This window comes from Phalacrocorax aristotelis, chromosome 4 (genome assembly GCF_949628215.1).
Source record: "Phalacrocorax aristotelis chromosome 4, bGulAri2.1, whole genome shotgun sequence".
NCBI classification, from domain to species: domain Eukaryota; kingdom Metazoa; phylum Chordata; class Aves; order Suliformes; family Phalacrocoracidae; genus Phalacrocorax; species Phalacrocorax aristotelis.
Window position 1 is genome coordinate 8429699 of NC_134279.1, and position 288358 is coordinate 8718056.

The 288358-nt window shown below is 42.0% G+C and overlaps 1 protein-coding gene across 1 annotated transcript; it reads left to right on the forward strand.

Annotated features, from left to right (window-relative positions):
* Window positions 1-33443: 33443 nt before the first annotated feature.
* FAT4 (FAT atypical cadherin 4) lies at window positions 33444-184025 on the forward strand. The gene is made up of 17 exons (XM_075090214.1): window positions 33444-39124; window positions 112587-112718; window positions 115898-116159; window positions 118722-119072; window positions 123294-124216; window positions 124976-125150; window positions 142226-142406; window positions 146824-147074; window positions 149885-154234; window positions 161438-161542; window positions 163263-163570; window positions 167344-167429; window positions 168858-169037; window positions 169901-170025; window positions 171160-171377; window positions 176076-176337; window positions 180518-184025. The coding sequence occupies exons 1-17, from the start codon at window positions 33833-33835 to the stop codon at window positions 182392-182394; spliced, it is 15078 nt and encodes a 5025-aa protein (XP_074946315.1). The 5' UTR covers window positions 33444-33832; the 3' UTR covers window positions 182395-184025.
* Window positions 184026-288358: the final 104333 nt, after the last annotated feature.

The window sequence follows — 288358 nt, forward strand, 5'->3', positions numbered from 1 at the left end:
AGTTACTGTTACCAGGCTGTTATTGGCTAGCTTTATCATGTCTAAACAACTCCTCTACAAAACCTATTGTTGCATTAAAAAATGCTAAATATTCTTCTGAGTTGAGATTTGCATATCTGTCGCAATTAACTGTAGGAAAATAAAAACTCTCCATGCTTTTTATCTTGGGGCTCGTTCGTTACTGAAGTGATGTTTCCCTGTGAAGCCGAAGTGCCACAACGAAGCAACTCATTTCTGAAAAGAGGGTTAAAATTGGTATGATTAAGCAGACAGAGGAGGCGTTTTGAGAGAGCTACAGCGACCTTGGACTCGGCAACAGTCTCCAGCAACTGAATCACCTTGCTAGCGTGTGACTTTATGACAACTAACAGATTTTACCATAGCCCCAGATGTTATCTACAAGTGAATAATATCTTACTGTATTATACCTAGAGGGTAGAAAACTAGCTCATGCCATCCATGTCTATTCACTGTAGCAAACAGGGAGAGAAGCAAGCTGTTAAATTCTTTGCCTGTGCTCTGCTGCTGCAGAGTTGGTGGGCAAGCCCAGATGGCCACAGATGCTGAAGGAAAACGGGTGTCTGGTGGGACGTGGGTGAGGGAGATCAGTCACCCAGTCACCCTGCTGGCCCCCCACCACTGGCTCTGCAAAGGTTTGAAGAGGAAGCCAAGCAGCGCAGAGCAGGGTCAGCGATGGGGCAAGGATCCCAGTGTAAATGCGCTAAGCCAGTTCCCATCCTGGAAATGTGGGGAAGGAGGGGCAGGACAGATGTGTGCCCCCCTGGGTGCCCACCCTGGCTCCCTGTCACACAGCTCCTCCCCCTGCAGTAACAGCCCCAACCAGGCTTTTGGAGAGGAAATAGAAGGTCATTGCTACATACCCTAGCGCTGTCAGTCCCTGCCCGTAACATTTTACGTGCTGGCCTTCACTGGTTCCAGAAGTACCAAACGCTCTCCCTGCTGTGAAAGACCAGATTTGGATTGCAGATGTCACTCAAAAATCTACCACCTCTTATTATATACACTGTACTGTTCAGTGGACAGTAAAAAAGGGGTTAAATACATCCAAAAGAAGATGGGAAAGAAAACCTGAAGGAACTACCTAATTACACATTATTTTTAAGGAAAAAAAAATAAAATTGTAGGTATTAAATGTGCCCTACTAAGTATTTTCCACAAAGCCAGAGTAAGATGATGGCATCTAAGCAAAGGCTGAAACATCCAACATTTCAGTCACAAAATCCCCTCACAAAATCCCAGGTTGTCGTGGTACGCTGCCACCCTTGGAGCTCCCATCGACCACAGCTCACGCGAGATCTGGATGAGCAGCCTGGAGGGAGGAGACCTTCAGCCACCAGGCTGGGCAGGTAAAGTCTTTGCAACCCCTGCTACTTTTTTGGGTAACTTGGGTTTTATCTGCCTCTGCTTTTTTATTTTTTTAGACTCTTTTTTTTTAAGTGTGGTTTTAAAAGTCAGTCACCATTCTGTGTGCATATCAAAATGATTTTGGAAATTAGAAGAACAGAAGAAGAATTAGAACCTACAGGATCCTCTATTTCTGCTGGCAGTACTTGTCAAAAGTTAAATCCGTCCTTTCTTTCCATCTCTCTCTCTTTCTCATATACATATCTAACACATTACCAAAAAAAATTTCTCAATTTCAATACTACTTTGAAAAATCAAATAATAGTACAAATGATATGTTGTTTCAAAATTATTCCTGAGATCATGAATTTCCAAAAATGGTTTAACCTTATGAAAGGTATTGGCCGCTACTCAATATTCTGCTCAACTTTGTTATCACGAGCAGAAATGCATACTTTCTCTTCCATGAAGGCACTCTAATTCTCCTTGCATGTTATAAGGCCTCCTTCCTCCAGGAAATTAATCTTTGTTCGACTTGTGAAGGAAATTTTCTCCTTCCTAGATCACACTGAAAAATTTTAGTGGTTTCTAGAGAATTTAAGGCTCCTGTGGCTGTACTTCAACTTGAATTCCAGTAATTCTATGGGCTATTCTTCTTTTTTTTTTTTTTTTAAAGTCTGCAAAGGCTTTCCTTGGTTTTTTTTTTGTTGTTTTTGTTTTGTTCTGTTTTGTTTTTAACTTGTTCAATTGAAATCTTAAAAATATTCTTTTAAGGGTCATCAGGAAATCCTTTTTGTTATTTCTCTCTACCTTAAATTGCATATACCTTCAGTACAGATCTTACTATTTCCCCTACTTTTCCAGATTGATGAGCTGCTTCCACCTTAATCATCTTGTTCCACTTGATTTGTTTCCCACATACCTGCATTTGCTAAAGAGTAGGCACAGCCTTGTCTTAATTAGCAGCTTCTGGGCCAAGCAGTCGTATAATTAAATTTGTTATTCCTTATACTTCAGGACTTTTATTCCTGCCTTTGTGTGACATCTCAGCTGTGGCTCTGCTGTCCACCTCTAAAATTGGGACAAGGTTGCTGCTGGGATTGCATTAAGAGAAGTAACAGTGGTAACACTCAGAAACTCCAGCTGAAGCTGGGACCCATTGTGTTGTTCACCGTCTCCAAGATGTCTTCTGTGACAAGTTAAGCAGACAAATCAGATGAGGGAACAGCAATAAAAAGAGGTGATGTGATCAGTCTTTATTATCGTCTCTCCAAGGAAGAAGATGCCATTTTCCAGGCGCCTAATCTTGTACCAACCTTTTGATCACACTTCCTCCTGATAATGTGTTTTGCTAGCAAACAATATTAATTATTATGTCATAAGCTGAACGACCCAAAGCAAACAGAACAAATCCAGCGTGGCGGCAGAAAATAAACAAGAAAGCCATGGCAACACAACTGAAAAAGTAGTGGGCTGCTCTTCAAAAGTCTTTTCAAAACTGATATTGCCATGTTGTGCTCATTCAGTAACCTTTTAAAGAACAATTCTCTTTTGCCAAATATTATTTTGGCAGGAAAACCTAGGGAATAAGTTAATAAATCTAGCAACATCTAAGAGCCTTTTGAAGAGTATGTGCTTCCACTCACGTCTCCTCCTTACCCCACTCTCTCAGTTTACACTCCTGGCTTTTGTTTGTTTCACATAATAAATAATAGGGTTAATTGGTAGCATGCTAGTAGTCAGAACCTGATATGGCACCAGGCTCATGTGAGTTGCTGACTCCAATGTCTGTTGGGTGGAGAATGACCTGCTTGGTTGCTGGAAGCCCACCAAAGCCTGTGTGGCGTGTCCCCTCTGTGGTGCGGTGGCCAATGGAAGACCCTGCAGCGCACACAATGCAAAAATAAAACCGTACGCTGATTTCTTCTCCCCGCTTCAGCATGATTACCGCCGTAGTGGGTTTTCCTCTGTGAAGATATCACTTATTTATGGCACTGCATTTGGAGTCGTCCAAGGACTTGACCTTGAGTGCGTAAGTGAGCATGCAACAAATCAGTCAACGCAGAGAAATTGCACAAGCACAGCACAGAGGCAGAAAGGGCCCACTCTAGGTTCTGAATGAAGTCAAGACCAACAGGTTTTCCATTCATAAACCCGCGGATCTTCACAATGGTTAAAAACACAGCTGCAGACACTAAGACCTACTGCTAACCTTTGTAAAGTACATAAGAATAACTGAATAAGTGTCTCCCCTAAATGTAACTATTACAACAAAAATCAAATTTAAAGCTCAAAAATCAACTTTAAAGCTGTCTTTGGATTTACAGATATTTGGCCTACGTTTGTGCTGATGTCGATGAAAATATCCTTGAATGAGGCCTGTTAGCAATAGACTATGACAAGGTGTGTTTATTGGGGTGTTAGCCGGGTAACAGCCATATAAAAGCAGGGATGCGGGTAGATATTTCTAGACCTGAGCCTGACGGGGAGGGGAAGACGAGGAGGAAATGTCCGCCTGGCTCATCTTGAGTGTCGTTTTAACACCAGCGTTACTGAATAGCACCAAGCTGAACAGAACTGCTCCCACCTTGGTTCTGGGTGACAGTCATCATTTACAAAAAAATGATGCAATTTCGCTCTGCAATTTCATACTGTTGTTATTTGAAGACAGAAATTATCTCAAGATTAATAGGTCTTCTTTCCACAGTCCTAATTCTTGAATCTTGGTGAGAACACAGAGAAAGGAGTATATTCTACTTCTTAACCCCAAAAAATCAATTCTAACCAAAGGGAAATGAGCGCTTTTTCCTTCACAGCTGCTGCTCTCTTTCTTGGTGAGATAGCTTTACTGTTCCAGTCTGTTGGGTTTATTATACTTACTTTTTTCCTCAGATTCATTCATTATCACAGGTAACCTCAGGTTTACCTCTTGATGATCTCAAAACAAGCTATCAGAATACCTGGAGAAAATGAATGCTCTGAAATTACAGTGCTTCTGGGGAAATTGCTGCTGGTGTTGTCTTTACTGTTTGGGGGTTTTCTGGGCAAGGGGCTTAGATAAAGCAAACCACTCATATAAATCTTTATTTATCTACCCATCATTTGAGTTAAAGTAATAAAAATAAAACGATGGCAATGTTTAGTGGTGGTGAACCAATCTTTTAGCTGATGCAAACATAGATTCTGACTTCTCTGTAGCTGTCCCCTTCTAAACCAAGTAATGCACAGGTTGAAGGGTTGGGTAGACCACTTGGGAGCTCACAGGTTTTTGCTGATTTAATATTGTCTGTCCAACCCTTGACCTCAGTTAAAACACCTAAGAAGAAGGAAATTCATCACCACTACATCAAAACTTCTGGCTCTGTAATATACCCTATCAGTATTTATTTTTCTATGCTACTCATCTTTATACATCAAGCTTACTCTTTCTATTTTTTTTCCTTGTTCTTCTGTATGTAAGCGTAGAAGCAAACATTTCTTTCTCAGGCCAAGGACAGATGATTTTCCTTTTCTGAGGGAACTACAAAGTTGGTGATCTGAATTATGACAAAAACGATAATTTCTGATAATGGCTTCTTCATTATCTTGTTTTCTGCAGCACGAACAGAACATCCATAGCTTCTGTTACCAGAAGAGGTATCTTTGTTAATAAGCGAGCAAAAGAATATCCTTAGCCTGGAAATAATATAATCTACTAGCAGTTCAACAAAATGTTATACTGATGCCAGATAAATAATTGATGCTTTGTCTATGATTTGCAAAACAAAGGAGTTGTATTAAAATAAGAAGTATATTTATTCAGATGCTTTTGTTTTTTACATGTTTCTTCAATATTTGGAGCCAGATACTTAAAAAAAGTAAAAGAAAAAGTAGTAAACTGGAAAGCTGTAGGCTTGCCAGCAGCTTCCCAGACCTCAACTTTCAAATCCGCTCTCTGCAACTAGGTGACAAATAATTTATTGTCTTACTGGATTACGCAGATGTTGAAAATATCATGAGGTTTTCTTGGTTCCACTGAGTCCTGCTAGGCTGCTTGGGCTCGCCTCCACAGTACTGGGATTTGGCCAGCCTGGCTTTCTTGGACTCTTTGATGTTCATATGCTCTGTTGGGCTTCCTGGGATTTGCTCCTTCCTGATTAGAAAAAAAGAAGTATTTTCCCAAGCCCATCAATTCCTGGCACTTCTCTGAGCCGTGAGTCACAGGAGGCTAATTGAATCAGTGGTGCTCGATTCCCTCCAGCCCGAGACCTGCCCCCAGCCCCCGGCAGCCGGCACCGACATCAGGGAATTGCGGCTGGGAGCTGCTGATATGCCGGATACATACAGAAAAAAAAGAAAGAAGATGGGTTCTGCATAAGGAGGAGTGAAACAGTGACAGTTAAGTGGCACCTGAGTAAATGTTTACTGCAAAGGAGGGAATAGTGCATGTTTGTGAGGGCTACTCTTTGGGATTCTTTTCAGACTAAGGCAGATTTCACACCTCCCTGATTATATATTCTTTGCCATCTATGCCTGAGCTTGCTGTGTCTCCTATGCCTTGCCCTGTCATCCTTTGCTTCAGACTAGAGAAGCAGGTTCAGCCATGCCCCACAAAGGCGAGTCCAGCCAGAGCAGCCTTGACGGGCCACCGGGAAGCGTGGCCAGAGGACTAAGCTCCGGAGATGCTCAGGGCTGCGAAAGGCAGGCTGGGTAATACTCCTGAAAAGAGAGCCGTCAGCGTCTTTCCGTGCAAGCTGCTTTCACAGCTCCTGTGGTAGCTATTACACTTCTGAAAAGAGAATAGAAAACGCCTCGGTCTGGAGACTGAGCTGTGCAGAGCCTGTGAGATGGAGCTCAGGCCACAAGCCTCCACCTGCCAAGCAGCGCAGCAACCACGAGGGCAGGCGGTCGTGTTCCTTCTTGCAAGCTCCCATTGAAGAGGGGAAGTACAGACGGATTTTGCAACACCTTTGATTACAGTTTCTAAAGTTTACAGGGGAGCCAAAACACACAAATGATATAAAACAACGAGAGAAGCTGGATCTTCACATTTAGCATGAGGTTTGCACTGGAGTCGTGTGTCTGGAAGGCAAACGAGACCTTCTGGATGGGTTTTGCTGGGACTTGCCCTTTTAGCACATGTCCTCTTTCTCCCAGAAGGCCAGATTGCAGGCACTCACTAGTTCGTAGGTAGTGTCACAATTTCTTTATACCGAAAAGCCTAGAGGAGAAAAATATGCCAGCTGTGACTATCTAAAGAAAAGCCCTATTGATTTACATCTAAATGCAGCTGTCACTTGCCGGTTATAGCCAGTAAAGCAAAGGCAATAGGACACGGTTCTAAAACACTGCAGGGCGCTTGTACTTCTATGTGCTCGCAAAGCCCCTCGCTCTGCTGCTATCTGAATAGCACAAGGTGGCGGGAAGAAAACGGGTGGCAATGAATGCCAACGTACGGGAGCAAACACGCAGCTGTTATTATATATTAAGCTGTCCTTCCAGCTTAATATGCTGTCGGTGAGGGGCACGAGCAAAACCCACCCTGCTCTGGGGGTGGACTTGGGGGCTCCATTTGCTCGCAGGGAACGGGGGGACTCGGCTGCGGAGGAGAGCGGGAGGAATTGGGCTGCACGGCGCGAGCTGCAGCTGCTCTCCTCGCTGGCTCCCTCTCCCAGTGTCGTATGTCAGCGCTCGCACACATAAAGCGCTATTGTTCGCAGCCGAAATATTGCCAGGGGAGCACTGGACAGTATCACCGCCTTACTGCATCGGAAACTGCACGTGTTCCCTCTCCCACCCACACAAGCACACACGCAAACGGTCAGCGCGAGCGTCCTGCCGACAGGCGCCGAGAGGGGTACCAAAAAGCACCGCCGACTTCAGGCTGTCCCTTAGCAGGCTCCTGGGGATTGCTCAGGCTCTCAGAAGGGTGGGAAGCGATGGATGTCCCCACTGGGTGGATATTTAGGTCCTCCAGCCAGCACACACGAGCTCAGCAGTGACCGTGAAGAAAGCCTCTCTAATAGCTGAATGAGTATCTGGTATCAAACTGCGGAGCTAATTCACTACCTTTTTGTATCTCGCTTGGGATGGACTATTTGATTTTTACATGTGATTCTGGGGGATTTTGAGCCCTCTGATACACTTCTGAGTGTAGAGTGACATGTAGCAAAGGTAAAAGGGAATACTTCTCCAGTGCTAGTTTTTAATTCTGTATCTAACAAACCCTTCTTTCTTTAGTATTTCTTTCAACTCCATTTTTGAAGTTGATTTATATCTGCCTCATGATTTGCTCCAGTTTCAGCCTTCTGGCGGCATTCCTTGCCAAGCCAGCCTAATGCCCACATAAGCCTCATTAAGCCACATGCTTCTGTATAGTCAGAAGTACATGTTTTTTTTCTGGGCTGAGCTTTGTTTGCCAAATCTAGCCTTTTTTCCCAGATGATGACTTCCTTTTTGTCTCTTTCTCTGTCTGTGTGCTTTTTTTCCACACGTGGTTTTCAAAACATAATGTGACCTTAATGCATAATTTTTATCAGCCTTATAAACCCACCATAGTACAGAGTATGATGTATGTAAATTCATGCACCTAAAGGCTGTGAAGAAAAAAATCGTTTAATTCTCATTCAGGAACAGAGGATACCTATATGTCATTCAGAGTCACGATTTTGCCTATCTGAAACTATCAGCTGCAACACTCCTATATTTAGGATAAAAAATAGAAATACCTTCTTTTCAAGATGTCATAATTCACTTCTGCATTTTTTCTAACGGTAAGATCCTGACGTTCTCTTTCAAAGTCACTTTTGATTTTGAAATGTATTTTTATGCAGTACTATAAAATCCTTTAAATCAAAATTTAAAGGAAGTGGCTGACCAAATAAAATTTCGCAATTTTATTTCACGAAATACTTGGATTTTTTAGCCTGTTTTTTTCATTGTTAATGAGAAAATATTCTTGAGAAAGGCAAAAATATACTTTTGGAGTAGTATTCATCATGGTCATATTTGTAGACCATTTGTAGACCATATTTGTAGAGTTGCATCTGTGTGTTAGACACAGAATTGTTACCAATGAGGTGTCGGTGAATGGACCTTGGCCATGGACTCATATAATGGTTTGGGTTGGAAGGGACCTTAAAGATCATCTAGTTCCAGCCCCAAAGCACTCAGCTTTGCCATGGTAGCCAACCACAGTTTAAAGCTGCAAATTAATTCTGCAAGAAGAGAGTTATTTTAGTTAGGGGCATCCCGAGAATGATGGGAAAGTCTTACCCAGCGTAACAAACTTTCTCGGTGCGCCGCGAGAAAGCCCACAGCAGCCACCAGCACCGCCGAAGAGCCAGCTGTAGGACATTGCACACCAGCGAAGGATCCCCCGTTGCTGGCAGGCCCTACAGCGCTGCACAGAGGAAAATTCAGGTCTCGGTGTTACAAAAGCATATGGGGCTATGAGGTTTCAGTTTGTTATGTTATACCCCTGTCTATTGATACTCCCTGATAGCATCGAGGATTTCCGAGTGCTACAGGGACTTTTGTCAATGAAGTCGCCTCAGTGATGTTTGTCCTAGTCTGAATACGCTGAGGCAGACAACTGATAAGGGACCTACAAGCTTGACATCAATACAGAGTTGTGCTGTCATAACAATACAACCTCAGCCTCTAGGTTACAACTTCTCAGAAATAAGGAATGCTCATTAAGGGGAAAGATAATTGGGAGCGGTTTCCTCAAAAGGAAGGCCACTCCAGACAGCTGCAGTGTCGAGGGCAGGCCTTCACAACGGTGGCATTGTTTAGAAGTCATTGACGTCTGCAAACAAAAACCTATTTAACTCAGTGCTAAGGTCTAAGAAAAAGAATATCAGAAATCTGTCATTCTTCCCCTCCAAACAGAGTCGATGGAGATTCAGCAAAGCTACCTACATCTGTAGATAAAATAGGGTTATGTTTCTGAAGGCATTAATATGAATGCCTCAGATTTCCTTTAAGGTATTTTCTCCTCCTCCCACAATGAGGTGTGACTAGGCTCTCTTGGCAAATATCAGAAGTCATGTAGGGCCAGAGCAGTAGAAATATTTTTCAGCAATAACTGTAATGCAGAATACCACGGTTTCTTTTCACTTTAAAATATTCATATTTAGGTTTAAATGAAGACATTGATTTGAAATCTAATCATCATATGTGTCTCAAATTCTTTGAATTTTACAGGCACAAGACGACACCATTTTTTTAAAGAAGATACACCTAGAACTGAATAGAAAGTGTTTAACATACAGAAAAGTACCTCTAATATACAGACACACAGATAGGTAATCCTTATCATGGAGCTCTTTATATTAAATCTAAAAAGCAGAGTCTGGAAAGACCTGCAAGCCATGCAAAAATATCTCAGATATGCCACTTTTATCAATAATTATTCTTTCCAATGCTACAGAGGAGACTACGGCCTCATTCCTTGGGCCACATCCTGCGCTTGCTTAATGCCTAGTGCAGTTCCTCTTCGTCAACTGTTATGCCACCCAGTATTTTAGATCCTTCATTATGTGGAAGGCAGAGAACAATTTATATTTGGTCATTAGAAACTTTGTTGGCCAGATGTGTGACAGCCGGAACCTGTTACTGCATGTCCTATATGCTTACAGATTGGATGAATCGGGGCGTTTGTGGCGGCGTACTAAATCTGTGCCCTTTTGTGCCATGGCCTGGCTGAATACTGATCGGTAATTAGCACCTCTGAGGGAAGTTTCCACCAAGAGAGCAATTACAGGGACAGCAGCTCAACCCTCCCTCCCTAATGACCCTCTCCAGAAACTGGAAAAAACATACTTGTGAGACCACGTGTTAACTTTTCCAATGGCATTCCTTACGTTGTATGCCATCTGGGAACACACAGACCTCCCAGAGCAAGGCAGCCCTTGTACCACTGAATTCATTTCCTCCTCCATCCCTGTTGTTGCCGTAGAGCAACCTTCTTGCCTTATTTCTCACCTCGTGTCTATGGAATTCCCATTGAAATCAAAATTAGCTCATGACTGAGTATGTATGCTAAATGAAATTCCCTGCTAAGAAATACCAAGACAAATAAAAGCTCTTCACATGCAGAGGAGAGATTACAGCTTGAGTTTTGACATCAGCATGTCTAACTATGTATACAGTGCGTGCATCTATGTAGGTCTACTTCATCCTTTTTAAATTAAGGTGAAGTTGAATTTTCTTACTAAATGGAAAAAAAAAGTGTGTGGGGGGTGTGTTAAGTAGACGCACTTACATCCATACTTGTTCTAACTCCTTTTTCCTCTCTCTGTCTCCCCTACTTTCAAGACCCCCCCCTCCCTTACCTCCTCCCTCTCTCTCTGTAACATGCACCCATGCGCATACATTGCGGCCAAACATGGGAAGACAGAAGCGAAAGAAGCCATAGAAAACTTCTGTATGTTTCAAACTGCAAAGCAAAGTTTAGTGCCTTTGTGGAACTTACATCTTTTTCAGCTTTAAAATTATGAGATTTGCAGGTATGCACAGGTTTCCTTGTCAACAACAACAAAAAAAAATGTAGCTGGAAAAAAATCTTTGATAGCCGCCAGTTGCACATCACTAACTCCAGTACGCTTAGCACTTGAACAGAGAGGTATAAGTGAGGTATACATTGATATGTATTTATGACAAATAACCGTAATTATAAGAAGAAAAGGTATTATGATATTTAGACAATTCTTTCCTTTTCCGTTCCTTTCAATGTCTGAAATGAGAAACAAAACCAAAAAAAAGACAAGAAAATGGAAACCCTTTAATCCCATCCTTTATTTTTAACCCAATCTGTGTGACACAGAATAAATTATTTAGAGAAGAACGTTGTATGTGAGATGGCGCTTTTCAGTTCTTGGCGGGAGAGTTGCGCTGCCTGTGCTGACCAGGGGCGACGTTTTCCTCCGCAGTTACAGAGCATTTGCCATGTCACTGCCTTGCAAAGCCAACCAGAACAGTCAAATTATATTCAGGGACAGCTAGATCTGTGCCTGGCAAAAGCATAATTTTTTGCATTCTGTCAGCTTCCATTCTATTAATTACGGGGTTTTACGGACTGCCGGAGAGAAATCGTGCTCCTTTTAATGAAAATTTAGATTTTATCTCCTTTTATTCCTTCTTGGGGAGTGTTAATGGGTACAAAATGGAAGGTTTGCTGTGACGGTAATGCCACACTGGGAAACCCTCACAGCATAAGTTTCTGAGCCAATCTGGGTATTAAAGCAGCCCCTATCTCCTGCTGTTTCAACCCTACCGGATTTATAACACACTCCTCAGCCGACCGTACATTATTGAAATGTTCTCTGGGTAAACACAGGCTACTGCAGTCTCCGGCTGTACAAGAGACATTACTGAGCTGAAACCTTTGTGGCAGCAGCCAAAGCCTTTCATTTCCATTTAATTCTCCTGCCTGGATCCAAAGGAAGTGCCGTAACCGTTGCTGATGTAGTCACGGAGAACTGCGAGAGAGAGAGACTGCGAGAGGCTTTTGTCGGGTCCAGGGTTTCCCATCTTTAATGATGGCTTTTACCTGTCTTTGCTGGCCATAAATAAATCTAAGCTTGACATTACAATACTCTTACGCTCTTAAGTGAGAACAGAGAATTTCTTAAATCACCTTTCAGTCAGAAGACACAAGGTGAGGATGTGAAGCCCAGGAACTTCTATAGTACCTGTGACTGACGGATGGAGATGACAGGAGAAGCTCTCTCAACTTTAGACAGCCTGCTCTTCAGCCTCAAAGCACGGCTCAGTGATTGAACACAATCACTGCATTTTGTTTAGCTTTTGAACAAGGAGTCAATGCTTCGGCGCTGGAGGAGTCAATGTACCCGAGCGCCAGCCACAGAACGCAACGGCCCCACCTGAACCTGCGAAGGAAAAAGGGCACGTAGATATAGCCCAAGGGGAACCGGGAGGGGAAACTAATAAGAGTACAGATACAAATAAACATTCGTCAGTGACTGTCTTCAAGACTGCTAAAACTGACTTAATTTTATCGTTATGTATCGCTAAGTCATAACGGACAGTGGGAAAATCATCACAGAACAAATGTGACTGAAGGTGTCAGGTGATATGAGCAGCTCAAAGGATCAGGGCAACTCTAATCTCACGTCCTTGATCCCATCCAAAGGTAATTCTTTCAGGCCCCCTGCTCAGGAGCTGAAGCAATACACGCTCCAGGCTACATACGGCGTATGAGCTAAGATACTGCAAGTTTTCTCCAGTATGTGCATCAAACACAGCACAAAGCACGCTGCTTGCTTATTAATTAGCCTAGAAATGTAATCCTCACTGGTTTACTGGCTTACAAATATATTTTGGCAATTGCAAGAACCTACTTGATACATCCACAAGGTGAAATCCTGGGAATTTTTCTATTCAAGTAGAAGGAAGATGAACATTTTATCTTCTTAAGCTCTCTCAGTATTTTGAAACCTTTCCTTTTACATGTAGTCTTTCACATATGAATATATACAACATTGTATGGTAAGCTCTTGGCTTGTTTAATGTTATATAAATATTTTTTTAAAAATTTACAATAACTGGACATATGGAAATGCCTGGAAATAGATGAATTTTCATAAGGTCAGCGTTGTTCCAAATTTTCTTCACTTAAAAATGATAGTAAATATGCCAGTGAAATTCATGCTTAAATAATCTCTGGTACTCTACTACATTTTAAAAAATGCAATACTCCCGTTCCTCTTCACAGTACAGACATTGATTTTTTGCCTTTATTACCAAATATAATTTGTGTTCCAGATTCTGATGCCAGATGCCGTTACCTTGGAAAGCATTTGATGTACAGAAGTATAACAGCCAATTCTATAAAACCATTTTGTGGGTTCCCGTATTCCCAGGCAGCATTGACAACATTTTGTTAATTAGGAAAGTCAGGCTTGCCCAAGGAGGGAGAAACAGTCATCAATATTAATAACGGCAAGATCTTTGTCTCATCATCTGAATCACACATTTCGTAGTAAGAATCACAAAATGGCGGTTTTTGGAAGGTAGAAAGAAAATCAGTTTTGCCAGGCATCCATTGAACAAGGGTAGCGAGATGCTCTGCAGACGATGATGAGCAACGTATTTGTTGCCTGAAGCGGACACATGGCACCACAAGCTTTCAGACATGATTTCAGGCTCTAAGAGGAATGATGAGAAAGCTCTGCTTTAAAACACTGGTTAACATGGACCTAGCAGCGAATATAACAAGGCTTTTCATTTCTGTGGTGCAGCGTTCCCAAGAATACCAGAATCCAAGGCGAAATTTGGCTCAATGGGATTAACTTTCAATATGAAAGGAAGAGGTGGATGTCCAGTTATCAGACATGCAGAGGAGAGAGCTCTATAAAAGAATAAAAGTGCGGCTGCCTGCGGCTGCCCCGCTGGTACCGGCGTGATGCCCCAAAGAGCGGGGTGCACGAGCAGGGTGCTGCTCCGCAGGTTAACGCCCGCGACGCACACGGCGTGCGATCGTCATTGATGCCTTCTTGTTTTTAAGAGGAGGGTTATCATGATATCAGCAAGGCTCTAAGGCAACACACGGACTTGGAAACAGAAAGGAATCAAGGTGTATCGAGGGTACCGAGCACTGCCTTTCCAGTCGCTATAGGAAAGGAGTGAATAGCGCAGGCGGACGATAAACAGGAGGAACCTCCGTGGAAGGAATTCATACGGGGTTTGTTCAGTAGCACAAACGGATTTTGAAATCGATGTTGATAACAGAGCAAGAGTCTGTGTTGTTTATTACCTTGAGACTTCTTTATTCAGGAACAAAGGGATGGGGGACCCGCCAGTCAGCACGGGGTCCCCGCGGTACCTCCTGCGGGTGCCGGGGAGGGGGGAAAGCCTGGGCAGCCTTGCTGGAACCGCAGGCACCTGCTTCAGTGCAGGAGGTGGCACGTCCACCCAGTACAAGCAAATCCACCTGCAGCGACTGCTGCCGCCGAGCAAAATAACCTTTCAGTTTGCAGCATATCACGTTTATGCCACAATTTTATTTTACAATGAAACAAAGCATGAGGACTGAAGCGGCACTTCCTAGCAAAACACTTTGCTTTACTACTATAATCCAAAGAAAATGGGATCCAAAGATCCTAATCAAGGATTGTAAGCTATTGTTCTAGTAACCAGCTATGAATTATTATTTTTCTGCATTTATTCATTATCCCACATAGATATTACGTATCCTCCAGAATATCCCATTTGACAGCGGTGAGAAAGCTGGTGTACGTGGGTTTTGCTTGCTGCAGAATTTAATTGTGCCTTATGGGGATTCCCTTCTGTCAGTGAATAGTTGGATATTGATCCGCATAACTGGAGGACCTTTTCATTTATTTTTATTTAATAATTGATCTATAAACAGACATTTGAAAGAAAACACACTAGGTAAGGAGAGCTTTCATCTTTCAAAATTCTGCCTGTAAAAAGCCTACTAATAATCCGTAGGTATCTTGGACAATGTCCTTTGCTGATGGAGAAAATTGAATGTTATTTCAGGGAGTGAACTGGGGTCAGAGTCGTTGTTTGGGGTTGTTTTTTTATTATTTTATAAGATATCCCATTATTTCTGTGGGGCACAACAGGTGCAGGGAAGATTAGTCAGCCAAGGGCAGAAAGACCTAATCATAGGGCTGCTGTTTAGACGGTACCACCTTGATTATCTAAATGTCATGGGGACACTGAATATGTTTGCATAATTAAGGCCTTGGCTAATGGTAGTGCTTTTAAATGTAATTAATAGCTTTCTGGGGATACAATTATTTTGAAAAACGGGGAAATAGTTGTAACTGAGGTTCAGATAACTCTGGCAGAACCAACAAGAGCTAGCATGAAATGAGTGGAGAATTATGTGAAATATTAATTAATGAAGAAATATGAGGTTATCATCCATTTTAGAGAATGCTGTGAAAACATATTAGCAGATGACTTCCAGTCACAATAATGTATTAAATTTAACAGAAAGCATGAAATCCAAATTACATTTACAAAATTTAAAAACATATGTAAGTGCTATATTAGATTTGGAAAGGCAACTGACAAATTCATTTCATCATTTCATTATCAGTTTTCCCTCTTTCTTATTTGAGAGGTGGTCATTCTTACTTTGTTGAAGGTTCCTTCCTATATGTGTAACAGAAATAAGATATTTTCTTCCAATGCTATTTGCATTTTTAAAAATGATGTACATGATTCAAGTGAGCTCTTATTGCCTTTTTATATATATAAAAAAAAACCTGAATAATGTTATGCAAATATCATGTAAATATGCAAAATACTACACCTGCACCAAGGCAAAACATCGCAGTGCTGTTTTACGGCTTGGCCAGACACTAGGCATGCAAGAGTGGCCGCAGCACAGTGGCAGGGCTGAGCTGGGCTGGGCTGGGCTGGGCTGGGCTGGGCTGGGCTGGGCTGAGCGCACGGCTGGCCCCTCCGCTGGCACAGGGCGGGGGACGCAGAAAGATGGTTTTGTGTCCAGCACCATTTGGAAATATAGTCTGTCTTTTTGTATGCTCAGATGTGGGCAGAGACAGGGAAAAGGGATTTACATAGATGCTCCAAGAAAATAGTAAGGGTATTAGTTTTCACAAAATCTTTAACTTTTTTTCCCCCGCCTTTTAAAAAATAACAGAGAGCTACTGTACCCTGCTGAGACCAACATCTGTGCAGACAATTAAACCCTTTTAGACTCAGAACGGGGGAAACTCAGAGGAACTGGCCCTTTTCTACTACATCCTCTGAAGGATTACAGATAAATAAAAGATTTTGCAAATAGCTAGGCACATACATAATTACAAAGAGGTCCTGCTGATTTGTTTTTAAATAAATTTGGTTAACAATGAAGTTTTATTTTCTGAAAAATACTTACTGATATTGGCATTTGGATCTGAAATGCAGCACTAACATCTTTTTTGTGCACCCTCTTTGGAAAGAAGCCAGATCTAAGACAGCAGAATAAGCAGCTGAACAAGTCCTTGGGTTTTATTCTTCAATTTTCACAGGAAATGATTTATCAAAACTTGATTCATGATGACATGACACCAAAAGCTCGTTATACCACATTCTGCTTTTCTTCTTTAAATGCCTTTTATTTTCCTTAATGTTTTCTGTCATTCAGCTAGGGTTGGGCAAGTGATGCAGAATATTTCTGCAAGGTATTTTCTCTAATTAAAGGTTATACCTGGGATTATAGTTAAGAAAGGGACTCCAAACAAGGAGAGATGCCACTGCAGAATGGATGGTTTAAACATGGAGCGAGTTCGGTCCCTGCTCTGAAGGGCTTAAAATCTAAATGAACGAGGTGAGTAGTGAGAGAGGAAACTGAGAGTTCTGCAAAAGGAAGATGAATGGAAAAGGCACTATTGCAGATCCAATTTTAATGGCACTTTCTGCTGAAAAATGCTTCTGTTGAAATTAATCTGACCCAGGGCTGGGTATTAACAGCACTCAGTGTTAATCACTGTACATGCTTCCTAGTGCACATACCATTCTGTAGAAACAGAAGTTCATACACTTATCAAATTACAGTTCGTTCTGGGAAATACCCACCAACAATTCCAGGTTTCCAGGCAAACAGGCAGCTGAGCTGTGGTTCTCCTCCCCTGCATCCAACCTACGAGCCTGTGCCCTCCCTTGTGCCGCCCAAGCGAACCCCAAAGGGCAGGCGGGTGCTTTTCACACAGCGATTTTGGCAGTGCTTTGGTTCACTTTGATATGTAGAGGTAACACTAAGAAAAAGGATGCTGTGGGACATATGTACTGCCTTTGACTTGAGATGACAGCGTGTGACACTTCCTGCTCTGGAGACGATGCCTTAACAAAACCTGACCTGTCAAGGTTTATCCCCTCGGCATATATACAGCACCAGATGCAGATGTTGCAGCCCTGTGCTAATGGCACAATACCAGGAAATGAGTTTTATGCTGTTTCTAAATTGCCAAACCTGGTACAATTCTCTACCTACAACTTCAGGTTTGTAACAGCCTGAGAAACTCTGGTTGCACAGATTGCATGCAAGAGCAGTTTGCCTCCTGCGCGCCGAGCAGAGGCTTTCAAAACTGATTTACCCCGCAAGGCTAGAAACATAAACATAGCAGTTCACTCTAACACCGACACAGCAAAATTACTCCTGCAGATTTCCAACAGAAAATTGAAAATGACAGACATTAAGAGAAGTCAGGCTATTTTTTGTGAATTTTAAGAAAACATGACCTACAGCAGGAACAGTTCAATGGTGAGAAACTCCAGGGCAAGGAAGGCAACTATCTCATCGCTACGGCACCGTGCCTGGCTCTCTGCCCCAGCAGCCTTTCATCCTTCTTCCCAACACCCACATTTCGATGCTACAGAAATCTGGGGCAGAAGCTGGGCATGAGCCATGCTGTCCCTGGCCAGGGGCTGGGTGACTGCCACAGCAAAGCCACCAGGTCCACAGCACACCTGTCTCCTTCTCCAGGCACATTTGGCAAGGGCAAGGAAGCCGTGCCTAACTAAAGGCTTCTTTGCTTTCATGGGTATTCTGCATCCTTTCCAGGCTTTGACTCCTATTTTAAGGTCATTGCTCTATCAGGGATGTTATGAGGTAAATTTGAAGGTAGAAAACAAGGTACTTAATGTTTGGGTACGCCCACCATGTAGCCTGTGCTGTCACCTGGACAGTGTGTAAGCTGCGGTACGTCTGGCTACAAACCTCGTCTGCAAACCCGAGCTGGGCTGGCAGGAGCAGCCCCCAGAGAGAACAGAAGCCCAGATGGGAAGAAAGGTTTGCCTGTAAACACGGAGACAAAGCTTCCTTTCTGAAAGCATGATTGTCCTTTGTACTTACACGTATACCTCAAATCCAGCCTGGTGCGCAGCAACACTATGATATAAACAGTGATGGTTTCAAGAGGCACCAAAACTGCAGTGATGAATATGTTTATCTCAGTGTGAAAATATGAGCTTTCCTAATATTTACTGTGTGTAAATATTTGCTTTAAAATGTGGCTCAGATCATAAAGACAAGTACTTTAAGAGCAAATCATTGTTTAAGTAAGTTTGCACACCAGGTTAACTTCATAACACGATTTAGAGAACATGTAATTGTGAGTGTTCTTCTAATAAATGATCATGAGATGAAGGAACACTCCTGCCAAAGCAGAAGTAGCCAAAACTTAGATACCTGCCATGCCTCCCCAGGGTTGAGCATATGCTGTCCCTCCTCTGGGAGAGGTCTCGGCTGGCCGAGGGACCCTCTCCTTCCAGGTGCATTGTGTATGCAGGATTTAGTTATGTTTGGTTTCATGAAGGGACCGAAACGTGTTGAGCCTCTTTCCTACTGTGCCTCGAAACAGTGACTCAAATCAACCACGAACTTTCGGGTGATGGACGCACTAGAAAAGGAGTTCTGGTAGGTTTGCTTTGTAAGGAAGCCGATCCTTTTGGTTCTTCCACTGAAGTCCAAGCTCAGAGAGGCCAAATGAAAATGAAAACATGTCTGTACGGCTCCGACTGCTGAGGTCAGGCCACCCATCACTGTTGCAATGCCAGCTTTTATTGGCTTTTGCCAGTGCTTCACAGGAATGAAGGCAGCTTTACTCTTTTCTCTCTGACTTGACTTCAGTGTGAGTTTTGTGTTACAATTCCTACAGATTCCTGAGCCTGACATATTCAGGAAGTATATTGGGGAGTAATGGAAAAAATAATAATAACTGAAAACTCGACAGAAACATTTTAATTGGGGCTTTTCATTCTCATTACCTCAAAATTAAATGGAAGCAGTCAACTGTAAAACAGAGGGTAGATCAGATGTAACGGACAGCGGCTTTTCCATATGGATAGCGATTCCTCAGGAAAGTGAAGCGGTTTAGCCTCAAATACAGCTTGCATACAAATAAATAAAAAAAACACCCTTGCTAATATAGGTGATCCTGTACCGTAGTAAAAGCTTCAAAACCGCATTTATTCTGAAACAATGCAAGGGGTGCATACTGCAGTCTGTAAATCAAGTATTCCCTAAGGAAAACCAAGGCAGAAATTTTAGTAATTACCACGCCAGAAGAATTTCATATAATGAGGAGGTATAAAAGAAATACTTTCTGTGCTCTGGTTTTCTGTTCTTGTTGCTATTTCATTCCTTGACAGAGACAGACACGTATATATACCCATCCACGTGAAGTTATGCGTACCAGAGAGGTTTATTATTAAGGTACCTAACAACCAGAAACCTGACATGTCAAGCAGCATTGGATGGGCTTTGCTCTCCATTCAGGGGAGTGCTCTGAGGGGGGGGTTCGACTTCTCGCTGCGTTCGACAGCTGCGCAAGAACAGGCGCTTTCCTTGTGTGAATGCACATGGAGAGCAGGCGCTGGGGAAGGCGTCAAGGCAGAGGTACCTGAATGCATGAAATCAGCCCCGGTATAACTTGGTTATGCTTGACTGTAGCTGTGATGTCAGAGACACAGAACAAAAGAGTCTCGCTTTATATTTTACAAGAACGAAAGGGTCTGTGCTAGGCGATTTGCCAGGTGGTGTGCGAGGAATACGCCTGCTGGGGCCCTCCTCAGTGCAACAAACTGGGGTCATTGCTGACTGTTGTGGTGGAAGCCACAGCTCTGGATTCAGCATACAGAGAGAAAAAGTGGCTTACAAAGAGCATGCAAACACAAAACCTATGTGCTTCCTTTTTATTTTCTTGGCTCCGCATGCAGCATTTAATTCCAGATGATTATGCCTTCTCAGGCCTTGGTTTGCTCTGGTACCCTAAGAGGATGCACACTGCTTATTCACTTTCCCGGTGACTGAAAGCCCTTTCAGATCCCATTACTGTGATGTGTGTCGTCAGACCTCAGGCAGGAACGTCACAATGGGAGTCTGAGCTGCCTTGGTCACTACCTGGGTAGCGTGGCCACTGCCCGGGATTTAGCTCCCAGATCCTCAGAGGATTTCAGGATTCCACTGTTGGCTTTTCGTCAGTGTCAATGAGTCAGTCTTAATACTTGTCACTGGACGCAAGATCACTGGATCCTAGCAAAAATCACAGTGATAGATAAAATTGGAGCGAATTAGCCACACCCACTTGATTTTTGCGCTCAACAACAACCAAGAATTTATTTCCTGGTTAAAAGAAAAACCCTAGCATGACAAATGAGCTAATGTAGTATAAGCACTAGTGAATGCAATGCTGGTGAAGCCCTTATTTCCCAGGAAATTCAAATCTAAATATGTGGGAAGCAGAAGTTGCTTCAGTAGCTGATGATCCGTCCTGTCACTAGCCAACGCCACCACACTGAGTGTCAGTAGAACAGTTCAGTAGAACACCAATATCTGACGAAGTGGGGGACTCATTCTGCATCTCAGATTTCTTTATTTCTTCATGACATTTCTATGGCACAGCTTATACTCAAGACCAATGTTCTAAAGGAAAGCCTTAATACTGCTGTTGAACTTAATGACAAACTGCCTCTGTGTTTTAATGGAAAAAGGTGTTTGATGCCAATTTCTACATATTGGACTTAATTTCTGATTTGGTAGACCTACCATAACTTTCATACGCAATGTTTTTTTTTTCTTCCTTTGATTTTTTAAAATTTATTTTAATACTGATGCACATTTCCAAACCATAAAAAATGTTATCAATTTTACAGAATTTGGTAGGAATAAAAGAAAAACTTTATAAACAGTGCTGTAGTTACCAACAACCCCTAGATATTTTTCCTCTGGTAGGTACTATCTGCTGATTTTATGAAAGACATTTGATGAAGCTTTCTTTCTTAGCGTACATCATTAACCTCCCTATGAAACACATTTCTGTCTCATACTCAATTTTGTAACTTTGCACATCAAAAGAATTTGGCACGGATCTCACGTAGGGGTTAGTTAGTCAGGTCCAGGTCAAAGAAGTAAACAGTGTTGTAAATGTATTGGATAGGCCTTACATGCGTCAGGAGGTGGTCGCTCAGAAGAAGGGGTAAGTGGTTTCTGGTGAATTATTTGCCTAATTGTGTCTCTACAGATATGATTTAATAAAAAACAGCTTCTCTATTTGAGGTTGTGTAAGTTAAGGCAAGACTAACCCAAGGACACGAAGTAGTGGTAAGGCTAACTTTCCATTGAAGTTCATGCTACGTTGTGTTTACTGCAGTGCTCGTGTGTGTATCCAGACATGAATATCCGTCCAAATGAACAAATTTCAGGAGAAAGTTCTCATTTTGCCCAAACCCGGTTTAATCCGTCATCTTGTATTATCAAATTCCCCTTATCAAGGGGCAGTTCTGTACAGAAAGGTTAGAGCAATATTCTGCTAATCAGAGCTTACTTATTTCTCCTCGGGAGCGGCTGTTGGTAATTAACTCGTAGTAACGTGTCTGCCGTGACCAGGGCGGGGGTTGCAGGAGAAAGTGGCTCTCGATCACCCTTTGCTCAGGACTTAGCCACTCTTTTAAGGAAATGTTTCTTACCTTTTTCTTTTTGGTGAAGCTAACCTTGAAAATGCGAGAGCAAAGGGTGTCGTGGGGCTCTTCCTCAGGAAGCCCGCTATTGTTTCAGGGATGTGAACTGCCCTGGTGTCCCCAGAGGATATCATCTCAGCTGTAACGGCGCTATTACAAAGGTCGTAGAGCTGCTCCTGAAATCCTGCACTATTTTTCCCTGCGAGAGGAATCTGCAGCCCTGCAGGGAGACGAGGAGACTGGCACACCAGGGGATGCGGGGCCACGGCGCTGCCGGTAGCATCGCTGGCGACTCCTTCCCAGGTCAGCTTGGCCGTCCTGCCCACGGGGAGTTGAGATCGTGGGGTGCCACATAGGCATTACAGCTGCTTCTCCAGTGATAAGTAATTGTTCTTCATTTATTACCACCTGATGCGAGTTCCAGCCTCCATTTACAATTCCCATTCAGTACTTAGTCGGTTATATTTTACCTTAGAGTAATGAAGGTACTTTGTATGATGACATTAAGTAACGATATAAAGTGACTATGCCTTACCCTTCGGGACCCTTCGTAATACGTTAGAATTTTCATATCACCACCATTTTTTGTAAAAATAAAGTTCTACCTTAGTTACTTAATCAGTGAAAGATTAAATATTTAATTACATCATTACATCATTACATGATGCATTTCGCCTTTTGTACAGCCTGAAGGCACCAAGGTTTTTCCTTTTAGTATCAAAAAGCCTTCATAGTAAATCACCGTGTGGTACTAGAAGTAAAGACATAAAAGTCTTGTTCTGTGTCATTCCAAGCCTGATTTAATTCTGAGATCTTTATTTTTTTATCGAGTGTGAAACATAATAATTTGCTTTAAGGCGATGCCGGGTAAGGCCTACGCACCACTTACATCTCACGCAACTCAGTACAGAGCCTGCATGCTCTTTGCACTTGAACGTTTCACAGTTTTTCTATGGTATTTTTGAAAAATTTGAGGGAAGTAGGCATTTTTTTCCACACTATAGAGAGTACACGTTTCTGAATGTTATGCAGATACTGTCTCTTAAATTTAGTTCCTGCTGTTTCTTCACAGATTATTACCTATTGGCAAGGTGGGGTGAGCAAAAAGGTATCCCAATGACGAGCCTGAGGAGATAATCAGCAGGGGCTGAGCCTTGTTAGCTGTCACTGCATCAACAGCTCAATATGAGCTCATTTATTTGGGTCTATGAGCAGCTGTAAGTAAAGATCTATGGAAAGGGTTAAGATAGAGGTTTAGGCTGCTTTAGGGCTTTCTTTACAGCATCTGATCAGAGGATTGCAGGATGCTGGGAAGTAGGAGCTGCTTTTAGATGATGCTTTCAGCTCTGCAGATCAGCAGTGCAATGACTGGTGGAGACAGTCCTTGAAAACACATAAATTATGGTAATGTATGTGTAAAAACCTTTTTAACCAGACTTTTTCCTAGATTTTTTTTTTTTTTTTTGCTTTATGTTCTAATTACATCCATGCTGAAATAGCTGCCATTTTAGGCCAAATTCATACTAAAATCTTATTCTTCTGAGCTCCAGGTCATTTTGAGATGAATGGCTTTGCTGCTTGAAACAGTGCATTTAAAATATTATGGGTACTTTATTTCTCTTCCTTGAACAAATGGCATCATGTCAAGTTAGTAAAGCACTGCTTGGCATCAGGAAGGCTATCAGTAAAGCTGTTGGACTCTGAAGAACAGATTTAACTTTCAGATCTGTAGATGTGCAGGGCTGTTTCACTGGATAATAGGATGTATTTCCGATTTAGAGACAGCTGTGCTTTTTTAAATGAAGACTGAGTAAAAAGCCCAGCAGCTTCACAGTAACTGATGTATTAAGCTGTATCACAGATTTATTGGATTTAAGACAAGTAGGCTGTTTTCTCAATGTCTCACTGTCAGTAGTTGCATCCCATTACCAAACACATCAGATGAGAGCGTGCCATCCAAGAGTATGGTATACAAATGCTTGAAGGAGCAAGGTGATGCATTCATTCACTTTCTTTCAAAGATATAGCGAAGGCTACACAAACAACGAAAAGCTCTCCAAATGTTTACACAGATTATGAAAAAAAAAAAAAGGTTGAAATTGATCTTCTGAAACACCAGTAAAATTAATTAGTAATTAGTTAACGACGCTGTATGTTCATGATCTAGGCATTAGTAACTCGGCGTAGATTATGCTGCTTCTCAGCTGAACTATACCATCTTGTGGGTGCCCAGGAAATTACAGTTTGAGTATAAAAATCAGCTTTAGTACATTTGTTAGTCTAAAATTGCTGAAAGCATTGTTATTTTTTTATGACTAAGTGGCAAACTATGTTTGGAACGCTATTAAAGCTTTTCTCTAATTTGCACTTTCCATTTGTGACTCTCCAAGCCATAACAATACACATACATCCTGCTTACTCCAGTATCTCTCAGCTACTTTACAAACTTCTAGCTTGATCTGTTCAAGTTTTACCGTGCAAATAGAAAAGAGAATGATGCAAGCCTTCTGTTGCTTGTTAGGCTTTTAAATCTTGCGACAAGGAAATTGGAACAACAAAACTTGAAAGAAATGTATAAAAAAAGAAGCCTTATATCACTTTGAGAGTCCCTTTTTCTCCCGGCCAGTTAAGATGTCCTTAATAAGAGCCAGAGATCCAGTACAGTTTTGTCTGGGAACTGTAGGATTTCTGCTTGTTTAGGATTATTTTGTGCAATGTTTTCTGTTGGTTTTTCTCCTTTTTTTTTTTTTTTTCCTGTTCAGAACTGATGGCAGTTTTTGTTAATTTGATGGGAATCTGACTTTGAGTGGGATAATGCTGAATTTAGCACCTGAATTGTACAGGATGTCTTCAAAAACCTTTAAGAACAGGGCAGCTGCTGACTTCAACAGGGTTTCACCAACAGCCAGGCCATGAGCTATTAAAAGAAAAAAAACCAAACCCACAACCTTAATTTAAAAAAAAAAGCCATAGCCACGATATAAAGTTTAGAGCACTGCTGAGTACTCTAGCTGTTAAAGGAAAAAGAAAACATACTGTTGCAGACAGGTCTTGAAAAATAAAGCTACCAAGTTCAGACCAGTATATTCCTAGACTATAAAACATGGCTGGAAAAACATTTTAATGTTTTTTCTTTCCAAGCACAGCGAGTCTATTAAGTGCTAAATATCAAAAGATGAATTCAGCTCTCGTTAGTGTGACTGGGAGGGCAATAGAGAAATGAATCAGACTCGAAAGAGCTGATGCTGCTGTCCCTCTCTGGGACGACATGGTCCTCAGTAACACATTACGACTATCCCAGTCTAAATTCTTCAGTGTCTGAACAAGGAAAACTTGAATGTTATGAGGACTAAAGACAGTATATCAATAACAGGGCTCCATGATGTGTATGTATTTTGCTGTTTTTATTGATACACTCTGCTTCCAGTGACGTGTGAGCCATAGCAAGCTCCCCTGCAGCCTGGGTAGGAGACAAGTGCAGAGCCACACAGCAAGGGAGGGAAGAAATAGATAACTTCTGCCGGCTGTTTCTGTAACCAGTGAAATGTGGGTGTGCATGTTGAACATAATAACGCTGCCCATGTCTGCAGATAGGATTTCCCGTATCATATCAACTTCCAGAAAGACTTTTCTGCGTTGAGGTCATAGGCCTGAGCCCAATGGCAGTGTTTATCAAAATGTCCTGGGCAGAGCTGATTATGATGATGCGAGTCCCAGGGACTCTCCCTCTCTTTTCCAGGAATGGTAGCAATTGCATATCTTCATGCCTACAGATTTGAAAATATATCCTTCAGCTGATGACATGCGGACCTCAGAAGATCCATGGATGACTCCTGAAGGTCCCTATGAGAGGCAGTTGTGGAAGAGCAACCCTCCTGTCAGGAGGTTTGAGTTATCTGCAGTTGCACTGCTGCCTCGCTTGCTCTTGGCTACAGGCTGGCTTGTAACTTTCTAACTCACCTGCCACCCTACAGTTGGCCACATGTACTCAGACCTCTGCTTTTATGCTGAATAATAATGAAAATAATAATGAAAAGGTTGTGTTCAATACCGATTGATTGAAATTGACATTTTTCTGCCTCAATGAGTGCTGGACTGCATCCTGAGAAAAAATTATAATAATATTTCATTCCTGTAACTTCAAAAGAGAAAGCAATGGAGCAAAGGTGTTTTCCACTGTATCTGCCCCCAACTGAAATGCAAAGTGTTACAAATTTCAATGCAGTTAGTAGAAGGAACCAATGGAGGAAAAGCTTGGTAAGAGAACCAGAGAGAATTAGATTTACTCATGCAGCAGACAGATGCTGCACCCTCTTAAGAAAGAAATGTCTCTGAGGCAGAGGAATAAGACAAATAAATTCATTTTCAGATAAAAAGATAAGAAAATATTCTGGGAAATCAAGAAACTGAGCAAGAAGCTGGTAAGAAAAGGTGGGAAATTCTTATCCTTTGCAACTCTGTATTTAGCAGAATACAATTAGTAAACTCCACCTTCGCCATCAAGTTTTCTAGTAGGAAGTTCACAATTTTATTATAAGACCTAGAATTTCCAATTACTGTGCTAGTCTAGGGCCTGAAACAACAGCTCTGGAGGGCAGTGGGTTCCAGAATGTGCCTGTGATAAACCAGTCTGAAGCCTGATCTCTTGGGCCGCTTTGAGGATGTTCACAATTCTCAAGCAATTTGGTTGTCATAGCACTTCCAATAAAGTCCTGCCAGAACATAGAAATATCACCTCTGGGGGGTTTTGTAGGCCAATAAAACAAGCTGGTTGGACTGGCATCGAGACATGGAATATAGGCTTTAACAACAACAAATAAAAAGTTATCAAATGTTGCTTTATGCGAGTAATGGCAAGACTAGTCCTGTGGTAAAAGCACCTGGAAAAACTCACACTAGGCCACTGATGAGGAAAACATTTGTTTTCTTCAAACACAAAAACCAAAGAGAGAAATATAACAAAAAGCTGTATTTACTGTACAAGTCAAGTACTGTAGCTCTCATCTTGGCTGCTGCAAAATGATGCAGCTTTACAAAACATAGGAAACCCTGGTGAGCTACGTAACTGGAAACCTATGTGGTCCTCCCTGAAATCATTCCCTCCTCAAAACTGACAAATAAAAATGAAGTTAATTCCCCCAAATAAAAGGAGTGTAGACACTCAACCTCAAACATGGAGACTTACAAATGCAACGTAAATCCTAACCCCAGTATCAAGTGCTAGCTTAGATGCCTGTATCCTATTTTGAGATCATAAAATTAGGCTTGTTGACTTTCTACTTAACGCTAACGCTATAAGGCAGCACGGCTTGAAGGAATGACTGATATATAATGATATAAGTATGTGCTTTAAATTTTGTCTATAATTCTGCCAGGAGAACAAATATTTTTGTTAACTGTTTTCAATGGTCTGAAACTTCTCCTCCGTTCTTGGCAGCTGTCGTGGACTCACTGTATAGTTAGTCTCTTTTCCTGGCATCTGATGGCCGGATACAATAATGTCAGCAAAACAGCTATTCTGGATTCTGTGCATTTAAAAAAAAAAAAACAAAAAAAAAACAAAACAAAAAAAAAAAACAAAAGGAAAGAACAATATTAAATAATTCTTGGCTTCCAGGACCTGCAATGCTCATTTTAAACAAATCCTTGAATATATCAATGGAATACTAAGAGACAGTCAAATATTAACGCTACACATTTGCACAGGCTGGAGAGGACAGACTGGTTAGTCTGTTGTCTATCATACAGTCATGGAAGGCTGCTGTGGTGTGCAAGCACAGAATTAACGCAGTGAACGCCAACCTGGTTTGTAACGTATTTAAAAATAGGATTTACCTAAGAAACAAATCTAATAAAAATTGAGTTTGATATTGGTTTTGTGAGCAGCGATACTAGGGTTCTTTACAGTATTTAACTTTATCCCATATGAATCCTGATAGAATATCCCTGCTCAGAGAGCAGTCTGTGTTCAATACACTAACACAAGTAGACTGAAAAACCTAAAAAAATGAGTTAATGAGATCCTCATTCTGTTAAGGTGTTTTTAGCAGCTCTGCCAGGAGCCATGTAGTCTCGGTCAAATACCATTCTGGATCTTTTTCAATGGTCTAGAAGGAAATAAAATTAATTCTGATAAAAACATCAGCCGACAGCAAGATGTGGCGTTGCAAAACGGTCAGTCGGTTGCGCGGAGCCATTTGGAACGCTTTCTGACGGAGATACAGCACACACCGTATAAAAACAAAACTGAGGGGTACCGTCCCCCGACAAGCTGCATTACTGGTTATCTTTGCTTGCCGGGAAGCTTTGCTCAGACCAAAACACTTTTTAATACAGCATAAAGTTGTGTCTATAGGAAGGAGGAGCGTAGCTCACACCGAGAGGGTGGCTGTTGGTATATCTGTGGGACGCACTAAGATTTTAAAAAGATATCTGCCTAATTTCCTGACTACAAACCTCCCCAGCGCAGTGCTGGTAAGAAGTAAATGGGTTCGATTGCTGCACGTGGGAGTACAGGAATATCTTCCTGGAGCCGTGTAGTGACGTTTCCTTTATACATCGTTCTAGTGAAACTAGAAACTGCATCCTGGGAAGACCTAGGCAGTCCTCTGAAGAGCTTCCAGCTCCACAAAGTGCCCTTGCAGGAATGACATTAGGCAGGTGAGAAGATCAAGTCGTTCCTAAAAGGACTCTGACATCTCCTACCGTAAATGAAGCTGGGGTCTGTAGATGATCACAGAATCATTTTGGCTGGAAAAGACCTTTAAGATAGTCAAGTCCAACCATAAACCATAACGATGTGAGCGCGGGCAGGATTCCAGCTGCCTGCAAGGAATAATGCAAATGCCCAACGCCAGGCCCCGCGTTACTCAGGAGCGTGGTGCATCAAACTGGGCTTTTGTGGTCTCGCCTTCAGCTCATCAAATACAAAACACGGAAACCCACCCACCAGAATCTGCTGAATTTTTAGCCGGTTCCTATTCTGGCTGCAGAATAAAGTTCTCTGCCAGTCGTAATGTCTGATTATAAGCCTGAGACCTCTGAGGACTGTGTGAGATAATAGGTACGCACCCAATTTTCGTTTAGCTTACGCAGGAAGAAAACATGCTTAAAAATTAACTTCCTCCCTCCCTTCTAATGCTTTTCATTTCATTCATGAGCCCTCCGCTTGCTTCTCTACTTTCGGTGCCTTCCAGCACAACATTTCAGCAGCGTCGTTGGCCACTTTAGGCAAAACAGCATTGGAAACACATTAAACGTGACAGCCAGATGTGTTGATCTGTTGACACTGGACACCATGAGGTCGCTATTAAGACTTTGCAGTGGAGTGTGAGCTGGATGGTGTTGGGATTAGATTGCTTTTTCTGTATCTGGAGGTGAAAGCCTGATGAAGTGTTGGGCTGTGTTATCAGCAGAGCTGTAGGCAAGATGAAAAGTGCCAAATAACCTTTTCTTCACTTTATTTTCATTCTTACAAGTTATAAGCGGTGGAACGCTTCCTTGCACAGCCTCAGCTGTGTGTAAATCTATTTGTGTTAATCTAAAAGGGGTCAAAACTCTACCCACGCTTACACTGATGTACCACCAGAGTAATTCCACTGTCACGAGCAGAGCTACTCCAGACTTAGGCTAATGCAACGTGAAGCAGAGTTGGCTTAGGGTGTCTCCCAGTCATAGTTTACTTGTAGGCTCTAAGAACTGCAAAGAGGAATCAGATCTGCATGTAAAGCGTCCAGCGGGCTTCAGGGGAGAATTTGGGGAGTTTCCCTGGGTTTTAAGACCTCTCTTCTTTTTTTCTTCTCTCTCTTTATTACCCTCAGGCTAAGCAAATAAAAAAACCTAACCAACTTTCTTAAAGTGCCCAGAATGTTAGTTTTTTGAAGTATCTCAGGTAGCTCTTCCCCTGGGGATGGTCATGCTTTCCACAAGCTTTAGTTCTTTAGCAGCTTTCCTATGCCAACAAAACCATAGGTTTGTGTTAGTTTTGGTCTGAATAACAGGGACAAACTCTGCTGGGAGTGATGAATGATTTCTCTCCTGCTTCCTACCCCAGCAAGTTCCTCGTAACCACTCTTTCTCCAGGCAAGACGGGGAGCCCTCACCGCAGCTGCCAGTGGTCTCACCCGAGCTGCTCAGCAAGGCCTGGAGCTGGGAGAGCCTCCGGCTGTGATCCTGTGGCTGGCAAACAAGCTTTCCTTATTGCCTTTTCTTCCTTCTGTCCTGGCCTGGCTGTTTGCCACGGGTATGCAGAAATAACGCGGCGTTTGTGGCAGTCACATCTGTATCTTCATAGAAACAAATTGTTCGGCTTTCAGGAGGCAAAATTAGGGGCAGTGATGGAGGAGAGAACAGATCCTGAGGGATTTATCACGCTCTGCCATTAACTCATTGAAAAGACATCTTGCTGACAGTAGCAGTGACAGCGCAGGCAGGTTTGTGTTGGTTTATATCTACCATAGCTGCTTCCATTTCAATGTTTTTTTTTTTCTTAGCCATTAAAATAACGATTTTCAAAAATAAAAAAGAATAAAGTAAAATTGTTGTTCTTAAAAACATCTCCTAGCCTTGGCTATGTTTGAAATAGAAGCCCACATTAAAAATACAATACAGCTGCAATGAGAATGTTATAAAAAATTTTTGCCTGAAATTGTTTTGGTAACTGAAAATTGGCTGTAAAGTTTTATATAATCTTGTGTAAACTTTGTGATTAAAAAAACACTTTCCGAGTCCTATGAAATGGAATTTTGAAATACTGAAACACTTCGGGAATTTAAAGTTTTTTTTTTTAAATTTTTTTCTTTTGTGGGTGGCTCGTATCTAGAAATACATCCCGGCTAGCTTTACATCCATGGGTACAAAAGGCTTAAGCAAATTCTGTTTCCGAAACCACTTGCTGACATTTACAGTCATGCCAGATCAGCGATATAATTTCAAATATTAAATTGCACGGCCTGTAAACTGAGAAATAGATAGTGTTTAGTTCATTATCATATGTCAGTTGCAAAATTTTGCAATGCATCGTTTTGCGTTAATACAGTGCAAGGGGCACGTATTGTAACTCTGGTATCCGATATCGACGGGCGTTATTTGTGAGTGTCCGGAAAAGCATAAACCTGGTGCTTTAAAAACTCTTGCCCAGAGAGTCACCTGTCTTCTAGGTATTCTCTTGTCCAGAATTTTGAGCAGTTGGCTTACCTCAGGTGTACAGCATTTAAAAGGCTGATGTTGAGTTTTCGTATATTTGAATTTGCATGGTTTTGCGGTAGCATTTTTAACTTTGACATTAGAGAGAAGAGCCCGGAGGGGAGTGCAAGCTGCAGGCACAGAATAGCTTGAACAACGTTAGGACAAGATTGTGTCTGTTTCACACAGAAAATACTTGGTTAATGATTCATTCTGATCTAGTCGTTAGTGAAAGGACCAAAGTCCTTCCAGAGGGGTATCAGGATGCCCACCATGTTTCTCAGAGCTGTGTTTTCGACTTGGAGCTCAAGCTTAGCTGGCAGATGTGAAAAATCCTGTGTAGTGAGAAAAACCTTTAGTGATTAAGGCATGGTGAATGCTTGAAGAGTTATTTTTGCTAAGGCTGATGTTAACTTATGCTGGTAATCCTCCCCCTCCACCCCAGATATTCTTTTTTCTTTGCAAATACAGTAAAATTGCTTTTTTTTTTTCCCCTGCTGATTCTAAAGACCTCACCTAAACTGGGGGCATTTTTGTAGTACAAATGAAGAAGCCACCTAGATATGCAGGGCTGCCTTTCGAGAAGACCCAGTGAATTGCTCACTGCAGGCAAAGGTCGACGCACGCCTGTAGATGGAGTTAAATATCAAAGAACTGGTGCAAGACCTAAACAGCGTTATGTGATCCAGGCGGTCAGACAGGACCAACCACCCCTTCTTAGGTGTCGCATCGGTTTACCGTCCAGCCCCTTGCAGGAGAGAAGAAAGTGTTTCCACTAAGAATAGTTTGTAGATAAACGTGCTATCTCCTAATGAACCAACCAGCGCAGCTAGAAAAAGCAGAGCGCTTTGGGGCATGAGAGTCCCTCTCCATGCCTGTAGCAGACACTGAAAAGTGCAAAACTAAACACGGGCTGAGGACAGCTGCATCCGAGAGGGAAGGTCCCCCGCGATAACGGTACTGGCGCGGGGTGGCCGTGCAGGGAGGAGTGCTGGGCACCAGGCTCCCCAGCCACGCCGGCCCTCCATGGGGCCGGGGCTGGCCGTGGGGGGAGGCTGCACTGCCTAAAGGAAAGGGGATTTGCAGGAGTTAATGGCCTGAAGCGTCTCTTTGCCTTAGATGATAACACCATCCAGGGCCAGGAACCACCGCTTCTTCCTTACTAACCTGTTCCAGTCGAGGCTCCTGCTAACCTTTATTCCATCTCCCGTCTTTCATCAAATCTGGGGGGAGTAGGGGGGAACAAACCACCTTTGACAACTTATTCTCACAGTTCTTCCAACTCCACGTTACCCATACCTTCCCCCCGTGGAAAATCCACTGCCAGGTTCATCAGCTACCTCACAAGGGTAAATAAACTCCATGTTTGCTGATTTGTTACGTGGCTGCGCTGGATTTACCTTGTCGGCTTAACTGCTGCCTACAGGTTAGCTGACCGCCGTGTTTACATCCGCGCTTGTATTTAAAGGTTCGCAAATTCAAAACTGGACTTTTGCTTCCCCGGGCAGCGCTGGCAGCGGGGCCGCCCCTGCCCTCATGCTCGGCGCTGACCGCAGGCAGGCGGGATTAGGGCTTTGCGGGTCATTTAAAGGCACTGACTTTTGGGGATGAAGGGAAGTGTGGGCTTTCGGTCGGGCGGAGATCCCACCGAGGCCGAGGATGCAGTTTCCAGGTGATGCTCCTGCATCCGCGTGATGCTCCCCCCGCGCCCCGGCCCGCGGGCAGCGGGGAGCTCCCAGCGCCGGTTGCCGGGCGGGCGGTGCGGCGGCGGCGGCGGCGGCAGCAGAGGGCGCTCCCGGCCCGCGCTTGGAGCGCGGCGGGGCTGGCGGGGGGGCGGCGGGGCCGCGGGATGCCCAGCACCGGGCTACCGGTTGCGCTGCGGGTGCTTAGAAGTTTATCGCTGCTCAGCGGAGCATCTTCCCGGGGATAACGCGCCCCGGCCGCCGTGCAGCCCTGAACTTCCTTCAAAAGCTGCTTTAAAAATAAGGCGCAGCGCAGCGCCCTCCGCCACGTCCCCCCCGGTGTGCGCGCCGCCGCTCCGCCCCGGCCCGGCCGGGGCGTGAGCGGGGGGGGGGGGGTCCCGCCGCTCCGGCACCCTCCCCGCTCCACGCAACAACGGCGGGCTTTCAGCGGGGAGCGGCGCCTCCCTCCCGGGGGTGCCGAACCGGTTCCCCCCTCCCCACCCCCTCCCCTCCGCGCCCGGCCGGTGCGGCCCCCCAGGTGCGCGGGGCCCCGCTGGGCGGGGCGGTGGGCGGGGCGGTGGGCGGGGCGGCGACGGGCGGGGCGGCCAATGGGAGGCCGAGGGGGGAGCTGGCCCCGGGCGTCAAGAGGGAAGGGATCAATGAGCGCCGGGCAAAGTTGGGGCCGGGTGGCGGCGGCGGCGGCGGCGGCGGGGGCGAGCGCCGCGGCCGTGGATTACAAACCCCGCCGCGTCCCGCACCGCCGGTGAGCGCCCGGGCATGGTCGTGGTGGTGGCGGCGGCGGCGGCGGCGGCGGCAGGACGGCGGCGGCTGAAGCGCGGCGGAGCGCGGGGATCCCGGCCGTAACGGCGGCGGCTGGTGAGCGGCGATGCGGTGCGGCGCCCCCGGCCGCCCCCCAGCCCCGGAGCGGCGGCGGGAGGAGCGGCGGCGGCGGCGGCGGCGGCAGCAGAGCGCCCCGTGAGCGCGGGTCTGCTCGCGTCCGCGGTGGTGGGGCAGGGCGAGCGGAGCCTCCGTGGGCGAGGAGAACGGGAGGGAAGCGGGAGCGGACGGGGCGGCTGCGGGGGGAGGTGGGACCCCGGGGGGCGCCGCTGAGAGCGGCGGCGCCGGGTCCCCGCCTCGGGGCGCTGCCCCCCCGGGGCGCCATGGGCCGCCCCCCCGCCCGCCGCGGGGCCCCGCCGCTGCTGTCGGTGCTGCTGCTGCTGCTGCTGCTGCCGCCGCTGGGCGCCGCCGCGGAGCCCCGCCAGGTCTTCCAGGTGCTGGAGGAGCAGCCGCCCGGCACCTGGGTGGGCACCATCGCCACCCGGCCCGGCTTCACCTACCGCCTGAGCGAGCACCACGCCCTCTTCTCCATCAACGCCACCTCGGGAGCCCTGCACACCCGCGCCACCATCGACCGCGAGAGCTTGGCCAGCGATGTGGTGGACCTGGTGGTGCTCTCCAGCCAACCCACCTACCCCAGTGAGGTGCGCGTCCTGGTGCTCGACCTCAACGACAACGCGCCCGTCTTCCCCGACCCCTCCATCGTGGTGACTTTCAAGGAGGACACGGGCAGCGGGCGCCAGCTTATCCTGGACACGGCCACTGACGCCGACAGTGGCACTAACGGTGTAGACCACGGCTCCTATCGCATCGTGGCCGGCAACGAGGAAGGGCGTTTCCGGCTCAACATCACCCTCAACCCCAGCGGTGAAGGAGCTTTCTTGCACCTGGTTTCCCGGGGTGGGCTGGACCGGGAGGCCACCCCCACCTACCAGCTGTTGGTGCAAGTGGAGGACAAGGGCGAGCCCCGTCGGCGGGGGTACCTTCAGGTCAACGTCACCGTCCAGGACATCAATGACAACCCGCCCACCTTCAGCCAGACTCTTTACCAGGCACGAGTGCCTGAGGATGCGCCGGTTGGGGCCAGCGTTCTCCAGGTGGCTGCAGCTGATGCTGATGAAGGCACCAATGCTGATATTCGCTACCGCCTGGAAGGAGGTGATGGTGGTGGTGGTGGTGGGGAGGGGGCTGGCAGCCTCCCATTTGAGGTGGACCCTGAGAGCGGGGTGATCCGCATCCGGGAGCGCTTGGACTACGAGATGCGACAGCAGTACTCACTGACAGTGCAGGCTATGGACCGAGGGGTGCCGGCGCTGAGCGGCCGGGCTGAGGCCCTCATCCGCCTCCTTGATGTCAATGACAACGAGCCCCGGGTGAAGTTTCGTTATTTCCCGGCCACCTCCCGCTTTGCCTCCGTGGACGAGAACGCGGCCCCTGGCACGGTGGTGGCCCTGCTGACGGTGAGCGATGCTGACTCCCCCGCGGCCAACGGGAACATCTCTGTGTCGATCCTGGCGGGAAATGAGCAGCGGCACTTTGAGGTGCACAGCAGTAAGGTACCCAACCTCAGCCTTATAAAGGTAGCAGCCGCTTTGGACCGCGAGCGCATCCCTGCTTATAACCTTACGGTGGCGGTGGCTGATAATTATGGAGCCCCGCCGCCGCCACCCCCAGGCTCCCCCACTTCTTCCCTTTCCCCTGATGGGACCGTGGCAGCGCCTGTCAGCCGCTCATCAGTAGCTAGCCTGGTGATCTTTGTGAATGACATTAATGACCACCCCCCCGTCTTCGGGCAGTCGGTCTATAGGGTGAACATCAGCGAGGAGGTGCCCGCGGGCAGCTACGTGCGGGGCCTGAGTGCCACAGACCGGGACTCGGGCCTCAACGCCAACCTCAAATACAGCATTGTCTCAGGCAATGAGCTTGGCTGGTTTCGCATCAGCGAACACAGCGGGCTGGTCACCACGGCCGGCCCTGAGGGTGGCACCACTGGGCATGCTGCGGGCACGTCTGTCTCCAGCGGGCTGGACCGGGAGACTGCTTCTCAGGTGGTGCTCAACATCAGTGCCCGTGACCAGGGGGTGCAGCCCAAGTTCTCCTACGCACAGTTGGTGGTGAACATCCTGGATGTCAACGACAACAAACCTCGCTTCGGTCAACCTGAGGGCTACCAGGTGTCCCTGGCTGAAAACTCCCCATCAGGAACTGAGCTGCTGGTCCTGAGCGCCACTGATGGGGACCTGGGGGACAATGGGACTGTCCGCTTCTCCCTGCAGGAAGCTGAGCTGGCGCTGGCAGCGGTCGGCCCCTCCTCAGTGACTCCCCAACGGATCTTTCGCTTGGATCCTGTGTCGGGCAAGCTCAGTACCATCTCGCAGCTGGACCGGGAGGAGCAGGCCCATTTCTCCCTGCAGGTCCTGGCCACTGATTTAGGCTCTCCTCCCCTTTTCTCAATAGCCCGAGTTAACGTAAGTCTCCTGGATGTGAATGACAATAGCCCTGTGTTTTACCCTGTTCAGTATTTTGCCCATATCCAAGAGAATGAGCCAGCCGGAACCTATGTGACCACAGTGTCTGCCACGGACCCTGATCTGGGACCCAATGGGACAGTCAAGTACAGCATCTCAGCTGGAGACACCTCCAGATTTCAGGTCCATGGCCAGACAGGGGTCATCACAACCAAAATAGCCCTTGACAGGGAGGAGAAAACTGCTTACCAGTTGCAGATTGTGGCCACTGATGGTGGCCATCTTCAGTCACAGAACCAAGCCATTGTCACCATCACTGTCTTGGACACCCAGGACAATCCACCTGTTTTCAGCCAGGGCGTGTACAGTTTTGTTGTCTTTGAAAATGTTGCCCTAGGTTACCATGTAGGTACTGTTTTTGCTTCCACCATGGACCTCAACACCAACATCAGTTACCTTATTACGACAGGTGACCAGAGGGGCATGTTTGCCATCAACAGAGTGTCGGGGCAGATCACCACAGCCAGTATTATTGACAGGGAGGAGCAAGCATTTTACCAGCTGAAGGTGGTTGCTAGCGGTGGGGCGATAACCGGAGATGCTATGGTCAATATAACGGTCAAAGATTTAAATGACAATTCCCCACACTTTATTCATGCAGTGGAAAGTGTAAATGTGGTTGAAAACTGGAAAGCTGGGCATACCATATTCCAGGCAAAAGCTCTTGATCCTGATGAAGGTGTTAATGGCGTGGTCCTTTACAGCCTTAAGCAAAACCCAAAGGGCTTGTTTTCAATCAATGAACAAACGGGTGCCATAAGCTTAACAGGGCCACTTGACATAAATGCTGGGTCTTACCAGGTTGAAATTCTGGCCTCGGATATGGGGGTGCCACAGCTGTCGTCAAACTTCATCCTGACTGTCTCTGTCCATGATGTAAATGATAACCCGCCTGTGTTTGACCAGCTTTCCTATGAAATTACTATTTTGGAGTCGGAGCCTGTGAATTCCAGGTTCTTTAAGGTGCAGGCTTCTGACAAAGACTCGGGAGTGAACGGTGAAATAGCTTATAGTATAATGGAAGGAAATACTGGGGATGCCTTTGGCATATTCCCAGATGGTCAGCTGTATATAAAGAGTGAACTGGACCGTGAACTTCAAGAGCGATATATTTTACTGGTTGCTGCCTCTGATAGAGCAGTAGAGCCACTCAATGCTACCGTGAACGTTACTGTAATTCTGGAGGATGTAAATGATAATAGGCCCCTGTTCAACAGTACTAACTATGTATTTTATTTTGAAGAAGAGCAAAGAGGTGGGTCATATGTAGGTAAAATCAATGCTGTAGATAAAGACTTTGGGCCAAACGGTGAAGTCAGGTATTCATTTGAGCATATGCAGCCAGATTTTGAGCTGAACACAGTAACTGGGGAAATAAGGAGCACTCATCAGTTTGACAGAGAAGCTCTTATGAGACAAAGGGGAGCTGCAGTATTTAGTCTCACTGTAATAGCAACAGATCAGGGGTTGCCAAAGCCTTTAAAGGATCAGGCAACTGTACAAATCTACATGAAAGATATCAATGATAACGCCCCTAAATTTTTGAAAGATCTGTACCAAGCTACTATATCAGAATTGGCAGCAAATCTGACACAGGTTCTAAGAGTTTCTGCCTCAGATGTTGATGAAGGGGTTAATGGATTGATTCACTACTCTGTAATCAAGGGAAATGAAGAAAACCAGTTTGCGATAGATGGTAGCACAGGCCAAGTGACCTTAGTAGGCAAATTAGATCATGAAGCTACTGCATCATATTCGCTTGTCATCCAAGCGGTAGACTCTGGAGCAGTTTCCCTAAGTTCGACTTGCATGTTGAGCATTGATGTATTGGATGAAAATGACAACAGTCCTTCCTTCCCTAAATCAACCTTGTTAGTGGATGTCTTGGAAAATATGAGAGTCGGTGAACTTGTGTCATCTGTCACTGCTACTGATTCTGATTCAGGTGACAATGCTGACCTCCACTATAGCATTACGGGGACAAACAATCACGGGACCTTTAGCATCAGTCCCAACACCGGCAGTATTTTTCTTGCAAAGAAGCTGGACTTTGAGACGCAATCTCTGTATAAGCTAAATATAACGGCGAAAGACCAAGGAAGACCACCACGGTCATCTACAATGTCAGTGGTAATACATGTTAGGGATTTCAATGACAACCCTCCTAATTTTCCTCCCGGGGACATCTTTAAATCTATTGTTGAGAATGTTCCTGTCGGTAGCTCTGTCATTTCCGTGACCGCTCATGATCCAGATGCGGATATTAATGGGCAGCTAACGTACGCAATCATTCAACAGATGCCAAGGGGTAATCATTTCCGTATAGATGAAGTGAGAGGGACGATATTTACCAATGCTGAAATAGATCGCGAATTTGCTAATCTCTTTGAGTTAACAGTCAAAGCCACCGATCAGGCTGTTCCTGTGGAGTCCAGGCGATTTGCTTTGAAGAATGTGACCATTTTGGTGACGGATCAAAATGACAATGTTCCCATGTTCATATCGCAAAATGCTCTTGCAGCCGACCCCTCGGTTGTGATCGGTTCGATCCTAACGACAATTATTGCTGCAGATCCTGATGAGGGCGCTAATGGAGAAGTGGAATATGAAATAATCAATGGAGATACGGAAACCTTCATTGTGGATCGCTATAGTGGAGATTTAAGAGTAGCGTCAGCTTTGGTGCCTTCTCAACTCATATACAATCTCATAGTTTCTGCCACGGATCTCGGCCCTGAAAGGAGAAAATCCACCACCGAGATGACTATAATTCTGCAAGGGGTTGATGGGCCTGTCTTCACTCAACCAAAATACATAACCATCTTAAAAGAAGGCGAGCCTATCGGGACAAACGTGATATCTATCGAAGCGGCGAGTCCGCGGGGCTCCGAAGCTCAGGTGGAATATTACATCGTGTCCGTCCGATGCGAAGATAAGAGTCTCGGGCGCCTCTTCACTATTGGGCGCCATACTGGTGTCATCCAGACCGCTGCCATTTTGGACAGGGAGCAAGGAGCACGTCTCTACTTGGTGGATGTTTATGCCATTGAAAAGTCATCTGTTTTGCCCCGCACACAACGAGCAGAGGTAAAGCTTTTGTTCAGTAATTATTTACCCGCTTGCTTTCTAAATGAGCTGTTTTGTGTATTTGTTGTTTCCTGTTTTACAGACTGTGCACAGCGGAAGTCTGCTGATCCATTAGTTAAAGATAACCTTTCAATTAGTATACCTCAAACTGTTTTCCTCAAGGCCGCCTTTAGAAATTTGAGAGGCTTAGGTATTAGATATAATGCTTAAATTTGGCTACTGTAGGCCCAATATTGGTCAGATAAATTTTAGGTACTAAATACTTCAGGTGCTAAAAGCGTTAATCACAGGCATTTTGGAGCTTTGCGTGCTTTCTCATTGTAGCAATTGTTAATTACTTTAAGTCTTTCTGTTTCTCTGTGAATTATGACTGAACTTCTTTCGCTACAGTCATCAAGTCAGTATTTGTCTGAGAACTGGCCAGTAGGGGATTGCTCTCTGAACGGCTCATCTGGTGTCTCAAGTCTTGGATGTGCTTGGCGTCCCTGCCTGGTTAAGTCCCTCAGATAGGTCTCTTCATGCATATCTGATTTAGGTTACTACTTTACCCTCACTGATGAGTATGAAAATGGTCTTGTTTCTGTTCTTGGGTGTGACAGACGGTAAAAGTATAACATTTTTAGCTGGCAACTTTCCTTATCACAAATCACAAAGCCATTTGCCTTGACTGAAGGGACTTTAAATGGTCTCTGCATGACTAGCTTGAGGAGCAAAGGGAGGAAAACAGGTTTGAAACATCATCTGTGAAGTACAAATGTTTTATTTGCTCTGTCTGGTAACTGAGCCACAGAGCTGATCGTTTACACTGTTCTTGCTGTTTTTTGTGGGAATACTGAGAAGCCTGGTGTGAAAGGGAGCCTTGTGTTTTAAATTGCACCATCTTCTGGAGCTGCCTTCTGCACTTCACTATGAGCCACTTAACTTGCAGTTTTTGGAAGTTTGGGGCTGGGACTACTGAGTGGGTTAACCAGCAGAGGATGCTGGTAGTGTGTAGTGGTTCAACCGTTTCCCTCACCAGCTGAGCATATTACTTAAATATTGCACAGCCAGATGTGTGCCAGGTGTTACCCCCAGGTATACTCCCTCCTGGGAATTCTGTCTTAGTTTTGAGCCAGCAAAGATACTGAGATAGTTTGGGTTTTTTCTTGTTGGTTTTAGCAGATGTGGGGTTTCTTATTCTTACTTGGCAGCAGTAGCTTTTTCTCTTCGTAGTCACTATTTTGTTGTTTTACTGTAGTTCAAGTATGATCTGTATAGGTGTGTAACCTCACTCCTATACTGGCAGTGACTGATGCTCTACAAAGTAATTGTCAGGCAGGGAGTTTGAGCACTGTTCAAACTCGGATTTCTCGGCACGTGTGAGAGCGCCCACCTGAGTGTGTGCGCTACGTGCTGTGGATTATCATGTTTTGAAGAGCAGTACTGTATTGGGAAAATGACCTGTTCTAGTAGTGCTGCTGGTTTAAATAGTTCATGCTATGTTTATGAGAAGATTGCTGTTATATAGGTCTTTTATACCCTGCTAGTAATTTGTAAAAGATTAAGCCTGTGTAATTTTTCTCTTTTATTATTATTGCATCATATTTCACCGTGACGGACAGCTGTTTTAAGGGTTAAGCCTTTGTCAGTGGGTATTTGGGTCACAGTCCTTTAACTTTGTGTCTGCCTGCATGACTGAAGAGTTTCTTGACTGGAGAAGGACTCATAGGAGCCCCTATGATTGCAATAGTCTTGTACGTCATACAAGTATTTAATACAAATATTTGGTGAGCAGGGAAGAAAACAACCATTGAAACTTTAAACAAATTTTACATTGTTGAATACAAACCACTCCTGAAATCAAAAGCAAATGTTTTAGTCTGTAAAGAACATTGAAAGCAATAGTTGGGAGCTAGGATTTCATATTACTGGTTGTATCTTTATAGCTTCTAAAATGCTTCTCCCAAACGCAATTAGGTTACTGTGCTTCTTTAGAAATAGATTATAAATTATAATCAGCTATCAACTTTAGAAAACATAACCATATGCAGTCTTTCTCTTGACTGATTGGATTTCTCTGGAATGGCTTTTGCTGTCCCACACTTGAACAGGAGCTACTACAGTGACATTCTTTGTGCAAGCTGACTGTCAGTGGGTGCTGAATAAGCAATGCAGCTTTTTTCCATGCTGCTTTTGGATGGCAACTGTTTTTTGGTTTTGATTTGATGTATACAGTGCACACGTTTTGGTCTTGGAGTTTGCTGCCAATCTTCTTTCATTAAAAAAAAAAAAAACAACAAAAAACAACCACCAGCCAGTACCCAAGTACATGAACACTCTCTCTTATCTTTGGAAACCCACCTTAAAGCATGTTCATGTCTTTGTGCATCAAATATGTAATTCAGAAGGTTTAATGATTTATTGCAGCCCTGGGTTTTAAGGGGATGGTTTGAGTGGTGGTATAACCAGAACATTGATGAGGGACAATGATGTGCATGAACCTGTAGAACATCTGAAGTCACAAACCTTAAGTGTTCCTTTGCCCTTAAGGTCTTCAACTTTTTTATCATATGTACATGGCAAGATGAAGACTGACTGATTTTAGATTTCCCACTTGAGAAGTAAGTTGTAAGGCACTGATGCAGGTCTGCAGGCAAAGCCTAGTAGGTCTGGTACCACAATAGCTGACAGCTTTCTGAACAGATAAGCTGGGTACAAGTTCTGGTTTGTTGGGTTTTTTTGTGAGGAAAAAGCTCAATTACTGTATACTTTTTCTTCCTTCTCTAATGAAGAGTATGTTGGGTTTTGTTTCTGACTATGGTTAAAGAAAAGGGAAAAACAGTAATAGGATATGCTTTACAATTTCTGTGTTCTTCTTCACTGCCTGCCGTGCCTTCTGCCCTGATGCCAGGCATCATCTTAATTGTGCTGTGACATGCGAGTGAACCTCTGAGCTCTCAGGGCCATGCAGTGTTCAGCTTGCTGGCTGAGATTGATGAAGAGAGCAGCAGTAGCAGGGAAGTTAATAGATCTTTTGTCTAATGTAGACTTTAGGAATGGTTTTGGCTGGCAGATACCTGGTGTGAAATAGAGCTATTTACAGCTTCGAAGTGGTGACTAGGCTTTGTCTAGCCAGCAGGCAGTACAAAAGAAGAGCAGGCTTGCGTGAAACCACTTACTCTAGAAGTGAATCAATCCTTGTCCTTGGAAAATGGTGTGATTTCCTCCCCGCCCTCTCCCCCACCCAAATTCTGTCACTAAACTCTTCTTTTTTTTTTTTTTTTTTTTTTTTTTAATATCAATTATATTGAAAAGATTCACCCAGTGCTCCAACTGAAAAAGTCTCTCTCCAGTCTTTCTTATCCACCCCTGGGATTTGCCCTATAGGATCAGACTACAGATCCACTGATTGCATAGCTATTGGGGCTGTATGCTAGCCCTTTCTGAAGAGAGGGGCCAAGGGAAGAGCTGTGCAATGGCAGTGAATCCCCTTCTGAACCCAAAGCAGCTGACGTGCCTTGAAACTGAAGGGTTACATTATTTTCAGTAAAGCAACAGCAAAGATTTTTCTAAAACAAAGAACAGTTTATTTACAATTTGTGGATTACTTTTTTTTTAGCACTAGGTTTCATATTTGTACATGTTTCTGTGCTTGTTCTACTACATGGAGAGAAAAGGGGGGGTCAGAAAAGTGCAAATTGTGAGGTAAAGCTTTAGCTCAAAGTACCAGATACTTTAGGAGTTGCAAAGAAAACCCAAGTGCTTGTTCCATTCTACTTTACAGCTAAGTGCTGTGATTTTGGATAGGTATTGAATTTGAAAGCTTTCTTTTAACTATTTTGAACTTCTAGCCTATTTCTGTTTAATCTTCGGTGACAAACCAGATGATTTGACATTGTGTGAATGCGTTCTGTGATTAGTCTTATTTTTTCTCCCTCTTGTATTAATCATTAGGTGTTGCACTGTTCTTCTCAGATAAGGAAAAAATAATGTAGGTCTCCTGAAGGAAGCCCTTCTCTTTGACCTTTTACACCTTTTAATGTGTTACTGCTAAAAGAAAAGAGTCAGCTATTGCTTAGCTCCTTTCTCTTGGCTCTCCAACATAAATTCGCGTTTAACCTCTTCAGGCAGGGCTGAGGGTTTCGCCATCATGATTTTATATTTAATATAGAGTGACTGATGCGTATTGACATCACTTGAAAACCACGTGACTTTATTCAATTCTGCCTCCCAAAACAGTGATCGTATGCTGTGGGATATTTTGGGTGGTCATATGTTGTACCCTGTTTCTTGGCTGGCAGTAATAATACGAACCCAGGGACAATACCTCATCTTCTGTGCTGTGTTACTAGGATTAAATGGAATTAGACAGGATTTCTAGTTTGCATGTTTAACCCTTCAGTGGACAGCTTCCTTAAAATGAGCAGTGGGTTTGCTAGGGGCCGCTGGCGCTAACGTATATATTATGTATGGCAAATGAGAGGGTAACTCTTTGGGAGGTGAACCACTTGTTCAGTTAAACATCTCTCATATACTTTAAGTACGTTCATAGTTTCCAACAAAGGGAGAGAAGGATATAAATGAGGAAAGCGTATAAACTTTAAATGGAAGATCCAGTGATGGTATTGATTTGAAAATGGAAATACTTGGGAGAGGCAGTTCAACGGTCCTAGTAGCACTTTTTACCTGTGAATGTTAATGTGCTCTCAAAAGGGAAGTGATTTTCTTCATTTTCAGATCGGGAGAACATGACACACAGTTTTCTTCTGCACTTGCATGTTCATAGCTGCTGCTTGTGCTGCCTTTCATGACTGGTGCTATTGGGGAGCTTGGACTTGCAAGTTGGGGCAGTCTATGTGCAATCCATGGTCTAGGAAAGAACTGCTCTCTAATCAGGCAAGATATGGGGATATTAGCCAATGCTTATTACTGGCACGGTAAAGATCTTGGAAATTAATGAAGACAGGCAGAAACCATGGCCCTCTCCTCCTGGAAAGAAAATCACAGGATATTTCACCTTGGCTCAGTGTGAACTGCAGCCATGGCCATAAAACCACTATCGCATGATATAACTAGTTTATGTAGAGCTTTTTGACTCAGCCCAGCCTAGGTGCTGTGGCTTAGCTAGCTCTGTGTCACTCCTGTACCCTGCAGGTCCTCGCTGGACCTAGGAGTGAGATGGAGGTACTGAGAAACTTGCTCCTCTGTTGTGTGTTATCTGGTGCAGAGCTCCAGAAACCCAGGCTAGGGAAGGGAAGATGCTGCTAGGCAGGAATGACAGCATACGTTGTAGGAGAGGCTGCCTGAGCCATTGGAGCACGATGCATCCCTTGTGGACTGGGTACCGCTTCAGGGATGTGGGGCTAGGCCTAACATCCCTTTGAGAGGGCGAGAGGTGGGTTGGTGGGACAAAACGCTGAAGGTGTTGCTTTTCTAACCAAGCTGGCTAATGGTGGAGGGATTCAAATTTAGTAAGAGAACTTGAAACCCTCTTCAGAAGTCCTATCTGGCGTGTCTCGTATTTACCAGTACAAATAAGAACAATGGGGTACTCCTTGTATTCATTCTATTTATAAACTGTTTTATTCTTTAATGATACATGGCACATTAATTGTAGCTTGACAAAGGAAACTACTTATGAAACGTTTGAGTAAACAATGAAAATCTGCTGCCTTGTCCCAGCTCCAAAGCCAGTTTTTTTTTCTTCCTAGTGCTGATATTGCCGATTCTGAGAAACGTGTAATTATTTAAGTTATTGCTGTCATTTGCACTGATCTGAAAAGGGGTCTCTAAGCTCTCCTTGAACTAGAGTGGGAGATGAATGTGCCTTATGTCAAAAACGGCTCCAAACCAATTTGTGGTTTTTGGTTCAAAGTTGTCCCTTTTTTCATCCTCTCTAATTTCTTTAATTCTGCCTTGCTACGTTTTCTTAATATCTAGAATTTCTCATTTCTTTGCTATTTTAGCAGACTCTGGGCACTTTTGCATGTGAGGTCACTTCATAATTTTTATGTTAAAAATCACCAGACTTTAAAAACAACATTCTTTATTATGGAAAATATTATTTTTCATGCATCTCTAATGCAAACACGAGAAATAATAGCCAAAAACCAGAGCAAAATTTTCATGTGCTTATTTTTGCTAAGTGTTAAATTCTTCATACAAATCTCTAAATGATTCTTGGGCTCTATCGATGTTAATAAGCGAGTCCTTTTCCATGTAAAATGATACCCTCCCAGAGCTGCTGGCGAGCAGGTTTCTTTCCACGTGTTAGTGTTAGGTGTAGCAGTTGGTGGCTGTTCATTTGGGAGAACTGCAGGTGTTGGTCACCAAAGCCTGCCCGCCCTCTTGGTGTCTCCAGCTCTCACCACTAGCTTTGCCGGGATAAGACTGTTGTTGTCGGCTTCTGAAATCTTTGCTGTTGTCTTTTTCCCGTTTCCTGTGCATATCTTGAACCTTGAGACTGCATCTTATCAGAAGGTGTTCGTACCCTTTTGGCTGATGGAAGGAGGCTTCAGCCACTTCCATGGTCTCTTCTGAGTTTTTTCAGAGGTTGGGTTTTGTTGAACCACCACTCCAAGGGCCACTTCCCACCCCTCCAATAACAAGGTGCCTGTTTAATTTATATCAAAGCAACCCCTTAGCATGACATAGTTCTACTGGTATAGTTTGTTTTAGCTGTGTCTAGACTGGGGAGTGGCATTACTGTTAAGTCAGTTTGGTTTCTTACCCATGTAATAGTGTCTGTGCAAAACCTGTGTGCAGACAAGCCCAATACTCTCGGGTTCTAATTAGAAAAGAAATTTATGGTGACTAAAACTGAAGTAAAACAAAGAGTTTTCCTAACATATTCTTGTAGTTAGGAAGAGTTATGCCAGATCAGTATGGTACTGATGTGCCATACTGATTTGTTTCAGTAAATTTATAGCCTTACTTCACTTTGCCAAGAATAATACCAGATATGTTAGAGAAACTGTGTCTTTGTTTTACTACGATGTTTCTCTCTGTTCTAATAAATCTTATTTTTAACTAGACCCTCAGTCTAGACTGTCACCCAGGTTTGTTTTTGTAGTGATCTATTTTTGTTTACTTCCTCAGAGCAATAACATACCAAAAGGACAGTAGAACAGATGGAAACCCATAGCTATGATTGTACTGTAAAAATACATATGCTCACATTAGTTAAGGCTAAAGAATTTCAAAAAGCCTATTATGAAGTGGTAATTTATGTGCCAACAGCTATGCAAAAAGTAACGAAAACAAGCGTTTGCCCTAGCATTTAATGTTCTGCAGTCTTTGTGCATACACACTGTTAATAGGCGGTTGCTTGTATTGACATAGTGATCGTCAATTACTGTATAAGGGTTCTACTATATTTAACGCAACCATCCAGCTCTACAGACAGAAAGGTGTGCTCCTAGTGAAAACATTCAGCAGCTTCTGAGGCTCAGGCAGACGGAAGGAGCTTTGGGGGCTCCTTCTTTTGGGGAAGATCATCATCTCGCAATGCATCACCTTCCCTCTCTCTACTCTGTGGCCTGGAGGTTGGCCAAGTTTGGGTCCCATGCAGCAGCCGTGTGAGGGAAGCTAACTCGTAAGAGCCACGTGAAGTTGATCTGGATCGTCTAACAGAGTTGAAACACGAAGAAAGGATTTTTCTCACAGATCTTTAAGTAGGACAAATGGGAATAGCTTTGAGATGTGCTGTATGGCCAGTATGTGAAGTATCATCAGCATTAACACAAAATTATAACTTATTTGATTTCATATATCTGCATTTTCCAGCCTCATGGCTAGATATGGTCTTTGAAATACGCATGTACATGCACGGGTCAAAATCATTCTCTCTTCAAGTACGTAGTTGGATGCGCTTGGAAAACAACCAAACTAGGTCAAACAACGCTGTAGTTTGTAGGATCTGCCTGTACCGTTCTCGGTTCTCATCAGGTACCTATCGGGACTGCTCCCAAGCGGGAGTCAAGCCCCAGCTTGCCTTTACGAGCAAGGAGTGTGTAAAAGGCGAGGGAAGCCCAGCAGTGTGACTCTTTGTGTTAGTTTTTAGGAAATTCCGAGGGGAAATAAGTAGTATGCACTTGTGTCACAGGTATTGTGGAAGAAACAAGATAGGTGATGAAGGTTGAGCAAGGTCGTTGTGTGTTTGGTGTGGCACGTGTGTGCCTGTGCTGCAGTATGTCCCCAAACCTGACCCTTTTTTTTTTTTAAAAAAAATAAATATAAGGTAATAAGAGAACACTAAAGCTGCTGTTTCAAGGGTTGACATTGGCAGGTGTCTTCTGGGCCTCTGCTGCAGCATGGCAAGAGGTCAAGTGCTCCTGCCTCCCCTGGGAGCCGGGGTTTTGTACCACAGCTGTACCGTGGTGCCCAGCCAGCCGTGCCCAGTGTCCGTGTGGATGCATGTCATCTACTTCTTATTTAATTCTGTATGAACAGCACTGATAAAACTGATGAGCTGGAGACTTTGTGTCTTACAAGTTCTCTTTGACACACTTCCAGGCCCTTAGTTGGGTATATCTTTTTGTGGGGCAGCTTATCAGTGCAGAGCACAACAGTCACTGCCGCTGACGGGAACGGGGGGTGGCTTTACGAGCTGTGCTGTGAGAGTGACCCGTTTCGGAGGTCTCCATCGTAGCTTTGCCATTCATTCCTGTCCCCTCCCCGGGAGCGTGGAGCTGGACCAGCGCTGCGGCACCCGCGTGCACGCCCTGCCTTCGGGAGCAGGGTCTGCAGTCCTGCCGGTGGCTTTGCGCCAGGCGTCAGACGTGGGGCTGCTCCGGGCTGATTCGTAGCTCTGCGCAGATATTGCTGCTGATGCGAGTTTAACATCTACTGCGAAGCGAAGAATGAACAAAAGACAGCTTTTCCCCTAGTGAGTTCTGCTAGTGAGTGTTAGTTTTAGTTATAAAATCATTTAAGTTTTTTCCTTAAGGATTCCTTTGGAGGTATATTCCATTTTAGTGCTTTTGAAGCCTTTTCAAGATGTGTTTTTGTCTAGAATACGAATGAGTAAAATATTAACTTAAACTTTTAAGTGGGGGCTTCGTGTCTAGTCCTCTTCGGTTTTTTAGGCAAAAGTTTTAGTTTCAGTAGCTGCAGCATCTCTTGAAATACAATCCAGGAGAGGACTATTAATTCTAAGAAGGCGTATATGTTTCACCCACCCACATCTGTAGCCCTCTTTCTAAACTGTGTTCAGCATTTATGTTGTGCTTAGACCAAATTAGTTTAAATGGCATCTAACACTGAATAGTGCTGAAATAAATTCAGTAATAGTAATTGGCTATCAAAACAAGAATTTGATGTGTAGCATCCTGAAGCAGCTGGGGAGAGAAAAGCCCAAGTTCACAACACGGGGCATATACGTGTATTAAGGTAGAAAAAGCACTACTTAAGCTGGAGGTGTGGGTGTGCACTGTGTTTGGGGAAATATACGATTATGGTTCCCTTGCAGTGCACTAGGAGATAAATTGTTCCTTGGGGAGCTAGAGAGAAAGCTGAGTTGAGGACTTCTGATGTCAAGTCCTTTTTGGATCATTTTTGATAAATTAAGGAATTCTACTGAAATAGTTCAGAGGAAGAAATAAGATGCCTGAGCTATGGCACACATCTGTAGTATATGTGCTTAAAGCTTGAGTTTTCCATAGGGGTTTTATTCTATATTATTACACTTCTGGTTTCCTGGTGCTTTTCCCCATTCCACGTTATTTTTTTCAAGACAACAAATCTTTTTAATCCATCAAAATGTCATGCTGTCTGAAATATGAAGACATGTTGCAATTACAAGGCTGTTTAGAAACAGAAGGCAAACTCAGTAGTTTATTGCATTCTTATTCTTTCGAGACCTGTATTTTTGTTTGTGTGTATTTAAATGACTTTTTTCTAAGCACAATTCTATTCCCTTTGAAAGTTGCCTAATAAAGTTTTTATGCCTGTCTGCTTTGAGAAAAGAATTTGAACCTTTATGATGTCAGTGAACAAATTAATGAAAATCCAGATTTTAACCCCAGTAGGGTCATGTCAGATTGTCTGGAAACTAATTTATGGCGGTGGTGATCTTACATGGAGTAGAGGTTTTCTTTCCACTGTTTTCTCTCTCTAACAGCACTCAACTCCTGTACTTTTAACGTATAAATTCCTTAACTGCAAATAATTCCTATGGTCAGCACTGAAAGTTGCATGGGTTTTTATCGTCTGTTTATTTCTCCGTGTTGTGTTGTCAAGTGGGGTTGCAGTTACTCAGAATAAGATTAAATGATCATGCTGAGATTGTAATTAATGAAACATAAGCACCGATACCTTATTATTTCAAGTCCTGTAATCGACAGACTGAGAACGCCGCTTGACCCGTGCACTGGTGGAAGGGAGGAAGTGGGAGCGGACATTTTCTTGCAGGGCAGGATGATATTGGGTAGGAGCAAGCTGCGCACATGCCTGCCAAAATACTTGGATCAGACTAAAGGAACACAGATGGCTGAGCCTGATAAAGGTGTCTCTTATTGTTTGTTGTTTTTTGTTTTTTTTTTGTCTGCTCAGTACTGTGTTGCGTTTGTGTGCGAGAGGGGTAAGAGGGAAGACAACTACATGAATATGTTTATTTTAATACATTTTACAGTGTAGGAAAAGAGTTGTATAAATTCAATACTCCTGCTCGGTAGGACGCCAAAGGCTGGAGCTAAGCCCTCCCTTTAAGTTTCTGTAACAAATGAACAATGATGTGTCCTCGGGGATTTATGCTGTTTGACCTTTGGTTCTTATCTCTAACAGAAAAATCCTGATGCATTGCTGGAAGTAATTCCTAAAAATTGGACTGAGAGGCCTTAAAAGCATGTGGCTGCCTCTGCTCATAGCCAACCTCAATGCTAGCCCTCCTCTTACATTGCCCCTTCGTGGCTCCTTGTTCTTCAGGTCATTTTTGACCATAATTATTTGTTTCTTACCATACTTTATGTGATGTGTGTGTATATAAGCATGTATATATGTGTGTGTACACACATACCTGTAAATAATGTCTTGTCCTCCGAGGAGGTAGTTCCTGAGTCCGTCTGCAGCTTGTTTGACAGAGGAGGAAGCCAAGCTGCCGCGGGACAGGGATGTGTAAGGTTGCTCGTCGGGGAAGGGCAAGTCCCACAGACTCTTAATCTGAGTGAAGTCCAGTTCTTCTTAGCATTTGTTATTTATTGTTGCAGAAGTTAACTGGCTGCTGCTATCTAAAAATGGTCTGTCTGAACTTTGAATTGCTTGCAGAAAGAAATAGTTGTCACCAGACATAGTGGTGGTTCCAAGTCTGTCAGATCTGTTACACCCGTAAGCAGCACCATCCACCAGGGCAGGGCTGAGCAGGAGGGAGTAGAGGCAAGACTTTTTTATTATCCCCTATAGCTATTTAAAGCAAAGTCTTAAGCAGGCAATTTCATTAGAAGGCCTTAAAGATTCTTGTTTTATAAATGATGGCAGTAATGTTCTCCTGCTCGTGACAGCTGGAAATCTGCAGGATGCTCTTGCTGGTGAGCATGAAAGATGGTACTTGAGGCTTCATGCTAGGGCAAATAAATTTCATTTTGAATATCTTTTTCAGTTTGCAGTCATTAAGTTGAGATATTGCAGTTGCTCTTCATAGGAACTAATATATTAAAAATCTAGTTGCAAAGATATATTCCTAATAGTATACTGTAAATAACTAAGACCAAACTTCATCCAAAACAGTGCTGTTTTGGCCTATTGTCTTCTAAATGCTCTTCTTCCCCTTCTGTGATCACCCCATATATATGTTTTTAAAATGGACATTGAAACACTATTTTTTTTGGTGCAGCAGAGCTGCCTGAAACTGATGGTGGGGGAGAGTGTTTCATTCTGAAATTCAGTGCTATAAAAATGAATGTGCTTTTCTGATGCCTTGAGGTCTTGCATTTGCAAACAGTGTCTTCTATTAATACACCATAATATTTGGATTATTAATTGTGGCTGCTACTATACAAATAGAAAAATAAATGCAGCCCAGCTACGTTTGCTCTTAAAAAAAAAAAAAAAAGCCCTTTGTGTGAGCAGGAATATGCTACTTTTTTTTTTTTTCTTCCATGAAAATGTATCATTGTTGTTATAGCTTTGGCTCTGCAAAGGATGTATAGGCATGAGAATCTGGAATTTATAAAAGAAATTATTACTAACAGTGGACTGGCTTTTCTTTGCGTTATGCTAATTTTCCATCGCTGTAACTATATTTTATTTAATTAAATTACTCTTCATTTACATTGCTATAACCAAGCAGAAAATGAGGCCCTGAGTAAATAAGAAAGACCTTCTATTTGTGTAAATTAAAATCTCTATTGAAAGTGACACAGGGTAAACACTAAACATCTAACAAAAAAACTTGCCTTTGCCAAGGAAATAAGGAAATCAAGACGTTCTGCAGTCTATAATTAGGCACTTTACATGGATGTAGCTCTGTAAAAAGCAATATAAGACAATGGTATTAACACAGTACTCCAAGGAAAGGAACTAGTGATAAATTATAGTGTGACGTGGGCTACAGGACAACTGAACGGAGAACAGTTTTGTAGGAGCCTCTGTTGGGAAGTCAGTAAAGCTCTAGAAATTCCTTTGTAAACATACGCATAGCTTGCTGTTCATAAAATTTAAACACAAAGGGGAGCTTTATCAAATATTAATTTAGAATATTTTCTGTCATGGTGTAGTTTTAAAAGGACAAAAATTAGCTGCTTTATCTGACCTAAGTCAGGGGGTAGGTATTGATGCTTACATAGGCTGGTAAAAAGAATGGAGAAGCCATCTAAAGTAGTTTGGGGGCAGTAAACAGCCTAAAAATTGTACACATACCACATCTATTCCAGCTACTAGTAGCTGCTTTCACCTAGGAAAATGGTTCTTTGTGGGGGGGAAGAGGTAGGCTTAGAAAATGTAGTTGTTGAAAAACTCGAGTGTGCGCACACAGAAAGACCTAACTACAAAATCCTGTTGTCTTCACTCTTCTGGCCAGTTCCTTGGAGACCAGAAGGACGACTAGTGTAAGGCTAACACAATTTGAATTTCTGATAGCACCAAGACTTCTTGTAGGCGGCCTCCTCAGGATTGGCAGGAAAAGAAAATATTTTTAAGTATTATTAAAAAGAAAATATTAGACATTTTAATTATTGGATAGATATTTACCTGTAATATATAGTTATGTTTAATATATCTGTATCTAGATTAACTTTTATATAGATTATTAAATTAAAATTTTAATAAAATTAGAGCTTCCTCCACCTCCCAGCTTACAGGAAAAAAATATTTCCTATGTAAAAATAAAATGGGCGGCTCACTAAAATGGGTAGTCCTTGCGCTCCAGAAGCTTCCCCCATGTCCCATAGAGCCAGTGCCAGCTGGCTCCAAGGCAGACCTGCCGCTGGCCAAGGCCGAGCCCATTAAGGATGTATTTAAGATGGCGGGGGGGGTGGGGGGGAAGACCTGTGCAACTGCAGCTGGAGAGAGGTGTGAGAATATGTGAGAGGAACAACCCTGCAGACACCAAGATTGGTGAAGGAGGAGGTGCTCCAGGTGTCAGCAGAGATTCCCCAGCAGCCTGTGGTGAAGACCATGGTGAGGCAGGCTGTGCCCCTGCAGCCTGGGGAGGCTAACGATGGAGCAGATATCCACCTGCAACCCGTGGAGGACCCCACACCAGCGCAAGTGGATGCCCAAAGGAGGCTGTGACCCTGTGTGAGCCCAAGCTGGAGCAGGCTCCTGGCAGGACCCGCGGCCCTGCTGAGAGAGGAGCCCGGGCTGGAGCAGGTTTGCTGGCAGGACCTGTGACCCCATGGGGGACTCATGCTGGAGCAGTCTGTTCCTGAAGGATGCACCCTGTGGAAGGGACCCATGCTGGAGCAGTTCTGGAAGGACCCACATTGGAGAGGTTTGTGGAGGGCTGTCTCCCATGGGAGGGACCCCGTGCTGGAGCAGAGGAAGAGTGTGAGGAGCCTTCCTCTGAGGAGGAAGGAGCAGCAGGAACAACATGTGATGAACTGACCTGGCCCCCATTCCTCATCCCCCTGTGCTGCTGGTGGGGAGGACGCAGAGAATTTGGGAGTGAAGTTAAGCCTGGGAGGAAGGGAGGGGTGGAGGGGAAGGTGTTTTAAGATTTAGTTTTAATTTTCTCATTATCCTGCTCTGATTTTGATTGGTAATAAACTGATTTTCCCAAGTCAAGACTGTTTTGCCCATGACAGTAATTGGTGAGTGATCTCTCCCTGTCCTTATCTCAACCAACAAGCTGTTTGCTATATTTTTTCTCCCCTGTCCGGATGAGGAGGGGGAGTCCTAGAGCGGCTTTGGTGGGCACCTGGCATCCGGCCAGGGTCAACCCACCACACATGCTTGAGAGCAGGTTGGTGCTAAGATGTCTACCTCCCTGGGACCCTCAAGTTCACCTGCAGATGGATGGGCATGAAATAAATGGTGTACTCGTAATAAATGGTGATTCGTAAGTGTTTAACCAAGTTTGTATGGCAGTCTTCTCTTTAGAAGAAATTCAGTTAATTAATAGGTTTTTAATTTTCATGCAAGAAAGTTGTATTGAAAAGAAAGAATTTTTTTTACTAGGGTAAGATACTGTCTTTCACCACCACTCCAAAATACGTTTTAATATGATTATAACAAATACCTAGCTGTCTGTGTATTTCTTATTCTAAAGACTTCTGGTTTTTAAATTAAAGGATTCTGAAACAGAAATGGTGCATTAGATTTCCTTCGTGACTCCCACAGACATTGATTAATTGGGACAGGCAGCATGGCTTTCTTTTAGAAAGAAAAAGCTTAATGATTAACTAAGTTCTTTTTCTGTCCCCCCCCCACTGAGCATATAAAATGCTTATAAAGGAATGTAGAAATGAGGCAGTTGGAGTTGTTGTTGTTGTGCACAATAGAAACACAGCTGAATATTTCACAATATACTATATATAGCCAGAAACATTAATTTCCATGGGATAGCTGTCAAAATCTGAATATAATATATGCTCCAAGTCGTTTGGTGTTTTCTGGAGAGAGAAAACCTGTCATTCTCCCTGGGTTGTAGACAAAATAACACCTATATTGAATGATTTACCAACAGTTGTTTTTACATATGTTGCAACACCAGAGTTGAAAACTGGGTATTTGATAAGTTATTACCAATTCTAAGCCAAATGGCGTCACTCTGGCTTGATGTTTCTAAATGCCTAGTGAAAAGTAAGGAGTCTTGAGATGTGCCCTCTGTGAACGTGTGAATTTTTTCATTGGTGTCATCTGGGAAAATGAGAAAGTTGTTTTATAAATGAGGGAAAGGTAAGGCACCCTGCCTAACATAGCTGGAAAAGGCTGTCACGTTCCACTTCTAACTCCACGTTGTTGGTGACTGCCAGCATGATTGTAGCATGCTGAAATGTGTAATTAAGCATTTCATGAATGAAGTCTGCATAACATTCAGTGTTTCTTTCAAATTCAGCTCTGTGGAAATTACTTTTTCAAACTAGAGTAACATACAAAAAGCATATGCTTTTGTAAAAATGTTCTTAAATATTTTGATATAACAAATCTCATCTTCTTTGTCTCTCTAAACTGTGATTTGATTTTTATTTTATGGGATAGTGAGAGGTCAGCCGAGCTTATTTAAGAATGCCCCCTTCACATGTGGGAGCCTGCAGAGCACTCGGGGGGGGGGGCGGGGGGGAATGGGACAGTAAGAGGGTCGATCGATCTTGTATGAATTGGATTCAACAGGAACAGCCCAATGTATGTAACAGATGCAAACCTTTTGGAGATACTGTGATTTGAGGGGCACCACAGTTTTTGCTCCTGTTTGGCGATATTAGTTGTGTTTCTCTGTTCTTAACCTCTCTCAGGACCCCTGGTTTACTTCCTGGAAACTTTGTTCATTTGGGGAAGGGTTTTCCTTGTGTTAGCTGGTGGTGCTTTGTAAATTGCAGGGATTTTATTTTTTCTTCCTAAGCCTCCCCCAAGTCATGTGAAGAAGAGTAGTAGGTTATAGCTATATGATTCACCATAACTTTTAAAATACAAAAATTTATGTGATGTTGAGGTAATTCTGAATCCATTTAAAAGAAGTTATGTACAGACTGACAGGAAAGGTACAGCAGGGTAGTTTCAATGTGTGGTGACTTTAATTCGTATATTTTGAAAAATATGCACTTTGTAAAACTACTTTATAAATGTGGCATTGTGGGTTTACACAGTCAATTCTTGTCAGTAGCTTCCAGCTCAGTGTTCTCACCTGAGTCCCCTAAAAGTCATTTTCCCTCTAAGCTGTTATACTCAACCAATGCTAGTTTCACAAGTGCTAGCTCGCACACCCATAAGCATTTGATATTTAGTTGTATCTTGATGGATGCTGGAATTGGGTCTCTTACAGCATGTGAATAGTGTTGTCAGAAATCTACAAGTTCAAGGCCAAGCCTAACATATACTTCTGAGGGAGCGTTTGTGTTACAGGCAGATAGGTTCTGTCTGGCTCCCCTGGCTTTCTGAAACATTGTGGGATGATGGCGTGGTAGTGTGATGGTCTCTCACCTTGAGGATTTACTTCCTTCTGAGGAATGTAAATCCTATTCCAGGCTGGTGTATATTAACTTTAATCAGGATAGTGGCTTTATTTTCTGAAAGTGGCCTGCACTGGACATGAGTCTCAAAGCTTTCGGTAGGTTTGGAGTGTCCAGGCATCTCCTAGGACTCGGTTACTTTCTCGTGTGCCTGGTTTGGGAGGGAAGGGGTACCTCTAAGGCTGGAATTGCTCTCAATGGGAAGGGCCACCATACTGTCTACCATGCTGTATCCCTGATGTAACTGGAGCCACAGAATAACCCTATTCTCTTTAGAATCTTCTCTGTAGTAAACCTTCATCTATTTTTAAATTTTTTTATATTTTTCTTAAAAATTCTGTTTTCTGTCCCTATATCTTTTTTAATAGAGGCTTATGTTTTTCTTTATCAAACAGAAACCCATGTTCTTAACTTTTAAAAAATATTACTTTTGCGTGTGATAGCTATTATTTTGAAGCCGGAAATGTTGTAGTAGTCAGGTTTTAACCGTGTCTTGCAACAAGTATGCCAAAAATATAAGAGAGTTATCTAAGGATTTAGTTAGTGCAACAGCTCCCTCATTTCAAATGCAGACCTGTCTGGGTGTATAATGGGAGCGCAGTGTATGAAGGAGTGCAGATGGATCCCACGGCTCAGGAGAAGTCAAGGCTGTCCACAGTGGTCACGGAGGATGAGCACTTGGCCGATTACAGAGTGATTTTTTTTTTTTTTTTTCCCCCCCAGACAGAGAGGGTTCCTGATTCCTGAGTACCCTGGCAAGGTGGATAAACACCGGTGTCCCTCTTGCAGAGTATAGAATGCCTCATATAGGAGAGCTGGAGAGAGGTGCTCAGGGCAAGGTGTTAGAAAATGGGATGATATATCATGTCACCTTCCCTAGGGAAAGAGGCGAGGTGGAGCCCCTGACCCAATTAACCATCATTGCTTGCTCTATTTACCTTTTTTCCCCCCACCTTTGCCCTGGCTTCGAATCCTGTAGCCCACATCTCCAAAGCATCATTTCGGGCAGAAAGTCAGGCCTTGAGCTCATTGCATGCATGTGCAGTGATGCTATGGAGTGAAGGAGGCCTGCCCTAAGGGCTCCCACCATCACCGCCGCCTCGCTCTCCGTTTTGTGTACGACCCACAGTGAAAGCGTTGCACCTCAGTGAAACAACTAGCCCAACGTGAAAGCCTTGCAAGGTAATTCCTTGTGTAAGAACGTAGGCCTTGGCCCGAGAGGATCATGTAAAAACAGTAAGGTAACAAACCTTTACTTCAGAAGACAGGTGATATCTTTTTTTTCTTGCTATTGTACTCAAGCTTTCTCCGTCGCTGACGGCACCCATAGGTACTTTACTCTTCTGTTAATTTCCAAATGTTAATTATACATTTGTGCGTGTTTATTTTAGTGTGCAGTCATTTGTATTTATTGTTTTTATTTAACACTTCTTCCTGCTCTGTTACTGGCAGCAGTATTTGATTTATTTCTGTGATTAATTCTTATCCCTTTGAAATCCACGGAGCCTTTAAAAAAGAAGAAAGAGATCCTAACAATAATAGTAGCATTCAAGCTCCTTTATCTTCATTTTGTTCCAGTGCAGTGGTGGATATTCCAAATTCTCCATGGTAATAGAGAAGTATTTCAGAAGCAAATATCTTGCCAGATCTTTGCATTTTCATTACAATTATTGCTAAGGAGAAAGAGTACTTTATCAGCCATAGGCTTTGTAGCACTAGAACATGGATGTTTAAAGCTGATGCAAATGAGCGCTCTCTCTTCATTGTGAGTTTACTGCTGAAGTAGTGCAATTTTTAAGAACCAAAGAACTTTTCTTAGAAAGGCTTCACTGGCATCTCTTTGGTAAGCAAGCGGCGCAGTGCATCCCTGCGGTTTCTTACAGGCAGAACAGAAAGATCTCCTTTACTCGGCCTATTTTGTTACTTGCGGATTATGTGCATTAGCTGTTATCCCATTATATGGTACATTCATAACTGCTCTGTTCAGGGTCTGAAGTAACCAGGTTGGAACTGTGTATAGTCCCGCTGACATGAAAAGAGCACAGACAAAAAAGACCTGAGTGTTTGGCTACTGCGAGGACAAGTAATTAACCAAAGATTTTTATTTATTTAAATCAGCTCAACATTTCTTCCTTTCTTGTATGTTTACCTGCCCGGCTGCTAGCCTTGGGCAGGCATCTCCCCGCTTTGGTTTCACGAAGCATGTCTGGCTGCAGCCACAAAAGTGGAAATAATTTGTTGCTTCTGAAGGTTCTGCCTGATCATACGGTGGCGCAAATAATGGTTTGTTCCTACGCGGTAAATCTTACAAAAACAAGGGTTGGAAACTGCGGAGCTTCTCTGAGTTAATTAAAGACACAGTTAAGTTGCAGTAACAAGTACATTTCTTGTTTTATATATATATATATAAAAAATATGTTGTATTCTTATTTTGTTTAACTCTCTTAATTTAATTCCTTAACTGGGGTCCTACTTTGGACTGAATTTAGAATTAGCACTTGTAGCATTAAACCATTTTAATATCCATTTATTGTACTTAGAGAATTCATGGGACAAACACGCTACCCCGTCGAAAGAAGTGATTTGTGGTTTTTTTAGTCTAACCTTTCTTAGACCAAAAATAGTTCTAGCTGAGTAAAGGGTAGGAATGAATGCAGCGCTGTCCTTGACTGAACTAATTCCTGAATACTTCAAATTAAAGATAATCATCAAGTAAACCCACAAAAGAAGTGATCTAATAAAAAATAGTGTTTAAAGGGCTTTCATCCCCAGTGGGATTACTTCCATGATTCAGTTGAAAAACATTCACCTTTGTTCAGTGACACCTAAGAAATTAATTAGCTTGGAGCTACTTGTTGTGTTGTAGTTACTTAATGCTTGCTTAACTACTGATTGATGCATCTGTAATACAGAGGGTTAATTCTGGAGAAATTATGCATGATAGCTAATTTGATATTTAAGACTTAATTGCTAAACTAAATTGCTCTTAACAGTGAAACTTTTAAAAAAATAATGATAATTAGCATAGTAAAACCATATCAATTCCCTTTATGGTATAATATCTTACTAAAGGTTTGTGCATCTAAAACGTTTTGCCTGCAAGGTGATGGAGGTTTGTGAGACTTGGGCAGACACTGGATCATCCACTCAGTTATGGCTGGGACAAGTTTCATAATGCAAGGCAGAGTGCGTGGAATTGTCTGCATTTGGATTGATTTAAGTGGTGTGGTTGTTTTTTTTTTTTATTAGACTGTTCTCTTCACCAGGATTTGATGTTCATTCCTAACAGCATAAGAACATGCATGTTGGTGGGAAGAAGGAAATAAACTATTTCATCCAATTGTGAGAGTTGAACCTAGATGAGAACATTGCAGTCAGGTCTGTCATGTATGTGTGTCCTTGTGTCAGCTAAATATATTGAATAATACATGAATAAAGGGAAAGGAATTGTTTCTCTCCTTACAGGCTTCATACACTTAAAAATGTTCATGTTGATGGATTTTTTTTTTTTGAGATATCTTTTTATATAGATAAACATTTCAATCCAAATGCTAGTATCAACTGCAGAAGATCTTAGACATAGCAGCACACATTATGTATTATGTAAAGGACAGCAAAGAAATGAGTGTAATCATCCTATCGTCACCTTTGAGAGATCTGTATGGCTCTGCTGCTACTGCGCTTCTGAAGAGGATGACCTATCTTCCTACGGATAGCATACTGGTAACTCCTGAAGGTATTGCTCTTCCCTATAATGTTACCCTGATAGCTTTCTGTCATAGCCCAGGAAAATTAAAAAAAAAGCAGAAAAAGGCTACTATAGGGAAGGATATCTTCTGTTTAAGGTCTACAATACTGGGCATCAGTCCCAGCCTGGACTCTGTCACGCTAAGGAGATTACTGAGTCTGTGCCATGACAGCTCGCCCAGAATGTGTCGGAAATATTAGTCCTCTGTTAATTTAGATTAATGAACTTTACGAATTCGTATTTGGCAGGTTTGGATAGATGATGCTAATTTTTTCCCCGTAGTTTGAGGGGTAAGTCATATGGCAGCATGCCCTGGGGGATAGCTGTCTATACCAGTACTTGAAACCTCTGCATCTGCCCTGTTAGCTGGGGCCCGGTTGCTGAAGGTCAGAGAGCCCTAGTGTTGCCCATGGTCATGTCTAAAGGTAGTTTTCTTCCTCTCTGACTCTTAAATTGCTTTTCCCTGGTCCTCCTTAATGTTTGAGCACTTCCCTTTATTTTCACAAATCCTGCCTTGCAGATTCTCCACTTCTCTTTATTCACAGGCTCTCCTGGCAGTAGAAAAACTAACAGTTTTGTTAATTTCAATTCTCAATTTTGATTGATATTGGCATTCAAGGATCTCTAAGGATTAGAGCTTTATCAGCTAGATATTGTGCTGCTTTGCTACTTGGTGTAGTTAAAGAGCTCACATGACTAGAGTATAATCTCACTTCTGAAAAGGCAGGCATTGGTGTGGTCAATCTGTTTGCACCACGCTACTTTTGGAGCGTAATGAAGACTTTTGAATATACAAACTAAATTGTTGCTACCTTCTAGATCTTCTTATTCAGTACTGAAAGCTACCTGCTTGGTGCATATTGTTAACTTTTAAACCTGTTAAATCCGTATTACAGGGTGCTGTGCTGTGTGTGTATAAACAACTAGAGGTTGTTTATAAAACACTGTAAACTGGTTTGAAAGATACAGCAAACAAAAGCAAAAGTCAGTAACGGGGATCAATGAGAACGTGGTAAGTACCATCAGCTGTAATGCCAGGGCACTGAAATGCCTGGAGCTTAGATACATTTTGAAAAGAAATCTTTGAGAAAGATGTTGTCCTATGTAACATTTGTAGTTTGTTTGGTTTTTTTTTTGGTAGGCTTTTTCAGCAGGAGCGAGGTTTTAAGTTGAGAGCATAATGGTGTTTGTCAGATGATTTTTGTGGAGGGGGATGCTTAGATAGAGCACGACATGGTATTTGTGGGTCTGCAGCAGGTAGAGTTAAGTTGTGAGTTAAGACTGGGTAGAGATTAAGTCCAAAATGGTGTGGAACAACAGGTGAAAGTGTATGTAGGTATATTCATGGCATGCTGAATTCAACTGGATAGGTAACAGCAAAGTTAGCTCTTCCAGTGAAGGCACACAACTGCATCAGCTTCTGCATATCAGGAGCAACAGTCTAGGGGGACCTTAGTATGTGCTTATCAACAGGAGCTGCCCACCTGCTCTTGTTTGCTGCACTTCCTGAATTCAGGTGTGCCAAACATATCTTCCCTAGTGATACACCTTAATTTTGCTATGAAGAGTGTTTTTCTCTTTTCTTCTAGAATATTTTGTTTGCTTCAGTTTAACACCCCCCTCCCTCCCCCCCCCCAAAAAAAAAACCCCCAAACCAACCCAACCAACCCCCTCCAACCAGAAAAAACCCACAGCCTACAAAGTGCAAAACAATGGCAAAAATAATAGACTCATTAAGGTTGGAAAAGACCTCTAGGATCATCAACTCCAACTGTCCACGCAACACTACCATGTCTCCTAAGCCATGCCCAGAAGTGCCACATCTACGTGTCTTTTAAATACCTCCAGGGATGGTGACTCCACCACCTCTCTGGGCAGCCTGTTCCAGTGCCTGACCACTCCTTCAGTAAAGAAATTTTCCCTAATATCCCATCTAAACGTCCCCTGATGCAGCTTGAAGCCATTTCCTCTCATTCTGTCGCTAGTGACCTGGGAGAAGAGACCAACCCCCACCTCGCTACAGCCCCTTTCAGGTAGTTGTAGAGAGCGATAAGGTCTCCCCACAGCCTCCTCCAGGCCAAACAACCCCAATTCCCTCAACCTCTCCTCATAAGACTTGCTCTCCACACCTTTCACCACCTTCCTTGCCCTTCTCTAGTCACTATTCACTAGAACCATTTAGAAAGAATTGAGCAAACAAAACAGAATGGAGATGCAGTAGTTAAGATTCAAAAGGGTGGTGCTCTTGAGAAGAATCCTTGCTTTGTGAACTGAGAGAACTGACCAGAGCTGCAAGGTGTTGTGTTGGGAGGAACACCGAATTTTAAGCACGGAGCATCTGGTATAACTCTGGGGACAAAACTCAATCCGAGGTGATGCCTGAAGGAAGTGGTGGTGCCCCAGGTGAATGAATGTATTCAATGGGTGGTGATTCAGATAACCTGCTGATGGTTGGACTTGATGATCCTAGAGGTCTTTTCCAACCCTAATGATTATATGCCATGTGGAGGGAACTTATTTTCAGTGATTTGCCAGTGTCTACCTGTGCCCTGGAACTGCTGATCTGGCTAAACAGCATTTCTTAATGAAACTTGTTAGATATTTGTCCTAGTCCCCATGTTTCATTAAATGTGGTGTTTAACTTCAAATTAATATTTTGTAGATTTCATTTAAAGTTTGTCTTAAACTGTCACAAAAAGGCAAAAGCTTGGTTGTCCTTGTAGTATAATATCGGAGAGTTTTGGAGGTTCTTGTCTCACATGAGCTGTATCTTCCCTGTTTCAGAGACAGTTCAGTTGTGTTCTTGTGAGCTGCACGGGATTACTCATTTCCTAGAGGCCATCAAGTTTTTCTTATTTAACTTGCTGTCGACAAGTGTGTGGGTTTTTTTTTTTAAGTAATGCTTTAGAGAGTCATTTGACTTTTGAGGGTTATTCACTTTGTTAGCCCAAACACTAAAACCTTGTGTCCTTGGGTTCTGATTAGTGACACTTTAATAAAGTCATTTGAAGTTCAGTAGACTGAATTTTCCACCTTTTCTGATGTTTCTATGGTCACAGGGAAGCGACCTGTATTCAATCTTTTAAATGCAAATCTTTTAAAAGTTACTGTGTAATTTTGTGTACCAGACTTCTTCATGGGTTACAAAAAGTGCCTTTTTTTTTTTTCTTAAACAGCTACGACAGTGTCTTTTCTTCCTTTTCTGTTTTCCTCCTCTCTTTCCAGCGATGTGACAGCAATTGACTAAACTTGGGTCTTTTGGGATAACAAAGAATTGAGAAAAATCTTAAAGGTTTTTATTGCTGCGCTATTTTTTTTTTTTTTGGCTGGGCCAGGGCAGACAAAGGCCTTTCCACTTGATTAAATAATAAGGCTAATGTGGGCTTTGAGTGAAAAATATCTTTGCATTCTGCTCTTCTTTTTCTTCCAACCAAAAAAAAAGAGGGGGGTGGGGAAAGAGAAAACTATGCCTAATCAGCCACAATTAAATCTTTCATGGTGAACTCACTTTGGAGGAATTAATGCATTTTGTATTGCCTAACAAGTCGAGTGAACATTAACAACACGTGAGAACTGAGGGGAAGAAAAATTATGGCCGCCTTTTTTTTTTTTTGGTTCTCAAGGAACAGGGAAGAGCAGGTCATTGACTTGATTTTCATGGGAAGATTGACTCTGAAGTGCTCGCATATCCAGGGGTGGGGCGAGGGGGTATTGACAGCTGGTGTTTGGGGAGGGGAGCCTGCAGGAGCAGTGATTGCACCATGGCTTGTTGGGGAAAAACAAGGGAAGATGGAAAACAAAGCTCAGAGAGGGAACAGTAGCTGCAGTGTCCCAGGGCTGAAGGGCTGCTTCTCCTCGGTGGCAGAGAAATACTAGCATAGTAAAAAGGGCTGTCCTTAAGTGAGAAATAGTTTGCTCATAATGAAGCCGAAGGTGTTGTCCTCCAAGCATACTGTGAAAGGGTACAGAAGATGCTCATTCAGCCCTTTCATCGTCCTCGCTGCTGAAGAATAGCTCATGCAGAAGAAACCTTGGGAATCCAGATGTGTTTTCCCAAGATTTCCTAGTAAGTACTACAGGCTAAGAACAATAAATAAAGGTGTTTTTAATTATTATTTTAAAAATTTGTTTCTTCTGACACCTGTTTTGTTTGTACTGTGTGGTTAAAAGTAATCTGGACATTGAGGTGTGCTCACATGAATACATCAGTCCAACTGTTTCCTCTTCACCTGCATGGGTCCTGGACTTTGACAGGTAACCAGGCAGACCCTTAGGCACACCGGGGGGCACCAATTTTCGTATGGTGGTCTTGCCCTTTCTCTTGCAACGGAACTGTGCGCACCGCACCCTCTGCTCATTGTGCAGCCCTACCGCTTCTGCCACGCATGTCTCAGACCTTTTCTTCTTCTCCCCTCCGCTCGTGCGTGCTCATTCCCAACACGGTCACAGCCCTATTCACATGCCCACAAGACCTTGAATCATCATTTTTCTGCTTTTACCTGATTAATCTCGTCTTTCTCATCCCTCCCTCTACCTCTACCATCGCTTCCCACTCTCACTGGATGCCAGCAGCTCTACCCGTAGCCAAGTTTCCTTCTAATGCAGTGGTTTTTTTCCAACTTCTTCCCCAGGGAGGTTTTGGTCCCTTTTGAGCATCGCATGCAGGATACAAGATTGTTATTCAAAGTAAATAAATTTTTCGTTTAAGTAGCCCACACTTAAAGTGAAGTTGCAGTATGTGAAAGCCTAATCTTGTGAGCTATTAAAATGACATACAATTTGCATTTTTGTTTGGTTTGTGGTTTTGCAGGTAAGGGAACGTTGCAAGAGCCAAACCAAACAAGTTTGGCCCTTAAATGTTGCCTGGGAGAAGGCTCTTGCCAGTCCTTAAGGCTTTTATCTTGGCATCTGGGCTCCGAAAGGTGGATACCTCCAGTAGCAGCCAAGCAATCCCCTCTCCTTGCTCAAGGTCCCGCGCCTGGTTGTGTCGCCCAGTCCTGAAGGTTTCACCACCGCATGTGGAAAAAATCACCACCCAAAAGCTCAGAAACTTTTTTTTTAAGTACTTAATAGGTTTTGGCAGCAAAATCCTTTTCTGCTATGTCAGAAGTTTCTTCATTTAACTAATTCAGGTCATTTAGAACTGGGAAACTGATTGGAAGCTGGAAAAAATCAAGAAAGCATACTTTCCTTATCCAAAAATAATGACGAAACTGTGAGAGAATGAGATGTGCTGATTGTGGGCTTCTGGAGAGCAGCGTGACAAGAGATGATGGCTGGGGTTTTCCTTCCAGTCTCTGAGGCCAGAGGAAGGGTAGCGAGGTAGCTAGCTCACTGCGCTCTGTATTATAAGCTTTTGCCTGACTAGCAAACAAATAACTCCATTTTCTTCTATTTCTCTGTATTTATCAGCCCCTTTCTTAATGTGCATTGTGGGATTACTGCAGTGTCAGTGGCTGTGACTTCATAGGTGACAACAGAGTTAAGTTCATCTTCGTGGTCTCATCTTACAGCCAAATTTTCATTAGTTCTTTTGAATTGCCCGTAGTGGGCTTGTGGATGCATACCAAGATATGGAACTATATGAAAGCTATTTGTTTTTCCTGCTGTATGAATGATGCTCATCTGGGATATGCTTACCTCATTTTTCTCTCATTGCAATACTTATTACTGTTTTAGGTTTTTTAATTTGTTTATTTTTTTCATTAATTGCTTAGCTGGTCTTGTGCAAGTACTATATTTTTAAAATTTTTTTAAAGAAACTTCTGATATTCGTGAGCTGAATTTTCCCTTTGAGAGAGTTGGAGTTATTGTTCATGCATGTAGCTCTCCAACAATTTACACTGTTGCTCTGAATTTGAACTGTTCTCTGCAACGGCCTGTAACAGCTATCCAAAGAAAAGTCTGCAGTTCTTGATGCTGACTGAAAGCAAAGCAGCCCACACTCCCCGGCATCCAAAAAACCCTGGGGTTAGTGCTGCACAAAGATCAGTATAGGAAGTAGCTGAGTTGTTGGGTGTTTTTTTTTTTTTTACCACTGGCTTTTATCTGAATCCCTGCTTTGCTTGAGCTTTAGAAGTCAAATGAGCAGAAGAAATGCAGTAGATGATTTGAGATGTCTGTGGGAAGAATGGGAGCTGAAAGATTGGCTTTCTGAAGGCTTCACTCAGTTCCTGCCTTCCCAAAGAGACCGCGGGGAGGTTATTCTTCCTGACTGCATTTCTGCAGCAAAATAATTGCCTTGAGGATGGCACCGTGGAAAAACACTTATTTCAGATTCCTTGTTTTAATGGGGGGGGGAGGGAACAGAAGTAGGGAATTATTTTGGCTAAATGGAAGTACTTTATCAATAATATAGTAATTAGTAATATAGTAATCATGAATGGCATCATTATTATCAGAAATGTGGATTCATAAACATGATGGCTTTAACTAACGCGCTGCATTTCACAAGGCGGCAGTTGTGAGCGCTGGAGCACGGCTGTGCTTTGCAAGCTCCTCAGTCTGGATGGAAATGGGGGTCTCTCTATGCTTTTATGTGGTGGGAGCGAACTGATGCAGATGATGGAGGAAGATCAGGTGTTGGGAGGTCTTGGTGCACTGGAGGCTCAAGACAGTCTCGTGGGCGCTGCAGAACCGGGACAGGAATGTGGAGTCTGGCAGCAAGTGACTCCTGCCTGCCTGAGGTACCTCTTACTGGATATCTTCCAGTGGTCTGCCTGAACACCCAAGAGCAAGCCCGGCTCCCGCCGAGGCGTGTTGCGCTCTCCCTGGCACCCACCAGATCAGTTGTCAAATGCTGTCCTCGGCTTAGACCTATGGTGCCTTAATCGATTAGTCCTGGGAAGCATTGCCAACTGTAATTGGTCTGATCTGTAATCTTATCACCTTGCCTGGCAGATTATCCATTTTTAGCTGATTTGTGGGCCAGTAACCTGCACGTCCCAGTAAGCCGATGCTGTCAGGTCACTCCTGCTTGCAGCATTTCTGCAGCTGCCGCTTTCCTTTCTGGCAGCTCAGTGCCCCTCTAAAGCAGGGAAAAGAATTGACTGAAAAAGGAACATCACGTCAGGAGAAGATTACTTTTGAGTGTTCAGTGAAAGCTATGTGTTATTGCTACTCATTCAAGCAAAAGAAAAAAAAAAAAATCTGCTTTCATTGAATTCGGAGCTAGTGTATTAACATGTCAAATCATTGTGCTGTAAGTTGTGGATAAAGAAATGTGATGTAGCAACACTGCATTAAATACAGCAATATCTGTAAAGAACTGAAGGCACAAAAAATGGAAAATTTGTTCTTGCTAATCAGTATTTCTGCAGGCAACTGCCATTTTAATTCCAAAGCTCTTTCATAGCATTATGGCTGTTATCCAATGTGTTTCTTAAGTTTGTCTGAAGTTAAATGAAAAATTTCAGATCCGGCCCACTGTGCATATTTAATGAAATTATTCCAACAGGAGAGGAGGTGGGGTGGAAAGTCATTCCTAGACATGTGTCTTTATTTGTCAGGACATCAACATGACTTCCAATTACTTGCTACATGTTCATTTCTGCCTCAATAAAAAAAGCAAGACCAAAAGCATTTTCATTGCCAGCCCCCAGGCTCTAGACCTTACTGCTGGCCTTTCTGCACCCCACGCTTTCTGACTCTTTGGAAAGCCTCAGGTTTTTTAATGTCTACCCCTTTCTAACCTCTTGAGCACTGAAAGGGTGGAATCTCTGATTTATCACTTCCATTGTTTGTATTAATCTAAGCCTTGAGTAGATCTATTCTCTATCTTCAGCTTTTATCACCGATAGTTCTCCCAAGTTGCTTGGCACTTTTTTTAGTGGTGATGTGGTTGGATATTGCAGAAGTGTAACATGGTGTATTTCTGATTTTTCTGAAGTTAGTAAAAACCCCGTTGACGTTGGTTGCAGCAGGATTTTGTGAGCTCAAAGAGCAAACTCATTCTCTACGTAGTTTCTCAACTTTTTCCTCTGTGCATTATTAGAATAAAGGCACATATTTCTACTTGCAATTTGGGATAGACAATTTAGATGATGTAGTTCTTGTAAGTTAGACAGCTTTTATTTAAACTGCATGTAACTGATTAAGTGGCTTGGCAGCCAGTCAGAACAATTGCTGAAGTACCTCAACTTCACAGTAACTTTACTATGGAAAACCAGCCAGTAATTTAGTGATATCATTGAGAAACATAACATTCCTTCAAAGCAAGCAAAGACATTATCCACAGGGGATAGACATCATCCCTGCTTTTGGCTATTGCTAGCTCATACGTTCCTATACACTGCTTAGCTCCACGTTAAGCAAAAATGAATGTTGAGTACCTTCTTTTAATCTAGCGCAAACTTTCCGTTTGTTAAAACCATAGGAGGCATTAGAGCACATCCACCCTAGAATTGCAAACTCTTGCTTTGTGCTGTGCTAATTGGATTAAGATGTTACTGTTATCTCTTCAAGAAGAGAAGACAAGCTCTCTCTGGCACCGTTAGTATGGGACAGCTTGTTCCTATGGAGTGGCCGTGCTTCGTTGTAATCGTTAGGAAGCTGCCTAGCAATGCTGGCTTGCCAGTGGTGATCTATCTTTCCACCTACTGAAAACAGTACAGATTATGATCCAGAAATCCTTACCGTTCACCAGACAAGACGAGCAATAGCATGGGAAGATACAGGCACAGAGAAGTGAGTCTTCTGAGCCTCACTCCAATGCTGTCCCCTAGGCTCGTATCATCTTACATTTCTACTAACTTTTTTTACCGAAGGCGCTGTGCAGACCGGTGGAGTGTGGTCCAATATGGACGGGAGAATTTCTGTTCTAGCTGCAAAAGCCACCTCATAGCTCTGCAGTGTTGCTCTAATTGTCTACTGTTCATTTTCAAGCCTAAAATGAATCACTGTCGGGCTCGCACGTAATTCCATGTTTGGTCCTAATGCAGTGGTTACAGAGCTTGCCTATAAACCACACATGCGTTTATTTCACGGGAAATGTATTTCTTAAAAACGGACAAGGAGAAGCGAACAAACCACGGCTTGCTCCAATTTTCTCAGCAGAAAGGCTTAGTTGTGTAAATTATCTGTTAGAAGCTACTGTCTGGAGGCAAGCATCGGTGTATGCCGGTGTAGCGTCGTATATTCTGGGGCGGATTGCTGCGGGTCTAGCAGCGGCTGTGCCAAAGGCGCTTGGAGTGGCTAGCCTGGTTGCTCTTCGGCAATCACAGCGTGCTGCGGCTTTCCTTGTGAATCAAAGCATCTTTTAGGTCCTGCCCGGCACAATTCTCGGGTCTCGTTATTCCCGTGAAGGTAATCCTGTCTAAAATTGGCACGGGCAAGCAAGGCAAGAGTCGGGCTGCTTTGTCAGGGAGCTGCCTGCGTCGCAGCTGCATCCTGTGATTGACGCGGTCACATCCGGAGAGGAGCGGCCCTGCCGTTTGGATCGTCGTCTGTTTTCTGTCCGTGGTGTGCCTCGTGCACGCTCCTCGGTGCGTGCTGCGGACCCCACGTTGATAAAAGACCTCCTCGTCACCGTGCCCGTCTTTGAATTATTTGGGAGGTGAGGCGGCAGCTGTGGCGGCGCTCCTGCTGGCGCGCACGGTGGTCTCGTTTCCGTGCCCCCTCCTCCCCGTACAGCAGCGCACGTTCCTACCTCGCATCTCCGCCGGCCGCTTTATACAGCAACGACTGGAAATAACAATTACTGGATAATTTGGCTTCGCTTGAGGGTATGGCAGATGAGACTTGTGTGTTATGTTTAGCAGTGCCACAGCTTTAGGGGAGGGGACGCCGATAGTTAGATGATCCATTTTAATGGGACTTCAGATGAGGGCTTGCTTTCTCTGCATGGTTTTCAGCTCCATCCTTGCCACAAGGCGAGGGCTTTCGGAAAGCCTGGAGGAAGGGGATACCCTCATCTTCCCTGCCCAGCAGCCATGGAGGCGGCCATGGTGGGGAGGCTGGCTGCATCCCCGGCTGCATCCCCTCACGCGGTACCCACCCTGGGAACACCGCTGAGGGTGAGAGCAACCGACCCCAAGGGTTTGGAAAATCCCACTGAGGAGTTCCCGTAAGTCAAACAGCTTTTCATAGTCAAACAGCTCTTCGTGGTCCCGAGGGCAGGAGTCAGCCTGAAGGCACAAGCAAGCCTGGTGTGTAACAAGCTGCCCGGTGTGTAATCCAACCCTGAAGCTTTACCGCCTGCCACTCAGTGTGGTTTTGGTCTGTGTGATGTGATGTGCACTTCCTTAAATTACATGTAGCAAGGGCATTAAGATAACGTGGGTTTTTTTTTCCTCCCTGTAAATGAAGGTGTTTCCTGAGAGAATGCCAAAAAAATTCCCTCTTGTTTGCTAGGAAGTGTTTGTGATGTTAGAGAAAGTACAGCGTTCAGCGTTCAGTGCTTGTCGAGAACAGTTTGCTCTTGAGAAAATCTCGTAATAGTATAAACTGTAAAGACACGCAAATGCCCTCAGTAAGGACAAATTAAGAAAAATACCCAAATCACATAACTAGAAGACAATTTACGCCAGAATCTGTTTCTGAAGACCAGTTCTTCCAGCTAATGATTTGCCTGTAGCCAGGGATATCTGGCAACCACTACCAGGTAGCAACATCCTGAGAGCTAAAGCTCTAAGGAAAGTGTTTTTTCCATAGCATGGCAGATTGTATCTGCAGAGCACATTGCTAACGTGTCAGTGTTGAACTGAGCCACGAGGTGATTTGTCCAGAAGAAAAACCTACTGTGTAACTGAGACAGAAATGGGGCAAAAAAAGCTAATTTAATGACTGTCTCTTCACCCTCCATCTCACAGATCAAAAGTACTAACAAAATAATTGACTAAGCATGGACCAAAAAGGTCTTTTATAGTCACTTATATTGCTGGAAAAGCATGTGATCGTACATTCTTTTTATTAATCTGCTTTTTCTAAAAAAACAACTTTCTTTCAGCCCTGAGCAGCACTGCAGCACTACTGTCATCCTTCTTTCCATTAGCAAAATGAAATCTTTAGACCCTTCCCCCACCTAATGTTCCTCCTCACATGATGACATTCAAAAACCCATTGACAAGCTGCAAATGATGTGTGAAGCAAACTCCAGGATTAAGTTTATAACCTTTCCCCAGGGGGAAAGAATTTGGAGGCAGGAATGAACTCGGGAGTATAAAACAAAAGGGCGCAACTGAGATCAGGAAAACTCATATTCATATTTAGCTAAATGAAAAATACCAGCCAATCCTAGTTTATGTGGTATCCTGGGGGTTTTCTGCACAGGTATGTAGGACATTATTTTATAGCTCCTTCTCACAGGTTTTACTGCTCTCGCTAATGAGAAACTACATCTCTCTCTCTCTTCAGCTTTGCAGCTGGGATTTGAAAGCGCAATAAATAAAATATAAACGGTAGAAGGCGGAGGGCTTACGTCCTGTGGATATGTTTGCATCTTGGGTTTCGAAAGGCATGTACTTTCCTCCTGGGGGGTTGTCATTTACTACTGAGTTCGTTGTCTGATGGGTGTGAATAGACTTTGGGGGCCTTTAGACACTGTTAAATTGCCAATGTTAATGAAGTGATGGAGCTAGGGACCTCCTTCCTTGCAGAGTAATCAAAGAAACAGCCAGTTCCTTCACATATCTATAAGATTATTTCCTTTCATCTGCCAGTATTAGTTGCTTTTGAAGTCATTTAGTCTTCGCTCCATATAAATTGAGAAAAGTTATTTTAAGCGACTCAGTGGGCAAAAGGGAGTCTTGTGACCGAGTGCTCTCAAAAAGAGGTCCGACCACGGGAGTTAACGCCTGTCCCCCTGGCTGGCATCTCGTGCTCACCGAGGATGCTTCTAGTTAGTTGGCCCCTGCTGTCAGCGTGGATGCCAGGGTGAGCTGCGCCCAGACAGAGATGTGGCTTTACTGGAAATGGATAATTGAGAACCGCAATATAAAGAAGCTTAAGGCTTGCCAGTACTGCCACTTCTTAAAAACAAAAAAAAAAGCCAAAACAAAACAAAAAAACCCAACAAACCCACAAAACCCACCAAACAACTTGGGTTATAAATTCAATAATGGGTATAAATTGGGCCCTGGGTAATTCCCAGGGCAGCTGATAGATACTCTGAAGCAAAGTAACCCTGGTAGAGTTAAAACAGAGTTCAGCCATGCCCATGAAGTGAGGAGCGCACTTTAGTTATAGAATCATAGAGTAGTTTGGGTTGGAAGGGACCTTCAGGGACCATCTAGTCCAACCCCCCTGCAGTGAGCAGGGACCTCTTCAACTAGATCAGGTTGCCCAGAGCCCATCTGTCCTGACCTTGAATGTTTCCAAGGATGGGGCATCTACCACCTCTCCAGGCAACCTGTGCCAGTGCTTCACCACCCTTATTGTAAAAAACGTCTTCCTTATATCCAGTCTAAATCTGTCCTCCTTTAGTTTGAAACCACGGCCCCTTGTCCTATTGCTACAGGCCCTACTAAAAAGTCTGTCCCATCTATCTTATAAGCCCCCTTTAAGTACTGAAAAGCTTCAATAAGGTGCAGTGGTCTGACCAGAGCTGGCTTCCCAGCACTCTTCTGTGCGCATACGTTACTCAACAAAGTTTGACACTTGGGCTTTTGGCTTGTTTTTGTTTCCTGACAGCATACTTATGAAAATGAAAAATCGTGATGACTTGCTAACGGTTGCCAAAAATGCAGAGAACTCCTATATAAAGCTGAGCTCCATCAGCAGGACAATACAACAGGACAAATTCCGCTCGCCAAATTAAGACGTATGCTTGGAATAAGAGGTCGGCGCCCTGCGTCGTTATTCCGTCTGATGCGGCATTATCACCAATAAGATAAATTACTGTCCTCTTCATGGTTAGCTGTGGAGCAGCAGTGCTCTGCCTTCTAGATTTCAGAGCTGTGGATCATGTTTTGCATGTCTTCATTTTTAAGGAAAATATAACTTTTTTTTTTTCCTCTTTGGGTCGCTGTGTGCTTTTGGCACTTTTGCTCCTGCTGCAAAGGTCGTTTTTTTTAAGGAGGGACCATAGTTTGGAAAGACCAGAAATGTGCTTTTTCAGGAAATCAAGACAGAAAATATTTGGCAAGGATTTTTGTTAGATATCCTTTAGAAATATGCTAGTTCAAAAGTAAATATTAAGAAATAAATTCAGGATGAGGAGAAAAAAAGCTTTTGAAATAACCAGTCTTTTGCATGTAAGAACAAAGTTGCTGGTATCATCTATCTTTTCAGTTGCAAAGCATGAATTCATATTTGTGTTTCCACCCCTTCTCTCAACTCTCAGCACTCACGACCTGCATTGCTGGCATTCCTTCTGAGTCCGCATCAGGGATGATGGAAAGAGGCAAAAAATGCTCTACAGAAACTAGCCAACTGAATTAGGGAAAATATGCAAAGCCATATTGTCTTCTGCTGTTCCTGCAAGTACGAAAGAGTTCCTTGTAGCTGTAATGGCCCTCGGAAGATAAGGACTGGGCTCGGTCCCTGTGGAGCCTAGGTGGTGCCTTTGGAGCTGGGTTTGCTGCGGGTTGTGCGAGGTGGGGCATGCGGGTCCTGCCCGCCCCTCGCCTCTGGAGGGTCCTGCCCTTCCTTCTTGCCTGCCACCTCAGAGAAAGGTGGGGCCGAGTGCTTCTGCGACGGACAGAGGTGTTACGGTGAGAGGGACTGGGATGATGTCTTACAATCTTTCCCTTAACTAGGCTTCTGCAAATAGTTTTACTTGCTGGGTTTCAGAGAAAGGGGCTTTTATTTCGGTATCTGCTCTCATGAGTGTTACATCCTGAAAAGAAACCGAGTTATTGCAGAGCCCGATGGGTTTTTCCTCCCCAAAGAATTGAAGTGTCACCAGTTTTGATTCCTGAAGTGCTCCTGTAAAAAGTCAAGACATACATATATAATCTTTGGACATTTTATTATATTTGAAAATACGCTTATCATAGAAAGGTTTGTGTTGGAAGGGACCAGAAAGACGAGGTTGCTCAAAGCCCCATCCAACCTGGCCTTGAACACTTCCAGGGAGGGAGCATCCACAGCTTCTCTGGGGCGTTTATAATTTTTCTTAAAAAAAAAAAACCCAAACAAACAAACCTAAACTAACCACGCCTGTGTGTCAACATGCCTTGCAACCACTCTTCCTTTATTTTGTTAAATATTAAAAAGCCCTCAGCAGTTGTAGGTAATTCAGCATCTGTCTTTCTTGGTCCTTCACCCCTGGTGTGCTGTGGCCGACCCCTGTCCCCGGGTGCCAGAGGGTGATGGTTTCCAGTGACCTGATGCCTGGCTGGTATCTCCAAGCTGCAACCTGTAGGTGAAAGGCTGTGGGCTCCTCCCCGGCTGCATGCTCCGTCCGGTCCTCTGGCCGGGGTGCTTCTGTGGGGAAAAAAAGGTAACAGGCGACACTTTACTGCGGGGAGGAAAATTACCCCAGAGTGGAATACCCTGAAGTGGGAAAACAGCTGAGGATTGTGTTTTTGTTTAGCAGTCTGGAATAGCCTGGTCCTGCACCCCAAGTATTTTTCCTGTAGTCAGTATCAAGCCCTGATATGATGTTTTGGCTGCATTTATCAAATATCACGGTCAAAAAGTCTCGGTCCTGTTGAATAACGTAATTTTTGTTTGTATGCGTTGTTGCGTTGGAAGGTTGCACGTCGCCCTGTGGCTTTGAGCTGCAATATCCATCAAGCGTTTCCGTGTTATTACTTGAATCCCTTACACCAGAAAACATGCACATTCCTTAGGCTGTTTCGTTCAGGTTTCGGTGTTGCTGCACCTGTTGCTATTGTCTAAGCCAGAAGATGGAGTTGATGGTAAAAGCACATGGAAGCCGTGGCCATCCGGAGACGTGGCAGCGGCCAGCTGTGAGATCCCCTCAAGCTTGGCCGAGAAGCTCGTGCTGGATATCTGGCCTTCTGGTTTTCAGACAGGCTTTGTTTTTCCTTGCTGGCTTTTTGTAGTCCTGTTTTATAGTAGAAATAAAAGAGCAGATTACTGTTCTCTGTCGGGAGAAAGGAAGGGAGGAGGGACACCCTTGTGCGGATCTTCTTTGGAGGTTATCTCAGATGGTTTTCAGATGATCAAAGAAGGAGAGCATGCCAAAAAGTTGAATCATTGCTACAGTGTCATACCAGAGGCTTGAGTTTTCCAGAATACTTTTGTGTCGCACATAATGCCCACATGTTGGATGCTGAGCTCCGAAATGTTTCCTCGGTGATCCTGCGGTGCTTTGATGAGAAAAATTCTTTCTGAATTACAGGGATTGGTTAGCTGTCTTTTAGAAAAATAAATTCCAAGTGGTCTTTGTTAACCACGGAATGATAGGTTATTGTGGCATAAAATAGAAGTGCACTTAGACTGCACATTTTTGTTCTGAAATCGGCAGGAGGAGGAAATGCTGATATGGGTGTATACACGGGAAGAAGATTTATCAAAGAAGCATACATTCACACACCCTCTCTTTTTTAAAGTTATGGTCAGTAAATGATAGGCTTCCTTCCCTTGTTTTTGAATGCCAAATAGATTTCTAACAAAATTATTTCTATACACATCCCTTTAAAAAATATAAAGCATCACCAGGTCAGTGCAAGGCCTCAGCATCCAGTTTAAAGTGGGAGATTAGGAAACTTCAGGCACAGCCTCCAGCCTTTCCTGTCAGCACAATTTCTCTCCAGGAAGGGAAGATGGATAATGTGAATTTAACGTTTTACTATTGATAGTTTGCATATCGGTTTCCTGCTGCTTAGTTTAATGTGTATGGATTGCAACAGACGCTCCTTGCGGTTGGCCGGCTTAAATCTTACTGCTGTAACTTTGAGCATCTGTATGGCTTTTTTGCTACTTCTACACTGAATAAGGCTCATGGTGTCGATGCCAGTAGAGTTGGGTGTGTACGAGCACGGCGGCCAGGTCGGTGCCAAGCCGGGGGTGGGCGCTGTGGCTCCAGCTGGTCGTGGCTCCCGTGCAGCACAAATGGGTCTTCTGCCTTCTTGGTCATCATGGCACCTTGTGAGTTATGAGGTACCATAGAGTTCCTTTATAAAAAAATACAAGCAAACACAGAAAAAGGAAAGCTATCCAACCTGCAGTCCTAAAACACTAGATACCAAGGGCAAGGCAAAATACGTGTATAGAAGGTTTGTGCTTCATTGCTTAGACCTACTAGATTTATTCTATTTATATTGCTGAACTCGCTGAGACAGTCAGGATGTAGGTTTCAAAGCAAATGAATGCGTATGTGTGCTTGCATAGCCTTCCTTCTTCACCGACATTCTTCCTGTTTCCTTTTCAGTATTTCTCCTAAAATTAGTTTCTTTCTGACAGTAAAGACAATTGTCTACTTTTATGTAAAATATTATGAGTAAAGGGGAAAATTGTTACTGGTTTTAATAGTCTTGCTGTGGGTCTGAGTAATGCTGGTAATGATTAATTAGTACCACTTGTTGTTCTACTTGGTGTTTAAGCTGTAGAAACCAAGGGCATGCTTAACCATAAATGACCAAACCATCTCCTGAATGGCTTTGTTTGTAACCGGGTTGAATGATCCGTAATTCTACAGAAATGCTTCTTTCTTTAGACTTTGTTGCCGACCTTTGCATTTTAATGGAAAACTATAATTAGTTTTATGGTTACCATTTGACTAAAGGTTTAAAACAACTTCTTCCCTCCCTTCTGCCCCTAACAGGCTGTGGTCCTGCAGGGGAGGCATCCTCGCCAAAGGCAGAAAGCCAGGCTCCCCGTGATTGCCGCATTAGGAACATGCCTGCTGCGGCACGGCGGCAGCCCGCGGGGGATGAGCAGCGGGTGTCTGCAAGCGCAGGTCCCTCATGCATCCTTTGACCAGCTCTGCATCCCCCCTGGGGAGGGGACACCTCAAGCCCCAGTGCATGTCACCTGTGCAGCTGGGCCAGAGGGCTTTTGGGGTCCCGAGTGGCTTAGACTCCCATTTGGAGCTGTCATCTCGGAAATAACTTTGCTTAAAGTCCTTCATATTTTCATACTTCACTACTCTGTTTTAAAATTCCTCCTCTTTTTTTTTAATAAAAAAAGGCAGAAAAAATTTGTGAAATAGAACAAAGCGATTGGCAGAAAACCCAGTGATCTTTAGGATCGATTAAGCTGCATTTTGCTGTACTGCAGTGGAAGCAGCAGAGGGAGCACAAGTTAACACATAATTCCTTTACCGAAAGCTGTACTGTCATCGCTGATGACATTTTGCTAGATGGATTAAGATCAAGAATGAAAAAAAGAACCACCCCAAAAAACCCCAGCCTAGCAACTTTGCCATAAGACAGAAGGATAATGTCCTCTATATTAAATATGGAGGGGTAGCAAATGAAAATGTATCCTATTACGGCTTCTGTTTTAAATTTTAGGTTGTGGTCTCCACGCAGCTCCAGGTTGCATGATGTCAGTACAGTTTCATGCCAGGGTTCAACCGAGGGAAGATTGATGCTGTGCAGTTTTGGAGGGCTGTGGTGCTGTCCTGCCTCACGGTATTCTCCTAATAGACCTGAAGCAGCAGATTAATAATTGTAGGTATCGAAAGGGAAAATGACGACAGCAGACAACTGGCCAAGTTATCTTTGGTGGGTGAAATCAGAGCGTGAGCTGGTCAGGCTATTGCAGCACACAGCAGCCTGACCTGGCCTTCAGGCAGTATTTAAAGCAGAGTTTAATTTTCCTAGGGTTTGCAATCGTGTACCAAAAAAAAGGGGGGAAAAAAATCATTACCTTGAAGTCCATTGTGTTCTTTCAGACCTGAGCAGCGTGGACTCTCTTCTTCTGCACTGCCCCTGCCAGGGCAGGCACGTGGGCTTTCGGAGCAGATTGCTGTCACCAATGTCACCTCATCATATTTGTCATTGTCGTCTTAACCCTTAGGCCTGCAATTTTGTCAGCTGTTGTTCCTATAACCAGGGCTTTGGACAGGACTGCATTTCCTCCTGTCAGTCCCCAAAGCAAAGTCCTGAATAGGGTCAAAGAGGGGAGAGATATTCCCCTTCCCACCCCCCCTGGGAGTTTTAATAAACAAAATGTAGGCTTTATGTTTTTCCTTCAGATTAGAGATTGCCAATAGCAAATTTTTGCTTTGTTGAATTATTAAGCAGAAGTAAAGGTTATTGAAACGTGCACAGATAGATGGCTGGAGATCCAGAGTGGTAACTTTAAAAAGTCCTGACAGCACTGGGGGCAGGAACCCATTTTTGATCTCAGAGAATAGAAAGAAGTTTCTCTGTGTGGAAAAAATAAATCACGGCTGTGCTTTCACAAATTTACCCTTTCCACCTTGCTGTTATATTCAGCAGTCTACTTTGTTTCCGAGGCCACCACTGCCTTGCCTGTGTACAACGGAGACAGGCGTGGAGCGCTAAGAAATGGAAAGTTATCTGGGCAGGTCAGGCAGCGAGTTTGTTGTTTTCCAGGAACACACAGTTGTGTAGTGCTTGGAGCCACAGCGCGCAAGTTGGATGCACAGGAGGCGGCCTTTATTATTCATTACCTATTAAATTAATTACCAACTCCGTAGATTTTTAATGTCATTTGCTTGATGGCCGTTTTTAATTACCTCTGGAAGTTGCTATTTATTCTTTTAACTATTGATTTTTGTGTTTCAGAGAAGCTTCCCCAGTATATCTTATTCATAGCTCTCCCTTGAGTATCCACAAGGATCAGCTGGACCCCAAGCACATAAACCGTGCTTCCCAAACTTCGGTAGGGTTTTCTGTGTGTCAGAGCACCAGTCCTGCTGCCCCCCAGGAGCCCGTCTCCTGTGGCCATGAAGGGGGGATTAGTCAATGAATAGCCTCAGTTTTCAAGGCCAAAGAGACCACCGTGATGCCCAGCCTGGCTTTCACAGGCCACAAAGGTCCTCTGCTTATTAAAATGCATCTCAAAGATATCTAATCTTTTCTAAAAGGCTATGTAACTCCAGCACAAGTAGGAAAACCTTACCTGTTTTTAACTCATTTCAGTGGTCGTTGTTTTTCTTACGGGCAGTCTCATAACAGGTTAGAACAAGGTGAGATGCAGTTACTGACTCATTTGCATGAAGAATCTGCTTATAAGGACATTTAAGGTCTAACGGAAGACCTCTGGCATTACGTATTTGACACAAAACACTGTCTCCTGTTGCAGTTTATCTCTAAATTACTCCCTTTCCTTTACCAGAAGCAGGGAACTAGAGATCAGAAGCCCCAAGTAGGCGTGACCATGGCCTTCCCTGTTACCAATGGATGGATAGAAAGGTGAATTTTCTCTAGTGTTGGTACTTTACCCATCTAATACTTTTAAATGCAGTAGTTTTAAGGAGAACCTCCAGATGCTGATATTGGAAAGGTAATTTTTTTTTTTCTCCTTTATAATGGTGTTGGCTATATTTCTGCCATGAATAGGAATATCATTTATCACATGCCTTGGTTTAGCTTCAGCCAGCTGTTTTTTATTGAAAACCTGATCTTGTTTCACCAGCAGGAGAGCTCAGAAGTGATAGAAGTAGCACCCGAAGTGCAAAATATAGAGTCTAGTGTCATCTGTAAACTTCCAGCACTGGCTATTTTTGCTTCTAACCTTTCCTGTTTGTTTGATGTAAAAGTTGGAGATGGATCTGTGGGATTTTTGTGCGAGTGAGCTGTGAAGGTAGCTCTCTTCATGTGTGCCTCTGTCTTACCAATATCCTGTGTGGGGAGAGAAAAATGTACATTTGCAACGGAAAACCGAAATCATTGTAGTTTGTGACTAAGTTATTTTTTGAGGTAGACAGCACAAAAAAAGTAATGTATGAGCATATCCGCCTGTGCAGATGTAAAAAAATTCTGAGCTTTGGGACTGGATTTACACAGCCGTTTTTGCAATTAAAAGACCTCTTTGCAAATAATGAGGCAAAGATAATTGCTTTCGTCACTCTTCGTTTCTCTTAATTCTTCTTTTTTTACCCCCCAAGGAGCAGGGTTTGGTCTCCAGAGCTCTGCTTTACAGTCAGTGTTCAGTGATGTTCCCCTGGGTGCTGCTTCCCCGGTGTTAAGTTTGTCCCTCCGTCACATCCCAGGCAGGAAGAAGGTAGCTATCGCAAGAAGCGGCAAAGTAGTGAACAGTTGCACACCTGGTAGATCAATTTTTTTTTCATTTTCTTAGATCCAGAGCGTAGTTTGCTTTATCCTAATCCAGTATTCAGTTAGTAAATTCTGTTGAGGCATTGATCCTGTTTCTGAAATAATTTTCCTGGGTCTTGAGGGACAGGCCATCAAGATGAGCATAGGACTACTTGGTCTACCAGAGCGTTACTTGAAGCAGCACATACCATGTCGGTTTAAAGAAAAAAGTGGTATAAGGAGCTAGCAGCTTGTTTTGTCTCCAGGAGTGATGGAGGGAGGTGGTGCTCTACACAATTGATGGAGCTGCACAGTAGAGCTCCCCGCCAAAAAGCATTGTGTGTGCTAAAAGTTGACATGGGTTCAAGGGGATGTTGGACAATATATAGAAACCACATCCTGCTTGACATAGTCCTTGAACTGAAAATGGATGGAAGCTGGGCGAGCGTGGAGGGAGTTATTCTTATGTGTGTCCCTGTGCTTGCTTTTTTTATTGTTTCCATGGTTTTAGACTTGCTTTTTCAGCCCCAGTTATGGGGGTAGGGGGGAGAACCCAAACAAACCCCAAACCCAGCAATAAAATACATTTTACTTAAGAAAATTTTCTATACGTGCTTTTTATAGATCACATCTTTCACAAATAGTAACTATGGAATTGAAGTTGGGCTCTAGCTTACAGCAGTGTCGGAGGCCTGAGCAGGTGAACCTTTGGTCTCACCCAGTGTGATCATTCTCGTGCCGTTACATAGCAGTACAGGCAATTAAGAGATAAGAAGGCACCAGGAGAGGTACAACATTCATTCAGCCACATTACTTCAAGATCATCTGGAGAGTAAACAAAAGGCCAAATAGCTTTTCATCATCATGGCTATCTAAGATAAGAACCATTGTCAGTGCTCTGCAGAGAGAATGTTCAAATACTTGTTGTCTGACTGTGTGTTGAAACAGAAATTATTTTCACGCCCGTTAGCGGAGGAAGACCGTTTCTGTACCCATAACCTAAACGACAGCAGGCAAGAGAAGGGAAGACCGAGAGGAGATGTGCCAGCCATCAAACACGGGTGGTTTCTGCAGCTCCATCTCTCTATTGGACAACAAAAAACCCTATTTTGGGCTTGCTGCATCAAGGGAGGGATTGCTTAGGCACTTGGACAGCTTTTTAATAGCAAAGTTAGTAATGCCTTGTAAGGGCATGTCCAGGGAGTTTGTAAAATGGTTTTTAGTATATATTTCTTAGAGTGGTTACAGAATTGCCTGTCAGGGATACCACAGGTACAGCTGATCCTCTCTTTGGGCATGGGGATGAACCAACTATTTGATTTCCAGATTTTTCCAGCCTTATTTTTTCATGTTTGTAATGCAGGACAGAAGAACTTGGCATTGTTTTTAGGACTGCTAATCCTAGCAGGGTTGAATAACTCAGATGTACCCAAATTTTAGGCCAAGCCGAAATATAGTACAATTAATAAATAGCTATTCAAGCTGCAGTGCCCCCAAATAGAAACAAATGGATTCTGAGCTGGAAAATGAGTTAAGGCATTTACGAATGAATTGCTGTCAATGGGAGGAATTTTTTACACAGCTTCTTACCTTGCTACCTACTAGTTACTAATTAATCCTATAAATTTTCTAGGTAGGTTTAAAAAGAAACAGTTAAAAGATTTTATTTTTTTCCCTATTCCCTCTTCTCCATTAATTTGACAAGAAGTGATGGCCATTTGTCTTTCTCTAGCAAATACCTGCCTGAGATGTTCTGGTGATTTGCAAAGGCACGTGCTTTCTCCGCAGCCCAGGGCATTGTTCTGGCGAGAGCAAGGAAGGCCAAAACCAGTACTGAGCTGAGATTTCAGATTCATTTCCTATCCACCGTTGCTGTCTTGATGTGCATCCCATTTTCAGCTAAGAGGATGTATTTCACAGTGTCAGGAAGGAAAATGTTTTTCCAGGCCCTGTGTTCATTTCTGAATCTTTTTTGGTCATAATTTCAGTTAATAATGAAAGCTTCATGCAAATATATATTTTGGTTTTAATTTACAATTCTTCAGCTGCTGCCTAGTGTATATGGAAAACAGGGGTTTGCTCTTTGCAGTGTTGCGTGGGGGTATGACAGGAATGCACCGTTTCAAAAACATGAGCAGAAGCCGGTTGACTGGCTGCCTTTCTCAGAGCATCTTCTTGCATGTAAAAGACACCCAGAGTTGCTAAAATATTCAGGCGCCGCTGTAACTGTGGGGAGGAGGATATGTCACCTGAAGAGGGCAAAGTGTGGGGATAAATAAATACTGCACCTTCAGAAGCCGTTGCTGTTAAGGGAAGTTTGAGCGAGCCACAGGTTTTATTCAGCTAACGTGAAGTTTCTTATGAAATCTGTAAGTCTAAGGTGGGAGATCTTTGATCTTTTGCTGTCAGGGTTGGCTGATATTGTATAAGAGCATTATGGCAATGTGTAGATTACAACTTTAACTCCATGGTGTCAATATTTGCCTTTAATGCACATGGGTTTTGAAAACCCTTGCAGGCATGTACACATACGTTAGGTAAAGGCAGCAAATAGATTTAAATCCCACAAATTAAAAAACCAAACCTGAGACAGTATTTAATTATCCTTTCTAAATTGTGGTTTAGTCTCTGTTTCTTTGATTAGAAGTGGAAGAGGCTGTCTTTCATCATGTACTCTGTCACCTAAAATAATGTTAATAGGTTCAATCTTGAGTAAAGTCGTAATTTGGAAGGTTTGTATTTTCGTGAATGTTTTGTCATGGATGTAGCTGAAGCTTGAAATCCTAATGTCCTTTACAGGTGGTATGCCAAAATAGATAAGTACTGTTCTCTGAACTTTACAGATGATAATCTGTCTACCAGGGACAGATTTCATTAGGCAAGTGGTGGGGGTAATTAGAATGAAGGGCAAAATTACAGAAATGGGAGACATTTGTTACTAAGAGCCCTATAAAAATATTTCCTTCTGTAAACACAGCTGCCGTATGAAATGTTATTTTAAAATATATTATTTTAAGTGTCATATAAATGTATAATTGACAGCTGAGAGATTGCAGAGTGTAATCTGTGTGTATAGGTCAGGAAAAGAAAGTGATAATTCAATGACGAGATTGTTTTTGACACAGTAGTCGCAAACTCAAACTTTATGTATGCTTCTAATTTACAGATTTAGATAGTATATACCTTTTCTTATGGCACTTAAATCTTCCAGGACATTCCTTCTCCCCATAAAGCTGGTTTCAGCTTCATTAGGAGCCTGTTTAAAACACGGCGTTAGTTGGTTGTGGAGGGGAGCGGAGCAGTGTGTTTCCCTGTATTTTCACGGTCAGGCCTGGCGTAAAAGCCTTCAGTTGGCCATGTGTAGATGGCAGCATTTACCTACTGTGCTTTCTTCTTAAATGACTTCAGGTGATGGGGGTGATTAGTTCTTAGCACTGGAATAAATAATCTTTCAAAAAACCATTAAGGATAAAAACGAATTTTGTCCCAGCGACCGAAATAAATGGGGTAGGTGAGCACGTGAAAGACGCGCATGCCCTGCTGATGGCCGCTTTATGTTTGCCGGAAAGACAGCGGTCCCGCTACGGGGATGGTGTTTTCTCTCCAGGGAGAAAGTTAAAAGCACCGTCTGCCTTTGAGGGTTTGGCTATTTGGGCTAAAAAAAGGACAGTGCTGGGTGTTGGTGGGTCCTGATGAGAAGCGCTGCCTTAGGACCTTGCCCCTCGGCCACTGTGCCCGCGGCGGTGGCTTGCCTTTCCCAGAAACGGCATTGCTGTTGGTTTGGGTCTCATCTGTGTCTCTGTTGTTTTTCACTGTGAAAAATCTACGTGAGTGCTCTCCAAACTGTTTCCAGCTATTTGAGGTTTGGCTTTTTTTTTTATTAAATGGCTTATTTCTTGTTGTTCGAGTTTGACTTGAATAACAAATGTGAGTAATACAGAAATTCTTACAGATCTCTCTGTAGGATTTTTCATATTTATTTAAAAGCATTTTAAGTAATTGTGGGCAGGAGGATTAGACACACCACCAGCAGCAGCCCCCGAAATAAACCAAAAATTTTGCAGTGAAGTCCAGCTTTTGGACAAGTAAGGTACATTTTTTGGAAGGCAAACACCATATGGCACACACTTTGAATGGCTGGCAAGCACCCCACAAGGCAGCCCTCTTCATTTCGCAGCACTGGGAAGACTTTTAAAGGAAAATTTTCAAATCTTGTTGCTATTTGCTTTTGACGTAGTTTATCGCTCAACTCTGTAATGTGCTTATCATCTGTTAAACTACTATTATTACTCCTCCCGTCTCCTTGCACTGACCTACCCATTGCAGGCAGCTCACGAGCAGCGGCTCGAGGGCTTCTGAGCAGGCAACTAGCTGGAACGTGTGTGACGGTGTGAGAAGTGCTCTGCGGTGGTTGTAGGGACACCTTTTACGCCAGTAGGCTGTAGGGTCAGCCATAGCCTAGGACAACGCTTAGGTCAAGTGGTGAAGCAGTGTTCAGTGTGTGCTAGCGAGGATCGCAATTCAGTATTCTGCTTTCTTCTGTAAGCTCAGATTCAGAGCGCGCAGTACGGACTGCCTCTGCCCCAAGGAGTTTGCAGTATGAATAAAATCATCAGAGCAGAGTGCGCTGGGGAAAGCAAAAAGGAAATACCGAAGACTGAAAAAAAAAAAATCTTCAAATTATTATTGTTGACTCATATTTCTGGCAATTATATTAAATATAAAATGAGATGAGAACAAAAACAATACCTGGAAACCCCACGGTGTCCAAAAGTAGGAGGAATCTCACTGTACAGAGTTTTAGTATTATAAGATTTTTGTAAGAGTCCATGACTTTGCAAGTTCTGTTGCCATAAGGATTGGCAGTGAAGCATAGTAAAGTAATAAAAGGGCAAGGCGTGGAGCCAAATACTTCTGTTTGTAATTGTGGCGGTGATGTGCAGAGCTGCAGGAAGAGCAAATCAAATGCAGATGTTTTTTGTATGAAGTCTTGACTTTTATTGGTGATAGTGCTCAAGGTGGTGTTGACACTGAAATATCCCTGAATAAAGGCTTGCGTTATGCAGAGTTTAAAAGGGATGCAGACAAGTGCCAATCTGCAGTCTGAAGCTTCATTTTCGTTGCCCTCTCAGTTTTCTCACCGAGGTCTCTACTGGGTTGGTCTGATCAACTGCAGGTAGTAACTGTTCAGCTAAACTCTTTCCTGAACTGTTACGGTGCAGGAGAGCAGGCTGGGAGGGTGGTTTTTCAGCACAGAGGCAGGACCTGGTGTGCCTTCATTGTTCCTGGCAGTGGCTTCTCCTGCTCCTTCCTAGGCTCTCCTCCCTTCCAGTGCTGCAGCATTTCCTCAGTTTGCTGACCAAGGCTGCTTTTATTACCGTTTAAGTCCTCTTGTTTTTAGACAGAACAATTTATGCCCTTTCTTGTCACGCTTTTAAGGCTATACAGATATTTCTCCCAGTCATCTCTAGACAGAATCTCAGCTCTTTCAATATCATTCAGTTGGTGGGTCATGTACACTGACTATGGTCATTGTTGCTCCCCTTTTCTGAGCTCTCTCCTTTGGATCCGCACTATTACTGGATTCCTGTACTGCAGTTTGATCCAAGTGCTGTAGCCAAGGTGAGCCTATGACTAACAGAACAGAAGGATTCTTTCTCATGCCATACGTGTGGCACTCCTGGTTTTATGCCCCAGCATGTTGTTTGCCTTTCCTACAGCTGGGGCACACTAGTGGCTTGTGTTCACATGGGAAGGCCCCCTCTAGTAGAAAGATGCGACATCTGTGGTTTTTCCCCTATACGCGTGGTCTGTTGCTCCATTGCTGCAGGAAATTAGGTCTGTTTTACACAGTTGTCTTTCTGCTGTTTTTTATCTGCTTGTTGGCTTTCAGGTGCCTATGAACCCTTTCTTTGGTTGCCTGGGTGGCATCTCTTTTTCCTTTTTCTGTGTTCCTCTAGTAAAAAATCTACATAAAATCTCATGCCAATGGCATGGGAATGAGCAGGCAATCTTTCCTCCCTTGCTTCTCCTCCAGCAGTGATCCGTCATGACATGGAAACAGTGCTGGGGCATAGCTGCTCTCCAGAAGGGACATGTTAAACAGCTCGTACCTCCCATGTCAGAGGTGTGTGTTGGAAGGTCACTTGTGAAACATCAGAACATACTGACTACGCATAGCCATCACGCTGCATTGCCCGCAGCGTTGCCTGCTTGCTTGGGAACGATACTGAAGCACGCAAAGAAGAGCAGTAAAAATTATGAGAAGATTGTAGGGAGAGAATAAGGCCCAAGAAGAAAGCCTGAGGGAGCTAGTTAATTTTTCGGTGGTTAGAAGCCAGATGCCTTAGCCGGTATTTAATCTGCCTACTTATATACACACAGAGAGAAATACGTTTTAAGGGCAGTGGAATAAAAGTAGAGAGGTTAGGAAGGGACAGTGACCTGAGTCAACAGAAGGAAATAGGTAGATTTTTGGAAAACTGTGCCTTCTGTGGCACGACCACTGGCCCTAGTAGCTAGAAGAGAAGGAAGTAAGTTGTGGGTGAAGTTAGGAGTGATAACTCAGGTGATCTTTTCTTCTCCTTTCCCTAAGGAAGCGGCGGACACTGCAAACCCTACATTCTACCATGGAAGTACGTGAATACTCTGCCAAGGGAAGCGGTATTAGACGCTTCCCAATAAATCGGGTTTAATTAATACTGTTACATTAACACACCCGTAGCCGTGTTAACCCATTTATAACTGTGCAGCTGTATTTCGAGGGAGCTACAAACAATGGAAGAGATCTCGCAGCATTTTCCAAAAAATGGGGTATATTAGCAAGTAGAAGTTGCACCACAAAGATGTGTACCGCTGCCGCTTCGGTAGGGCGAGAGCACAGATAGCACAAATTTCATGTCTAGCAAAATATTTGGACCTCCTCCGCCTGGTTCACATGTACTTGGCAGAGCCGAGACTGAAACTGAGATAAAAGCTCTCGTTTGCCAGCCCTGAAATAATCTCAGCAGCGGGCATGGGGAGCGGGAGCAGACGTTCCCGCAGGATACCGCTCTGCGTGGAGCTGGCAGCAGGGAATAAACAGGCGTTCTCTGTTAAACACTGAATACATTTTACCTTCTGTTTGAAATCATCTTTGTGAGACTTTATATAGGCTTTGAGGATATTCGGTTGCTTTCAGCATTGAGGTATGTCACATTTCAAACTCCCGCTGAAATCCATCATTGTTATCCATCCCTCCTACTGAGATCCCCCTGCAGCTGGTCAAGGCTTGCTCTGAACTAAGTGTTAATTCAATACCTTCAGAAACCTTCTTCCTAAAACATCAGGGAGGGTTAATGCTGCCAGATCTCTTTGGTTTAAAATGTGGCGCTTTGCTTTTCCTGACCATAAACCTTTTGTTTTGAGAAGGCCTTTTACTGAAGTATATTTAACAGAACATTTTTATTAAATTCTCTGTTTGTAAAACACCCTTGCTAGCCAATGAATACTTACGATGAAGCTCTCCAATGGAGATTTTTCTTTTGCTAATACATTCCTGGAAGGTGGCTCTTCCAGTTTCACACGAACCTTTTTGTATTTGAAAATGGAAAGCCCAGTCCTACTACACACAGCTATTTTAAACTGAACTTTTGTCCAGTGGATCATTAGCTCAGTCCTATCAGTGGGTTCATACCCACGGCATGAATGTAATGTCTTTTTTTCGCTTGGCTTGAAGAAGTTCTGGGATGATCTCTGGTCCTGTTTTTAAGGTTATTGTTTGCAGCCCTGAGCAGGTGCACGCAAACGCATGCAAAGGCTTAAGAGCAGGTGTCATGATACAGAATTACAGAAGTACTAATTTATTTTTGTTTTTAAGATGTGCATTGCTAAATTGTTGGGAATTAAATTTACCTCTTTTTCTTTGTTTTTAAACTGTAGCCTGTAAGCGCAGGTGTATTTTCCAGTAGGGTCTGCTGAGAAGATGGCTCACTCTAAAGCACTGTCCTGAATCCAATGGACTTCAAGGCTGTGTCTGGTAGCAAATGCAGCAACAACCTGCTTTTTTCTCTTGTACATCAGCTCTGTAAAGGTTATCTGGGTTACTGGAGCATTTGGCGCTTGGCAAGTGTTACCTGGCCCTGTGCCAAATGAGACACGCAGCTTTTGTTGCTGTGGCGGGTAAGTTGTGCAAATAAGAAGGTTTTTATGCCTACGGGAAAAAAAACCATATGGCTGAGAATTTAAATTGACGCTTTCTTAGTCACGTTTTAGAGAAACAGGATGGTGTCATAGCCATTGTACGCAGTTACACAATCTGAAGGGGCATGTGGTAAGAGTAAAATAAATCTTTTTAGTTGGCCTTATTTTGTTACGAGGTTACTGTTTTCTGTTTTGTAGCAGATGACTAACATAATGGGCCACTCTCTGGCATAGTTACTGAAGTCAATAGGATTTACACCAGCAGGAATTTTGATGTAATTTAATTATGATTTCAATACCAGGAAATAAGCTCAAGTTTGGAAGGAAAAAATTAAAGCGCTGCTGTTTCTGTGTAGTCTGATGTTATTCGTCAAACTGATTATCGAATTGGTGGTGTTAATAAAGTTACTCTTGATAAGGTGCACACATAAATGTACCAAAAAAAGGAATAATCAGAGAAGCTGAGTTGTCGTTGTACATAAATTAACAAATTTGATAAGCTACTGTGATATCAAGTAAGTGTGGTACAGAAAGCTTAGTTAGGAAGTACCAGTGAGATTAACAGCTGTACAGTATAAAAATTAGTGCAGATTTTGATATGCTTTCTGTGATGATTTTTATTAGTTCAGCAATGTATTTGTAATGTTGTAGCTGTAAGTTCAAGAGCTACAAATACTGGAAACCATGGTTTGCAGCACACTTTCTAAATCTGCAGTTACAAAGCTATTAAAACAACACTGTATACTAAGCCCAAGAACTAAAAGTTTAAAGTTCATCAAGCTCTTACTAAAATACAATGGATAAATATGATTTTGAAGCTACTTGTCTATTCTTAATGATCTTTAATGCAAAGTAAGTTATGATAATATGCTTCATAAGCTGCTTTCTAATCCATGGTGTTTTATTAGGGACTGCTAGAAACGTAGGAAAAGACTTTTGTCTAACCTTAATGGAAAAAGATTGTCTTCCTATGTGTCAAACTACTTTAGGTAATTATCTGTCAGTAGAAAATGGATTTAGGATTCCTATTTAAATTTCTACTTTTCATTAAGTACACGCTCATCAGCCTGAACAATAAGAGGAGGAGGAGTCGTGGCAGCAGGTACGGATTTACCAGAGGTGCCAACAGGACTTTCATGACCTGGGCACGTAGCTCGTGTCTCCTGGGTGTGGGGACATCGAGGCCGCCCGAGACCCCAGAACGCTACCCAAGGGGGTGTCGGAGCTGTTGGGCTCCTCCGGCATGTTCGGCGGTCACCTCTGCTTGGCTGTGCCCCACCGTGCCGTGCTCCGTGTGTGGGCTTGCGAAGTCCCCTTGGGAAGTTTATTCTGCTTTGTAAGGTTTTTCTTTGTGAGAGTTTTTTCATTTGTTTGGTTTTTTTTTTTCTCTAAGGGCTAAGATGGGAAAAGCTTTAAAACTGACGTAGGGTATACTTATCGTAGGCCTCAATTGTGGCTTTGCCGCTACTCTACATGAAAGGTATTGCCGTCTGAAGTCTGCAGATCATGGGGGAGACGGAAGGAGTTTGCTTTGCCTCGTTCCCTCCAGCTCTGGGTCAGACCTATCTTGCAGCTGGGCCTGGGTGGGCAGGACGGGCTCGGGAGGGGAGAAGCAGCCCTGCAGCTCAGCAGCCAGCATGAGGAGGGAGTTTGGAGCCGCTCTCCCGTCCGAGCATAATGTCAGTATCGAGCCCAGAGAAATGAAAGGTTTCCCTGCACTTTTGTGGCCCCTTACACCAGGGTGGCAGAGCAGGATCTGAAACGCAATGCCTTCTGCCATGCGCTGGCCGCAGTACTCGCAGAGGCGGGGTGGCGTCACTTCAGTGCACGCAGAAAAGCTTTTCAGAGGCCTCTTGCCTGCTGTGGTCCCAAATTATCGCGCAAAATCAGCAAGACTAATGCCGCTGTAAATTACAAAGAAGGGCAGGAGGAATAACATTGGCTAAAAGTAACTGGACAAAATAGTGGAAAAATCTTAAACCTGCTTCTCAGCCATCTTTAACAATGTTCAAAGAAACAGACAGGAAGAAAGTTAATACAACCAGGTGTTCAACTGCTAAACATAAATACAGTCGTTGTTCATTCTGAATTCATACAAGCTATGGTAATCATTAGTAATCTGCTGTTTAATGCTTGGCAAAGCACATACTCCTTATTTTACAATACTTACTGAAACATGTGGGTAGACAGTAAATTGCTTAAAGTATAAGCTATTAAAGAAAAGCACATTACGAGTATTTGTTGGTTTTAATTCATTTCATGAAAGCAAAGTGTTTATAAACAATTTTAATTGTTTGCCTCTATATAATGTCATCTTCCATATAGCTCTGGCAGTTTAAGTTGCCATACACTCTTTGCTCTCTGTAAGTATGAACATTTTGGTGATGACTACTTAGCAAGATAGGTTTTTCTCCTCTTTTCCACATTTATCCAGCAGTAATTCAACAGACTTTGAGACTTACTATGAATTGGTAAATCAGATTTACTTTTTCGTTAGTTTTATTTATATATTGTTTGGACACAATCAGGTTCTGTGGTGGTTTTTTTTGGTTCCCCCCTCCCCCCAGTTGCATCACTAGGCATCCGTGATTCTCCAGGTTTTGGTCTTTGTTAGAGGCACTCAAGGCAAATTTTCCTTGAAATGGAGAGAGTGGAAGAGGCAGTGTTTAGCCATACTCTGCATAGTGTTTATTACCCCATTTAACTGACTATGACCAGATGTGTTTCTACACGACTTTATTCCCAGGTCCTGCATTTATTCCTCTGTTGAAATTAGCTACAGCAGCTAATTTCTTCTCTCTAGTAACATTAGGTGCGAGTACGCCGGTCAGAGGGGTATTATGCAGCTTTTCATTTGCAAGAATTTGTTCTCAGGTAGTTGTCTTCACAAATTGGAGCAGAAGGGTAGACTTTCCCTCCCTGGGGGAAAAAAGTGCAGAAAGATCTGTATTTATCGACTTGTGACGCATACAAGATTGCCTTCATCCTCAAGAGGTATTTAGTAAATAGACGTCTGTAAGGTTCTGGTCTGGATTGAACTTCTTGCAGTCTAACACCTATTTTCTTCTGAAGGTCGTCTTTTTTAATAGGCAGGAAAGTGGTTCTCCAAGGCTAAAAGGAGTTTTCTCAGATGAAAGACCTTGACTTAATGTACAACTTCCCCCCTGATGCTTGGTGTTTTACTGTTCTGATTCCAGCCCTGAATCTACAGGGCACCATGGGCTCTGGAAAGGCAGCTGTTAAATGGGGGAGCTGAGTGAGGCAGGCAGTGGAGGAGCATGGACTTGAGCAAGAAGGCTTGGCTACACTGACCACAGGGTGCAGGAAGCCAGCACATCCTATTAAATAGCAACTTAGCCTGCATGTTGAAAATGAGGGGATAGCTGCCATTGGGGGTGGGAGAGGTAGTAAAATATTTCCTTTTGCTGGTAATGTAAAAAGAAGGATAATGAGAATCATAGAATCACATAATGGTTTGGGTTGGAAGGGACCTTAAAGATCATCTAGTTCCAACCCTACTGCGATGGGCAGGGACACCTTCCACTGGATCAGGTTGCTTAAAGCCTCATCCAGCCTGGCCTTGAACACTTCCAGGGATGGGCCATCCACAACTTGGCTGGGCAACAAATTAATTAATTTCTAATTAATTAATAAGCCAGATTTAATTCCCAGGCAATTCAAACTCCCGCTGGCTGAAGGAAGACGCTGCAGTATGTCAGTGCTCTAAGTGTCAAGTAGATAGAAGTGGATATGTGTCGTGGTAGCTAGTTCTTCTCAGTTCCATTCGCTTTGTCATTTTCGATATATAAAATGGGTTAGAAAGTCTTCCCTGGAGACATTCACAACCCACCTGGACGCGTCCCTGTGCCCCCTGCTCTGGGCGTGCCTGCTCAAGCAGGGGGTTGGACGAGGTGATCTCCAGAGGTCCCTTCCAACCGCCGCCATTCTGTGGTTCTGTGGCCATTTGTGCAGTTGCAGCTGGACTGTCACCCTGGAATATTAGCAAGGCGCACCTGGTTTTTAGTAGTGGAGGAGACTGGCAGAGCAAAAACTTCACATGAAAACTTCCCATTCGCTCTGAAGCATGTATCAGCCTTGCTTTCAACAGTAAACGCCAGAGAAGAACATGAAATTATTTCAGTAGAGTGTAAATGAATAAGTTCAAATATGTCATGACCAGGATATTTTTCCGGTTCTGAAATTTCTAGATCATCAATATATGTAGAAGCACAGAAAATTAAGATAAAGCAACATCAGAGTCGAGCCTTCATTTTTGACCTGTGTGTTGTGAGATGTGCCGCTGCCTACACAAGTTTTATGTGAGGGTGCTCGCTGATGCTTCAGTAGGCTAAAGATACAGGGATTCGGGGGGTACATTGCTGCGAGCCACATGCTGGAAAAATGAATTGTTAATGTCCCAGCTGTGTCCTGCCTGCTTCATACCTCCTGAGCTTCACGTCAGCCTTTCCCGGTGGAGAGAAATGGCAAGAGGGAAGGGAATCGTCCCAGTTCCAGTCAGCTCAGGTGAACTTCTGTTGTGGGTGCTAATGGATAGTTTGTATTTGCTCGGAGGTTCAAAGTTAAATCGACCTCCGGAGACATTCCCAATTTCTTCAAGCCATATGGTGGAGACTTTGGGACTGATGGACAAAAGGGCCATAACAGAGCTGAGCTGTATAGGAAACCAGGCTGTGTGACTTAACTGTTACTTTTTTAATTAGCACATTCTTTCCTTACTATGAGAACTTTTTTCCATGGATTCATTGTTTTGAAATTAATATCCATGACTGTTTTCTAGCAAATAGAAAACTTTGGCTGAATAAAGTTATCCAGCTCCTCAGTCCCATCTTGGCTCTCTTCTGAACGCGAGCCCCAGACTGTGGGCTTGCTTGCCTGGCAGCAGCCCGGACCCCGATTTGGATGCTCATTACTTGTCTGTGCGTGTTTCTGTGGGCTGTTAGTAACAAGTTAGGAGTTTTACTGTGGCCTCAAGAACGTGGGTTAGCAAAGATGACTAAAACGGTGGTGGATTCAGTGAGGTCCTCTCTGTTGCATTGAAGGGGTAACAGACTGTAAAATACAAATACCACAGCTAGAAGAAAGGAGTAGATTTTTCTATAGCATTTATTAACATAAGGCAGACTGTAGGTTCTGGCGGTCTAGACGGGAGAGCTGTAATGTTTCTTCTGGTCTTTCTCATTAATTTTGACAGATCTGAGAGGTTTGCATTTCTGCACAAAGAGGTTTCAATTAACCCTTTTAACTTTCCTGTATCATAGGCTCATTTTAATTCATTCAGTGGTTGTTTACAAAGTACATTAGTCTGTGCAGCATTAACCTTGCTGGAGTCTCTCAGGATTTGTTTTGGGGTAACTGAAAACAGAATATGAATCCAGCCATCAATTAGCATTGCTAGAAATATTTCCCCTTCATTTCTTTTTACTGTTGTTATTTTAACCTGAATTATTGTAATCACAACTTGTAACTTTCTCCCTGAAGCAGAGTGCAAATACTTACAGCCTTTTGCATACCATCTCACGCTGGGGAATTACCATGGCCTGGCTGGAGAGCATATGTGAGTTACTGGGCTTCAGGAAGTAAGAAAGCTGGTTTGTGTTGTTTGGTGATGCCTATGTAAGAAATACGCGTGAAAAAATGCACAGGTAATAGTCAGCAGAAAGATGTTTTGAATACACCAGCAATCTATAATTCATCATTTTAAGAAATATCTTCATTTGAGACAAAATGTAACAGATCAGCAAATGACACACAGCAGGGTGCGTGTCATTGATCCATAAAGCACAAAGGAAAGGCAAAGATGCCTTTAAAAAGGCATTTAAATACTGTATTGAAAGCTCTGTGAGTAAGCAGATAGAAACCACAAAGCAAGGTGTAACATGTCTGAAGTTGTAAGAAATTTATATTATCCTTAATATTTTTAAGTCAGGGTGGTAACATAGATCTGTTGTTACTGTTATATGTCCCACATTCCGCGGATAGTTGAGAACAACCGTAAATATTTCTGTTGCAGAAAATGGCTTCCTGGCTATTTTTAATTTCTGCATCATTAAGTCTCATTTTAATGAGTTTCTGGTCATTTGCACAGTTAGCTCATCCCATAGCTAATGATGAGAGGGCTGAGGACCAGGTTACGTATGACAAATGTACCGTATTTATTCCAGCATCAAAGCTTTCCATTCCCTGCCTGTTTCATGATCAACTCGGACTTACTGCTTGCTACCAAACGATACAGATGAGAATGTTTCTACAGGACTATAGAAAGAGAGCAGCACTTCTTAACTTCATTGTCTGTAGCTATCAAAAATCCTCTGGGGAAAGTTACTGTAAATTAAGTTGACCTGGAAGATGAAGACATTAAGAGTTACGAATATAATGGTAATGCAAGGTATGGTGAAGAGGAGGGACAGGTTTTTACCAGCTTGGCAGGTGCTTAACTTTTTCCACGCTATATTTGCAGAGGCATTTGCAGCTTAGGGCTTTCATTGAGTCCGTTAGGTTTGAGCAAATTAACATACCTCTCCTAAGCATCGAAACTCACCCCATCTCAAATAGAAGTGTTGGTGACTCAATCAAATTTGAGAATGTCCAGTTTCTGAGATACAGCGAACAAAATTCCTTTGAAAGGTTGGCGGTAGTGGGTTAGTGAGTTAACGAGAGTGATGGTATTTGTCAAAACTTTCCTTGAATATCTAAAATGAGATGCAGCTTGGTTTTAAAAAGCCAGACTGAAAGAAACTGCTTTTAAGTCTAATTAGCCTTGTTCTGTACTAGCTTCAACCAAATACCGACCACCCATACATCTGAAATTGCTCTCAAGGCTTGTGCCAGGCTATTCGATGCAGCCTGAATATGCACAGGTGCTTATAAAAGTGTAGTTTGATAAAAGTTGATGCAAGCTTTCCCTGATCATCAGTTTTGTTCTTTATCACACTTAGGCATCTAAGTCTTCTCACAATTTGCTATCCATTTATTCAGCTATTAAAGAAGAATGAGACTTTTATAGTATGTGGTATTAGCACATTGTGAAATGATTGTTAGATACACCTGAATTTATTATAGCACAATTTGACATAAAAATGAAACGCATTTTCATTCAACATCATACTGAACATGGTATTGTCCTTCAGGCTTTGGATTTGATTGAAATTTGTCTGTGAAGGAGGCAAATCCAACACTGGCATTATAACTCTTAGAATGTCATATGGCAATGTCCTAGGCAGGAGCAGGGCTTTTAACTTTTATTCTGCTGTTTTCAAGGCTCTTAGTATTATGACGTTTCTGTAATTCAGGATTTATGGTTTTAAATGCCAGTTAAATATCCAAGAATAAATGAAAGGCAACAGACGCGCTACTTTTTCTTTACTCTTTGAGGAGTTTAATAATTTCATTCAAATGTTTCAGACTTTAATTCATCTGGTTTTTGACAGCTAGGCTTGCAATACAGACCATGTTATAGAGCAGTGGTTGTAAGTCACTAAATGCTGAACGGACAAGGAATTTTCAAAAATGCTGATGATCTCCCCCACTTCCTTTTTGTTCCATAACACAGTGGTAACAGGTAGCAGTGATGGCATCTGTGTTTAATCATTGCTGCAAAGCAGAATAATTCAGAGCCATTATAAATGGAGGCACAGGTTTAAGCTACTGTGTGTTATTTGGTTTGTGGCGGTATCAGTTAAGATGCTGGATATTGTTCAGGAAAGCACAAGTAAGATTGCTAGTGGATTAACTGAGCCAGTTCTCAGTGAGTTCTTGCTTTGACTTCTTTCCATTGGCTTCAAAGGGCATTTGTCCACATAAGAACTGAGTAAATTCCAGAAAAACACTGCAAATCAGTTAATTTATTCTGAACCTGTGCATGCCTGTACGATATGCATTTACTTAGTAAATGGAATAAAAGTGTAATGGTGTACACAAACTGGGAATTTTTTTTTTGTTCTGTAAATAGAAGAGCTTGACAAACTTCTGTCTGCTCTGTTTTTTTACATATATTTCTGGAATGGGAGGAACTGTAGCTTAGATTATTTCACTGTTACAGTCATCACTATAGCAATAGATGGTGAATAAACTTTGAGCATTGGTATTACATTTCCGTGATAGCGTAACAAATCTAAAGTTAAGGTATAATTATTTTCTCATCTTTCTGCTTCTTGCAAACTGTGGATTTTCAAATTGTGGTGTGTCTTTTTTAGATGACGCACCTTAGGATTCCGAAATGAGGACACTGTTTATCTTGCTGTACCTTGAAGTATTTTCTGTATTAATAGCAGCTTCTGCTTCTCCATACTATAGTTTGGTCACAGAAATCACTGAAGGAATGACTGCATTATACACATGCTTTTGGGGTCTTTTTGGGGGCTGAGAGCAAGACAGAGATTTCTTATGAGAGGTTTCCTTCTTCCCTTTGTCATTAGTGTCCATACAGCTTTTGGATAGTCCGCATTCTGACTGTGAAAATGAGGAATGATGAGGGCTTAGGCCAGCAGCCAGATCTGCCATAAACTGCATTATACCAATCATATCACCTTATTTCTCTGTCCCTTTTTTTTTTTTTTTTTTCCCTGCAAGACAAATACGGTGATCACAAAGATGCCTTTAATCATGTTTGAGAAGCCTGCTGGAAGTTTGTAGTAGGCAGCTATTGATAAACATAAAAATTGGTGATATTAATTTCTCATGAATTCTAATAGCGCTTTTCAGACAGTATGTTTCTAGTTAGGTATTTCAATTTTCAGCTGTAGAATATTTTTAAACAGAGCATCCACGTCTCTACTTCATATGCAATTACTTGTAGAAAGAGAAGCAAATCCCTATAAAACCCACTATGATGTCTTTGAGGCGTAACGCCTTCCCAGTTGCCCTATCACTAACTGTTTATTATGATGATACGTTGGTAATTATGTTGTCACCATTAACACTATGAGCTAGCAAAAGCTTTTGAGTTGTTGCCATTGTTTTAATTATTCAGAACTCTTTGGCTGCCTTGTTTTCCTTCTTTCCACCGCTTCATGACTTTCTCAGAAAGCTTTAAGGGTTACTACATTCATACCTAGAAAATAATTTTTTACATGAAAGTTTTGCTCTGGCATTCTTCTACATTATGCTGGGGGGAAAAACACAAGCTGTGTCATACTCTGTGGAAGGATCAAACCAGGCTGAGATTCAGAATTTTAGGTGGTGGTGGTAAACAGTACAAAAAGGGGGGAGAAAAATGCAGCGTTATTTTCCAGATGTCTCCATGGTGCCCAGGTTTGTTGCTGTAATTTTCTTACTAAGATTCAATAGATGACTTTGGTTTAATATATTAACTTCTGCCTACCCTTTGTTTCTGTTCTTCTACCCTTTAATATAATCATTTCACTGTAAACCATTCCAATTTTGTCCTCAAAATACTTTTTTCTTGATTGTTTGCAAAACTATTGAAATGCTTCAATTGTGAACATACAATGAATGATCATCCTCTAATCTGTTCCACATGGACACTGGGCCAGTTTGTACATCCAGTGCATAGAACTTCTTGATTCAGTTAAAACCAGCAAGACTGATGCTGTTTAGTTTAACCTACAAAATCACTTAGATAAACCTTACTTTTCTTAAAAATTGCATGCAACAGCATAAACACCTTATTGAAGTCATGACATATCATCTTTGAGGAACGGCAAAGCAAAACAAAAGATACATGCAGAGAAATTGAGCTTAGATTCAATCTTCCAAAGAAAGATGTCTTTTAGTCATGTATTTCAGGGTGCTTAAACTTTGTGAAGAATTTCTGAATGGTCCCATTTGAACATTTGTTCTGATTTTTTTTTTCCCTGATTATGTTCCTCAGGAGGGAACTGGTGATTCTCAGCACTGCTAAAATCCTTATCGTACATTTTTAAAAATCCAGAGGCTTGTAGTAATGACCAGTGGTGGTGAACTTTCAAAGGATCAAAGATTTGGCATGGTCAGGGTAATAATTGAAAAACCCAAATGCTATAATGCAAGGAATAGCTGAGTAGCTTTAGTCAGGACATCAGACAGGGACCTGAGCAAGAAAAGTCTCTTTGGTTTCATTTCTGCTGGAAATACCATGAGAACCGTTCTCTTGTGGTATTTCTGCTTCCTGCCACACTAAAATTAAGATATGCAGAAATGCCAGTGTATTTCTTTCTTTCTTCTTTTTTCCCTTTGAAGTATACTAAGATTATCAAAACTCAAAGTTAGTTTTGACTTGATTGAAGGGAGGCTTTGGTTTAGTCATTCTTTGTCTGGGGTAGTCCAACGAGCCTTCCTAACAGCTGTGTTTGTACTAGAATTGTCAACTGCTGGTGATATTTCTGACTCGGTAATCAAGGCTTGCTTAGGACTATCCACAATAAAACCACATTCTTCTAATGTCCTTTGGGAGCAGCTGGCTGTGAAGTTGTCCCCAGGTCGGTCCTGGAGTGTCCCGTGGGAGGGCTGCAGGACAGCGTGTACTACCAGGCGTTAACCTCTGTCCTCTTCTCCCAGGCAGCCTAGAATTGTGCTATGCTAAAGCTAGAAAAAGGAAAAAGCATATCAGTCAACCCTCTGAGGAAGCTATTGACCACAGAAACTGTTAAATAAGCTCACCTTGCTCATGTGTTCTGTATACATACGTCTGCAGTCTCTCTTTGCTCTTCCCTTAAGGAGTTGTCTTTGAATGCATTGAAGACAGTGAGAGATTGGCTGCAGTGCACAGTCATTGGTATTGGGAGAGAGAGCTGCAATATAGCACTTGGGTGTCGATATAGGATTTGGACTATTAAAAGTTCTCGTTATTGACTGTGGAGGCCAGAGAGTGTAACTACGTAGGTTGATGTAGGTTCTACATAGAAGGAAAGGTGTAGCAGATCTTTAGAAACCAATAAAAGTCAAATCTCTGAATTTATGCTCAAATAAAACACTTCATATTCTTTATTAAGGAAGATGACTATAAGAATCCCACATAAGCACACTGTTCCAGATATATCTGTGAATGCCTGTTTTCTTTCACTTTCTTTTTCTTCAGTGTGCAAGGTCATAGATATATATATACACACACAGGAGTGGTGAAACAGTAAGTTTGAAAGGTACCTTTTAATTAGTCTTTAATGCTTGATTTTCTAAATTCTTCTATGTCAAATCCGAAGTCCAATGGCTGAGTAAGATAATTCAAAAGATAAGTGCAGGAAATAAAATTGGTTTTGGCTGACACGAAAAATTTTCTAAACTGAGTTTCAGCCACCTTCCACATTCCCAGGTAAAAAAAAAAAATGTTATTCAACTATTCAGAACATTTCTGGAGATTGAAGTTTGTAGTTATATGTAAATTTGAATCTTCCCAGTTTGTTAAAGATCCAATATAGTGGTCTGTATTCAGCTTCAAGAAGGGTCTTACTGCAAAACCTCATCGCTAGGAACAGCAATTTTTTTTAAAGAGAGATAACGTAGACCAGTTGAATGTTGTTGGGCAAAAAAATGAAGTTTAGAGGCATGTGAGACCTATTATTTTTTTGTCCAAGTGTAGGAGTTGGCCCAATAAACACTGCAGCAGTTTACTCTTAGCAAGAAGGACTTTCTTGATAATTGTAGTAGAGGTGATATAGAAATGATTGACCAAAAAGATGACTGCGGTAAGATTTGCATGAAGATACAGTTGCCTAAACAAAGATTCTAATATATAGGAGAAAATTGCATAAAGGAGGGCTGGTGTGCCCAGAAAATATAAGTTCTTGGCTGTTTTGCTCAGTTTTGATGAAGTCATCAGGGAAAGCATCATAAACATATTTTGAAGATCCAGTTTGGGAAAGAAAAGGGAAACAGAAGGATCTCCTTCTCCAAAGATCAGTTCCCCAAACCTGCAGCCCTACAGGGTTAACTTCTTTCATTGTTTGGAAGATCCTTGATGAGCCTGGAAGGCCTTTGGGGAGGGGGCCAAGGAGAGGCAGTGGAGTCCAAGGGCTTACCTTCATGAGCGCTCATCCCACTGATGTGCATTCTGATGTCCTTCTCCCAAGCTGACAGTACTCATGGAGCTGTTGTTTCCTCCAGGAGGAGGAGAAGGGCCTTTCCAGCCATTTCTCAGCTGCCTAACCCTGTGGTGGAGCAAGGCTCTTGATGCCTTTGGTGCCTCAGGGGACATAACTCAGTCATGCTGTGCCGGTGGACCCCAGTTGAATGCATGTGTTCCTATTTTGGAAGAACCAAACAGCTCTGATTTACGTGCTGTCGTAGCCATTGTAAAGCTCCCCACCGTGGGTGCTTGGGGACTGTTGTCTGGGTCCCACAAATGAAAAAACCTCATGTTTCTAAACGCCCCTTGATCTGATTAGGATGAAGCCTTGTCTCTCTCCTTGGCAAATTCCCTGACACCAAGAATGAAGCTGCATGAATCTAAGTTGAACCTGTTTTAGCCTTTCCAGGACTAGTGTTTGCCCCTAAAATGCTCCAGAGAATGTACAGTATTTTTTAAGTGTCATGTGACCGATGCTTGAGCAGATCTGCAGTAGATTTCATGGCCATGCAGGAGAGAGGGAAGGCAGGGGAATACAGGTCCGCAGCATATAGCCAAGCGGTGTGGATTCACTGGCACTAAGCAAACTCATCAAACCTCTTTGAGATCCTCTGAGCACCCAGAACTTGCCCTGCTGGCAGAGGAGACCCTGCCACCGTAGCTTTGATGGTCAGCTGGGTCTGCTGAGGGCAGCCACAATGAGAAGATCCATCTGTGGCCACGTAAGAAAGCCTTTCTGGCCGCAAGTGGCCCGTGGCCACAGGGAAGGGACACCCTCCGCACCATGCTGCAGGAGCAAATGCAAAGCTGCTGCAGAAGACTGCAGTCTGCAAACGAGGAATAAGGTGAGAGGGCATTTCCCTGAAATTTGAAGGAGGATGTGAAAATATTTGGAGTTTTTAGCCCCGCAGTTCCCTGCTTTGCAGCCTGTTGATGCTGTGGGGGAAAGCTTTTAGGCGTTTCTAGAAAATGGCTGTGTTGTTCTTAATGTGAAACTAGAAAATAACACTTTGGCCCTGTGTGTTTTATTTGCTATAATGTATTTGGACTCATATAGGGTTTCTTCTCAGAAAGGTGCCACTATAAAACCCTTGTAACACTGCAAAACATCAGTCGGCGTTCAGTCCTATATATTTAATTCCCTTCCACTCACAGAATAAAACCCCTGTGGTTTCTTATGTGACTATAGCAATGCTTTTTCTACCACGGCTCTGGGTAAAGAGCTTTTCTTCTGCTCTTTGGGCAGACTTCAGTGATGGACTGGATTTATCCTATTGTCGTGATGATTGAATGTGTCTTAAATGTCACACCTGTAAATTTAATTAGGTGATTTATTTAATTTAAAGGTGTGATATTCCCATTCTTAAACTGCTAATGCTTACTTTTTCTGTCTTTATCCTTCTTTTTTTTTTTTTTTCTGGCATGGACAGAAATGTTCTTACCAATTCAATCCATTTCTTATTACATGGCAGTAGACCTCATTTAATTAAATGCAAAGTTATAAACTAAATGGTTCCCAAATGTATAATGTTTGAGTATTTAACAAAAAAAAAAAAAACCAGCCAAAAAGAAAAACCTCACTAGCAAGTGTTTGCCAAGTGTTTGTATAGGTTTGGCAGGTATTTGGAATAGGTTTTGTAACTAGAGGTACTGCTAGATACAGAAGAATTATTAACTTTATGAGAAAATCACCCCTTTTACCTGGGAAAATGACACAGGACCAAATGTGTGTGCAAGTTCCAGCACCCATGGATAGGCAGTAAAAGGATGCGTGGAAGAGTTTTTCTGGTCCCTGTAGTGGCCAAGCAGTGCTGCTGACTCAGCGCTTGAGGGATGGATCACAGACTCAGAATGGCAGGTGTTGGAAGGGACCTCTGGAGATCACCTCGTCCAACCCCCTGCTTGAGCAGGCACACCCAGAGCAGGGGGCACAGGGACGCGTCCAGGCGGGGTGTGAATGTCTCCAGGGAAGGGACTCCACAGCCTCCTTGGGCAGCCTGTGCCCCCGCTCTGGCACCTGCACAGGGAAGGGGTTTTTCCTCATATTGAGGTGGAACTTCCCGTGTTCCAACTTGTGCCCATTGCCCCGTGTCCTGTCGTTGGGCACCACTGTCCCATTGTCCTAACATCCAACCTTTAGATATTTATAAGTATTGATAAGATCCCCTCTCAGCCTTCTCCAGGCTGAAAAAAACCTGGTCTCTCAGCCTTTCCTCATAAGGGAGATGTTCCAGCTGCTGGATGGAGCTGCTCTGCTCTTCCTGCCCTCCTCACCATGTGCAGTGCTCTGACAGCATCGCAAGAAGCAATTGCACCTCTTAACATGTGCTGTAGTAAACTGGTCTTTCTGGAACACGTAGTGGCTGCTGATGTGCATACCCCCATGGTGCTCTCCAGGTCAGTGCATTATCACGTTGAGATTACAAGTTGGGCCGTGTATGCACTCAAGGTCTCCTGGACCAACTGAATGCAATACTGCCTGGGCTATAACTTGTGCTGCAAACCTCTCTGAGATGTTGTTCCAGCACAGGCTGGAAGACCAATGCTCTCCAGTTGTGGGTCGGGCTCATGTCAGCTTCTCCAGGGAAGGCGAGCATCCCGCCGGGACTGGCTTGGTGGGAGAGGGGACATGCAACAGCTCTGCCATGTCCTTCTCCCTGTGCCTGCTCTGAGCAGGTACCGGCCTTTGTTATATGCATGTATACATACATACGTGCACGTGGGTGCCATGTGCATTTAGTGCAGCTTATGGTCCTTAGTGCCAGCCCAACCACGCGTTGGCCCTGCTGGGTTGCCATTTCTGGGCAGACCTGGGAGAGGTCCTGGTATGTTAGCTGGTCCTCTTGAAATGGAGTTCAAAATAACTTATTCGAACAATCAATCTCTTTTTTTATACTGTATGAATATTGACTGAGCTACATATGTTACTCATTTACCAGTACTGACAAAATAACCTGTATTTCATTATGGTTTTGGTGGTGAAGGGTAGAAAAAACCATGTCTGCTTGTGGCATTTCTTATCATTTTTATTCCTTGTACTATTTTGATGTTTATGTCTCATTTATTGTGAAGTTGGATTATTTCGGGTTTCCATGTATATGATTATGTATGTTTTGATGTGTGTTTTAAAATCAGTGTGCTGTTGCTTTCTTAAATTAGCCAAGGTTTGAGCAGTGCATTCCTTAACCCAGCCTTAATTCCCTCTGTTGCATGTGAGACCGTGCCTCTTTTTAGAGAGCAGTAAATGATGTAGCACTTAAACAATTACTTAAAAATATTGATTTCAGGAAGAGTGGGAATGGCAACGTGGCTTGCTTTGTGTTTAGAAAATCACGTTTTTCTCTTCTGGCTTTTGAAACAACAGAGCCAGGCCCCAAAGCCCTGCTCATCATTATCGCACCCCATCTTCAGTGAGCCTTTGCAGGTGTTTCGGGACTGGGAGCGGAGGTACCGATGTCCTGTCCTGGCTAGTGGCCTTCTGCGGGGTCGGCAGAAGTAGTTGCCTCTGCCAGAGGAATGCCGTCAGTCGTTGCTGCGTGCATGTAACGCGCCTGAGCAATAAATAATCAGTAACTGAAACATAGCCTGAATTGTTTGTTTTACTTGCCCTTCCTCAAGATTTGAATATCGGACCCTTCCCTTCCCTGTGCCCCGGGATGCGTAACACAACATCGTGACAAATCTTTGCCTGGAGTGACCTGGCGGGGTATCTGAACACACGAATGGCTTGGCTGAAGTGGAGGGAGTCAGTCTGGGGAGCCCAGAGGGCATCTTTGCTTCTGGCTTCGGACCAGGGAGCTGCCGAGCGGCGGGGGCGAGTGCCCGGCTCCAGTGCTTATTTCATTAATGGCTGTGTCAGGATACCACTTGTGTCCCCTTCTGTGATGTATGATATGCAGGCGGGGAGTAAGTGCTGCAAAGAACAGTTTCTGAAGTTAATTTCTGGATGCTGCTCTGGTGTTTATTCGTCTGTTTCCGTGAGCATGTAGGGGGACACAATTTATCAGCCACATGTGTTTACTCATGGGCTCATAACGCCGTTTCCCATGTTGCTGATTTTAATAAACATTCTGCCCAGGTACTGATGAACCCCTAGCATGAATGGATAAATCATACTGCACGTCTGCTAAAAGTAGTATTTGCAGCGCTCTCACAAGAATGAGCCATTTCTTTTCAGTGGCGGTATCATCTGGACTTTGCCAAAAAGTCAGATGTAACCACAGTAGGTAATGCATTTCCAGACAATGCCTTATTGTCTGCACAGGCTGGATGCAGAGACCTTGCATACCTACTTAGAATCAAGATTAAATTACCAACCTTTTTGGCATTTTTATGTAAAATGTTCTTTATTATGGTCTTCTCATAGCTAAAGCATGAGTCACTTGCAAGCCATAATAGAGTTTGGCTATGCTGCATGATGAAGTGTTCTGGATGCAGTGAAACATTTAATCAAGACTCCAGGCAGCACAACTCCCAGTGGTCACCTAAAAAAAAAAAAAAAAAAAAAAAAAAGGAGAGAGAGAAAGAAGAAACAAATTATGGCAGGTTTTCTTTGCAGCACTGAGATGAGTGTTAGAGACAACACAAGACAGTGACATCGTTTAAATAATGATGAAAGCAGATTTACACCTGATTTAGACTAGATATAAGGAAGAAATTTTTTATGTTGAGGGTGGTGAAGCACTGGCACGGGTTGCCTGGAGAGGTGGTAGATGCCCCATCCCTGGAAACATTGAAGGTCAGGCTGGATGGGGCTCTGGGCAACCTGATCTAGTTGAAGATGTCCCTGCTCACTGCAAGGGGGTTGGACTAGATGGTCTTTGAAGGTCCCTTCCAACCCAAACTACTTAATGATTCTATGATTTTTAGATAGTGTCAGTTAATTCTCTGAGGTCACTCTGATCTCCCCGTATTTTTTAGAAAATATTGATGCTTTATAAAAGTGAGTTTGGTTGCAAAACATCAAACAGCCTTACTGAACTGTGCTATATGATTTTGACTCCAGGAAAGTTACGTGGTGTTAAGATACTGGAATTAGAGCCCACAGATTAAAGTTACCTTGGAAATTCCAGCACTACATATAAATATTATTAATCATGTTTCCTTGCATGTTTATTTAATGAAACATGTTGACAAAATTCACTGAGCCCTAAGTTTCCAAACAATTTCAAGTCTGGTAATCAGTAGTAATTCCTGATTTTGTGAGGGGAAAAGGAAATATCGCTATAATCCTTATTCTAGATGGGCTCAAATTGTTGTCTTTTGCAGGGTTGATAGTTGATCTGCATTGGGGTGATTGGAGTGGGCAGTCATGTAGCCCGGGACAGCTTTCACATCTGCTCTTCCGTTAAGGTACTCTTGACCTCAGACAATGAAATTGAGTCTTGCCCTGGTCTCCTTCTGTGGAGAGATCCAAAGTGTCTGTGGTCTAAGTATATGCCCGACACATCCATTTATTGCCTAACCGCTTGTCACTGTCACCTAAAATTAGGGACTGAATTGTACTAGGAGGAGTTTGGATTATATTCACTACACTGATTTTTTTCAAAGGGGTTACCCCAAAACTGAAAGATCCAGTGACTGCTGCTGCCCCTGGACATTCTTGTCTTTTTTTTTCCCAAACAGAGCTTTTTTAGAGGTTGGTTTGTTTTGGGTTGGTTTTTTGTTTTTTTTTTCACATTTTCACCCCAGCTGCAATCTTCCCACTGTTAATAGTGGGATTCTTGACAACTTTCTATTTCTATTTAACAGGTTTGCTGGCCCACAGCACAATAGACTAGTACGATTTTTATTGTACTAGCATGCACTGGGATTGTTTGCCTCCTGGAAAATGGGATATTCAGATGCCTCATTCAGCCCCTGCCGAAGCAAAAGCTATTGCCTTGTCCCAAGACATTTTCTTTGTAAATGGGCTTTCCATCTTGTTGTGGAAATTGTAAATATTCATGGTCTGTAGTCCAGGTTTTCCACCTTCCTGAGCTCCACTATTATTGGTTATTCAAGTAATTTTAAAACATAAGTGTTTATTTTTTGCCCCCACACTTACTGTTTCCCAGTATTTTAGAGCAAGGGTAGAAACTGGTTCAGGATAGTCTATGGCTTTTTACCATATGAGAAACATTATTTTAGAGATTTTCTAGGAATATCAAGATACTTTTTTTAAAAGGATTTTTTTTCTTTTCTTTCTGGAAATGCCTTTTTTGCTTGCTTGTACTCTGATACGTAATCTTTCTGTTCCCTTGCCTTCATAGTTCGGAGGAAGCATGCATGCCCTGGTCCTGCAAACACTTAGTATAACCATAACTTCACTGATAGGAGCAGCCAATATCATTACTCACATAATAAAAAAGGAATCTACACATACATGTGTGTTTTTCTGGATTAGCGAAGTGTAATTTGCTGGATGAACAAAAGGGACAAAGTGATGGAGGCAGGAGAAAAATGGCTAGTGTTGCCAGGTTCTTCAGTTAGGTACAGGAATGTGATAAATTTATAGCTGAATTTTACCTATTTTGTCATCATGAATGGTATTATTTAGAATATTTACCAAGGGATGAGGAATAGAGTCCTTTCACTTTTATTCTGTTAAAATTGATAACGCACTGCCGCAGCAAAGAGGAAGCATCGGCTCCTTAATTTTTTTAATATGAGGGATCATATAATGGCTTAAACATAAACAAAAGTCTTCAGGGCTATGTGTTCCAAAGCTGCCTGTAGATTATTAGATGCTATCCCTTGAGAGAGGCAGTGAACATCCCGGCAGGAAGCAATGAGGAAAAGAATGACTCGACAACATATAAATTGAAAGAAAAGCTGTAGCCTTTCCACTCTGTCTGATCTTTAATCAAATAACTGTAGCATTTGAAGAAGTATCAAATGGGTGAGGCATCTGGGAGCTCCTTTCTTCTTAGGTCGTGTTCTGTCTGTAGATCTCTGATCAAGCATGTAATGTGGGTAGGGTGGCTGCAAGGAAGAATTACTGCATGCATTTTTGGGGCTCCTAGTGAAACTTGCTGCTGCCACATGAGCTCATGCAAGTTTCCTGTGGCATCTTCCCCCCCACCCCCCTATTTTTGTTTGATAGATGGAAGAACTTTAGAAAAGTATTCTCTCTATAAACCCTCCTCACCTTGAAATAAAAATAAATATTAATAGGTGTAATAAAACAGGAGGATAGATTCTGGCGAGTTGAGCCCATTGCTGTATAGAAGGCGTTACGATCGCATAGAATTTGGCATGTTGCCTTCCAGTGGAATGTTTTATTTTACATACCTTTGTAGCTCATAAACCCAATAAGTTTGGTCACTAAAATAATTTCTTGTTCCAGAATAAAACACTCATGTTAAGCTTTTTATGTTAGGCGTGGAATTTGTCTAGTCTGGTCAGTAAGAATTGTCTGGGGTAGTAGTATTTTTGAAGTGGAGCAGTTCTTTTGCTCTGAGAAATGAATCTTCGTCTTTTAGCAACTGTTTCTTAATTCAACAAATTATTTTGAATAAGAATAGATTTTTCAAACTCGTACTCATTTTGGTTAACAAAAAAAAAAAACCACAGCCACCTTTTTGTTCTTGGTTTCCATCATAATTGAGTTTCTCCTTGCTTCCCCAGAGTAAATTGTTTCCAGAACCATGTGCAAAATATGAAGCTGTTGAAGACTTTACACTGCAGTGTCGCTTTTTGTAAAGAGCCTCTTTAACATAGACTCCTCATAAATGCCATCAGTTCATTCAAAGTGTGTATTTTCTACTTTCTTCAAAGTAGAGACAACATTTTGAAATAACAGCAAGCTTCCCAGTGACTTCTTGTGTTCAGGTTCATGCCCTAAATGCTTAAATAGATACTGTATGCTTTTATGAAGTGAGGTCCTGGCATGATTCCTTATATCTGTTAAGACCTGAGGTTTGTCTGAATGGAGAAAAGAACTCTTATTTTTCTTACATCTACATTTAAAGTAAATTGAGGCAAAACCGGTTGAGGTGAGTGCTGCCCCGCCTCAGTCTGTTCTGAATTTGTTTATGGAGAAAACGCACAAGAGATTAATTTGAGCAGCAAATAAGAGACTTAACAAGATCAAGGTAATTAATACTTCCTCTGCTTTGAAAATGCCTGCGGCAGCAGGCTGCAGCAATCAAATTGTCGCAGACGAGGATGGGTTGACCATCTGTAATAGTGGCAGGGGCATGGCATTATTGAGAGAGCGTTACTCAGCCTGTAGAATTGAGAAATTTGATTCAGCCATGGGGAAATTTGTGGTATTGTTTGACTCGCTGCTTTTGCCTAATCTCTGTGGTTTGCTGTGTGTCTGTATTTTTGCGTCTTAGTTTAATATAGGTTGAATCGAACATAAAACAAACAAAAAAAAAAGTCAGAGAAAAAACCCACCAAAAGATAGTTTGAATAGAAATTGGTGTGTAAAATTATTGTACTTATTTTACAAGGCATAGTAAAAAACCAACATGTATTTTTCTGCAGAATAAACTGAGGGAAGCTTTAATTTTCAGGTTTTTTTCTAGACATATTAAATGTGTGACAAAAAAGCATTATAGTAGAATTTGTACAAAAGTAGAGTAATTTTGTGGAGATTTGCACACACACACACACACACGTGGATAGAACAAAGCTTTCTGATCTTTTCATTTCTCATTGAACAAATAAAGCAAGGCAAATTTTGAATCAATTAATCAGTCTTCCGTCATAGTCTTCACAGATCTAGAAGTGTCTGTGACTATTTACTGTCCCATGGCTTCTGCAGAAATTCAGGGCTGGTTTTGATCAGAGTCTGGCCGTAGTGCAGTACTTTGAGAGGTCTAAGGAACACTCTCAGTTGACCGGTTTGTGTGTCTGGCTTGCATCCTAGAGTCACGTTGACTGATGGGTTTGAGGTCAGGCAAGAATATTCCCCATGTTGGATAGATTTGGAGAAGGGGGTGGTGATTTTCACTTTCCATGTAGCCTGGGCATGTTGCTTCCTACAGACGTTGTCACCTTCTTGTTCCTGAGGCCAAGATTAGGACAAATCCCTTAAGCTCCCTTTTTTCTTCCTGTGGCATATTGCAGGTTTTAAGGCCTTTGGTTTCCTAGATATTTATTCTTGTGCTTGCTGTTGTCACTGGTGGGTGTTTTGCTGTCGGTGCAAGCTGAGAGCACAGCACACCTTCTGTAGACCTTTCTCAACACAATGCTCATGGTACAGATGGCAAGTAGTACTGCCATGGCCGCCTTGCCTTGCCTTCATTAAGTCTGAGGCAGAATTGCACATAATTAATAATTGGTAGCATGTGATATTAATCAAACCGTGTATTTCAAGATTCCGAGTGACACACATGGATATCTTTATGCAAGAGCATAGAGGCAATTGGTTGGGGACGGATTTAGATTTTTGATTAAAGCTTTGTAGATTGTTTTCTTTTTCCTCCCCAGTAAAGATGTGATAAGTCATGCTGAAATCTTCTAGTGCCCTGTGGCAATGAAGAACTTGGTTGGCCCGTGAGCTTCTGCTCGGGGTCGGAACTTCTGAACTTCAAAGTCAAATTAATTTCTGAACTCCTGAATAGAAGACTGGACATGCAGTTTATACCCGAAATCGTTCAGGATGTGTTCTTTCTTGAATTAAGCCTTTGGCATAAAACTTAACGGACTCTTTTGTTTTGGGGAAAATGTGAAGATTTTTTTCAAGTCTTTCTCAGACATGTATTACTTGAGTGAAATTTCTGCCAATGGGCACATCCCAGTATCTTATCCCTTAGGTTTGCAGCGCTGTGCGTAGGCTGAAGTAATACGTTATAGCAGAAGTAAAAAGATAGCTTTATACAGGGATGCTAATTAGACTTAGCCAACAGTGAATTATGAAGCAATATGCATTATCCTAAGCCCTGTGGATAAATAGTAAATTATGGTGTAAAAGCTCTTGAAAAATACTCTGATCTCTTTCTAAAAAATTCTCTTCTTTATTTGAGAATTTCTTATTTTTCCACCATCTAAAGCACATCTTCAGTATAAAATATAGCGTCTTTGTTTGCCTGTGAACTGATTTTTTTGGGTAAAATTACTTCCTCTGTTATACTTCTCCTTTGTTTCAGTTCTCTGGAATCTGACTTTCTAATTAATTTTTTTTTGTCTCACAACCCTTAGCCATCTGTATTTTTGGATTCTGACTATTTTACATTATGCAAGCTGTAGGCAATGCACAGCTCCTAACCCAAAACCCCAGAAGTTGTCATATATTTTTCATATGATTTTTACAAAGGGCAATCTCTCATCATGAAAATGGGTTCTGGTGATGAAATGTCACTTGCAGCTGAAACATTAGCTGTGCGTGACATATATGGTATGAATAAATAAATTGCAGAGCTGCGCAGCTGCTTTACCTTGAAACCATGTCTGGGGAAATGCTATACTTTGAGCAGAAGAGCATACATAGTTTGCTGTGCCAGTTCATGGGGCAGGACCTGCTTGGCAAGGATAGCTGTCAAAATCCTTCATCTGTCATTGCTACTGTGTCTCGCCTGTTTCTGTGATTAATTGTCGCCCAGATGCAGCCGTCACCGTGAAAAACCGACGTAGGCCGTTTTATTCTCTGAAAGTTTGTGCCTGGTTAGTTAGTCGTCGAATCATTGCTTGTGATGCTCCAGTCAGTGCTTCTTGTGCTTCTGTTGTCAGGGATTTAAATTTGATGATAAAACCTTCTGGGTTAATCTGGCTCAGGCCATGAAGTGTTTTATGTACCATTTATGAATGGTCAAAGGAATTAAATATGGTACAAATAAATAATGGCCTTCCATAAAAGGCCATGTAAGGCCTATAAGACCAGCGTTTTGTCTGCACTTCCAGAAGATATATCTATATTATTAATGTAACATTTCCTCTGTTTTTTTTTTAAAGACATTTCAGTTCTCTTTAATGCTGTGGAAAAGTTCTGGCAGGCTGACAGTAACAGTAGCCTACTGTGGGCATAAATACCAAACACAAACTGGAAAAATAAAAATAATGAAAAGAAAAAAAGCTCACTTACTTGAGGTGACCGAGGATGGCGTAGATCCCCAGGGAGAAGGTGTCTTCATGCACGGCATATATACTGACCAGTGACCAATGTGGCCATAATGGACACAGTGGTCTAGATCTCTCCACCCTCTGAAGACATCCTGTTGGAGAAAAAAGGCTTATCAGGGAAACAGCTGAACTTCTTGCAGCCTTCTCTACGTTAGAAACGTCCTCTGAGGCAGAAGAGGTGATTCTGTGAGGATCAAATATACTCTCAGAGTATTTATATGTCTACAGCAATTTATATTTTCTTCATTTTATATGTTTTATAAATTTATATGTTCTTCCATTTTTGATGAAGAACAGTAGCACGACACACCAAATCTGTTCTGTCACAAAGTCTAGCACTGATGGAAATGTTAGGCTTTCTGAAACGGTTGCCTTTGGGAAGACAGAAGGATGGAGCATCCTTCAGCATGTGGTCTCAGGAAGCCCACAGAGGACCAGTAGCCCTAGGGTGCAGCCACTGAGGGCCTGAGGAAAGATACAGCAAGTGAGCCTGGGTGACTTCGTTGTTCTGTGGGGACAGCCAAGCTTCTGTCACTAACGTGCGTATTTTTGGGATCATCGTGGTGATCAAGTCAGAATGGCTTGGCAATTGGTGGTCTGTCTCAAAAGAGAACGAAAAAAGAAAATATTATGGCAGGTGACTAGTAGAAATGGTAGTCTTCAGATCAGCAGAGGTGTCTGTGTTGATTATATCCAGAGCGGCCTAACCCGTATATTTTCAACGAAGTGCAGAGAGATCTCTTGTGAATAATGGCATGACAGGTCCTGTAGTGTAAATAATATTTTGTCTGTCAACCGAGGTATCTTCTTTAAGTCATCCATACCTTTGCCTCCCTTGTGCAACAGCCCTGTCTAGCTTTCCATATTCCTTGATGAGCAATAAGGACAGACTTCCTTCAGCTACTCAGTTTTCTCATTAGCAGGTCTTCAGAGTTTGGTGGCCATTTAATATTTTGAGTCCAAAACGAGCCTTTTTCTCATTATAAATGTGAAACAGCTGTGTCCTCTCTTTCCTTCTTTTTTGGAATATTACATGTCATACCCAACAGCAAGGGAAAACAGCTCTGCAGCTTTTTGAATTAGCATCAGCTGGGCAGCACTCTTGCTTACGAAAAACTAGGAATAAATAATGCGCAACAACCTTTCAGAAACTATGATTACTACTTGGAAAAGCATACAAATGTCACATGTGAAAAGAACATTTGTTTAGGTATGCATAGGCAAGGAGAGTAGATGCTAGTGAGTGCTTCTAAAGTAACGTTTGTGTTTGCAATTAGAGGAGAGCTTTGTGAGAGGGAAAACCAGATTATTTTAAAAAAAAAAAAAAAGTGCAAGGGTGTTTTTTCCTCCCTCAGAACGGAGAGTTGCCAATATATAAACATTTCAGAGAGAATTTTACACCACCTCATCTTTATGTCAGGCAGCATTTAATGGTTGAATGATCACCTGCCCCGGGACTTGGCAGCTATCCTCCAGGGGCTGACTTTGAGGATTACAATGACAGCCTATCAGTGGATCTTTTCCAATATAAACTAGACTAGGACCATTTAAAATCAGTTGCTATCAACAAGTCAAATTAACTTTATTTATGTTAGGGGCTTTCCTATGAGTATTCTATAACAATGTGGAATTTTAATATCTGGTGGGGCTTTTCCTGTTGTTGGTGTGATTTGGGAATGCTCTAATTCATGTGATTAAGAACAATTTATCTGATTGCTTTCAAAATTATGTGATTTGTAACATTCAAGTCCAATCAGTGTCTAACAGTGCTCACACAACTTTTTTTTCTAATTCCTGCTTTTTACAGGTGGAAATAACACTTCAGGATATCAATGACAACCCACCAGTATTCCCCACAGATATGCTTGATCTGACCGTGGAAGAGAACATAGGAGATGGATCTAAAATATTGCAGCTGACAGCCATGGATGCTGATGAGGTAGGAGCACGCTTTCATGTTCAAATATCTGTACTAAAAATGGCATTCTGGAAATATGTGTTTTTACCTGTTCCCTTATTCCCTTTGTGAGAGCTTGGCCTTGGGAGTCATTGTGGTCATGCTTTAAACTGTGTTTGGCCCATTCACAAAACTGTATTCGGTATCATGGAGTCACAGACACGTGAGGAAGTGAGACAGGTACTCTATTACTTGAAGGCTGGTTATTGGTTTGTATATAACGAGTTAATGTTTTCCTAACATCTCTTAATGAGCAGTTCCACTCTTGGCAAAAAATGCCAAAAATCTTGGGTTTAGATGGTCTTCTTGTTATCAATCTCATCATCCACCGTACCCAATGACTCGGCGACTGCGCAGCTATTGATAGAGATTTATTGGCATTCAGTTTAAGACCACAGCTTGAGATCTAAACTAACTTTGAAGCAGACGTGTTGTGGTTGAGCCCAATTTCAAGGTGTGCAATAAAATTCATGCAAGATGAGCCTGGGAGAACAAGAAAACTTTTGATAATGCCTGTTCGCCCTTTGACTAGAACTACGTATACGAATATTATCCTTTCCTAAAGGAGGTTTTATTTCACCAAAAAGAGGGGGAAAAAAAATAATGCCAAAATATGTGCTCTGTCCATGAACCAGTTTGCAAAATTGTTTTGCCCGCTTAGATTCATTACTGTGAGGTCACTGCAACAAAGGAGTTATTAAGAAACTAGCAAAAGCCTTTGAGCAAATGATGTTAAACAGTCAGCCAGTTGGCTTAGTGAGGGATAGTTCAGGTTTTTTGTATGCTTCAGGCAAATATATCTGCATATAATTTGATGTATCCATTTCTTCTGGAAAGTAAGTGAATGCTCCCTGTTTTTCATATAATGTTCCTGCAACATGACGCTTTTCTGGTTTCTTTCTTTGCAGCCCATGTATGCAGCTCAGTAGCACAGCATGCTGCCTTTGCTACATGCACGGGTGCTTTCAGAATCAAAGGTTTAGCTTCAAAAGAGTAAGTCACAGAGACCTTAAAACTCATGGCTGAGTTGTGTACAAGGACCCCTCTTAGAAATATTTTTAAATGGTACTATGAAGGCAGCAAATTTCAAACCCTTGTCTGTTATAATAAGGACATTGTAGAGATCTGAGGAAAGATGTAAAGACATTCTCTAGGTGCTAAGTGGTAACAAAGGCTTTAACAATTAAAAAAGCTTCAGCACTTTGCAACTTTTTGAAGTGGACGATGGGAATTTTCTATTTAGCTTTTTAATAGGTTTTACATACCTGTATTTTGTTTTGCTTCTCACCTAACTCATGTAAAGTTACTACTTTGATTAAACCAGTATCACACACGGCTGCAGTTTTAGCTGCGCCCTATTAGGAGGAGGGTGGCTAGTCAAACAAGCGGTGAAGAGTGTGGTCACCTCTGAAATCTTAAATTCTCATCAGATGTTTTTGCTAAGCCGTACAATTGGAGGAAGGCATGTGACATCCCCCAGATACACCTGGGCACACAGACGCTGCATATGCTGAAGCCCTGCATGCAGCTCTTCAGGGCTGGGCACCTGTAGGAGCTTATTTTCTTTCTAAATATCATTTTATCAGTGAGCTCAGTCCACTCTTTGAAACAGCACTCCAGAGGAAAAGGTTTGGCACGAGGTGCTCTCATGATGTCAGGTAACTAACGCATGTCTCTCATCTCACAAATATGAGCGGGTGTTTATCTCTGTTAGTTTGCTTTTTTAGGCAAGAGTGTTTGAAACAGTTATAGAATTTCTTTCTCTCCGATCTCTTTTATCTGTTGTTCACCGCAGAAGTGCCACAGTCAGCATGCAAGGTATAGGTACATATATCCGATGTTGGAGGTTACCAGACCTTCAGTGCCCTTAAACCTGTCTTGGAAAAAGAAGGACATGATTCCAGGATCTTAGGTCTCTCTCTGTTTTCCCTTAAAGACCAATTCCAGTCTGCTAAGCAGCAAAAATTACAGCTGAGCACTGGCTTTTGTGGGAAGTGTCACCCAAACTCGTGCTGGGTGCTCTAGCCAGCTGCTTAAGTCCCCTGGACCACCCCCTGGCTGCAGCATCACACTGCACAACCCATCCCCAGGAGGTGGATGAAAACCAAGCTCAGGTAGCATCCCTTTTCTAGGGATGTATCCCTCAAAGCTAAGACCTGTAAGGCAGATTGGTTTTTCTTGCTAATAATCAATGATACAGACTGGATGCAGGTGACTTCTGTCAGTGTTTGTGATGGGGTAGGGCTGAGGCAGAATGCACTCTGTCAGTGTTTTTGGAATGAAGGTTTCCATATTTTTTTCCTAAGTTTTAATTTCAATCTTTAAGGGGAGGAAAGAAAAAAGTGATAATTTTTCTATGTAAATTAAGGGAAAGTAATTTTTCCTATTAACCAAAATGCTCAAAGTCCATATGAATCCTTTTTTTCCAAGGACAAATGAGATACTTTGACCCAAAAGCAGATGCTTTTGACTTACAGCACAACCCAAGAGATCAGAACTGTGATTTTAATGACACATGATTTGTCACTTTGGGGCTGCTTATTTACAGGGCTAAATGTATTTCCATGCAGAAACCAGCCTTTAGGGGGCTGCTGCAAGACTGGCTCCTGTGAGTTTTTCTTGACCGGGAGCCACAGCTCTTGCCATGCCTGCTGGCTGGCGGAGGGCTGCGTGGCCACCCCTGGTCCTCCCTCCTTGCACCCCTCCCTCTCCTCCTCCCTCCGTGTCATCTCCAGAGAGCGAGAAAGGCAGAGCTGATCCCACTGGCAGGGATTTAGTTTAGCCTTTGCGTATAAACCAAGAAGAATAAACATTGATACCTGTTAAGAGGGAAGATGTTACACTGCTCAGTGATGCTGGCTTGAAATTAAAACAGGTATCAGAGTTTTACGATATTGACTGGATGTGATCCTTGTATGAACAGTGGAGCAAAGAATATCGGGGTAATCGCGCCATTTCATGTCTCAAATAAAAACAGTGTGCATCTGTCTCTTTACTGGGGGACTGAAGCAGAGACTGGGCAGGAAGGCTGTTTATTAAAGGAAACTGTTCTGAAAAATATTCGCCAAGCGCAGTTACTGGAATGATTCTTGTCTTACTGAAAATTATAATGTGGTTTTCCTGGCAAATAACTTGATTTGACCACTTCTGTTTTTGCTTAGGGAGCCAATGCCCTCATCACATACACTATTATCAGCGGTGCGGATGATAGCTTCCACATTGACCCTGAGTCAGGAGACCTGATAGCCACAAAGCGCCTGGACCGGGAGCGCCGCTCCAAGTACTCCTTGCTGGTTCGTGCTGATGACGGCCTGCAGTCCTCAGACATGAGAATAAACATCACTGTTAGCGATGTTAACGACCATATCCCAAAATTCTCCAAGCCAGTGTATTCCTTTGACATCCCAGAAGATGCCACTCCAGGTAAATGGGAAATGGCCCGAAAACTGACTGATTTTTTTCATTTTGTCAGTCCAAAGGGCCGTGCGGAGGAGGGGTTAGCAGACCTGTCTGACTTGGGCAGGAAGCAGAAGATGCTGAAGGTGTCTGTCAGGTGGGGCAAAGAAACGGAGGGAACCGCATCGTACTGAAACTCTGCTTGCTAGGAAATCTGTATCACTAGTGAGGTCAAATTTATTTTCAATGGGAAATAGAGAAATGGTTGCCGCTCGAATAAATCCTAGACGCAGAATAGGAATTATGCCTGTATCCCGATGGAAGCCTCTGAGTGCCACCACTAAAAAAATAGCAAACAGAGAAGTAGGAGGAGGAGCAACCTGCAGGACAGCAACAGCATAACCTACCATGAAAAAGATGTAATGGTGATGCTAGTATTTAGCGAGCCACCTTCAGTGAATATGACTCAGAGTGCTTCATTCATCCAGTGTAGAATCACAAAATGGGTGACCATTGAGCAGGCAGTAATACGCTGATTCCTTAGTAATATTCCCTATATGTGCTCAGTTACTAACCCTAACCTCGTATGTCCTTGATCTTATCTTTGACTCCTTTTTTGACAAGGTTTTTATAGAAAAATCTAACCTTTAGATAATTAATTCTGGTTCCTAAACTTGATCACCTACCACTTACGTTGTTTTCTCCTTTTAAAGCTTGTTTCATGTGCAAGAGTGTTTTGATGTTTCAAAGTTAGGTTGTAAGCTAGAAACTATTTAGACCAAAAAATGTTTTCAAAAGCTGTGCTATATTATATATCGCCAGATGAAAAATTAATATTTCTTGCAAAAAAATAGTTGCTGGTATTGTGTACAGAGTGCTAGTATAAAAGCAGTATCTGCTGGTATTAGTAACTGAAGCATCTTGGAAACTTGCTCTAAAGCATGAAAAGATAAAGGAGATGTAAATGACATGGTGACTGCTTTCAAGCTTTTGTTAGGGCTTTGACTTATAAGCGTGGGAGGCTCAGCTTGGGGCAACCAAGATTACCCCCATGCCTCCAACTTTTGCACGCTGTCCCACAGTCACAGTCCCAAAATTCAGTGGTGTTTTGCGTTAGAGGATTACAGTGCAATCAGCTCTGCCTCAGGATTCTGATCTGGAAGTAATCGAGGCGTCTGTGTAGCACGGGGCGATTTGGTTGCTGATGCCCAGCTACGCTCTTCTCTCTTGTCACTCAGAGTCCCGAGGCTCGGCCTGTTTTAGCAGGAATAACCCTGGAAATGGCGAGCATAATTCCCTCCACGTTAAGATGCGGCTTCTCTCTTTAATCATTTATGGGGTGTACGTTTGTACCTCATACCCGGCTCAGCAGTGATAGACGCCAAAGGAGGGAACAGGCTGATTTTTATCCCTGAAGTGCTCCAGCTTCTCCTGTTCCATTCTCCGGTGGTCCCGAAGCAGCTGGCACGCTCGTCCGGAGGGTGGGCACTGCGAGGGTTCCCCTTTGGGGCTCCACACTCCATCCCAGAGAGTAATCCTTGTTCCCCTTGCAGTCTGGCAGCTGCATTTGGGAATTGTACCGTCCCTGGGCCTCAGCGAGGCTCTCCGCTGAGCTGCCCTGACCCCGCTGTGCTGCAGGCTCGCTTGGAGGGCTGATAAACCCCGTCCAGCCTCGGGACAGCCCTCTTGCCTGGTTACCGCACAGCCAGAAACATTAAAGCGGGAGGTAGTCACACGGATGGAAGAGATACCAGCATGTTCAGCTGGGTTAAAGGAAGTTGTAGCGCTGTTCTTTGGTCTGGTGATAAATGGCTTTCATTGTCACGTTGCTGGAAAATAGTTAACTGTGATGGAATGCATGTAATTCATCTGGTGCCATGGAAAAGAAATTAAATGATTTACTTTCTTGGAAATGAGCTGATCTTAATTATAATTAGTGCTCGAAATACTAAAAAGTGACATTAACTTCCAAACTTTAGTAAGGTAGGTCAGTCATGAGAACGCAGCTATGCAGAAATGAAAACAATGGCACAAATTCACAAGGAGTTGAATTTCAGAAAACAGTGAGGAACGGACCCCTATAAGGTTTCTAGCTTTCTAACCGCAGTTACCCTGCGAAGGCACTTTTTCAAAAAGCAGAGCCGGGATGTTTGGTATGTACTGACATTTTGGTTTCTGCATTTAGAAAGAAATATCTAGAAGGTTTCAGAACTCATACTTGTCTGTGGGGAGGAGGGTGTCCTTTGAGTCGTAGAAAGAAAATACCTAGCAGGAGAAAAGGAACTTTTGCCCCAGTTGAGATCTACTCTGGACATGTTCCCGTTTAAGGATAAAAGCAAATATTCCTGGCCATTTCTTGGGTTTTTTTTTTTTTTTTAGTAGCCATTTAAAGTAAACATCATACTGAATGCAGTTCCTTTCAGCTTTGAAAACCTTTCGTTGCAGTTAGTCATACAGTATTGAGGCTTGAATTTCTACTGGAGGATGCCCCTTATTCTCGAGAGCTGCTTGATGGTGAGCTGGCTCTGACCATGCCAGCGAGCCGCCTTTTGCGAGTGCCTGATTTTGCTGTCCTGTCGTGCCGTACAGGTTCCTTAGTGGCAGCCATACTAGCCACTGATGACGACTCCGGTATCAACGGGGAGATCACATACACCGTAAGTGAAGATGATGAAGAGGGTATCTTCTTCCTGAACCCCGTCACCGGAGTCTTCAACCTGACTCGCGCGCTGGACTACGAAGCACAGCAGTATTACATTCTTACTGTCCGTGCAGAAGACGGGGGGGGGCAATTTACTGCCATCAGAGTGTACTTCAATATACTGGACATCAATGATAACCCACCAGTGTTCAGCATGACCTCATACAGCGCGTCTTTGATGGAGAACCTGTCTCCAGGATCCGCTATTCTCAACTTCAGTGTCACTGATGCAGATGATGGTAGGCGTTTCCTCATATTCTGTATCCCTGATGATAAATATGTATTTCACCTTAAGAACATATCAGGAGAGCTAGTAGAATGGGCAAATTAAGGCTATCCTTAGGGATGCCATCATGTGCTTAAACTCGCTGCATGCTGTGTAAACGGAAGTTATTTTTCTCATATATTACATTAGGTTTAGGCAGGTGTTTTCTTCCCTGTTTTTATTTGTGATAAATTAAAGATACAGTCAAATACTGCTTTTAACTGCTGCTGCAGAAATGAGTTGCAGAGCTATATTTTACCTAGAGCATGTTACAGAAGTTGAACACCGTGATTTTTCCCCTGGTGCTTAGGTCACACACTTAAATTAATCCTAAGTGTTCTTTCAGACTGGTTTATTCTTAAAGTTTATAATACATTCTGAATAAGGTTCTGGCAATATCAGACTTCATCTGCAATCATCTTAAATATACGGTAACTTTTAAATGTATTATGAAGAGAATCGTGATCTACAGGGTATTGATAGTGGAGGTTAAAAAAACTGTTTAAAAGAGAACATGGGAAAATTTCTCATTAAAATAAGCTTTAATCTTGGGATTATTTATGGTATCTAGAAGGTGTTAATGTGTTGGGGTGTAAAAGATACAATCTTTATAGCTTGCCTAACCATTCTGCTATGCATTTTATGTCCAAGCAATAATAATTATAAAATATGGCCATAAAATACATAAAAATCATTCCATAGCATACAGCGTTTTCTTAAGTGTCCACAGACATTAGTCAGTGTGACTTAAAATTATTCAAAACGCTCATAGTGACTTTGCAGGTGAAGGTTATTTTTGTGACGTGTTAAGCAACCTTGTCTCCTCTCAACTTGACACCGGCTTAGCAAAGCCTACAGAAATGTCTTACGCTGAAACGTGTGCTTCAAACGCAGAGCATGTACGTGCTTCTAAGGAATCCCAGTTTATGCACGTAAAACGATTGAGCTGATCAAGATTATTCAGTAAAATAGTTTTTTCCCCAGGAAATGCTGAGTTGTTGAACTCAAACATTTTTGTGGGAACATAAATTTTGTGCTGATGGATAGAACTTTCCACGGTAAAAAATTGTGCAGCTGGTTTTGAGATCAAACTGAGAAAGTGAGCGAGAAGAGATTCCATAAGATAAGCCAACAAGTCAGAAATTATATCTTGGTGATGTTGGCTATTCTTGCATGGATCTCTCTTCCACCACTCTTGTTAAAGCTCTTATTTTATGTAAACTAACTGTAAGTTGGAGGAGGAACTTGTGCTTGCATCACGCCTACCCAGGGAAGGGATTGTTCCCTCAAACCTCTGGATAAATGAGTTTGTGTCTAATCTGTCTCCTTTTTTTATTCCTTATTTTCCTGTTAGGAGTACAATGCTTGGTTTAAAATCTTTTTGGAAGTTAATTTCACTTTACCAAGGGTCTGTTTTCCTTTTCTCTTGCACCTCATACATTAATTTCCATCTGCGCACAGTGCACATGAACTACATTCATCATGCACTCAGCTATCAAGGAAGCAAATGAGGATTTGAGGAGCAATGCAATAAAAAGTCAGATATCTTGTCTTTTGTATTTTCTGGCGCTCTTACTTTTCTAACAGGCTGGATTTAAAATTATTAGGGCAGAAGTTGCAGAAGAGCATGCCAGGTTGAGTTCCCCCATAGGACTGTAACTGCAGCAACTGTTATGATCTACTGGCGTTTCTGTTCAAGCCCAAATTTGTTATCCTGTGTCATCTTATATTTATCTAGAGTACAGAAATAGCTAGTGCTGTACTCCTCTGCGTGTGGCTCACAGATAATGCACTCAATGCACACAAATACGATTTCGTTGATTATTTGTTATATGATCCCGTAGTTTGAAGGAGCTCTGAAAAGACATTGTATTATAATAAGATATGCCTGTTGTTTTAGGATAAACACTGGTAAAAGACAAAAGCATGGTGATAGTGAAACTGCTCCCGCTTCCATTTTCGTGTTTGACACATTCCTTGGGAAACAGTAGCTGTTTATCTCGGCTTGGACAGTTTCATATACAGATGCGTAGTAGATATCAGCTACAGCTCTTGGTTATTTACAGAGCAATAAAGAACTCAGTTTCCTTAAACACATTCATTTCGAGACTCAGATTTTTTTTTTCCACACCCAATTAACAGGAAAAATCTCAAAGCAAAGCATGTGCTTGTCTATTTGTTAAAAAGTGTAGCAAGATATTCCTCCGGGTGGGATTTCCCACTTAGTCTCTACAGATATTTACAGAATGGGGGGAGGTGGGAGTAGGATATTTTTTCTGTCTTGTTAGTAAATAAACAAAAATAGAAACAAGACCCTTAAAAGAGCATTATCATGAATTGGTGGCTCCATGTCTGAGCTCTCAGAGTTTTATCAGATTGACTCTCATATTAAATAATCCCAAAGCTCAGCAAAGAGGATGCCCCTACATTCTCCCTAAGAAAAACCCAGCTCCAAACCTGGGGAGAGGAGATGGGCGAGGCGCACGGTGCCAGCTTGGCATGCTGTGTTTAAAAAAGAAAAATTCATTAAGTGGCATTCCTGGCTCCACTGATATTTAGTCAACTGTCCGTCTGCTTCACAGTTTAATCTATATAAGCATTAGCAGCATCAAAATTTATAAGAATACAGGACAAGGAAGGAAATTGTATGTGGAGGTGAGACAAAGAAGAACAAGCAGTAAATTTTATAGGAACAAACACCACCATAGAAAGCACTGGGGGGAAAAAAAGGGTATTTTTAAAGTAATTTTCTCCTTTAAGATCTAATTCCTACCCATCTCTATTTTTACAAAAATCTTGAATTGCCAGAAAGTACTTCACTGAAATCAGAAGACTTTCTTCCATGTAATTAGTCATTTGAAAATACAGCTGAACAAAAACAGACTAGCATTAAACTTTCACAGTGCTTCATTTGATCAAAGTAACGAAGAAACACTAATGTCTGGCATATAAATGTATTAATTTCTTTAACTACATTAAAGTATTGTCTTTCATGTTTTGTTCTATTTATTTTATAATTAAGATCCTACAAGAGGAGAAAGGGAAAGATGCTAATTAGAGTAGCCACTGGGGGAAAGACAAGTAAGACTAGAGTTCCCAAGTCTGAACATAAGCAACAGCAGAGATTAATAAATCTAATGCAGGAATAATTTTATTATCAAAACAATTCAGTTGGAGGGAAAGGAGCTTCTGAATAAAAATGACAAAACGCATAGCAAAGTAATCAGCTACTTAAGCAGACAGTTTGGTTTCTTTGCATGAAAAACCAAGTTTGAAGGGTAAATTAGTAGCAAATGGTCTGTTAATCTACTAGTCCTAAATCGTGGTCTTTATGACCCAAAGCAAGTAACCAAAATTTTCAAAATTAATTAAAATATATATGAGAGAAGAGTTATTTCAATTAGATGTTCCCAAAAATTAGTTGTTTAGAGCGAACTCTGGAGTTGAGGCAGTAACGTACATTTGTTTCCTGTATGGCATATTTAAGGTCATTTCACAGCTGTGTCAAGATTCAGACTGCATTTCCCTTACCAGAATTATAAATCTCTCCCTTGACCATAATTGCTAGTTATGTTTTGATTATAAGATGAGGGCTGTTCATCTGATACTTTGGAATACCATGCCGTATATGGGAAGCATACCTCTCCCCAGCATTCACTCTTGGCTTGCTCCAGCTAGGCTTGGGAGTTTCTGGTTGTGGCTCTTTTTAATGGGGTAGAAGAATTCATGAAATAATTACATTAATAATAATGTCGCTTAGTTGGACTGGGGAGAACAGAGGAAAACAGCTGCTCGGTGAGCAGCAGAGCTATTGAGTCTTGGTTTCTGAAGGAAAACCCTTCAAAACCTTTATCACTAACCATTGTAGATGCAGAAAAATTACACGTTGCCACCACGTAGCTCCTGCTGAATGATGAGCTCTGCTAGCTGCTCCCTCTGCGGCCGCTCCAGTTAACAGGCTTCCTTCTCTCTCTCTTCAACTCTTGTCAGAAAATAAATATTTCAAAGGCCTCTGCTCCGCTGTGAAACTCAGCTGAAATTAGCTGATGGATTTAAAAACGGTGATGAGGAGGCTGAACAGGCAGCATGATTGTACAGTCCTCATTTCCATACGAAATGAGGCCAGAAACATCTATTTCTAGGTCAGTGGGATGAAGTCATATTTTCTCTACCTTTCTTCTCGCCACCCCACCAGGCTCCAACTCGCAGCTCTCCTTCAGCATCGCATCCGGGGACAGCGCGGGGCAGTTCGGCATCGACAACAGTGGGGTGCTGAGCATCAGGCAGCCGTTGGACCGGGAAAGCCAGTCTTTCTACAGCCTCGTCGTGCAAGTCCACGACATGGCCCCTCTCCCGGCCTCCAGGTACACAAGCACAGCCCAAGTTTCAATTATTCTGCTGGACGTGAATGACAGCCCTCCAAGCTTCATCTCCCCAAAGCTGACCTACGTCCCGGAAAACACGCCGATAGATACGATTGTGTTCAAAGCGCAGGCGACCGATCCCGACAGCGGTCCGAACAGCTACATTGAGTACAGTCTGCTCCGGCCTCTGGGAAACAAATTCAGCATTGGCACTATTGACGGCGAAGTGAGGCTTACCGGGGAGCTTGACAGAGAAGCCGTGTCCAACTACACCTTGACTGTGGTAGCCACAGACAAGGGCCAGCCATCCCTTTCTTCATCGACGGATGTGGTGGTTATAGTCCTGGACATTAATGACAATAACCCACTTTTTGCCCAAAAACTTTATAAAGTGGAGGTGGTGGAGAATACTTTGACAGGGACAGATTTAATCCAGGTGTTTGCTACAGATGGAGATGAAGGTACAAATGGGCAGGTCCGCTATGCCATTGTGAGCGGCGATGCCAATAACGAGTTTCGGATCGATTCTGTGACGGGGGTGATAACGGTTGCCAAGCCTCTGGACAGAGAGAAAAAGCCCTCCTATACATTGACTGTTCAGTCGGCTGACCGCGGGAGCAGCCCGAGGACCGATACCACAACAGTCAGTATTATTCTGAAGGATGCCAACGATTATATTCCTACATTTGAACTTTCCCCCTACTCTGTGAACGTCCCTGAGAATTTGGAGACGCTCCCGAAAGTTATTCTTCAGGTGAGTACCTTCAGCAAATAAGCATATATCTCTTACATTTATTAGCGTGCTTCAGTATACGGTATTAATATATAGTGTCTTTCCTCCAAAATTAAAAAGGTGCAAGGCAATTGAAAAGTTACCTCTTGGCTGTAATCTATCATGCAGTGGTCGTTGGGTTGTCTTCCTTTTTGTTTGTTTGGGTGCCCTTTTTTTTTGCCTATTTCTTACCAAAAAATTATATTATGCTTTGAAGATTTGTTTGTGTTTTCCCTACCTACATTCCTGGCTACACTGGAACTTTAAGAGTTTGCTCTATCTCTCATCTCAATCTCAACATTCATGCAACAAATCTCTCAGTCTCATCATTGCCTACATGGGATGAGGCTCTGTGCCAAACATTGAAAGAGCACTAAATGGATTCAGCTGGCAGGACATGCAGTGCTTGCTTTGATATGGAGCTCAGCCTCTACCAGATCATCTGTAGTTTGCACTGAGCCCCAACACAGTCTTTACTGAATTTATGCTTGAGAAAAATAAGCAATCAACTATTTTACATTTTCAAACTATGCTTTTAAGTCCATCACCGCTGTGTTAAGTCATTTTTAACAATTATAGCTAATTTATACTAGCCCTTAAAGCATTTGGATTAATTCAATCCATCAATTTGGATTATTGTCATAGAGAATATTTCCTCTATCCCAATAAAATTGGGATAAAGTGACCCTGCACTCATCAGTTCTTGACATTTCTTCCCACGTGTTTGCATTGCTTTTGTAGGTTGTAGCAAGGGATGACGATCAAGGTCTAAACAGCAAGCTTACTTATGTTCTGGTGGCTGGAAATGAAGAAGGAGCCTTTACTCTCTCAGCCAGCGGAGAGCTGCGCTTGATGCAGAGCCTGGACCGTGAGGCGAAGGAGCAGTACATACTACTGATCACAGCTGCTGATGCAGGTAAAGCAAATGGGCAGTCTCTTCTGGTGAAAGTGCGTTGTCACTTGAAAACATTGCATTCTGGATAGAAAAAAAGTATTTTCATGATGGTTTGAGACTTTAGTGGGTGGAGATGGGTACCCAAGCTTCAGCTTAGATCTCTGTGGGGTGAGCTGGGCTTACCTGATGCCAAAGGGAAGTTAGGTTTCTGGAAGTCAGGATTTTATCTTTATGCCTAGTCATCTGATAGTAGTAGGACTCACTACAGATTTAGGTAGGTTGATTTTCACCCTACAGTATTAAGTGGTCCTATCTGGGTCATAAGAAACTCATGCGTGGCAATAAAAACCCAATATAAATGGCAACGAAACCCAATATAAAGTTATCAGAAATGTGCAGACAGGTTAATTCAATGGCCAGAAAACAGCTATGGACTGCTCGGTTAATCTTACCAGAATCTCAACCCTGAAGAGTAATGGCAATTTACATTTCAACATTTCAATTTTCTGCTTTCCTCAGCATCCGGTCATCCATTTGCTCCAGAATCCCGAATGTATTCCAAGATCCCTCAGTTTAAAACAGGACATGAATGCTTGTTAGGAAGATTAATTACTCTTCCACTTGAGGTGTCCGAGCACAGAACTTTGGTTTCAGATTTTGGTATGAATATGAGTAACAAAGACATCCTGCATCATATTCTGGACTGATCTCCGGTCCCCCACGGTCTGATGGATTTAATTTACTGCAGAATTGTTCTTGCTGTCTAATAATAAAAATAGAAGCAAACCCAGCTTGTTGACAAGTGGATACAATTTTGTTGTCTGCCATTTTGTGTGCAGTATCTTGTGTCAGTGACAATATCTATGGCTTATATTTTCCTATTGCAGCAGTGCTCAGGTATGTCACAGACTGAGCACAGCTGAAGCTGTGAAACAATTTTAGGACTTGACGTATCATTTGTCTTGTACTTTGGCTAGAGATACTGTATGCTTTGTATTTTTTTACACTGGCTTTCCATTACTCTATAGCTGGAAACTGCTCATTTGTGACTTGGACTTGCTTGGGCTTGAACGGGCTTATGTTCCTGCAGAAGCTGAGGCTGAATGTGTAAGGGAAAGCAGATCCTTGATGTCTGTTTACTCTCCCAGTCCAAGTTGGCAGGAGTCAGCTAGGACTGTACAGAGCTTATTAGCTCTACATACAAAATAGCCTAAGTCTGAACTGATAAGGGGTGTCACACAGCCAACAATTATTGTCCTTCCTGGAAAAAGGAGAGGAGCAAGAAGTTAGTTGTTCCCCATGCCTAGCACCACGTATAAGCCAAAAGTTTGACAAGAGCACGATCTTTTCCTAGACTCTGGTTCCTAAAAAACAACAAATCCAGGAGATATACCCAACCATTCCAAATGGAAATGTTAATTTGTGTTGGGAGATGTCCGAGTTTCAGATAATCCGGGGGAGACGTTAATACATGGGGCCTTTGCCGTAAGTGGCTGACAAGAATAGCAGCAGGTTTAATTAGTTTCTGTGTTTAAACATATAGGTGTCGTGCTGATTACACACTGTTTGAAGGTGGTTGGTTTGTTTGCTTTAATTTTGTTATGTGTTCTCATAAAGGTAACTCACAAGTTAATATTCCCTCCTATCAGTGTTAAAAGGTTCTAGCAAGTGTGCAGAAGCAGATGTCCAGTACTAACTTCAAGCTAAATTTAACTGTTCTACTGTGTTTAAGTTTAAAATCTGACTAACCCACGGTTAGTGTGATTTGGTATAGTTTTCAACCAGCCTTGTGCATAATGTTAGATAATATCTTCTGATTAGACTGGAAACTTGCTCTAAATTCCTGCCATCAAAGAATACATTTAAAACTATGCTAGTCATGATTTATCAAAACTAAAAGATCACGGGAAAATGCTCAGCTTCTGTAGAAGTCAATGCCAAAACTTCACTTAATTTTGTGGAAGCAGGATGTGGACCTTAGTCGTAATGGACACTTAAGTACGTAACATATTGAAAGTACTTTAAGAAATTCTAGGGCATTCCTGTTTTGTTTGAATTAGTCATACCAAGTTCAAGCAGTCTAGATGGTAAAGAACACTCTGTCATAATTCATTGGAGACCTCTTAAAAAGTCATGTTTGTCACAATAACATGCAACAAACGGACCAAGTTACAGACTCTGGGATTTCTGTTGAGCTGCGTCTCAAATTTTATATTACTATGAATTACATTATCGTCCATAGACTGCACAAGTACTTCTGTAGACATTTGGCAGCTGAGTTAGAAAAATATTATGTGGGAGGAAGCCTTCCTACAAGAGTTGCAGCTTATCAGAAGAATGTTATTACTTTAAAATATACAAAACAGTACAAAAGCTACCAGTATGGGTATGTGATGGATATCCAGGTGGTAACGCATTGACCTTTGGTAGTTGGTGCCTGCTTCGTTAAATTAGGTAGTTCTGGCTGTACGAGCGGAAAGACGGCAACGACACAATCTTGAAATGGATAAGAAAAGTTTTTTGAGCATTATGTTCTTGAGCAGCTACTAGAGGTTTATAAAAGAAGCTCTCACGGGCATGTCCAGCTCTTTGCCTAATGTAACTATTTCTTTGGAGTGTCTTAGTTTGTGTTTGTTTGATAATGCTGAGAAAGAAGGATTTTGCGTAGAGACAATTCAACGAGAAACACACAGGCAAAACAGGTAGTGCTCCTCTGTAGGAAAGCAGTGCCTGCCAAAATGTTGAAGAAAGCAGACTTGTCTGAAATTATCCACATCATATTATCTTTGACAATAAATCAAGGGAAAGTTATTATACTTTGCACTTCAAGTTTGGCTTTTATTATCTGTAATAAACAGTCTTTCATATTGTCTTTAGCAGCCCAAGCAACAGTCTCACCATATATGGTGCATCTCATTTAGGGTTGTGGTTTTTTTATAGATAAAAATCATGGTAGACATCCAGATGGAGTCAACTCTGGAACTGTCTGGGTAGCACATGAAGGGCAAAATTCTGTCTGTCCAACCCACTTCCCATTTTTCTTAGGATCTGCATCTCAGTTTTTATAGGCTACTCTGACTGGTTTAAAACACTGAAGGACAATATCTTCCTCCTGTAGAAGTCTATGTCAACTCTCCCCTTTCTCTCTAGGGAGCAAACACAACACGTATTTAAAAGCACCTTTAGACATAAGAACTGATGAATTTTCAATTTGGTTTTGGCTGTCTTCCTGATCTCCCTATACATAACCAAGGATTTCTTATTTTTCTTATGTTTAATATCACTTCATCAACTTGCGACTGTGGTTCTTATAGTGTTACCCTAGCCTGTGTATGGGGAAGTTGATGGGAGAAGGAGGATTTTTAATTTTTCATTATTTTTATCTGGAGGCGTCAGTCCAATGTACGGAAAACAATCAGTGGCCTTGGAAGGGGCAGATGCTTTTGTAATGGCTGTTATTTCACCCTCAGTACCTTATGGGATTTATAGCATTGATTGGCTGCACATACTGAGTCTGTAGCGGGTGACGGATTGGGACATCGCGAAGCAGCAGACCGCATAGCGTTGAGCCGGCAGAGCTGCATGGCATGCAGTGCCCGTGCTGGCTCAGAAATCTCTCTACCTCGTCATGCCGGGCAGACATGCTCTTCCAGAGCCCAGATCTCAGTCCTGGGCGCATGAGAAGGGTTGTTATTGAGTTGAGCAGCTCATAAGCATGCTGGGGAGGTCAGGCAGGGACCGCTGGTGGGACCACATGCACTAGCGATGGAAATTCAGGCAGTTGTGGAAAAAATGCTTTCCCAAGCAAGGGCTCCCCTCAGGCCCAGAGAAGTCAGTCATGATATATGCATCGTCCTGGCTCTGGCCCAGCTAGCCCTTGGCCTTGCCTGCTAATCCTCCACCTGATCCTCAGGGTAGATCTTGGGTCGGCAGAGAGTCTTCCTTCCCTCTTGGTTCAGTGATCTGTGGCTATGCAGCCTGCTTCATGCCCAGTCTGCACCAAGTTTCTTGATTTCAACCTTGTTTTATCATCACTCTTCCCTCACTTCTGCACTTCACTCTGCTCTAACTTCTGCTGGGTCTCGGGTACTAGACTGCCACTCTAGGCAGTGGGGGTTTACAAAGACACGCAAAGCATCCATCACTAGGAACGTTCGGCATCTTCCAGAGCTGTACACCTGTGGCTTAGACTGAGAAATAAAACATAATTCAACTCCAAAGTTTACTCATCCCAATTTAGAGCCCCTCTTGCAGCACAAGCTGTAAGACCAGAGTGAGTGAACTATAAATATAATGACAGGCAAAATGATGGACTGTGGAATAACATGATAGTGTTTAGATTGCAGATGGTTCCCCAAAACGTCTGCTAACATAAAGGCCAAGAAACCTACATGTAACTATTTGAATGTGTCTTTATGGGTCTGTTTCTACCACATAAATCATTTGTTTTGCTTCGCTATACCCTTCTTCATGGCAAAATGGTTGGGAAAAGAGACATTCAAAATTTTTTTTTCACCCCATCTGGTGGGGACGCAGCGCTGTATAAACATTCAGTTCTGGCACCATGACAAGAACTGGTGCAGCTGCTTTTATCATCCCTGTCTTTAACTCTTTGAGCAATTTTCTGGAGAGAAAGTTAGCATTCCAGCAGTCCTCCTCCTTTTATTTATTGGTTGCAGGGATGTTGAGTAACACATCTGGAAACCTGCTAGCTGCCCAGGACTACTGTTTAAATAAACTGCAACCACTATCTCTTGCGTTGGTTGGTCAGAATGGCACATTGCCACAATAAAACCAAAAGCAAAAAGTGAAGTTTCTAATTAGAAGCTGTGTTCCTCTGGGTTTTAATTTTATTTTTTTAATAATCTATTTACCGATTTAGATAAATAGTTCCGCAAGAAATTAATCAGTGGACTGATTATTATATTTAGTTAGCTGTTCTTTGTATACATCCCTGGCCTCTATAAAAAAACAACCATATGTTTTTTCTTTAGAAAATGCTGGTCCCCAACTTATGCATTCTTTCCTTCAAGAATGCAGGAGGGCATCCAAGCAGAGGGGTTATAGCCTCCTCAGGAATCCTCTTTTGGGATAGGACTTTGGTTCCCTTCAATCCTAAAATCAGATGAAATCTGGCAGCGTAGTTGTATTGGGTTTTAACACATTTTAAGATATTTTACTGTTTCGGGTGACAAGTAAAGGGCGACTGTATTTTCTAGTAATGGTAAGAAAGAGTCTTGAGGGTTAACGTTGTTAACGTTAATGTTGTTAAGGTTGCTGGGCTTAAAGACATTTATACTCATCCTGTTTCCTTAGCACACACTGTATTTCTACTTAACAGTCAGTCTAAAGTGTGAAAAGATGTTGCCTTAAAAGAATGAGTTGTGTTTTTAAAAGAAATTTGGCTACTTTTAAATCTTGATGCTGTCAAAACAAACAAGCAACTCACAAATTTTGGTTAGAAATGTCCTGTTTTCCAAGCTTTCTCTGCTATGTCTAAACATAAACATCACTTCAGGCTTCGGTGCGCTAAATGACGCTGATGTGTGCTTACCTTGGTGCTTTGCAGTTTATGTAATGATTGCTCTCTTTTATGGCCTTGGTTTATGCCACAGCTGTTTCAAAATGAATATTGGTTTCTGTCCCAGTTCCATTTATTTCCTTGCCCTTATGCAAGCTCTTCCCCATGTCAATGCTGTCTACTTGAGTCTAGTTTTACTGATTTACTATTATACTAGTTTTATTATTTTTGCTTTTTTAATACTGGTACTAAAAGTGTCGTTTTAGCAGTTTTGCATAATTCTTTTAATTTATTTCTAAATCACACAGTGGGAGAACTGAAATGGTGACAGACTCATCAGTGAGTTCATAGAGTTCATTTTGTCTTACCATCATCTAAAAGCAGTCGAGAAGAGAATTGAGAGAGGATTCTTGTAGTTGTGGGAAGCTAATAGCGGGACCTTACCCTTTCACAGAGCCTAGAAACTGTTAGCACTTTTTAATTTTTCTCTAGAAGACAAAAGCTCAAAAAGCTATTTAGGAAGCATGTTTATAGCAAAGCCAGTCTGATGTCCCCTGGAGAGTAATTGTCAGGGAAGACAGCATATCCGTGTCTATATGATGTGACGCATTTACTCCCCAAAGTAGATGAGGGCATTAGCCCATCCCTTCAGAGGACGGCCCCATGAGATGCACAGTCCAGCCCCAGAATACCATTTTGAGGGATTTAGTTTTATATTTGGAGTTAAACCTTCATTATTAGATCACTGTTTTCCAAATAGTTCAGCGAGGTCCCCTGAGCTAGATCCAAGCATTTACGTTCTCTGGGGTGGGGTGCAGCAGAGACATATATTCAGGCTGGCAAAGGGCTCAGGCTGGTCAGTGCGAGCTGAAATATCTGTGAAAACAACACAAGTTAGTTTTTCACTCAGGTTAAAATCATGGACAGAACTTCAGCTTTGAAACAAACTCAAACTGATGGTGGATGTTATTTGGACAAGGCAATCAAAGTTAGAAACACGTGCTAAAGGTGGTTATTCTCTATAGTTTAGAGGTACTTGTGGACTTTTCTACAAGGGCTTAATTTAAGTGCACACCCCTCCATTTAAACATTTCTCACATTTGTAATTCCTTTTCTGCTCTCTGTTGGGATCATGGAGAATCCAGCAAGTAACTGATGGGCTTATTTAGGATGGGATAAACTTCTGGCTGAGGTTTGTTGGGTGAGCTGTTCTCCATTTCACTGCATTCAACAAAAGAAAAACAAGGAAAATTATTTTAAATAATGTAAGATCTTCTAATTTGCTGTTATTAATGTATATATAAAATCGACCAGTTACTAAACTATAGCCTTTAGAAGTATTAGTCTTTAGAAACAGGTCTTCAGAGATTTTGCATTGACGGAGACAGAGGCAAGAAGGTTCAGAAATTGGGGTGCTGGAAGAGAGCCAGCTATGGCAGAACTGCCATGGGGGGGCGTCAAGCACGGTGTGTGCATGTTTGTGCTTTGAAGTATAAAAACCCGCAGACTATCCGCACAAAAATATAGTAATGTTATTCAGGCCCAAGGGGTGTTGAGGAGAGCTCCATAGGTTCTACCTCAGTATGGATGCAAATCCTATATTTGTTTAGTTGGCTGTTTGGTTTTTTTTTTTTTTAAACAGGCAAGCAGAATCCTAATGAGGTTAATGTACTTCTCTTCTAGAGTCTAGGAAAGCATAAGATAAGATGTAGAAACACAGCCAAAAGTTTTAGTCCCTCTTCCAAGACATTCTTGGAATTATAGTTGAAAACATCAAGTTTTATTAGGTACCTAAATCTCTTGCCTCTTTGCATTCCTCATAAGTAAAAGAAATCCAGGCTACTGGTAGAAACATCATTATTTATTAAGCATTTTTGGTTAGTCGTAAATGTTGGTGAGAATTGTTGTTGCCTCCTTCAAGGAACATAATTTTATGCCACCTAAAAAGACTGAGTGTAGGTGATGGTATTTCTTATTCTCTCAAGCTATCACTGATGAGGTAAACGGGATATTCAGCAATTCAGTGTTGTTTCTCATTATCCAGAGTTTCTTACAAGAACCTTGTAAAAATATCAAAGGAAAAAAATAGAAATAAAGGGGTACAAACACCCACTTTGCCAGGGATGTGTGTGCCATGAACTGTAAAAGCTGATTTGTGCTTCTTCTAAAAGGGTTAATCTAATAAAAAGCAACTAGCATCATCGTAATGCAGGATCACAGGCTTATTTGATCGAAGGTTGAAATATTTTCAGTCATAAATTATAAAAGTATTGATCTATGGCAAGCTGAGATCAACTGCACTATGTACTGTAGGGAAGATACAGTTCAAAGAAGTTCTTACCGCTCTTTTTCAAGTACCTTATCTGCTCGGTAGCGATATTTTTTCTCCTTTATTTCCATCCATGCTGGGATGGAAATTTTCATCACACACTTGGGAAAAAATCCTTTCTTGCTTTGGATGAAATACCATTGTTTTCTCAAGCTGTGCAATTATATCTTGAGTTAATTTCTTGAATGTCACCCCCATGTTCACAAAAGGCTTGTGGGCGCTTACCATAACATGTAGCAAATATGAACGGGATTGATGTCACTTTAGGGGCCTGCTCAAATTAGCGTGAAGCTCATTAAACAAGCCAGTTATTGTCCTGACCCTCAGTCTCATCTCACATGCACGGTCTTAAGATCTCCTTCTCTCAGCCCTACCACCATTGCTGTACAGCTTTATTGAATTGGGCAGCCAGTTAGGCACCGTTGCCAGTGAACAGCTTGCTGTGAACATATAGAGAGGGAGCCATGGAAAAGTGAGAATTGAACATATGAAATATGCCAGAGCAATTCACTTTGCATTTAATTTTGCCATGGTACAGAAAAACGTTGTGCAATACTGATCCAAATGAATGAGAATGTGACTGCCAGATCTTTAAGCTGTCTTCGCTGTTGTCCTGACACTTTTTTTTGGCTTTTGGGGGTTTTTTTGAGGGTTTTGGTGGGGTTTTGGGGGTGTTTTTTGGCTTTACTATTATTTCTTAATTTCTTGGTGTGAGTTTCAGGGGAAAAAATGGGTATATCTCTTTGAAAAAAGTTTCAGGTACATTTATTTAAACTGGAAAACAAACTAGAATATGATGCTTAATACGCAGGATTTAGTAGATGATTGAAAATGTAAAGGGAGAAAGAATTTTCGGTTTGTGCATTTTCAGGCTGTTACACTTCCTCTCTTATTTCTTCATCCGTCCAACTTGCTGTGATTAGATTGGAAGTTTTAAATGAAAATTAATTGAAAATTATTGCTGTCCTGCTTACATCACTCTTATGTGCAGTTCTGCTCCAAATGTGCTAAGGAGTTCACTGAATGTAATCTGTTTTGCAGAAGAATAAGATAACTAGAGTAGTCATTATGCTAAGATTTTTCCAGTCTTGGTGATCTTAAAGTATTTTTGAAATTAAACGTTACACCTTATGAATTGAAAGTCTGCTAGCTCATTCTTAAATACAAAGCTACAATTTCAGGAAGCCTTAATTGCAAGGATAAAACAAGTAAAACGTGCACATATGGTCTGAACACTTATCCTGCTGGTTAATCTTCAATATTTATACAGGGTGTTTTTAAAGCATAATTCAAAATCATGCATTACAGGAATTTCGCTGTGGGATATTCAGGAGTCACAAGCAGTCAAAAATTGCCTTAGTCAGCAGTGCCTGCAGGAGCCAGCTTCTCTATTTTTTTCTGTTTACAGCAATAACTTATAACAAGGAGAAGTAATTTGGTGGTTTTAAGAAAATATTTTTTTAAATGTCTCTGCCTTTCTTTTAAGTTGCGGTTCCATTTTCTTCAATCGTACTTTGGTCACCAGAGGCTTTGATGGTGCACGTGGTCACAGTCATGCTTACCCCCCCCCAGTAGCGCCGGCAGTGTGGTCACAGGGAGATGCACCCTTACAACCAGTCACTCGCCAGGTTTTGTTATGAGCATTATATTCAGCTGCGAAGAATTTTCCTTAAAGATTCATTTTCTGAAACGCGTTTCACAGAATCCCAGAATCCCAGGTTGGAAGGGACCTCAGGGATCATCTAGTCCAACCTTTTTGTGGAAGAAGGCGACTTCTTGCTCTGAGATTAAGGGCAGTTCTGGCTAAGGAACCTGCGATACTTGTGTCTTTTCTGAGCAATGTCTCCAGTGACCTATATCTTCGATGTTAATAGATTACAAGTGTATGTCAAGGGGTTTATGGCACATGGGATTAATGCTTGTGCCTTTCGTAGAAGGAGAACAAAACCTGACAGCCCCAAGTCGCTAACTGGCATCTGCTCGTGTCAGCAGCCCTGTATCCAGCTTACCCTGTGGGCGCTGGAGCAGGACTCTTTCAGCCTTTCCTTCCTATGTTTTGAAATTTGTTAAACAAAAGCAGCAATGGGAAAAATGCTAAACTGGAGGAATATATTTCCTAGCATTTTTTCAGATGTGTAAGTGATAACTTTATGGTAACGTGCATGTGTAGAAAGAGATTTTTACATGGAACAACGTGAAGTTGTGCTAAATATATACTATACGATTGCTTTATTGCATGTGTGGTGTTCTCAGTCTGTGTTCCAGTAGGTCGAGCTCTGTAATAGTGCCACAGCTTTTTTTTTTTTTAACCTCTCTGGGTAAGCAGCTGCGGGTAACTTGTTCCAATGAGCAGATCAAAGGTAGAGAACAGGGTTAGGGAAATGTCAGTATACACCAGGGGACATAAAACTGTCTCTGTGTGTGCAAGTCTCATCCTTTCAACAACATATTAAATGTATTGCAATGTAATGTTGCTCCTGTTGTGAAGCTGCAAGCTTAGTGAATTCGTAGGATGCAGTCAGCCGGAATTTTGATAGGAAACTACCCAAATTGAAAAATCACGTGGATAAAACCAGATGAGAGATCCCATCTTGCATCACTATTTGGGACAAGGATTTCCTTTGCACTGTCAAAACGTGTGCGAGTATGTGTGTTTGTGCGCGTGCATCAGCCTAAGCGTGGCTGGACGTGTCATTGCTTGAATGAGGCTGGACTCCGTCTAGCCATTTCTTAGTTTACTTTTGATGGCTTATGTTTCTATATCTGATGCAGTACAGAAAAGTCTTTTTGTTGTCGGATAGTCCTCGCACAAGTGCAGATCTATCCCAACAGTTCCCTTGTTTGTCCAAGTACGAGTTCTGTTAAACAGGCTTTGGGAACAACTACTGCTTTGTACCTAACTGTGAGAAAAACTCAGGTTTGACACACTCAGAAATCTGGAAAATCTGGGTTCCATCATGGTCTCATTCACCAGTCACCTGCTGAACTGAATGAGAGTAGGGCTAGCTTCTAAGCTTTTTTATTATGTTCATTTATTAACTGCTTATTTCAGCCTTTGTCTCAAAATATACCAGGTTCACCAGTTTTTTAAGACTTAGTATGGAAGCCTGTAGTGAAAAAAATTGAGTAAGAGGAAAATAAAACAAAATCAACATTTCCAGCCAGGACAAATATTTGCGGTGCAATCTTGTAAAACGAACTACTTATTTTTCTCTTTTCGCATAAGCACTTTCTTTTCTGTTCCTGGTAAATAAATTAATTTAAGGTCATCCATGTTTCAAACCAAGCTTCATGTGCACTAGAAATTCAAAGCGTAATGCAAGCTAGTTGCATTTGGCCTTACTTTAGCTCCATATTTATTTTAAAACTCACTAGTTGTGTGAGGCTCAGCACACTCTGTCTGCATTTAAATGCATTTAAAAAGATTGGTCGCTTCACTGTGAGAAAGGCCCTGTTTACTTGAGTGAAAAAGTTAATGCTCTGTAATAACACGTACAACTTCCAGTCCTGGGACTCATTCACTGAGTGTTTGACTGGAGAAGTGAAATCCGCTTTGTTGCAAAGCAACACGTTTCAGTGAAGCAAAAATTCCTTTTCTGTTAAATCGCTTTCCAATTTTCAGGATAATGATGTGTTTAATTTATCACAAAACATGGTAAACTGCCTGCAGTATGAGTTTTGATTAGTCATTTAGATTCATTTTATTTAAGTCTAATCCTTTTTTATATTATTTTAGATAAATGTATCTGTAGATTTTTTTGCTGAAGTTTATTATTAGTTTTCTAGCACTTAATTTTGATATTTTAATGCTGGCAAAAACTTTGAGTTCCTGCTTTCTGAAAGGAGTGATAGTTTTACTATCTGCCCTGCCTAACCATGCCACAGACAGGACCCAGAGGCCATTAAAGCTTCAAACAATATGTGGATAATGTGATGAACGCGTTCTCCTATTTCTAATTTTTACTGTGAGCCATACAGTACCACACAGCCGAGATAATTTCCAATAGCATCATCTTTTCCTGAGTTTTCTTGAAGATTGTAAATGGCTTTGCGAGTTTCCTTCAACTGTGTTCTTTTACGGCTCCAGTCCACTAAGTACTCCGACCATTCCTCACTCGTGCTGGTGTCCAGCTATGGTGGGGAGAGCTGAACGGTGCCATGCATTTGGGGATTACAGGGAGCTGAGAGAGTTTGCCTTCCCTGTTCCCCAGGACAAGGGTGGCTGAAGACAGCGGGTGGCGCTCCCTTCGAAGGGTGCATGAGCAGGCCAAGGCAGAAGCGACAGCAGTCTTTAGGTGCACCCCTTTTGGATGACTTCATGGCTTGTGAGCATTAGCACAAATTGGGGGAATAAGTGACTCATGATGACTTCACCCGGAAATGTGCATTGTCCTCTCTTTGCTGGTTATCCTGCATTTGGGAAGCAGAAGTGGTCAGGTTAAATGACATTTCTCCCGTCACCTTTGTGCACTTAGCTTCCTTTTTTCTACTTGCATTGGTGCACGTAGCCAATATTTTTCATCCCCCTTCTCCTGGGTGGGGTGAGCAAAAGGTTGAGAGGGCTCACTATGGCTTCTAAGCTGGCACATTTCCAATATCATCATATTTTTGTGGCAATCAGCTGCAAACAAGCGGCGGTGAGTGGAGTGGAAGACCAGCTGGTGGATCTTTGCCAGTCCCGCCTTGCTGGGGGAAGAGAAGTCCTGCCCCCATGCTGTCACCTGCCCACCCCACAGTCCCCCACGCCTGTTTCTTCATGTCACCTCCTCAAATGTCCTGTGTGGGCAGAGGGACCACAGCCCAGGGCTGGCCAAGCCCGAGGTGGCCTCTTGTATCCTCCCCCTGTAACTCATCCTCCGCCGCGGGCCTCCTAGGAGTGGGCTCCCAAGGTCTGCTCCTTCTCTTCGTCCCCAGACACATGTTTACTTGCAGATGTAAGCAAAAAGCTTAAATTTTTGGAAGAACATCCGTGGGAAGCAATTTTCTTCCTGAACTCAGAGTTACTATTTTAACACTATCCCAGGTTAATCTTTATTTCAACAATGATGTGTGGACGTTTGTGGGACTGTCTGCTTAATGTATATGTACAGCTGTCAGCTAGAAGATAAACTGTTCTGTTCACAGAAACAGACCACAGCATGCAGAGATGGGAAATTCAAAATAAGGATAATAATAATCAAATAATAAATAATAATAATATATTAATGTCATCGTCTTTTAAGTTTTAAAGATTTGATACTCACTGAACAGTCAATCCAATCTCTCCCATTTAGTTCACATAGTTAATTTTATGTTTTCCAGTTATTAATCATTTGATCGTTCTTTCATTCCTCTACCTTTCTAGAAAACTTTTTTCAACATGGGTATCCTAAGCCTCTGAGAGACATGGTATTTCGGGATTTGAAAAATTGAAAAAAAAAACCCAAACCCTAGTAGTAGTATAGCAGTAAAGAAATGCTCTAAATAAGAGGTGTCTGACAAAGAAATAGTTGCTGCTTCTGCTGAAAAATAGTTCAGATTGTTATGAAAAATTGGTAGAAATTGTAGTGCAAGTTCACTAAGGGAAAAGTGTGTGTTTCTTTGTGACTCTAGCCCTCGGGGCTGTTTGGAGGAGTACTCGGAGGCTTGTGTGGGTGTGTAGAGCAATTTTATATAGGTTGTAACATGTCTCGTTTATTATTTGGGGGCATCTTGAGTGTTTGGCTAATATTTCAGAATTTACGCAAAATTTGCTACACTTATTTATGCAAAATATTAAGTGCAGTAAGAAGAAAAAAGGGGTGATGCTCTAGCATTATAAAAATAACTGAATTGGGAAAGATTTGCTATCGAAGCAAAACTAAGAAATCTGGGAACTCAGCCTGACCATGGAAACTACTTCTCTCACCACAAATATGACATGTACATTTCAGGAAACCTACTTATTACCAGGGGCCAAATTCTGTGGTCCTTATACAAGCACAACTTTCACTGAAAGTTCACTAAGGACGGTAGAATTTGGCCCCAAGCTATTTCTTTTCCATAGAAAATTACTTCATTTGTAATTTCCTCTTCTTATATTTCTCAGTAACTGCAGAAATGTGAGCTAGTCATTTAATTTCAAGTGAATAAAAGCTTTGAGGACTCTGAAATTGCAACTTTATCTTTCAGTATAATAGAATAAAAGAGTAAATTTGTGGACGTGATGTTTTACTTAAAGGAAAAAAACATATTTGGATAACTACGTAGACAGGAAACCAATGCAGATGCGTGAGTTTTTCCATCTAAGTAAAATGAGAAAGATTTTGGGTTTTGAACTGAAGAGCAGTGACTTGGGATGTTACAAACAGCTGAATTAATATTGGACTTCTGGGATGTTTCTGTGAGCACAAGGCAGCCACAGGCTAGCACTGAATGAGATCTGGGTAACTTATGTTACCCTAGCTAATTTTATTACTATGGTGCTCAACCTTGGCTGGTTTGTTCATGTCTCTGAGGCTAATATAAGTATGTCCACACTGCACTGTACAGTGCCTTGCAGGCGCATCCAGTGGGGAAGTGGAATGGGAGAATAACGGCATGGGATATGCAGGGGGCTGAGGAGAGGGCTGGGGTTTGACCCTTGGAGCGTTTGTTTGGTACCCTGCAAATTCAGATTCCCCAGAGAGGGGAGGGAGCCGGGGCTGCTTGGGGTCAAATGGCTGAGTCAAAAGCTGCTGCTGTCAGTGTAGCCCTGAGCAGGAGAATATCCCCAGCCCATTACATCTGGCGTCCCTTTTGACCATTTCCATTATGTGGCTGAAGATTTGATGGCCATGTAGGAGAACGAAGAAGCCCACTGCAGCCTTTTGCTGCCCAGGCGGTGCTTTGCCAGCAGACGTGAACGCGTTCTTCCCATTCTCCTCTCTTCACCAGCCCCGTGAGCGTAGCTAGCGTGGCACCGTGCCCGAGCTTGGTGCCCCCAGCCAGGACAGGGCCAGCCTGCAGAGCTGTGCTGGAGCTAGTCCCATTGCCCCAGCGCCGGGTTGCCTCCGAAGGCGCGGTTTGGAGGAGCTGCTGCTGCGGTTCATTTTTGTGAATAAACCAACAGTGTGAATTTTCCGGCGTCGGCTCTTTGTGTTAGCAAATACATTTACAACAATGACTGTCAGGTTTTAGCTGCAAGTTAGCTTTCCTTTCCAGACTGAATTGCATTACTGATGCTCTTTGAATGTGACTTACCCAAGATTTAATTTCTGAATTATGTATAAATGGTTTAATCACCTGTGAAACTTAACAACTTTCAACTTTTCATTTCATTAGCTGCGAGATGAATGTCGATTAAATGTGTTTGGAAGGCTAGAGCTTGATGACACATGCAGCAAACACCGCTGAGGACTCTGTTTCATTTAATGCAGTAATAATAAACACTCCGTGGGCAATATTTCAGCAATCAAGAATGCTTTTGCAGTCTTTTCTATCTATAAGAGTTTGGCTAAATGACAAAATCGGGGAGGAGAGGGGGAAAGGGTAAAAAATGAGTCAGACTTATTGCCTTAATGTAACCTTCCTGGCTGAAAGTATATTAATTGGCAAAATGAATTACCTCAGACTAGAGCAGAGAAAGGCCTCCATTGTGCGCAGCCGTGGCGTGAAACCTATACTCTTTGGCTTGCACCTTCTTCCTCCGGTGTCATGATCCGGCCCGTCCGATCAACAGGCTTCAAAGTCAGCCTTGCAAGATTTATAGCGCCTTTCAATGGGAAGCTCTTTCGTTCAGTCTGTTTGTGCCTTAAGCCAAGTTACTTTGAAGTAGTTCGCGGTGAAAAACCTCCTTCCCGTGCAGAAGCTGCTCCCAGCCTCTTCCCGCGATGCAACATGGTGATACTTCGGCCACCAAGGGTTAACATGTGGGAAAATGGGTCGTTATTTCTTCTTTTATACGAGAGCTGAATGCCTGGAGCCCTTGCCAGGACCACATGAGACCCAAGAGCAGAGCCCACCTCCTTCCCAGCCCAAAGTTTGAGGTCCAGCAATAACCTTGGGTAGCAGCGACCTGATCATCTGCTGGGATGGAAGGACTAAGGCGGTCACATGGGGGCTGCCTGTGTTTCATCAAATGACAGCTCCATGTAATATGCTTGCCTTGAGGCAAGGACTCGAACCAGTCTCTGGCCCAAAGCATTTCATTATCATCGCTGTTTTCCCAGCCCAGCAAATGGTGAATGGTTGTATCTGTTTGAGATTGAAGTGGAAAGCGGTGCGATCTTGGACAAAACAGGCATGGTCATCATTTGTCTTTTGAGTAAAAGGGGCCATAACTCGTGGGTTTTATGTTCCACTGTCACTCTCTCCTACTTTTTGTTATATATTCAAAGAAAGGAATGATCCCATTTTTTTCAGGGACCCTCAGTGAAGAATTTGGTTAGCAGACGTCTTGCTGATTCTTGGCTGAACATAAGCGTAATAGACTAGCAAAACTAACATGAACTTGTAAAATTCTTCATTCTCTTTTTTTGGATTTGACAAAGGAAAAGCTTAAGAGAATAAATACTGAGAAGTTGCTTATGAATAAACATGCTCTTTCTCGCTCGTTTCTGCTGTCCAGAGTTAAGTATTAGAATAACAAGGAAGATGAAAGCCCTAGGTTGAATAAGCTAGTCCGATTTCCCGTAAGCCAATATCTCATCCAAGCGAGCATTATTTGCTGCTAGAGATGGTTGCTTCTATAGAGAAATCGAGTCTGAATGGGGCTGGAGACTGTGCAGCCTTCTCACCCGCTCAGAGACGGTCTCCCAGGTCAGGGGTGCGACCGGCAGTGGAAAAGCCACGCAGAAGGCTGGGGTTTGCCACTGTTTCCGCTCTATTTGTTCTGCGGATAAATAAATTGAGGGCTGGAGTTTTCCGGGCTGTCAGTGTGCCGCCTTTGAACGCCTTCTCTTAGAGAAATAGGAAAGTCAACCACATGTTCAAATTGGTCCTAATTGTTACAGGAAGGCTTCTGAGTGATTCCAAGACCATCTTTTTCCGCTGAGCTTGTATTACAAAGTGTTTCTGGAATTAGATGGAGCAAGAAAAATAACAACCTTTTTTTTCTTTCACAACTTGTACTTTATGTTGAGATGCCTTTGGAACAAATCCGACCCTGTCCTGTACGTTGGATTGGCTTTCTTGCTCTGTGAACGGTGACATGCTTAAGCACTAGGCTTTAAATCGGGGATGGCAGACCTCAGATTAGCATGGTGGCATTTTGTAACCTCTAGCATTTTGTATCCCTCTTTCCCATAGGGTCTCCTGCCCTCACTGGCACTGGAACCATTGCTGTCACGGTGGATGATGTCAATGACAATGTTCCCACGTTCGCCTTTAACGTGTATTCTGCCACTGTTCCGGAGGATGCACCTACGGGGACAGATATTTTGCTTGTAAACTCCTCAGATGCTGATGCTTCTACAAATGCTGTTATTAGGTAGGTCGTTTACTGTTGCTTTATGTAATACCGCCTCATACCTTGCCTGAAGACTTTTTTCCCCAGTGTCCATCACCCACATGCCATAAAGCGGTAAGGCACCAAAGGGCAGCTCTGTGTGTGTAGCTAAATTATTTTGGAAAATCTGGCTTTTTTTGTTGTTAATAGGCTTTTAGAGTTATATTACGGACAAGTAGAGTTGCAGTGTTATTTTAGTTTTTTGCTGAGCAAAAGGGAAGCGAGGTTAACTTGCACCTGAGTGTAACTGTTAATAGGCTAGATTTATATTTCTCAATAAGTGTAGAGGTAGATGAATTTAAAAAATGAAAACCAAAGAAACACCTGAAACTCCAGATAATATCAGAAATGGATTAAGCACTTCAGCTTGCAGTCCTTCTGTATACATTCTCTACATAAAGAAATACGATATAGGCTGTTAATGATAATCATTACTGACTGCCATCGGTTTGTGTAGCCTTTGGAAAGGCTTTTGCCTTCTTTTTAGCGTAGCTTTGAGAGTTGAGGCCTTGTAATGAAGGATATCGTTAATAGATGTAATAAAAATCTTTTAAAATGTATTCCTGAAGAAGCTAGAAATCATTGTTCTTGGAGGGTGGCAGACTTCTTAAATATTAATCAAAGGAGCTTTCAGGAAGGGCTTGGTGTGGAAGAGGAGGAGGTACTTTTCAAGTTTGCTACAAAAGCTGACTTTAGGGCAGAGTTAAATAATAAATTTTTTTCCACTTACGTTGAAACTTCATATGAAACTACAAAAAAAGTACAGAATGTATTTTGCAGCCGTAGTCATCTTTAAACTTTAACTTTTAAGCTAGGCAAATGTAGAAATCAGTATCACATTTTTGCATAAAAATGTCCAAACTGGTGGATAGTGTTAATTTGGTGATAGCCTACATATGTTTGGGGAAGACTTCGCTATCTTATTTTGAACCTTAAATGGCTTTTCAAACCTAACTGCCGTTTTGATGACTGGTTATACAGACTTGGATGCATTTATAATAACCTAGCCAAGCAGGTACGATATCACCCAACACGGTAATAGCACACGTGTTACGGGAGATGCTGCGGACCGCTGAACGGTCGACAGAAACCACTGCCTGCCCTGCCGCTGCATTCGCGCCTTCGCATGTAGTAAGCAATTTTCACTGAAAGCCAACATGTTCCTTGGGTAAATTTATTGTCAGTTAATGTCTTTGGTTTAGAATGCAAATTACGCCAGGCGAGCCGTAAAGTTTATCCTGCTTGGAAAACCAGTAAAATGTTAGAATTTGGCATTTTTGCTTTAAAAGCTAACTGGTTTGCAGAGCTCAGTTCATGCAACTTAACTGGGCACTGGGCTGAACAGTACATTCTCAGTTCCATAGACAAGAGTAATGAAGATGCTGAGTGGCAGTGACAAGCTAATGGCATACAAAGCGTATTCATTTTGGTTATTAACTAGAAGGACACATAGGTAATCTCATCACATTTAGCTGTTGTGACTACAAACACCTGTACCTCTGTTTCCAAACTTGCAAAGCGGGATATAAAGGTAGCTTCTTTATTTACTTTTGTTAGTTCACCTCAGCCCACTCTTCAAAGAGAATAAGAATATCATTGTGGTTGTCACTTCTCTTAGAAAAAGGAAGTAAAGTAAAACAGAACTATGTTATGGCAAAGCAAGTGTGTATAATATGCTGTGATATTTTCTTTCCAGCTAGCTACAAGCCAAAAATAGAAACTTTATGTTCTGACATCTTTAAATATTTGAAAAGCATCCAGAGTTACCGTTTATTAAGTTGTGAAACAATGAAGCTTTTAATTCTATTCACTCTTACTCTAAGAAACTATTTCTGGCAAGCTCCTTTAGAAGAAAAGAATTCCATACAAAGCATGAATAATTTTAATGATTGCATCCCATAATCAGAAATTATCAGGGCGCTCTCGGATTTCTTTAGTGTGGCTGAATTGCTTTAATATCTCGGCCATTAGTCTTTGTCATTCACTCAGTACCTCATAGTAGAATAGTTGATAAAAATATTCTCTTCCTTCATAAGTAGCTATTTAAAAAATGTTTTCAGGTTTTGTTTTACACTTTTTAGACTCAGGAACATACTTTGTTTTTCTTGGACAGACTTTGTCCAGATTCAGCACTTAGAGTAATGCAAACCTTAAAATATGGCTGGTATTACAAAACTGGCAAAAGCTAGAGGGACCAGAGCACATAAGGTCATCTTGTCAGAGGTGTTGAGCCCTCAGAACTCCTTTTCAGTCTTGTTAGAGCCTGTTTCCAAATCAGACCTTTGGTTTCCAAAGACGGTATGTAAAATCCTCTGCTAAAATGTTAATGTTAAGTCAAAACATGGACTGTGTCACGCAAGAAGTAGATAATCTTCTGCAAAACTGTTACACATCCGTACATGCTGACTTTTTTTCTCTTATTCCTGGTGATAACCTGTGAAGATATTAAAGGAGGCTGATGAGGTTGTTAATGGCAAGGCCACGGTCGAGCAGTCCTGTTAAATACAGAATAGAGTTAAAGATAGCATAGATAAGAGGGGTCAGCACAGACTAGCTGAAAGGCCAGATTTTAAGCGCTTCAGTCAAATTCCTTTTATGCTAGTTGTCACCACTAAAGTTTGGGGGCTTTGTTTCTTTTTTTTTGCTTCGGTTTGGAATTTTTTTTAACTGTGCTGAGACACACTTATATTGTCCAGTGGTTTGCATGCAGTTGTACTCAGATGTAACTCAGAATATCCTATGGCATGTGTAATTTGTCTTTATTGTCTTCTTTTTTTTAAAAAAAGCAAGGTTTTCATAGCACCTTTCCAATGCTAAAGCTTGAGCCATTCTATCTGTGTGGAAAGATAAAAGAGAAAGTCCCTGTCTTCTGCGACACCTCACATGGGGTTAAAACATTGCAAATCACAGATGAAGTTTGCCCGTGCTGCTGGTATTTAGGGAGATTTCAGTGGCGCTTTAGGCTTTGTGCGCATTCTTTCCACCCTAGATGCACATTGCCATGGCTGGAGAATAATTACGTATGCCATCATGTTATATCATAATTAAGCAATTAAAGTATGCTCGTGGCGGCCTGTAGAGGTTAATGACTGAACAGGAGAAGTTGCCACAGCTGATTACACAGGCTGGCTATCAATCCTCTACGTAAAGCTTCTGGCCTGTGTTATCAGTTCTGTCATAACCTGTTCTGATTTCAAAAAAGTAAAGACAGGAATGTTACTCGCTTTCATAAAAGCCGTTTTCTTCTGAATCTTTTATAGAATCATGTACCTCAAAAAAGCTGCTGCTGTGCTGTACCAGGCTTCTCTGAGGAAGCAATGCTCGTCGCAGCTCTGTTGGGTTTTGTCAGGGTTAAAAAATTGAACATGGGAATTGTTCATTTTAGCCAGATTTTGTTCCTTCTGTTTTGTAGAGAAAACGTTATCCGAATCAATAAAAAACTTAATATTAATCAATTACCTTTAAAAATAGAGCCCGGTGCTCCACATACCTTTGATATTCATTCTGTACAAACGCAAGCTGGGTGAGCGTTCAAAGAGAAAGGACAAATTCACTGTGCTAGGAAGCCGGAGGTAGCCTGGCCAACACACTGCAGTAAGCACACGGTCAGTTCTTATCAAATCACATTTTTGCGCACACACGCACACATGTGTGCACATACATATACACCAGTCAAGGGTCAAATTCTGGTCCCAGTTAGTCTCTATTAACATGGCTCTGTGGTTGCTAATTTGCTATGAATTCCTATGAATTAACATTGAAATCTTGAATAGCAAAACTTAGCTCAGCATCAGGAAACATTATGAATTATAAATCCTTGTACTATTTTGTAAAATTGTCATCCTTTTATTTCAGAAAATAGTTGGCTTTTTTTTCTAATTATATTCTGTGGATTTAGTTAGGAGGTATGTCAGCCTTTTGGAGTAACGCCTAGTGCATTAGCCCAGGGAAATCGGTGCTAGAGGATGCCTCCAGTAGGCAATTTTTGAGCAGTCCTGTTAAAGATAGAATAGAGTTAAAGGTAGCGTAGGTAAGAAGGGTCAGCGCAGACTAGTCGAAAGGCCAGATTTGAAGTGCCAGATCTAAGACAAGAAAATATGTCCAACTGTATCTCCAAATGTACAAAGGAGATATGTATGTCTGCTCCTCGCTTGTTAGAAATCTATCTGTGTTAAGAAACGACACTTTGAAATCCCCAGAAATGTCATTTATGACAGGTCTGAAAATATGAAAGAGAGAAAAAGTGAAGACAGATGAACGGTCAGAGGAAAATCTGTGCGTTGATACCCATCAGCACGGTGGTCTGAAGAGAATAGACAATTGTTATTATCTTAAGGCAGCAGGCTACCTTATGAAATACTAACTGAATTTTCCTTCTTTGTTTTCGCCTTTCAAACAGCTATAGGCTTACCGGTGGCAATTCCCAATTCACAATCAACCCATCAACAGGACAAATCATAACCAGTGCTCTCCTGGATCGAGAGACAAGGGAGAACTACACTTTGGTGGTGGTGGCGAGTGACGGGGGCTTCCCCAGGGCTCTCTCCAGTTCCACCAGCGTGCTCGTCTCCGTCGCTGATGTGAATGACAACCCGCCCAAGTTTCAACACCATCCCTACGTCACCCACGTCCCATCACCTACCACTTCAGGTAACCTGACCGGTGGCAGTGCTTGGGATGCTTCAGATTGCGTAAACATCTAAACGAAGTGCAAAGCTGTGCCACAAGAGAGGTTTCTGATATTCTTCTGCAGCTCTTTTCCAGGTTTCGTTGTCTTTGTGTTGGATGGGAATGAATAACGGCAAAGCTCAATGCATCACCCGCAATTTAGCCATTTTTTTAGTTTGTTCCTTCCATCCAAATTCACTTATTTTCCTGCAGTTACGTAAAGAAGACGTGGTGTAAACGAGCGCCCGCTCAAACGAGTGATTAAATTATTTTGCCAGGGTTAGGAAGGCAGTGCCCTCTTTTTTCCTCTGAAGGTCTCTTCCTGTATGTAGACGTTCCTTTTCCACCCTTAGCAATTCTTAAAGAGGATTTTGTCAACCGCTTCCAAAAAGGCTGTATCTATATTGGATGTTAAATATGTTGCCTTTCCTTGAGCCAAGTGGTAAAGTAAAATAAAACAAAAGTAAAGCCATGCTGCAACCTTCCTTTAGTGGAACCTACACCCAGATTAAAATGACTTCACTCAGTGCAGGAATTAATTTCTGATTCAGTTTATGTTTGAACAAGCACGATAAATAAATACATTAGAAATGGGTAAGTCAAAAATACTAATATTTGCATACTATCTGAAGAATTTGCATTGCAAGGGGAAAAAAAGGAGAATATGTGTTTTTGTGTGAGGATGGAGAGAATTTACTGAAAGATTCTGCTATTCTGAGGGTTTTTTCCCCAAGATTTAAAATGGACTAATATCAGGACTCTACTATCGCAAAACAGTAAAAGCGATTTTATAACATGATTGTTGTATTACCACAGATTCACCAAACTACAGGCAGAGTGGTTGGCTGTGGCAGTCAGCGACGCTGTGTGTTTTCACATGCATATGCATACATGGATATGTGATGCCTACAGAGAGGATTCCAAGACAAATGGTTTACAAAACAAATTTTGCTTTAAAAGAAAAAAAAAAGGGGGGGCTTATTTCCATGTCTTGTGTTTTCTCTCTAAATTTTAAACAATTGCAAATACTTCTCCTTTTTATGGAAGAATGAGTGTGTTTACTTTTCTTCCCTCTTTCCTGAACAGCATCATGAAATTACTTTATTATTGCATTGGTGAATCTTTGTGTAGTCTGAGTAGGGCACTGTGCCTTTGTGCGGTTCTTTTTGGGGTGTTTCTTTTAAATGCGTTCATGAGGGAGTACACATAAGTTTAACCAATGGTTTTTTGGCAATATCTTTTCGGATGCTTTTTGTATGAAACCCATTGAAACATACAGAAAGCCTCAGCTGTGTTTACTCTGGTTGTAACTCACTAAAAACCTAGGGATGCGTGCACTTTTTTATTTGCAGCTTCCTCGGTTGATAGTTCACTTTCATTTAAAAGGAAACGTTAATCTCTTTTCACATTATTTTGACAATGATGTTACCAGCAGGCATGGTGTCCGTTAAAAAAAACAAAACAAAACAAAACCAAAACAAACCCAACTTTATTGCAGTCCGATGCAGTGTCTGAAATAGCTTTTCTAAAAAAAAACCAAAAAAACCAGACCCTCAAAATTTGATAAAGACTTTTGCTTTTATTCCAATCACAGAATATCTGGTGTACATTTTGAAAGAAAAAGCTTAATTTCCTTGTTATTTTTTAAATCAAGTTTAAAAGGGGAAACTAGCGATAATAGTAGTGAATGATATAATTTGCTTAACTGAAGTGAAAAATCTTAAATTTTCCTGTCCTATTTCTCACAAGGGTTTGAATACTGTTCCTTGTCTAAATATTCCTCCCCCTGGAGTACAAATCATTGCACATGACAAATAGTGACATGAAGTATAGTTTTAAGGGGATGCTGTCAAAGTCATTCCTGCCTGTAAATGATTTTGCCTTAAGAGGTTGAAAACAACATGACTTTTATACAGGAGTGGGTGTTTTCTAAATTCCAGTACCAGTAAAACATCAACAGAGTGTTCTGCAAATTGGTTGGACAGTGTCAAATGTGAAAGGCAGGCTGTGCGCGTGCAGGCCGCGCGTTAGATCTGTAAACCCTAGTGCAAAAGAACACCCTGGATTCTCCTTGCAGATAGGCAAATACAGAGGTTAAAGCAAATGGTGCCCGTATAGTCAAGCTCATCGTGAAGCATAAATTTGAAAGACCTGAAACGTAACATATTCATGTTATTGCACTAGTGTGCGGTAGTTTTGTATTTCGGTGTGATTTTACCCCAATCTCAGAGGACCACCGTGCTTTTACAAATGCAGTCCCACTAGTTACTGTCCTCAGAATACATTTACAAACTCAAAAGCAAGAGGCTACTGGGGACAAAGGGGCAGCAGCTGGGGAATAGGAGGAAAACTGCCTGCAAGGGAAGGTGGGTGTGTAGGGGAAATGTCCATGGGTGCTGCCCGCTCACTTATACAACCTCAATACTCGTTGAATTCCAGGGTTGTTTTTATTACATGGATAAATAAACTAGAAGTAATTTTAAAAAATCAAACTAGTATTCAGTCTTATTAGTTTTTATGGCTTCCATAACATGAATGTTCTAGAAATGGGATGCTAGACTTCCAGAAAGTTGCAGGTCTCTGTTTTCCAGTGCAGATGTACGTGCAGCCACGGACACCCCTTCAAGCCCAAAAAAAGCGGTTCATTTTCCGAGCAGTGTAAGGAAGAGCGTACTGCTCCAGGACGAATACTGGGAGGGGGGCCCTCTCGAGTGCTTCCAGGTGAAAAGCTGGCATTGTGTTTCCCATGATCAGTGCATCAGAAGATGCTCTAACTTTGTTCTCCGTTTCAGGCTCGTTCGTGTTTGCTGTGACCGTCACTGATGCGGATGCTGGCTCCAACGCCGAGCTGCATTATTCCCTCGTGGGGAAAAACTCTGAGAAATTCCACATCGATCCAGCGAGGGGAGCGATCCTGGCTGCGAACCCACTGGCAGGAGAGTCCGAAGTCACCATTTCTGTTCACGTGAGGGACGGCGGACGGTACCCCAAGACAGACTCTACAACGGTCACCGTGAGGTTTGTGAACAGAGCAGAATTTCCTCGCGTACAGGCGGATCAGGAGACCTTCACGTTTCCTGAAAACCAAGCGGTCGGTACGGTTGTCACCACTGTCTCTGGGTCTTCAGCCAGAGGAGGCTCCTTGTCTTACTACATCGCCAGCGGTAACCTGGGCAGCACCTTCCTGGTTGACCAGGTGACGGGACAGCTTTCTGTCGGGCGGGCTTTAGATTTCGAAGCCATACAGAAATACGTGGTTTGGATTGAGGCCAGAGATACGGGCTTTCCTCCCTTTTCCTCATATAAGAAACTGGAAGTAACAGTGATAGACGTCAACGATAACGCACCGGAGTTTGAACAAGATCCCTTCGTTGCAGAAATAGCGGAGAACCTGTCTCCGCGGAAGATACTGACAGTGGCTGCTGTCGACAGGGACAGTGGTCTAAATGGACAGCTAAATTATGAAATAATTGAGGGCAACATGGAGAATAGTTTCAGTATCAATCGAGCCACTGGTGAGATCAGAAGCGTCAGGCCCTTGGACAGGGAGAAACTGTCTCGATACACACTAACCATAAAAGCTTCAGATAAAGGCACCCCGCTCCAGAGCACGACTGTCAAAGTTATCATTAATATTTTGGATGAAAATGACAACGCTCCAAGGTTTTCCCAGATATTCAGCGCTTCTGTGCCCGAAAATGCACCTCTGGGTTTCACGGTAACTCGAGTCACGACATCAGATGAAGACATTGGGGTGAACGCGGTCAGCAGGTACTCCATAAGGGATACGAGTCTCCCGTTTACCATAAATCCCAGCACGGGGGACATAACTATCAGCAGACCCCTAAACAGGGAGGACACAGACCGCTACAGAATCAGGGTCTCTGCACACGACTCCGGGTGGACGGTGAGCACGGATGTCACCATATTTGTCACGGATATCAATGACAATGCCCCACGATTTACAAAGCCATCCTATTACCTGGAGTGTCCTGAGCTTCCTGGGATTGGGTTGAAGGTCACCCAGGTTTCAGCCACCGATCCCGATGAAGGGTCGAACGGCCAAGTCTTTTACTTCATAAAATCCCAGTCTGAGTTCTTCCGAATTAATGCAACCACAGGGGAAATTTTCAACAAGCAGTATTTAAGGTACCAAAACTCCAGCGGTTCAAGCAATGTCAACATTAATAGGCACAGCTTCATCGTTACGTCTTCGGACCGAGGCAGTCCTCCGTTAATGAGCGAGACAACCGTCACCGTTAACATAGTAGACAGCAACGACAACGCACCGCTGTTCCTTGCTCATAAATATTTTACTCCCGTTACTAAGAATGTGAAGGTCGGCACAAACTTAATTAAAGTTACTGCAGCGGACGACAAAGACTTTGGGTTGAATTCTGAAGTGGAGTACTTCATCTCTGATGAAAGCAAAACTAGTAAGTTCAGGCTGGACAGGAGTACAGGGTGGATTTCTGTGGCATCTTCACTAATGGCTGATTTGAACAAAAACTTTCTGTTTAAAGTGAAAGCAAAGGATAAAGGTAATCCTCCACTCTCATCTGAGGTAGCTGTTGAAATAGTAGTAACAGAGGAAAATTACCATACACCTGAGTTTTCTCAAAGCCGTATGAGCATTACCATCCCGGAGAGTCACTCTGTTGGAACAGTGGTCAGGACAGTTTCAGCCCGAGACAGAGATGCCGCTATGAACGGCTTAATCAGGTATAATATTTCCTCTGGAAATGAGGCTGGCATCTTTGCTATTAATACAACTACTGGTACACTGACGCTAGCAAAACCACTTGATTTTGAGTTACGCCAAAAGCATGAGCTAGTTGTTACTGCCACGGACGGAGGTTGGGTGTCCAGAACAGGCTACTGCAGTGTCACTGTTAGTGTCGTTGACGTGAATGATAATTCTCCAGCATTCAGCCCTGAGGACTACTTTCCCAATGTGTTAGAAAATGCCCCTAGCGGGACAACCGTTATTCGTTTAAATGCCACTGATGCTGACTCTGGACCTAACGCTGTGATTGCATATGCTATTCAGTCCTCAGATAGTGACCTCTTTGTCATTGACCCCAATACAGGAACGATCACCACCCAGGGATTTTTAGATTATGAAACAAAGCAAAGTTACCATCTAACGGTAAAGGCTTTTAATGTTCCAGATGAAGAGAGGTGCAGCTTTGCTAGTGTCAACATCCAGCTAGAAGGGACAAATGAGTATGTGCCCCGTTTTGTGTCCAAGCTTTATTATTTTGAGGTGTCTGAGGCAGCCGCCAAAGGTACTGTTGTAGGTGAAGTTTTTGCAAGTGATCGTGATATGGGAACTGATGGAGAAGTCCACTACCTTATCTTTGGCAACAGCAGAAAGAAAGGCTTCCAGATAGATGAGAAAAGTGGCCAGATCTACGTTTCAGGGCCTCTTGACAGAGAAAAAGAAGAACGAATCTCTCTGAAAGTCCTCGCAAAAAATTTGGGGAGCATTCGTGGTGCAGATATAGATGAAGTAACCGTTAATATCACTATACTGGATGCTAACGATCCTCCCGTATTTACCTTGGGAACCTACAATATACGCATCAGCGAGGGTGTTCCTCCAGGCACCCATGTCACGTTTGTAAGTGCCTTTGATTCAGATTCTGTCCCTAGCTGGAGCAGGTTTTCCTATTTCATTGGGTCTGGCAACAACAACAGTGCCTTTTCCATCAACCCGCAGACAGGGCAGGTGACGGTCACTGCCGAGCTGGATCGAGAAACGTTGCCTGTGTACAACCTGTCTGTGCTGGCCGTCGATTCGGGAACACCATCTGCTACAGGAAGTGCCTCTTTGTTGGTAACTTTGGAAGATATCAACGACAATGGCCCTACCTTGTCCACCAGCCAAGGAGAAGTCATGGAGAATAACCGTGCGGGAACCCTTGTGATGACGCTTCAGTCATCAGATCCTGATCTCCCTCCAAACCAAGGTCCCTTTACTTATTACTTGCTCAGCACTGGCCCTGCAACCAGCTACTTCAGCCTTAGCACCGCTGGCGTGCTGACAACGACGAGAGAGATTGACAGGGAGCAAATCAGCGATTTCTACCTGTCAGTGATTACGAGAGACTCTGGCATTCCTCAGATGTCTTCCACAGGAACTGTGCAGATCAAGGTAATAGACCAAAATGACAACCCATCTCAGCCCAGAACGGTAGAAATCTTTGTTCATTACTATGGCAACCTCTTCCCAGGTGGAATTTTGGGCAACGTAAAGCCACAGGATCCAGATGTGTTAGACAGCTTCCAGTGCTCCCTCACCTCAGGAGTCACCAGCCTCTTCAGCATTCCAGGGGGTACCTGCGAGTTGCACTCGCAGGCGAGGTCCACGGATGGCACGTTTGACCTGGCTGTCCTCAGCAACGATGGGTTGCACGGTGCCGTCACCAGCAGCGTCCGGATTTTCTTCGCGGGCTTCAGCAACGCCACCATTGACAACAGCATCCTCCTCCGCCTGAGCGCCCACAGCGTGCGGGATTTCTTGACAAATCACTATCTGCACTTCTTGCGCATCGCCAGTTCCCAGCTGACGGGGCTGGGCACTGCTGTGCAGCTCTACGGGCTGTACGAGGAGAGCAACCACACCTTCCTGATGGCGGCCGTCAAACGTGGCAACAACCAGTACGTGAATCCCAGTGGCGTGGCCACCTTCTTCGAGAGCATCAAAGATGTCCTCTTCCGCCAGAGCGGGGTGCGGATCGAGGCTGTGGACCACGACTGGTGCCTGCAGAGCCCCTGCCAAAACGGAGGGAGCTGCCTGAGGAGGTTGGCGGTGAGCCCGGCTCTCAAGAGCCACGAGAGCATCCCCGTCATCATCATGGCCAACGAGCCCCTCCGGCCCTTCGTGTGCAGGTGCATGCCAGGGTACGATGGGAGTCTGTGCGAGACGGACATCAACGAATGCCTACCTTCCCCCTGCCACAATGATGGGACTTGCCACAACTTGGTGGGGGGCTTCTCGTGCAGCTGCCCAGAGGGCTTCACTGGCATGGCCTGCGAGAGGGACGTCAATGAGTGCCTTTCCAACCCGTGCAAAAACGGTGCCGCCTGCCAGAACTTCCCTGGAAGCTTCAACTGCATTTGTAAAACCGGGTATACAGGTACGTTTTTACTTCTTTGTATCTTGCAGTCCAGAAGAGATAGAAAGAGGGCAGAAACATGCCTTTTTAGCACAGAATTTCTGAATACGAGCATCCCCAAGAGGTGAAGAGGTCAATCTAAAGGAGGTATTTGTAGTTATTGAAGACTCAGAAGACCAGGTGCCTACAGTATTATTTTGTTTTAGCTCTGTCCTCAGGCAAATCTCACGTACCTGATTTATATTAGAACAGAAAGATTTTTACAAGAGCTATTTTAATTTATTAAACATGTAGAAACCATTTCTAATGCTTAAGTATGATTTTTCTCTTGTATTGTTATGCATATCACGGTAGCCTTTCAAGTCTGCTAGGAGTGTGTCAAGCAAGAAAATTGGCCTCTGCCCCAAATTGCTTACAGTCATACAAGACAGAAAACAGGTGAAGGATATGGGAAAAACCGGAATTCAGGCAAAATGATCAAGCATGTATGTTCTGTGTTTTGTCCCTTTGTCATTTTTTTTTTTTTCATTAACAACAGAAATGTCTGCAGCGTTTCTACCTCTTCTGAGTATTTTTTTCTCTAATACTTATTACACATTCAACCATAGCAGCATTTTGTCCCTCGAAAAGCAGGCTGGTGTTTGCTTCTGTCGTGAGTACGATATTTAAGGAAGGTCTGAACAATTTTAACCTTTGCTTGTGGCCACTTTTTACAGACATCATAAAAAAAATGTAACCGCGGCAGATTAGGTAAGGTTTTCATTACCTTTTCTGAGGAGTATTTCTCTATTGCAGATGCCCCAGGGCAGCCCAGGTCAGCACAGCCGTGCTCGTTATGGTGTGGGTGTTCGGGCTTGCCACCGCTGCCACTAAAACTCATTTGTAACCAGTGGAGTGATCAGGGCGTTGATTATTCTTTTGGGTTGTTTGTTTGTTTTTTTTTCTTAAACCAGGTTAGTACAGAAGATATTATACATTTTATTGCAAAGGAGAAGGTTAATCAATTTCAAAATAAAGGCTTAACTGTTTCATTTAAAACACAGCTACAGCAGCGGGTACATACTCAGGGTAAAAGGTCTGTTGATATAAAGGACACTGATGTGATCTTTTGTGTGAACTTCACAAACGTACTGCTGAGCCTCAGGTTAGGAGCAATTACTGTTAATTGACAAGCAGTTCTAATTAAGTTACCAGTCCAGGGTTTTATTTCATGTTGTATTAGTACATCAAATGATTTTGCCAGGAGCGTGGCGAAATAATTCTAGGGCACCGATCTCCTGTAACTCTTTAGGTCATTAGCACCAGAGTTTACACAGGCATATGTTTGCTGTTGCAATGAAGCAAAACACTTCATTAACTCTAGCAGCATACTATAGTATATGCCTCTAGCCTATAATCTGAAGTATTAAAGAAATGTCCAGCTATATTTTTCGGGTATTAAAGCTCGTATCTTGATGTTCAACCCTTACGTCAACTAAAAATAAAGCCCTACATGTGACAAGCTCAAAAAAAAAGCATTTTAACTAAGAAAATGTGATGAGAGAGTCTTACGTTTTTAAGTGTTGGATTTCTTTGATGCCATGAATTAAATGTGGCATCTCATATGAGCTTTCTTAAACTCCTTGTCAACACAAATAACTTTAAAATAGGCTGCCACTGAGGCAGACGTTTCTATTTGAGAGTCAGGTCTTTTTAAATTGGTTGGCTGTTGCAGAATCAAGAATTATTTAAGCATCTGGAGATTAATTGATCAAGACAGAAAACAAATGGCACCAAAGTATGCAATCAAAAACCAAAATATCTGTGGAGATGAACATCAGCAGACCTTATTAGGTATGATCACAATTAATATTCAGTGTATTTAGGCATTTTATGTCTGCAAAAGCATATTTGAAGTTCTGCAAATTTAATATTCAATAGGTTCTGCAAACAAATGTCAGAATACAGATTGTTTGAGAATGCTTGATGTAGAGACTATTATGTCATTATTATACTGCCAGCAGAAAGAGAACACAGCTGCTTGGGCATTTAATCCTGATTCATATATGATTAAAGATGGCCATAGTGAATGTAAAAATAAAGCCTGAAACTGTTTCTTTGTGAATATAAACCTTGAATGCATCAGAAAAAAAAACAAAACCACATCCAAAATAGCAGATTTCTAATCCAGTTTACCATATACATAGCTTTGCTGCTTCTCTTGAAATGAAAATACAGTCTCATAATTGAATTTGCATGCTCGGTAAAAAAATATTTACACGGTACTGCATACAAGTAGAAATTAGTATTTTCTGAGACAGGCTCTCTGTTCACCGTAGAGTACATGAGCTGTAGACCTTTATAATGGCCTACCTGAAAACTGAGAGTCTTACTTTTCCTTGATTTATTATGTTTTGTCAGCTGCATTTCACTTCATCATACTGCAAAGGTAATATAGTTCTTTTCACTGAAAAGGATTATAAAGACTGATTACCTCAGAGCAATATCATTAAGGTTTAAACAATCTGTTATAATTACATCTCTTAATGATGGTCAGGTTTTGTTTTTAAAATAATCGCTTTCTGGAGGGAATATACATTGTGATTTACAGTAGTTGTCTGCCCTTCCTTTGAACCCTTCATTTCCTGTTTTCCAGGACTCATTAAGATGAAGGAATGTAGGTTTGTGAAATTGTTTCAAATGCAAGATTAAAATATTAGAACAACCGTTTTGAAAGGTGGACGCAGAGAACCACAAAAACTAAAACTCTCAAATCAGCTGAAATCTAACCCACGAGCATTCAGCTGGTATCCGTTCCCGTTACATTTTTCAATTTAAAAAAAAAAAAGGGAGGAAGTTAGATTTTTGCATAAGCCCCTGCATGTGATATCATCGGTTTGAGGTGATGAATGCTAAGTGCTCAGTGCTGTCTGTTATCAATTATCCAGCGTTATCCTAATTTTCATGGTCTTCAGACAAAGGTCCTTCTGACGCAAAAGTGAATACCCCAATCTTCCAATGTTTCAGCTGAGAAGAGACCTATAAACTCAACTAACCACAACGTTCACCTCAACTGGAATGTTGCCAGGGTGGCTCTGGTTTGGAGTCTCCCTGGTTCCCAAATCATTGGCTGAGATGTTTCCTTCCCCTCGCTGGATTTGGTACCCTGAAACACTAAGCAAACGTATATGATTGGCCTAATTCTTTATGCTGTCCAAATAAAATTCTTCCCCAGCTGAGAAGTGCATAGTAGTCCAAATGTGTGGAAACGCTTCTTGAAAATTGACTTGCGTAAGCCATTGAAAACACACACATCTCAATTTTTCAAGGCACGTTACTTAGGTGGGATAAAGGTCTATTGTAAGATTACTCTTAAATTCATATTGTAAAACTTTAATCAGCAGACTGTTGTGGAAAATGACCTCTGGAAACCAAAGCTACTTTAGTTTTGTGAGGTTACGGTTTTTGGATTATTTTTCTGGTAAGCAGTAAAACTGAGCACTTGGGTTCAGATGAGGATGCTTTTATGCGTGGTGGCAAACAGTTTCTTACCTTCTTCAGTCCATTAAGTTTCCTTGAATGATTTGTTTTGTCTGTGCAAGAGCGAACTTCAAAGTAGCTAGTACTTGTGTAAATTCTCTGCTCAAGAAAAACAGTCCTCTCTAAAACTCCTTTTTTTCTTTTTTTTTTCCTCACCACAAAAAATAGTGTCTAGATATAAGCATAATGTCTTGGGCAGAACAATAAAAACAATGGGTTTGCAAGCTATGTTTTGTTTTTCCAAATCTAAATCTTTAGTACCACACCTTATTGTGTCTGTAACCCATGAAACCGGTAGCCCATCGAGGTGGACTTGAACAAATACGCGCTTTTCCTAAGGTACTGGAAAGCTAGCGTTAGCATGCTGCAAGGGGGGTCGCTGAAGGTGGTAGGACAACCTGCTACCATCCTGGATGGCTCTACTTGCTAGAAGAATAAGGTGTTAAAAAAGCCAAAGTTTAGTAGAAGTCACAGGACCAAGTACAGTGTAACTGGTATGACAGCAACTTACCTGGAGGAGTCCCCACGGTGAAGAAAAGACAAACACGAAAAACCCTTGCTGGATAAAGCCCTGAGCAACCTGACATAACTTCGAAGGTTGCCTTGCTTTGAATGGGGGTTGGACATCATGGCCTCCAAGGTCCCTCCAGTTTAACTTTTTCCATTATTTCTGAGGTATATGTCCTTATTCAGATGTCTGGAGAGATCCATTTCTGCCAGTCAAGTCTGGGCAATAACAACAGAGGGGAAGAAACAGGAGCACGGGAGGAACGTGGTTTAGATGAAACAGGAGCACAGGAGGAACGTGGTTTAGATGAAACAGGAAGAGGAAGAAGGTGCAGTCTGAACATTGTTGGACCATCCAAAAACCAGGAGTTGATAGAAACCGTCTGGATCTCGGCAGAGTAAGCAGTGCAGGCTGCCAATAATAGCTTGAAATATGGAGCCCTTTTCTTAGAGGATGGATGAGGAATGCGCGAGAGTTTCTGTCTCAGAGGAGTCTAAGACCAAAGATCTGACAGTAGCAGGAAATTTGGATAAATTGATGAAGTTCAGGATTCTGCAGAAAAGAGGAAACGAGGCCTTGTAGCAGCAACTGGCTTCAGAAGAAGCTGATGTAAGGTAATTGGTAGGTAAGGTTGCCTGGAGGGATGCACATAGGAGAAGAAATTCAGGAGAGTTGGCGTCTTTTAGAAGAAAAAAAAAGTGTAACTAAAAATTGTCTTAAAGCAGGAGAAAAAGATGGTTGTCTTTAAGAGCTTTAGGTGGTCATACCAGGATTATTTTTTTAATAGAAAATGAGTTATATACTAAATAAAAATAAGTGTCTGTTCTTTTGGTAGTAGTTCCATGACATTACATGATACTGTTTACCTACTTATTTATCAGTTTCTAGTTTATAACTCTTATCATCTGTTTACCAGGTTTTTCTAATGATCTTGCTTTATCAAAGTAATTTCTGTTAAACCCTTACACAGCACAACCATAGTGATAAACTAGAATAGCATTCCCAAGTTATACTTTTGTCCTGCTGTTATCTGGCTGAAGGACTCTTGCTTTCTAGGATAAGCATGCTTAGCGTGCGTTTACAGAGGGAAAATAAGCTTCATAGACATCTTTTGTTGGATTGTTATTCCAAATGTAAATAGATAGGTTTTTCCCAGGTCTTTAGCACTTCAGTGAATGGCAAAAAATAGCCAAAATTTCTTCTTCAGTTTAAATAAATATTAGTTTTAATAGCTCTGATGAATTGTTAAATCAGAGTATTCGTCTTCTCCTGTGTCAAAACAGTTGGAATAAATGCAAACACGCTTTTATTAGTTTCGTGAATTATTCAAACAATTATTAAATATGAAGATGATGTTGTTATTCACTGGTTAAAATATGTGCAGCTAAAATAAACAGCCATATTCTGTTGCTGACTCAGCAAATATGCCAGCTTTAATGTTAGCTGAGAAAAAGATGGGTATTTAGTTAGATTGAATTGCAAAAAACTAAGTAAGCCTTGTTAGCGACGCTTGGTTTTTGTGAAAACTAAGAAACAACACTGAGCTATTTTAAGCATCTCTGCCTCACTCTTGGTACGTGTTCTCCTCGGTGAGTCGAAGATCTGTACTATACACCCTAATTTTAAAATAAAGAAAACAGCAAAACCTAACATAAAAAACTAGTTCATCCTTCAGTCATGCCCATTAGAGAATAAAATATAAATAAATACCCCAAAAGCATAATTAGATTCAGACGCTGATTCCTGGATTTATGGTGAATCTACACGTTACGTATTAACCACAGGAATCCTCCAGCGCTGTTTCCATCCTGCTTGCAGTCGCACATGGAGGGCTGCTGCTCACACGGAAGAGCTGCCTGCAAACTTCTTTAGGTTAAACAGAAAAGTAGAGTGGAAAAAAAAGAGGTTTACTTAATTAGGTGACTGAAGTTGTGAAATTCTGAAAAAGCGAGCAGAGTTAATATAGTACAGTCCTGGTTTTCTGCAGTTGTAGGGACCAGCAATCCCTATGGGCCGCATATTGCACGTTGCTGTCATGTGAGATGTAACAATTATAAGATGTATGTGACACATGAGAACGGACACTATGCAAGCTCATGTGGCACTTTTAACTTAAACATATATTATATTTATATGGTGTGAGGAATAAAATAATTCCTTATGAGTGCAATGAGAAGCATTAAGAGGCAGTCTTATCCTGTGCTATGTGTATGTATCCTGGCCTAGATGAAGTTCAAGGAGAAGTCTGGAAGAGCGTAGCTGATTTTGCCAGTTTTTGCAGAGAAACATGATGGTATTTTCAAGTTTTTGCTGAGCAGGCAGTGAAGGCTGGCACTGCTGGCAGAAGGCAGGCAGTGGTATATAGTGGAAATGTTGATACACTGATAAAAGCTAAGCAATGAAAAACTTAGAAGTGAAGACCAATGCCTCTGTAGTTAGTTTCCATACAAAGAAAATCTTAGTTCTGTACAAAGAATCCCCTTGTCAGTATTCAGCATCTGTTAAAATCTTCACTTTTTCTCTTGGTTCCCTTCCTTGTTGAAATGAATTACGTGATTTCAGTTTATTCTCTGGTGAATAATATTTACCACATGTGACAATGTCTGCTCGAAAAAGGACTGTATCCAGGGTAATTTGTTTTAGCTCCAGAGGACTGTGGTCCCTCCTAGTCAGGAAGGAGGTTGTAATTGATGAGGAAAAATAAGAAACATCATATAATGTACAATAGCAGCCTGTGTTCAGCATGCCGTGTTCATAGAGGGTCTAGCAAGGGCTGTCTGTATCTCCTTCACACTATTAAGTACATTGCATTCCACAGGGGGGGAAATTTATTTTGTTTTTTTTAGTTCAGCTTCTTCTTTCATTTAATGATCTCTTTTTTACAGATATCAGTTAATAAAATGAATAATAACTTAAAAAAAATAGAACCACCTCTATGAGATAATTACAATAAGACTCTTGAAAAGTAAAGTTAATTTCTTTGGTCTGTGTATCATGCCTGTGTCAGGGCTGGGAGCAGCTCAGCATCGTGTCTGTGTTTCCTCTCTCCATCCCACAGCTACAGCTGGTCCCTGGCACCCTCCCTCCTGGCCATGCGTTCAGCATTGGTTCATAAGCTCATTACTTAAATACCAGCCTGACTTTGCTATTGACCTGAATACTCTGACCTGGAAATTGCTTTTATTCCCTAATTACAGGGAAAACATGCGACTCCACTGTCAATTACTGTGAGTGCAACCCCTGTTTCAATGGTGGATCCTGCCAAAGTGGGGTGGAAGGGTATTATTGCCACTGCCCCTTCGGTGAGTACGCTTCTCCTCCCCTCTGCTTGATGTTCGCTTTCCCTAGTAACATTTCTCAAATCGCTATTTATTTTTACTGCATAAAGCCGACAGGTGTGTATATGGATCCTGGTCCGTGGGCAGGTCTTGGTCGTCTCCTGGCCTCATCGTCTCTATTTTTCCCCAGCTGCAAGAGGGAGAAGCCAGTATTCGTGCCAGCACAGCAGGAGATAGAAGCACATGGCAGCGCGGGGGGGCACACCGAGGGCTCAGAGCAGCGCTTGCCCTCCTGCCTAATAATAGACACTTTTAGGAGATCTGAAGAGTAAGGCCACTGTAAATAACATCCGTATTCTTACATCCTACACACTTGCAAAGTGCAAGGAAGTCGTCATAATCTTAAACTAGAAAAAGGGACTTTGGGATGATGTTGAGCAGAGAGGGCTTGGTTTTCTTTTGAGAAGTTTGCATAACTTGTCAAAATATCTGTAAAGCAAGAATTAGAGGGTACCCACATTGTTCTGCAAGTGAGGAGCACAACATTAGATATTGGCACTTTTATGTATAGTAGATTTGATTAAGAGAACCTGACCGAATCAAAACATTGTTGTTAGCCCAGACCAGTACTTGCCCATTCAGTTTATGGTATATTCATAAAGCTACAAGTTCCAAAACCAGAGTACTGTTCTGAGAATCAGAGAAGCATACAGTGCTGCCAAAGCAGTTTAATAATTATTAGAATTTAATTATCCCAAATTTGGTTTGTGAAATGAACCTAATAAAGTCATAAAACACCACAGATGATAACACGATATAATTGCAGCAAGATTTGTTCTGAATGCAGATTAATCCAGAATTGTCGTTGTCAATTTTCATGTCATAGAAAAGCATGAAAGTAAATGTAACAGATTAATCAAAAAACAGATAAACCTGAGAAATCATCTACAGTGTTTTAAGGCTGCTGAAAACCCTCACACAAAAGTGTAGTTCTCAGTACACATTTGTAACTACCTCTGAATACGGTTGTCTACTACCATGTGGAACAACTTCTTTATTCTGCTTTATTTCCTTTGTTTTACATTTCCTCTGAGTTTGTTCATTTCCTATATAGTCATAGTCCATTGTAAATGTAACTAATATTCATAAATTAAGTACTTTTTTTCCTCATTTTTGCAGCAGCAATAAAAATATCAAGGGAAATTATGTGACAGAGATCTGGAAAGAAGTATGCAGAATGCACCAAAATATTCAGGTCAATAAAACATGAGAAGGCATAATGTTTTAATCACACATGCTTATAAGTATAAAAAATGAACCACCAATTGAGAAACAGTTCAGATAACAGCTCTAAAGAGAAAAATAAGCTCAAGTTGCAAATTTATTTCCGTAACTTCATTAACAAATGCCTGATGATAATTAACAACCGTGTTTGACGTAGCTGTCAAACTCGCCTTTGTTTTCTAAAGAAACCATAGAGCTCAATGAAATGTACTTTGGTTTTCAATAGATGTAACTGTCATTTGTAACTCAATTTTCAATTGTAGTTTTATACAGTTCAATGCCCACCTACGGGTAACAGGATTCTTCTGTTCAAGTTACATGTCTTTAATCGTACACCAGAGGTTTCTTAAAGAGCCTGTGTATCGTAGCCCTGTCTAGAGCACATCAGTACCTTGTTTCTGGGAGGACGTTCAGTGAGGAAAAAACTATCTGGTACCAGATTTTACTTTTCATTTTGCAGGTGTTTTTGGGAATCATTGTGAACTGAACAGTTACGGATTTGAAGAGTTGTCATATATGGAGTTTCCCAGTATGGATCCAAACAATAATTACATCTATATAAAGTTTGCCACTATAAAAAGGAACGCCTTAATGTTGTATAACTATGATAACCAAACGGGAGAGCGGGCAGAATTTCTGGCCCTGGAAATAGCAGAAGAGAGGCTGAGATTCTCCTACAACCTTGGCAGTGGCACGTACAAGCTTTCTACAACTAAGAAGGTGTCTGATGGACAGTTTCACACAGTTATTGCCCGGAGGGCTGGAATGGTAAGAAATGCTAAAATGAGAACTTAAGACAAGTTCAGCCAAGTCACTCAGGCTTCCACGTGAGCTCCGTTTGCTGGCAGAACCTCCGACTTTGGAAAAAACCTCCCTCGTTTCTGTCTTATTTCAACTGACTCAAAGACCTGTAATGGGTTTTTTTAGTATGATGATGATAAAGAACAATTAACAAAACCATGTGCAATGCCCTGCACTCTAAATGTGAAAGAATGAGAACTAGGAATAATTAAGGAAATAAATTACTACACGTGAGGCTAATTAACGGGTGCAGATTACAGGGGTGATTATCAGGGAAGGCTAATTAACCGTAGCAACTGCAAAAGGCCTCAAAATATTTTTTCTGCACATTTGCGAAATAGAAGCGGACAAACTTATAATTCCAGCCATCCCTGACCTCCTTGAGCTAGTTCAGGGATTCTACCAACCCCACTGGTCTGGAAGCCTGTTTTTCCTCTGTAGCATACATGTAAGAAGTTCAAATGTGCTACACTGAGAGGATTTTTTTGGGGAGAAGGAGGGAGATTACTTTTTGTCCCCCAGAAAGTATCTGAGGGGAAGAATTCTGCCAAAAACTGGACTGGGACAACTGATTGCCATATGCCTGGTACTCTGACCCCTCTCCTGCCTTCAGATTTTTTTCCAGTAAATGTTTTCTATTCATCTTCTCTCATTTTTTAATATTATTTCCAAAGTAGAACATAAACCAAATGCTCTTTGAGTTCAGGCCAAGCTTTTGACTCCACAGTGTTTGAGTTAGAAATGAAACCAAATCTATTTGCCATCCATAATCAGTAACTATTGCCCAACAGCTCCCTTCTCAGGCAGAAACGGCCAGCCTACACGGAATCCCATATTCTTCCCATGTTTGAAATTCAAGTCATATAAGAATAATATATGGTTGGGGCTCCACACTTTGTTTTATATATTTCAAGCCAGAAATGATGTAGGGAATATAAGAATAAACTGTTCTACCCAGTGTGGCTCCCCTTGAGCCCCTGGAGAGATTTCCCATCGTGAACCGCTGCAGAAGGCGGCTCTGCTGAAGAGCTTCAGGTCTGGGGTGAGATGTCCGTAGGCACAAATGTCCCGAGAGCCACAGAGGGATGTACCACCTTGTGGTCTGGGATTCTTTGTAGGGCCAAGGTTGTCTCCTGACCTTCCTGTATACTCCTTTTTTCTTCTCTCTTAGAGACCCTTGAGCCCGAAACTGCGTTTCAGTTGTGTAGTGCAAGACCTGTTTCTCCATTTATTGACGGGGGAGGATGGTTTAGTCTTCAGCTAGATTTACAAATCCAATTTGTTTGTGCTTGTATGTGTTATCAATCCAAATCAGATGAAGGATAATTGTGAAGTTGAGTAATAACTGTGTTTTAATGCTCCTTAATATCAGATACTTAATAATTTGCATCGCAGCTTCCAAATGGTAAAGCCCTAAGGTGCTCCTAAATCTTGAAAGGCTCCAGGTTCCCATTTTAGCAGCTAAATTAATGTGATATTTCTATCAGTAAGATTTAAATGGCTAAGTGTAGGTGCACACATTAGAAATTTCAACAAATAAATGCAATACACTTAAGAAAAAATAGAGCAGGAAGATGTTTTGCTTGTAGATATGCCAGAGGGCTAGACTATAGAAGAAGAGATAACATTAGAAGGACTATTTACAGAAAATTTCAGCTATGAGTGCTTCAGACTGAAAGCAAATGTTTAAGACAACCTATACCTTTGGTTTTTTGGTTTGTTTGTTTTTTTTTTAATGTTTAAATAAAACGTCAGTAACGTCAGCTGTTTACAAACACAGTTGTTATGTGGAAAGAGTCACCTTTGTCTTAGATATTTCTGCTGCAGGAAAAATGTCTCCCAGGTGTCCAAAACTGTATAAAATAGCCCCCCTCCAGAATTCAGAATCTGTCATTTCCTACAGCACAGTGGGATTTTATCGGAAACTGGTAAAATCATTAAGTTGTCAGTCCTGAGCTATTGCAGAGTGACAGGATAGAAAGTCTCATAATGCAGCAAGGTAACTGTAGAGTAATGTTTAAGTAACAAGCGGGAACATTTGACTAACGTTAGAAAACAAATCGTATGAACTCTGGTCCAAGTAAAATATATTCTCAAGTATCTAGCCCTTCAGCTGGGGTTGTAGCTTGGCTTTCACAGCGCATAGCGATGTAAGTTAGGGAGATTACACTGACTGAGCTAAGAACAAAAAACTGATTTCATTTTTTGTTGTTGACATTCAGAAGGAAAATAGGCATGTGTGCGATGGCATACAGACCAGCCAGCTTATTATTCTTTCTATGAATTCTTTCATTTATACTGGGCAGTTCTGCTTTGGAACTGCAGACTGACATTTCTTGGGAGAAGCAGTTTGCTCATTATGTATGGAAAGAAATTCAAGATAAGGTTTCATTTAAAATAGCAAATTGAACAATTTAGGCGTACCGTAGGGCACAATTTAGGGCTAAGAGCTATTAATTCATTTGGTCAATACAATGCATCAGGTCAGTAGGTATTTGGAAACAGCATGGACAATCCATGGGGATCTCAACAGGACGTTGTTAGTGAGCTTAGGTGCAGGCAGGAAGAAAAACCATTGCAGAGTAATGCCGCACTGATAACTATTGCTGTTTGCTCGGCTCCTGTAGGGTAATCTAAATCAAAATATAAACTGAGGCATTTTAAGAAGTGACGTTTGATTTAAATATGCCGTAAAACTGTACCACACATCTAGTTGAAACATGAGAAGCTGATATGTACAATTTGTAGATTATGTTTATTTTTCTGAAAATTTGTTTTAAGGAATAACTAACCTTCAGGGGATTTTTTGCTCCGCATCTGTTATTAATAAATCGCTGTGGGGAAAATTCTTTGCTAAATAAGGAGTAAAATAAAAACTCCTTTTAAAATCAGCAGGCATTATTTCATTATTTTAGTGAAAGCTTTGGTTAGACTTTTACAGATTACAAATAAGAGTGCCATGATTCGCTTTAGTGTAAATGACTGAGATGGGTAATGAGGCAACGTGTTTGCCTGGGGCTTTGTGACTTGGAGGTAATGATAAAGAGGAAGACTGCTCGAAGTGCTGGTGATGCCTGGTACTTCTCTGATCGACAGCTTGGTCCCATCAGCTTGGTTCCCCTGTAGGTATCCACATGTTTCACCGTAGCCAACGTGGGGCAAACGTCCCTCGTGACGTGTCAGCCCAAAGGTTACCTTAATCAGGTCCACTTGGTTACTCTTTGAGTATTATTGAGTGGTTGGTTATTATTTTTAACTTATAATCTCAAGTGTTTGTACTCCCAGCTTTTCTAACATTCTTTTTGTCAAGTTTAAGCAATATGTTTAATGTCACAGTCAAGCCCCTGAAGGAATGTCCTTCGTGTTTGGAGGGAGCAGCTCTCTGTTCAGATCAAGAGTAGGAATCAGTACGAGCCAAAATAACTGCAGGTTTGAGGAGTAAATCAAACAAACATGAAAGAAACCCTACCCAAATCTGAAAACTTTGTGTTTAACTAATTCTGAAGCAGTCGGTTAGCTCACTCTCCGTTAGCATCCACAACTTGGTATTCACTATGTTGATGGAGAATGTAGCTGATCAGTGGCTCTGAAGCACCCTGCAATCCCAAGTGACAGAGTAATATACAAGTGCTCCATTCTAGCCAAGTCCTTGATATAATGTATTTAATCATAAGTATTCAACGTGGCTGGGGACTACAGCCATGTAACGTTCAGCATATTTATGTGTGTGGCTTTTGCAGGCAGCATCACTGACGGTGGATTCCTGCTCTGAGGATCAGGAGCCAGGCTACTGCACTGTTAGCAATGTTGCTGTTTCTACTGACTGGTAAATAACTCTTCATTTTTTTGGGGTGTTGTTTTTTTTTTTGGAGTGAAATGAAAAGTTAAATGAAAAAGAAATCACCTTCTAAAGCCAGAGAAGTTTGGAGTAATGTTTACGTGCCCTTAGCCCATCTGCAAGCAAGAGATAGATACCTCAGATGCCCTCCTTCAGAGGCCTGCAAAGGCAAGGCTCCAAAGCGTCATTTTCTCCTGTCTTTGCAGAAGCAAATCAAATTTTTCTATATGTACTGCTGCTTTCTAACTGAGGCTGCATTTCTGCATGGCATTTATTCATGACAAGGAGTTTATTCAGAAGTCCCCAGTTCTCGACTCTGTCTCTGTCCCCAGGTTCTGGTGGCAGACAAGAAATGGATGGCTGTGGGTAGTCTGCACTGCGGTGTAAATGGGGATTTCACATCATAATCTAGAGTTAACAAATCAGGATATCAGGTGCTCATAATTACTGACAACTTTTGAATCTTAGTTAGACAATAAAACACAAATGTATTTGTTATAGTCAACAGGCTCTTAAATATACAGTGCTACTCTTTGACAGTTTGAAGTTCTACAATATTTAGTCCTACAAATCTTTAGCAAAGCTTCCTCCACTTTTATATTTTGAATCATATCTATCTTGTCAAAACCAGACTGAGACTCAAAATGTTATTACTCTAACAGCACCTATGTCTCACTCCCGTGTTCAGTTTTGGGATTTGATTTGGGATCTTGTATGTAATATTTATTTATTTATTTAAACTGCACCTCTCATTTCTTATAAATGTGGAAGAAATAACATCACCTGATTACCGCTTTCTTTAAAAAAAAAACAAACTAGTAAATACTTTGACATTGTTTTCAGTAATATCCAGCTGTCATCTTTTACCATTTTCATTTCTTAAAATTGGCCCATACAGAGAACAAACCTTATTTCTTGTGTTTACTGTAACTAACTCAGAAGCCTTCCTGTCACATCTTTAGATCCTCTTTGAAGATAACAAAAAGTTTAATCCCAATCACTTTGGCTAATTTCTTACAATAAGCACAACCATATTTCCTGTCACATGTGGTTTCTCCACTAGCAAAGGTGTTATATCTTTGTAAATTAATGAATCCATCTTCCAGCTATTTAAATATCATCTAAAAATTAAATAGTAATTGAGTACAAAACCTTATTCATTATGATTTCAAGCATGCTGCTTAGTCAAGTGAATAGAAATTTTGCCATGCAGTAACTGAGTGTGAATTTAGTCGTACCCGTTACAACTGTTAGTTCAAGCACTACTGATCTCTCTGTCTCCCCTTCTAAATGTAAAACACAAATGTCGGCAGAGGAATTTTAGCCGCAGACCGTAGCTGATTGTTACAGTTCCTCTGTTGTCGTTGCTATCTTAACGTCTGATACCGATAAATTATTTCTCTGACTCTTTTATAGGACTCTCGATGTACAACCAAATCGAGTTACTGTTGGTGGCATCAGGTCTGTAGAGCCTATCCTTCAAAGGAGAGGACAGGTGGAAAGCCATGATTTTGTGGGCTGTATAATGGAGTTTGCCGTCAACGGACGTCCCCTGGAGCCCAGCCAGGCTTTGGCAGCTCAAGGAATCTTAGATCAGTACGTCTGCTATATATGGTATCAAATGGACCACGTTTACAACAGAGGAAGCTGTCATTAAAGTCAGATGCTATTCCGTTCAGACACCTTCAGCTAGCTCCTGTAAAAAAAAATGAAAACTGTGAAAAATTTTAAGAAGAAAGTGTGAAAAATTTTAAGAAGAAAGTGAATTTGAATAAAAGGTTCACAAAAGATTGCAGAGGCTTCAAAAAGCAGCATCATTACGTTTCTCTTGCCAATTATTATTGATGTTGCTTTGCAGGCTGAAACAGAGTAGCCCTGTTACTGCATCTCTTCATATATTCCACCTGGGTTTGACCGTACTCATACGGTTCACTAAATCTCTACCCCCTCTTATTTCTCTTTAATCCACAACGTCTGTCCTATCACTTTGCCTCTCAAATATCACCGAATTTCCCTTATATCCTCCGAGTGGCCTTTCAGAAATGATGGACTGTGTGATTCTATTGCTTTTTCCATCTCAATGTTTGAAGTCAGAGTTGTAGCGATTAGGTCAGCCTTGCGTCCAGATTTGCTAGCTCACCCTTCCTCTTCCAACCCCCAAGTTCGTGCTGTTTGTTGTGATAAGTCGCCTCTGGAGATCTGCAGCGTAAAAAGCACCTAGAAGAGTTTCTTCTCTTGTGTAACAGATAATAGGAGTTTCACTGTCTCCGATTTCCTTTCTGTTTCATAAGACTGTCATCACTTGATGCTGAAAATTGGCATCTGTTTAGAAACATGAGCTGTGTATGAGGAAAAGCCTCTCCATTTTTGCATTTCTGGGGGGAGGACGCTTCCCAGCACAGTTTCTTGGCTTATTTGTGCGTATGTTCTTCAGCATCTACTTTTCTGATTGGTTTCAGATGCCCCAGACTGGAAGGTGCTTGCACGACCAGCCCCTGCCAACATGGTGGCACCTGTGTTGATCACTGGTCATGGCAGCAGTGCCACTGCAAAGATGGACTGACGGGAAAGCACTGTGAAAAATGTATGGAGAAGGTTTTACTGGTTTTCTCTTTAATGTACACCTAACTGTGGTTTAACTGAATGCCATTACGGGTTTCTTTTCAGGGGCATGGGATAACGGATTTTATAAAATAATGAAAACAAGCAGCATGCTTGCCTCTTAAATAATTTTGAAGGAAAAGTCCACAATGGACTTTTGTCCTTTCCTGAGCTAAAAATAGCAACAAGTTACATATATTATGTTTTCTGGTCTGTATGTTGCATTTCAGGTAACTTGAACTCATTTAAAACTACTGCTTCCCAATAATGTATAATCAGTAACTAAAATAAAGCTATCCCAGAGGAGGGATTTGTCTGCTACAGGGAGGTAAGAGGGTAAAGGAAAACCCTTCCCCTCATGTATACATTGTGTTCATGTGCTTATGGCTTCTCCAAACTGTAGGCCTTTTTAGCAAATGACCGTCAGATTATATGCAAGAAAATATGGTAAATGTAAACAAAAGCAAGCCATTTACACTCTGGGGTTATTAGCTCACATATGGATAGCTCTGTAAATCAGTATAGGATTGTATAGGAGGGCAACGTGATTTATTTCCATGTAGTTGTAGCATAATGACTGGGCTTTGTTTTCTTACATGTCCCATTATTGTTTGGCTGATTTATATGCTTTTATTGCGCTGGTTTACAAAAGAATTTAGCCCTAATTTTAACAGCATTTGGTAGTCAATGCTCTGCCATTTTTTATTCTTTTTTTTATGCCATAACAAATAGAAAGTCATTATCTCTGCCCTGAAGAGCTTAGAGTTCAATATATCATGAAACCCTGCTTGCAGTAATGGAAACAGTAACATCCCTGGGAAGGAATTACAGTTCTGAGAGCCAAATTTTTTTCCTTACTCCCTCACTTGTTCCCTGGCGAGTTTTAATTTACTATTGACTGATAGCAGCAGTAAATTACTAGCACACTCCCACTCTCAAACGCACATTCTGGTTGAAGCCAAAGAATAGAGGGGTAGAAATTACTATTCACTCCTGCTCTGTCCCTGACCTGCTCTGAACCTGATCTCTGCCCTGAAAGAAAATGGTCGTTATTAGGCAGATGATCACTATAGCTGTAAGGAGCTGCATACTCAGCGCTTCCCTCTCCTTGTCCCAGATATTACTGCTGACACTGCCTTATCGCTAGAAGGCAAAGGACGACTCGACTACCACATGAGCCCAAACAAGAAGCGAGAATACGTGATGAGACACGGCACTCGAGGCGCTGGCCCAGGACCCCCGAGCGCGGACCGCTTGGAAGTGAAGTTCAGGACAAGAAGCGAGAACGGTGTTTTAGTTCACGTCCAGGAAAGCAGCAACTTCACTACTGTGAAGGTAAGATTAGAGCTAATGCTGAGTTTGATTAGATTGGACTGCCTCGTGCGTGGTGATCAAAATCACATTTTTCCATTACTCTTGCTGTTTCCTTTATAAAATATTAGGTCTTTAACCAAGGCTAGGCACTCTTCCAGTATCATTCATCTTCTCAACAATTCCCTTGCTATTTGCCAAGGTATCAGAAGATCTTGACGGTTTTGTATCTAATCAGTTTTGTCTAGACTCCAAATGATGACTGTTTTAAGGCCACAGGAACAGTACTCATTGCCATATTTGTTATCATCATTAAGTTACACTCTGCAGAACAAATAATTTAATCACTGGCCTTTTATCTTCTGATTTTTCGGGCCTTGAACCCAGACCCTTCTTAAGCCAAGCAAACAACTGCCAAAAAGTTTTCATTAATTCCTACTGGTGTGGCTCGTGCTTATCAAACTAGGAAGTGAGGGATAACTTGAACTTGTGAGGTTACCCATAGACCAGTGTCAATATCAAATTATTTTGGAGATACATAGCTGAATTAGTGCTTCAAATGCCACACAGTTTTGGGGTTTTTTCCCAAAGAGTGTATTGCTGCAGAAGTTACCTTTCTCAAGAGACAGCGATGGTTCAGTTCCTGGCTATGACTCAGTCCATTTACTCATAACTCTAAATGAGTACAGCAGTGATGTTGGCAAGCCCATTTATTGGGTTGGTGTAAGCTCCAAGTTTCCTTGACTGCTGTAAGGCTTTCCAAGTTTTTTCCCTGACTTTTAAAGAAACTCATACAGAAATTCACACTTTCTAAGCTTCATCCCCATGGTTATTCTTCACCTGCCTGGTCAGAGATACAGAGCTTTCCCGACACACCGGCTGTCTTTAAGAAACAAGTCTGCATTACCTCCCTGGAGTACACTTTTACCGCATCATTTGATAGGAAGTTTCTGCTTCAGTCATATTAGCAGATAAGATGTCATTATTTTGAGTTCTGGAGAGAAAAAACAAATACTACCTTCTTCTCCCTGGTAGAATTTGCTAGGTCAGCTCTATAAGCATTATTAAAAAAAAAAAGGAGAGAGTTGCCTTTCCTGGCTGAAACCACTAGTGGTGTGTTTATGCAAACAGTCTTATTATTGTTAATATTGGCGAAGTTATACAAGCAAGCAGAGGGTGTCAAGTCCCAGCCCCAGCTGTGCAAGGGCAAAGAGTGGAGGGAGGTTTGCCTAGTAACAGAAGCAGCAGTTTGAGGGAGGAGAGGTAACATCACTGTACCGATTATTGCCGAAAAGTTCCCAGATGATTCTAGTTAATAAAACCGTAGTAATTTAACTGTAGTTAGTACAGGATGGCTTCTGCGCCGCTGCTCATACCTGGAGGAGGTATCACGACAAGCACTCCCCTCGGCGGTGGCCCACGATGTCAGCGAAGCCAACCGATGCGTAGGTCTCCTTGGCATCTCAGTCCGCTCCCGGTGCAGAAGATGAGCTTTAGGAGCTTCTGTCCCTTCAGTCTTCAAAGTAGACAATCTTATAACTGGATTTGGGGGTCTTTTAGTATGCTGTTAGCCAAAGTGTAAGCATTCAGAGAAAATCTGCCAGATGTTTTTAAATATTAAACTGTGCTAGGGAAAAACCTACAAGTCCTGTGGCTACCGCCGTGCCTCCACGTTTTTCCTCCTGTAGTTAACTGGTTTTGGTGAGATGGGATTGGGGTAAAATTTAGAGAAATGGTAATAAATCAGATCCACTAAGATTGCGAGCAGCTGGTTCACTAAAAGATGGATGTAAACTCCCCCCAAAAAACGCGAGAGAGGTCTTTATGATATACAGGGATCCTTAGTCCAGGAAAGATACAGAAATTATCAGATTAAACTAAGCAATGGTCAAATTCAAATGGAAAATGTCTCCCTAAAAACACACAAAAAGGAAGAAGGTAGGGGATTCCGTGTTAGTAAGGCTCTTTGTCACAGCTTATTCTCCCACAAATAATACACACTGCAGCTAATTCAGGTAGAAGTAATGGGACAAATACAGCAGGTTAAAGGTGAAATTGTCTGCCTTGTTTTGGCTGAACATCTCATCAGAAATCGGATTAAACTAGCAAAGCTGTAGCTCTAAGATCTATGAATTGTACGAGAGGAGAATGTGGATTACATGTAACCTATATGAGCTAACAGACGCATACGTTAGGGTGGTGAGACACTGGGACAGGCTGCCCACGGAAGCTGTGGATGCCCCATCACTGGAAGTGTTCAAAGTCAGGTTGGGCAGGGCCTGGAGCAACCTGATCTGGTGAAAGATGTCCCTGCCCGTGGCAGAGGTGGTGGACTAGATATCTTTAAAGGTCCTTCCCCAGCCAAACCATTCTGCAATTCTGTGCACATATTGAGTCGCAGGAATAAACCAGAACATAATTCATTTGAATGGTATCTCATCCAGTGAGCCATAAATCTGTAAAGGCTAGTGCTCAGATTTAAGACAAATAAGAAGCAATTTGTTCAGTAAAGCAGACTCAGAGTGTTAGTAAAGTTGAATCATTCTAGTAGTTAGGAATATGTTTGCTTTAGTGGTTCATTCTTTTCATTATATTCTACTTGTCAGTTGCTCTGCCGTTTAAATAAAACCCAGAAATGGGTGTTACTCAATATTGCCAGCATCAGCATTTGTTTCAAATTTAGAAATATGTTGTGCTTCAAGGAACCAAGAAGAACATTCCTTATTTTTTCCTGGTTGAAGAAGTCATGGCCCGGTCTTGTCTCTGGAAGTTTTATTTCCAAAAGTCACTAGTATGTTATTTATGAGTCTGTTAGCATTAGTCACATGCAATTTTAAAGAAACAGAAATGGAGCTAGAGAGTCATAAATCAGTATGCAAAATATCAGTTGCTGACAGGTAAATAATTCTACAGTTTTTCTCTAATGTGGGATTAGAAGTTACGATTCTGTGCTCAGTCTTCCCATAAGCTTAGAGGATATTGTCTGATACGGTATATTTCTTTTTGCTTACATAAAGACCAAAATACAAGCTAGTATTTTCATGGAGCATAAAAGACAAAATAAGACTAACAAACCGGTTACAGGCTACAGACATGAATATACGTATATATTCCGCCCAGTTAATCTTTTTATAAATACTTTTGATTCTGGCAAATGTTGTTTAATATGTTACAAATGTCTGTGTGACTGCATTTCCAAATGTGGGATTTTCTTTGTGCCTGTGTGCTAGTTCAGGTGTATGCCACCTGTGTTTGCCAGTGACAAACGCATCCCTCCTCTGAGGGGCAGCTTTATCAGAGCCCCTCAAACAATACGTTTTCAAACAGTCCAAATTATTGCATGTATAGATGGAGTGCGTGCATATATTAACCGTCGTTTTTCTTGATCCAAATGGAATACGTGCTAGATACGCTCAGTTGAGGCTGCTGCCAAGGCATGAGCGTGGTCTTACAGCCATATTAAAGCTGATCTGCATGAACAAAGTCCTCAGCTTGCATCACTAAGGAAGTAAATCCAGAGCATTTAACAGTTTCTGGAAACGAGAGCAGCATTCTTGTAGCCAGTGTGTCACCTCGCAGTTCTTCCCAGGTGAACGTTATTTTTCCTGGAACAAAGCAGGCGAGGCTTAGAGAGCTTTCAACAAACCTGGGGCTTCGACCTTTCCTGGGCTACGCGTGCGCGCGTTCTGCACGCTCGTGTTACGTGTCACGGACCGACCGAGCCGCAGCGAGGAACGCGTCGGCTTATTTAACGTGTATGGCCAAACGTGCAGAGTATGGAAGGAAACTTCCAACAAGTTGCAGAGCCACCCTGTATGAGCTGTACGCGAATCTGTACACCCTTAGGAGGCCGCCTGACGTAGCTAATTCCTATCCAGTATTTGAGAAGCTGGCAGGTTTGGATGTTGGGGTTTTCTTAAACGCCTATATCTTAAATGCAGAATTTGCGCTGGTCTTTTAATATTGAGCTAGTAAGAGGTTTGAAATCCTGCATCGCATGATTCGGTAGAATTGCGAGGCGTCGTTCCTAGAGGAAAAGCCAAAACATTTTTCATGGAATTGAATAGAAACCTTTTTTCCTAACATCTTACGGGTTTAAAAGCGGTTTGCTCAAGTAAGCACCGTTTGAAAACTCACACAAGATAATACGCTTTGCACCTCTTCAGAAAGGTTTCTAAAACACAACTGGTTTTCTGCAAAATGCAAATTAGCAGCAAAAACAGATAGGAAATGGGAGTCTTGTTCAAGTCCTGCCATGCTGTACGCATACCGAATCGTGTCAAAATGAAAACTAGATGCAAGTTTTCTGGGCGAGGACAACATCTGTTTACTCTGCAAAGCATTTTCCACACTTGCATTGAAGCAGGAGGAGGAATTATTCTTTCATTGGTTAAAATGTTTTGTCACGTCCATGCCCTGTTGCTGGCCCCTCAACAGGTTTTTCTCGTATGAGATTAGCCGTGGAATGAGTGGGTGGCAGCTCCAAGTTTTCTACCGATACAATCATGTATTTAATTGTGCCCAAATTTTTAGTACTAAATAATTAATGCATTTTTAGTACAAAATGGTTATTTGGGAAAAAATACACCCAGGCTTCCTATTACAACCGAAGCCATGTGTTACTGCAGCTCTGCTGAATAGGCATAACATTGGTTATGTGTGGACAGGAGTGGTTACGTGTGTATCATTTTAAAATCATACATTTTGCTGTTTCCTGATCAGATAAAAGGTGGGAAAGTACATTACGTATCCGATGCTGGAATTGCTGGGAAAGTGGAAAGAAATATCCCAGAAGTGTACGCGGCGGACGGGCAGTGGCATTCGGTACTCATTGAGAAGAACGGGTCCGCTACTATCCTGTCGGTCGACAAGACTCACAGCCGAGAGATTCTCCACGCCACGCAAGACTTTGGTGGACTAAATGTTCTTACAATTTCTTTGGGAGGAATCCCATCCAGCCAACCTTTCAAGAGCACAGTTGCAGGTAATTTTTATTATTATTTTAATATGCTGCACATAAGCAGATTTGAGAAGACAAAGGGTCTCTGTTTGGTTGAAGGTTGCAGAATGTACTGTAATTCTTTGTTATTTTCTAATGTACTTCCATAGTTCGCCAGGAAAGCTGCAAATTGAATGAGGAAGGATTGCAGACTTTGTTCCTTCAATACACTTTGCAGCCTTGCTGTTTCCAAAGCAGGCACTTTGTCCCCACAGCTTTCTGGAGGCGGGGAGTGGGTTTGCTTGCTTGTCTGTCAAATCAGTTGTTATAATTTTGTTATGCTAATGGAGAAGAAAGGATCTATTCTTCACCTGGGTCAGAATCTGGAAAATCAAAGCAAATCTTTTACTTGGGTAAAAATGCTAAATGAGAACTTTGTCTCTGTAGGGGTTTGGTAAGTACTGCAGGATTTAGCCTGTTTTTAATATGATTAAAATACTTTCTGAAACTCCAACTTCCTCCCGCTTTATCCTGCTGTCAAATGAAGAATAGGATTTATTTCTGAGCAACAGAAACCAAGGACAATAAGGAACCACGCTCTGACTGAAATCTAACTGTTAAGAGGTAAATCAGTCTCCCTTAAAGAGTTAAAGCAACTCTCTTAGACCCTGGCAAAAGAAGTAGAGAACATATATTTGATATCATTCCCCAGCGATAAGTAAAGATGGAAGTGATTTTAGCTACAAACTGTGAGATACTCCAGACAATGCAGGCACGTAGGTTTCGCAGAGCTTTTTTACTGAAAAATCTTCCTGTCTTCAAGCCCTGTGACCAGATAAAGGATGGTTGAGTGCGGCAAATTCGTGCTTCGCATTTGTGTACAGTGAATTTGTATGAAGTCATATGAATTCTGTGCTTACCTTTACCGTTTTTACATGTATGTTTTAGGAGCAACGTATGCATGGAAAAGTCAGAGGCTTTTAAAAAAGCTGGAAAAAAGAAAATTGAGGATGCTAAAACCTCACCACTGCCTGATGCTGTGGCAGACAAATTAGGATTGTCTGGCTTCCATTAGGAAAACACAATCCAAAATCTCTGATTCATATGATTTGATTTTATTTTATTATTAGATTACACTGTGTACGACATACCAAGGATTTACAAGGGGGAGGTATAAAACTCTGCATGAACTCAGAGAGTCAAAAATATCTGCAGTACCATTAAAGGCAGACAAAAACGTATGCGGGTGACAACTCCAGGGCTGTGAAGCTGGTCTGTCCAATAACATTTTCAAACCCAGGTAGAGCTGACAAAATCCCTGTTGCTGTTTATCACATCACTGCTGCAAGGGACCACCAAGCGTGTGGCAAGGTAATTGTCCGTTTTGCTTGGGCTCCCACCTGAACCTAAATCCTCAATTTCCTCTTTATTTGGGAATGTAAAAACTGGAGAAAATGAAACTAAGTAACGGTGAAAGAAAATACAACTTTTCCAGAATGGAAATAATACACAAATAGCGTGCTTGCAGAACTTAGAAGGCTCTTTCATGTCCCTTTACACCACCTGACTTGCAGCTCTTAGTGAAATGTATTTGATGTTGATACCCGCTCATATTTCATTTCTGACATCAGAGGGTGCTCAAATTTTAAACCAACATACTTTGAAGATTATAAATCTGTAATGTCATACAACTTGAGTGTATTTACTATTTCATGACAGAGTAAATATTCATAACATTTATCTCTGTGCTACCCATTTTTACAGGGCTTTCCACAATTATTCACAAAGTTCCATTCATAGCGGCCGTTCTTCCATCCCAGCAATACGTTTGCAGAAATTAATCTTTCTCTGACACTCTCATGTATGGAAAATTTGCTCCTGTTTATTCTTTCACACAAGTGCGAGGCTTCAGAACTGAGTAGTGGCACTTTCCTTCTCCTTGGTGATTATTTTTATTGGAAATAGCTGATAAATTTGGTCTTGAATAATATCGTCCTGTAAACCTGGCACCACGTACGGCATCCCAAGGACAGAAGTTAAGGAGAAGCAAACATGTTTCTTACAGCAAGTGCACATGTGGACACTCAGAGCGTAACTTAGAAACACATCTCTGTGTGCCGTTTCGTCACAGCTCAGAGCAGAGGTCAGCAGGAGGTTGCACTGTCCTAAAACCCTTGCAGAAAGGATTGAATCTTGGGAACACAAAGAATTATTAGGCTGGCAAAAGGCTGGATTTTCCTGCGACCTCACACGCGACCACCGCACAGAGGCTGGGGATAATCCCACCTCCCTGGGCTCTCCCAGCACTGAAACTCGGCGTCGCCACTGGCAGGGCTACAGCCAAGCTGTGGGAAGTCTGGGGAAAGGCCGCTCACGATTCAGAAACATAAAAGTATTGCCATGATTTTAGGGGGCAGTAAGACAGGAGGCTTAGCAGAGGCACGAGAGCAACTTCAGCTGGGAACAGGGGAAACTGGAAAGCACACAAGCAAAAGGGAATGGAAGCTGATGTTTTCTTGCGCACAGGTTTCTCCGTGTGGATGATAAGCTTTAGAAATGTGGGAAAATTAGGAAACAAAACCATTTAAGTATCTTGAATGAAGTCATCAGAAGGAATATTTGTTCAAATTCACTTTAAAGACATTAAATACTATTAGAATAGACGCTTCCCTATGGTAACCACTTGAATTCTTGGCTTATTTACTGAACAATGGAGCCTTTCATTTAGCTTCAGTGAAATGGGTCCATAAATTGAAAATTGAGTCAGTTTAACAATATATTTTTAGAAAATACAATGTTTCTGCAAAATTCAACCATTTGCTCGTCGCTTAGTATTTTGGCAAAATAATTCTGCTTCAAGGGGAAACTACATTATAATAAAAATCTGAGAATATAACCCCCTGACTTCCTTCGATGAGTCTTTCTGTAAGATAAGCACGCTACAATCACAAAAGTATCCATTTGCATTGCAAACCCCAAGTCTCATCTGCTCAGTGAGCAGCAGAGTTGAGTCTATGTGTGAGCAACCTGTTTTTACCCAGGTAAAACATTTCCGTTATTTCATTGCATTTTATATTAAGGTTTTTTCCTCACTTTTAACTTTATTCCCAGTCTCCAAGCTTGAGGTAGATACTTCCTAATTGGGCAGTAGTTCCTTCTCCTGCGCAGCCTATAGAATTCTTAAAAGCCAGATCAACATTTCAAATTATATTTCGGCTTCTGCTTACAACTGCCTGTTTTTTTTCAGATTTAATGAATTCAGTGGGAGTGCTAAATGTCTTACAGGCCCTCTAGAAAACATATGTTAATTACAGCATCTTAATTGCAGGTTTTGGTACATTTTATTTACTCACTTAAGAGTATTTTCATTGCTTTGAAATCTTAATGTTGAAGGTAAAAACCATGGCCTGTTTATGAATTCTTATTTGGCAGACTTAAAAGAACCAAGATATCTTGGTATCATTTTGATAAGTATCGTGCATATATCTTCAGAGGAATTGCTTAATTACTTTTTTTATCTTTACTCTCCATTTCTGTGCGCAGATTAGATGTGAAAATCATTAATTTTAAAAGGTGCATGTGTAGAAGTTATTCCAGAAGCACCAGGGGTGACCAGCCTTTACTTAATCTTCTTCTTAAAAGTAGATTTCAGTTCCTATCTAATATGAGCCTCCAAAATTATCACAAGTTTACGAACAAAATAGTCATTACAGTGTAAGAGGAAATATTTAACAGAAGCAACAAAATGTTCCTTACACCCGAGCCTAAATGATTCAGTACAGATTGTCAGATACTGAAACATCTGTGAGTAGGCCGTCCTTCTAGCGATGTAAGTGATTACTTAAATATTGCACCGCTGTGGTTAATATCACAGGTATTTGTACATTAATCACAGTCTGGGGAACCAGTCGTAAGCTCAGTACACATAAGATTCACTCGTGAAAATACAGAGGCTTCATGTGTGTAACTAACGCACTGTGCACTGCTTAAAACCACATCAAGAAATAAGGCTGTCACCACCGTTGCAGCATCGGGGTTTCCATTTTGTTGCTTCTGTGTTTGTGTTTCCCCCTTCGTTTCAGGGCACACAGGCACACCGCAGGTCTCGTCACCTGTTGGTCGAAAGGTTTCTCCTTTCGCGTGGTATTGCTCAGAGTGTCTTTGGCCTCTGTTGACAGTGGCCTCAGTCTTCAGGTCCCGACGTGACTGTTGCTTTTCCTCCTAGGCTTTGACGGCTGCATTTCCTACATCAAGTATGGCGGGGAGAGCCTTCCCTTTGCGGGCAAGCACAGCCTCGCCACTCTCTCCAAAACAGACCCCTCGGTGAAGATCGGCTGCCGCGGTCCCAACATCTGCGCCAGCAGTCCCTGCTGGGGCGAGCTGATGTGCATCAACCAGTGGTACGCCTACCAGTGCGTCCCGCCGGGCGCCTGCGCCTCCAGCCCCTGCCAAAACGGGGGCAGCTGCGAGCCCGGGGCGCACGCCGGCTTCACCTGCAGCTGCCCCGAGGCGTACGCGGGACGGACGTGCGAGGCGGTGGTGGCGTGCCTGGGGGTCTCGTGCGCCCCGGGCCACGAGTGTAGAGCGGGGATCAATGGTGGTCACGTCTGCCTGCCGTCCCCACACCCCGCCGAGCTCTCGCTGCCCCTCTGGGCCGTGCCAGCTATCGTGGGCAGCTGCGCCACTGTCCTGGCACTGCTGGTCCTCAGCCTCATCCTCTGCAACCAGTGCCGAGGAAAGAAGTCAAAAGCTCCAAAAGAGGAGAAGAAAACAAAGGAGAAGAAGAAGAAAGGGAGCGAGAACGTGGCATTTGATGACCCTGACAACATCCCGCCATATGGCGATGACATGACTGTCAGGAAGCAGCCTGAAGGGAACCCCAAACCCGATATCATCGAAAGAGAAAACCCGTATCTCATCTATGACGAAACCGACATCCCGCACGCCACGGAGACGATCCCCAGCGCCCCGCTGGCTTCCCCTGAGCCCGAGATCGAGCACTACGACATCGACAACGCCAGCAGCATCGCCCCCTCGGATGCCGACATCATCCAGCACTACAAGCAGTTTCGGAGCCACACGCCCAAGTTCTCCATCCAGAGGCACAGCCCGCTGGGCTTCGCACGGCAGTCCCCCATGCCCCTGGGAGCCAGCAGCTTGACCTACCAGCCCGCCTACGGGCAGGGCTTGAGGACAACGTCTTTAAGCCACTCGGCATGCCCTACTCCCAACCCCCTGTCTCGGCACAGCCCCGCACCCTTCTCCAAATCGTCGACTTTCTACAGGCACAGTCCAGCAAGGGAGCTGCACCTCGCCATAAGGGAAGGGAGCCCACTGGAGATGCACAGTGACGTCTGCCAGCCTGGCATTTTTAACTATGCCACTCGGCTGGGGAGGAGAAGTAAGAGCCCACAGACCATGGCGAGCCATGGTTCCCGACCGGGAAGCCGCCTGAAGCAGCCCATTGGGCAGATCCCTCTGGATTCTGCTCCTCCGGTGGGGCTGTCCATCGAAGAGGTGGAAAGACTGAACACCCCTCGCCCCAGAAACCCCAGCATCTGCAGCGCAGACCATGGACGGTCCTCTTCTGAGGAGGACTGCAGGAGGCCTCTGTCCCGGACGAGGAACCCGGCCGATGGCATTCCCGCGCCCGAATCCTCCTCCGACAGCGACTCCCACGAGTCCTTCACCTGCTCAGAGATGGAATACGACAGGGATAAGCCCATAGCATACACCTCCAGGATGCCCAAGTTGTCCCAGGTCAATGAGTCCGATGCGGATGACGAGGACAACTACGGCGCCAGGCTGAAGCCCCGGCGGTACCCTGGCCGCCGAGGCGAGGGGGGTCCGGTGGGGGCACAGGCGACCACCGCCAGTGCGGGGGAGAGCTCCCTGCCTGTGAAGCTGGGGCAGCAAGCGGGAAGCTTCAACTGGGACAACCTCTTGAACTGGGGCCCGGGCTTTGGGCATTATGTGGATGTTTTCAAAGATTTGGCATCACTTCCTGAAAAAGTAGCAGCAGCAGCAGCAGCAAGTGAAGACAGCAAAGGTGGTACAACGAAGCCTGTTTCCAAGGACGGGGAAGCAGAACAGTACGTATAGGCTTTATCTCCTGGTATTGCCACGGTGCAAAGCCACGGGGGCCGGTCGAACCGTTATATGGTTGTAGAAAAGCAAAGGTCAGCATTTGAACCCCAGGCCAGTTTGGTTGGAGGAGACTTTAAAAATAATAACCATTATGCTGCTGAAAGAGACTTAAAACGTTTTTAATTTAATTATGCTTGGATGAATTTATTTCTCCTGCATGCATTGTATTTGAAAACAAGATATTCGGCATGCAGCCTTTGAAAAGGGTTCCCTATTTACCATTGTTTGGTTTGTGATTCTTAAATTAATAATGCTTTGTTCTGAAAAAGAACTAATTTTTTTTTTTTTAATTGTGAAGGATGTGCATATTGTCTCCAGCTACTAACATTTTTTTACAATGCAAGAGTATTGAGGATTTAATTTTCCATAAGAAGTGCATGGAAGAAGGATGGTGAATGAAGGAATTACCGTAGTAAGGTGTCTCAGAAAACGTAGCTACCATATCCTGCAGTTGCTCACATGATGGATGTGATGAAATCAGCTTGAATATCTGCTGGCAACAGTGCTATAAGTCTTATTCCATACAAGAGGTGCTAGAAGCAGCTCAAGCCAGTCAGCACTTTAGGAGTTTTTTTTCTTTTCAGCTTGTTTATTTGTTTGTTTGGGGTTGGGGGGTGGGGGGTTTCTTTTTTTTTTTTGCCTTTTTTTTGCCTTTTTTTTTTTTTTTAATCTTTTGGGTTGGTTTGTTTTTTTGACAAAGTTGTGTGAGAGCTTCTGAATCTCCATGAAATATTTTGGGATGCTTAACCCCGATCCCTGCCCCTCCCCACCCGCCGAGCGCGTGCAGTGGGGGGGGGGGAGCGATCGGCATTTGTCAGCCTGGCCAGGTAGCCTGGCTCGCGGCAGCGGCACGATCAACGGGAGCGAGGGAGAAACCCCTCCATTTCCACATCTCTTGGCCTCCCATCTCGGCTGTGCTGCTGCTGCGGTCTGTGCTTCTCCCCAGGTTTCCTTTTCCCATCTGTACTATAGAAAGGTAGGACTAACACTTACTCGCCTACCTCACAGGGGTGTTGTGGGGACTAATTAGTTAACTCGTCTGAAGTGCTTAGACATTATGAAGCACTATAATAAGTATTATCATAATTATTATTAAAGCACTGCCTAGCCTTTGTGACCTTGGAGTGGCATTTTCTGCATTATATGATTTTCTATGATGGAAACTTTGAAGAATTATTTATTGTATAGAAAATTACTGCACTCTAGCATTTTGGAGCGGATATGAGGGAAAACTACTTGTAGATTCATTAATGTAGCTTACTGTTTGTCCCAGATTCCCTAAAGTTTTAGGCAAAGTAGAACCTCACAAAGTCCTTACATTTTCATGCAGATCTGATGAACCTATTGTACTGTGTAAAAACTTCAATTTTTTTTTTTTTTTTTTTTACCTAAGCTGTGTTTTTATATCAATATTTTCCTATGCTGAATAGTTTTCTTACTTTCAGGGAAGGTAAGAAAAATACTTTTTTTACATTTGTTACTTATGTAACATCCATATTTTTCACATTTTGATAAATTTGTAACATACTGTATGCTTTCTACCTGTAAATGCCAATAATAGAATTAAAATATTTATTTAAAATCTTTAGTGTGTGTTATTTGAAACCTTTCAACTTTTCTCTCTCTCTCATTTCCACTCCTTGATCTTCACTTTTACTAGCTTTTTTATTCATAAAATGGGCTTCAAGAAGCAAGGTGATGATGTAAAATTATGCATTCGGAGTTCATTCGCAGCGAAGGCAGCACTGGTACGACTGTGGAAATTAAATTAACTTCTCTGCAGAGGGGCAGCACAAGCCCAGTGCAATTCTTGAAGTCCCGCTGAGTCCAGTGCTGTTGCCCCTTACAAAGGGATGAATTTTTCACCAAGGGTGAGAGAAGGATTGAGCGTATCCCTCTTGCATTTGGTGAGCGACCCTGACGTGATCAAAAACCAGCAGGCTTCAGCTATCTCAGGAAGATGGAGAAGAGGTGGTATTGGGACATTGTTGAGCCTAAGATAATGTCCGAAAGTACCAAACCTACTTTCAGATTTCTGATAATGTAATAAAACTGGTTTTTAGCCCATAGGGGTTTATTAGTAGCAACTGGTTTTAGTTCTGTTAACCAACACTTCCACCTCCGCTCAGAGCTGAAGCTTTCCAGTACGTAGATAGTTCGGAGTGTGAGAACAAGAGCTTTCTTTACTAAAGCAGCGGCTGAACAATAAATAACTGCATTCTTGTATATTTATGAGAGAATAAATCAAACTTGGACAACTTGTCGGAGAATGCAAAGAGTGAAAAAGTTAAGACTGCAGGCAAGAGGTGAGTTCTGAGGTTACACTTTGAATGAGTGGTATTTTGTTTAAAGGACTTAGAAAAAGAAAAACAATTTGAGTTTGGTTTTTTTTTATCTGTTACTTGACTGTTTTCAAGTTTTTTGGTCAGCTTGTCTCAGAACCTACTCCTTTTGGCTAAAAATTCTGACAACTTCATCTTGCCCCACAATGGTGAAAAGATAATGGGCCAAAGCAGCCCACATTTGTATGTAAGTAGTTTCATCTGAAATAACAAGAGATCCACAAATGATTTCGGAGTTTGAGAAGCTGCTGTAATTAAACATCTGTTAAAAAGCTGTATGTTTAGTTTGGATATTACTCTTTAATACAAACTGTACCACATCCAAGCAGCGATTTTAATAACACATGAAAACTTTAACAAATGAAATCTTTTAAAACTAACACCAAACATATTGAGAACTGCATTATGCCAGTTAAGCATTCTGAGATTATCAAAAAGTTTTGTTAAAGGAAAATAATATGGAATGTGGACTTAGACAAAATTTAGGTCATTACTTTAATGCCATTTACAGTTTATCAAATTTTAGTTCATTCCTCTAAATTTTGTCACTTTCTATAATAGAGAGGAGTATATTTTACTGATTTCCTTGTTTCCCTGTTTCTGAAAAGCAGAGATGTTTCTGACACTTAACATATGATCCATTTCTGCCTTTTTTTTTTAATTCTTTCATGATGAGGATCAGAAAGGGGCTCCAAATGAATCATTTGAAACAATCATCCAAAGTTCTTAGAGTCGTGAGGAGTGAGCTGCATAATTCCCTTCATTCATCATCAGAGCTGCGCGGTCCTGTGTCAAGATCTGGGACATATTATAAGTCACAAATATGTGGAAAGGAAAACGGTCTGCACTGCTCACTTCAGAGCACGGGAGCCTCCAAACGCATCTCATGTCAGCAGTTTGACCCGGTGACCTATTTTTCTGCTAGTAGCTTGCAGAGAGACATTCCTGTTTCCCACGGGATGAGGGAGGGAACTCTGCCCCTGTCCACCTTCTTCTAGAGGGCTACAGCTGAACTGTTGGTGCCGTCTCAGATGGGGATGGGGATGTGTACTTCTGATGACTGCTCAGATGAAAATGGACAGGGATATGGCAGATTTACTCGGCATTCTCTTGTGTACCCATGAAAAGGAAAACATACCAGAGTCCTGAAATTCTGTAGTTTCTGGTACGGGGATAAGTTATTAAAAGAAATGCAATCTAGATTTTTCTGATTCAAGACCTTCCAATAATTTTTATCAAAGTTATGTAATTTAAGAACCACAAAATTAGTAGACACCCAGCAGCAAAAATTAACGTGAAGCCCCACATTCTGGTGAAAACATCTGCCATCGGCAAGTGGACTGTGAGTTTTTGCTGCAGACCACAACCTGTGTCAAAGAGTATTGGTTAGCAGTGCAAAATCCAGCTGGAGTTGCATTACTCCGCTCTGGAAATGAGAAGGCTTTGGGTGGGAAGGGGGTACTTTCAAAGACATAAGGTGGAGCCAGACACTCCTCAGAGGTGCCCAGCAAGAGGACTAGAGCTCCGGTGGTCACAAGGTAAATGCCCATTGGATATGGTGGAGGTTAGGTGATGGAAGAGGTTGCCCTGCAGTGTTGTGGCATCCCTGTCCCTGGAAATACTTGAAACTTGGTTGGACAATGTACTGATGAATTTCATCTAACTTCATAGCTGGCCTTGCTTTGAGCAGGGTGTTGGGCCACATGGCCTCCATCAGTCTCTCCAACCTGAACGATCCTGTGATGCCAGGTACGTCCAGCACCCTCTATCTCCCCTTCATGTTATACAAAGAAATGGATGAGACGTGCTGCCCTGGGGCACCACCCCTCTAGCTCTGGTACACTGAAAATCTTTCTATCAGAGTCACAAATGAGGATCGCGAAGAGCACCCTGAGCTGATATCAGTAAATTAATCTAGCTTCAATACAGCAATTTACTGTATTTCATTTATTTCTTCTGTCTAACATTGATCATATTTAATTCTTGCCAGCCAGCTGGGATGATGTGTTGTGTGTTTTACTGATCACCTCCTGTGCCACTTTGAGAGTGCCACTTTTAAATTGTATTGTAGGTTATATTTCTGAAGCATAATTAAATAAATTTGAAAAATTGTAACTTGCAGTGTCAATATTTCATTTTAAACTGTTGCTATGTAAAAGCACTTTCTTAACTGAAATCTGTAGGAGACCCCTAATTAATATTCTCTGTTGTAGATCTTTTGAAATTTGGGAAGGAGAATGAGGAGAAAAAGATGGTTAAGAAAAAAGGTTGCTCTTTTTTGAAGTAGGACTGAGGGAAGGAAGAAAGTGAAAAGGTTGCTCTCTCATGACAGCAGTTTACTGTTCACCCGCCTATCATTTTCTGTGTCCATCTACATATTCATTCAACAATATTTGCTCTGTGAAGCCAGTGCTTTGTTCATCCCAACGTGCTCACTTTGCCTTTCTATAAATAGCACTTAATGAGGGTGACTGACAGCACGTGTTCAGGTTGTCGGTAAGCATCGCAGCCTGTCTTTTTTGAAAAGGTGGGGATTTACACTCAATTGGCCTTTCCTGTATTTTGTATGAACTTCACTTTCCATTCAGCCAAGGCTTACAAGACCTTTTTCCAGCAAACAAATCCAGTTGGATTCTTAGTAAATTTTACAGCCTTTTTTCCAGTGACTTCCAGGTTTCATCATCCTTCTGTACTGAGATAATCAGCAGTAGACAGTGTTTCTAAGTTGGATTTTGCGTTTAAAAATACCTTTATCTCTGGCCTTCATGAAGTAAATTCTCAACAGAATCACTCTTCAATTTTATGGCCACATGTATTTCATTTAAGAGCATGTACGAAAAATAAATAAATAATGGCATTGTAATAGTAGGAGGCGAATTTCTCAACAACTTCTAAACGTAAGGGAAAGAGTCTACAAAAGCAGCGCCAGAAAGTTTGGCAACCTGCTAAAATAAAACCGCAGGGCATTTCAGTTGATTGCATTCTCCATTGGGAAGAAAATACTGACAAGCATGTCTCCCACTAATGGCGAATACCGCTTGACGACCAGCTAACAACGAGATGCCCTCAGCAGGGACTGTGTAGAAGCCATCTTGTGCAGGGAACCTGTCAGACCTGGCCACCTTGCAGGCCTCAGCTGGGATCTACTTCTGACAGCACACAAGGCCAGAAGCTCTTACAGCGTGCTTTGAGGTTTTTTTTTTTAAGAGCCTTAGCTGAGGACATGTTCAAAAGTAATACTATCTTTTGCCTCCGAGCAAAGCGAAGGGCTGGTTTCCAGGGGCCGCTCTGAAGTAATTCCACATGAATGACCAAAAATCTGTTCCTCTAATTTGCCACTAACTAGTGGGGAAGAAAAAGGCCCTCAATCTGTGGTTCCAAGGAATTATTTCGTTTGGGGGATGGATGCAATTTTCAGAAGTTTCCACCAACTTGGCTTGAGCTCCTCAAGCCCTTTTTCAGCTCAGAGCTCACGAAGGGCTGGTTCTGGGAAGACCCTACACAGGGCCTTCTGCCAGTCAAACGGCGGCATGTTCTGCCTGTTCTTTGTGGTTGTTATGGATCATACCGTGGCTGCTTGCAGCTCTACATCATCCCGTATTTACACAATCTTTCTGCTTCTCCGCTTTCAGCCTGGGGCAAAATGAGGATCCAGAAAGACGTTGCTTACAACTGGAAAGCACAACTAGCAATAGGCAGAGAATAAGTAGAACTGGCTCCTCCTAGCCACTGGTAAACAGGAATGCTAAAGTAAATGCCTTTAAATTAAATCCTTTCAGAGGGGGCATTTTCAGAGACTCGTCAAACAACATCAGCTACAAGAAAACAAAGGCAAAAGCCCCACATGCAAAAATGTGTTTCAGTCAGGACAAATCAGGGCCATACCAATTAAAAGCCGAAATTATTACAGTCTTTCTAGAGGTATCTGAAATATCACACACCTGAGCCCCAAGGATGACGTGTGATATTTCTGATAACTCACATGTTCTGTCAACTACTGTGTTAAAATTGTCAAGAAAGTGAGATAGCTTGGAGTGGAAATCATAAAGCAGTAGCCACTGAAGATCAGAAACCTCAGTGTGAAAAGAGGTGCTGCACTGAAAAGCCAGGAGTAGAAGAGGAGATGAAGGGAACAGCAGCAGAACACAGAAGGCCACGATGGAATCAAAATTTTATGTATTTTTCCCAAGGAGCCTCACCCTCATCGAACACCCTCATTGCCACAGTCAGCATACACAAGGGAACAGTTCAGGTGTGTGTGGTCAGCAACTATTGCGTAGCCTGAAAAAAAAATGTCAGCAGAAGCTCTCTGTACAAAGCAGGATGGTTTTATGCTCATATCATAGGTTGGTGCGTACACATAGCAAACTATGTATGTAGGCATTCATGAACATGCTTTCCATATGGCAATTAATACCGTGCAAATTTCCTGGCAAGACTCCATGATTGGAAAACAGATTAGCAGCATCTCTCCCCCCAGTAATAAAAAAATCAAGCCACTGTTGCACATAATTCTGTGCGTGCTCTTAAAGTACTGTGAGTCTTTGTGCAGCCCTTCAGACAAGGAGTGGGGAAAATAAGCAGGTCCCTGTCTTCCCGTTCATTTGTTTATTTCCCCCGAGTCTTTTAAAATCCAGAGTCGGATTTAGTAATTAGTGTTTATTCTTGCATATCTTGTGCAATTAGCTAAAACAGCAAAATAGGGAATAAGAAATAAACATTAATACCAAAACCAAACATTAATACAAAAGAACGCATAGTGGATGAGGAATGGATATTGTTGAGACAGTCAAAAAGCATACTCTGGTGTCATGATCTAGTATACTTCCAAATATGCATTGCAATTTCCTTTAAAATACAAGTCCCGCTTAATAACGTAAGTCTCTATTAAAACAGTTTGTCAAACCTTGGCAACGACATTATGTGACAACATGATTTTATAAGAATTCCTTGTAGTTTGTAGAAAGCTAAGTGAGAACTGGAGTGGTTTGTTTCTCAAAAAAACTGCTGGTAAGCGTATTAAGAAGCAAAAGGAAAAATTTTTTTACGTTTTTTTTTTTTACACCTATCTATATCTATTCATTGCAATCATCAAAAGAGGCTGGACTTTGTAGAGCCACATGACGCCATGTGGCAGAGAACCCCAGTTCTGTGATGATGTGGAGATAAGGCTCCCCGCTTTACAGAAGGGAGTTACAATTGACAAGACACGTTATTAGGAAGAAAGTTACTACACCATAGTACCAGAGGCAGGATGCTAGTTTTGAGAAAGAGTGGTGAGATCTGATACAGAAAACCCGCCCTCAGCCTCAGAATGCTTGGACTGGGCTCGGGTCCCAAATGCAGCCATTGCCCGTGATATTGCCAGGGCAGCATTCATAGCTGCCTGGGAATTTCTGCCTAAATACCTATTTACAAGGGAGAAAGGGCTTTTGCAATGGCACGTTGATTGGCATTTCAGTCTGAACCCCTTACTGTCACCAAGAAAAACGATAGGCAAAAGCTTGTCATCTTCTCTGTTGCAGACACCTTTCTTGTTGTCCGTGTTGTCCTTCAGAAGCTCTTTGGTTGAACAGGTGAGCAAATAATACTTTGGGAGGGCAGGAAAGCAGCATGTTTTCTAACGATGGCAGCAGAAGCATGACAATCAATAGCAAGTATTCCTTTTCTTTAGGAAACTCAAATATCTTCTGAAGGAAGTGAAGGAGGCTCTGAGGAGAGCCAAAGACAGTCCTTGACTGTCATATGCCTCCGTGCCAGAAAGGTACAACCTGAGGACATGTTCCCCTTCCCAGAGCCAAGACCATGTCCGGACACATAATCATGCCTCCAATTGTATACTACTTTTCCAGTGTGTGGGCTGGAAAGGAGTCACTGCCTGCTGGTTGGGTACTGACCCGTCTGACCCATCATTCAAGCAGTGTGCCCTGACAGCCTAGGTACTGCTACACCAACAGGTACTGGCTCAGAGATACCGTAGTACAGTTTGAGCTGACTGCTGATCTGGTTTTGAATTAGAATGTATCTAGGCAACATAGACTGGAAACTAGATTTTGTTTGAGATTTAATCAAAACTGAAAGCACTTAAACGTAACAGCATGTAAGAATGCAATCCTTTAAAAGCCAAAAATGAATGTATCTAATCTACAGGAGCACCCCAATGTTTCAGCAATTGTATTATGCAATTGCATAAAACTCTGGCTCCCAGAAATGCCACAGCAGAGCCAAATAACCAGATTATTTTATCCATATCAAGTACACTCCTATTAAAATTACCCACAGATTCTACGGTGCACTGGCTGCACTAACAGCACCACCCCATCACCCAAAGCACAGCAAGTAGAAAACAGATCCTGAGGGAACAAATAGGTCCCAGAGGATGACAACTGTTCCCTAGTCTCCTGAAGGAAGTAATGCCTGGTAAGTGCCAGTGATGCTCCAATCCTGTAGCCTCAATTTTGTTAGGAAATAACTTTTCAGCTAGGGCAAATCATGCACGATGGGTGTCATTTGGGGCTTTTCTAATCCTGTTAGGTATATGGGTTTGATCCAATTTTTTTTTCCAAAGTAATTTGCAGCTTGAGTCATGTGAAAGAGGTAAGAAATATTCCCATTACTTCAACATAACTGATTTCTGTGATTGAAGTTTTTAATCGTAGTAAGGAGTAGTTTATTATGAACGAGATTATATTAAATTATATGCACTTTGACTTCTTTTCATAGCGTTAGCAGAGATTCTGTTGTTTGCTGTTCTGTACCCCATTTGGCTTTCTCACTATTAGTTTTGTTCACCTGTTCTTAGCATTAAAACCTACAACAGTTTCTTTATTAAGAGAGCACTGCGGACAGCAGCGCATGTGAAACCTTCCAGTACTGCTCAGGAGTTTGCAATGAAGGGGGCCCTTCTTTCTCATTGATTTGAGTACACTTAGTAATCGCATCTGACAAGGTTCTGAAGCTTTGTCAAAGTTTCCTTTGCCTTCTGCTTTCCATTGCTTCTGTTCTGACTTTAAGATGTCCCTGGAAGTTTGTCACGGGAAAGGAACTTGGCTGTTTGTTTTGTTTTAAGTGACATTCAGTACTCTGAAGAAAAAGAAGTGGAGAATGACAAGTCTGTAATTGTATCTATTTTTCTTTTTCCATCTATGAAGTAGTTAGACATGTACGTATCTAACTGTTCTGCTCATGCAGTACACTATGTCCTGGATTTTTAATAGGACTTCTCTGTAGCTAGTTTAGGAGTCTAGGTCTGGGGGGACTTTTTACACTTATAAATGAATTTTAGGACTTCGTAGAGCGGTGAGAGTGAAAAACAAAGCTGCAAAGTCTATAGCTGCTGAAAAACAGAGGTAATAAGGAAAACCGTAGAGTTCATGCACAACAAGCAACAGGTTATAAAGCTAAAATACACCCTTGATAAATGTTTTTAATAAGGTCAAATAGCGCAGATTCCTAGGTTTAACTGCCTCATACTGGGTCTTGCTCTGAAGGGTTGAAAGTCCTGATGCAAAACTGGCCCCTCTCTGCTTAAAATAAGGGTGCTTTGCTGATTTATAGCAGCTGAGGACCTGAGTCTTCGTGGTTGGTTAAGAACAGCAGCACAGGTCCCCAAACGTCAGTGAGGAGATTTCTGTGCCTTGGCAACATAGGTGTACAGTTCTGAATTGGCCGGTCTGGGTGAAGCGTGCCAGCTGAATTAGGTGCCTCTCTGTAGGTATACGTGAGCTGCCTTCCTACTGATGCACTGAGATGCCAGCTGCACAAAGTGTTGACTCAAATATTTAAACAACTTCCCATGTTAGCAATTATCATGGCACAGTTTACACACACCAGGCATTTCCCTGCTAATTGACTAGTGCTTCAATCAAGGCACGCCTCTTCGCCTTTGGCTGCAGTTAGAGCATCGCTGCGTTAACTGTTACTTGTGCCCTTATAGACACTGACCGCTCGTGTGGATCCCAGTGGTTACAGGCTGCTGTATTTCAGAATTAATACAATTCTAAAAGTTTGGTTGTACTTTTAAAGCAGCGAGTCAGAAAAGGCTTAATCTGGCAACAGGTGGTCTCACAAGTAAGCAGAGAAACAGCACGCCAGGGGAAATCTGCGTTTCAAACCCATGTCCCAACAAACATGGTCATTGATGGGTTGGACAAGATGCTCCAGCTCCTTAAAAAGGCAGCTGACTTACAAACATTAGTGGTCCACAAATGCTATAATTTTTCACTGTGTGGCAAGGGGGTTATGTGGATGAAGAACTTGTTTTGGTTCCACACTGCTGCGTGTCTGTTGGCTGCCATGGCATGACTATCCCTGAGGAGATAAAAAAACAGATTTGAAGCAAACAAGGCTGCCACCTGTGAATTTCTTTTGCTTTCCTACCCAGAAAAGGGTTTGCTTCTCTCTACGTCTTTGACTGGAAAATGCAATATGCAAGACATCAAGGGATGAGGCAAACAGTGTCTTAAGCAAACAAAGCCTCAGCTCTGGGTCCAGTGTCTGGCTCATGTGATATTTGCTATCTAATAATGCTTCCATAGCTGCACTGAATTGCCTCCTTAGTTTTGTAAGTGTAAGGAAGAGATTAATCCTCTCACCCCACCCCCAGCCCTGCTCTGTATTTTATACACCTACAGCTGTAGGACATCTGTTGAGACAGAAGATTCTACATAAATAAGATGTTAATGTAAAAAATGTTATTTACATTACCTAAAAGGAGAACCGTTAGGGAAGTGTCCAAGAGGCTGTGTATCTTTCCTGTGACGGCTGGATGGAAGTTCCTAAACAAAAAGCAGCAGGCAACCTAATGTTTTCAAGGGGTCCTTTACATTTTTGTAAACTCTGAGAGTTCTGTGGAAAAAGTCTTTTAAGGTTCCTTTTCCACAGCCCTTTATGGTCTTAATTGTTCTATTGTACTTTCCTTTCTTCTTGTTCTGGTGGGTTCTTTTCCCTGCTTATTGAGGCTTTAAAAATGATTGGGAGGGTCACACACAATTCCAGATGACCTTCCACACTGGACAAAACCCACATGGAGGAGAGAAATCTTTGTCCGCCTTCGAAAGGCACCAGGGTTCAGCGTCCAGCGTGAGCCTTTTATTTTACTTTTCTTTCTTCTAGACCCAACTCGATGCCAAAATAGTCAACCATCACCCAGATCTGTTTTTTGTTTAATCTTCTTACTTGATCCCAGGTAGAGTCTTACGATCGGCACAGTGCTGTACATCCAGGGATTTGGGCCACGCAACCCCGTTTTCAGAGGACGCGGGTTACCTGAACAACTATTTTAACAAGGTTATGCAGATCCCACTGCCAGAAGAAGGATCTCAGCCAATTTCCCAGCTACGGGATCATTAAAGGCAACAGCTTCTGAGTTTTCACAGCCAGCACTGAGTTGTGAGGGTGTGAAAGGCAAGCAGCTCTGTATTGCCACAGCTGCAGCTGCACCAAAGCGGCTGTACCGCTCTTTTGCTGCAGAAAACCATATCAAAGTGACCTCAATTTTCAAGGTCCCTTTTTCTTGATTATACTAATCTGGCAACTAGATACAGGCGATACGCAAGCAGTTGCCTATTGATTATACTCGCTTTTGTTACAGGGAAAGCAATCTCTAGGTTTGTCAGACTTCAGCGCTGATATGGCAAGCGCAGTCAGCAGGGAAAAACCTGCCGTGTCAGCAGTGTAATATGAACAAATCAAACCATCAAATTATTTGTGGTTGGATGTTTGTTTCATGACTCTTTTGTCGCTCAGCCGCCCTTCCCTTCATCGTGTTTTTTTTCTTTCCTGCTAAGCCACTTTGACACATTTTCCACTCCATACGTCACCAAAGATTGCTGCCCTGGGAGCAGCTGTGGTAGGAAACATTCCTTCCTCTTTATCCCTGATTTCTGACATTTATAGTGAGGGAACGGCCCTTCAGAGTGCAACCGGGTGCTCCTGAAGCTCAGTGATCACCTTGCTGCTCCCTGGCGTCTCTTCTGCTGGGGATGTAAACTAGCACTCCACACCTACTTGCTCACCGCAGAATTAAAGCAAAATAAAAAGGTAAGCACAAGCAAAGCTGCGAGGTCTCCTGCTGATGGGGTAAGATGCGAGGGTCTGGTAACACCATGCTATGTTGCGAGGATGTTCTGTTGCTCCTATAAAGTCTGATCATGTCCAACTTATCTTGATCCCAAATGTTTAGCTCTTTATACTTCCATGAGGTATTGATGTGTTCTAGGTTATTCTTGCCAGTTTGAGTCCAGCCACCAGTTGTCTAGAGCCTCTGTGATGCTTTTGAGCCAATGCAGGACTTGTGTTCGCAGCCCACTTGGAGCTGATTTACATGACCACATCTCTGTTTCCCAGCTGGCTTTCCAGAATCTAATCAAGCAGAAGAGAACCAAACCTGGCTTCTTGTACGACCCCAGGTGTTCAGTGCAGCTCACAGGCTGGAACTGGCAGGGCTCCTTGTGTCCATCGGTGCCCAGACCAGGACTGCCCAGAGCCATATCCAGTCTCAAAGCAGCTTAAGGGGCACCAGCTTGGTGAAAAGAGGCAGGCTTTATTAGTGTGGTAGCTACGGCACAGCAGGGACTTTGCTGCTGGAGGTAACGCAAATGACGAGAGTAGAACAAGAAGAGAAATAAAGGAGAAGTGAGGCTGCTGCATGGTAAGGCAGTAAAACTACCTGATGGTCACAGAGGTGCACACACACAGAGGCTCAACAGGGGTCTTGTTCAGTACAATATCCAAACATGATGTTCTTGCTCTGAATGTTTCCTGCTCTTGGTTTGGCTCCCGGGCTAAGACCTGCTGCAGGCTGCTTCCCTCCTGCCTTGGCAATGGGCTACGGGCATTGCTTTTATAGGCTTATTCAGTCCTAACAATAAAGAGTGACCCTTCCAGGTAAATGGCAGAAATCTTACGAGCTCCAAAAGCAGTTTCTCGACAGCTTTGGATCTGATGGCTAATGACCCATGCTTTGGACAAGTTTGTCTTTACAATGCTATAAACAGCAAACTAATTTCTCAGCAGTGTTTTAGAGTCATTAAGTATTTTAGTATTTGTTATTTACTCACTGTGTGCAGTTATGAGCTATCTGCTATCCTGAAGCCTAAACACTCAGCATTAAATTGTATCTCTTTGGAAGGATCTCCAGCGTTGGCCTCCTCTCCTTGCAATGAGTGACAGCAAACAAACTGCTTGTCTTTAAGGAACCTGTGTTTATGGTAGTTGCTGATCTTAGTTTTAATGTTTCTACCAGGCCTGTGGTAAAAGACACACCATGTTTAGCAACTATCTCTTTTGGACTCTCAGTCTTGGAGAAGGAGCTAATGAATTTCTTTGTGTACTGCTTTTCATTTGGTGCTATTTCTCCAGCAGCTGTTACAAAAAGAGCTCGGTCAAATGCTGCACTCCGGGTTTGTATGCATAAGAAAACATGTTTGGGCAAAAGGGACAGAGGAGAACTTTTCTTTTGTTTTTAAAACGACCAGATGCCATTGCTTTTCACCTTAATGAAAATCTTATTATTCCACAAACCAGCCGCTTCATTCCCAGCTGCACCTAGGTCTACCTCTCTGGGATGTGGCAGGGTGTCTGGGGTTCGGGCAGCACGCAGCTTTTCCCAGTGTGCTGCAGCTCTAACCCCCATCACACACCCAGGCTCCTGGGCACAGAAATCAGAGATGCGTGCTCAGGACAGTGTTTTATACCTGAATTTAGGTGCCAGGAGGCCCTCCTTAGGATAAGTGCATCCACAAAGTTTCATAGGTTGAAATGGAAACACATGAGAAGCAATACTGGATTAAGTGGTGGGGTAGAGCCATAGAATCATAGAAGGGTTTGTGTTGGAAGGGACCTTTAGAGGCCATCCAGTCCAACCCCCCTGCAGTGAGCAGGGACCTCTTCAACTAGATCAGGTTGCTCAGAGCCCCGTCCAGCCTGACATTGAATGGTTCCAGGGATGGGGCATCTACCACCTCTCTGGGAAACCTGTGCCAGTGCTTCACCACCCTCATAGTAAAAAATTTTTTCCTTATATCCAGTCTAAATCTACCCTCCTTTAGTTTAAAACCATAACCCTTTGTCCTGTCACAACAGGCCTTGCTAAAGAGACTGCCCCCATCTTTCCTCTAGTCCCCCTTTAAGTACTGGAAGGCTGCAATAAGGTCTCCCCGCAGCCTCCTCTTCTGCAGTCTGGACAACCCCAACTCTCTCAGCCTGTCCTCGCAGCAGAGGTGCTCCAGCCCTCGGGTCATTTTGTGGCCCTTCTCTGGACCTGCTCCAACAGGTCCATGCCCTTCCCGTGCTGAGGAGCCCAGAGCTGGACACAGCGCTGCAGAGGGGTCTCACCAGAGCAGAGCAGAGGGGCAGAATCCCCTCCCTCACCCTGCTGGCCATGCTGCTTTTGATGCAGCCCAGGGCATGGTTGGCCTTCTGGGCTGCGAGCACATGTTGTTAGCTCATGTCTAGCTCTTTGTCCATCAGAACCCCCAGGTCCTTCTCTGCAGGGCTGCTCCCAATCTCTTCATCCCCCAGCCTGTATTGATACCGGGGGTTGCCCCGACCCATGTGCAGGACCTTGCATTTGGCCTTGTTGAACCTCATGAAGTTCTCACTGGCCCACCTCTCCAGCTTGTCTAGGTCTCTCTGGATGACACCCTGTCCTTCAGGTGTGTCAACTGCACCACTCAAAACAGCTCAAACTGCAGCTCAAAACATCAAAACTTTCTTTTCTTCAAGTTATGCACAAAAATACTGAAGTAGCCTTCATTAATTAACTAATGAGTTAGCTTTTCCCTGGGCCAGTGGGATTTAGGGTCAGGAATCAAGAACAAAGAGAAAAATATACATATGCTATGTTTTACACCAAAGTTCTCTGGTCACCCACTAACCAAAAATGCTGAAATAGCTAAGTAGATGGATTCGTCTGATGCAGAACCACATGAAAGACTGCCTTAAGGAGCTCCCCACTGCAGATTTGCCACTCTCTGTTTTTTTCCCTAAGGACACCAGCTGTGGTTTATCCTCTCCCCAACTCCTTCCCCCACTTAAAAAGTGCTACATTCTCACTGAAATCTCTATTCCCAAAACAGACAATGGTTAGTTACTGACACTTAAAGACTACCAAATCTTCTGCCTCTGAACCTCATCTCAGTAATATATCAGGATGATGTACCACCCTTTGCCAGAGCAAGTCTCACCTAAAAGAACTCAGGCTATAGTGCCCTACCGAGACACCCTTCTGGTTCCTCCTCAAATAAAGGATTATCCTCCAAACCCTGTGCTCCAAATCCCCGATATAAGTAGTGATATGTGGTCAGCATTTAGGCCCATTTCCTAGTTCCACAGTCTGCAAAGAACTGGGGTAATTGATCTACATTTTGTTGTTCAGTCTTTCCTGGCTTTGGATGACTTTTTCCGCTTGTTTATACTGCACTTCTTTTAGCAGTTTATGTGATCTGTGTACAGCTGATCAATTATAGCTAGAAGCTGTAAATCTAGGAAAAACTCCAGAGAAAATGTAGCACTTAGCAAAGTGCTGATGGAGGCACACCAAAACAGAAATTTAACCCTCTCTCGTCCACAGAAGATCCTCACGGTGCTCAGCATTGCTTGACTGGGCAATGAGAAAAAGTTGTGTTGTGAAGAGACTGTGTTTCTCTTTGTGACCATTCCCCACTCCCCTGCCTTGCTAATTAAAGGCAGATTTATTTGTCTTCACTGATACTAACAGGGGTTAGAGCTGCATGGGGGTATGTGAATTTCGTAAGAGCTTTGCCACTTTGAAAGGACTGCTAGCGCAAGGGTTGCTTTGCTCACTGGTGTTGAGGCACCTAAGTCTTTGGGAATAAATCTTCTATGTGTTTTGGGTATAATACTAGTCATAATAACACCCATTCAGCGTTTCATGCCACAGAGTACAATTACATGCCTCTCTGGTGTGCAGCTTCAATGGCGTTAATCACAAAATGTTCCATGTTGTCCACGTTTTTGATGGTTTTAGCTGGGAGAGCTGTTATATTCCACTAATGAAACTTTGTCTTGCTTGGAGGAATTGTTCTTTAAATAGCAGATAGGAAGGGACCATCAGAAAAACAAAAACAAAAACAAAAACAAAAAAAGGCAGGTTTGATGGCACGCGCTGCCATGCAGAAAGCAAAAATGCCCATGCTGGCCTCTTCCATTGCAGCCTAATGTGAGCAGCTGTGATGGACCTCAGCTCTCGAGCAAGCCCAGGGTCTACCTGCTCTCCAAACACTGATTTTTACACTTGTTAAATCCAATCTCATGTCTCCAATTTACTCGGATGGTATATCAGAGTGCATGACTACAAGGAGGTACTGATTGCTGTCCTTAAGGCTGTCAAAGCAGCCCCGCATTAGCTGTGTTTGCCCACATGGCCCCTATATAGCATTACATAAAGCAGAGCCCTTCTGTGTCTCTCCAGTTATATAGTCCCTTGCATAAACCTTTTCTATAAAACCAAAAAGCTAAGCCAGCATCTAGTGAGTCCAAAATATGGGGTTATCAAGACCTAACTATTTTTCTTTTAGTTTCATAATAATGGGAAGCATAGCAGAGTGTTGTCAAAGTGCCTTATTTCTATAAATGCTGCTGGAAGAGCCTGCTGGCATTTATATTGTGAATGAGTTCACTGAAATAAAGATAGACTTATGGATTAACTGGGAGCAAACATTCGACCTTACGATAGCAAAAAAAATAGCAATATTGTTCTTGCTATCTGCACATTGTCTTTACAAGAGCACTCTTTGTGTTGCTGGGTGGTTCTTTTTTTGGAGGGGAAGGGTTGTTTTTAATACTCAATGATAAGAAGACCCTGAAAAATAAACAAGCTTGCTGGGATTCTGGGATCGGGGGGCGGGGGGGGGGGGGGGCGGCGGGGGAGGCAGGACTGCCCTCAGTAAACCATTGTGTTTCCAAAGCTTTACTCTTTCGACAGCCTGGCTCTGGAGTCATGACTTGGTATGTTTATTATTGTATTATCATTGTATAAATTGACAGTCTGACCAGTAAAACTCCACTATCATCATTCCACAAAATGCTGGTGTGAGAAAACAGTAATGACTGTCCAAAACATTACTTGCTGAAGCTATTTTCATCTGTCAAGGAACTAGCAAACTGCAATGAGTTTGTTCATCTGGCCCCTCTCTTTTCCTTTTTTCCCTTCTGTTTTGTGACTTTCTCCTCTCCTGCCCCCTTATTTTTTTTTACCCGTGTGGCATCTGTTGGAATTAGACCAGGCCACAGAATATTTGGTTGCATTTTTCAGGAGGGAGAGGGGTAATCAAGCTAAAACCTCATCCCAAATTCACCAACAGACTTGATAACGGTCTGAGCTGGTGGCAGGGATGGGAACAGAAAATTAAGAGCAATTGCTTTCAAATTCCCAGTACTAAATTATAGTCAGGCCACCTCTGAGACTGCATGAATTAGCTGACCCAATTTACTCATCTACAATAGTTTCAACACAATTTCTGTATGGCCTGTCAGCCTTCAGAAAGGTGAGGTAAAACACCCATTTGGTTCTGGGTTGATGCTGCATCGCCCAGCTGAAAGCCGTTCCTCTACCTCCCTATGACTCCTTCCTCACAGCCCTTTTTTTTTGTTTGTTTGTTTGGGTTTTTTTTTTGGTTTGGGTTTTTCTTTTTTTCATTCTTTTGTTTTCCTTCTTGACTAATTACAATCAGACTCTGGGCTAGTCACTAGTCAGAGCATCAAGTCAGTCAAACTTGCATTTCTATAGCCTTGAAATGCTAAAGGGGGTGAAAAACTCCTTTTCAGAGAGACAAACTGGTATTAGCACAGAGTGAAGGGCACAACCTAGCAACTATCCAGCCCTCAGTGCTTTGGAAAATGCTTTCTTCTGAGGCTGAGTTATCTCAGGTGGCATTGAGCACTAGACAGGCCCCAGCTGATAGCATTGATTGCCAGATGTCCCCTAGCTGAGCAGCATCTGTCCTGGCGGGCAGTGCAATGGGGCTGGGGCCCCAGAGCCACGCTGGTGCTCTTGGCGGCAAAGAGACAAAGTGCTGGTTTGTGAAATCCACCGTGGGCTTGTAGCCTCATAAGGAAAAATATGCCTTACTAGAAGGCAGTAATTGGCAGAAAAAAGGGAGAGGGAGAACTCAGCCTGAGTCTCCGTTCTCATTAGTTTTAAATTAGTGGAACTCCTTTGGCTTCCCGGGAGTGATTTCTGATTTACACTGAGATAACTGAGATCAGAATCAGATGCAAAACGTATTGAAAAACCTTTGTGTTTACATTTCTGTGACAGCCCTGCAAAAATAGCCCGGCTAATGCTGTACTGTGCTGCCAAGAGGCCAGTGCCCGGCAGAGCACCATCCAGCACCCTGGTACCCTACGCGTCAAAGAGAAGCAAAGCACGACGACGTTTTGTTGCCAACCTCTCTTCGTGCAAAACTCCACGGGTGTGCTGGGTATCACCGTCAAGCATAGAGTGCCTTTTTCAGAGAGGTAAGGAAAATCCATTAGCAGAATCAATCTCTGCTGCAAGAGGTGACCTCTCCACAAGCAGAAATGCTCATTCAGTTAAATACAGTTTGCTGATAAATAGTTTATGATGGTGATGAAGGCCGGCATTGCCATGATTATTTATACTGTGTTATAGTGTATCTGCTGTGACAAACTGCACTGCCGGTCCTTCAAGCCTTATTTCTCAAAATGAAATATTCACTCAGCAACCAAGCTTGTTTTTGTAATTAATAACATTTAAAGTGACAGAGGCTTCGTTTCTCCCTACAACTTTTCTTTCAGTACTATTTACACTGCAGAGATTCATTGATTTCTTTCAGTCGGTACCAGTTAAACATAACCTAACATTACTGAGGTTTGCTGTTTCTTGATTTTTTTTTCCCCTAATACTTCTGTTACACTGATTGCGTTTTAATCGGATAGGAAATCAGCAGAGTCTGGAGGAGGCAGAAGAACTGAAACCTGAGAGAGTCAGTGTGTTACAGTAAGCCAGAGTGCTCCATGGTGGCTCCAAAAACTATCTGCTCTCTGCTGACAGCCAAATTTTCATAGCGTGGGCTTTGCTCAGGGTTACTTCTGCACTTCTGGAGTTTTAAGCAGCTCAGGCTGCGCTATCTCAGACATGCACTGAGGTAACCAGGAGCAGAATGTGACTTGCAAATTAAACTTAACAGTGAGACTGAAATAATGACTCCATAGCGGAGTCATTACGTCATTCAAAAGCCTTTACTGTGCGATAGGTAAGATTTGGGCGGTTCTGCTTCTGTGCTCATTCAATATCATCGGAAGAAACAAGCTAATTTGAAGGAAATACGGAGTGATACATTTGTTAAAGCCACAATGCCAAATGTTGTTATTTTATTTTGAAAAGCTGCTTTTGTTAAATAGGCGAACATATTACAACAACAAGTAACTGTACATTTACCTATCTGTAGACACATCCTGTACAGGCATGGGATTGCTTCTTGACCGTTTGCAGTGGTTTAAGGCTCTAGCAAGACAGCATTACTGAAATGCAGCGAGAAAAGCTGTGTTTCAGTAAGGCTCAAAGCTGACGGGCCTTTCCAAGCAGAATAAGGTCTTAAAAGTACCAAAACCTCTTCATGAAAGCGTGGTCCCAAACTTACCTTTTAAAGAAGTTTATGATGATTCAGATAAGACTGGAAAGAACTTCCCAACTTTCAAGCACTTTCCCATTTCTATAAACAAACTTAACACCTAAACTTTTGATAACTTACTCAAGGGTTTACCCACTGCACACTACAATACACCCAGATGCAGTGCAGAGGTACTCTGCAGCAGGGGGAAATTAAGATGCGCTGCAGCGATTTCATGACCTGAACCGTAGTTATTCATTTCGGTGTATCCCGTTGTATTTCTACCACAGTCTCTAACCACACGGCTATGATTCAGCTGGGAAAATAGAGGGTTTGTTTGCAGTGACATTCTGAGTAGCCTTAAAGCTGTCTTCCCCCAGCCTCAGCTGTATGAGCTCATTCACAGCCGGCCTTGGTGTTTGCGATACAGCTGTTCACCGTATGCGTCCTGACCCTCGAGCGGATCCCCTGTTCCACTGCTTCTCTTTCTAGGCTTGTCACTGTTGATCAAAATTAGAGATGTGAAATATAATATAATATCATTATAGACTAATAAGAATGAAAAAGGCAGGAAATCAGAGCTAGGGTTTGGTCTGATTGCTCCTGGCAGAGGGGTTCTGGTTTTGGGGGGTTACAGATGGATTGGGACACTAGCACCTTATGCCTTCAGTATCGCTACCTTTCCAGTCTTGGGTAGAGATCTGTTCAGACTTAAGGTTTTTAATGAGCTGATGAGCATGAGGTTGATTGTGATCTTAAAACCAATGCTTAATTTCAGTTCAGACTGAGTCCTTATTGATAAATTTGGAAAGGGAGGGAGGAGGGGTTGTAATTAATCAGTCTGAAGGCAGTGAAATATTTCATAAGGGCAACACTTATAAGGTGTGATCATAAATCAAGCCTTAGCTTTGTAGTGCCATCCCTGCACCCCAGGCAGGTGAGCAGGTACTTGACTGACTCCAGGGCCAAAGGCGAAGCACTGACACCTTTACCTGGCCGCTGGGTTCAAATGGTCACATTCTGCAGTGCCTCCAGAATTACATCCTCCTGCACAGCATGGCTTAGGCACCTTCCCAAGCTTGTGCGTCACGCTCGGGACCCTACTCAAACTCCATATGTTAAAGGATGGTGCATACATCTGTGGAAGAAACCTTTTAACCCTGTGGAAAGTCCCTGCTTTGGAGCAGCTATTCTGCAATAGGATCAAAGAGATGGTGTTTGGTGGCCACTTCACAAATATTAAAGAGGGTTTGCTAAAAGAAGTCGTTTGCCTGGAAGGCAGCTGGAATTCCTGCTAATAGTGTCAAGTACACTTTCAGCTGGGCACTCTTCTCGGGGGGGGGGCGGGGAAAGTCCCGAGTGAAGATTTCAGGGTTTTTTCAAAGGATGGCCCAACCCATTAATATCCATTCAGCTACTGATGAATCTTCTGCAGAAGGAGCTTTAAAGGAAGCAGGCAAAGAGGGACAAAGGAGGAGAGAAGAAGAGACAAAAGCTGTCAACAGTCCAAATGCTCCTAACACTTATGCAATGCGTATGGTGCTAATTACCTTTCTTCCTTCCAAGGCAGCTCATCATCTTCTTCATCTGAGGTTTTCCCCAGATCAGTGTAAAACAATTTTCTGTAAATCCCAAGCCTAACACAAATAATCCTTTATTGTTTAGCACTTAATTATGGGTCACCACTTCAATTCTAAACAGAAAAAAATAATTACTGTAAACTGTAAGGGAGAGCAAAAACACATCCTACTTCAAATCCAGTAAGAGTCACTGAAGTACACAGGTAAATCTGGGAACATATTTTTCTGGTAATTAAAAGTCAGTTTGGCAATTGCTGGAGGAAAGTCTCCGTGCTTGTCAACTTCAAAATGGGCTGAGATCACACTGAAGATTAATAACTGTTAAGTAAACCCAGATTAGCTGTGTTCTTCTGCCCAGGAAGATAAGGCACTGTGGCAATACAGACAAAAAGAAAGATGCTTCCTTCATGGGAGATGTTAAATAATTAAATAATTCATAATATTAAAATATATTAATACAATTTTTATATTCAGTGCCTGATTCCAGGAACTGAGTTGCTGCTGGATGTTTTGAGCTCCTGGCGATTAGAAAAAGTATGTGGCAAATTCTTTCCTGCTGTGACTCTAGCAAGCCTAAAGCCAGGCTGGGTTATGCTACGTGTACGTATAACTCTGCGGGACCTCCTCAAGCTATGAGATGGGCTATCACAAGGCCGTTATACTCTTTACCTTTTTTGAACATTTCCAGCTCCAGTTTAAAAGCAGTTTGTTTTTTCCCCACTGTTGTTTCTTTATGTTGAGCAAATTTAATGCGGAAATTGCTGGAAGACATTAAACACGGACCTCTGTACTACCACTCCGACAGACGCTTTGATAGCAGCACAGCCACACTCTGACATTGCTTAAATGTTACTCGTCCTTTTTTGTACTCTGATCTGATTCCTGTTTCCCCCAATGGTCAAATAACATTGGCCTAATTAAAATCAGGCAAATATTTTGTGTCATGTGTAATAGGTAATATAAAGTACATATGTAATTATTTAACTGAACATCTAAGCTTTGGATAAAGAAAAGTTTTCATCTGGCATTAACTTCCCAGTAGACGGAGACCAATAACTGCTGCCAGTCCTGTCAGAGCTCTCTGATAGATGCTGCATGTGTAGCGCTGGCCTTTCTATAGGAATTATGAAAGCACAGAAAAATTAAGATTTTTTTTTTTTCTTTTTTTTTTTTTTTCTTGGTAGCTTTCATTTGCATGGGAAAATTATCCTCAGTGATAACAGAAGAAGGTAGAACAACAGCAATTTTTTATGATACTTCTGTGAGAGCGTCCCAATCTAATCTCCATTTGGTTATGGTAGTTGGATTAGTATGAAACATTAGCAAATTGGGTCTCTGGCCTCACAAACCCAAACATAAATATTTAACCTGGCAAAGGATTTTTCAGTAACAATCCCCCAAAAGTCGAAGAGAAAGTAGGCCTTGAAATACTTTCAAACTGATAAAATGCTCATGTGCCAGGCTTCAGCCACCGTTCAAGAATAGCAGAAAGGAATTCTCTCCCGCCAGGGATATCTGTTCAGAAACTGAGATGTAAGCGTTGTAGTCCCTTATGAATGTTGAGGAAGAGCCCACCTAAACTCCTAGGTTTTTTCTCTTCTGAATTTGATAGGTGAAAAGTAAGTGCAGGTAATTTTCTATACCTCTGGCTGTGTCCTGTGTACCCACATTTTAAAACAGTGCAGAGAGAGGAGATGGCTAAGTCAGTCAGTGGTCATCCACCAGAGGAACGGGTAAAGGGAGAGATATTTTACTGCTGAAAGTACAATATTAATATTTCTATTCCCTCCAAGATTTATGACTCTGTAGATTGCGGCATAGAACTATAAATCCTTTCCCCTTGTTTTCCGAATGTGTGTATCAATGGTGTTTTTCCTATTCTGCTTTGAAATAGAATTTTGCTGCTATTTCTATTTTTCTTGTCTGTTTAAACAAGAATCATCTACAAAACACAAGGACAGCGCTTAAAAAGCTTAGAAAATACACAAACACACTCTTACATGTATTGGCAGGTTATAACAAATTTGTGAAACTCGTTCCCAGACGTTATTACTGATATAAAGGATCTGGCAGGAATTGAGAAAATTTAGGGATTTATGTAAATTCAAATCTGCATTATGAAGGATTAAAAAGTAGTGTAAGATTAGAAAGAGAAAATAGAATAAAAATCATCATCCTTTGTGGCATAAGCCAACTGTTAATTCACAGTGCTTTCCCTGGGGATCCTTTTTTCCTCTTTTATTCACTTTTTGAGACCTCTCCCACTGGCTGTTACCTGAGAGAAAGGATAAAGTGGATCACTACTCTGAATCAGTACGGAAGTTTCTATGTTTGTTTATAAAACATATATAATTACATACATGTTTCTTTCCCAGGTTAAGTACAGGTGGCCTGTCCACCTTTAGAAAGACCAGTGACAATTGTCTTTTTGGCAGGGAGGGTGACATGACATGATAACAAGTCCCAGTTCGTCCCCACTTCTCACCCTTTTTTTTCCAAGCTTTGGTCACCCTTGGCAGCTCCAGGGGTGTCCAGCTCCTGTATTTAAGATGTTTCTCCCGCTCTCCACTCTCCTGACTTGGATGAGAGTGAGAAAGCCTACGTCAGGAATCAGCACTAGCAAGAATTCCCAGAGTCCCATTCACTGCAGTTCCTAAGGCATTGTTTTTTATATTAGGAACTGAAAAACACTAGTTTAATGTTAGGGGAAGGAATTATTCCCCCCCCGCCCTTTTTTTTTTGGGGGGGTGGGGGGGTGGGGCAGGATATGTGTCTTTTAAAAATTTAGGCACCTAAGCTGTTAAAAAATCACTACTGTGAAATAAAACTTCTAACTTTCCTTAATTGGAGTTATTTGGATAGGCAGTATTTGGCATCTCCAAAGAGAATTAATTCTTATTTTCTTGGGTTGCGTGTTTTCTTCTCCCCTAAAACCATGGTCTGCACGTGGAGTCTATTCTCAGTCACCTCCCATTCCTGCCTTGCTGGCTGGGGAGGGATGTGAGTCAGGCAGCACAGCACCAGCCCCTCAACAAAAAGCCCTCCGACACCTCTGTCAGAGAGAGGGCAGCCTCTCCGCAGCCCTCACTCCAGCCAGCCCTCACGACAACAAGGGTATGCAGCCAGGAGCATCTATAACTTGGTTTCCTCGGATTCGGGTACGCCTTCACTTCCAGCAGCTCTGGGTGCAACTAGTGCCACAGCCTGAAGCAGACCCCTCAAGGCAATACTGATTTTCATGAATGAGTCTCCTCCTCTCAGGTTCCTCGTCCACTTGCCCTAGGGCACTGGTACCAGCACAACAAAGGAGGCAGCTGGACACAAACAAGTGGCAGGGACTTTGCTATGAACTACATAAGCCCTCCAATAGCTTCAGGCTAAACTTATAACAAAGCAGCAGAGAAATATAGTTACCAAGAGTCCAGCTCTGTAAAAGCAAATGTCTCTTTTTATTAAAAACTATGGACTTTTAACCCACCCTGAAGAGAGTTTTGAAAGTTTCATTTGACTTGCAAGGACTGTAAATTGCATGGTTGTGTATTTAGCCAAGGCTCCTGCTTAATTCTCAATATTACTGAAAACATGCTCACAAGCATGACCAGTCACTCTAGTCCTAATTCAACAATAAGATTTCTTCTTATGGACAGTCAGGAACTGCAGTTTCAGCACACCCCTCCCTATCTCCTCAGCCTCTGCTTCCCACCCATCCAGGCCCACGTGGTTGCTAATTTCACCTTCACCTTTGTTTCTTTTTACCTGAACTAATTACACCATCATTAAACTGGAGCAAGAAGCTGAGTGGCCAAGCAGCTCAGTAGTGAGACTGAGATTCAAAGGAGGATGGAACCAGTGAATCCAAGGCCTCCTTCAATGAATTTTGAATTAAAAAAAAATAATCACTGGAGTAAGGGATCGAAACCTAGATCTGCCCTCCAGGCGTGACACCAGCTTTAGAGAGCTGCACTCCACGCTCTGGATGCTTCATTAATTCCACGTAAAGCAGAAGAGCCTTTTTCTATCCCACATTCCAATGGCTCAGTGTGAAGGCACCGGTCAGATAAACTCTTGGTGCTAAGCTTAGAGGGCTTTGGGAAGGGTATTGCCACGCCGCGGTTGGTGGTCGCTGGTGACATGCACATTCAGCCAGCTCCTGAAAATCTGCCATCAGCTGCACCATCGCGGCTGACTGTGAAGGACCAGATTTGAAGGGCTGAGTGGGGAGTTCCAGACCCGTGTTACCAAAATCGGGGATCTTAGGAAAGAAGGGTAAATTTATCTAGGTGTTTCACGTCGTAGATGGGAGCTTCTCAGTTAATGGGGGAAAGGGAAAGTGGGCAGAGGTACCTTATTTTTCTGAAAGGAAAAACATCCACCTTGGCTTTATTCACCCCCCTAAAAGCCAGCCCAAGCCTATGAATTGTAGAAGGATGGAAATATCTTCACACCTTCAAGAATAAAGGACTTTGAGTCCTGGAGAGATGTCAGGATGCTCAAGTGTTGGTATGTGGCGTGGCCAAATTTAAAACCAGTCTATGCAGTTAGGCGTAGACAGACATGAGTTATTCTGCTGATACTTCCAGCTAGCTGAACCCCTGCCACCTCCTGCCCAGAGGGTGTAGCACAGCGTTGGTGGTGTGCCTGAGCTGATGTCAGAGAAGGGCACATGTTATCCCAGGCGCTGTGCTCACGTCTGGCTCTTAGCATCAGAACTGGCCACATGGAGCCAGTTTTGAACTCAGGCAGAGGAAGGTTGGGCTTGCGTGCACAAAGGCAGCGTGAGGGCTCTCCCTACACCCTGTAGGGGCACAGCCTGGTGTGGGGGGCTCCTGGGGGTTCTGAGGGAGGCGCAGCCTGAGCTGGGTAGCTGATCGCCACTTGCAGGCTTTGCAAGGTTTGCACGTGGCGAGGAGATGCTGACGTGCCAAAGGAACAGTTGTGCAAGCGCCAGGCAGGGAGTCTCTGAGAACAGTGTTCTGGGGTCGGCAGCAATGAAGTACCTCGCTTCTCCTGCAGACCTTCTTCAAAACATCTATAAAAGAGATATCAGAGCAAGGTAGATGCTATAAGCAATTGAAGACCGTTTTGTCATTTTGAGGCCTTGCTGCTAAGGAGAGCAGCATAAACACTGAATGGTAGCTTGCTTCCACTTTCTGCCTCCCCTTTTAGTGCTCTCCGGGTGTGCATGGCCTACCTGAGGAAGTGATGGGTCAAATTCCTTTACAAGCAGGATATGGTAGAGGCAGGGTTAAAAAATGAACCCTTCCCAGGTAAAACCCCTTTGCAGTAATTATCTGTTGGGGGGAAAGAGCCACCTGCAGCCCATCAGCATGTTGATGAAGACCAGTGGCTCTTCTGAGAAGTGTGAGAAAGCCACCCCTCCACCGAGGTTATAAAGCTGAGCCAGGAGGATGTTGGAAGAGGGCTGCTCATGCTTTTGCAAGGAATGAAACTTCTATTGTTGTTGTTATTATTATTACTGCTACTCCTATAATAATATATTTTGCTTTTCTCCATATCAGGAATTTTCTTGAACTCTGGCATTTTTTCCCCCTCATTTCTTTCTTCTTTCAGATTTCTTATTTGTTTCTTGTAACAGATTAATAGAAGAGTTTTTTTTACCTCTGTAATTTGGACAAGGGGAGCATAATATAAGTATATTTGAAAGGGAGCATAACTCTGTTGGTTTGCATGGTGGTTGACTTAAGCTAAGCTTATTTTTAATCTTAGTAACTAAGGTTGGTGTGTCTTTATCAGTCCAAACAAAAGAGTTGGTAAGGCACTGTACTTAAATATATCACTAGGATAGCAGTTTACAAGTTTATATCTTGATGTGTTTCCTTCTGATAGCTGAAAATAACAGACAACCCACTTCAAATTCAATTAAGCTTTCAAAAACCATGCAGGTTATATGTCTGACTCTGCATATTGCAGTTCATCTCATTTTATATCTTTACATTAAATCTAATGCCTTACTTGGATTAGAATGAAGCATTTAAAATCTCTGGAAATGCAGCTGTCAGTCAATGTTGTTGATACCTGTCTAACCCTCCTGTCGTAACCGGTTTTAGCAGCTGAGCTGTTCCTGTTTGATCCCAGTCCCATTTCTCCCTGCAGGGTGGGAGAAGGGCCCTTTCTGTACACAGTGTGTATAAATAGGGCAGTTTCTCTTGTGTCTCTGCCAATCTCATGGAGTGGGTTAGATGCATCAGGCACTTCCTTCAAAGTCAGCAACCAGAAGCATGTCTGAGGAATAAGGTTGTGGAGGCAGACATGTGCAAGGTTTGCTTTGACTACTGTTGTAGCAGTAGTACTGGCTGTATCTGATCTGCTCTTAAGGGTTTTTGTAGTTGCCAGTACTGTTATTCCTGAGCTGGGAGAGCTCTAAACCATCCAAATGCTGTTTGAGTAGACAAAGGAGTAAAAAAACTAAACCCAAGAAAATGTTTGGCTGCCTTTCCTATTGCAAATAGCATTGCCAGTCTAAGAGGACTTCTCTAGAGGAAGGAAACGAAATGTTTTCTGATGCTGATTAGTTTCTGAAAAGACTTAAGAAATCTGTTTATACGCGGGCTGCTGGTGATACCATTTTGTCTGATGTCTGGGAAGAATGAAGACTTTAATTTGCTCATTCATATATTAAGGTCTGAGAGGTGAACAGAGAAGGCACCCACGCTGCCTCATCACATCTGTCAGAAAATTCACAAAAAAAAGCACAAGGCCACGTAGTCTAGATTCAACAAGAACAGCTGACTGTTTCAGAGAGCGAAACCTTATTTGTGGGTCTCTTTTCAGTCAGGAGCCTTTGAGCAAACTTGCGTAACGTGCCTGCTGGGCAGAGCGAGGGAGCAGAAACCCGTGCTCTGCAGCACCTGGTGTGCTGCCATCTGTCTGCCTCCCTCTCACTCCTAATCCACCGGGCTGCTGGGGAAGGGGTTTTAAAACCAGTCCTTTACAGCGGGACAGCTGTTCTTCCCCAGGAGATGGTAGATGAGCTGGCGGAGCAGCTTGCTTAGGAGCAGGAGGGTCCCTGGGGTGAGCGAGGTGTGTGCCTCCTACCTAGACCTCCCTCGAGCAGTCCCGGAGAGAGCGGCAGCCGAGGTGAGGGGACACGGGGCTGGCAGCCTGTGGAAATAATAATACCGTTCCTTAGAGTAGGTACAAAATTCTGGGAGAGTCTTAAGGTTCATCTTTTTAAAGAGTGTGAGCTAAAGTATATGCTTTACCCAGGAGAGTGAAGGCAGACCTAAGAAAGGCTGCAGGAGGTAAGGCTTAGCTCAAGGTGAGGTTTTGATTAGCTCGGTACCAGGTCAGAGCCTGGCATCACTTGCTTTCCTGAGCTGAGAGCCAGATGCGGTGCTCAATGCTACAGGGTAAAGGACCATGCTGAATGTGCTGGGAGGCGCTGGTCACAGCGTGGGTGAGAGAAAACCCAGGAGATCCAGGGAGGAATGAGAATTTCTTGATATGGTAGGCTGCAAAAGGGAGTCCAATGGTGAGATTTTAAATTTTACTTGCTAGAGTAATGTAGTATTTACAGATGTGCTGGGGGCAATTAGATGCCTCTGGTTTGCTCAGAAGGTAGAGTTAATGATTCAACATTCAAAGTATCAATCCGATATGAAATCCCAGCCACTATTTGATGTAATCAATCACTGATCAATAGAAACTGGAGAAGTTCCAGGAAGTGTTTGAGTGCCAAGTACCATCTCCTTTGAACGCAAATGGATCTTGTCTCAAACAACCTGCAGGCTAGGCTAGGTTGTGATTAAAACTGAAGATTCTCCTCCTACAAACCTAATCCCAAAGAATATGATTTCTGCTGTGATGCACAAGAGGAAAGCTTTTTCCCCACTTGGTTGGGGTTTGAAGCTGATTGTTATTCTGTAAAGTAGAATCTATTTTGGTTTTCTAATTCTTGCTTCAGGTTTTTTTGGTGTCTGTATTACACAGGTTATCTTTCAAAACTTAGCACGAAAGCTGGGATGGAAATGCAAATCACTGTTCTGGGGACCCCTAACAATCTAAAACACATTCTACCTCCTATTTCTGTCTATAATGTCTCCTTTATTACGTGATCATGTAATTCTCTTTCACGTACTGTCCTGTTCATCAGCTCTCCTTTGTGAATTTCAGGTAAGAAGTAGCACGAAGAGAGCATAATAACCTATCAGAATGGAAAATGCAGTGTCAGTATTTTGGAAATTTGAGACATAAGGATTGGATTTGGAGGGGGAAAAGGTGATCGAAGGAAGCCTAGGGCCTGAATGTTTTTAAAATGCTGGCTCAATGTCTATTGTGCTTTTAATTAAATCCTGATCCCTTCTAGCTTATGCATGTGGTTAAGTGTCACTGAAGCCAAAGGGATTTAAGAAGTCTCTGCTCAGCACATGACTTCTAGCATTGCTCAAAGTGCTGCCCAAGTTGCTTAAGTTACATGTTATTAGTAAGGATCTGAAGAATTACATATTTCAATAGTTTCATTGTTTTATAGGGTTCTTCAGTGTCACGATGACATTTATATCCATTTATAACCTTATTCAAATTGATACCTTCCATCTCCTGTGGAGGGTAGATATGGGAGGGAGTAAACGAAGAATGGGAATGTTCCTATGTTTTTTTTGTTCTTAGAGAATCAAGAATATACCGAGCACTTAAAGCAAAAGTACAATATTAGCTTGCGGATAGTGATCAACCAACAAACGGAAACTAGTGATACCACATCACTGATATTTTAAGTCTGCATGAATAATAGTGGGATTGATATAACTTTGAAACTGATAATGATTTATGTATAGTTATGACCTTTTCAGACTATAATTACAGTAGAGTTTAGCTTAGCCTTTATTTTGCTTCCCTCCCTCATTTAATGCTTTTGCATCCATTATTTAGCCTGTTTGTTGGAAATTGTGTGATTTTTTTTTAAGCCTGATACATGTGTATTTAATGCATTGAGAAGACAAAACACTACCTTTTGTCACACAAGTTAGAGGCTGTGGCCAAATCATAACTTTGCAGAATAAAATTGAGCCCCCTGTTATTCTGGGTATATGGAATCCTTTTGTCGTTATTACTTTTTATCCAGGTTCGAGTTAGTATACGGACACCTACCTTTTCTTCCTTCCAGCCTCCTCCTCCAAAGGGAAAGCATGGCTGTTGGTATTTTTCATGTTCCTAGGGCCTTAGACGGGCTTGAGAGAACGCAGAGAAAGACGGATTCAGGGATCAAATAAAAAAGATCATTATATAAATGGAGGAGCCTTCTGCTCTTCTTGAGCAGAGAGAGCACTCTGAAGATGATGCTGTTTTTCCTGAATTATAACCAGTATTTTCCTGAGCACGTTTGCATGCTACATGCTCCTGCTCAAACACTGTTGCAAGTGTTTAAGCTGTATGTGCAATAAATGCCCAACAACATCATGGCTAATCTGAGTGAAATATGCTTGACTGACTTGAAGTGCAATAACATCTCTTAGTGGTTCCCATGCAAGCAAGGTTCCTGTATTTTTTCACTTTGATTCTGCGTGTGTGTTTGCTTCGTATGTGCTTGCTTATTTGGATCAAACACTCCTATGCGTCAATGTGAAAAACACTAAAGCTCAGCATCAGCAGGGCAAACACCCTGCTCTGGGGTTTGGACGTTATCAGTTCTTGTTGGCAAGTTTGGTGAACATGGACAATTCCCATCATTTTGTCCAGCCTCCTTCAATACCGTCTATTTTTTCTTTCTTGGATGCTGTTTCTTCAGGCCGTGCCTATTCTTGCTGTCAGTATGAGGTGGTTAGCACTCCCAAGGCCCCTGTAATTTAAATGACATTCATGCTTGTCCCAAAGCCTTGTAGGCTTTACTGGATACCTATACAAAAGTTGGTTGCTCTAATAACAAGCTATCGGTTCCTTACCTCATGAAAGTACATATTCACCGTGATCTTTAAATTTAAAATATTTTACCAGACAAGTGTTTCAAGACTGATTTTCTTCTTTTTTTTTTCTTTTTAAATGGTGTATTGGGAAAACAACGTTTTATAACCCTAGTGCATAATTTCCAAAACAGTATATTCATAGGACAAATGCCAATAAGCTAGAACGTTACACAAACAAGAATGCTATAAATTACGTATGGACTATTTACATAAAAACTTCAGTTTAAGAATTTACACGATAATTCATTTTTAAGTATTTTACAGCCTATTCAGTAGAAAAGAGGAAGGTAACAGTGATAAACCCCTACTTATATAACTCAGAAGTTTAGAAAGGAAGATTTATCAGACAGTCAGTCAAATTTTGCGTAGTCATGAACAATAAACCCTAAAGTTACTACAGCTGTAGTTATTTGACAGAGAAGACCGTTCAGCTACCACAAGCCAGTAACACTAGTTGTCTAGTTGTTGCTGTAAACAGATGTGTACATGTAAAACTCCAGCAACTAGAGGAAGTAAATCTGTAGGATATCAGGTAGTTCTTTCTTAATATTAGTGGTGTTCATATATAGAATCATAGAATCACTAAGGCTGGAAAGGACCTCTAGGATCATCAAGTCCAACCATACATTAGAAGAAAAGAAATCTTGCACAACTAAATTTGGATCTCTGCTATTAATGTTTCTCAAGTCTGGTGAAGCCGGTCAGCAAGGAACTGGGATGTGAAGACTGTCCCCCTGGCTGCCTGCCTTGCTCATGTCAGAGTCAGAACTCCTCCACCAGTCACCTAATGTCTCTGACAAAGCCTCTTTCATCACGGTAACCCCAGTGAGCAACCAAGCACCACACAGCTGCTCGCTCACCCTCTCTGCCCCTGGTGGGATGGGGGAGAGAATCTGAAGAGTGAAAGTAATAGAACTCATGGGTTTAGACAAGAACAGTTTAGTCGTTAAAATATAGCAATAATACTAAATTGTAATGAAAAGGAAAACAATGAGAGAGAGATGGAAACAAAACCCAGGAAAGATAAGTGATGCAACTGCTCACCACCCGCCGACCGATGCCCAGCCTGTCCCCAGGCAGCGATTGCTGCCCCCAGTTTATATACTGAGCATGATGTCATATCTTATGCAGATGATCAGCTGTCTTGGCTGTGCCCCCTCACATCTTCTTGTGCACCTGGCAGAGCATGGGAAGCTGAAAAAGTCCTTGACTAGTGTAAGCACTACTTAGCAACAACGAAAACATCAGTGTGTTATCAACACTACTCTCATCTTAAATCCAAAACACAGCTCTACGCCAGCTACTGGGAAGAAAATTAACTCTATCCCAGACAAAAACAGGACAGTGGGTATTTTGACAGGATACTCAGTTTTAAAGATTCTTTCTTTTGCATCAGCTAAAGTGAAAATTTTAACACAAATGATTTTCTTAGTTTTAAACAAAAATCTGAAGGGGTTAAAGCAACATGGACAGAAGGCCGCAGGCTGAAGTTTAGGATCTGAGTTCTTGTGATGAACAAAGAATGTTTCTTGATTTCAGTTCTGTTAGTGCTTAATATGATGTTCTACAGAAAATATATTAATGTATATTACAGCTAAAATATAAAAACCCCTTTGTATACAATACAGAAGTGCTATTTGTTTATCCTCTGTTCTTTCTCTCCCCTGACACTGCAGGTGTAAGCAGGTTAAAATACAAGTAGAGTTGTGTTCTACTTAAATCTGCTGTGTTGGGGAGAGAAAAGAAAACGGTTTCTTATTGCAATACTTTCTTTTATAATGAAAACCTCAAAACTTGTGGTGATCTGACAAGTTACAAAACTCATTTTTCTCCAGCCAAGTGGCCACAACAACTTAACAAAATGTGAATCTGAATGCTACAGTCAGAGATGCTGCTTGGGTGCTCTCAAACAGAGGGAAATGACGTCTTCCTTCCTTCTCTAACAAGACAGTCTTTCTCTATTCCCTCTGACTTAATATTCTACCATTTCACAGCACATGTGATATTCACTCATGGTGTTAAGTGGTCTGAAATACTGTCCCCACCTTAATACCCACAGAAACTGTATTGTCTGGCACTGCTAAAGAAGTGGTATATTCTTGGATGCTGTTCCTGTTCAACACATTTTTCACAGATTTGACAGGAAATGTAGACACGGATTTTTAAGAGAACTCTCTACAATGAGGCCGAATGTAGCCCATAATTTAACAAAGACCTTTCAGGAACCTCCCTTATAGTAGAAAGAGATGGTTGGTGGATTCCCCAGTTGCATAGTTTCTCACCTGAATTTAGATTTCCATTGTCTTCACAGTGACCAGCTTCAATTGCACTCAATAATTTCTGGTTTTGTAACTTGAAAAAAAAAAATGGGCTTCAGGGCAATGTCCTAATTCCGTTGGTTTCATTGATAGAACTGTAATACCTTTGAGCAACATTTCAAACAAATTAAGGTTAAATGAGTTCTAATATTCAAAAGCATTTCCTTCATTTGGCTCTTTAAAAGGAAAATTCTCTTTCTTTTTTGCTGCTTCTGTCACCTTTGTCAAAATTAAATACAAAATACAGTAGCATCAGTGAATCCGCACCTCTGTAAAGATAGCATTTTGTGCAACAGGATAAGATTTTTGTGTCTGTATATAATAATGTATATAAGAAGTGCAAGTGATATTAACAATTGTTTTGAACATGTGACTAACTAAAAATTGTTGTTTGTATGTTTAAGCGCAGCCGTTTTGATCCTGCGAGTGTTTATGTATGCCAAGCTGACTGGAAGACTGATGAGAGCTGTGAGCTGAGTCCTGCTGAGGGCAGGTGTAGGAAGCAAAGGCCAACAGAACTCAAAGATACACTTTTTATAACATTAGAATTGATGGTCTAGTGATCCCTCGTCATATTTTTCTTCCAGAATGAATCCTGGGTTTGACCACTCCTTTGTAGCATGCCATCTTGATTTAATGTACAAAGTTCTTGAGTTGTTGGATATGACCATAAAGCTTTTTACCTCAGTTTCAGGTTTTAAATTTAATCTCAGTAATAAACACCTACACTTCATTACAAGTAAATGGGATTGTCTGACTATAAATCGTTGCAATTGCTTTTGCTTCCTTAGTAGATGAGTAGACTTCAGTTTCTTCCACATAGCTCAAGTGCACGGAGAGGATAAGAGAGAAAACAGTTTACTTGAGTCTGAGATATAAATACAAAGTCATCCTCTTCAGGATAAACTTTAGTCAGGGTTAATCCAAATTTAAATTTAAGTCTGCCTTTGGCCAGCACTTCAGTGCGGCTTTAAGCATAGCAGTCATAAATAAAATTCCAGAAGAACAAATCACACTGAGTGACATCTCTCTTAGTTTGTTCCCTGGATTTGATGAAGTATAACCTCTTCTAACAGACTAATATGTTTCTTTTAAAGTGGTAAACATACCTGGGTACAGCTGTATTTAATTAGATGCCTGTTGGCACACCTTTCTGTGCAATGTCTGAAACCTGGCTGGGTGAAACCTTACGGTATTGGCAGCATCAATGGGGCTCTGTTTAAAGAGCTCCTCTATGAGCTATGAGGACATCAATGTTTGATTTACCATATTTCTGGATTTTCTTCTGAGCTATGTGTTCTTTGTCCAAGATCTTTCAGTGTTTTATGGCTGTGTCATTCTAATGAAAAGATATTGCATCCTCTTACTAACGATTCCTCTCCTATGCCCTTAGACCACTATAGCTGCAACAATAGTGCCGCTATTAAAATCTTTCCGTTAATCTCTGTTGTTGTTGTTACTAGTTTTTCTATGAAAACAATTAGAGATTACTCTGGTAAATATAATTTTCTTCAGGAAAAGTGTAATTGTGTGGACGCGTAGTAACTTAATTATTACCATTTAATGCAGATTTAACACTTTTTTTTACCTTGTTAGGAAAGGCTAGTAAATTTCATACTAACTTATGCAAGGAAAAATAGCTGCTCCTTTAGAAAAGTTGATGAAAAAACTCTAGTATAGGTGCAGTTTAATTATTTCCTGATCTTTATATTTTAAGATCCTATGAACCTAGTAAATACAGCATGATACAAATTTATATTAAAAAAAAACAATAAACCATTCACCCTTGATTTTGAAAGTGAGATTCTTTTGTCTGCATAAAAAATATCAGTTCAGTGGATATTAATATGCTCGCAGTTTGGTTTTCCTAGACAAGTATGAGTTGCTGTTGAAATGGCCCTCACAATAAAGTCTTGCCAAAAAATTATCAGGTTTTTATAATGCTCACAGAGTGCTTGTGCTAAGCATGCAAAGACAGATAAATCTCTCTGCTCTGCTACTTCGAAGTGGAACTAAGGGGCCAGCTGAAAGTGCCAAGTTTTTGGCTGTGGCTTCTCTAGATACTGAGCCTTTCAGAGTGTCACTTACAGAGTGAAGGTCTTGTTAAATCCCAGAATACCCAACACTAGTACTTTATCCTCATTGCTTCCGCATCACTATTAATGTTTTAGCTCCCTGTTGGCATGTATGTTTTATTTGCAGAGCTTTTTCTCCATTTAACGTAGCTTTTTTTTTTTCGCCTGTTCTTATTTTGTTTGCAGTTTTTTATTTGAAGACTCTAAATCAAATTTTGTGCTAAATGCCAGGATGTCTAAAGGGAACAATAAAAAGTACACGTATATATTCTTCTTTCTCCTTCTCTAACAGATATCTACATAGTCATTAGCAAATTTAATTTCTTAGTATTGCTGTTAGACAATTCAAGTGAACTAGATTGGAATACTCAAAGAATTAAACCTACACAGTGTTTATATGTTTGGAGGTTTCCAATTCCAAAGCAAAACCTCACCCTAAATAGGTAAGTGTAAGGCCAAAGGTCTTCCATAGATATTGGTCAAAGATATGTTTTTTTGACGTGACCACGTTCTTGGTTGTTTTCAGCAGTGCACATACAGGGGGGAAGATTGCATAAAGTTAAGGAAAAGATCTAAAATCCTGTCTAACTGAAATTCAGCACCCTCCCAAGATTCTTAATACATGTTGGATGAACTGTAATTGTGGAGCACTTTATCAGACAACTCCAGACAAAATTTGCTGAGTTAAACAGCAGTATTAACAAATCAACCGGATAACATTTGCATGTGCTTTCATTACTGCGGTTAGGCATTCCTGCACGAAGCTTAACAATTTGACTTATCCTTTCAAGGGCTTATCCCTATCTTCCTGTTTTGTCTTTTGAACCTTACTAATAGCATCCATCTCATTCAGAAAGAAACTCTGGGTTTTTTTTTTTCCCCTTCCTATTGGTTTTATGCTATGAAATCAAAGTCTACTGAGTTAAAGTCAGAGGTCCAGGCAAAAGAATTGAGATGCTCAGAAACCCTTTAAAAACAAATTATAAATTTTAAACTCTACAAAGTTAAAACTTCTAATAGAGTTTACTATAACATTAAACAAGTAGAGCAGATATTTTCTGTGCTCCAGATACCCTAAAGATCATCCAGAAATGTTCTGAAGCAGCAACTTTGCCATTGAAAGTCAGAGCTCAGGTTTTAAAAATGTGTCCTGTTGAGCACAGGGGTCACTAGCAGAGCTCCAGATGTTGGTGTGTTTTGGGGCAAGAGGAGGCAGTTCAAAGTTAATCTCTCCCTTTGTCAGCAGATCTGCTCCCTCCCTCTTCTGGGTGGCTAAACTCCAAGTTTTGTTTGCCCTGATCTCGTGGTGGGATGGTTCAGCATGCAGAAATGATTTTCTGCTGCTACAATGACATGAAAGTATTGGAGGAATCCAAGCACAAGAGCTGACGCTTGGTGTACTGAGTGTATGACACCACTATAACAAACAAACTTTGGGTAACACGAGATTTCAAAGTTCTTTCAAGTGCATCAGAGATTTGCCTTAATTCCCTTACGTAACACAGAAGATACCATAAATGGACTTTCTCTTTCAGAGTAGCCAGACTTTGATGGATCCACTGTTAGAGACTATAGCTCTCCTGCTAGAAAGATGTGTATTATGTTCTTGGATTACTGGCAGAGAGCAGGTTAGATGGTAAGCTTTTTTCTTGCACAAAAAGAGAAACAGCAAGAAACTGCAAGATGGTCCTTTCTTACCGCCGTTTGCAGTGAGTAAAGAATAGATCAGCGTGTCAGGCTATTATTTAGCTGTGGTGTGACTGATGATCGAGGGCTGTTGCTTCTTGTAAGGCTGTGAAGGCTTCCACGCCTGCAGAAATAACACACAGTGAAAGAAATTACTCGGTTGGAGTGACAGTTATTAAAAGAATCTCAAATGATTAGCTTGTTTAATAGAAAAAAATGTTAAATAAAGTTATTATTTTTCATGTAGGTTTTCAAAACCGTGCTAAAGTAGTCTGTCTGCCACTATTGTCATACAAACTGCAGTCACAGAGTAAACATGCAGTGACCTTTAATCAATCAGGCTGAACTATACTTCAATACAGAAGCAAGCTTTGAACTTCAGGTATTCCATACAAACCTCCCGAAATTCATGTTTTTCAGTGGCTTGTTCTTATTTTATTTCAGGTTTTCTCTTTTTTGGTTTCTTCCTTCTCCTTTCTTGGTCTCCTCATCAAAACTGATCATTTAGATACTTTATTTTTACCTGCATTAGTTGGACCTTTGGAAAACTAGGACTAAATACAGCTTAGGCCTCATCTTTAAAAATTCACTATGAGTTCAATATAATATTTTATTTTCTCCTCATACTTGATCAGGCTTTAGTTTTACTCTAGACACCTACCTTATTTATGCATTAATGATGCAACTCCATTTTGGTGAGAAATGCTCTGTGACTACTGCAATTTTGTCCACTGCTCAATCCGGCCACCGTTCATGATCCTTTCCAACAAGTTCCTTGCCCGTTTCCCTCAGAGACAGAGAGACCATGCCTTCCTACCCACCTAGCACGACCGGCGGCAGCAGTCAGCCGTACATTGAGCACATGAGAGTCCCAGCAACAGGAACCCGGACACCTCATTGCCGCTTCCGTTCACAGCTTGTGGTTTCAGACACTCGCTGTAACCTCCTGTGGTGATAAGCAGGATTATCTTCACTGATGGCATTCAACAAAACATTGCTTTCCTTCCTATTGCCTCTGCCAGCTGAAAGGAGGAAAGAGGTATCCAGGGGAAGCAGCACTGAAGGACGCCTGTAGAGACAGGCAGAGGAAAGTCTCACACAAGAACCATGTTTCCACTCTCGCTTGCTGCTCCCTAACTAGTCTCCAACAACACATCTTGTGAGGGATGTGCTCCTTCATGGATATTCAGGCCGCGTCCACACTAACTGGTGAGACTGCGCCCATTTCCTCAGACATCCGAGCCGGGGATGGATGTGGTCCAGCTCACATTTAGTGTGGGGCTGATTCACTGCAAAGGGCTGCATCAGATCTGTTTGGACATAGTCTTGCGAGACACACTCATCTCAGCGGATCCCAAAATGCCCTGGCTTTTGTCCTTGCCCTTCAGTAAGGTGAAGTGCTGGATTAAATTCCCAGGTTGCTCACGCAACATATTGCTTTCTCCTCCACCGCTCTTTCTTGTGTGGGTTGCTTTATTCATTTCGTGTGGATGCTGAATGTGATGGCCCCTGTTGGTGAAGGACTAGTACCCCTATCTACTTTAGACTATTAATCCCGGGGTGACTAAGTGAGCAGCACCTGGCTGATTGTATTATTTAATTGGTCTCCCAGCCACCAAAAACTGTCCCCTGGTGTAATTAGTTTGTTAAAAAGAAAATACATCGTTTTAGGATTTGAAGATCCTGAGCAAGCTGCTAAACGGGGCATCATGGCAAATACATGCCTTGCAAAATTAATAGTATCCAGCTACAGCCTTTATGAATCTGTTTAATTAACATCATTGGAAAAAAATGCTATGAATTCCCTGCAGAGGGGTGCATCTCTACGTATGTTATCACAAGTACTTTCTTTTTAGCAGGGAAAATATTAAGCTGAGACTTTTACGAACAACCTAATTTGTCTGGGCATGTGATATTCATGAGGACCAGATAAAAGAAAAGATTTAATAGTTTCAGTCCTTGGCAGTATATTTTGTTCCAGTAACCACACAGAATTTAAGCTGTTTGTGTTAAACTTGAACAAAGCCAAACAGAAGAAAAGAGAGATCATGCTGATTTTTCACAGCCAGTCAGAAGAATCTTTCTGGAAACTTACAAAAGGATGAAATATTCCCTTCCCCAGACAACTTTCTTTAGGATGAGTAAGCTCCCATTTGTGCAGTTCCTCTGAGGTTGTGCGGAACAAAAGGGTAGCTCTCTTCTTGATCAGTCAAGTGGTTGCCAGGTACTGAATACCAGATACTCTAAAGCAAACACGGTTATTATTGTGTTATTGTTAGAGTTATTTAGAAGAAATAGTGCAGTCTTGGACATGATTCCAACCGTAAACATAGGAACAGGAACTCTGGTACCTCCTGCTACCTGAGTTTCTTGCAAGTTGCGTTATAGATATTTTTCTACCATCTTTTGTGCGAGTATTAAATGAATTCCCAAAGTCAGTCTTTCTGGCGCGTCAATCATGTTACATCTTTTGCCAGGTTTTTTAATCAGACCGAGCACAGGTTATCTCCTAGTGAAGCAGGGAGAACAATAATTTGTGAAGGTGTTGGCACCACTAGACCATAAATTAGAGGGTGCGTTAGGGCTTATGGACTACAGGAGTATAAAGGAAGAAAATGTGAGAGCAATATTCTGGACAACCAGAAAAGAAATAATAGTTGAGCGGTAAGTTCATGCTGTCTTGAAACACCTTTACTTTGATAGCTGGATGTGGCCAACCACACAGGAAGGAATAGTCTGAGCAGCTCTTTTCCTCACTCGCTTTGTCTGCCTTCCTTGGCTCTGCTACATGTGTAACAAAATTTACATTTTGTGCAGAAAAGAATGGAGAAGAGGTTTTACAGTAACCCTATGATTGACCTACCATGCAAATGGAGCCGATTTGGCCTCAATTTTTCCTGTGCGTCCTATTGGCAACCTACCTATTCTTCCTTGTCAGAGCTGAAAAAGCCATGAACCGTGGCAGAGATCCAGGTGAAGGATTTCCAGCAAAAAAAAAGAAATTAGTGGACAAATAGAATATTCAGTCAAGTGTTGGTAAAGAAATATTTTGAGAGTTTGCTAAACTTCTCCTCAGCTCCCATGCACTATTAAAGTCACTTGAAATTAATAACTTTACAGTATCGGCTGGCAGCTGAAGAACTTCTATAAAGATGAATTAACTAAGAAATGAGGGAAAAGTTTGTTCAGAACATAATGGCATTATAATTTGCACAAGAACATTAGTCAGAGAGGAAATTATTACTAAATGCTACAAAAGAGTCCTATAACAAAGGAATCTTATGGGAGGAAATGTTCAGAGTTTTTTATGGACTGTTCTCTATTTCAGTGCCTGATGTAACGACTAGCTCTAATGTGCACAGTCAAGGTCATTCAGCAGAACTTGAGCCAGCAGCCATTTGTTCCGACAGTCCCTCTATTTCTTCTCAGGTCTTACTGAATTCCTGAAAGATTTTCTTCCCATTGTTTAACAGAGGCTGTGTGAGGTCTAGGAGTTGTCTCCTATTCTTTTCTTTTTATTGCCTTCATTATAATTTCTCATTCTCTGTTTTCATTACCACTACACATTTCATTTTCTCCCACAGATGCTATATGTGAATTCTCCGTGTCCCAAGAGGATAAAAGCTGTAGATATAGGTGCAAAACCCTTGTCTTTTTTTCCCCGCACTGTTTTATGTATGTTCAAGGTGTGTTGCTTCTGTTTGAATCTCTCTCATGTGCTCCAAAATCAGAGTAACTTTGTCGAGCTGGGAAACCTTCTCAAGCCAAGAAAGCTGGCTAGGAGTCATGATGTATTTTGCCTCCTACTTGTGTGTCTCCACACTTGTGAGGTCTTACAGTGTTTTGTGAGTTGTAATATTTAGAGTGTAGTTTAGGACAATTCAGCATTATTGCCTTGGTTAGAAAGGCTGAACCTTCAGACTGCATTGTCTCATGTAAAATATGAATCCTTGAGATTTATGTACATAAATTTCATAAAAATTCCTCTTAGACGTGTCACTGCCACTTTTTGGAGGCATCTGAACAGACCAGTATGTCACCTTGGAAACCTGCCCCAGATCCTAAAACCAGACCAGCAGTTGTAAATTTAGTCTAGAGCTGGGCTCTTCCTTTGGCAGGAGGAAGGGAGCGAGAAGAGACTCGAGCACTACAGCCAGTCCTGTCCTAGGGAAGATGACTACGCAGCCGACGAGGTGACAGCAGTGAGCCCTCCCTAGCCGTGGCTATCGGGAGCTGCAAGGGGTTACCGCAGGCAGTTAGTCTGGATTCACACACCCCCAGTGTCTGCCTATGTAGGTGTACACTTATTTAAAGAAACAATATTTCTAAGTGCTTCAAGACATTTGCGTCAAATGAATTAATCCAAATTCTTTCATAGAATGGATTGCACTAGGATAACTGTTCGCTCAGCAAAATATCTATTTTCATTACTAGTTGCTGTGATAATATATTGCCAGTGTTTTCCTGGTTGTTTCCTGATTATAATATAGCTCTGTTTGAGCAAAATTAAAATGTGATATTTTCAATGTGGAATTTGGAGTCCTAGCTAGAAAAAATGATTAAAACTTTTCAGGTTTAATCAGATACACCCAATCCTTAATCCAGAATTTAAAAACAGATAATCCTCTGTTTCATTTTCACTTTCCCTCAGAAATGGATGTGTAGCTATGGGATCTTTCAAATCCCCTGATGTTGCAAGCAATTACATGTGGAAAATAGGCAGTTTATAAAAAGTCTCTCTCCCATCTCCAAAAATTAACTACACCTGTTCTTATTCAGGAAAGTAAGTGCCATTAAATCATGAAATTGCTTAGGATAAAACCAAAGAAAGTGTGAGTGAAAATGTAAACACAATGAAGACTTGATGGTGCCAAAATTAAAGCTTATGTTACACCAGCTGATAGCTAGCTGGAAGTCAGAAATATGATACATTAAAATAAACAGTTTCAGATTAGTCTTCAGCTATCTGGCAGAGCATGAATTAAAGCAAATTTCAAATAATGTCAACATCAGTTTAATTCTCCTTCCCTTACGCCCTCTTCCATTCCCCAGCATTATACGCAGGTTTCTGGTTGAGTCGCAAGGTAGGGGATGGACTTTCAGCTGCTAGCCAGGGGACCCACTTTCACGCGCCCAGACGTCTGGGAGCACAGTATTTTAACAGGAAATTCCCAGGTCATCTGGAAAAGGAGCAGGACTCTCCATCATTTGCCAGCAGCGCTGCTCACAGTATAGATCACCGGGAGACATTGGAGTTGTTCGGGTTTGTTATTTATCTCGTTTTCTAGAAAAAAAAAGCCATCTGATGTTCGAAATTCAGGTTTGTCTTGAGGCTCTCATTACTGGCTATCACCGACGAGAAAACTTTCTGGTTTTGTTGCAAAGAGCTGCATGCCAAGCAAAATTGAGTAGTGTTTGGATTTAATACTGGGGCAAGGGCAGATCATACAGAAAATAAAAATCACTCCCCTTTTGTGCAAGATATACTTATATGGTTCTGTTCACTTGAAAATCTGTTCTCGTTGATCTTAGCCTGACTCTCTGCAGGGTTTCCTTGGTCAAGGAGGCTAAAATTGATTCAAGGCCCAAAGCTCTTCAGCTCAGTGTTGACAAAACCTAGAATCCAACGTCCTTGTGTCAACACACACTGACTTTCTTGGATCTTCAAACCACATTTTGCTGTATGACCAAAAATGGAAGGTGGATCACAATGAGAAACATATGGCTGGGAATGGAATTTCAAACTGGAGGAGAAGAAAGGAGGAGGAGGAGGACGGAGATTGAGAGGAAAAGAGCAGAAGAAAGTAGAAAATGAAAAGAGAAATTAAATTTAGGCTTCTCTATTAGGAAGAAGAAAAACAACACTCTAAACTCTTCTGGTGACCTTACATGGGAACCTCATAGAGCTTTGTTTTTATGACTTCTCCCTCTTGCATTTATTTCCTTTCACTGTTATTTCTATAATGTGCTAGACATTAGATTTGGGGATAAGCTGGAGAGCTACAAATTTTGAATTATTTACCTGCTTTCCAGGGTATTCCAAAAGGGTATGCAATATGTTTGAGTATAAAGGCAGGAGCAGCTTTTTAAATTAAGAAGTTTGGCTATGACTGTAGTTTAAGGCTATTCACAGAAATGTCTGAAACAAAAACTCATCCAATTAGTTCATAATTAGAGCTGACTGAAGGGCAACAACAGTACTGCTGTGTGGCAACTTGTGAGGTCCAGAAATTTGGTTTTGCTCAAACGTGGCGTTATCTACTGGGAATTTAAAAATGCTCACTTTTCATTCTGACATGGAACAAAGTTTGGGCTTTTTGTTTGTTTTTGCAAAATACTGATGTATTTTTATAGGGAAGGGAAACGGACTTCCAGTGAGCTGTACTTCATAAGGCTTAGTTACAAGAAAGGACAATGTATGGGCAGTATCCCTTATAGTGCCTGCCTACACATGCAAGGTGTCCCTGATGACAGTGCTGGCCCTTGCTGGTGGCTCAGAGAGGTTCCTCAGATGGGAGGACCCAGGTGGGTCCCACCAAACCCACTGGCCTTTGGCCTTGGCGAAGCTCCGCAGCGTGACCGAGGAGTCCTGCCAAACAGACACGAGATGCTGAACGTGGCCAAGCATAAGTCAGGCTGGGGAAGGAAAAAACACATGGGCTGCAAACCACCCACCCTGTGAGGACCATATGGTCTGCTGGTCACCCTCAGGAGCTAGGAAACCAGCCAGCAATGAAACAACCGTGGCTGGGGACAAAGGTAGGGTGGCTGCAGGGAAGCAAGTGGTGCCCTTTGTGGCCATGCCAGTGAATGTCCATGTGGCCCTGGCAGCTGCAGGCTGACTGGTGCCTGCTCCCGGGAGGCTGAGAGCAGACCAGCCTTGCAGTGACATGGGAGACACAACGGGATGGGGGTAAAGGGAATTGTCTCAGAGGCAGTCTTGGAGGAGCTGCCTGGCTTCTGTAGATACAGGTTTCAGATGTATGGGGCCACCTCTTGGGCAGGGGCACTGATTTAAAAAATTGCTTTGCATTTTTGGCCAGGTGACAGAAGAGTCATGTCTTACAGCATCTAAAACAGCTCAAGGTGCCCTGTGTTTAGACAAATAAAGTTATCCTGTGCTATCTGTTGTCTTTAGAGTTATAGATGCTGGCTATTCAGAGCTGGGAAAGACCTCCTTGTATCATATACAGCTGCTCTTATCATGTGTTAAGTAGTCTTATTTTTATAAGGACCGCAGAAACCAGGACTTTCCTGGATGGATTGAGGCATTATAACTCTTACTGTAGCTTTCCAAACTGCATCATACAAAGAGAAAGGGAAAACAATACCAAATAAGAGATGTACGTGATTCATACCAAATTCCTTGTTTCTAAAAATGACGATGCAGTGGAGAAGCTACAAGTATGCTGCTTCAGACCTAATAACACTTGATGGCCAAAATCATGTGCCTTATTTTGGCAGCATTCCCTGTGAACATCATGGGAATGATGGCACAGAGGTAACATTTTAAAAACCGTGACTGTTGCTGGACTCTGCTTCTGAATCACCATACACGGACCCCGCCCTCACCTAAACGGTTAACAAATTTCCCATTGATCGCACTGAGTGGCAATAGTTGAGCTGATTATAAGTGATTCTTGGTACATCAGCTGAGATCTTAGGAGTAGAACAGAAAATTGTGTTACTACGGACAGGTGCTTCTTTACATGATCTTGACAGTGTAAAGACATTTTTATACGGATAGAGAGTGTGGTTAAACACTGATTTAAGCGCCAATCTGCGCTAAGATTTCTAAGAACAAGTAAGATTATGTCTTTAATGAGTAGCTATACTAGACGCAATAAACACACTTCAGATTTCGATTTATAAAAGAAAAACTTGATATGACATTGGCCAAGGTTATGTGAATGTTAACTATTTTATACAAATGGATATCTTGGAGCATTCTGAATTGGTTTGCTTTTCAAAAAGAAAAAAAAAACCTCATATGTTTTGGACAGCCTATTAAATACTACACAGTACAGGCTGCTTTAAAAATAGCATAAGCTAAACATTGATGGTTTTTAATAAACCAGACTTAAACACTGAGTAAGTTTAATAAAGCAGATACTTAAGACAAGCATAATGAAAGGTGAAGGTCTGTTTTCTTTTTATTCCATTTCTTAACCTCTACTCTTCAATCCTATGTTTGGTTTCAGGTTTAAAATAAATTATTCTCTTAAATTAAGTAATAAGAGAACTAGAGTGAGGAGCCGACCTGTGCAAGGAAATTTATTGTAGATAAACTAGCAGGCGGGGAGAAAAAAGTTCCTATATTAACTACAAAACAGTAAGTGCTAAGACTTTAATAACTTTATTGCAGTGAAAATGTTTTTCATAGAGTCAAAACAGATTAGTTGCAAGGAAAAATATTTAGTTCTACTTGAAGCCAAATGGTGAAAATTTCAGTTAATCTAAATAGATTTATGGCTCTCATCATAGTCTGTTCCCTCTGATGATTTGGCACTTTTTTTCTGTAACCAAACACCTTGAGACTGTACTCAGACTAGAGAGAAAAGTGATCACGCGTGCCCTGCTGCCCTTTCATAGCCTCACATCTCTCATCTCCCTCTGGTTTCTTACCAGCTCGGGTCAGCGGGACTGCGACGCACACGCACGTTTCCAAGTGCTGGTTTGGAGGAGGTGCAAGTAAATCGCTGCCGCTTCTTCCCAACTTCTACAATTTGAGGAGATATTTGACTTCGAATTTTATGATTCATTGCCCCATTTTGCATTAGTAATTTTTGCAGCTGCTCCTAATTTTTTTGCCAGCACTGCCAGGCCTCAGTAAATGCAGAGAATTTCCCCCAAAGCTTCTGTCCATATTGAAAACAGCCTTGCACTCTGAAGATTTCAAGCAGAATTGTTTCTGGCGAAAAAAAAAGCACAGTTTCAATGTAAAGTGAGTTAGAAAGGAATAATTTTCAGCTTTCTTTTTACTGATTCCTGAAAGAAATACAAAGAGAAACATATGCATATGAAATCTAATTTAAAATTATTTGTATGTGAACGGTGATGAAAAGGGTTCAATATAGCAATATTAAGGTATTGTGTAAAGAAGCTTTTTTTTGGAGAAAAGGTATCGCAAAGTCATGAAGGCTGTAAACAACTTAAGTTTGACAAATGAAGGAAAAGGAGAAGGTTTTCTGGTTTGTGTACTTGCATACAGATAAGCCCCCACTTAAGTTTATTTATGACCTCTATCAATTTTATCGGGAGGGACCTCTGTATATCACAGTCTTACAACTTATGACTTGCAACTATTAGATGATAGCACTGTAATAACTTATGACTTTAACAGTATGCTTCTTATACCTATTTTATCTGTTTCTTCAATTCACGTTACATCTATTGATAAAAATGAAAGCTTTCCTAATGATGACATCGAAATTAGGGCCACTGGCATTAATGGAAGGGGTCGATTAGAGTGGACTGTGAGCTGGTGACGGGAAAAGATGCTTAACATATATGTGGGTTTTGCTTCATTGATGAGAAATTTTAGAATTTCAGTTTCTTTCCAATTTTAAGAACGTTGTGTTACTAAAACAGAGGGATGTCAGTGTAGGTAACAAAGAGAATAACTCCGCTGACGAAGGTTTTAGTGAGATTAATTAACAAAGCTATCCGGCGCTATTTTCTAATCAACACATTATTTAGGGATTCTCTTGAGCTTTCTCCTACTTAGCCTGTTTGTCAGATAGAACATTCATGATGAAAACAAATCAGCAAATTCTGTAAGATATATGTGATAGTCCCTAAATAAGATCTCCTTTATGTAAGTGTAAAAGTTACAGATCTAGATTAAAATAAAAGATTTGTACATCCTTGTTGGTAAGGCAGTCCATATGTCGTGAGATTTTTCAGCTGTTTTTGGTTTCCTGCAAGTAGGTATGTAATGCCCCTCTTAGCTATCCTACACAAGCTTAGGATTCAATGGCTGATGATCTGAGAATAAAGCTTATTCAAGCTTTTAAAAAAAATATAAGCAACAATTTGAAAAGGTTTTGCTTCTAGTTATAGTGGTGTCAACACTAGAGTTGACTGAAAGTTGCGTTCTTTTTTTTCCTGTGTGTCTGTAGAACCTTTTTCCTATGCTCCTACTGTTAACAATGTGCTCCAACTCTCTCAGTATTTTAAGTAGGAACATGTGTTGTCCGAGGGACAGCGTTGTCTTTCCTGAGACATTTCACCTGTTCACTGTGTTATTCTGAACTCATGAAAATAATTTACAGTTGCCATTTTCATGAAACAGAAAGAGAACCTCATTTTAAGAGAGATAAACATGCCCGTCAGGCTGACACAGATGGGAGAAGAGACTGCTTTCCTCCTGACAGGCGAGGTGAGCACGGATGGACCGTTCCCAGAAAGCGCAGCCCTGCTCTGAGCTGTGAACCAGAAACCAGATTTCTTTCTCTTTAGCACCACGCTGAGAAGAGAAAGAAAAAACTTTCATGTTTTTCCAGCCGCGATGTTGATAGGTAACTCTGGGAAATTCTGCTTACAAGGCGACAGCGGTTTGGGAAGATTTGTTTCGCCTTTTTATTAGTTCACTGCGACAACAATCTTAATGCATTAAGCAGTGGGCCTTGTTGAGGAGGGGGACTTTTTGGAACTGTGAAAATGTGAAAGTCCTGTATAATATCACTGTATTGGTTCAGACACCACTTCTGACAAGACTAACTGTGATAACATGCAGAGATGAATTTCAAGTGACTGTTTATACAAGATAATCTCGTCACAGAACATCAGAAAAGGCGTGACCCCCTCCCCAGCCATGCGCGCCTTCCCAGCTTCGTCCCAGTGGGAGCTCACGTATAATTTCATGTAAGCCTCGCTCTCTGCTGGGTGGATCAGTTATTTCTGCCACTTCAGCTGCAACTCGTGAATTTTTCATGTGGCACGTTAAATAACTCTGCTCTTGATCCCATAGTGGTTAACTACTGAGAAGACTCAGTGCAGAATCATAGATACTCTGAAAAACCAAATACCATCCATTTAGTTGGGTTCCCAACTTCTCTGCACATGTGGAGAAGGTCAGGTGCTTTTTACTGTGTACCCGCTATGTTTTTAACTCCATGCTTGCTCTACCCGTGCTACACTTCCACGTCCTCCTTGTGCACCGTGTCCAGAGTGGTATCACACAATATCCTTGCACAGACCTGGCTGGTGAATCCTCCTATTCTCACGTGTGCCATGTTCTGCACTCATAACCAAGGCCCCTTCCACCTTGGCTGGCCCTCTTTCACACCGCTACCCTGCAATTTCAGAGTCTCTGTGTCCACATTTGTCCCTGCGAGGACCATGACTGTTCTCAGCAGGTATCTCCAGGAGAAGCTGCTGCAAGGGAGCTGAGACCTGAGCATGGCATAAGCACGCTGACCCCTGTGTCTGGCTTAGGGACAGACAGCTCTTCGTAGTAGTCCTGACAGCAAGGATGTTGTGAGCTAGGTTGTAGGGCATGCAGCCCTACATGCAGTGTGAGGATCTGAGGATGTTCAAATATTCCCCCTCCAGGCTGGTAGAGGCAGGATATAAATGTCTGCTGTGTTATAGGAATGAGGGGTCACAATGGCAGCCTTGGGCAAGATGAACTATAACTGAAGTCATGCGTCTAGATTTTCTAATACCTTTTGTTTAAGTTTATTCTACCTGTAAATAGTGCAGAAATATTGTCACACTGATTCTTCTGTGGTGGCACATGTAACAACTTACATATACCGCACCACATAAATTGCACATTTGTTGCGTGAGGGATCCTGATCCTTCAGTTGTTGAAAAGGATGCAATTGAGTCGGTCTGATTCAGGTATTTTGAGTCTTTCTCTAGAAGTGATTTTACACAGTCAGGACTGAGAAGCTGAGTTAGTTTCTTCCTAGTAGTATGAGAAACCTCCAATTTGCAGTAAAATATCTGTTTAGTTGTTTTGGTTTTATTGTTGTTTTATTGTTTGGGTTTTTTTTGTTTGTTTTGTTTTTAACAAAAAGTGTGTCTTAATATTTAATACCTTCATAAAGACCTCTGTCACCCAGAGATATACGGGAGGAGATACTGCAAATTCAGACTATTCATATCACTTACCAAATGCCTTACACCTTTCGAAGGGCTGCTCTGAGCTGCTCTAAGAGCTCCTGGGAAAGAAACGCAACGGCTGTTCACTGCAGCCGTACATTTCCATGATCGTGACGCTGGGGCGCCTTAGCCGTACAGCTGGACTGCAGCTCGGGAGGTGGCGGAGCACACAGCTGCGCTGACTCAACACCGGTGTGGGAGCCCCAGTGTGTCGGTCACACTTTGTCTGCAGTTTTCTCCCTGCTGTCAGGGGGGAGTTGTCACCTGGCGGGGTAGTGCGGGAACCTTTCCCTCCCCGCAGCGCAGGAGCATCCAAAGGCCTCCAGAAAGTCCCAGGAATTTCGACCCGTTCATGCAGGAGGGTGGCAGTATCCTGCAACAGGGTGGAGAGGCTCCTGAGATGGGATTTATCTGCCCCATGTAATGATGCTCGAGAGGCTGGAGGCAGCTCCGAAGAAGGTTGCGTGCAGATGCTAACTTGGGGCCCGAAAGCAGTAATGTCACGTAGGCGCCGCATTGGGCTTGGGTCAGGAAGCCTGCGAGCAAGCACAGCCATACCCTGTGAGCACAGCCGTACCATTTCTAGCTCACACCTTTGGTTCTGCGGAAACACGTTACACGCACTATGCATACACTTTGGTAGCCCTATATGTTTTATACGCCAGCATCGGTACACTTGGCTCCCTGGCTTCTCTAGTTTTCTTCTCTCTCCTTCCTTCAATCCCATGTTTTCTTTTCTCTTTATTTTTCTTCTAGGCTAGGTTTGTGGTGGGCATAATGGAATGAGTTAAAAGGTGCCAAATTAAATTAGTTCACAAATCTGGAAGAAAGCCAGTCAGGAAATAGCAACTGCTTTTATAAGAAAACATGAGAGAGGCGGGGGGGAGAGAGAGAGGGAGGGAGACGGGGAGGATCCGTCTGCCTGTGTGTGTGCGCAAATGGAAACCCTGTGCCCAAAACCAAAATGAAATGATTATAAATGTTTTGGGTTGATGCAACACATTTGTGAACGGCTTCTAATACTTCTTCCTGGAAAGATCCCTTGTTTGTTCATAGGAACAGCCAGACATACAGCACTCATTGGGATCAGGACTCGTTTCTGTGTTGGTATTCGGTGTGTTTAGAGGTTATGTTGCTGTGCTGATCAGTGAATGAGCTACCATCTATACCTCATGAACCTGATGTAAGAGTGCAAGGTAGAAAGAGGAGCAACGTATTCAGCCCACTACCTACCTAGTAATGGTCTACATTGCTTTAGTTCTCCTCTGAGCTTAGTAATGCAGCAGCCATTACTGAGCTGAGGAAACCTTTCCAGCTACAACTTGCCTTTGCTTTACAAGTTGATCTCATTTCATTTGTTCACGTGACTTCCAGCAAAGTTAAATCTGCGGAGGCTTCCTCTCACTTCATTTCATCCTGAACTTAAAATAGTCAAAAACCTTTTATACTGTTTGCAACAGAAAACAGCCGTGGTCGTTTTCAACCAATTACATCATGATTATGCGGTAATCTGTGTTTTCTCTGTGTTCAGAAACGTATTTTTTGCCACAAGTGCCTGTTATAGTAGATTTATGGAAGAAAAAGGGGCACACTTTCTGCTTTGTAAACTAAGTATTTTATTATATTAGGGACTTGCCAAAGTTCTCCTAATATATTTTGTGTCAGACTGTTGTGGGAAACAGTACGAAATGGAATACATTTCTTACTTTCTCATGATTACTAATCTCTGAAGGAAAGTACGGACTATATTGCACCAGCTTATTCTTGGTGCAACACGAAACATCTATATGAGATTGTAACTCTTGGGTAAATTTACTATACTCCTTTAATTCTCCCTTATCAACGGCACATGACGTATTGAAATGTGTTGCCTGAAATATTGAAAATGTGGTTATTAGATGTGTTTTGAACTATTTGCAGGTATGCACCTCTACTGAAGGCCTTCAGAGTTCTTTACAATGGCTACCTTGCACATTTATTTATTCTACAGTTATAAAATATATAACATACCCTACACAATATATACTAGATACATTATACATTTTACATCAGAATTAAGTAAAGTATAAAGCTAGAAACTAGGAGAAACTAAGTAAATTACTTGCCAAAGCCAGAGAACAACTGTGCGGACAACATTAATAGTGAAACATTAACAATAAAGATCAGGAACTGTGATTCTTGGAACATTTTTCTAACCATTAAGCAGTAGTTTTCAATTCTACACTGAATTTTATAAAGGCTTGTTGTTTTGGAGCAAAAATGCATAATGAAACTGCATTGAGGAAGTCTTCTTCAGCTTCCTAAATCTGAACTGTTTTGATTGAAGGTACCATATGACTACAGCTCCTTTAGAGACTTGATAACGTGATAAAGGCAAGTAAATGAATGATTGGGAAAAGCCAGTATGTCTTCGGTACAGGAATAAATGGTAGCCAGAACAGTGGTCATCTTGCTACTCTTTCCTCCCCATCCTGGTTTCCAGCTTTCAGCGTCCTAAAGATATCGATTACAGACCATGAGAAAAAAAGAGAAGGTCGCTTTCGTCATGTGAAACTGAAAATGCTTGCCAAGGCAGAGACAAAGGGAAAAGGATAATTGGATGTTCCGACTTTGCTCATCTTTGCTCATACTGTAATCAATCAAGTGATAAATTTTTGGTATATTTACAGTTAATCTCATAACTGGATGGATGAATGTTACTCTGTCCCAGAAACTGACTTCTAGACTGGCTGAGCAGTGAAGTGCAGATTGATGAAAAGCCTCTTTGCTCTGAAGATAAAGAGGGCCCTAAACAAAATATTGGCAATAGACTGGACAGAGGAACACTTGTTCCACTAAGAGGAGAGATCAGAGCATCTTTCAAAACAGAAGTACTTTGAGAGTTCAGTATGGGACCTGACGCCATTGGCTTCACCTTACGTCTTGGCATTCTGATTGTTTCTCCTCATCTTCCTTGTCAGTCACTTTTATTTTTCATATGTGAAGACCACCAATAGAACTAAATGCTTAATATTTTTGTAACTCTGACTACGCTTCTGGCCTAGCGCTTATTTACTTTGACTGCAGCTAAAATCCTTTCATAAATTACTCCAGAGCTCATAGCTCCTGTACTTAAACAGGAAAGAGCCATAAAACACACTGTGTAAAGATATCAGATGAGACATCTTTCACATGTTCGTGAACTGAGACCCTTTTCATCTTCTTGGCTTTAAAACATCATTTAACACAGCTAAATGACCAAATTCTGGGTGCTTTGAGACGCTTTACTGTTAGCAGCACCTTCCCTCACTGAGGTCAAAATGATAAAAGTCATTAATCTGTCTTACAAGGCATTGATAAGTGGTTTGATTAGCCACAGCAAAGTAATGTTTTGTGAACAGCATGTTGTGTTCCAGGTTTGCTTTTCACCATGGTACCATCACGTCTATTTAGATGCGCTTATGCAGAGGTGCTGGCTGTTTTGCAGTCTATGTCACCATTCTCACAAGTGTTTCTAAAGCAACTAGGAGATATATTAGAGCATCTTGTTTCAGGTAGATCGCTTGAAGATGTCCTAGAAGTGAATAAAGATCAGATAAAAATATGATATATCATGCATTGTGCATTTCTGAGAGGAAAATGGTCCCCTGAATTTTTGAGACTGTGAGGTAGATTGCGTTTCTTTTAAATGAATGCTTTGCCTCATTACTTAAGTAGACAACCTTGGGAAAACCTCATATTCTGAGCTTTTTTTCAAGTTCAAGTTAATTATTCATATGATTATTTTTCTTTCCTAGGTACCACCTTTCTCCATTCCATAGTCTGACAATAAGTAATATACCTAACATGCCTGTACTTGTGGACCAACGAAAACACACTCAACAGTGAACTTATTTTGTATGGCAATCAAAGTTCAATAAATATAAAGAATTAACCTGTTTTTCATTTATACATGCACAAAAATGTATTTAAGAAAATTCAGTTTCCTTTCTATTTTACACTCTTTAAACTCCAACTTGGCTTTAGTGACTTTTTTTCCGACTTAAAACCTTGTTTGCCAAGATTCAAACTGAGCGAATTTTTATTGCACAGTTATAAACCATTGAGGGGGGAGAATTATATAATGGAAAAAAGTTGAAATAGCCTTAACTCTAAAAGTGAAAATAGCATACAGCACCCATTAGAGAGAGAGAAAAAAAGGTCATCGCTAATATTTTCATCAACACACTCCTATAATGCTTTAAAATTACTCAGGGTGCATTTCACAGGTGGAATCAATGAACATAATTGAGAAGTAATGACCAATGGGGAGGACATTTCCTGACAGCTAACGACTAGTCGGGGTACAAGGTATGGTGAAACCACCAGGCCTGAGTTTCACAGGTCATTACCTGTCAGGAAATGCCAGACTCGAAGGTCACCATTACAAATGCAAGCTGTGAAAATCCAAAGATGTAAATAAAACTAATTGATATTTTTATATATTGAAAAGGTATCTATGGAACTGTTTTTTGGCTTCTGATACATGTTTCTGTTTATGGGACAGGCCTTCTCCCTGTTGGCTGCAGATGGCTCAGCAACAAAGTGAAAGGGCAGCATGACGTGAGCTGCCCCATCCCATGGAGTCACAGCATGGGGAAAGCCCGATGGGTGAACTTAAGACTTTGCACGTGGTCATCATGAGCACAAGAAGGTAAGTATGCTACACTTATTATTAGGCTCAGCGTTAATTATGAGCAGAAAAATAATGTTAAAATACCTAGTCTAAAGGTCAACTTCTGGTCCTGAAGTTAAGCTCAAGTCTTATTTATCAGCACCCTGTTTATGCTTTCCTGTAAGTAAAAATATTCTACTGGTTTCCTATCTGACCTTCCCTTCACTAAAATTACTGGGTGCAGGTGGGGGGTGCAAGCACAATGAGGACATTTTGGAGAAGAGAAAGGGGAATGTTAGGGTTCTGATGATGTTCAGGGTGTGACGCTTTGACTTTAGTGGCCAGGTGAGCATCCTGATGTATGAGAGGAGGAAGAGACGGCAGAAATGCCCAGGGAGATGTCAGCTTTATAATAACCACCTGGCAAAAGCTAAAAAATGTTTGGTCTCTATTAACAATGGTTTGGGTATGCTTCCAAATTTTTATTTTTGAGCCTGACAGCTGCCAAGACCATCACTGGTTACTTTGCGTACTGGGATGCAGGTCTTGGTGATTATTTATCCCAGTAGAGCACAGCCTCCAGTATTTTTTAGCATAACCTGTATTGTCAAATCTTTGGCTAGTTCAGTGATTTAAACTGAAACACCATCTGGCAGCCACGTAAAGTCCAGTGCAGTCACTCACTGAGTCTGGTGAAAGTGAAATGGAAGAGTAGGAAAGGATTGGTAAAAAAATATGACTGGAAAAAAACCCCACAACGCTCTGTATCAGTGATAGTATCAGGGTCCTGTTATTGTCAAAATATTGTCAGGGTCAGTCTAAGACATTCTATGGTATGTCTTCTTGGTTCCCACTCATGGTTAAGTTTTATGAGGGTACTGTTCATGAAAGAAAGCGCACAGTTTCCTGCAGTAGGAGAACCCTGTTTCTTTTCCTCAAAGCTATTTTCCTTTGGTGGAAGGTGATTGTTGCCATTTACAAACGCATAATAATGAAGCGGAACAAATAGCATTCGTTATAATTCTCTTGAACCAACAATTGAAGCCTGTTTAAAAGTCAAGTGTCTAGCAGTACATGAATTAACTTGACAGAATTAGGAAAATACTATGGAAACTGGAAAATGTACTACGTAAAGCTGACTCTGTTTTCCCAATTCATACTCCAGTGCATTTGTATAATTTCTATACATAAACGAAGCATTGTGTAACCTGTGTAAATCATTTATAAGTGCTGGGAGCTGTAGTATCTAGAGCATGAAGCGTATGGAGCCAGAGAAAAGAAAAAGCTCTGAAGAAACAGAAATGTTAATGGGATGACTGAGTAACTGTCTGTAAAATAGAAAAAAAGGTAACTGTTACACAAGAGGCATAATTACTATAGTACAGCTTTTTCACAGCTTTTAAGGACAGTATAGATATCTTAATGATTTTTGTGTAAATTTATGCACCAATCTGTGCACCAATTTGAGAGCAAATAAAACTTTTGACCTTTTCATTTTAACATCTATTTTTCTCATCTCATGCAGTTTCATGTGACTTATTAACATTTGATCTTTAATTTGGTGAAATTCCAGTTGTAATACCTCTTTCCCATGAACACTGTTTAAATTAATTTTTTCAGGTTTTACAGACATAATGTTTTAAACATGACTTTCCTAACGCTTGCTGTGTTCTGAAAGACAACGATCAGGACAATAGGAGCTTTAGGTTTCATTCTTTAAGTGAAGAAATCCTGTAGAGACTTCAGCTGTTGAGCATGTTCAGAAAGCAAATTTCCAAAGGCTCCATACTCAACATCTGGGAAAAAAAAATCATGGCAAACTCACTCAAGATACAATGCACAAGACTTTTTCCTTATTCAGCAAAAGTCTCTTAATTTTAAACAATGGAGTCTTTACCTGCCTGCCATTGTCGAGTAATTCTGAGTAACTCTTATTTGTTATAGAACAGATTTTTTTTTTGCCAGGATATTCAAATACTATGAAAGTAAAAACTAAATATAGATATAAAAATCTCATCTAAGAACAGGATGGATCCTCAGTAAGGTTCAACATGAGAATATCCAGAGGCGTAAAAATAAGGTGATATTCAGTAAATCAAACCAGTTTTGTATGTTACAGGAAAAGTGGGACTTAAAGAATTTGAAAAGAGAAAACCAAAATAGTTTTAAAAAGAGATGGGGGGTCTCAACAGAAGAAAGAAGAGATGGTTAAGGGAGAAATTGATGAAATTCCTATTAAAGGCCAACTGGAATGGAGAAAGAATAATCAATTCATAAGGTTTACCAACCAATTATCCTGCCTGAGGGCTTTCAGATGGTCCCACATAATACCGTATTTCTTTCCTTTGCCTTGGAAAACTGCAGTCCAGTCTTCACAGACTGCAGCTGCTTGTATCTGACATCCACAATACGAGCAGTGGTCCAGATCTCCAGCACAGAACAACAGTTTGCATGGGTAAGTAAATAGGGACACCCGAGCTGAATTTCCTTTAAGTGAGCTGACTTGTGAACTTTGTTCTGGCATCCTTTAGCCTCTAGTATCAGTCACCAAAGGGTTCTTTGTTGAGTTTCAAGAACAAATTCATTCAAAAACTTTGTCTTCCTGGATATCTTCATAGTACATGCTAAGACCAACCACTTTCCCCAGCTTTTGGCAAAGTATGAAGTACCACTATTCATTTCCAGGCCAGGGATTTTTGAAACTTGGTTGTTAACAGCCCAATAAAAAAATCTTTCTCTTGAAAAATATGGAATATTGATCCAAATTGCAATCCTTATTTGTCCATTAAGCATGATTCCAAGATCATCATTTCAGTGCTCTGTCATGACTGTAAAAAGCTGCCTCTCTGTGATGAAACTCTTGCTAAATTTTTCTAGGGTGTAGATATGAACCTGGCTTTCTTACTTGCTCCTTTTTAAGAGCATAAGGAACAAGGAAACAATTTCACTGACTGATTTAGAGCTATGTTTGCCACAGTGGACACCTGCTGAAAAAAACAACCACCCACCCATTTGCTGCCACCAAAATCAAAGAGTTGTATTTTGTTTTGCCCCTGACATAAGGCTACACAATCTCTGTCTCCAAGAGTTAAATGTGTCAAAAAAGTTCTTTCTAGTTAAGCTTTTCGTTGGAAATGGGATTACCATAGGACAGAGTGGTCCTACAGCAAGTAGGCAAAAACTTCAAAGGCAAACCTCTCATTAGAGGTTTGGCAAGTAAAACACAAGAAGCCTCTGCCAAGCCTCCTATGTCCAACAGTGCCTAGCACCCTACGCAGAATGAAGTCTAGTGAAACTTTTGATACCTTAATGAGCTAAAGAGGCCATAAAAAAGTAGTGTTTATAACATGTACTTTGTGCCAGAGACCAAAACGAATCCACTTGTTCTCTCCCTGTGTGAAGGATAAAGAGGGAATTCATGGCAGAGAAATAAAAGAAATTACCTCAGGCTTACAAGATTTTTTTTTTGTTTGAAACTTTTTTATAGGTTTTATCAATTAATTACCATAAAGTAATGTTTATCTTTGTTGCATTTCAGTGGCAGCTCTGGCTCCTTATGATTTCTTTCCAAAGTAAACGTTTGGGCCTTTTTGACAAAAATGACAGAATATACCATTTTCATTTAAAAACAAAGTCATAAAAGTCATGTAAGCAGCTTTTACAGACTCCGTAGTCACCTATATATGTTTCTGTAAGCAGACCAAAGGACACAGAGCTCTGCCAGATCAAAAAAACTAGCTGGTGCTTTCAGCTGGCGACCAGTGCCGCAGCCCGGTGCGTGCGGAGAGGCGCCTGTGCCGCCGCCACCGCCGGCAGGGTGCCCGTGGCCGGGCAGCCAGCGTCCCAGCTCACCCCTCCGACCTGGCAGCGGGGCTGGGGGGGTCCCCGGCACCTGCGTGTGCCCGTCCTCACCTGAAGCTGCTGCCCCTGCAACAAGCCCAGGTCTTCTACCACCCTCGGCCAAAGTTGAGAGGAACGGTTTTTGTGAACTTTGGCGTGAGGTGAGATACATGAGGTGAAAATTTCCATTAATAGGCTAAAAGGCCCATTGAGAAAACACGCATTCTTTCTATGCGCTGACGTTCCTGTTACCCAGGGAATTTCCTTTGTCTTGTCTTTTTAACAGTATTTCACATGTATTTTTATATGTTTATATATTTTTTCAGTTTATATTTTAAATATATATTATTTTTTATATTTATACCTATTTCTATTAGGTAACATCGCACGCAGAAACCCCTAGGAAACACAAACGCTACTCTTCAACAGCAACATATTTGCAGGAATATAACTTGTATATGTGATTTAACGTGTATATGTATACACTTGTTACACCATCTACCCACTATTTAGCTGTCGTTCATAATGTCAGCAACATGCTGACTATGTCTTGAACTTCAGCCTCTAAAGCGGGTCACTAAAAGCCTCATGCTTACACAGAGGAGAAAGCTGCTATACTATCTTGGACTTTTTATTATAGGAGAGCATAAATTTTAAAACTCAGAATGTCTTTTTGATTTACTAGGCTAAGACTAAGACGTTCACAATGGTTTTAAAGCTTTCCGAGGGAGGGTCTAAAGTCTACGTGCAAAAGACCAATTTAAGCAAATCGCCTTTACTGCCGTTAACTCACGTAGGTCCAGAAGGCAGCATGAAGCTTTCAAAACCAGGCAGTGGTTTAAATCAGTATCCAAGGCTGTGAGCTGTGCTCTCTGAGAAAATCAGGTGCAGTAGGCTTCTACCAGATTACTTTCTTGTATCGAGGAACTTTGACAGAAGAGCATGGTGGACACTTGTGCCTCAGAAGCCACCTCAAAGGGAAACTTAAATTAGCTGAAAAAATCTCTCAAATAGATTTCTTCTGCTTAGGGCTGATTTGCTTTGATGGAAGTGTGTCTTGAAACACACTGTATAAGCTATGCACCAGTAGGAAACACAAATAAATACTTTCTTAAAATGAATTAATGGTATTTTGCAGTAAAGTTGTAAGGATGTGTTAAATGCACTCGCCAACGGTGTCCCATCTCTCCTTCCCCTTCTCTTCCCATTAATGCAACACTAAAGGTCTGAAATGCTGAGCTTGCCACCTCCTTCAGGCGGATTAATTGTCCCATGGCAAGAGAAGTTGGGAGAAAAAAAAAAAAAAAGCATAATCTTTTGTTGCTCTTTTGTGCACTTTGTATCACTTAAATTGCAAAACTGGTTTTACGCTGCTTGGATGGAAGCTCTTTCCCATCTGAAATAACATCTATTGTGACTTTACTAGCTTCACCAGTTGATTGCTGCAGGGTTTCTCTAATTGTCCTCTTCCATTCATCCCTAATGCCAAACCAATAGCTGTAGGAAAAAATCTCCATTACTTCTGTTGTCCTTTTAGTTAAAAACTTCTGCTGGAATAAGTGCCTCTGCTAAGAAATGGACCGTGGGCATTTGTCTGTATAGCCCCTCACAAATGCTTGTTGTTATGTCAGGAAGCTAACAGGACAGCTACTGAGCAGCATTGCCCTTTTGAGTCCAAAAATTCATTCCCTGACGTACGAGGCACCATTGCCACCTCAGATGTCACTCTCCCTGCTAAAGATTCCTGCTGCAAAAGGCTTTGCTCGGGATTTGCTCTGAGGAGTCATCAGTGCCACGCAGACAACCACAGGGCACGTGAATCACAAGAGGACAAAACTCTGGTGGTCTGAGTCTGTTTAAAGCCTTAGGTCAGAGTTTCCATCTATAAACATTCTCTTGTATGTTTATGTTTTTATACAGCTTGATTTATTGGAGGTGAAAAACACTGTATACTAACTTTTTTAAGCTAACTGATTAATTATTGTTGGTAGTATAATACGCTCATCAGCAATAACTCAGATGATCAACGCATAACACCATACTATTAAGTTCATCTGTGTGATGAGCTCTTTGGTTAAATGTCAGAAAAGTGGTTGTGGAACCTTTTGAAAAAAATCAATTTCATAATTCTAATATTGCTGTTTTAAAAGATGTCTCCAGAACAGATGATATGTGTCTATTAAATTTCTGTCTGGGTGAAATCACAGGCCTCTGGTACACTCAAGGGGTGTTTATTCATAGATTTTTGGTGTGAAAAGAACCTTATATTGGGAGCTGGAAGTCATTCCTGGGCCTTCACTCAAGACACACAGACATACTTTGTGTTTAGGATAGGTAATTTAAACTTTGGGCCGTAGTTACAATACTATTATTTTACTAAAGTAAAATAATACTTCTGCTTGTAAGGCACAGTAAAAGCTCCATGTTTGTTTTGAAGTGAAATATATTAATATAGAGCTAGATAGTTTTCATACATGTACACTTAAAGCATACGTCTCCATACAAGGCCGTTCATAGACACACGACTGCAAGAACTGTTGAATGGACTGTATGATTTGGTCCCAGCTGAGTGCTTTATTCCCAAAACACCGAGGGGTTGCACAGCTGCTGGTCGGACACAGAAGGGATCTGTCGATCTGCCTTATGCTTGCTGCAGCCCTCCCAGTCTTCAGTCTCTCCTGCCCAGGGCGAGCTTGTGTGGCACTGACATCCCATGTGATCTTGCAAGGCTGAATTTTTCAGTAGCAGCACTTCAGGAAAGGCAGTGCATCTTCCACTAAAAGCACAATTTATCTTTTTTTCTTTTGTATACCAAAGTTTAGTAACGTGTTTTTGTGTTCTTGCCTTATCATTGCTCGCTACTAGAGCAGCACGAGCAAGATCTGTAGCCTTTCTGAGAGGTTTCTCTTTCATTTCCATATCTATGGCATCAACGGCTTATATTTTGTAAATTATTCAATGTGTGCTAAAATAACTTTTAAATCCAACTTGCCTTTTTTACCATAAGCCAGACTAATTTCCTTCAAATGCAGAACTTCCTAACATCGTAGCTAACTTGAGAAGTGGAGCAGAGAGTACCATTGTTTCTGCCCAGTCCTACACAGTTCAAGCTAAACTTCAAGTGCATTAATGTAATCAAGTGATGATATGGAGATGAAAAAAATTTCTTTGAGTTTATCTAGCAACTCAGTGTTTGCTACTAAAAATAAAATCAGCACAAAGTATTGCTTTGAAATCCAAAATCAGTAATTGTTTTTTAATTGTTAACCTCCTGTTTTGAAAAAAAAAAAAAAGAAAAAAATGTTCCTGCTTTTTTTTTATTTATCCATTTGTAGGCAGAACTGTGTGTTAGTTATTTTATGGTGTGTGATCTGATCACAGGTAGAACCAGTTTATGGCACTGCAGTGATAGGTAGGAACCATCCAACATCAAAAAGCAAACAGCATCTCTGACTTTCACTGTCACACTAGTCAGAAGAAATTAGTTCCTGGACCTGAAGCAGAAAACGCAGTATTGTTCAATGGTGAATTTCAAACCTTTCATGGGGGAATCCAAGAGAATAATTACCTCTGAGGAGCCAGAAATCACTGGCTGATAACTGCTGACATCTGTAGTTCTAGTGATGCTCTGAAATTTCTGACATATGAGGTTGAGCAAACCGAGTAAATTAATAAACCAAACATAACAACTCTGGATTTCAGCTCAGTTTCTTCATATTAAAAATAGTGAGCAGAAAGCTTCCGCATGGCAACTGTTTCTGAAGAAAATGCATCTTGCTTTGATATCACACCAGTCCCGATTCAGCTCTGTGTTTGAAGCGGTTAACACCTCCCAGTTCAACCTTTCATGCTGTGGCAAGGAAGTGTTCCCTCACTGACCTGATCTCGCATTCTTTCAGTGTGAGATTTTTCTCAGTCTTGAGATGTTCTTTACTAGCAGCCCAGAATTTCAGGGCCCAAATCAAAACTTTCAGCACGGTCAGAGCAGCTCCAAATGTTATAGCTCAATTTCTTTTTGTTCATGACTTTCATACTGATACCCAAATAACTACGGAGAAATCCAGTACATAACCATTATTTTCCACTTTCTGCTACAAAGTTTTTATCTTTCTGCATTTGTTTTTATGGTAGGATAGTTTCTGGTTTGAATTTTATCTAGCATAAAAACTGCCTAAAGGAGCAGACCTAGATGCTATTCTATTATTCCTTTCAGATTTTGGCTGAAACTGAAACATGGAGAAAAACCAATTGTCCTCCTTTTTCCTGTTCTAAAAGATAAGTGTGACATGAAGCACATGCCTCTCTTAAATGCTCTCGCATGTGCCTAGCATTTTAGGTCAATAAACCCAGCTCTGGAACAAGGCTGAGGCAAGCATTATGGATTAAGGATTTGTCATGAGGGCCAGACTCCAGGCAGAGGTTTCTTTGTTCCTCCAGAAGAGTTTATTCATACACATCACTCCTCTTTTTATGTCTCTGCTTTTCTGTGCTTAGCCACTAGATACTAACAGGATGCAGCCGTGCTTCCCCACTGCCCCCATGCCTTCCCCATCCGCTTCATCCCTTGCAATGCAAACGTTCAAAGGATGTAGATATGGATGTCCATGTCAGGTCTCTTTTGGCTGACCAGACGATGTTGTTGCTTCTATGTTTCCAGGACTCCCAGCCACCCAGAACTTGCAGCTTCTTTGTTGTCTTTTACATGTACGTTGACCTCAACAGGCATCTGAGCTTTTAAACACTTTAGAGTTGTAGCACCTAGAAGCATTTCCCATCAGCGGAGGTGCTAAACTTGTTCTTGGCAACATTGCTTTGGGACATTTTTCAGCTTGGGCCCAGTGCCAGCCATCTGTGTGACACCATGTAACGTCCCATTACGGGCTGAGTGACAAAACGGTTTGGTGCTGCCAAACTCTGACTGTTACAAGACAGCAGCAAAGGGGTGGTACCTCGTGCAGCCGGATTAGAAGAAATTATTTTTTAAAAAAGGTATAGACCTCCACACTACTGTTCCAGCTAGCTGCTACTTCACCTTTTGAGGGAAAGCTCTGTGTGAGCCCTTTCATACCTCAGCCAATCTATTCACATTTTAAGTCTCTGTTCTTTTGCTATGCCTCAATAAAATACTCTGTCTTCTAGGAGAGGCTGAGTAAGAGTTTCTATTTGTTATGACCTCTTAGAAAGCAGCCAGTTTTCACCTGAAGTGAATTATAATACCTAAGTAAAAATCTGTCCGGATAGCATTTGCTGTTTTTCCTTTGTTACCTGCCTAAGGATTCCAGGAATAGGTGCACCAGACTTTCATCTCTTCATTTAACAGCTAATCAATTAACAGTTGATCAAAGCCCTTCAAGAGAAGATCCACACAAAGTAGACCGTGGTTTCAGACAGCTAACACAAATTAACTTACTATCAGGCAGATGGCACTTCTTATGTGGCTTTTAAATTACACCCACTTTCTACTGCTTCATTTTCAAGCCCCCCATTCTCTTTTTCTTCTGCTGGTGTGATTTCTGTCCCCAGAAGTGACGCAGCAATTGTTGCACGAGCCTTGTTCATGGAGCAGAGTGTGTCAGGGCAGGAGAGGTGGGAACGCTCAGCTGAAGACAGGCTTAGTTTTGCCTTCCAGTGTCTCCACTCCTGGGGATTTTCTTTTACTAAATAATGCACTTAGCGAGATTTAAGTATCCCATAAAAATAATTAAATTAACTCTGTCAAAAGACTGTTTTCCTTTCTGACAGTAAGATGGGAGATTAATGATCAACTGATTGCCTGTTTCTTGCTCTCACCTCTTTAAAAAAAAGTGATAAATATAGATTTAAAAGGATATGAGAGAGGTGAGAAAGAAAAATTACGGAAAAACTGGGGCCTGATTGTAGGTCTGAAGAGTCTCAAGCACAGCCTGTGTCTCACCATTGGAAAAGCTGAGTGGCCAGTGTTGGCAGTCAGAGCCAATTGCCTTACACTCTTCCCTACAGTTTGGCTTAGCTCCTCTTCCCCCATGCTTTTGCCTTTCCTCAGCCTCAACATCTATAGCATTTTTACTCGTCCACTAGCAACATCTCAGTCAAAAAGTTTGTTTTTGAAATGGAAAGGTTATGGAGCAGATCATCCTGAGTGCCATCACACAGCACGTACAGGACAACCAGGTGATCAGGCCCAGCCAGCATGGGTTTAGGAAAGGCAGGTCCTGCTTGATTAACCTGATCTTCTAGGACCAGGTGACCTGCTTAGTGGATGAGAAAAAGGCTGTGGATGTTGTCTAGCTGGACTTTAGCAAAGCCTTTGACACCGTTTCCCACAGCATTCTCCTGGAGAAACTGGCTGCTCATGGCTTGGATGGACGTACTTTTCACTGGGTGAAAAACTGGCTGGATGGCCCAGCCCAAAAAGTTGTGGTGACTGGAGCTAAATCCAGGTGGCGGCCAGCCACAAGTGGTGTTCCCCAGGGCTCAGTGTTGGGGCCCATCCTGTTTAGTATCTTTATCCATGATCTGGATGAGGGGATCAAATGCACCCTTGGTAAGTTTGTAGATGTCACCAAGATGGGCAAGAGTGGTTGAGTCACCATCCCTGGAGGTATTTGAAAGATGCGTAGATGTGGTGCTTAGGGATATGGTTTAATGGTGGACTTGGCAGTGCTAAGTTAACAGGCAGACTTAATGACTTTAAAGGTCTTTTCCAACCTAAATCATTCTATGATTTCAGACCCGCGAACTGCTGAGAGGTGCTTGAGCCAGAGACACAATCCAAGCAGAGAGTTTGGAGAGTAAATAATACTGGTTGAGCCAGTCCTAGAGTGATTAAAAGGGAGAAAACTCCTCACACAAGGACAAGGAAAATTAAATAAAATACTCTGAAAGAAAGTGGCTTAAGGCTTGAGTGCCGGCTTAACACCCAGGCAATGAAATAACTGAGAAGATGTGTGCCTCCACATAAACCATGGCCAGCATGCTGACCTCATTGTCCTAGAAGAAACAGCCCAGCAGGAGAAAGAGAAGAGTAGTCCAGCAGATATATGCCATGAGGGCTGGGAGCTAACAACGGTTTCATTTTATATCAGTGGGACCGAACCAGTGGAATTTAAGTTGCAACATGGATAGTCTGGGAAATAAACTAAGCCTGCACATTTAGAATAGGTCACAAAAACTGTCTTGGGGCAAAATTCCACATTTACTTTAAAACCTCCTATTATGGGCAGCATTGGAGGTGGCTTGGAGGTGAGGCTCAGTATCTATCCAGTGCTCTGACTTGGCTGCTTACCGAGGGTTCTGAGCAGCTCTTTCCTCTGCTGCACTGTTCTGCTGTGAGCAAAGTAGGACTCAATCCCGTGAGCGGTTGAAAAGGGCAAACGTGCCTAACTGATATGCTCTTCTCCATGCACTCCCTATTTGGCGAGTGGGTAAAAGATCTGGGGAGGGAGCAGAAAGTCGCGGTAACAGGAAAGCAGTAAATATAGTGAGCAAGCATCTGCCCTGCTTGCCTTACTCCAATAATGAGCCTAGAGTAACTAAAACTGGGAGAAAAAGAAGAGATACTGAAGAACTGTTAATTTGTGATATAGCTTTTCTAATTATCTGGAAAGAGAGCAAGGTATGTGGCAGAAGTTTTGCTTTCTGAGTACAGAGGGCTGTTATAGAGAGAGGAAGCAACTTAGACAGGAAAATTTATCTCCTGGCCCCAGGCTATATAAAATGGAAGACCTAGCTTTGCAAAAGGCAGGGGGCATCTCCAGCAGGTTTTTGATAGGACTTAGCAGCCAAACCTGAAATTTCAGCCTTCAAAATGCAGGCTTGACTGCTTAACAGTCCTACAAACCTCTGCAATCTAGATGTGCTTTCATTTTAGAAGCTTTAGTTCTAATTTCACCTTGCAAGTATTTGACACCTGTGTTCCTTAGATTATCCTGCCTGACTGAGTGTGCAAATATATATATACATATACAGGTGCATCTACCACATCAGACTTCATATGAAATACAGCAACACTCATTGCTTTCTTTAAAACATATCCCAGAAGGAGGTGGAAGCGATACCCTGCTTGTTAATACCTTTTACCCTGTGGTGAAAGGTTCCCTGCTTCCCCACTCTAGCAACGGGGCTCAGTGTAGGAGGTTGTACTTTAAGGAGGCTCTTGCAAGTAGTGAGCAGCTATGCAGAGGTTCACAATAGAGCATGCACAACATGTAGAATTCAGATACCAAAGGAAGCATTTCTTCCCTCTGATTTTTGAGTGCTACATGGGAGCAGAAGTAAGTGACCTGAGAAAAATAGCCTTATGTGGAATAGTGAGGCAATGGAAAGCCCCACCAGAGCAGAAGGATGATGAGCTAAAAGGATTCAGCTGTGCTTCACTTTATAATAACAACTACAGCTACCAACAGAATGAAAACAAACAACTTCCTAATGATAGCATCTTCTGCAACACCTGGATTAGATCTAGGCATTTTCTATTCCACATTTAGTGGATAAAAGGGGACAACTGAGCTTAGTATAGGGACTGAAGCTGAGGATGAGTTTCTCTGTCCCAGGTACTGTCCTAATATTGAGGCAAAGCTTCTGTTCTCTCTTATTGATTCACCCCTTTAATGAAAGAGAGGTTATTATTTTAACTTTAGGATGTAAGAATGTCTTTCCATGTGCTTACTAGAATAAGTAGAAGGAAATATGGTCTCTGTTCTGTGCCTTGCTGTGATTTCAGGTGGAGAGCTTTTGGTCTATAAATTCAAAAACATGTAGTTTGGAGAAAAGGGGTCATCCACATGCCTGCATTAGCATTCTGGAAAAATTAAGAGCTCCAGGGATGATGGAGATTGCTACCTTAGGTGTAAAGCAGAAACTGTTACGTGTTCTCTTAATCTGTTGTAATGTTTAGCAGGACAGACTTGCATTATCAGTGGTTCTATCACAGCTGAAGGTGTTGTTCTTTTCTTCTGTGTTTTAAGACGCGTAGGTACTTGAGATATAAAGTTTAAATGTCGCTCATATCCTCAGTATTCCGTGTTGAAAAGCTTGAGGCGCTTGGCTATTCTGTCATTCTGGCATGCTATATTGAGGTCGCACATTTCAGATCATCTGGTTTTAAGGATCACAACCTGAGGCACGTTACTCACAGAGTATAGGTATACTTATAGTATATAGGAAGCCTGGGTGCTTAAGTGAAGGTTATGAATCTTTGTGGTGGCCAGACAGCTGTAAGTTTAATACAGCGACAGCCAAAATTACTCTGAACACCTAGATTTTGATTCTGTGACATCTACCCTCTCTGCTTAGCTAGAAACCTTTTCCTCCGTGGGGAGAATATGATTAATTGTATGGCTTTAAACTAGTATGAAACATTAAAGAATATGGGTCCTTTTTTGCCTTTGAAAAAAAAAAAATTTGGCCCTGAAGTTTCTTATGTGTTTACTTTGGCCCTAATGTAAAGGAGGCAAATGAAATTCATTTCTGAGAGGAAATAATGTTACTTCTGCTTAGAAGAAAGGAAGTTACATATACTCAGAGAAGCTTTCTAGAAGCTAATTATCTTAGCAATAATAACTACAGTCTTAATGGCCACGTCTTGATTCTGGTCATTTAAAAGGAGCCTTTCATAACACTGTTCTTTGAAGAATCTTCTGTATAATTTTATTATCACAGTTGGGATTGCCTACTGACTATTTTTATCTGTCCTTTGAAGAGCTCCTATCTCTCACCCATGCCATTTCCTAGGGCTGGGGAATTGCTTTGTGGAGTGAACATACGAGTTCTGACAGTAGTTTTGTAAATGATTTCAGAGGCCACAGGTACTTTTGCCAGCTGTTCTCTAAAGGTATCTCCTTGGGGGGGGGGGGGGGGTGGAATTCAGGGCTAACTCTGATTTTCCCTGCACCAGTCATCTAGTGGCATAGGTCCATCAAAACCAGTCAATTTTTTTCACTGATAAAGTCCAGAATAAAAACAGTAGTTTATTGCTTGCTTTTAATATTTCTGATAGGAAAGGTATGTTCTTGAACAAAATATAAAATAACTGATTGTTGGATGTACTTACCAAAATGCCTGGGCATGTTATTCTTATAAGTAACTTGCAAATTTAATGTTCGAAATCTGAAGGTACATTTCATTTAGCCTAATTAATATGTCTAGAATTTCTCTGTGAATAAAGCAAGACAGCAAGTATGGTATATTTAATAGTCCCTCTGTTATTGCTGGCATTTTCAGATAGTTATTTCCTAGAAAGTTCATGTCCTCTTCCTGGTAATGTCTGGTTTGCCCCAAGGTATTGGCTCTTTCAGTTATTAACATCTAAGGTCTGGTTTCTAATCGTGGGCATGCCAGAGCACAGTGTTTGCGTGGGCAGGCGGTAAGTTCTGCCTATAACCAGCCCTTTGCACGTATCAGTTACCCTCTGAAATGGCAGTAATGGCAAAGGTGCAGAAATAACTTTGTGTGCACACCTCTGAAAATCATACCAGCACTCTGAAGAAGGAACAACTGTATTTATTCCAGGTTTTCTTTTACCTCCCTGGAACCAGCTGAGTGAGCGTAAGTATCGAGTGGCACTGCGCTTCCCATGTAGCATCAGCCTCGGGTATAAGACCTGGGAATAAGGCATGTCATTTTGCTCTTTAGCAGTCTACTGAGCCTCAAAGAAACACAGAGGAATAAATCACTTATAAATCATTTGGAAATATCTAAATATTAAGATTTCAGCTCCTTCAGTTCTTGTACTTTTTTTTTTTTGTTCTCCTCCTATATTTTGAAATACATACTTAAACTATATACATATCTAATTAATCTGGGCCAGTGATGGCAAACTTCTGGCTGGCACATCAGTGCTATCACACAGTGCCGTTGTATAGCAGTGAACACCACCCCTTCTGGTCCCCACCGTTCCTCCTCCACCTCTGCCTGTCCCTGCAGCTGGGGAGGATGAGCTGCCCCAGGGTCAGCTTCTTGGTATGAAACACACGGGCATGCAATGACTGGTAGGAGCTCTTTTCCTGGTCATACAGGTAAAATCCATTAGAGGAAGCGCTCTCAGCTGGAATCCTTCAAGAGGTGAGCAGGATCTGGCTTCACCCTTTGGTCCTACCACATCTGTACGACTTAAATGCTGGCCCAGCAGCAGCGGGAAAGGGCAGGATAGCGGAAAGGTTAAGGGAAGATCTCCTCTTCCCTTCGGTCCAGGGAGTTCTTGCCAAGTCATGGATGAGGGCTTGTGCCTGGCTGTGAGGGCACGTCAGCAACAAACCAGGGAATGCAATAATTATGTAAGCTGAGGAAAATGATTATACTCAAGATCTGGATAGCCCCACTGTTTGCCATCTCTCATGGTAGAAATAGCATATACTGAAGCATATACTTTAGTTTAGAAGGACTTCCCAGAACAGCCTCCTTCTCAAGTGAATATTTCTGTAGGTGATGTAGACTTGTCATGGTATTTTCTGTTTATCTATAGCTGAAAAGGGGGTGTATTAAATTACTTGGTAGCAGCTAGGATAGACGGTTCCATTTTGTCTTTATTAAATCACATGCCGAGGAAAGTTTAAACCATTTGAGCAAAACAGTGAATCAAAGTTCAGAGCTGTTGCAAACTCCACTGATTTCAGCTGAGTTATATCACTTTCACCAGGGTTGAATTATTTGTGAAAGCTAACCCTTCAAGGCTATTATTGTGGTAAAAGGAATGGAATCCCACATTATTTAATATATGATATTGTATCTGTTTTTTTTCTGCTTCAAGTCCTGTTCTTTACAAAAGTCTTGAGTTTAATTGGCTTCAAAGAAGAATTTGCCCACATTTAAGTTATCAAAACTTTAAGCAGAGCAGATAGGAGTAAAGCCAATTATTTATACTTTATTTTTAGTGGCCCAAAATGATGAGAATATAAAAGGCAAAAAGATTAACCCAAACTCTCTAACATTTTAAGGTCTCAAAAATACAAGATTAGGACTTTGAAAAACATCCAAGTAATAAATCCACAGAACCAGAACACACAATTCTAATAAACTTATTACAAAGAAACACAAGAGCTGATGGGCACAGATGCTAAGCTAAATTGAAAAAACTTTAGTAGCCTTTTGTGTTTGTGGACTCTCGGATATAAAGTGGTCATATATAATAAGCTGATGATGCAGTTTGATTCTTGGAGGCTGAAGCCCAGTGAGATTCTGGGGGAAGGGTAAAAGAGAGGTGGGAAGAAAAACGCTCCCAGCCTTCTGCCTGCTGTCTGCATGCTCTACATGAATCCTGTCGTTTTTATCTCTTTGGATAAAGCCAACAGCGAAACCATGGAGACATAAATTTGTCTGACCTGAGTGTCCTGAATGAAGTTGCAGAGGACTGAGGCTCGATGGGCTCCTGGCAAGCCCAAGACAATCATCCCTGCCAAGCTCCAGGTCGACACAGCTGGGGCAGAGCCACGTGTGTGGGAGACTGTACGATGTCCGTGGGGTAGGGGATGGAGCAGGGGTGCTGCAGAGATGCCCCACCTGTGCGGGGCTGTGCCCTTGCTGGCCCCGCTCGTGCTGCCGACGGAGTGTGCCTCTCAATGAAATGTAACTACTGTTTTCAGACATAAATCTAGTCATAAAAGTAAACATCCTGAACTTTATTAAGATCTTTTTCAGCAGATCCGTTCCTGGGTTTTGTTCAAAATCATAGCTGCTGGCTTTTTGGGGAAGGGGGTGCAACTTCTATTCCTCTAGAGCCTTGCATATTTCACTGAAAAACAGGAGACAATTCTAATTCTTCTGAATACCAACAGAGCTGTTTATAAATGTTGAATAAGCTGTTCTTTTGCAAATCCACTGGAGACTCTATTTAGTCTGATGCGCTTAATTCCAGGGGAAATAAATTCAGCTTTACTCTGAAATTTCTGGTTGCATCTCAGGACTGACAGAAAGTAATGCTCTAGAAATCGACAATTTTGACACGGTAAATGAATGGCAGACAAGAATAGTTTCAAGCTTAGTGCATGCTCCCAAGGTACCACATTTGCAGTCACTTTTCAGAGTAGAATTATGGTTTACTTTTTTTTTTTATCAGGCCTGGATGTGGTGGCTCTCTTATTTTACTGTTTTCCCTCAAGCCACATATCTCTACATTTATTTCATGTAACAAAACAAAAGGATTTGGGCCCCTTTCTGTCTTTCTTGTAGCCTTTTGTTGTATGCCTTACTGCCTCTAGGAATCTGGCCATGAGGCTTATAGGTAGACAAGGAGCTGTGTCCTTCTACCTGTGGTTGCAACCAATGAATGAGAAAGGATATTTCTTTTTACCCTTCTTCCTACTCCTTCTCTCATTTCTTCCTTTGTCATGTTCACATTTGTTTTGGGAAGTAACTAGATGGAAGAGCTTAGAAATGAGGGACCTATTCAGACCCAAGTGACGCATCTCTGAATGTGGCAACACATTTTCCTATAAATTTATATTTAGCCTCTGTACTTGAATATCCCACTTAAATTATATGGGTAGCACAAACTGACAAAGGTGTTAACTGATTGATTGGCGCAGTGGAGTAACTTCTATTTCATCCATGTCCTCTACCAGCTCTACATTTTCCATGCAGCTGGGCTGCCAATTCTCACACCTAACGGGTGAGCCCTTCTATTTTGTCTTGCTCAAGCAAAATTCCATTGGCGTTTCCAAACTGATGCTTGCACCCAGGCATTTCCTAGCTTGCTGGGCAAGGTACTGGAAGGTGAAGGAGATCCCACGTGGCACGGTCTCACTTACCAATTATTCCTGGAGGTGCTTCTCTCAGCCTTTCCAGGCAGTCCCAGTGCTCCTTGACTGCTCTGTTGGTCTCCATTTAGTTTCTACAGTTATTCTTACAGCAATGGCAAAGAAACATAGATTCCTCCTTCTGACATGTCTCTAGCCTTACTGGGGTCTCCTGCATGGGTTATTTCCAGGCATTTCTTCCAGCAGAGTGTTTTGGATAACGTTTTCATGATCAAAATTATTCAGTGCAAATCCTGGAGGCATCTGGTACCTGCACCTGAGCTATCTTAGAGCTGACGGATGAAAATATAAATCCAATACTAAGATGGAGCTGAGGAGAAGAATGGCTCCAAAGGAAGAGGAGGGTATCCTGCCCACTCTGGTTCATTTTTGCAGTGCTAAGTGGTATGGTCTGGAGTAGGCACAGTTTTTCACTGGTCGTCCATGGGTATAGGATATGGTCACAGATTATTAAGTTAGAATCTCTGGGGTCTGTGTTTGTGAAATTAATTTTCCATCCCAGCAGCTCAGCCATTCTGGGTATCCCATCAGTCTTGTGCAGCAGCGCCAGCAGGGAAGGCATGACTCAGGATTGCTGCTGCACCATCCACCAAGCTATTACTCGTTGATTTGGGGAGAAGAAATCAGGCTGATCAGTCAGAGGAAGAATGCAATGGGTGCGAGTGCTTGTAATTTTGTCTGCCCCAGTCAGAGAAATCCGAGATACAAAACTGTAGGGTGCAAAGACTTAAAAAATAAAAGATTTTGGCAAAGCCTGGAAAAGACAGAGGTGCCAATACATGACTGCACTAGACTGTAGCCTTAAGCGGTTTTCAAGTATTGATGGAATTAAGTGGAGCAAAGCATGTTTCCAGGTTGTTGTTGGTTTTTTGTTGTTTGGGTTTTTTTAATAATATCTGAGAAGCAAGCAGAAGATAAGAACTGTTTCTTTTATCCCCAATTTTGGTCTTTTGTCCTGTGCACTGAGAGGCAGCTTTTACTTAAAACTACCAGCTCTGCACATGATCTTTTCCAAGCATGAACTCCTATAGAGACTATAACACCGTACGATTTATACATGCAAAAATAATTTCTAAAATGGATTTTCCAGGTGCAAATTCAATCATCTGTTTAGCCAGGTGTGAGAATCTATCAGCTGTGCATGCAGGTGTCATTGCTTGAAAAATGATCCAGTTTACTCCTCCATAAAGAATTTGCACAGGGGCCTATGTCACTTAAGCCTGTCTTAGGCTGCATTTTGAGGATTTAAGTGGAATTTGACTGGTGCTTTCTGTGCTGAAAGCCCTCTGCATAGGGCAAATGATTCACAAAGCGTATGCACAGATGGGCAAATTTGGCAATTTGGCGACCCATAAGTGAGGCTGGGCTGGAGGCCCAAATCGATAATCTTGCCCCAGATGTGTCTCCTCCTAAAATATGTCTAGCTCTTGTCAGGCTCATTAAAGAGGGGTGGTTTTGGCTGGTTTGCTTTTTATTTTTTTTTTTTTTTAGTGAAAACACAGCATTTCTCATTGTCTCATCAATGTTCCCAAACTCAAATATTTAATAATCTCTGCTATCTAATACCTGACTTGGCTTTACATTAGAAACAATTGCTTACAAAGTGTTTATCTATTGAGTGAGAATGATTAAAAGAAAATATAAAGTTCTTCATATACTATTTTTGGGCAACAAAATTACCTTCCTGCTATTTTAAATATTTCAGTATAATTTATATTAGCCATAATACCATCAATAAGGCTGCTTGAAAATTAAGTGTCATTCTTGGCTTGAGACACTGGGTGTGTTGTGGGACTGAATGCCATGTGCCAGAAAAAAAATTAAAACCAAAACCGCAGTCAAGTAGCTAAATTTATGGAGAGAGCAAGCAGCATGGGCCTAAACAAGACAGCTTCTTTGGACAAACAGCAGTGCCTCTACCTGGGGAAACTGTAAAGTCCCCCCTCAACCCTAAGTGCTGCTAGAGCTATAGTGGGGAGAACAGCAGCAAGCTGACAAAGCTGCAGCTGGCAGTAATGCAGTCATCCTCCAGCGGGGCAAATCAAGGGGTGCTGGAAAGCTCTGGGGAGTGGACGGGAACTTGCTGGTATTTCTGCCCCCAAGTACTGAAACACAGCCATCATTTCCTCTCTAAGGGCAGGCTAAAATGCCCAGCTCAGAATTTTACTGATTTCTTCAGTGAAAGTCTCTCCTTTACCCATGTAGTTCTTGCCTTCACTTCTTTCTGTTCAAGCCAGTTTTCCACCAATGTAGAGGACATTAAGTACGCCATGCCAGATGAGGCCCCTCTAAGGCATTAATGCTTCCTTATCTCTGCTGGAAATCCCTCCCCTGTTACATCCCAGGAGAACATTTTGCCTTTTTCACAGCTGCATCGCACTGATGGTTTCACGATCCTCCTGTGCTCTGCTAAGACGATGTGAATATTGTGGGATTTGGCAGTGCTTCCCAGCTTCTGGGTCCAAGTGCAGGTCCTGGACGCGTCCCAGCTCTATGCTGGGATGGGATTTGGATGTGCACTTGAGGCCTTTTCCTCCTACCTGTCCATACCATAGTTTCCATGGAACTAAATGCAGAAATACTGGCCAAAAGAGAGCCTCAGTACAGTACATTTTGGCCAGGTCTCCTGTCTAGATAATCAGTGAACAGGATCTTGGAAAACACTGCAGCTTATATCAGTTGTTTAGACACAGCCATGTATACCATATCCTTTTTTTTTTTTCCTCAGGTGTTTAGAACAGACTCCATTCTTCTCAGCTGATCCTATTTGACATCTCCTTTTCCCTCTCGCTGCACCTGCATGAGATAGGATTTTGCTGCTCCATAGAAAAAGCAATGACAAAATATTCTTATCTTCCTCCCTCCATTTAATCTACTTATCTCCTGGGCATCTACTCTGATGTTTGCGACCTTTTCTTCTCCGAGATTTCCTAAAGAACCATCTGCTAAAATTATTCTTCGTATTGTCATGTAACCAGGTTGCTCTTCATGTTGAATAAATCTACTATCTCTTCTTCATCCATTATTAAATTTCAGCTACTTTTGTTGCTTAGTGTGCAACCTAGACTGACGTTGTATAGCTGCCTGCCTTGTACAGTAAGCTCTTCATAATCCTCTGCAGGTGATAGTCTGCTTGAAATAATTTCTAAATCCAGTCTATTCACTGATTCTGCTCTCTTTTAAGAGCATTAACAGAAAATCTTACTACTTTTGTAGTATTTTCATAAACAGAGGCAAGGAGGACACTAAGCAGTACAGTGGCGCTGCTAAAATGTTCATGTTCTCAACGAGCAAACTGATCTGCTTTGAGCTGATCCATTCACACCCTTAAAGTGTCAAGTCTACAATTAAGATATAAATCCTCTGAAAGAGAGAAGTATTGTGTCATATTTGGAAGTGAGATATGTTCAGTTTCCAAAGGATCATTCTAACAAGCATACCTAATCACTTATGTCTACTGCTAATGACAGTTGTTTTCTTGCAGACTTATCCCATCAAGCCTAATTCTGGGTTTTTTCAAACAATCTCAGAAACAATCTAGTTTTGTAGCTTTGCAGTTGCATGTATTTTTTTTGCTGGGTTGGTGAACCTCTTTAACTTTTTAGTATGCACAAAAGACTCATGACACTGAGATTTATGGCACAAGCCAATGAAAAAATACCTCCGGTGGTATGCAAAATATTCAGAGGGGTTAGGAAAATAATAGCCTCTATCTATGTGTGGCAAACTGGTATTAATAAGTTAAATTTTCCTCAAAGAAAGCTTTAATTTAAAAAGTTGTGTTGCATTTTACCTTCAGAAACAGTCTGAGAAATATTTTTCTTTTGTGTTTGCATATTTGCTATCGTAAAGACTTGTGAAATACCGCAGGAAAATTGTCAGGACACTTCAGACATGTGGAAATAAGACAGCAGGTAAAATCCCATACAAAAGCTCTGGATTCGTGGCATCACCAAGCCACTCAGACGCTCAAGAGTAACATAAGATCTGAGCTGTGCTGTCATGACATCACAGAGTTTTTCCATTAACTTGAACCTCTCAAGACATTTTACTGCTCTAAAACTTTCTCTAGTGTGACTGAATGTACAGATTACCAATACCCTGCAAAAAGGTCTTGTATCAAAACTCCTATTAAAGTCAATGGGAGTCCTGTAGCTAACCCGTCCATATAACGCAGTCAAAGTCTGGGGCTAAATGGCTGGCTGCTTAATATTATATGTGTAGGTCTTTTAAGAGCATTTTTTAAAACAAAGCAAAACTATTTTGCCAGGAACATAAGAACTTCAACACACTAGGCTTTTTCTTTCTCTCTTTCAATTATCCCGCCTGGATCAAGCAGGCAACACTAGAGGGGTCTCAAGCTCACACTGCTGGAAGGACTTAATTGCCCTAAGGGACAGAAAACAGAATCCAGCTACAAAGTTTTGGTCTCCATCCCAGATACTTAGTCTATTAAATGAGTCAGGAGGTTACGACTGAAAAGAAATAAGCCCCACAGCAGAAATGTATTTTGCAATCTGCTCGCTTTGGAAAGGTGCTGATGCAGAGTCAGGCTGCCAGTGTCAGGAGATGTACTGATTGCTATTGAACCAGATGGGTAGGGGCAGGGGAGAGAAGAGGGAGAAAACAGGCATTTGCAGGCTTGTTAAAGAGGGCAAAAGTTGTGCTTTAGATACTTATTCCCCCCCGAAACGTTAGCGCACAGCTTCAGCAAGACGTGACCTGAGGCAATAACGCTTTCCTAATGACACAGGCTATTGAGTTTCTGTGTGACATGGCTGAGGAGTGTGGGAGGTCTAGTAGCTGGGAGCAGAGGTCTAGGAGCCACTCAGTCACTTTGTCACTTAGGGCAAGTTACTTGACCTTTCTGTATGGGCTTGAGCCATGTCAGATAAAGAAAATGGCTTGACACCAGAATTTCACACAATACCAGAAACCTAACCTGAAATAAACTTCCTTTAGTTCACTGCAGAGGTCATCTGTATAATCTTGAAATGTCACCCATGTCAGCTGGGTGAAAAACTGAGAAAATCACTAGTCCACCTTCCAAGGTCTGGCCTATCTCTACATTAACATAGAAAAAAGACACAAGCAATGTCTGTGGGTATAGAGTAGGTAACCGAATAGTGACTCAGCATTTGTAATTGTTGGAATTCTTGGTAACTAAAATCTGGTGGCCTATAACTATGTAAATCTAAAATTAGAAGCTGTTTCTGAAAGCACATGCCTGTGTAGGTTTTTCAGGTTAAATCAAATAGTTTGTGAAGTTGGAAAAAGTACATAATTAAGAAGCATTCTTCTAGTTCACTCCATCGTTATTAGACTGCACCAACAGGCAGTAAAACTGCTCTGAAACAAAGTATTGGAGCATTTGAATAACTCATAGGTGTAAAAATACTGCAGTTGTTTCTCTTTGCTTGCTTAGGTAGTAAAGAAAATCACGCAACCTCAAATATCATTTTTGCTTGCAGTGCTTTCCCTCTGGTCTAACTGAAAGGGTGGATATTTACACACGGGAGCTTGTAGCTGAAACTGCTCACTGGAATCACACCAAAATAATTTCAGGCCACTGAGTAGGTAGAAATAACTGTTGTCATTACATGGACATCTTTGTGAAAAGGGAAGGATATTAGGGTTCCTGACCTTGAATTATCAAGTCCTAAATTGGGGGGGTGGGGGGGGAGAAGGAGGAGGAAAAATAAAAAGATTAAAGAATTTCCAAAGCAAAAAGGGAAATTCATTAAATCTTTATTAAATCTTTAGTGCTCACTGTGAGGAGCACAATCAAATGGTTGAGTTGATTAATGTACTTGCTTGTACCCAAATCCCTTAACCAAACCCTGATATACTCAAATAAGTATAAAAAGCATGCTATTTCAGTGTTTGAAAGAGGTTCCATATGAATATGTTCATGTGCCAGCCTTACACAGTTAAGACTGATTTTAAACCTGCAGTGCTTCTCCGTTGGGGTTGCAACTGGAGCAGAGGAGTTCATGCAGAAATACCTATGTTGCTATAGTGCAAATAAAAGCCCTATGTGTATGTTGTTTAAAAAAAAAAACCACATGAAAAGAAGACAAATGTTTTTCTTCATTTTCAATTAATGGAAATCTTTTTAAAAAAGGAAGTGTTTTTTTTTTCCCAGGTATTTACTTTAGGTCTTAGTTGCTTATGTCAGTATAGCCTCCTCTTTGCATTTCATTCCAGTAAATGCACTGTGATCTGTTTGATCACAGAATCTGTTCTGATTCCTGCAAAAGCTTTTGCAGCTCTACTCCTGTCGTCTGCTGCCCCTAGTTTGGTGACTGCACTTAGTAAAACCTAAAGTTAATAATGGGGCCATCCAATCGGCGCTGTGAGTTACAGAACATGAGATGTTCATGCAGCTTTTCTTTAAACATATGGCATTTTCCGTGAGCTTGAATAGTCTGCAATTATTCTGCAGCTGAAGAGCAGAGGTACTGTATACCTTGCAGTTACATAAAGCACTGCCTGTTTCGTTTTTCGGTAATGATCCCCATGCTTCTTTCTTGGGTTCAAACCCTTTGTAAAGATTAGAAAATTGTGTAGGTGATGTTTTCAAATTGCCTGAAGGCTCATAAAGAATAAGTGCCTGGGGTATTTCTGCTCACAGCACATAAGTCACTAGAGGAGGTGTGTGTTGGGGAGTCAATGGTTTTCATACCTAAATATTTGCTCCTTAGGCCAAGAAGAGATCACAAGAACAGCTAGTGCAGACTTGTAAAACACACCATTATACGTCTGTCAAGTATTCTGTGTCAAGACAAGACTTCAGTTAGTCTGTATATTAGTGCTCAGAAGCATAAAACATGACACTTCAGGCAAAGACCCCGCTGGGAGGATGACTGGGTGGCTAGATGGATCCCCTGGAGGGTTTACTCCTACCCTTGTGCTGTAGAGAAAGCTGAAAGCCAGAAATGTCTCCCCACCATTGGCTGGTGGGAAAATTTCTTCCTCCCCCAAATAGGTAAAGACCTGAGAATGGTGTACTAAACACTCAGCAAACCAAGGGGATTTCTCTGTGCTCTCAGGGAGCCCTGTCCCCCAGGCTCAGCACCTTGTCTCCTGCTGCAGTCAGTCTCTGGTGCTGGGGAAGGAAGAACAAAGCAGGCTTATTCCTCAAGCAAAAATGATTCTGCTCAACCTCAGTGGAGAACCTTCATGAAGAGGATTCAATTACAGTTGTTGCACAAATGTGTAGCTCTTAAATGTGATTGCTTACAATGCACTAAGACATTTTCCAGAGGGAAAGTGAACAAAGGTGGTAAATAGAGGGATCTTCTTCTGGTCTTAACACCTACATATGCTGAAGAAATTCTCCTGAAAACTGATCAAAGCATACTTCGGCATGTTATCTGATCTTATGTCAAAGCTCGCCCATCTCTCCAGTAAGCGATTCTAATGTTTAACCTACACAGCTTTGAAGGTGTCTATTTCAAGGTTGAACTGGTCTAACTTCAGCTCCTAGCCACTGTAGGGCTTTAATAGAGAAATCCCAACAACCTTCACCACACACCCTCTTGTCCATGCATATTACGTTGTCAAGGCATTTCTTGCCTTCTTTTCATTGCTTAGAGTAAGCTGGACTTCTTTGGCCTCACCTCAAAAAACCAAACTACCTCTGTTCCAGTTCTGAAATCTCTCAATTCTCACTGGTCCTGGCTACGTCCTCCTGACGTGCAACACCAAACCTGCACACAAGGTCTTGCAAGATGCCCTATCACTGACATTAATATTCCTTTATAAAATATATTTCATGAAAAGAAGCCACATTTGCTGCAGCTTTGCACCAGGAGCTCATGTGGAGGTAATTACGCACGATGACCTGTAAATCCACTTCTGAGTCATAGCTTCCCTAGACAGCCCACCATTCCATAAGTACAATCTGTCTCCACGTTTCCCAAGTGTATTACATTGCATTTGGTTGATTCAACAGGTCGTGTTTTCAGTATGTGATCATATAAACCAGCGAGCTAAACTGTTCCGAGTGGTAATCTGTATTCTTCTCTTGCTACCCTGCTATCTTTTTATCAGTTGCAAGATTTACCACCAATCGCTTTAGAACACGGTTCTTCTTGTATAAAATTTCTGAATAACAGACATCAACAATTAGTTTCTTGCAAGCCTCTAAAAGAAATTAGTATATTTATTGAACCTGTTGTGGTATCTTCGGATGGGCACATCTCACTACCACTGACCTTCAAGGTACATGACGGACCCTGGTTCCCACAGAAAGACTATGGATGAAACAGAGCAAGTCTTCTAGTTAGGAGGCTGTCATTAACAGGAGAGAGGAGAAGATGACTGTATTTGTGTATATTTATATTTATGTGCCTTCTTTGAATGAAGTTCTTTTGCCTATTGATGACTCAAAACTGAATCAAAGGTAGGAAAAGTGGATGTGCTAAGAGCATTACTCATTTTCTTTCCTACATGTATGGAGAGGAACAGTCCTTTAGACTTTAGCAGGCCTCTTCGTGAATGCTGAGCAGTGGTGCAGCTGACTCTATAGGCACGCTTCTCCACCCCTTAAAGTGGATAATTATCAGGATAACTTAATTTTCTGCCTTGCATACTCAACCAAGGGCTTTCAAGTGTACAAAACTGTTTCAAACATAGCAAAACAAATTTATTTTATCAGCTCCCATGGCCAAAGTCTGAAGTTCTGCTGTACAGGTATTTTTCAGTTTTCCTTTTAAAAACCTGTGACCAGTTTACTTTCTGCAGCCTTCTGCAATAGAAAGAATGAGAGGAATTTGAAGTTATTTTAATCCTTTCCTTACTCAGGTAATGGAATGTAAGGTATTAAAAAAAAAACAAACCTGCTTCCCAGAATACTGAATAAGATTTCTAGGAATGGGTTAAACAGAAGAGTAGAAGAGTTAAATATTTTGTAGCTTTTAACTTAATCGGTTGCAACAGAGTCACTGTGATGGTGTGCACCAAGAACTGAGTATCTGCAGAGTTCAAGGCCAAAACCTCACTGCTCACTGCTTCTCCTCATTGTGGCCTAGTGAAAATCAAAGTGACTTTTATACCAACCGTTTCACCCATCATCACTGTGTTTTGCCCAGGGGTGCTTGCCTTCCTTTTGCTGCTTGGCGCTGCGTGTGGCAGGAGGCCGTCTCAGCAGTGTCCCAGCTGGCCACATGGGCACCGATGGAGCAATATACCCCGTGGGGTCAGAAAAGCAATGGAGAGGGCTCAGAAGGCTCTGCAGGCAGGTGAGGAACCAGCTGGGGTGGGAGCCCCTGGTCATTTAGAAAAGGAAGGGTGCAGGGCATCATCTGGCCTGGCCACCTTCCCATCGGCTCCGACCCTGGGGCCCCAGCACTGATGGGAATCCCAGCCCAGTATTGGCAGTGCAGCTAGAGCCCAGAGAGTGCATTGGGACAGCAAGGGAAACCAGGAATAGTGTTTCTACTTGCAGCATTAAATTCAGCACTTGGAAGATTCAGTGCTGTTAGCTGACAGAAAATAGTAGATGCTGGAAAACACTTCTGCAGCCAGACGAAGTGTCTAAGTGCATGTTTGTCTCCAAACTGGTGATGAATGTAGTTTAAATGAGGGAAACTTTTGGGACTGTAACCTTTCTGAGATTACTGAAAAACCATCCAGTACTGGGCTTTCTAATGACTTTAATACATTTTGACTATTAAAATTGTAACTTATGTGAAGAGTATAAGGGTGTTTCTAGTCTAGTGGGCTTTCTGTTACACGGATGGTATAAATAGCAATTCAAAAAAAGGTTTTTTTCTTCAGCAGTCATTGGAAATGGGAGTAGAACTTATCAGCAACTCTAAATCACCAGGAATAGTGTGCCTAATTGTCTGTTTGGTGTGCTTCCTGGAAACCATGCAAATATCACACATCGGTTGAAATTAGCTCCTTAAAAATACAATGTCTGTGGTGAAATTTGTTGGACGCAATAGCTTAATAGCGAAGAGATGTGCAGGAAAAGCCCATTGAAAGTAGTTTGGCATCCAAGCAGAACTGATGACTAACAGCTGTCAGGTGATCATTTGGCAAAGGATTAATTTTCTGCCTTAGTTATCTCACTCCATAAAGCTCCTTCCCAGGTTCAGGCATTTCCCAGAGACTCAGGGAAGGAGGCATGGAAGGGCACATGATGATGAAGAAAACAGGAAAAGAGCAAAAATAGAGCAGTCAAATGTTGTGTTTGTGTCCTTATGTGAGTCATATGTCAAGCCAGATACTGTACAAAAGTCTTCCACCGCAGGCCAGTGCCTCAGTCAGCTGGGCAAGGCTGCCTGCCTGCCCACCACCTCTAGGAAGAGGTTTGCTTTCATTTCCCTCAATGCAGTGGTTACTGAGGCTGCAATAATGAGAGGATTACATGGGTATGTGATTGGATATTGGAAAAGGGTCTTTGCAACCAAGCAGAGAAAGAGGTACTTAATTTGTTTGAAAACAAAAGCTTGTATTCTGAGGGAATCTACAGCATAGTCTGTGTGAAGCCCTAATTCCCCAAATCCATCTGTGCTTCCACCAGTATAGAGAATTACTGACCCTAGCCTTGCCCCAGATGGCAGATAAGGATGCAGAAAAGGATTACTTTTTTTATTAACTCTAGCTACCTGGGGGGAGGGGCTAAGCCCTCTGTTTCAGATGGAGGGCACAGACAATATCCTATGACAACTAAATCCAATTAAAATATCTTTCACAAGAAATCGTGACAGAATGATGTTTCTAATATCTTCTTCTCTTGCTGTGGCTGGTGTGGATGAAGCATGCGTGTAAAGCTGAAGGAATGAGTCCTGCCTCACAAATGGAAGATGATGTATTCAAAAAATATTGCAACTAGGGGAGGGGTAAAAAAGGCTGTGTCTCTTATGGTATTTACCTGGGAGCTAAGGGTTTCCATGAAGTCCAATTCTCAGAGTCTTATTTAAATGCCTAGTCTTTCTGTAGAGTTACTGGAGAGTCAGAGACTTCTGCATATGTACTTGGAGTCCTCTGAGGAGGACTTTTTGGTTGAATAGGGAACATCAGTTCCCAGTAAGGGTTTGCATGAGATATGAAAAGCTCAAGAGTGTGAATATCCTGCAAGGTCTTTCAAGGTCTTCCATTCCATTTTTAGAAAAAAGAGCTAGAAGTCATGTACACCTGAGATTAAGGGTCTCATTTACTACAACAAACACAAAGCTTATTTCATTTGACAGATTTATATGGAATATCATCTCTGCAATTGTGTGTAATGAAACACTGGTACATCTAGAAAATAATCTTTCCACATATGAACCTGCTTTCCTGTGCTTTTAACAATTTTATTTTCCAGTAATCGGAAAACTGTGTGAATCACTGATGTGAATGTCACAGTTTTTCCATTGACAAGACAGATGCAAAGCTGTTTCATCACGCTAAAAATGATTTGCTGTTCATTGACAATGTGTTTGGAAAATAAGGTTAAGAGAATGCTTTCTTCTATTTTTTCTTTTAAATTTTTCTTTTTGGTGGTAGAAGGGAAGAAAGAATGTATGATGTGGGTCATAACTTGTGATCTTCATGAAAGTGAGTTTTTTGTAAGAAGATGCAGACACATCGTGTCTTCTAAAGGCAATAAAGCACCACAAAGACTAGAAATTAAAAATTTTTGAGAAGAAAAAAAAGTGTAAGATAAAATCTCTTGTACAGCTGCACTTCCCATCTGATAGCCTCTGAAATGAACCCATGGCATCTTCACAACATAATTTTAAGCGAGCCAGGCTGTGTTTAGTTTACAACATACACCAACACATAAGAAGGCACTTACAAAAACTACTGGGAGTGAATAGGGGAGTACTTGTTTACCCATCAGACAAAACCAAAGCACGATAGAAATGTTAGCAATAAAGTCATTAAAATATCTGTCACTTTGTGAGGAGGAATAACAGAGATGGGATGAAGCATTGCAGCGAGACCAAATCTCATTGCTGAGTTGTTTTTTGTGTTTTGTATTTTTGTTGTTTGGTTTGGTTGTCTTGTTTTGTTGTTTTTTTTTTTTTTTAATAGCATGTGTGACCTTCATCTTACTGTGATTGTGCCTAACATACTTGCTCTAGAACCATGTACTTTAGGGATGAGTGACATCTGGTAGAAACCAGCACCCTGTATTAAGATTGATTTTGACCAGTCAAAACTAGGCAGATTGGACAATGTAAATCTCTTTAATGATTACAGGTTCAGCTCATGCAGGATGGATGCCAAACATTTGTTAACATCGTGCTCAGTGAATATTTCAGTGTAGTATTTGCCTGATGGATCCCACAAAAAAGACATATGAAGCAAACAAAACTGATGCACTTTGGCCTCCCTTTACTTTCATGGAAAATGGTTACTTTTGCTGGAAAGGTTTTATCTTAGTTTACTCTCTTAGCAGAAAACAGACCTTTTTAGCTGAAGCTTTCCTTGCTTATTGAAAACAACTGTGCTGAATTTAAGCAGAAAGTCAGAGTTTAACTCCCTCATGCTGTTTCATACCTCTTTGTCTGCAGTCATAGCTATATGATCAACAGCACTTTAGCTGGGCTTGACAGCCCCCAGAAGAGCAGACAAGATGGAAATCGTAGATGATCTTTTGAGACCCCTGTTGAGAGGGAACTGCTTGGAAAGTTAGATGCTTGCATGCGTTTTTTTGTGTGTGTGTGTTGTTTTTCCTGTGTGGAGCATAGAGGAGAAAGAGTCTGTAAGGTCTCCACAAGTGAGAACATAACATACGTGCAGGCATCACAGCAGAACTTTCGGTAGGAGAGAGACTGGGAAATGCATCCAGAGTGCTGCGTGTGCAAAAATGTCCCTTAGGCTGGGAGCGATTCATTGGTTCAAGCAAAAATTATTTCAAATGAAACAATGAGTAAATTTTAGGCAGCTAAAAGGTGTTTAAACCTTGCTTGCATAATGCAGTGTGCTCTCTTTCATTGGTGATAACAGGGCGTGTTTTAAGGCTAATGCCATGTGCCAGGGGAACGTGGCATATAGCCGTTTGAAGGAAGTATTGCTGGGAATAGTAGGATGAAACTGAGCAACAGGATATGTAGGCTAACAGAAGGAAAAAATAAGAAGTCTGTTTTGTTAAGTGAGCTGTGAATAATCTGCTGAGAAACGTACTGGAAATTTTATCCCTTGAGTCACTAGAGTTATATAAAGCTCTTGAATGCGTTTATGGGGAAGCATCACCATGCTGGCATGAAAAGCGACTTGCCAGTAATTTTCTGGTTGTAGTCTTTCTTCAGGTCAGAAAGACTGGTTCAGCTCTAAAATTGGAAACATCGTTTCACATTTTTTTCTTTACTTGCATATTTATCTTAGTTTTGATATTAGGCTCTGAAGTAGCTGCTGATTTGAAGTGGGCTGTTTTGAGGAGAGCTGGTGCCCAGGACAACAGGCAGAGCCCCGCATGGGTTGTGGCCATCTGGGAGGTGGTGCACAGGTTTGGCTGTTTGCATGAGATCTGTCACCTTGCTTACTGAAATGATAGGACTTCAGTTCTTCCACGAGAAAATCACGCCATGACCTGGTCTAGAGAGTGTGCTTTGTACTGTCTCTGGGATTACCAGAAAATATGTGTAAAAAAGTGGTTTTCTTTTGCTGAGTGATGTGGGGAGAGAAAGGGAGGGAGACCTCTCCTTTGAGCAAGGCCAGGAGGCGCAGGGATGGGTCAGCAGATGCTCTTGTGTAACAGCAGTGCTTCCAGCCATGCCAAGGGCCCCTGTCCCTTAAACCCAACTCAGCAATGACACAGAGTCAAATGACACAAACGGCGTAACCGCACATTGGCGGGTCAAAAGCAGCAGCAGTTTTGATCCTGAACTACTTGCTAAGGCTATTTTGGGATTGCATTAAAAAAAATTGTAAGAAAACATGAACTGTTAGGACATAAAGGGGCTGGGGATGTATCTTTGTGGGCAAAGAAACCCTGAGTGTGTCCCGGGGATCAGTGTTTAAACAACTTGAAGAAATTTGAGCAGTTCATTCTGAGAGACACCAAATGCAAAGTGAAGGTAGAAGTAATTATGAGCATGCAACTCGTAAACAATCCTTGAAGGAGAACAACACACAGGGAAAATATTTGCCTGTATGAGCATATTTGATGATCTGATATTTCATCTCCTGACCACTACTGAAAACTGAGCTGTCAGCGCTGACTCTTAAATATTGTTCCTGGGTGTTAATGAGCAGATCAGAGCCAAACATTTTATACATCATTTTAGGAACGTGTTTTCCCACATGAATTATTTTGTTTGTCTAAAATGATTTATTTAATTTTAAAGTAGCAGAGTTTCTTCCAAAATCTCCATCAGAGTGCAGAAGGTGTGATATAAATTATCAAAGGTTTCTGAAATCAAATATCCTCCTTAGCCATGGCTACAAGAAATCTTGCAACAGGCACTTATGAAATCATAAACCAGGATGACAAATGTATTATTTAGCCTTTATAGGTTGTATTTCTCCACATAATAGGAGGACAAATAGCTCTCTTTAGGTTTGGTGGGTTTTTTTAAATTATTATTATTAGCCTTACCTAAAACAATATGGATATTCTTACAATGCACACCAATGTCTAACATGAGTGAGATAAACATGTCCATTTTTTCATTCTGTGTTCGTGACTCCTCTATTTAACTGTGCATTCTTTATTGTTGAATGATACCCCAGGAAAGCTTCAACTACAGGAAAATGTCTTTCCAAGTAGTTTATTTTCACTGGTATTTAGTCATTGCTGAAATCACCCAGTAGGCGTTATTCAGGAATTGTTTTCTTGTCTTGGGAGGAAAGGGAGGGATAGAATGATCTGTGGCTCTCTGAATCTATCCTGTTCTTCTGCAGCCTATGCAGAGAGATTGCCGGTAGAAGGGATCATGCGGGGTACGAGGAATATGGGAACATTACGAATGGTACCATTGCAGCTCCCCAAAAGTTAAACAAAGGAGAGCTGTCTTGCTGAAAACCTGCAGTCACCTAAAGAGGAATAAAGAGAAAGGCTGTAATTGCACAACTGAGCTGTGCTGATAAAGCTACCTTTCAAAAACAGGCCTGGATATTTTTTTTTCTCCACTAGTGAAATCTCTGGAAAGCCCTAAATAATTGACTGTTCAGGAGCCAGCAACTGAAAGAGAAGTTGGAAGTGCTGTTTGCACAGGTGGCTAGCCTACAGGGAGACTAAATGCTTAGCCTCTCGCCCATATCAATTATTCTGAGACTCTGTCTGTTTAATGTCTGCCAGTTTTGATAACAACAAAATCCTTTTAGAAAACTGCTGATGCAACGTTTATCATACTATCTTTATGGGATTTAATTTTTTCTTTTTTTTTTTTTCTTGTTTTCCTTTTTTGCAAGAATATAATGAGTAAAGGTACTGGAGGAGCTGCCAGGACAGTAAAGTAACACGCCAATTAAACAACTACCCCAAATTTCCAGGAGTCTGAAAGTAAACAAGCTGAGAGACCCTGTGGGGATCTAGATTGGTTTACTTTAAAAGTGTGGTATGGGCTTCTGTACAAACAATGAAATTCAACCATTCATCCTTGCAGTTGCCAAGGGACTTACCTGTCTTTTGAAAAAGCCTGACTTATATGAAACTTTGCCGTCTGGTCCAGACACTGCAGCAAGTCCCATACCACACACAAAGATTTGCTTAAAATGAAAGCTGCAACTTTTATTAGCTCCTCCCTTTGCAAAGCAATGACCGGGATAAATCATGTGAGATTTCCCCAAATGAGCAGATGCTGAGACCAGAGCTGTCCTTAAAAGGAGGCAATGCCTCATCTTTCCACGGAGATCCGTCCAAGCTACAAGTGGGAAGTCCCCTTTGGAGCACATTGAGACTCTTGGTGGCATTGCACGTCTTCTGCACTGTGTGGTTCTCTTCAAGTCTTGACTTGCTAAGTCAAATGTTTGCGAGAAAAGCAGATCTACTTAAGAAAGAAAAACAAAAAGCAACAGTAAATTGCTAGCTCTCCTATCTAAGGAGGAAAGCCAGGAAAAAAAACCCAAACTCTAATTTGTGACCTCAGTGCCAAAAACATACAGAGTTTTGGTCCTGATTTCTGATTACAAAACACTTGGATTGCCTATTCTGTGCAATTCAGACCAGCAATAAGGAATCAAGCGAATGCCACCCACCAAGTGTTTGGACTCAGCAGCAGCTCTGTTCCTCTTGTTACCTCAGTTAACCTAGACCTGCTCCCTACCCAAACTGTTTGTTTAACCTAAAGAATAATAACGATCCAGTGCTGCCAATTTGTCATGTGGGAAAAGTTATTCTGTCCCTTTTAAAGAGTTTGTGGCCCAAAGCATGGGAGAAAGTGTGAAAGCTAGCAGTGAGAAAGAGGAAGGCCCCAGTAAAGGAGAAACCGTGGTAGAAAACGGCTATAAAAGTCTATGAACATCTCAAAGGAGAAACCTTTGAGATTTGAGATTTTAGGTTACCTAAAAGGTAACCTAAGTTAACCTTTTAAGGTGTGCAAGTCTCACCAGTCATCTTAGCCCTGCTAAATGAGGGCATTTTGTATGAGGAGTCACATGAACCAGGACATGGGGTGGTGATTAACATTGCCTACCTCTGGCACTGGGACCTTAGAATTAGGGCTAATGCAGGAGACAGCGTTGCTTATCGGAGTCCTTTACACTTGTACTGTTGTCGTTGCAGTGCACTGGTTTCTGTTGCTCATTACCCTGACCCCAAACGTGTATTTACTTCACTATGCAGAGCTGGAACTACTCTGTTATGGGATAGAGAAAATGTATGAGCAGAGAGAATAGGTGGAAAGCATGGGTGAGGAGCAGAGAAGCCCTGCATAAAGAAAAAAGGGCTTAAAAGTAGTTTGGGGTGGTTATAATCTTTCTACAATGAAGCTGAGACAGTGATGCTGGAAGTTTCTGGGCTGTTGATGGGAACCCAGTGCATAAAGATGACTGAAAATGCAGAGATTAATTCTTTACTTTCATTAACCCAAAACCATGTTATTCAAATACAGTCAAAGTGGAAAAACCTGGGGACTGTGGTAAGCCATTTAATATATTGGCAGATTTTCTTTCTCATTAATGGGAAACTTAGAAGAGTCTACCTTCTACAAATACATAACACTTAGGATTTCACAGTAATTTCATGGACAGATTCTTTCCCCTTTGTTCAGATTCAAAGTTAATGTGAATTTGATGAGACTGTTGTGACACATAGAGTACTAGCAATATCATAAAATTCGCAGTCACATACTAATGGCTAAAGAGAGGAACCCAGCCTTTGCTGATGTTAATTCTGCATCCTGCCCAGGTATGTGGTCTTTGCTTTTAGACAGAAAGTATAAAGGAGCTCAAATGGTAATGTTTTCCCTAGAATATTTTGCTTTCAAGCCAACTCCCTTTTCACAAGGACCCATACTTAACAGGCTGTCATCAGGCTCATGCAAGGTAGTACTGAGAGCCCACCTACCTCAGCAACTAATCTTTTTCTTTTGGACAGGGCTGAGTGTGTGGTTTCCAGGTCAGACAAAGTGTATCCCCGAGGAGAATGATTCGACTTATGGATTTCCTGTACTTTCCTATTGTCTAGCGGTGTCTGGGAGCTAATGTCAGTACTGTGCCTAGTTATCATCAATCCACAAAATTACATTTTTTAAAGGCCAAAAAGTCTTCTTGGAGAGCATTGTTCAGTTCAAATTTCTGAAGTAAACGTTCTCGCTTGTCTGCGATCATCTGGGTAGCAAGGACTTTTCTCTGTGTAGATCACATTTTAAGTTCACCCTGTAATCAAATGAAATGAGAATAATGTCCTCCAGTGTTCCTCTGGGTTAGTGGGTTTTACGCAGTCAGCAGTGACTCAGTAGCAACTGGTCATTTCTTATCATCGTCCAATTGCTCTGCAAAAGAAAAGCACATTCAGCAAGTAGGCAAAATGACCAAAAGTTGAAAGAGAAGCACCCTTTTCCTTTCAAAGGTCACTCCCTTGATAGGTTAATGGGGTAAGCTAGCATTATCAATGCCTCTGAGATGTTTTTTTTGGAGAAAGTTGACCCTGAGACAGAGAGTCAAAAGGAGAATCTTGTTTCCAATTATGCTTGTGGACTCAGATGTTTAAATACAAACTGGAAGAAACATGCGTGACCACAGACAATCTAAGATAATGCTGCAAAATAACAATTAATTTCTTCATGTCAAAACTGGACATATACAGAAGTATTGCCAGTGCCTGTTGCGTGCTTGATGTGTGTGATCCTGGAGAATGAAACAGAAAGACCAGGGCTCTCTGTGTATATCTATCTATAAGTTTATAAACATGCATATACTGTGCAAAATACTGAAAAAAAAAAAAAAAAGTTCACTGCATGTATACATGTTACATACAGTATGTCAGTGTTTGAAACAGATGTATTGTGATAACGATGTCTGCGTGACAACTTGCAGGGTCATTTGATAAACCGAGCCCTCCTGTGTTAAAGGGCACTCACTTTTGACCTCTTCACCTACAAAATGTTTTTGTGCTAGGACACTTCCTGGGGCACTGAAACCAATGATCTGATCCTCTGTCTAGCAACAGCTGCCTTTGAAAAATAACCAAAACATATGTATTCCCACCCCCCAACACACACAAGGTCTTTATTTAAGATAAATATATTGCTCCAAATTGGAGTCTGCTGCAATAGTTGGCTCTGAGTTTATTACAGGTTTCAGATCCAACAAGCCATTGCTTTCAGTGCTAGGAATGTGTTGTATCTTGATCTGGTTCTCATCCACATAGTTTGGGTCTCTTCATGATCATCTTTGCAATCTCAGTCATTGTTCTAAAGGTCTATACAGCCGACTCCTAGTTACTGGGGTACTATCTGGAAAAGAGGAAGTGTTTATGTTAGCTGTATATGTTTTTCTATTTCTGAAGTCTGTTCATATGGTTTTCTGGTACAGGACTTCACGAAAGAGACATGGAAAGCAAGAGCTTATAAAATGTATTTTGAGTTCTCTAAAGAACATCCAAAATATGGCTTCTGTAAAATAAGTGACATACAGAATGCAGAGCGATCTCATTTGGTCTCCAGTTTTACTGCCAGTTGTTTAGGTCAGCTTGTACCATTTCCTTGTGGTTGTCTAGTCTTCAGAGTAACTTCCCTGTTGCTGCCAATAAGTCTTTCTAGGCTGTTCGCAGAGTCCATGGTGTGTAAAGTCCTCATTTAGAGCAGCATGGCTTTGAGGTTATGCTTTCTATTATAGAGAGTGAAACAGATGCTTTCACTGGAAAGCTTTCAGGAAATCCAGCTATTGAAAAGTATGGGGTTCAGTTGGTGGGCACAGTAAAAATTCAAATTCCCCCATGAGTTCCACAGGCTCACAAAATGCACTGCAAGGAATACAAAACCTTGAGATCTTTTGTGTTTGCATTGATCTTGGGTTTGTTCAGCCTGGAGAAGAGAAGGCTGAGGGGGGATTTCATAAATGCCTATAAATATCTAAAGGGTGGGTGTCACGAGGATGGGGCTGGACTCTTTTCAGTGGTGCCCAACGACAGGACATGGGGCAATGGGCACAGGTTGGAACACAGGCGGTTCCACTTAAATATGAGGGGGAAAAAAAAAAACTTCCCTGTGCGGGTGCCAGAGCAGGGGCACAGGCTGCCCAGGGAGGCTGTGGAGTCCCTTCCCTGGAGACATTCACACCCCGCCTGGACGCGTCCCTGTGCCCCCTGCTCTGGGTGTGCCTGCTCAAGCAGGGGGGTTGGACAAGATGATCTCCAGAGGTCCCTTCCAAACCCCGCCATTCTGTGGTTCTGTGATCATATCCTTATTCTCTCCCCCATTAATTCCTATTTTCAAAGTTATGCATCTCCAATGCTGTAATAATTAACAGTTCTAATGGCAACGATGAATGGATGGAAGAAGGTGTGTTTGTTCCTGTTAAAACCGTCTGGTGATCCTTAGGATACTTTTTTCTTAATTAGATCTGATGAGTTATAGAAGTTGCATTTACATTTTCATCTCTGAAAGGATTATCGGGAAACCGTCTGCCCTGTTAGTGTTGCAAAAATAAGCACTTGTCATGTACTTTACTTTTTTTTTTTTAATATTCTTGAGATCCGGCTATTCTTTTCTTGTATTTCTTCCAGTTTTGGGTCCTGTATTAAGCATTCTTTAAATAGTGAATTACTGGGACCGGATCTTCCATAGATTAAAGCATAACACACATTCAGCTTTTAAATCTTGTATCAAAGACAGTTTTTACTTGCAATATGCTTTAATTTAAGAAGTGTCAGACTAGAATGGGCAACTAATGCTCCATCCACCTTTCCACATTTTTTTAATGGTAAGAAGTGAGCTCTTTTCATGCCTCCTCACAGAGCTTGGTGTCAGCTCTTTAAAAGCCTGTCACAAAGATGAAGTCTTGATTTTTGTAATTCACAGAAGTACATTTTTTTTAACAAAATTGCCCAATATGCCCTGCACAGAAGCAGCAGTTACAGACGCTAGTCAGTGAAATTTGTTATAATTGTGACTAAAATACAAGGCCAGTCATACTTCCTCTGAAGGTAAATATTATGCAACATTTTATAGCGTCCTTTATAATTTAGGCATTCTTCATCTCGTGCAGACTCTATTAGGCTTATTGGATATTACCTGAGACAGGCAGGAGAACCCAAAAAGCCTTTCCTACAGCCGGAATTTCCACTCTTCCACAGCTAAACTATATGGGGAGGCATTTTCTCTTACTGGTGTGCACATCTAGCATAGCTGAGGCCTTTCCCGCTGTTCTCTAGCCGTTAGAAAGCTGCAAAGGCTTCATGGGGCAGGTATTGGAGCAACAAATCTTTGAAGATCTTTTTTTGTCTAGCATGTTGACTCTGCCTAACTGAGGTTGCTTGTAGCATCAAGGAAAATAACAAAGGACCGACTTTAAAAATGAGATATGTCATGGCAGTTGTGAAATGCTATCTTTCATCCTGACAGAAAAACACAAACAGCGACTGTCGTTTTATTTCAGCATCTGTTATGTGGTTGGTTAACCTTGTTTTCACAGACATGGAGAAAATGAAGCGACTGCCTACTCATTTATGCATCCCCTAATTGCACAAGCAGCTGAAGTAGCTGTCACCCAAAATTAAAGAACTGGGTTCCCAGAGCATTTCTAGAAGCGTTTCTAATGAGCAGTTCTGATGCTGATCACATAACTAGCATGAAGACAGAAGTGTGACCATGACGCTTCTGCAAACACATTTGTCTCAGCTGCTTTTTAATTAGTGACTGGAAGCACAGCTTGCCAAATTCTGGGGCTCGCCTCTGAAGAGGCAGTATTATTAAGGTCAGTATCCAGTCGTGTGTGCTGCTAAGCGCTCACTGCTTCTTGATTACCTACTGAAAGCTTGCAAGTCTGCAGGGTTTTTCTGTCCACATCTAGTTGAACAAAAGTGACTTGTCAGGCAGCTGAGGAAAATGAAAGTAGTGTTAGGAAGGCACTGCAATGGAGTCTCTCATCTCTGCCATCCTTCCGTGAAAATGGTACCTTTTGACTTGGCGGGAGTGACAGCCAGTCTTCCACAACATTGTGTCAGCTAAAGCCCTTTTGACATTTCAGCAAATAAAAATGATTTAGTGCTATTTCCTTATACTTTATTGGAACTTAGAATATCAGGCATATGCTCTGTAGAGCTTGCCTTCTAATGTACACAAAACACAGAAAACAACTGGAATTATACATAAAATTAATCCTATAGGGTAAACTCCTTTCTACATGCACGTGTGCTACTTATAGCTTCTAAATTAATTTTCTGGTAGAAAGTTTAAGGAAAGCACGTGCAGCATCCCCAAATTGCTTACACTACAGCACTGTCTTTAGAAAAGAATCTGAGGAAGAAAAGGGGTCTGCTCTTCAACTTTTGTTTGTTAAGAATGTCATAGCCAGTTGAAGAATAAGCAGTGAAATGAAAAGACATTGAATCAGGCATTTTCTGAAGCCTTACTTCTTACAGTTCTTTTGACGTGTCTTCTTGAGAGACTTTGAAGGACTTCGCAGTTGTCACGGTGATTTGTGGATGCCAAAAAAAGTCAGAAAACCTTAGGGATAAAATCTTAGAACAAATGTTTTTATTTCTGCATATTCTGTGGTATGGTCAATGCAGAATAATTAATGTTTGTGAGGCTTCTGAAGAACAAAGTATGCATTATGAGCCATACTCACGGAGTTGCTTTCTTTCACTCTGTTTCACAGTGTCTATGAATAACTCACCCAGCTGAAACGATAAAGCAAACTAGACTGCTGGGAAACACAGTGTAACCAGGCTGTTGATACAAGCAATTAGTGAAGAAAACTATGTAAAATAAATTTTTGCTCTGAACTGCAGGAAATTGTACAAGAATTTGAGTCTGGAAATGTCTGAATATGTCTTCATTTATTGCTTTTCTTGCAGGCCTGGGGGCATGAATACCAAACACAATGGGAAAAGTTCTGAAGTTTCTGTAACTAAAAGCTTCCAAAAAGTACATTGGAAACCGAACCAAATGCAATAGCTTCAGAGGAGCAAGAGTTGGCGGCATCTAAGAGACCAAATGTCTCTTAGAAGATATTTTGCAAGCATCTAGAATAGTTGGTCAGATAAAGAAGTTCAGAGGAACAGAAATGCATCCTCAAAGAGAACTCGCAGGGGTATGGAAAATTTAAGGACTGGTCTGTTAGGTAGAAACTGTTGAGGTCTAATGTTGAGGGATGATGGCTGATATTTAGCTTGCAAAAACCAAACAGGTCAGAGGAAGCAGCAAGCAATTGGGAAGGGTGAAAAAAGAAAGAACTGTTAAGTTACTCCTTAGAAACCACTGGGACCAGAATTCCCAGCCTGGCAGCTTCCAGCTCTAATTTTCAGCTTGTTGGCCTTTTCTTTTTCCAGTGTTTCTGTTACTGTGTTTTATAAATAGAAACCAGCCAGACCCAAAGTGTTCTGAACAAAGGTTTCAAAATCTTGACATTTTGCCTTTGTGTGTTACTTTTACAGAGGGAGGAACTGGTAGAAAAGACTCTTAAAAAGTGAGGTGTATTTTGAATTCTATTTTCTAGCCTCTCTTCCTTCCCTGTTTGGCCAAGGAAGAGTCCTTTCTTGATCAACTAATGCGTCACAAAAATCCTCAAATCCATAAGATCTTAGGATTGCTGTAGAGAGAGTAGAGCTGATGCATTTTAGAGCTAAATGTGTTACAACCAGGCTACAATACGTGTTTTGTTCTGTCAGCACCAACTACGCCGTATGCAACGTCTCCACTTGCCTTAGAAATGACAGCAAACCCGGCATGGGTGCACCAGACGTAGCCCTGATCTAGCACCTGCAAAAGAGTGCCGTGCTGAGAGCGCTGCTTCCGTGGGTCTGTGCACGAGATGGCTTTATCGTACCATCCACCTCCTTACAGCATGGCTGGCATGTGCTGCACAAAGCTCTGGTGCCTCTCGGGGAACGAAGGGGAGGCTGGTGCAGGGAGTGACAAATGAAGGGGAAACGGAGCCCCAAAAGCCATGCAAGCTTGGTATAATTTTGAAGGGCTGAGTGTTGAGCAGCCACACTATTTATAGGATCTTGCCCTCTTAAGTTTACCAGGAATTTATAACAACAAAAGAAGCAAACTGCTGCAGGAGACAGTGTCAGAAAGACTCCATCCTTTTCTGAAAAATGTTTTTGTATGAGTATAGTCTATTAAACTGCCCATGAGCTGACCACTGTGATCTTAGAATAAAACATTTTCCCTTTTCTCCCCCTTGTAAACACATTTTTGAGATTTTTTTTCCTTTTTTTCTCCCCCTCCCTTTAATGGACAAATGAGTTCATGAACTTCATTGATAAACAAGATTGCTCCTATCTGGACTTTTGTTTTCCTTTCAAAAGTTTTGCTGAGACATCTGTGGTTGAATCTTCATGATTTTGGACATATACTATTCAAACTATTCCTGTTTCCTAGCTCCTAATATGGCAAAGCCATTCCTATTCAGTAATGCTCGTAAACATTTGCATAAAGTGAATTGTGTACTTGAATTGGGGCCTCCAACATATCCTGTTTGATATACTAGACCTCATAAAAACAAAGGAAAGACAGACGGAATTTGTGCCCGTCTGGAAGTGAAGTGCTTCTCTGCTTCACTCACAAAAGGAGAGCATAACATCTGGGTACCGCCTGCTTTTGAACCAGCCCTGACAGAGGAGGGATTCTTTTATAATGCAATTAAGTAGTAAGTGTGAGAAAACCATATCTATAAAGTATAAATAGCTTCTGAACAGTCCAAAGCATTTTTGGCTCCCATGCTAATCAGCAACCTGGCAGGGCTCTTTTCTACTTAGTCTTCCTCTCTACTTGCTCTTCCTCTCTCAGCAAATGCTGAACACTGCAAGGTGTGAAACACCAAGGAGCGAGGGCAAATGGCTATTCAGTCCCGTATCCAGCCTCCAGCAATGCTTATGCTGGGAGCACAAGTAAGAGTATAAGAACGGAAAGTGGATGGAGCGATAGGTTGTTGATATAAAATGCGTATGTAGTTTCTGAAAATTCTCTACTTGTACTGTCCAAACTCCATCAAAGCTAAATTATGAAAGGGGACTGAGATGATTTAAAACTTACTTGGTTGATTAACAGACAAGCAAGAAATGCCTGCGAAAAGGAAAAGACCTACAGAGTTGACTCTTCCCACACACACCCCCAGCAAACATGGCTGCAGAAGCACTTAGGCTAGGACAATGCACTTTCCATTAAACTCTCAGCAGTTAAAGTGTAAACACTTCTTAGGGTAAGAGCTTAGGGAAAGATCCACGACTTTGGTCTCCCTACTGAGTGTGCTTTGAGGCCATGTTAACTCTTACTCTCTTTTCTAGTTCTGCAAAGGTGTCTGTCTTGTGTTGAAAAATTGCTCAACAGGAAGGTGAAGAAATCCCCACTTCTGCAGCAGCCAACTGCTTGGTGTTAGGGAAAGCATCTGGAGGAGTGATATGACTTTGGACAGCATCAGGCGGATGATCTTCAACATGCTGTGTAATTGCTACTGCCTTTTACTTGAAACGTACCAACCTCCATCCAAAACTATCTTCTTGTGCATTGCTGACGTGGGGGGATGGCTGTGAATCCAGCTGTGAATCTTTGACAGAAAATAACTTAATATATCGAACATCTCCCTGCGGTCCAAAGATACCAGTATTAGGGGAAGCTGCTATCTGAGATATGTTCTTGCTCATCTGTCCCTTTTTAGCCAGCTGCGAGGGCTGGTTCCTGTGCACACCACGTGAAGTACCACCCTCTCCATCTTCTCATTGGTGGGTCACCAGTGCCAAAATCCAGGTTATCCAGCCCTTTCCAGGAAAGAAGGATCTAAAAATACAGGAAAGGCAAACTCTATGTGACTTAGCTAAGAGTGCATCATACAAAGTCTGTGTTGGGGTAGGGAATTGAACCTAGATTTCTGGAAATCAGGTTATACCACTGGGCCATCCTGCCTTTATGCACAAGTACATAAAGGATGACCTTAAAGAAGAAAATGATTTGATATATACTAAAGGGGAAGGAAAGGATCTCAAATTGTATTTCTTGTACAATGTGTAACAATAAACTTCAAGAGGAAATATTGAATTCCCTTCATTAAGGTTTAATTATGTAAATGTGATATATCACAAAAATGCGGTGAGGACAGTAGTGCTTAATGAAGAACTGACTAATTTAGGTCAGGGGGTTTTTTACTATTATTTTTTAAAGGAGAAAAACAATAGCAAGGTGGCCAGCCAGAAGGCCCAGGGGAATCATTCACATTCAAGGTGTTAGTATTAAAAGACACGATAGGAAGCAGATGTGCAGAAAAAAACCAAAACAAAACTGCAGGCAGGAAGGAGTACCTCAGGCTATGGCTATTCCTACTGTAGTAGTTAATGAGAAATCCATTAGGAATTATGGATTTAATTACAGCTCACAGACAATGTGTTAGCTTATCTTTTATAAATGATGCATTAGTAGTGTATGTAGGAAACATCGGCTTTTGCGTGGCTCAACATACGATGAGGAGGAGGGTAGCTTTCATATTAAAAAAATTCAGCCTGCATATGGCATGCTGGCTGCTGTACAACGTAATACAGAATGTATTATCCCGGTTTTATTTTGGTTTTGCATTCACAAAGCAAGAAGCTGGAAGACCTGAGAAAAATTTTGTTTGGTGACCCTATCACCACGCACAAGGAAAGGGCTTATATAATTTTATGAGAACTTTGCTCAGCATGAATATATAATATTGCTTTGGCTGTGCCCTTTTAGCTGAAGAAATGGGGTTTGGGTTGTCACAAAAAATAGTTTGAGTGAGATTTCAGGTCATTCCCAAGATTATATTAATCAGCTATTGTTCCTGAAATAGGACAAAGTCCTTGAACTCTATGCTGAATAATGAAGGTCAGACCCAGGTTTTTAAGAAGCTAGTTGTTTTAGAGGCCACATCCATCTTCAGATGACAAAAAAAAAAAAAATCAAGTTTTGATTTGCAAGGATGTTGTAGGAAATTTAACCCAGAGATTTTCCATAGTTTCTGCTCCTCTCACTGACCTGATCCAAAAAAAGGGGGAAGGTAGAACAGTAAAAAAAGTAAGCCTGGTGCTATTAAATGGTCTCCTGAATGCAAAAGATGCCTTTAGGAACATTAAAAAAAAAAATTACGTACAGCTCCTGTGTGTCAGGGCTCAAATTTTTCCAAAAACTTTATTGTTCAAACGGATGTGTCAGAAACTGAACTGGGTGCAATTTAATGCCAAGAAAATGATGGTAAAGAGCATCTAGCACTATATATCACTGAGAAATCATTCCGGAGGGGATAAAGATATGCAACAATAGGAGAAAAAAAAAATATTAAGAAAGTTTCCCTATAAAATGGGCCTTAGAAGCACTTTTCTGTTATTTCTTTAAAAAATGCATCTTAGTAAGTAAAAGATTATGAGCTCTCAGTATGAATAAATATAAAGAAGAAAAAGATTAGATAGCTTCTAATACCATGCAGTGTGTCACATCAGTAGCATGCTGTCGGGCCTCTACCTGGGAAGGCAGGCCCAACAGGTAGAAGTATTTCTCTACAGTTTTTTGTCAATCAGGGAAGTCCCATATTGATGTATGCAGTGGATATTGTTTTCATTCCTATGTGTGGACAGACTTTAGAGCATGTTTAAGAGATTTCCATGTCAGGATTATTCTGACATTTGCTCCACATGAGATGGAGGAGAGCCAAGCTGGAAAAGCTGGAGGGAAGAAATATCCTTCCAGGCGGGAGGCGTTTGGGGCATTACAGAGGGTTCCCTCCTAGTGTTTCGCTTTGTTCCCCTAACATAAGAAGGCGGGGGGGACAGCTCAGACTCACTCATCCTATTTGTCACTCTAATTAAATATTTGTTGCCTGGGTACAGTGTGACTCAAACAGTCCCTTGGGTGTTTTCTGTGTGTGTGCTGGGCTGGGTGGGGGAGCTGGCTGCTCTCCTGCCCTCCTACACATTCCACAATCTCTGGACATGTAAGTTGTTTATATAATTCTATACGTGCAATCTGGAATCAATTTTGGCACCAACAAACCAGATTTTATTTTGTCAGCAGCCTTGTACTAATACATGTGCGTGTGTAAATTTAGAAATATAAATATATATTGGCAAGCTATGAAACTGTCTAAGGTGATTGCAAAGTTCTCGTTGGTTCTGACCAATGTGTGGAGATGCTGAATTGCTTTCTTGCTGTCCTCTTGCTCTGATTACAGACTGTATGTACACAACAATATTTTTGTCTTCTCCAATATTCCCCCGCTCTTCAGGGTCCGTTGTTACGCCCACGATACACCGGACTAAGATACTAATGACAGCGCAGGGGCCGATGCCATACTGGTTTGGAGAGACGGGATGAATGTAGTGGAGAAAAGAATAGTTAGTGCGTAGTCCTGCATTTAATTTTCCCACCATGTCCCAGCTTGCTCTGCCTGAATTTACCAAAATATCTTCTAGATACCAGGCTGCAAGTTTCAATTGCACAGGCTTTCCCTGGAGACGTCTGTCAGTTGTAATCCTGCCTAGGTCTAAAAAGCTATAAGCTTTTACTTTAGTTTTCTAGTAGTGGTTCACTGGTTCCTTATTTGAAAGACAGGAATCAGAAAAGGTCTAGGAATTGCAGTCAGACAGAGCCGACACCACGGCTATACCAGACTGAATGCAGGCTCACAAAGGAGGAAAACTTCATGAACTGGAGTTCACATTTTGTTTGGCAGTCAGAAAAGTGACTTTTTCTATCCTTAATTAAGTTAATGTCATTACCTACACTTCTTGATTCTCACATAGGTCCTTTCATGCTGCACAAGCCCCAACTATTTTGTCAGGAGCATAGAATAAACGTATAGTGTGTAGGAAGGTAGTAGAGAGCTGTAACTGAACGGTATACTTCATAGACCACAATGTCATACTGGAGATAATTACCATTTTGGCTAACTACATCAGGACAAAATCCTTGTCTGGGTTTGGTTTTTGTTGTTGTTGTTTTTAATTATGTTTATTTAGAAGGGAAGGATCCTAAATGCCATTTCCGTTGCCAAAAGTTAGACATTATAATCCACAAATAAGAACCTAGACAGACAGCCTAATTTTGTAGGGTTTTAAATAATCAGGCAATAAACTACCTTCTCTGAATAGGTGACTAATTAAGAACTGAATTAGGATCGCTATGTTGTTGTTTATAACTTAGTCTTACAGATCCCTGCTCAAAACCAAAGTGAACTACAAGGAATGAGGTTCCCGAGCTCCAGAAGCCAAGCCAGCTGATGCTCTCTGTTGATGTTGTAATATGCAGTTCAGCTGGTTGTAAGGAGTGGGGTGATATATATTTCTCCCTTTGCTTAAACTGACTAAATGAATTACGATTTAAACTGTATATTTGCTCTAGAATTTCATCTAATTCCACTCTCATCACGGCACAATATTTAAACATAAAATAAAATAGTAAACTCAATCTTTCCAAGTCTATAGCTTGTTGACGTTGAACCTCACACAGTTCTTACGCTGTCTGCTTGGGCCGACATGGCGCTGTTAGATCAACAATACCAGCTGTTTTTTTAATTCTCTTGGGAGCCAAAATTTAAGTAAAGCTAAATATTAGGTCTGTGCTTAGATCTATTCTATAAATATTGTCGTTAATTTAGGAGACATTTGTTTTGGTTTTTTTTTTTACATTTAATTTTTGTTGTTGATCTTTACAATCTTGAGTTTGTCATTGGTTTTTAAGGTACTCATAATAAGTGTTTTGTTTATCATACTTTTGTAGTGCAATTTTTCTGTCATGATTAGATGTTTCTAATAGGCTTTGGGGTTTGTTTGCTTTGCCTCTGTAGTAAGTTTAATTACAGGTCCACATACTTTGTCACTGAGTATGTCAGAAGGAGCAGGGGGCTGAGACTCCGTAGGATTTGGAATCATTTGCCTCCTTCTGGGTGTCTTAGAGATGGCTTTTGACCAAAAAATAGTCACTTACCTCTGTGATCTGAAATGTTACGAGCTCTCAAACAGGCAGCAAAGTTACCAGGAACTGGATGCAGTCTCTATTTTTCCTGTGTGATACAGCTCCTTTCTGCTGCTTCACACCAGGGTGGGTGAAACTGTGGGTATTACAGGCTTTGCCTTGGTGAAACCCACCCACTGTAGTGGTCCTCTACTTACCAAATCCATATGTACATCTGAACAACAGCGAGCTACTTGTGGTTATGCTGAGCGGTGATACAGGCTGATCATCTGCGTCAGGGAGTGCAGGGTGAGCACAGAGCTGAAATTACCAGCTATGAGTACTAGGCCACACTTTCAGTCACTTTAAGTGGCAAGGTTGGGCTCCTACATGCAGTTTTCACATCAAGAGAGTAACATAACAGTTTTTAAAAAGGAATAAATTAAACTTGTTGTTTTATACCTTGTATATTTAATCTGAGGGACATATCAAAGTATCGGGGTAGGACAAATCAAGGTATCTCACCAAGGTATCACTGAGGTGAGAGTTTTGCAGGGCTTGTAGCAGAAGCCCATGACCACTCCAGCAGGGCACTGCCGTGTAAGTGGTGTCTGAAACCTTAACTTACCTGGAGGGTGGGAAACTGACACAAACGCAGCATTTGGATCTCACCATCGGAGTACCGTTATAGGGTAGCTTCATTTTGGTGCCTCTCTAGCATACACCCGTCCCATGTACAGGTTGCCTTCTGTTTTGTCATCAGTTTTATTTCCCTGGGTTCACTAGGGATGTTCTGTGGCAGAGCCGACAACACTCTTCACTTGTACGAAAATGCTTGGATAACCATGGAATGTTTTCTCTCAGTAGCAGGCCTGGAGGTTCAGTATGAGGACGTGTGAGGGGAGAAACAAAGCACGAATACATAAACGTTAATGCTTATTTGATAAAGGTATATGGGGTTTATGCATGAAGATGCCATGGGCTTAACTAGCATTTACAGCCAGCAGATAAGACGTTTTCATAATGCAGCTGGTAAAGTGTCTAGCGTTATTTGTCCTTTAACACAGAGCTCATGTATTGTATACGGATTTGCCATGCACGCTCACTGTACTTCTTTCGCAGCATCATATCAGGCCGCCCAGGCCTCAGAGAAACCGTAGCAGTGCCTTCCTGCCATTGTGCTCCAGGAAGGGCCGGCCGAGCGCTCATGTCCCGGGGCCTGCAATTTCCCTCCTTCAGCTCTGGGATGCATTATTTTTAAACAGCCGAAGTAACAGAAACAGAAAGTTGCTCCTCCGAGCATAGGAAAAACCGCTGGGCGACGGGGCCGCCCGGCCCCAGCGTCCCCACCGCAGCATCCCCAAGCTCATGGGTCACGGTAGGCTCGTACCAACATCTGCTTCAGTTAAGGATGGAGGAGAGGGACATTGTCAGCATCACCCGTTTGTATTGAGTGTTTGCCAGAGGACAGCTTTCGGTGGGAAAGGAGACAGGGACAGATCAGGTGTACACCTCCCTGACTCGCCATCCTGATACGCTCACCCACAGCCTGTACAGCTTAATAGCTATAACTAAGCTGGAACAGCCTAATACAAATTAAGGTGCATATTTGTATAGGTCTAAACCAAAATATTTTTATGCTTACAGCATTGTCTGAATGCTACTAAATAGAATACCATGTAGTTATTTGCTAAAAGTGGAAAATGTAGCCCACTTTTATGACAGAGAGGTCTTCAGGTAAGAACACCCGAGGCCAGGTGCATTAAGACCCTTCTGTGTGAATCAATGTAAAAAATTAGAAGCAAAATCAACTATTCAGTCCTTGCATCCCTTCATGTGTCCTTTGGTCCAGCTTCACGTGCCACAGTGAACTACTGTCCCCCAAAGCTCAAATACTGTCTGTCTGTGCTGTTTCCTGGAAGATTAAGTTATCATTTTGGGGTGAAAGGTTATAATTTGCAGGACTTCACCAGAGATAACTGGGTTTTGTTTGTTTCTGCATAGAATGGGAACATGGCTAAGATTTAACAGCAGAAAAATATTATAATTTTCAAAGTATTAAGGAGGATGAAAGGCAGTTACTTGAGAAGAGATGGTAATATACTAGACCTGGTTTTCTACCATTTGTACCAGTGTAAATCCACAGGAATTGTACTCATATTGATTCTCTATCAAATGCAATGAGGCCCACCATCCTTAAAAAAACTATGAAGGGGGGGTGGGGTGGTTAAACATCAAGATATGAAAGAGCACTGAAAAAGAGATTTAAAAGATTTTATATAGAAGAAAAATGTTAAGAAATAAAACCTGTGTCTTTGATGATTTAAAATATCAAATAGCTCAGTTTATACACATTGATTAAAAGAAGTACACTCAGCACGCCCCAAATACCTGTGACACTCATATGGGAATCAAGGATGTGCTTCACCACATAAAGCAAACGTGGAAAGAACTTGATTTCAGACTTTTGCAGCAAATTAGAAAAATAAAGGGTCTTCTAGTGATTTGATGTGCTGCCAAATATTTCTTGAATATATGCAGTATTTCACAATCCAATTAGAGAAAGGGGATTTTCAAGTTTGTTTTTGCTTATGTTATTAAAAAGAGAAGAATTGAAAATAAATGGGTGTTTTGTTACATTTTATTATATAAAATTGTGAATAAAATACCTGGAGGAGATTCTGAATGCATTCTATAACAGAAAAGCGTAATTGCCCACTGTGCCTAGTGTCAGGCAACATTTCTTCACATTCATATGTTTTGGTCCCATTTTTCATGAGTTATTAAAGTATAAAAAGGGATGAAACAGTAACAGAACAGCTTTAACCAGATTTCCCCCCGAGTTATGAGTTAGAAGGAAATTTTGCCACCCCTCTCCATGCAGAGTGTGGTGACATCCCCTCAGCCAGACGTGGTGGGTGTCTAGGCAGCTGCTGCACGTTCCTGCCTCGGAGAAGTGCCTACAACATTATGGACACTATGGAAAACAAATGTTGAATAATGATTTTGTTACTCACTCAGGCTGTTTGGGGTAAAGGCATTTCATGTCCTGAATCTTTTGGTTTTTTCAAATTCTTTCAGTCGCAGTCTATTGTATGTCACATTGGTTGAAAGAGGTCCCAAAGTGCTTTGGCAAAGACTCCTAGAAACACTGTTTTCAGATTTTAAAAATCTCATCTAGGAACACTCTTGTCTCGCTGGGCTGCCTAGAGTGGGTTTTTGAGGCTCTAGCATTATACATTCTTGTTTTCGTGATGCTTAAGTTTTGGAAAAAGAAGCAGAAAATATCTGTCTAATGAACAGCATCCAAGATTTAAAGACATTTCAGATTAGACACTGCAATTAAATCCTTAGCCTGAAAAATCCACGCTAAGCCTCTGAGCGGTACCAGCAACAACAGGAAAAGGCTTTTCCTCTGTTTACCTCCAGCACTTTAACTTGGAAAAGGCTTTTACTGATGAAGCTGAAGCGGGATTTAACCCCGCAGGCCGGAGAAAAAAGGGTGTTATGAAGGTAGGCTGATACATGGGATGATTTATCCCAGCTGAGGATTTGGTTCCTAATACATTGTTAGTTTTATAGAGACATATTAAAATAATAAAAGACAGTGAATCAACAATCTTCACAGCAAACCAAGTAGTTTTGGCTACAGAAAGTTCAATGTCCATAAGAAGTTCTCTTTTTTCAAACGTTTGGACATCAGCTCTGCCTTGCTATGTCTTTTTGAGTTTCCTCTTTCTAATTCTGAGCAAATTACTGCACGGAGCTGCTTCCACGTGTCAGAGCCAGCGTCGGGTAGCAGCTGTAGTCAGGGTGCACCAGAGGCAAGCCCTGCCCTGCGGAATCGCACCAGCAGATGCAGCCGTGGAAGAAGCAGGCTGCTGTCAAGGGGATGCTCTTCTCTGCCTGTTTGCACTAAAAATCTTGGGTTCCTGAAAAGTGCCATGCTTCCTTCCCTCTTGCCTCCCCCAGAAATAGTATCATTTAACCTAATAAGTGCCTTTTCCTACAGAAATTTCCCTCTTTCTATTGCAGGAGTAATCTGCAAGTCAACAGGGAGAGAACAAGGGAGCCTGTCAGGCATTGAACAGTGGCAGCATGAGCAGGGAACTGCCCTAGGTACCTCAGTGCCCCTCTGCCTGAAGGCTGTCTTTGAACCTTTCCCTTAGTGTGATTTGTCTGGGCTTAACTAAGAAGAAAAAAAAAGTTCCTAAGGGTTTTAATGCTAGCTAGTACAGGTATGTAGGTCTTGGGAGAAAATGTTCTTAATTGGTGTTTGGAAGTAACAGAAATTTACTACAGATGCATTGGGGAAGGAAGGGTGTATGTTCATGATCAGAATTCCGTTAGTAGTACATTTTACTTGATCTACGGTGTTATTTTTTTTCCTCTCCTAATTTCCACTTTTTTGGCTTATACATGATTGGGTTCTGGTTTTGAAACGGAAATAAATACCTGTGGGTGAAATTAACAATACTTTTGTGAAGGGGGAGAAAAATGGTAATTTTAGAACAAAAATCATCGGAGCCCCCTTTTACTCTGTTATTTTCAGCAGCTAATCAGTTTTAATGAAAACCTCTTTGATGGGTAGGATAAACTAGCTGTTAGGTAAAACTGGAGGAAGCCAGCAA

Coding starts and splice junctions, on each gene's coding strand:
- FAT4 (XM_075090214.1), top strand. CDS start 33,833: ATGGGCCGCCCCCCCGCCCGCCGCGGGGCCCCGCCGCTGCTGTCGGTG. Junction 112,719..115,897: donor CAGCCATGGATGCTGATGAG/GTAGGAGCACGC, acceptor GTTTTTGCTTAG/GGAGCCAATGCCCTCATCAC. Junction 116,160..118,721: donor CCCAGAAGATGCCACTCCAG/GTAAATGGGAAA, acceptor CGTGCCGTACAG/GTTCCTTAGTGGCAGCCATA.